Genomic DNA, 249,309 nt, shown 5'->3' on the forward strand with positions numbered 1-249,309 from the left:
ACGAAACCTGCGTATATTAGAACGCCTCAGCACTTCTTTTGCTTTATGTGAAAGGAGTTTGACTGCATTTAGACTATTACACTTTTCTAGTCTTGTGCGTTATGTTTCGGGATAACCTTCGTTTAGTACGTTTTCTCAAGCACGTCTAAAATTTGAAAGACGCAGTCGTGTCAGTATAGCACTCTCATTCGGCTCATCCGATATGAACGTACAATGCTTTTGGATGTGGCAGGCCACATTTGTTGCTTTGTTGTACAGGTTGCAAGCACGTTCTGATGCAACCTGGTTGTTGAAAACTATCGCCTACGCTGACAATATTCGCAGCCAAGTGTCTTGCAACAGGCATTACTTTGCCAGATTAGATCTTAACTCGGACGAAAAATGATTGGTGCTCGACAACGTTGACGACGTTGCACTAATAACTCAAGCAGCCATATAACCAACTAACTGAAGCATGCGTTGATGATCCACATTATTGTGTCATGAAGCCGTTATGTCACTGAAGCAGCAACACCGCTTGCCTTTTGAGAGATTAAGTTCTACAAAAAGTGCAACCGTCAAGCGTGGAAGATGCAGAAAGAAAACAAGATTAACGAGACAGTTATGCTACGCCTACATTTATACGCACAACACCGTTAAGCATATTCGTTCAATTATACGGGTTTTGAATTCGGATAATTCGTAATAGCTATCAATACGAACAACTGTCAGTGGTTCAGCCGGTGCGCTGTCTTTATCTGCTAAAGTTGCTAAATCTGCCCGAGGCTATCCGTAAATTCAAACCAGATGTTTCTCCAAAGAAACCACTACTAAAATACCAATACTTCTGCTGTCAAAGGCCGTCTTTGGTCGATTTACGTAGACATTCGTATAGAGCACTCAATTAATCAGTCTGCCAGGCTATAGCACCGCCTGTGACAAACACTGTGACCAACCAACCAAGTTATGCCTAACGTGAAGAATGTCATAAAATCTTGTCGTTCAGTGGTGAAATAATCAACTATATATAACTCCGCCAAATGACGAACCGCTTCCGCAAAGTTTTTGCTATTTTGCTACGTTCAGAAGGTAACGCAGAAAGGCTTTGTGAATGCACCTTTTCCGGGTGTAGAATCATAATTTTGTCCATCAAAATTAATTCACTTTCAGTTCACTGGAACTTTTGATAATTGTGTCGAAATTCTGCGGTTTTTCCACAGAAAGTACTGAGCCTCATAATAGAATTTTAATGTCTGTAAATGGTCCGCATGCCTCTAGTATAGGTCAGTTTTCCATCTTGTAGACGTTTGATCTTGTAGATGTCCTCACGCAGTCAAACAAAGCCGACAAAGCCGTCAACAATTCAATTTGCATAAGTTTGTTGTGGTCGATATAAGAGGTGGGTGGAAGGGGGGGGGGGAGGTGCTCTTAAACGGGTAGACAAGCAGTGCAAGGCTTCATATATATGCCCACAGGCTGGTGTCTTTACACCATCTAAAGATTCCACAATGAAAACGTCGGCAGGCTTTCTGCAGACTGTCCAAATAAATTTTTGCGAAGTGCCGCAGAACGCGCCATTAAAGGGAACACCTGGAATTGGTCACGCTGAAGCCAGTCGATTTCAAAAATTGCAGCTACGCCCGTGTTGCTTTGCGAGTCTGCAAACGCATGAATCCTGCAAGATTAATTCCTGCGGGATGCTGATGGAGAGATCCGAGCCTGCAAGAGCATCCTCTCTCTCCCTTCTTTCTTTCACTCCCCTCACACCACTTTCCCCTGTGTAGGGTAGCAAACACTACAGGATGCTTGTCTTGCTGACGTGCCTAACTTTTCTTTATCTTTTTCGAATCCGGAACTGCTGCAGAGGGGAGTCCATCCCCGCAGCATGGCCTATGAAAAAAAAAAAACAAGGCCATTTATGGTTTTCCCCCCGCCGGACAGGCGACCGAATTTTGAAGATTTGTTTCTTTTTTAACTCTCGGCTGCTTTCCTCGTCTCCGTGTCGCTATCGACGGCTGTCAGTTCGGGGAAAGAGTGTGTCATCACGCCTGTCGCTTGTTGGCGGTTACTTCCTCCTGCGTTTTCGATCAATAAAAGAGGGCGTCGGTCACGCCACCACGTCACTTTGTACGTGTTCGTACATGTTTCTCGCTTCTCCTGAACTTTCATTTGTTTTAGAATTATACCTCTTTTGGGACAGCTGGTTCGGCTTGGCGTTTCTTGTTATTCACGCCACATCTTCTTCTTTTATTTCCTTATTTTTTTTTTCGGTCGACAAGCTTGCGATGCAGGAAGTGGTCGAGCTGTTTCGCTCGCCCGCGCGAATAGGCCGGGTGACCGCGAAGAAGAAATAGCGCGTTAGTGCAGAGTTAATAGACGTTACACTTGCTCGACAAGTCTGGGCAGGAATAAGGCAATCATGTTATTCCCATTTTATATTTTGTTTAGTTTATCTTTGTTCTATTTTATTTATTTTATTATTTTTATGTTCCCGCTTCGTCAGTGGCCATTGCGGTGCTCCGTCTGTACGTTATCACCAGGACAGGCCGGCGGTCAGCGATGGATGATAAGAAGATAATATAATCAAGCTTATTGTATTCCTTACGTTCCACTGGGCCAGCCTTCATCTCACTGATGCTATTCGCCGGACCCTTATGGCAGCTACGAAAGGTGCTATCGATGTAATATTAAATTAAATTATGGGGTTTTACGTGCCAAAACCACTTTCTGATTATGAGGCACGCCGTAATGGGGGACTCCGGAAATTTCGACCACCTGGGGTTCTTTAACGTGCACCTAAATCTAAGTACACGGGTGTTTTCGCATTTCGCCCCCATCGAAATGCGGCCGCCGTGGCCGGGATTCGATCCCGCGACCTCGTGCTCAGCAGCCTAACACCATAGCCACTGAGCAACCACGGCGGGTCGATGTAATATTATTCAGGGCGCGCGGTACTGTAGAGATATGGCGAATTTTGCATGCGTGCAGTTGTCAGAAGTACATTATTATTTCCTCTATCTCCCCCCCCCCCCAGCACACACAATCACACACGCACTTTTTGTACCTGAGAAGGCACGTCCGTGCATTTATAATCACTTATCCGTCAAGTTGCCAATGGAAACCACATGATTAATAAACGTTGCGTTTGATGGTTTCGTACCGACCACGTAAGCAAATGTAAGTATTCTAGCAGAGTTTGCTTCGAGGCAAGTTGACGTATCGTGTCGACTAAACTTCCCTCCGATGCAAAAAGCAAGCGCAGATGTGTGGTAACACGAAGCACGAATTGTAGGCAAAGCTATTGTTAATATATAGTTGCGATAACTTCCCAAGGACAGATCGGTTATGTCTTACAGTGCCCAGTTAATATTTGCAGTGCTACACTCAACAATAACGTGCATATTCCCTCATATATGGGAGTTTTCGTGCAGTACTTCGTATTCCGTATGGTAATGTAAGGAAGAGGTACTAATATAAAAGTGAAATAATATTTCTTGTTGAACAAATTATATACGTTTCTCATTAAAAGAACTTCAAGTATACATGAGCGAAGGCTAACTATATATACATGTGTCAGCGAGTTCACATTGTGCCTTCATAAGTGCCCAATATTGTCATAGATAGACAGTTTAGAGGCAACGGTAATATTGTTCCGCCTTATCTTTATTCTTGGCCGCTGCATTCAGTGATTTCGATACTTTTAATACTACTGCTACAAAACGTAATTTTGACGGGTTGTGTGCTCGCACATGCCACCTTATGCTTCCTGTCAGTTTAATATCTGCGCTTCCAGCATTACTCGATACGGTCCGTGGGAAAGACCATGTAAGAAAATGTACTGAAGCTTCTCCTTACATTCTTCTTTTCCGTGAAATAGTCTGTGGAGCAACAGAATAGCTTCTCACAAGGGCGTTGCTCAGGGAGAGAATATAAACACGATCACGCAAGTGTATCGCGTCCTGCGCTCGAACTTTTCTTGTTCCGGCGCTTACACATGGCTTCGATATGTCAGCGCCCTGCGGCATCGCCTTCGTTTCGTGTCCCTTTCCCTAGCGCTAGTTCGCATATATATAGTTGGACAGGCGACGTTCCTTGTTCGACCACTGCAGTTAGTTCAAGCCTTCACTCTTCTGCGAATTTCTGTCTCTTTTGCATCTCATTCGCAGTTGGAGAAGGAACACCTCGGAATACGCCCTGCCTCGCTTAAACAACAGCCTTTCCCGTTCTCCGCATCGCCGCACGACAGGGTCCACGACCGGCGGCGGTCGCGACAAGCCTCCAATAAGGCGGAGACAGGCACCGCTCGCATATCGCTAGGAAACGTCTCCAGGCGGCGCCACCGTCCGGACTGCCCTCGCCCTCTCCGAAGTCGAGAATTCACTCTCTCCCGCGGCCCGTCCCCCACCGTCGCCGCTCGGAGCACGCCGGTGTGAGTGCGCGCACGATTCACTCGCGGGCCGCTTAGTCGAGTGCGGGACTCTCGCGCTGCGCCGAGTCCTCTCCGAGAAGCATGGCATCGACCGATGCCGCCTCGCTGCTTCCCGAGAACCTCTCGCTGGGCGGCGGGCACCCCGCGCCGGGGTCCTCGTACCTGGGGGGCGACAGCCGGGGTTCGTCGCCCTGCGGTCCGGACCTGCCGCCGCCCCTGCCGCCGGCGTTCAACGCGGCCGCGCTCTGCGACCAGTTCTGCTCGGTGATCAACGGCTTCCGCGGCGGACTCGACCCGCTGTCGTCGGCTGCGGCAGCGGCGGCGCGACTCAAGAGCCCGTCGCGGTCGGTCGCCGCGGACGCGACCGACTGTCGCCTCATCGAGTACCGCGGCGAGAAGGTGGCGGCGTTCGCGTACCGCGGCGAGTACCTGCTGTGCCTGCCGCAGGCGTTCGAGCTGTTCCTCAAGCACCTGGTTGGAGGCCTGCACACCGTTTACACCAAGCTCAAGCGGCTGGGCATCAGCCCCATCGTGTGCAACGTGGAGCAGGTGCGCGTGCTGCGCGGACTGGGCGCCATCCAGCCCGGCGTGAACCGGTGCAAGCTGCTGTCGTGCAAGGACTTCGACTCGCTCTACAAGGACTGCACCACTGCCAGGTCAGGACGCTGCGTTCTGCTCGGGTTGGTTGCCGTCGAGACCACCGCCTCTCTCTTGTGTTGCGCCCCCCCCCCCTCCCTTTTGTCCTGTCTCTGTTCCTCCCGCATTCACTCCATGTATCCCGTGTGAATGTGCGTGCGTGTCCTGCGTTTTCGGAGCTCGAAGTCTCGTTCTCACTTTCATTGATTTGCACCTCTTGTCTCTTACACGCCCGCCCATCGTCCACCTTTCTTTATCGGTTACTCTCAACCTTTCCAGCATGGTTGTGGTGAAGTAGAGCATTACCTCCTGATTTTTACGCACGTTTTCTTCTCCGTAATGCCTATTTGTGTGATCTTGCACCATTCTTCTATACCAGATTGAAAGCGTTCGGCGGAGTTGCCGCATCTTGTCCTTATATTTATGTGATCGTTTGTATTCGATAGAAAGCACTGGCAGAATACCGGGCCACCAACTCGAGGGAAGCCGAGCGTGCAATTTGCAACTTCTTGAAGTTAACGGAGCAGAAAAAGCGGTGTAATGGCCTTATATATCCAGTATACGCACCCGAAACAACAAGAAGCAAAACTAAATTCCTCGTTAACTTTCCTCTCCGCAACATTCCTCGAATAGTCTATAACACGTGCATATTATTCTTTCCGGGTCAATGTTTATACATGCAGGCGAAATGGCTAAGGTAACCAGGGAGAGGCGACCGCGATTATGTTTCGAAATTCGTCCTCATTAGCATTCGCAGATTATAATCTGCTCTTCAGCGCCGTTGCTTCTCTGAATCCATCAGTCGAGCTGCTACGTTCTTTTTTTTTTTTTTCATCAGGTATCTCGGTATGGCATACGACAGGATAACTTTCGTTACAAAGTACCGAAGAATGTAATTCCCAGTAACAGCGCAAACACTTCCGTGGAGGAGATATAGTTTCCCGCTCTTCAGTAAATTAGAAGTAGTAATGTTGAATGCTTCGTCAACCTCTTCCGTTACAGAGCAAAAAGAAAATGCGTCACCATGTTCTTATGACGTAGCCGTGCGCGTATTCGAATACTTAATCGACCTCTCTGTTGGATTGCACGTAACTACAAGATCGAATGCATATTCACTCACAAAACTCGCTTAGAGGCACAGCCATATTAAATGTACAGCGCGGTCCGCTCCTTATTGGAAACACCTAATTATTATTAAATGCAACATTTTTCTTCAGGATATCATCAACTTCATTGTAAAGAGTGCTCGTTTCAAAACAACCGCATCAGTTCCGAATAATAATTTGATGTTCTCGTTAAAGTGAACCTTACTGCATACTGGGTGACATTCCTTTTATTTGTGTTTTACTTTACAAACTATACACTGCCTTATTTATCTGCAGTTGCAATACCACATGCATGTGCAGTAGGGCTACCCACGGCTCGAAAGAAAGCTTTTCATCATTATATGTAAGCACTCACTCGGCTTGAGGTTGTCTCTTACATGTTATCCTATAGTGTGACGTATATCAAACGATTACTCGAACGGAAACTGTAGGAACTGATCAGGACATCTGTGCGGAGCTTCGTGATGCGGGAAAATCCTGGGACAGTCACTTTATGCGCAATAACGAACAAACCGGCCGCATCCCTTGGTCCCCCTCGGCCATGCGTAGCACCCTATAAATTTCGTATGTTCCATAAACTCAACGGTGCCCTCTATTTACCCCCAAATGTCATAAACAGCAAAATCGGGCCGCTGCCTGTTTCACCTTTATATTAGGCACCAGAATTCGCGTTCCTGCTCGTGACAAGAGAGAGAGAAACGAAGAGGGAAAGGTAGGAAGGTTTTTTTTTTAACCCAACGACTATATTTGCACCCTCTTTCTTATACCACCTTTCAAGACAGGAAAGCAATCAAGATCACGATATCCGTCCTTTTCTTTCTTTTTTCTATTGCACATCATCAACTTGGAGAAGTCGGCTTATATTGGCTAACGGACCTATCAAAGTTATTTTTGCTACTCAGCCCAACGGCAGCCATTAGCTTCAACGAACTGCGCCCACCCAATCTTATATACCAGCCATTACACTACCACGAGGTCGTTAATGCCCTGGAGGCTCCGCTGGAACTTCCTTCCTTAATCACTGTATATTTCATCCCTCTTCGTGAATTATCGGAGCGACAATGTAGAAAACTACAACGTTGAAGTCGTGAGACGCTATCGAGGGCTCTTGTAACACCAACAAAAAGCTGCAGAATACTACAAGCGACGCTTAACATTTGCGTACTTTCTGCTTATTCGCTCTAATGGAAGCTTGTGTTCATTTCACGCCCCGCAAGGTAAAAAGACGTCAAAATTATTGTTGATTGGTAGAGCGTTCCCAATATAACTCATGAATGACACGCGCATCATAGCGCTGTATAATGGGAAAAAGAAGTAAGGCATAACGATATCGTGTTCAAAAAGAACGCGTGCATTCAACTTCGGTCGTGCGAAGGCGGCCAGTGAAATTCGATGCGATCTCTCTTTTTTTTTTCTTTTACAGGTAAAAGAGTCCATTCAGCACGATGAAACACGCGACAAGCACGCGAAAAAATATGCTGTTTCAATTTCCCCCACTTGCTTCGGTAATCCGGCGTTATGTCATTGCGTCCTGTCGTCAATTAACTAATAGAGGATCAAGAATGTGCGGACAAACTAGCTATCAAGAACACATTACTGTACATTTATTAGTTTATGGACGATGCGGCAAAGCGGCCTCGGTGGAGCACCGAAAAAAATATGCGAATATACGTCGCCATAACTTGACCTTTTATTCCGGTAGCAACGTCGAAGTTTGAAAAACGTCTCGCACTGCCGCACAATCGCACACTTCGTGGGCGATCTAAAGTAACAATGAATGTAATATATAGTGATGGTTGATCGAGTCGCAAACTAACAACGACGCTTCTGAAAACCCGCGGTTTCCTTGGAGAAGACGCCGTTTTTGTATGCTTTATGAGAAACGTTGGCGTAATATGAGCGTATACGAGAGCATACGTCGTTCATTGAATTCCCTTTGGTTATAGAATTATAATTCAATCATCTGTTGATGGCAGAATTAGAAGCGATTGCAGCAGAAGCCACGTCTTTGCGTTCTTTGCCTTCGCGATAATTATTCGCTATTGAAGGCTATGGGACCGAATCCACCATACTTTTCGGTCGTAAATGCAGTTTTATATTGGCTGACCGACTTCACTAAGAAAATGTTTAACGTCGCAAATTGACTAGCAACGGCCAATAGCAAAGAACAGGTACGAACGATAATATTTGCGAATTTGTCCTCTTAGCGATCTCGGGCCTAACTTACAAAGCTTTTCTTTCGAGAATGATTTTTCCCATTGGCCGGCCGCCTTCGCTACATGTAGTATGTCCACAATCGTTGTTAGCTGAAGTTTGCTCTTGCGAACATTTCTCGTATAACTTTTTTTTGCATGTACGGGCCGTCATTCGTATAATGCTTGTTGCTCCTCGCGTCATGCTCATTATCTTTCAGTCTGCTCGGGAATTTCTGAGTCATCACGTGAACGAGTAAGCCGTGACGATTCCTAAAACACCGCAACTTAAAAGAAACTAAAGGGCAACACTGGTAAGTTACGGAGTTTGAGAAGGGTAGTGCGCTACATCGCACTCGCGTACAGCTTTTAGTTTTATCTCTCTCTCTCTCCTCGTGTCGTCTTCAATTATTTTAATTTTGTTTATGCCCCTAACCCGTCACAGCGCAGCCAGCTCGGTATATATGCACTGGCTATAACCGCCCTGTCTTTCCCTCTCTTCCTCCTCGTTTACATTCGTAAATTAGTGTTTCGAAATTGCATTTGACGGAAAGAAATTGATTACTAGCAGAGAAAACGAAGGCCTCTCTCTCTGTCGTGCGCAAATTTCGGCGTTGCTAATTCAATGTGACATCACGGGGTTCAACTCATTACTCGTATTCAGCGCGTTTTGGAACAAAAGAGTTTCTCGAAGCTTAACTATTCGATTGCTTTAGAATGCAATCGATCACAACTCGTACCGATAAACTATTAGCTATTACAGACCTGAGCACGATTAAGGTGCCAAAATTCATGATGTCACTGAGAGCTGGGGCGGGAAACTGCTTTTGCGGCTTTTCTTGAGGGGCTCCCCGAGCTTGTTCTCGCGGCAGTCTTGCTATGTTTCGAAAGCTCAGTTTGTTAACAGAGCGTTATCGAATATGTCTATTCGGTATCGCTGCAACGCTGAAGCGCTTTTTTTATTCCGTGGCTTTGTCACCGAATTCCCACACTAACTCACTGCTTACTCTCTCCCTTTTTTCATCTTTCTGTTCCCCTTTCCCCCACCGTTAGTGTAGGGTAGCAAACCGGGTGCTCGTCTGGTTCACCATTCCTCTCCTTGCTCTCTCTCTCTCTCTCTCTCTCCTATCTGAATCTGTGATGGAGCCAATATAACACATGTGACTCGGTGATTGATTCCAGAGGTTTGACGTAGTCGCAAGCAACATTCGAGCTAAGCAATGGAGTACTCCGGAATAATTTCTACTGCTTGGAGTTGTGTAAAGGGCACCCAAAGCACGCGACACAAGCGTCTCTCTCTTTCTCTCTCTTTCTCTCTTGTTCTTATCTCTTTTTCCTTTATTGAAATGCTTCGCGCTGCGGCCTGCAAGCGAACCCACAATTGAAACGCAGAGGAATATTTGAATTGCCTGATTGGCTATCATCGTTTCCTCTGATTACACGCAGAGCTGCAAAATGTTGGTTGGAACCACAGACCAAGGCTATATTGTAGCTTGCGTGCTGAAGTATAGAGGTAATTTGGACAACATGAAAGAAGGTTGCAGTATATGAACAGAATTCACATGTATGCCAAAACATCACGATGAGGCCCTGCGCATATATGCGGCAGACGCTCAAGTAATGAAGAAAGTGTGCGCTATCGCTAAGCAATGGAAACTATCTGGACGTAACTAAAATTTAAGCGAGGCATGCATCTCTGTTCTGTATATTCTTCTTCCTATTTTCTGTATTGCTTTCTTCTTCCGCATAACGTCGCATTTAAAATCAAACCCCAATGAATTGTGCCAAAACGTGTTTCTCCGCTGTGTACGAAAGACTAATGCACGTTTTTTTCCATAGTGAAAGATATTTTTCAAGTTTTAATTCAAGAAAACCCCGAGTAAACGTTCTGCTGTATGCATTAGTAAAACCAAGAACAAGAAAAAAATATAGGCATTTGCTAGTACTATACGAGGATGCATGTGAAACAACGGCGAATGAAGATGGCTGCAGTTTAAAGAAACGATTACGATACAAGGCTGCTCGCGTGTCAATTTCTTCGTATTTCCGGTGTCGTTAAAAAACAAACTTTGGTAACACGGTGTTCCGTGTCTGTTTTCCTTCTTGCATATTCTTCCTGGGTCCCCAATAACATGTGGTCATCGTTTCTCTATAAGAGCAGTGCTGGTCTACTTATAAGTACAGGTTGGGTTGAAATGCGCCCACTGTGGCTGTGCTTTTTATTACAGTGTTGGTGTTGCTTCTTTTTTCATTTTTATTTATCTCATTTTTCACCAATTTCATAATAGGATCTATGACGCAGCATAAGCCACCTCAGGCGAACGTTGGAATCGTCGCGGTTCTTTAGAGTGCCGCACAGATTAACTTCGAGCTGGTTTGACATTGTTCGCCAAGCGCACAGTTTCTGCTTGCAGGCTTTTCATCTCACATGAAATGGTTTTCCTGCGCTTTTCTTTCTTCAGTGACTTGGTCAGCGATTGCAATGCTACATTACTTTCTGTGCAACTGTTCTCGCTTCGATAATCAACGTGAGGCTCTCCTGTGTGCCTTGAATAGACTGGATGACAGGCCATTTACGGAAGCGAAGATCTTGGGAGCCTGGCCTCACAGTTCATTAGCCCAGAAAGCAGTTCGAGCGCTTTTTCACTACCTTAAGGCGACAGACTTGAGTGCCCGACTATACACATCCTACACCTAAGCTCTCTCTCTCTCTCTTGTAGCATGCATAGAGAACGAGATTCCGTCAAACTCTAGTATTAAGAGCGCGATCTCCTGTTAACCAATTTTGTTTCTTTTGTGTGTGTGTGTGTGTAATGCGACAATTACACGCATGCGCACGCCCATTTTAGCTGATTCTGATCATTCTTCGTCATTTGTTTAGGTGCCCTTTTGCATGGATTTTGTGGGGTGTGCTTTGTGTCCGGACAATTATCTGATTTCTTATTGGGTATGTGGTTTCTCCTTCTTTTCTTTTTGCATGACCACATCTATATATAGCTATATGCCAAGTGGCAAACGTTCTTTTTTAATCAACTTTGGCAGTCATTTAAAAAATCAGATGTTAAAAGATGGTGTCATGAACGAGTGTGATGGAAATGCGGACGTCCGCGATATATAGGACCAGTATGATCGATACGTGACTGGTTTACCACCAATATAAACGTTCAGGTGCTGCTCGATGAATTGAAATACCATCGCAAGAATGCTCGACTGCTTCAAGTTTATTATCATCGTTTAAAAGCGCGAGCAACTCGTGCAAGGTCATGTATATTAATGGGTGTACGACAAGCTCAAGACACTTTTGTACACCCGTTGTTATTCCCTTCAACTCAAGATGTTTCTACCACATGCTACTTTTGCGATTAGAATGATATGCCCTTGTATGTTTCAGACTTACATTTGTTGCTTTCAACATATTCCGGCCACAGTTTTGCAGCTAACGTGCGTATGCAATTCTAGCTACTTTAGTATTACTAAAGTATAACGCACGGTGAGAAAGCCGCAGGTTCCCATCTACGAGTAGCCTTCGCATATACACCAAAGCATAATCATCCCTGAGCCCCGGGAGTTCATGTTACGCAGTACGTAACACGGGAAGAAACGCTTCCCACCCGCACGAAGAACGCCTCCGAGCTAGCCGAAACGTCACTCATCTCAGCCCACAAACCGCCACCGTCTTCAAAGGGGAAAAAAAAAAGAAAGCCTTTGACAGGTGGTCGCCGCATCCCTTCTCTCACGTCACTCAAGCTTCGTGCCTCCGGTTCTTGCCTGCGTGGATGCTCTAATTTATGGACACCCCTTGTCTTGGAACACAACGGTGAAGATTAGCTGTATGGTGTTGGCAGAAAAGCAGAACTCTCTTTTGATTTTTTTTTCCCTCTTGTTGCCGGTTTCGAAGCGTTGAGTTGCATTGTTCCTTTACCCGGCTCTTTCTCTTGCTTCTGCAGGCGTGAATGAAACACTGATCGACGCGATATATCTCGTGCGAGCAACGTGCTGGACATCCGACAAACACCGACGAGGAAATCGTGCGCAGACGCAATCGAAACCACACAAAAAAACACGACTCGTTGCGAAACATTCCTTTACGCACGCTCGTACATATATGACGGTGGGAAAAAAACAATACGTTTTGTTTCTCGGGCACGGTAAAAAAGCCTTTGGTTTGGAAAGAACAATGATGCTTTGTTGTGCGCGAAGCTGCGCACACGAGCAGCAGATCAGGGCTCAATGATATAACCGTGAGCGGCCTGTACGAGACCACGTGCGGCGGGGATGCGTGACCCAATTTAATCTTGTTAGCGCGGGCGCCGTTGACGTAATGAATGATCCTCAAGCGCAACCGAATAGAGAGATAGGGAGCTAAGGCGCTGTTGTGTGTCATGCCTTTTCAACGCACTCCTAGCCGTATATACTCGTATATATATTCTTAAGCCTACCGCTCTTCGTAGCTATGCATTGGAAGGGCTAGCGGTCGCCGAAGTTTTCGATCGAGCATGGAGTAAGGAAACATTCACATCGGCTATAGTCGCGGAGATCGCGGGCGCTCAAGTCGGTTCGCAAATGGTCGCTTATAGGTCGCAAAGCGACCGATTTCGGGAACTCGCGCGCTGATCGATTTTCAGCGCCGCGACTACATAGAGTCGCAAAGCTGCTGAACCCGTCAGCGGCGGAGCAGGACGTCGGAATGCATTGACGTTTTGCATTGATGAATGCATTGATGACGTATTGATGATGCACGGAGTGAGCAGACGTGAACGGCGCCAGTCGTGAGAAATTTCGGTGCGGCGAAGGGCAAGTCGTGCTCGCCAGTGTGAACCCCGGCTCACCCTGAGTAGCTCCGTGGTCGCCAGTCGCGATCAGCAGAGCGACCTCTGTCAGTGGCCGGGGGAAATGTCGCATAGCATGCAGATGAAATTAGAGTAGAAAAGAAAAAAAAATGCCCGAATCTTCCGTTTTCTTATTCTTCTCCGTTGTTAAGGGAACTCAGCGTTCAGAGAGGCTCCTTAATGAAAACCGGAGACGTTCGCTTGGTGCGCTGCTCTAGACAGCTCTCACGCCTTTGCTCACAACTGTTCCGTTCCTGTCGATTTTTCTAACATATATCCTGCCTTTTCTTGGTAAATTTTACGACACGCAAAGCTACGGCGCATAAAAGGTTCTCCCACTTTTGAAAACTCCGCATTTCGAAACGCCGTTCTTTGAGCAACCAGCATATACGAGCCCACCTCTATAGTTAGTCTTAAAAAGGAAAGCCTGCCTCACCTCACCGGGAGTATATGTTACACACAAGCCGCTTTTCTCGGGGCATTTTTTTGAGCCGCCGAATTCAGCTGTCCCATGTTCAACGAAGCGCATTAATGCACTCGAGTTGTAAGTGCTCACGTATAAGACTCTGCCTGCCTGCCCTGTCTCAGTTTGAGTCTCCCTTTCTTTTCGAACATACGCGTCCTTCTTTTTCATGCCGTCTTTCTCAAACGAACGAGGGGGGTGGGGAGGGGAGGTTAGGATCTGAGGGTTATACCCCGGCATCATTACCTCGCGCGCCTTTCATTCTCACGCATGTTGCAGCCGCCGGCTTACAACAAGACGTGAATGAACCGACCGACCAACCCCGCGCGCGCACGCATGCTGGGCCGCGTCACGCATTGACACCGCGCTGTCGCCGAGTTGTCGGCGCCGTCCCAGCGAACCGAGTGGACGTCCAATAAACTCCCCCGGCGACGCGGCTCTTTTGTCGCAACGCGTACGCGGCGCGCATGCGTGTGAGCGTGCACGCGCGTATGCGAGCGTATACGCGTACGCGCGCGTCCGAACCGCTCGACCATGCGGCACGCCGCCCTGCAGGCGCGCATCGAACGATATCCAGCGACCGGCTCGGCGGTCGTCGCGTTGTTGTTGCCTTCTCCTCACCACACGGTGTCGAAGAAAGTACACAATGGTTGGTGGTACGTATGTACAACGCCAGCGCTGAGAGAGAAGAAAGAAAAGAAAGAAACAGAGAGTGTCGAGAGCGAAGACGTCTTTCCGGCCGGTCGGCGGTGGGGAACACAATGGGCGACTCGGGCCTTGCGCATTTCTTCTCCTCGCGCGCCGAGTGATCGCTCCAGCGAAGACGACGCCGTCGTGCGAGCCGAGCCCTTCGCGGTCGCACCGCAGCAGCAGCAGCAGCCGGCTACAGAGGAACCGACGGGCACTATCAACCTCTCCCATATATACCGGGCACGCCTGCTCGGTGGAGTGCATAACGCGCGCGCGCGTCGTCCCCCCCTCCTCACACGACTTGACGCGCGCTTTTGTTTCGCCGCAATCTGGCATCTAGCTGGCGCTATCACGCGCTTTCTCTCTCTCACCTCATTCACTCACGCTCTCTCTTCTTTTCATGCTTGCTTCTGTTCTCCTTCGGTTCCTGTCACCTTCGGTGGAGCCGCCGTCTTGGTTTTGAATGGAGCGCATTCTTGCTATCCGCTCCGTTAAAATGGTCCGGCAGACTCGGCGACGCGTTCGCCGGCGTTGTACGAAGAAAAAGGCTCTGCGCGACGCGTGGGCACCGCATAAAAAAAAACGGCACGATATGGAGTCCGTCATGCGGCGATAACGCAGTCCGTCGCTTTCTTTCGTCGGAGATTACGGCGAGCCTTTTTTTTTCTTTTTTTTTTTGTACGTGATCCGTTCGTCTTGCATATAGTGACGTGCGTCCGACAACTTATAGCGCCGTGCACAGCGCCAACCTTGGGAACGACATAGTTGATGAATTGTCCTTGTTTAGTGGTTTATTTATTTATTTATTTATTTTTGTATTTTACGAATACCACTGTTGGCTTTTCACGAAAACGCGTTTGTTGCACATGAGTAGGTTGCGCGCGTGCATACACATGTGAATGCGAAAATGGGCGCGTGAGAGTTTTATGCGAGTGAAGCACCGAAAGTTGATTCTGCTGTTCAGCCGCAAGCTTTAGATTGTACCAGGTTGATCGGAGCATAAAAAGGCGCAAGATAGTGACACGGACGCAAGAAGGAACGCGTATTCATGAAGAGCCGTGATGACTGATCCCGGATTGGGAACGTTAATCTCAAAACATCGTGCTCAGCACCGGATTTGTGCTAAACGGAAATGGCTTCATCACTGTCCATGACTCTTGTACTCTGCTATCGGCAGTGTCCTAACGAAGAAATTAAATAGTTATTCAATGAAACTTTGTCGTGCAAATAATGCCCTCCTTTTTTTCGAGCAATCCAACTGCTGTGACAGAATTGTGCCATTTCCGCGGACGAGCTTTAAGTAAGCCTGTTCCCGAGCGCATATGCAAAACAAAAAAGACAAAAATGGAATGAAAATATTTTTCAGACGAACAGATGAACAACACGAAAAATGTATATCTGACGCGTTAATGCGCGCAGGCGTTACCTTTGGCTCGAAACGCGATTAGTAATAAAACGAAACCTTCACTAGTGACATTTTCTATAGCGCGTTGTCAAACTTGGTAACATATGGGCGAATTAGGGCGATGCACGGCTTCACCAAAGCGCTGTGATATCGAGACCCGTGCTCGTTGTTTCTCTTAACTAGGTGCGATCCTTAACTGGCAAACGTCGAGGCGATCGTTTCATCACGCTGATTGCTGCCATGATTTTTGGGCACCCAGATGGTCGACCAATGAGGAATCGCTTTTGCGCAGGACAAATTTTGTTAACACAAGCCGACATCATTCCTTTTTCCAGAATTATAAGTCATGTTTTAATTTTATATACTTAGGGAGACCCGGCCAGATTGCGTTTAATAATATTTCTGTGAGTGTCAGGCACTTCGTCTCTATGCTGAACTTGTATATATGAGCAACAGCACTGAAGTGTATACGGGAGCTGCATGCATGGCGGTTCATGCATACAGCGTGGGTATGACGAGTATAGTTCATCGATTCGCCTAGACTTCGTCATTCTGCTTTCAAATGGCTTTGTGGCTTTGTAGATTGGCAATGTTCAACAAACATTGCGTTGTAAAATCAACGCGCGATCATCACGCATGCATGCACGATGAAACTTATTACCTTCATGCGTTTAGGTGGCAAAGAGCAATTCCTTGGAAATTTAGATAGATAAAGCATAAAAAAATAACGCCCCAATAACGTCCGGAACCACCAGCACGAAAATTAGACGAATCGCGGTAGCTGAGCAATTGAAGCGCCGTAGTTCCCTCTAGAAAATTTCGCACGTGACTCTATATATATGCCTACCTGGACCCAAGAACGCAGAGAGCACACGTCACGACTATTTCGTGCAGTGTTTCTTTCTCCACGTACGCCGCAAACAAGTAGAACGCACTGCCAGGGGTCAGCGCAGGAGCGACTAGATCACTTCTAATCAACGTGGCTGGCCGCTTCCGTTGCACGCCGGGTGTCGAGAGGGGCGAGGTCGGATTTCTTCGCCCGTGCAGGGGTGGCTGGCCGCCACTGAGAGAAGCGCGCCTCGCAAGCGTGGCAGCTCGCCCGCCCGCCGTCGTTCTTCGCCTCGAGGCGGTCACGATATACACGAAGCACCTCGGCCCTTTCAGCCGCTACACAGCGGGTAATCTCTCTCTCTCTCTCGCACGTGCGAACGCTCGCTCTATATGGCGCAACTCGAGACCACCTGAGCTGCTGCCTCTCGGACGCATGAATCACGCGGCACATTTCGACATGAAGAGAAGGTCGGTTTTTTATGTATGTGTTCTCGCGACTTCGGCCCAGTTGGCGCAATGGGAGCTTTGACGGCGGCTCTTCGCGTGTCTTGTCGACAGGAAAAGTGTGTGATGGTTGGATTTGAGCAAGGCCTCCCCCCCCCCACCCCCCCTCAACGGGGCAGCCCGACGCTACACTCATTAAGACGCAAACGCATGCACGGAACGAAGGAATAGGAACCTTACCACTCCTTTCCTCGTGCAAGCTATAGCGCTTTGAGACTCTTGGCGCGTGCGTCACGTGGCATAGCAACAATTTATACTTGCAGAAGTGAGAGCGCGCACGTTTTCTCCGTCCTTCTCTCGGGGCAGCAAGCGCTTTGAGCACGCTATGTAGGAGAGCACGGTGCCTTACGGATCGGTCCAGTTCACCCAATCCACTATACCTTCGTGATCGTCCCAGCTCGAAGGCAAAATGGACACGCTAGGCGTTACGTGTTGTGTAATACTACGCGATGAAAATGAGACACGCGTTTGCAACGCAGTTCGCTCACAGTCATGAGTCTCGCCGTGATGTTTATACGTTTAAATGCGTGGTTGCAGCCGTGCAGTTTGTCCTGCAGCGCTTCTGTACCGCGAGCCTTAGTTTAGAACACACCGGTACGCGGCGCATGGTCTCGACGCCGCATACGATATAGTTCTCCAGTGCGCAGGAATGCATCGGCGCCGTATACACTTGTCGAAAGTACACGAGCGAGTCAAAAGCTGTCTACGAATGATTTATGCAGTGCCTATGTGGTACCAGCACTACCGCCGCTTAACAGTAGGTGAGGTTTTTCAGAACCACGGAGCGTTAGGCGTTACACTATTTATATACCGCACAAATCGTGGTACAAGTGTCTGCAGTCAGGTCACGCGAATTATGCTCGTCCTGCGCATTTCTTTCTTTCTTTCTTTCTTTCTTTCTTTCTTTCTTTCTTTCTTTCTTTCTTTCTTTCTTTCTTTCTTTCTTTCTTTCTTTCTTTCTTTCTTTCTTTCCTTCTTTCTTTCTTCCTTTCTTTCTTTCTTTCTTTCTTTCTTTCTTTCTTTCTTTCTTTCTTTCTTTCTTTCTTTCTACAACACTCCGCCTATATACACGGCAGCGCCTGCTTTTCGTATCAGTCGAGGTCGTATTTGAAAAAAAGTTTTCGACGCCGTCATCATTTTCTCTCTCCCTTTTATTCCAATCTGCTAGCCGAGCAAGCGCTCCTTTCGTCCACGTCCCTCGCACGTTCGCCGAGAACATTACCGTCGAGAGCGCAGCCTTTGACCACGCGAAAGCGCATAACCCCGCCCTGCTCGGCGAACCATTGGTCGACAGTCGGTGAGCGGACTTTACGAATGCCGCCCATTACAAGGGCACGTACCACGAGTGTACAACACACGTATGTGTGCAACGCCTGCGGTAAGTGCGCTTGCCGCAGCCTTCGCGCCGGGCGTGGAACCACACCCTGAAGTGGCAATTCGGGCGGTCGCGTAAGGCGCACAATCGAAACAGAGCCAGCCTGCAATTCCGTCTGTCTTTCTCTCTCTCTCTCTCTCTTTCCCTCTGCCTCGTTCTCGCTCGCAAACTCGGCCGGCTGGAACGACGACTGCGACTCTCGCAAATTGGCAAATTGCTCGACGGTCCAGCTGCCCATCCCTTCGTTGCTCCCTTTCCACTCATTCCATGCACAAAGGCATTGCCTTCCGACGGTTTTGTTTCTTTATTTGTTTGGTTCTTCGTTGTAGCTTGTTTCTTGTTCTTCTCAACAGACAGTAAGACGATAGAGAGAACGAGGGAGGAAGCACGCGCACGGACGCGCGCAGTAGCAAACAGAAATGACCCTCCGCGCGGTATGTAATTCGCGCAGGCCAGTCATTACGCAGCGGCGGTGGCGCGTATACAGGCAGAGACGACTGCTGTTTCTGTTGCTGCTGCTGCTCCTTTCGAAATGACCGTGTTCATATATCTGCGCAACGCCGCGAACGCACAACGACTCTTACCAGTGCAGTTACACACACGCCAGAGAGAGAGAGAGAGAGGGAGAGAGGGGGGGTTCACTCTTAGTTCGAAATGCTGCGTGTCACGTATATGCAGCGTGTCCGGACGGCGCTGTGGTAATGCCTCGTTCGGTTGGACACGTCGGCAACATTCCGCTCACGGCGTGGTGGTCTCTCGTACCTTGCAAACCAGCGAACCCCCCCTCCCCCCCCTTCCTTTCTCCCCTTCGTTCTCTCGGCCCCCAGTGCCAGCATCGTTTTGCCCGATGTGCGTGTCGGTGTTGTTTGTGCCGGAACAGAACGGGCCAATCGGCGAGTGTGTGCGGTCATTTGGGCCTCGTTCGGCAGAAGGTGGGGTGGACTGCTGCAGGCCTCAACGAAGCGAGGAGCCGAAAATGTAACCGAGTCCAAATGCATCGTGTCATTGGCTGCTCGCAGCCCCCCCCTCTCAGAGAAGCGGTGCGCAATTCGAAATCTGTCATTATGCCTCGGAGCGGCAGCGCTTCCTTAACCTCCACTCCGCGGCGTGCCCACTTCGGTTGCCAGCGGGCAACAATAAGCGGCAATAGTTTTTCTTCGCCCAGCGCGAGCATATGCTAACTTAACCTGTAGGCGATGCTCGAGTGTGCGAACGCGCGACACGATACATATAGTTGAGAGGAGCATTAAAAAAATAAGAAGAAGCGCAGGAACACGCTTGACAATAACAGTGGTGCCAGTAATAACAATTTTGCGAGTCGCACTGCTGTTGCACGGACACGCAATGGGCGACGCCCGAGGCGGGCGTCGTTGGTAGCCGAAAATGCCGGATAATTGTGGGCCGAGATGAATGAAGACTCGAGCCGGCCGCGTGTTACAGACATGAACCCGCGTATATTTCTGTGTATCTACTGAGCCCCGTTAATGCTCTTGGACGTAGGCACACACATACATAAACATCGCCCACCAGAAACTACTGGCAGACGCTCGCACACACAAACGCGCATTTACTCTCTTATCCTGTAAGCGGCAGTTTTGTCTCTCGGATTGAAGGCCTTTCCGAGCATGCGTTTTCCACAGCGCGGTCGAAGCCATCGCTAAGCGAAACTGGTATATAAGCTGCGGAGAGGGCACTGGACAGAATGGGACTCGGCGCGCATTACTCATCTCAGGTTGACAGCGTTGTCTCTGCGGCTCGTAATTATTATAATGCGAACCGCGCGCGCTCCTTTCTTGCTCCAGCGGCCCGAGATATGAGGGGCTTGCGCGCGTATATACATGCATAACGTTACGTAAAACTCTGTCGTTCGCTGTGGGGGACCTCCCCTGAGCGATTTCGCAAAAGGTGCTCTTTTGCTCGCGTTTGTGAATTCGCTGCCATAAACGCTCCCATAGCTTCCTCGAAGGCAAGTACAGACGATACGTGTTTGTGTGGAGTACGAATTACAGAGATGCCCCCCCCCCCCCCCCGGGAACATGTTGGAGGAATTATGCGTTTATCGCTAAATGTATTTCATTCGCAGCATGCGTAACTTCCTGCGCAATGAGAATTCCTGAAGGTCACCGTTTCTGTGTTTCGAGCACTAGCTTTTGCGACAGTGTAGGCATAAAAAGAAAAGCCTTCGTGCGCTTCGGTGATGTGTCATATAGACGTGGCAGTCAGAGAGCGCGTGAAATTGTAGAAGCGTTCCACATCAGTAAATGCCTAAAATGCCATAATTGCATATCATGCAGTCCCCTGTATTTTCTTGTTCGATGGCGAAACAAATATGCCCGAAGGTGCTATAGTTATGCCCGCGCGCATCTTGACCTTTTTCTACTTATTCGCTGCTTTTGCCAATAAAATCGTGAGTTGTTAGTCAGCGCCTGTTCTATACTTCTTACCGTGTTTTTCGTCCCGTTTGCATTGTTTCAAAAACGTTCTATGAGGTCGCCATGGCGAGGGTTCGATGACAGGCCCGGTCACGCCCGCAATGGCCTCGACATTTTCGACAAATGTCAGTCGACAGCGAAGGAAGCGCAGTAATAGAAACACGCCACGTTTATTGATTCATGGGAAGCCCCGAACGTATACATCTACGAGGCGAGGGCTCCTCTGCTTCTTTGAGTACACGTGCACAAATTACAACGATAACACAAGAAACAGGACAACTTATACACGCAGCCATCGCATAATAATTTAACGATATACAGAGAAAAGCCAGTGGCATATATTCGGCAACATTTCTGGTGTGTGCGTGCTTTAGATTAGACCGTAAGCTACAAGAAAATTGCCGGCGTGCCACTTGAAGTCAATTGTGTGGATGACATCGTTTACCGTCAAACTTGCGGTAAAAAATGTACTGTCGCTCCACTCACTTTCTTAACAAACCGTCGTTTTATGTATTGACGCACGGAAGTAACAGGAACGCCACTGTATTTCTCTGCAATGTTCGGGAATTAATGTCTCGAAACTAGTATCATCTTGAGAGTTCGTTCCAAGAGGGTCCGCCTTGCGAACTCCCCAGCTGGAATTTGTAAATTGCAATATGTGCCATAAGGTATTTAGCTAAAAAACTTAAATAGTGAATTTTGTTAATTAGTAGATATATGCGTTTCAACATTTTTTGTGCATGTCCGCCTCTTGGAGCAGACCAATTACTCACGGCCTAGATTAGTGCTATCTGCCAAAAGCAATTAAAAAAAAAAAACATTTTTAAGTGTTCGCTGAAACACCCGGTATAGTATGTGTGGGGAAGGGAACGGATGGCGTTTTGAGGTAGCGCACTCGGCTGAGAGAGGGGCTGTTTGCTTATCCTCGGAACGCTTGCTGGCTTGAAAGCGCTACAGAGAATACTTGTTCCTGTCATATTGACTAGGTGACTGAACTTCAGTTTTACGCCACGTCAAATGCAAATGCCACACCCAACAACAACCCCCCCCCCCCCCTTTTTCTTATCGTCATTTCATTTTTTATAGATATGTTTCTCCTTCTAAATCTCTCCCTCGCACCTGCATCACTATATTCTATCTATACGCTACATGAGCTAACGCGCTAACATGTGCGTAACCAGCCTCCGGGCGCGCACCTGCCGCCACTGGCACCACGCACAGGTGGCAAGAGATACGCGAAGAAGCTGCTGGACGAAAATCGGAAGAACGAAAAGAAGAAGGACGGCGAATGGGCTGAACGTTTGTGTATAGCCCCCCTTCCCCCCGTTGCCTGCAGCACTCGTCGAGGATGTGTATAATCGTTCCTAGCTGCTCGGGATGATAATGGTCGGTTCGGGAGCCGCGCAATATTTCTGCTGCAGTCGGACGCACATTTCCCCCCCTCCCCTCTTCTTCTTCTTCGCTGAGTTCTCGTCTTTCGCACTTGTGCAACGCGCCCCTGCATGCGCGAGTTACAGCTAGCTGTATAGTGGCCGGGGGAAATAGCAGCAATGGGACTCGCGTTCACAGAACTGCGCGCGAGAGATGGCACGCAGCATGCATCCTGCCGTCGTCCAAATTGTCCTCTCTCTTGCTCGGCCGGCTTGTTTATTATACTGCGTATACGAGAACGCGAGATGATTGCCGCCTCTCGTGAGAAACGACGCGGCGTTGGCCATTCGCTCTGTCCGGAGCGGCGTGCCGCCTCCCGGCGAGCTCTCTCTCTCTCTCTCTCTTCCCTCGTGCAATGTGCTCGGCTTGGCGACACGTTCTTCCCAGAATCAGGCCGTCTCGTCGTCGTCTTCGATGAACATCTTGAAGGGGCAGCGCAAAAAGACGATGACAGAAGGCAGGAACACACAGGACAGCGCTGTCCTGTGTGTTCCTGCCTTCTGTCATCGTCTTTTTGCGCTGCCCCTTCAAGATGTTCAACCAGTACCAACTCGCCCATATGTCGATCCTTCTACAGTCATCTTCGATGCCGATAGCACGCCATTTACCTCACGCTCTATCTGTATACGCGGCTCACAGTCTGCGGACGGAGTTCCCTCGATCCTGTTCCGCCTCGCTACAGCGCATCCGGTCGTCATGGTTCTCCTGTCGCGCGCATGCGCGTCCGACTGATGACGCACCGAACGCCATACAGTTCTTGTAGACTCGACGTTTTACTACAAGCTCTCCTGGAAGACGGCGATCGGGTGGTGCGATTGCCGCCAAACATCGCAAGGCTGCATAGTATATGGGTGTGCGAATAGCAATTTTTGGGACCGAATAGAATACGAATCGAGTTGCTTTCCAATAAACAACGTTCTTTTTTCTCCATTAATATTGCTACATGCACATCGCGCGTTTCTCTTTGACGATGCGCGTGGGCGCCCCGACGAAGGAGACGAACTCCTCCTGGGTCTCGAGCCGTCGGCTGAACTGGCCAACGCTGCAGTTGTTTTTGTAAATATACTTTGTAAATATTCTTCGGCGTTTCATCCCTCGTTCGCGTGACATTGGAGTTGCGAGGTGCACTATAAAACAATGTTCGTATCCTAGTATTCGTAATGTCGGCAAGTATCCTTCATAACATTGGACGTTATATGAAGCGTAGTTTATCGAAAGTCGAAATGAAGCATTTGGAATAAATAGGCAGTTTGTTGGCATACTAACAACTTCGGATCATTCTTCAGAGAATGCGAATGATCGCAGTTGAGAAGGAAATGTCTGGCTCCCTATACACCTAACTTATCGTGTTTGATGTCTACTATGCTATGTCCCCCGGGATAATATTTATCGCACTTTTGCTCCAACTTCATGTTTGGTTGGGCACAGTGGAGGATTTAAACTATTCAAAAATGTTTTCGTATTTATGAATACCGATCGATATTAAGGTAGAAACTGCGTTTTCTCTATGTGTTCGAAGTCTCTCTGTTCCACTGAAAAAAAAATAACAAAAATGGCAATAACGATAGTGATAATGACATACGGAGGCCCCGGCGGAGAGTTCATTCAACGCCTAGCTGCTGTCCACGCCGCTATTCACAAATATAGGATATAGGTTTCAGTCTTTACCGCTACTGCAGAAGTTTTCCGAGTGTTATGTACTAGAATGAATGACAGGTTTATCGTGCCCGCAATTCGTCAGACCATAGTTTTTGTCCCTGACTGCTGTTCTTGGAGCTTCACGAATAAACAAGCGTGCTCTCTCTCGATTGCTACAAGTACCCATTTCGAATCGTTTTGTACATATTTTTTCAGCGCAAAATGGTCACTTATCCTATATACCTGAGAAGATAAAAGCTATAAGCATCATTTTTTGTTTAAATTTCACGTGCAAACTGCGGCGTCAGCAAAGTTTAATTGAAATTGGGTTTTACGTACCAAAACTACATCTTTTTATGAGACACCCGCCGTAGTGGCGGGCTCCGGAATAATTTGGACCACTTATGGTTCTTTATTTAAGTACACGGGTGTTTTCGCATTTTTCACCCATAGAAATGCTGCCGCCGTGGACGGGATTTGATCCCGCGACTTCATGCTTAGCAGCCCAACACAATAGCCACTAAGCAACCACGGCGGGCCGTCAGCAAAATCATTTTAATGTCATGGCTGTCGTTGTGTTCTTTGAGCATTTGAGTTTTTATTTGTCTCGCGGAAAAGTCCGCAATATTTGCCGTGCACAAGATGGTATTTATTTTGTAAGAACGTGATGTAGCCCCATTTTTATAGCTAAACAAATAGACACGTTTTAGACAAGTCCCCGCCGAAAGTTGTGACGTCACGTAGTTCTATAGCGCGGAAATTGCAAACTGGCGGGGCCACTGTTTCTCGTTTCTACACGACTCCGATGTACAGTCAAGCGCAAAAGTTTACGGAACGCAGGATCTGCCAAGAAGCTGAATTCTCGCGAAGCGTGGTCACACAGCCTCGAATTAAATGTTCCAGCATGTAGTAGCCTTCGCCACCTACACAGTGATTCATTAAATACGAAGTGTCATGCCTTAACAGTGCAGAAATTCACATTTGAAGGGGAAACTTGACTGTACGTATACCAAATCTCCACATCCGAAAGGCTGTGCGTATACATTGGCAGCTCCAGAACTGTAGCCTACAAACAAAGGAACTGAGCTCAAGAGACTATATTTCTCTTCAATTTAACTTTATTATATATCTCCTCGTAAAACTGATGCGATAAATTAAAATTCGTCTTAATGATGGAGCTTTTGGAGAGTAAATTTGGCTCAAGAAAGTACGTTTGCACGCACGGCTATCTTCGTTCATATATACAGTGCCTGCCAAGAGTTCTCAAATGACGGTCATTCTCGTGATGTACTTGATGAGAGAGAGAGAGAGAGAGAGAGGAAGGAAGGAAGGACAGGGAGGTTGAACCGAGATTATCTCCGGTTGGCTACCCTTTACTGGGGGAGGGGCAAGGGGATGCAATAGGTGAGAGAGAGAAGGATAAAAAAACAAAAGAAAAACCTAAACACACACACACACGCACGTACACACGAACTGTTTCTGTGGGCACTGTCACGCAGCCCGCAAAGGCGTTCCTAGTCTTACGCAGTGTCGACCGTATACAGTCCTATACGTCCCACATTGTATACAGTCACAATTTGTCAGAAAGTCCCGTGTTTTTCAAGACAAGCACAGAACTGTATGACATAAACTTTACGCAACGGCGAAGCGCGGCCTTGCACACCGAATCATATCACCGTGCATCGAGCTGCCCGCATGCGCGAATAATCTTACGCAACCAACGTATTGCGTAAGATTATTCGCGTGTGCGGCCATGGCGATCGTGTTTCAAATTAGTTCCGTGCGCGCAGTTAACGCTGGGAGCCTTTTCTTATTTACTTTCGTTTTTGTTTTTTTACTACACAACAAAGTAAATGGCTCGCGGTTCGAGTGATACTCATACGTGCCGCGATATTTTCAGACGCACTCCTGTTACCGACGCAATAAAACTCATTAGGATCGGCACGTTCCTCGCGTAATATGCGGTGCACGTTGAGGCCAAGCGCGCAAACGATTTCCCGCCGCGAATATAAACGCCGGGACGGTCGCCTCTGGCCAGCTCCCATTACCTGAACGAGTGTATGCATGGATGTCCCGGCCTGTTTACATGCCCACGCCGAGCCGTGCCTTTAACCAAACTTCCTGGCGATGCTTTGAACGGTCGATAGAGGTGTAATACACGTGTATTTGACGTTTCCGGGAGCCTCCAGAGGAAATCGCGTACGCTTCGAGTCGGTCGTGATACACAAAGTATCTTATTAATTCAGTGCACTCCATCAAAACACGCTTAAACTATGCGTGTCGACGGCACCCGTGTGAGTCACGTTTGCGAAATTAAGTGTGTTTACAGACTGCTTGGCTGTTTACAATCAGCGGCCCTTCGGGGTATATAGTCCACTTCCACTTTTGATCCTTCAAATAGCCCGCCAAATCTGACGGGCAAGAAAGAGAATGGCATGTAGGCCAGAGCTGTCCGTCAGTAGCCGCGTCTACGTGCATCTAACCGGATGCATATATTGCAGTTTCTAGCGCGTTGCCTTAACGCGACACGCCACCGTGAACATGTGTACCCCATCAGCCCTCGCGCAACGACGCCTGAATGGAAGAGAGAAAATGCCAGTCATATTGCTTGCACTTTTATCTACCTTGATGTGACGTGCTTGAATGATAATCCGATGCGTTATATATATACTGTCGCATTCAAGTAGACTCGGTTCGTGAATTCGATGTGCCGGTTAGCCCCGGACGAATCGACAAAGCCGTCCGTCTTTAGTATATTAGTAGGCACCTGCCCTTACGAACTGCTGTCATTCACAATTGTTTATAGTTCAGCTTTGGTGTGAAACACGTGAGAAGTTGTACACGTATACGTGTGCCCAAGCCACGAATAACATGCGCACTTTCGGACAACTGAACGCGTTCAGTTCAAAGAAAACGGGGCTTTCTACTTGAATTCATGGCATTGAAACTAGCTCGCTTTTTTGTCCCGAGACCCAGACAAAAGACACGCGATCGAAAGTTCACGTCGCCCACGGAGTCACACTAATTCTGCTATATACGCACGTGCGCAAATGTGCATTCTATACATGCGGGGGTCGAATTCCCGAGCCATAGTTAACTGTTCGACGTGTGTAGCGTTTGCATGCAATGCTTCAGAGAAGTACATCATCGTCAGCTATATATAGTTAGTGAAACCTATAGCCGAGAAAAGAGGGGCGCCAGTTCAGCACATATACATACGAAGTGGTGCTCGTCCTGTCAACTTCATCTGTGTGTGTGTATTCTGGTTGTGTTTGTACAACAAACAATTGTTACATAATTCAGCAGTTTTGACTTCTTTTCCTCCTCGCACATCGCTACGTGCGCGCGCAAGATATGAAACGTTCTTTCGCACGCACTCGTGATTCAGTGAGCGTAAGCATCTAATTATATAACGGATGGTGTCGCACGCGTCCATTCAAACGGGCGCGCTGCAGTGAACACTGGTGCTCGAGTGCTTGCAGGCAGTCGTCACTGCATGCTAGGTAGTATGTGTCGGCAACGTTTGTTCATCCTATATGCAGTGGTCTGACGATCTCCAGTATAAAAGCGATGAGTCGCTTCAAGTTACACTCGGTGTATACACAATGGCATTTCGCGTTTCAAGTCGCACAGCTTATATTTGCTATATACCGTTCGAACGAGAAGTAAACAGCGCTAAACGACAGGACGAACAGAGGGACACATACCACAGTGCTGTGGTTTATGTCCCTCTCTTCGTCCTGTTGTTTAGCGCTGTTATACTGCTCGTAATCATGAACCAACCAGCCTAAATGCGTACTCTTCTGCCGTTCGAACGAGTTATCTGCCGCGTATCTCGTCCAATAACAAATCTCGTTCTCTATAACTGGATGTTGTCTTCTTTGCTAGAAATTAAGATGACAAATTAGAGACGACAAGGGTTGTATACGCGTCTTCCTCGAGCTGTTCTCCACATGTTGCTTTCATTTCAGCCTCCCGCCGTATAGCAGCGTTTTCATGGGAGGCTAAAAGTATCTACCGTATTTTGTCTTTGCAGACAACAGACGGGAGAAGGACGAAGAGCATCACTGTAAGCAAACACGCTTTCCTATAGCTATCTGTGTTGGAAAGACGTGCTTTTTCTTTTAGCCTCTATTTCATGTCGTTGTGTGCAAGTTCGCTTTTCCATTGCATGCTATACACGTGCATGACTGTAGAGCCGGTGTGTAGGAGTGGTATTTAACGCTCATCGTTTTGTGCCTTTAGTTTCGTGCGCGCCTATGGCAAACCGAAATCGACGTTTTATTGTAGCCCAGATGACACCGAATTCACCTCTTTACGTTTGCATATACTGCTGTTTGCCATTGGCCTGCCGCCCTCTCCGACAATATATGTCAAACATCACGATTAGGTGGTATTTGCTCTTATATACGAACAGTTCTAGCGTAAGATCTTTCCCGTGTGCATAAGGGCCTGTGTATGTGTGTCTCAGAAAGCCGAATATGCAGTGACGTGGCGTTTTAACAAAAAAGCGCAGTATATATACGAGGTCTGTTAGAAGGGTCTGCCAAAACGAGACGACCTCGACACCTTCCCTCACCGCACCGCAACCAACTCAGCTCACGCGCGCGAACAAACAAACGTATATGCACTCGTAATACCAGGCACAAACGACGCCACATGCACGTGCACGAGCTTCTCTCCGTTTATATGCTCCGCAGTCGCAGCCATGCAGAGTGCAGCTAAAACGTATACACATTCAATACACGCGCACAAACCATATTGCGGCTCATACGTTTACGCTACATGTATACACCGCTTTCAGTGAAAGAAACGAGATCCGAGCTAACGGGACGCACCGTCGCTGGCGCCCCGAGTCCGGAGCGCTGTCTCTCTCACGACGCACGCTTCCCCCTTCGGAGGCCGAGAGAGAACCGACAAAGGGAAGGGGAAGCTGGAAATGAGATCCAATTTCACGAAGGCCCACTCAATCTAGTTTCTCCGTCCCGGTGCCGACTGCACGGGTGCTACGGCTTGCACGTGCGCGCACGTATTCGTGCACCACTCTCTTCTCCGCGCAGTTCCGCCCCCCGCCGTGCAGGCTGGCGCGCACGCGTATGTTTTTGTGAAACGTACAAGCATACACACGAACGTTCACAACGTGGAACATGGGGTTCGCGTATCGCCTATATAGTATATAGGAAGGCTCTCTTGGTTTCGGCGCGCAGACAATGGAGCCGGGGCGCATCACCGTGCTCGGGAGCCTAGTTAGCAGTGACACCGCAACGAGACACGGCGACAAATCGAATGCCATCGAGGCTAGCCCCTTTGGGATCAGCCTCCAGGAAGTTGTGCGCGATGGCGTAGAGAGAGGATGTGTTGGTCTGTGCGCGCGTGACTCAGGCGAGCATGTCCGTTCGTCCGTCCATCCGTCCGCCCCGCCTCATCTTTCGAGACTCTTGCGTCGGGGATCAGTGAAAATTGAGGGCTCGTTCCCTCCTCGGAATGGCTTTAATGGCTTTTAGCCCGGAGGGGAGGCCCTAGATGCGCCATCTGTTGGCAGGAGCGAGTAGCGGCCGCGCGCCTAGCCTGCGGGCTTTGAGCGGAACGTCGCGAAAAAGCATGGATGCGGAAAAGTGTACCGCTTCTCTACATTGGCTCTGATGTGCCGCATTCGGCGTCCCGTAAAATAAACAGTCGAGATTTCTACACAGCTGTACATCTATGTTTTGGTTGGCACTGGAGAATCACTCACAGAAATGTGCAAATGACAAAAGGCAGAGTTTGCGTGTAGGACGCGCGCGAAAAGCCACGGGTCGCAGGGCAGCTAGAACCGCGCGGGTTCTCTCCTTGACTAAGAAAGAGAAAAAAAAGAAAAGAGAAAGAGAAAAGAAAAAAGAAAATGACAGCGTACATGTGAACCCTATTGCTGTCAGAACTTGCTTTCGTCCGAATCTTCTTTCCAGTGCATAGTATCAGGCTATAAAAATCTGCCACAGGCCAAATTCCCCGTTTTCCCACGCACGTAAACGTTATTCCCTCGCTCATGTGAAGTTATATATATAATCTGACCTGCTACTTTTGTTGCTGAGGCGTGCGAGCGTTAAGCTAGTGATCGTTGGTAGTTACGCTTGGGTTCTAGGGAAAAAATAATCACCTGTGCGCTTACGATGAATCCCACTTACTGAGGAGCTTTTAACTTCCATGGATGGATGGATGGATGGATGGATGGATGGATGGATGGATGGATGGATGGATGGATGGATGGATGTTATGAGTGTCCCCTTTAGAACGGGATGGCGGGTTGCGCCACCAATCTCTTGTTATTTTATTACCAATGTCCTATTCATGTTAAAAAAGAAAAAGAAAGGAAAGGAAAAAAACTCGCGATGAATTCTTATCACCAAAGTTTCTGAACCCCTACTGCGAACTTTGTTTTTGTACGCCTCCTTTGCTTGTCGTTTCCCTACTTGCACCAATCTTCCGATCGCCTCTTATACTAATCTCCATTGCGGGCATATTTACTTTCCCCCTGCTCTCGCTGAAACCAAGGGTTTCAAGGGGGCTGCAGTGATTCCTAAATCGGACCGCGGACATTTGCTGCCATCTGGCGACCGATTCGGTTCGCTCGAGGACTCGCGAGTCGCCGACGCCGTCCACACGACACGGAGGGAAGGGGACGCGAAGGGAGAGCGAATGCGGGCATTCGCAACAGCAGCGACGGGGCCGGAGACGTCTCCGTTTCCGCACCCGACGGCGACGGCAGCGGCGGCGGAGGCGGGTTCGCCAAGGAAAGAAGGCCGTCCCACTGCGGGGAGTCCGAATCGAAATGCGGAGCCGTGCTCTGCGCCGGCGCGCCGCGGAACGCCGCAGACGCCGGTAGGCGTGCCGACCGAAGACGACGACGACGACAAGCGCCGCGCCGCGTCGCCGGTCCGCCTCCGCGCTCCCGAAACGCCACCTGCGCGTCAGTGACACACACACACACGAAACAGACGAAAGCGAGCAGGCGCCAGCGACGACTCTGCGGCGGCGACTAGAGAGGCGTGCTTTCTTCTTCGCCTCGAGAGGAAGCTTCAAAAGTAAAAGCGTAGAAAACGCGAGAAACCCGGGGCCTCCCACTCCTCTGCTGCGGCGCGGACTCCTTGCCGCCTCCTCGCTCGCTCCTCGCTCCTATCCTTTGACTTCTTTCTTTTTCCCGGACCACCGGGACAGAAAAACGGGCCCCGGGCCCGAGAAAAATTCGGCGTGATGTCGCGCGCGGGTAGGGTGGCCCGCTTCCTTCCTTCTCACGGGTCGCGCGCCCGCCGTGGCGGTTGTTAGTTCCTCCTACAATAAAGTGTTTCTCTCTCTCGCTCCCCAACCTGCTCTTCCCCGCATCTACGGCTTCCTCGGCGCACTCTGGTGCTTTATCGAGTTCTGTCTGGCTGCGGCTGATGCCTCTGCTTCCTGGAGGCCCACCGCATCGTTCGTTCGCACTACCGCACCCCCCCCCCTCCCCTTTCACTTATTTCGCTCGCTCTGCCGGTTGCGTCCTCATCGCATTCTGCAACGTAGGGAGGAGCGCCGCTGGAATGGCGTATGCGCCTCGCATGTGGAGCTACATGGCCTCCATGGACCTCGAGAGGGTCCCTCCTCTTTCTTGAGCGTCCCAGATGAATACCCAACGCGTTTACCCTGGTCCTTAAGTTTCTTTCATTTTTCTTTCTTTTCTTTTTTTCGCATCCGCTGATGGGCCTCACGTTCTCTGTTTTCTTTCGAGGCGGACAAAGAGAGAGTGTTGTGTTAGACGATGCCAGGCCTTCGGCCTTCATCACCACAGGCACGCTGGCGCGCACTTTTTGTCGTCGCAGGTCTTGAGACATGTAGTTATGTGAGCTATCTCGGACAAATATATATGTATGGACAACCTTATCCGCTATATCCCATGGATCTTACTGCCTTCTATATCGGAGAGTCAGCTTCCTAGTCGATTGCGTAGGTTGGAAGGAGTAATCGGTCTCACAACGAGTAAAAAAGAAAAAGAGAAAAAAAAAGAAAGCAAGAAAGAAATGATGAAGTAATCAGACCAATTATTCTGTCGGATCCCATGGTCTCATTCACTACAACACATAAAAGCAAAGTTAGTCCGGACCTATCAAGTGTTGCATGCTACTTCGTATTTTTCATATGTACGTCCAGTGTGCGGCCATTGTTATTGTTGTACATATATACGTTCACTATGCTGAATTCTTTATTGCATGAATTGTAAACTTATATGCCCACTTGCTATGACCTGGCAGTATTGAGGATGACTAAATGCTGCGGAAAAAAATAGTGGACAGAACTTGTTTACGATTTTGTCAATAAATGCACGTCGACCCGTCAATGTGACAATGACGGCGAAGTGACAGCGGTATAGGTAACCTCTTTTAAGGAGTTTCGTGTTTAAACGCAAGCACAATGACACGTACACATAGAATGCCCTCTAGGAGAACACACAGTACTATTTGTGGTCCCGTGTGCACCTCACACACACACACACACACACACACACACACACACACACACACACACACACACACACACGCACACGCACACGCACACGCACACGCACACACACACACACACGCACGCACACACACGCACGCACACACACACGCACACACACACACACACACGCACACACACACACACACACGCACACACACACGCACACACACACATACACACAGAAGACAACTGTCTTTACATCGGGCTCTGGCGTCAGCGCGATCTCTCCCCCATTTCTCAGATCCAAAAACGCGGGGAAACCGTGTAGCTCACGGGTGCGCGTCGAGGTCATATCGCGTGCGTACCATAAATATACCGCCCCTAACTACAAACAAACCTTTCCCGCCCTGTGTTTTTCCCTTTCTCCTCTCCGCTTCCATCCCTGCGGCCGCTTCCGTCACGATACCCGATCCCTTCAACCGAACGCGGCGAGCGCGCGTTGAAAAGCGAAAGCCGAGCTCCGCGCACAGCACACATATAACCAGAGCCCACCACCACTCCACCATATACCTCCCTTCTGACACATAGCTCACTTTTAGTTCTTTATTTGTAAAAAAAAGAAAAAACGATACAGATAAATAAAGAAATAAGGAAGTAAGTATCCCCGTCCGTCCCTAGAACAGACCTCCTCGTTCACATTGTTCACGAATCCCTGCTGAAAATTATAGTTTCCTTTCTTTTTCTTCGGGGTCCTCTCTTTTGCTCGTTTTATTCCGTGAATCTAGGCTTATGACGAAGATTCTGCCTTTTCTTTTCCTTCTTTTTCTGCCAAATTCGGTGTAGTATCAACGTATAGCGCTAAAAGGAAGTGGGCCATCTGCATGACTGCCGTTGCAGCGTCAACGCGCGCCTGGGCCGCGCGTACGTGGCTTGGGAAGCATGTTTGCTCGTCCCAGCACCAGATGGCGAAAGTAGGTCTTGAGCCCTAGGGTGCCTCGATGCCTGCCCGCCGCGGCGGGCAGGCATCGAGGCACCCTATTGAGCCCTAAATCGCGGCCTGGGGTACCTCAAGGAGGAGCGCATTGAGGCACCCTATTAAGGCCTCTCCGAGTGGCATCGATTGAACGAAACCGAAGCTTTCCAACGTTGCCATTGCATCAACGAACGTCGAAAAATAATAAAAGGATACTATGAACGTGGTAAAATGATTATGGAAGGAAAAGAAAAGGATTCGTGGCAACTTTAGTTTAACCGCTCATTGCCTGAAATTTCATTCTCCCTTGTGAAAATATTTGCACAAAAGTTAAAAGTACTTCGTCGTTATGTAAAGCACCCAAAGTTAGTTACACATCAATTGCTACACCCCGTGCCCTGCCATACAGTGGGGAATTTTATGCCCTGCCGAAGCGAGAACTGTGCGTCGAGCTTAGAACAATGGGGAAACACTGTGCTAGCTTTTGGGACTATTATCGGGCCGTGGCCTTCTCCAGGCATTACAAGGAGGGCGTAATGTGCGATGAGGTCATTTCTTATTTATTTATTTATTTTGCGACTCTGCGGATTTGAGTGCGTGATTGCATTGGAACCTCATATTATTTTTTTTTCAGCTTCGCGCTTATGTTACTCCATCGCCATCCACCAATTGTTTATTTCTTATTTTTCGATAATAAGCAGCATGTGTTTTTTTAGTAATTTTCATCAGATAGAGTCTTAGCCTATATTTACCAGAAGTAAAATGCAGCAGCTCCCAACCTCTCCGCCCGATCTATCTATCTATCTATCTATCTATCTATCTATCTATCTATCTATCTATCTATCTATCTATCTATCTATCTATCTATCTATCTATCTATCTATCTATCTATCTATCTATCTATCTATCTATCTATCTATCTATCTATCTATCTATCTATCTATCTATCTATCTATCTATCTATCTCTCTGTCTGTCTGTCTGTCTGTCTGTCTGTCTGTCTGTCTATCTATCTATCTATCTATCTATCTATCTATCTATCTATCTATCTATCTATCTATCTATCTATCTATCTATCTATCTATCTATCACGAAAGAGGGCCTCCAGCCCGAAATAATGCCGATCTTTCTGCGCCTCTTGCTATTCTCATTACTCAGTGGAAATTGCTGTATAAGCGAAGACCATTTCACGTGCGCTTTTGTAAAGCTCCCCGTGTCCCTTAAGTTCGCTAAGACTTTCACCTGTTTTCTGCCCCACGTTCTACAGCCGTGCTCTAGTACCTGCGCCCCTTTGTCCAATTTCTTTCTGATTGTTTCGTCGTTAAATTTTATCTCGAGGGCTATTTACGCTTCCAGTGAAGAGGAAAAGGCCTGTCGTTATACATGCGCAACCGATAATCGAGTTCTACACGCGTGATGCCTACAACACAAAGGCGCTAATTGGGTCGACGCTTCAGGAGCTCAAAGCCTCATGAAGCGTCGCGCTATATACGTGCGCGATTCAAGTAAAGAGTATACACCAAGAGAGAAATAAAAACGAAAGTTAGCGATAAACTGTAACTACGATGCTGTTGGTATTCACACTTCAAGTGACAGAGCGAAAGGAAGAGGGCGATGTAGAGAGAGGGGACGAGGAGGAGAAACCGACCTCCAGATGTCAATCATCTACATCCCGCATGCGGGACCCCATTCCATACGGAGTTTTCAGGTTCGGCTGTCGAATTAGGTTTGGCTCGTGACTCCGCGCGGACGTGTTCCAAACTACGCACTAAGAAAATGAACCGAACGTCCCTGCAGTATAGGCCCACCCTGCGTCCTTCTCTCACCGTCACGCACCACTTTCTCTCTTTACGTGCTGACACTGTGTCCACATGAATAGGCAAGCAAAAACGTAACGCCGGGGAAATTAGGGCCGGGAAGGGGGGGAGGGGGGGGGGGGTCTTGTTTTCTTATCTCCATCGCATGCGACTCTTTCTATTCGCGCATATTTGATCTCGCTAACGCTACGGTCGGGCGTTTGGTGGCGCGCGGGGTCTCGCACTGGCCACTTTCGACGACAGCTCCGCTGACGGACAGATGGCCCGCGCGAGCGTGTTTGCCCGAGCGGAAAAAGAAAAAAAAAAGTTATAACGGCGTTTCCGTTTGCTTTCACATGTATATGCGCATAGGTGCGAGCCTGGTTGCCTAGGCAATCAGATACGCCGTTCAGATCGCGGAAAACTTTACACAACAGTTCCTTTTTTTCCCCACTTCACGCCATTCTCTTCCTCCAGCCTTCTTTTCTTCCATTCCACTGCGGAGCGTGTTTTGCCACGGTCACGTGCTCGATTGTGCTCGCCCGTCGGTGCGTCTGTCACAGTCGCTCAACGATCGCGCTGTCCCCGTCACACGTGGCGGTGAGCTGTCACTGCGAATTCTAGCAACGCCGACAGGGACTCGCTATACGCGTCGGCAATTTCTTCCCGTGTAGTTTAATAGCGGGGCTTCTCCTGTCCGGTGGTTGACATGAGAGGAAGAAGAAGTTTGGTTCGACACAGTCGCACTGCTGTCTCGCTCCCTAGTGTTTTTAAATTTTTTCGACGTTTTGTCTAACAGATTTGTCGAAGACGTCGGACGACTCGCCAAGGTACCTTCCCTACCGGAGGCCGGGGGGACCTTCGCCTCCCGCCGCTTCGATAGGAGCCTGCAGAAGAGCCCGATCTGGTAGCGGCGAGAGCCCCGTCATGACTACGCCTGACCTGACACCGGGCCAGAGGCCACCGACTGACCCCGAGAGCAACCGTGACTGTAAGCGATACAAGGCTGCAGAAACAGACGACGAGTCTACGCTTATTGACGATTGTGACATAGCTGACATCACAGATCTGGACGATGAAGGCTTCAGGCTTGTGCGTCACCGCAAGAAGAGGACCGTCGGAATCCCAGTGATTGTTACGCCTGCCACAGAAGGAGCCGACCTGAAAAAAGTAAATCCGATTGTTCTGTCTACAGAAATTGAAAAAATTCTTGGCGCATCGCCAGTTAGGAGCCGATTTACTGCTCAAGGAGCCCTGCTTCTAGATGTACAGACAGAAGAGCATGTGAATTCCCTTCTCAGCTGCAAGTCAATTTCAGGGACTGCAATCTCAGCACGAGTGCCCAATTCGTACCTGCAAAACACGTGCATTATTAGAGGAGTACCGAAGTGGTACACTGACGAGGAACTGCTGCTATACCTAAAACCACAAGGAGTCTACCATGCAAGGAGAGTCACGCGACGCGTCCAAATTTCCGAAACCGATTGGGAGTCCAGGCGAACCAGCTCCGTGGTTCTTACGTTCGCTCCAAATACAGACCGCCCAGAGAAGATCAACTTGGGCTTCACAAGACACGAGACCATTGACTACGTTGAGACACCACCTCGGTGCTTCAAGTGTCAGCGCTATGGACATGTGGCCAAGTACTGCCGTGGTGAGCAGCGGTGTAAGAGATGTGGAGGACCCCACGATTTCAAAACATGCGCGTGCAGAGAGAACTTTCTATGTGCAAACTGTAGTGGTGGTCATCCAGCTAGCTATAGCAAGTGTCCTATGCGGGCAGCGGCAATAAAGCGTAAAAAAACGTTTATCTTGGGGCCAACAGGAAACGATGAGAAAAATACGACGAAGAAAAAGACAGAAAGTAAAAGAGAGTCAGACGAAATGAGATGGAGCTCAAAGAGTGAAACTGATTTTCCAAGCCTGAAGCCTTCTCCAGGAATCCAGGACACAGTGGTGCCATCGCGCAGCGGACCGGGTAAAACAGACAAATCAATGAACAGAGGCCCCGTAGACGAGAAGACTGCTGAACAACCGGAACAGCGAAGTTATGTGTCTGTACTGCAGCGACCCCAATCGCGTTGCGATGAAAACACACCACAGAAGGACTGTCAGCAGGTGCTACGTGCTCTCTTCAAGGCCTTGCGATCACACATAGAGAAGATGCCGGCGAGCTCGATGAAGGAAATGCTCGAAGTAGTACTGGCTCTCGAGTCAGTGATTCTCAGCTCTGCCTCTCTTTAAAGCACCTATCAATATGGATGCGGTCAGGACAGAATGTTCACTATCTCGTCCACAGGTGCCACTTATTATGCAATGGAACTGTGCGGGTCTTGCGTGCCATTTACCTGAACTGTCGCTTTTCTTGCGTAACATGCCTGTGCCGATATTGGCCCTGTCCGAGGCTGGTCTTCCAAGTTCCAGATCAATTGCTGGTTATGTCGCACATGGAAACCAAAGTATTCCGACATTTCCGAACGGAAGCGCCATGCTATATGTGAGACGCGAAATACCGCACTACGTTCTACCAGTGCAAGACCTTTGCAGCAGTGCTTTGGAGGTCACTGCTGTACAAGTGCGGCTGGGAAACCGAAGCCTCAGCGTGGCCTCCGTGTATGTGAGCTCTCGCCTGAAGGTCTCGATGCGAGAACTTATAAGAGACCTCTGCAGCCGCTGCCCAGCTCCTAGGATTATATGTGGCGACTTCAACGCGCACCATACTCTCTGGGGCGACAAGGCGATTGATGCACGTGGAAAGCAAATTGTTAGTGCTTTAAACACCGAGGGACTCTGCGTGGCAAATGACAAACAGCCAACGTTTTTTCGACCACCGGCCTCTTACAGTGTCATTGACTTGACGTTACACTCAACGGACATCCTCGCATCGTCAACGACTAGTAAAGATAGAATGGGCAGTGATCATTTTCCTGTCTTCGTTAACATTGCTGGATATAGAACCAACGGCCGCAGATCCTGTCCTGTGACGCATTGGGATACGTACAGGGACGGCCTAAACGAATCATCTGGAGACCTGTTCGCGGACATGTTACGTAGCAAAAGATTGGCTACCGCTGAGCTGAAGCTACCCGACCACTTCCCCGCTCCGGATCTAAAGCTCAAAAATCTATGCGCTGCCCGTAGAAGAGCGGAACGGAGGCTGATGAGGACGAAGGGCGACCCACCAATGAAGACTATATATAACAGGATTAACGCAGTAATTCGACGTTATACAAGGAAACTAAGAAGAGATCAATGGGCATCATTTTGTGCAAGCTTATCTGTCTTCACGCCAGTTCCACGAATATGGTGGGTCGTTAATAACCTTGCTGGCACCTTTCGACCAAACAAGCCATTTGAAGCCCTAGCATTGAAGTTAGGCAAGACACTCGCTTGTCTTGCGAATGCCTTCGCTGAAATATACTCTTCCGGAAGGTCAGCCGGCACAACCAACCCACCCCCGCTGCTATCGTCGTCTCTAATGGATGCTCCTTTCACACTCAGAGAGCTGGAACTAGCTATGAGCAGCCTACGACGTCGCTGTGCGGTGGGACCTGACCTTATCAGTAATCAGATGCTGACTAACCTACCGGTTGAGAGACGGCGTGATTTGCTGGCATTTTTTAACCAAGTCTGGGCCAGTGGGGCTATTCCACATTTATGGAAGGTAGCATGGGTGGTACCGGTTCTGAAGCCTGGAAAGAATCCTGCAGCTCTGGACTCATACAGACCGGTATCACTGACCTCGTGTGCAGCGAAGCTAATGGAGAAGATGGCGTGCACAAGACTCACTTGGTATGTCGAGCAGGGTCGAAAACTACCATCGTGCATGACTGGGTTTCGGCAGCGTCTAAGCGCTCAAGACAATGTGCTGGACCTGCTAAGCCACATAGAACATTACAGTGCGGATGGCCTGTCGACACTTGCTGTTTTCATGGATGTTTCTAAGGCTTACGACTACGTGTCCCAAGGAGCCATCATCAGCGAGTTGCAAGTTATAGGCGTCACGGGGCATCTCTTGCGCTTTATACATACGTTCCTCAATGATCGTCGCATCAGAGTTCGTCTTGGCGACACTTTGAGTGATGAAATACGTATATTTCGCGGTGTGCCACAGGGGAGTGTTTTATCTCCCTTATTATTTAACATTGCCATGAGTAGCCTCCCAAGAGTACTAAACCATCGAACACCAGTGAAGATATCCATATATGCCGATGATATCTGCATATGGGTCTCCGGCTACCAGCATCGCCGCCTTGCACGAATAGCCCAGGGAGCAGTAAAAGCCATTCAGGGCCACTTGGCAACGATTGGGTTATCACTATCAGCAGAGAAATCATCATTCGTACTGTTTCCTGGAGTGAAAAGAAAATCTACACGCTTGACGCTGAATTTGGACGGATACCAGATTCGACAAGTCACCAACGTCCGATTTCTGGGCGTTACCTTAGACCACAGGCTACTCTGGCGCCGCGGTGTTGACCACGTTGTGGCGTCATCGTCACCCAGGCTACACGTGCTCAAGCGAGTCGCTGGCATACGCTGGGGCAACCACCCGACGTCGATGCTACGACTACATACAGCGTTGGTTACCAGTCGAATCCTATATCAGCTACCTCTGATGTCACCCTCAGACAGCCAATACGAGCGCTTAGAAGCCATCCACAGAAAAGGTATCCGACTTTGCCTTGGAGTCCCTCAGCCAGCGTCAAACGAGAAAGTGCTCTACGAAGCTGAGACACGCCCTCTACGACTTCAGGCTTCCCAGGCTCTGATGATCCAGCTCCTACGATTGAGTGAGTCTACGCCCGGTAGAGCCCTCTTAAGACGTATAGGTAACAGGCCACGCTCACATTTTTATGCAGCATTGAACACGCTTCGCGTATTAGGATTGCGCTGCTCGAGACAGAGGGAAAGGATAGAACCACCCTGGACATTCGAGGACATCACATGCAACTTAGGTGTACCACGATTGCAATCAAAGAGCTGCATTCCATCTGCAGAAGCCAAGTCATTGGTCCTGGAGCACCTGAGCACGCTTTACCCGAATCACCTACAAGTATACACAGATGGCTCTGTCAAGGCAGACGAAGACCGCTGTGCAGCTGCATTCTATATTCCCTCTCTAGGATATACGTGGTCTGGCCGTCTGGACTGTATAGCCTCGTCGACAGTTGTGGAAGGCGTAGCAATCGCTTCTGCTCTGCGCAAACTAAAGACTTTGCCTCCACAGAATGTGGTGGTCCTTACGGACTCAAAGGCCGCATTAGAGCAAATATACCGTGGTTTGCCATCCCTCAAGTTCCCACGCAAATCACTAGCCATCGTGAGAGAACTCAACAACAAAGGCTTCACCGTAAAGTTTCAGTGGATTCCTTCCCACATTGGCATCTCAGGAAACGAAAAAGCTGATGCGCTTGCATACGCAGCACTCTACCATCCTCCCAAAATCAAGGCTCCAAAAAGTAATCAAGTGCAAAAATCTGACGTTCGAAATCACTTTGCGTCGCTTTGGATTCCACCGCATATGCCCTGCGTAACCAAGAGATTGCACCGAGAGGAAGCCACACTTCTATATAGAATAAGGACAGGATCTGCTTATACACCGGCCTGGTTATTTAAAACGGGGCGAATCAATTCTCCGAACTGTACGGCATGCAACGAGACAGGAGACATTGAGCACTTTTTGTGGTCCTGCCAGCAATTCCAAGATGAAAGAGACACTCTCCTGAAAAATCTGCAAAACAAGGACCTTCCGCATGCACGCCTGCAATACCTTATATATCCTGAGGGATCAGTTATAGCCCGCAAAGAAACTTCACGTCTCCTCATCGACTTTTTAAGGGAGACCGGTCTGATGGACATATGGTGAAACCCTTCAGCGGTATTGTGCGAGACGCTCGGGCGGAGCAATTGCCGGCCTTGTTCGCCAGGCTAAACCCGCCTGTTGCTATACAATTCACCACCACCACCACCACCACGGTGGTTGACATTGGCGGGCAGATGTTGGTTGCGTTCACTTATACCGGCATGGGGGTTACAAACAGAAGTGATGTTGTTTCGCGGCCCTCGCGGTGATTGTTTTGTGCGCGACCTACTTACGCGGCACATACTATTTTAGCCTCTTCAGCTAGGCGCATTTATAGCAGGCTGCCTAAAGCCTGTGTTATGTGCATGTGACGCGAAAGCGAAAAGTGAATTTCCCGAAGCGAACAACAAAGTGCACAAAAAAAGAAAGAAAGAAGTTAGGGAAGTTGGACAATTTGCTTTCTTAACTTACAAACTCTCAAGCGCTGTCGCATTGTCATTTGTGGCTGCCGGTGGTCCAGATAGCAAATTATGCCGCAACAAAATAATAACAATAATAATAAAGACGTTTGAGGTGTGCTTGAAACGCGTCCACCGTCACGCATTAAAATTAATGTCACCGCCCTACGACGCGACGTCGGGACTGAAAGCGCAGAGCCCTTCTGCTACGTACAGATGCTGCTTCCGTCACGGGACTGCTGTCACATCGTTATCGATCCTTATTCTTCTTCACTTCGAGGCATCCATTCTCTCACCTTCCACGTTCCTTCATTGGGTACCATAGACACGCTGGAATGGCTCAGTGGCTACATGTCCCTGTGGTGATGGAGGTAGCGAGTTCGATTCCCAGACGCGGTGTTCTTGCCCCGAGGGGTACTAGCTGCACTGCTAGATGTCTTTCTGTGCAGTTCAGCGGCTAGAAAAAAGAAGAAAAACGCTCAATCAACAGAATGAATCAGCTGTCCCATAAAACTGCTACCTACCTTACTGATATGTAGGTAATGTAAGAACTCTAGAAGAAGCGTCACCCATTTGTAGTACCGGCACTCACTCGTTCCTTTTGTGCGCCAACCCGATTTCCAATAACAGGCGGCACGCAGCAAAAGCAGCCATATTATCGCGGGGCAGAACATCAACATGCAAACGACCTTCCACGTCGCCCGCTCCAAAACTCTTTTCCGCAGAGGCACATCATCAGTGTTGATACAGCTTCCCTGAATCATTAGCCACACACGTTCGGTGGGGTGACGTGAAACAGGGAGCAGCGAAAGATGGGGGAACGACGTGTCGTCCACAGTACCCCCGCAAGCTGACGACAGGCGACATGGCCTCCCGACGAGGCGAGAGCTAGCCTTCGTGCACTCCGGACGAGCGCCGACAACTAGACGACACGAGCCGATAAAATACGACGGGTTTCGGCGTTCACTATGTCCTCGCGTGGTCTTAACCCTGCCATCAACCCACAGCTCCCATTTCTTCCTCCTCTGCTCACGCGCTTGTCGCGATGGCGTTTTCAGCTAGCAACGACAGCCGTCTGTCTGTCGTCTGCTGGGCCGGCCGGCATGCGCGTTTGGCACGGGAACGGAAGAGTGCGTGCGGGCTGCTGACAGAAAGCGGAAATATATTCGCGCTTTCTAAAACAGCCAGCCCTCTTTTCGCCGTACTCCCTAAAACCTTTTGTTCCTCGTGAATTCTGTTCTCTCTCCTCTCTTTGAGCAGTGCGCGCTTCCCATGGCTCCCCGTCGAATATATGTGCTTGCCCGTACATATAGTATGGACGTGACCTATACACCGCTTTCAGATCACTGAGAAGTGAAGAGCTACAAAAAAACAAGCAGCGCGCCGAGGGGAGCAACGACGGGAAAACGGGAGGAGTGGCGGCGAATAGAGGATGGCTCGCGGCCCGAGAATGGGGAGAAATCCCGGCGAAACAATCGCCTCGCGTCGACAGGGGAAGTCCTGGCAGCGGCTGAGCGTCCGTGTACACATACATGAGAGAGAGAGAGAAAGATGGCGAACTATTTGGTCAAGGGGATCTGAAACTGCTGCGTGCCAAACCCGCTTGCCATATTATATATACGGCCAGCAGAGGGAGAGTGTAAAGTCAGTCAGAGGACGCCTTTGCCTGGAGTTCAAAACTGCCCGAAAACGTGCGAAAGTAGAAAGAGTGCCATGTGTATGCACAATTAAACGAAACGTACACGCCCTCTTCGTACGTAACGGTTCGGGGGTAGAAAAGGGAGGCGAGAATTTATACGGCAACCGCCCACTGCTGCTGTGTGTATATACCGTGGGGAACGATTTTGAAGAAAGGAAATAAAAACGACTGGCTGACCGCGCGCCACATAGACTTTATGCTAATCTCTGCACCCGTATATATATATATCCGGGATTTGTACGTCCATCGCTGCTAGCGAGCAAACCTGTTTCAACTCCTCCTGTCCGTCTGCCCCGTTGAATGAGCGCTCTCTCGGGGCGGCATATATAGCCGGCTCTCATAAAACGCACAATGGAAAAGTCAAGAACGCAAAGCGGAGCACAATGCGCCATGTCACCGGCTGTATATCTCTTCCCATTGCAGGAATGTCAACGCCACACACAAGCACTGACAATGGCGTCCGGCGCCGCATTAAATCTTCCGCGAGTGCGAAGTGTACGCTATCAGAGAGTACTTTGGCCGGTTAAACGGCTCTTCGTCACTCAACCGAGAAAAAAGTCACTTCTAAAGCGGTTCTTGAAGCTCTTCTTTCTTGCGTGGCTCATTATTGGCGTTCTTGAGATTTCACACGCGACCGCTGCTGTGAGAGGGTAATACAAGCAGTGCTCCACTAAAACCATGATTGCGAAGCAAGAAGTAAAGTTGTAGCAGCGTGCCTAAGCTCGATGGAAACACTTTTCACTTAGACGTGTTTGTTCAGTTGGACATGTTTGCTTTGACATTCGTCGCACATGATCAAGGCCTCCGCATTTGTTTCTTAGATTTGATACTTTTGGTGTACCTTAGGCAAAGGATGAAAACTCAAATGTTTCCTAAATGTTAAACAGATGGCGCTCATGGCCACGCTTATATTAGAGAGATATTAGAGAGACGTTAAATTGGGCGCAAAGGATGGAAACAAGAAAGACCATGGGTATTTACAAATACGGAAAGAAAGAAATCAGGAGGGAAGATTTGTATGATAGCACAAAGAAGGGCATGGTGCAGTGCCTTGCTACAAAAAATATGCCGGAGCAAATATTCGCCACAGGATGCGACATGCGTGTGCTACAAAAAAAAAAAAAAACACTACTTGGTACATCGCAATGCATGGATGATGCCAAGATATTCTTCCATATGGACTAGTCGGAAACGTCCGCCTTCCCGAAGTGCTGGGATTCAAAACGGATGGAAACATTAACTGGTCAGCAATCTAGATAAGCAAAATACGTTTATAGTATTCCTAAAAAGAAAAAGAAAGCATCGACGAGATTGATAGATGCGAAATCACCACAGGCGTATTTACATAACTTTACAATATAGATGTTTCATTGAAGAGAGAAAAGATCAGGTGGATTCAGGCTCGACTATATGCTATTATGCATGTATATAATACCTGATTAGCTCAAGTAGGTTAGATGACTATTTGTCGCCACCCCGATGCCGTTAGAAAACATCAACTACAACATAACACTTCCACAGTCTTAACATGCCCGTTCAGCTGAACACGTTTGGTCTGGTAAGTGCTTCCCACCAGCGATACACAATTATTTCTTATGCTCGTACCTCAGTTGCACTATGAAGCCCGTCAGGTTGCTGCCAGGCGCCTAATTTCCCACAAGCCTTTCCCCATCTCCCCAAAACATTGAACCCCTTGCGAACAGTTCCGTTGGACCGACAGTGTACAAAGTTGCCCGGGAGAACTTCAAAATTAATGTTCGCAAGTTCAGGCTACATGCACAGAGACCGACGCGCCAATAGCCAAACCGAACACCGGAAAAAACCAGGGAAGAGCTCCCTGGCAAACCAGACGAATCTGCATATGAAACTCGTCGGGTAGAAAAGAGAACACTCTGAGGGAAACGGACGACCGCGGTGGCAGGTTTTCCCGTTGCTGCTGCAAAATGCGGCCAGCCTTTGCTTCCTTCTCCGAAGACGTTTTCATTAGAATATCTAGCATATCCCCCCCCCCCCCACACACACACACGAACACACTTCCTTTTGCCTTCTACTTTCCATTTTGAGGACGCCACGATGCACACCGCACACAATGCAAGCCACGCCGCCCCGCCTTACGCGGTTTACAAACAATGAGCGTTTAGTAAACTCCACTGGTTCCCAAAAAGGAGCATTCCGATAGGGAAGTAAGTATATAGAATAAGGGGACCTGTTTCGACAGAAAAAAAAAAAGAAGTAGGGACGATTTGCATACGTCACAATGGGGCAGCCGCGTGCTCTCTCGGTCCGTATTTGTGCGGACGCGATGCTCGCTTTCTCCCATAGCTTCCGCCGCGTGGTCTCCTTGTCCGTTTTCATAGAGTGCCCGGTGACTGTATACTGAATCTCGCTCTGTGGGAGTCCGCTTTCTCGCGAGAAGTTTGTCGTATACGCGTAGAAAAGAAAAAGAAAAAGGGAAAGGAGCGTCGCTTACAAGCATGTTTACGCCAGTGGAGTTCATTTTCTTGTGAAAAGAGGGGAGGCGGGGAGTCTGGACTTGATCTTTCGTCGGGTTGTGCAGCCTCCCTTGCGCTTCAGTGCGCTCTGTGAAAACCGCGTCAGTGCGCTTTATTTTATTTTTCTAACTTCTCGGTGCGTCGTGGCTTTGGGAGTGTGCCCCGGACGCGATTCGTTAGCCGTTGTAAAAACGGCCGGTCCCACTTTCGTCGCGCTGTTGAGACTGCGAGATGCTGCACCTGATAAACGATAAAGAGTGTTTCAGATAACTTTCTTTCTTTTCTTTCTGTCTCAAAGTTTTCCCACATGAAGGGAGACCGCCTAGTGCCTATAGTTTATTCTTGAATTTTAGATTCGTGCACGTACAACGCCAACAGAGCGATGTGCACTAGAAAAGAAATTCGTTTTTCAGGAACTCGCCTTCTTTCATTTCGGTTGCATCGCATATAACATCAGTGGATTGCCACATTGACATGTGTTCAGTTTTACAGAAAGTCGAACACAAGTACGGACGCACGCGCACACACGCATTTATATACAAACACACGCATGAATGATCACAGCAGTTATCGCTTCGCTATGAGACTGAGAGAGCGTTTTCTGTACGTACCTAAAGTATAATTTGTCTCACAGCAGCACTTTCGGCGACACCTTGTGAAGATTTGTTTCACCATACTCTGCTGTAAACTTGCTTGTATTTCGCGACACTTAGCGTGCGGTACGTACAGAGCCGAACGTATACCTTCCTTACTAATGTGCCTTTGAACTAGTATTCTTAGGGATTCATCACAGCAACAACACGATGTATCTGGGAGACCATAGGCCTCTTGTGTTATATTCGCCTGTCTTCTTTTCATCCCTCATTCCCTCTCCTCTGAGGAGGGTAGCAAATAAGACATCCATCTGATTAACATCCCTGCCTTTCCTTGTTTCTCTCTCTCTACATGTCTATCTAGGGCGGATATAACGTTGAAATTCCTTTCGCTCGACTCTGTTTCTTATCATATAGTGACGAGCCGATATCGGTGATAGCACATAGGCGGAGCGCCGCTCGGACCAAAGACGCAACACATAGAAGAAATGGAATCATTACGCTATTCGGCCCTGTGCCCATCGCTGAGAAAAAGATCCCGAAAATATGAAAAGCGAACATTTATTTACCTTTATCGCAGAAGAATGGAAATATGCACTGCACCCGCGCGCGCAGTTTCGTAAACAGCTCCCGAACAACAGCGCGCAAATGTCGTCGTCCTTACCAGCCACGGCTCGTCTCAAAACCCGTACTTTCCGAATGTACCGAGCCGACTGCGAACGTGACTGCGCATGAAAACCTTCCCGCAACGGAGCGTCGGAACGGAACACGTTGTCTGACTGAGGGTCACCCCCCCTTCCCATTCTTTGCGAGTCGTGCGAACAGTCGCCCGCCTGTGTTTGTGTGCTGCGGCGAAGACGAATGCAGGAACGGCTCGCGCGCTTAGTACACGTGCACGCACATTGCGAGGAACGGGATGAGTCTTGTCAGAGCGACAGGGCAGCGCATTTGCCGCGACCTTTATACGGTGGAGCGCAAATAATCAGCGCGACGTTTCAATCTTGTGTTGCGTTCAATGCGCGAAGGCGTTCTAGATTGAATGGAAACGCGACGGCTATGTACGAGGCCCCCCGCGTGCGCTCCCAGCCTTGAACACGCGGAGAAGAGGAAAGGTGGTGATGGATGCGCCAATTTCGCAGTGCCTCGTCACGTTCACAGAGCGCCCGGTTGTGCTTGGCGATTACGAAGCCCTAATATTCTGGCAAGAACAGTAACACCACCGCCAACAGGAAGCGGGCTTTTCTCTTGAAGTTAGCTTGTTTCGTATATAATTTTCCTATATAGTTGCCTTGCAGGCCACAGCGTCGGTCGCGGAGGAGATTGCTTCTTTAATTGGTCTATCGTTTACGAAATTTGCAAGTTAGCTCTTGAATAGCCTCTTGCACGTACAAGGTGTACTTGACAAAAAAAAAAAACTCGTTTTGGCCCTGAGGACGTTTCACGGCCACACAAGCACTGGCAAAAGCTGATTAACCTACTAAAATTGCCTTTGCGCTGCTTCTTCAGGGACAAAAGAGAGCATGATGTAATACCCGGCTGTAAAACTAACATTGTCATTGTCATCATTGTCCTTATATTGCATGCATCCCTCCCGCTTTGCATGCGTCGTTTTATGTCCTGAAGTGAGTGTTGATGATGTTCGCTTACAAGTGTTTCAAGCGCTCGTTCTTGTTTTGCTGTTTTCAGACCGGGTCGACCACCGAAGCGTGCCTCCCTGGTGGGCCTCGGCGGTCGCTCGGGCTACCCTCCGCTGCTCAAGCCCGGAGGCGAGATGGACTACGACGCGGCCATCAAGTCCGGTGCGTGCTCTATAGTGATAGGTGCGCTAACCCTCTCGCCGCCTGCAGTTGCTTAATTCCGCCGGTTTGTAATGACCGGTTCCAGGGCACATGTCTCTCAAGAGTACAGGGTCATTAAGCGGAAACACTGAGTGAACCACTGAATATATATAGTAATTTTTAACTGTAAGACCACTCTACAAGTTACGTGTAAGACCACTTTTTAAGCATGGTCTGTAAGATTACGCTTACAAGTAATCTGAAATACAACTTTTTCAAGTAATCTCAAAAAGAATTTTTTTAAGGTAATCTGAGAGTTTTTCAAATGTCTGTAAGACCGCGTTTGCAAGTGGTGTGTAAGACGACTTTTTCAATAGTGTGTAAGACCTCTTCTTCTAGAAGTCTGTAGGCCGACTTTATCGAATAATCGTAAGAGCTCTTTTAAGAGAAGCCATAATACCACCTTTGCAAGTAATCTCACTGAATTTTTTACGACAGAAATATATTGTAGATTAGCGGAGGGAGCGGGGGCTAAAGTTCAGCTTTAGAATGTCGCGTCAAGAGTGTGGCACTGATGGTGTCACTGCAACTTCATAGGTTTGTCTTTGTGTAGGCGACCGCGTTTCATGCAAAAAAATTAAAAAAAACGAAAAAAAGGAGGGAAGGGGAAGCTGCTGATGTTTCCAAGCTTATCTTTTTGCGTTTTCGAACTAAATATAATCTTTTTTTCATTCATGTTGTCGCTGTTGCTGCTGCCGCTGCTGCTGCTGTTAATAAATATTTAGCTATAGGCTGGCTAGGCGTTTCTGTATATATAAAGACAACGAAAACTGATGGGAATTTCAAGACGGTGTCGCTGCTCATAATTTGTTTTTTTATGCCGTCATTGGTTGCCACGCATCGACCTGCTAACGTTAAGATTGAACTATTTGCAATTCCAAAAATTTAATTTCCAGAATTTCAAATACATTGGAAACAACTACACTAACAAGGCCGATAATGATCACAACTCGTCAAACAGGGAACAGGTAAAGCATCTTTTTTTCTTCCTGTTTAGTTTGTCTTACCTGACGTTGTTCAAACGATGCTGCATGTTGCAGTAGTTTAACCTGCACTCTTTGTTGGGTTTCCTGAAACCATGGCTACAGAACGGAAGCCATGTTGGGCAAGCAATACTGAAGTTCGGCCAGCCCGCATAACAGGAAAACTGTAGCTAGTCACCCGAATATCGTAACATGCCTTTGTCCGTTGGCCCAACATTCAAAGCTCGTCCAAATATATTTACAGTGCAATATTTAATGGCCCTCACACTGCAGACAAAGGAAAGAGACGCGACTATAGACTGGGCAAGCTGTTTATATATGCGCAATGACGCCTAACCGACCCTTTCTGTACAGAGGGAGAAAGGAAGCGATATGTGATTCATCTGAAAGCTTTTTCTTCGAGCGAGCGCATCCTCAAACCACTAAAGGAACGAAAATGATAAAGAACAGAAGGGCACGAGCGTCATAAAATCAGCATCTGCTCGAAGCCTTAGTTGGCGCATTGATAGTGTATATGTGAACGCGTAACAAGCTGGATCACCTCACGCGGTGCCCAACGAATACGGTGGCTGACAGCGACGCATTGTTGAGGATGCGCCCGAATTCAATGGGCCGCGAGCCGCCTTGTCAAAGAACTGCGTTGACACTGGATTACATCTTGCCTGTCGGCGGTCCCCCCCCATTCTCTCGGCTATTTGAGGTGGCAGAGGCCCCATACCGTGCGAGAGCTCACCGGACTGCGTAACTGTAGCGCGCGCTGCTGCCGGTAGGGCGGCGCTCCAGGTGCTTGTTGGGAATTTTTTTTTTTTTCACTCTGTCTCCGCCTTATACCTCAACGCATTTCTTTTCTACTTCTTCCCCGCTGCTCTTTTCAGCGGGAAACGGCCGCAGCCTCGTACTAAGGTGTTAAGCTTGGTTGAGAAATGAGCAAATACGTACCTATAAGCGCCACGATGTGACGTCACGAAGATGCGGTGTCACTGCAGTTGCATTCAGTGCAGGCGACAAAGAAAAAAGAAAGCAATCGATAATCACTACTGCCACGCATTTTCATGGAAGGCATATTTTTCAGAAGTTGCTTGGCCAACATTACTGTTCAAAGCGGCGAACAGCAAAACAGTTTCAACTCAGTCTTCAGCTCATTTTGTCCGCACTGTGCGTCGTCGTGTCTCTTCGTTCACAAGCGTGAAGATTATGCGTATGACGTCATAAGGTTGATCACGTGTGTTGCGCGAGCCGTAACCAACGCATAATCCTCATGTAATGAGATTTAATTACAAAGGGGGTAATGACTCTAGCAGCAGTCTAGCAGCAGCGAACAGCACGAGCTTTCTCGCAATCACCGCACGGGTCGTGGTTGTCGTCGTCGTCTTCGAGCTGCCACCGAAAACACGAGGAGCATCTGCTTCATTATATAGGTGCACAATGAGGCACTGGAGAGCAATGACGAATTCGCCAAATCACACCGGGGTGCCCTGGGGCAACGATGATTGGACGAACGGCACGTTGGGGCGCCCCGGTGCCGACCGGCGCGATTTGCCGAATTCGCCATAAGATGCGGCCTGCATGTCATCAAATTTGGAGTGCACTCATGCGTCGTATATACGTCAGCTGTCCCTACGTGTCAGAACGTCGTCTGCTCAGTCTCGGGCGCCCGGTCTGACGGCCAGATAACGCCTCGCAGCTTCCACTGTAGCCCCAGATCATTGAGAGAGAAGTTAAATGGCGTGAGTCTTTTTTTTTTAGAATTGAGTAATGACGCCACACGAGTGGGCCGAAATCCGCGCAGTGAAATTGGGACGACGACAAGCGAGCATTATAGTTCACGGTGTAGCTGATCCACATGTGTGAATAGCTGATCCGTCTGGGTGACGTTGGAACTACAGGAGCACTTGCCTGAGCGAGTTGACAAGGACGCTAAGCGCCGCTATGCCAGAGAGCTTTTGCGCCGTTTAACCGGAGCCCGCCGGTCTGAGGTAGCTTGATCCATGCACTATCGCTCGGCCAAAACATTGCAACTCCCGCTCAATGCAATCGACGTACACTTATGCTCAAAAGTATACAAATTAGGTGTTCTGTAAAAAAAAAAATGAATTCTGTTGATGCCTAGGCATGCTCCCTGAGAAACTGAAAACTGCTGTTCGAACTAGGAATTGAAAATATAGCAATGCACTCGTCAACTACAGTTTGTCAGTCTGACTTGCCAAGAATATTTTTTAAATCATATGTGCGTATACCTCGTTTACGCCTTGTTTATCGATAACTTTTCCCCTGACCAGATAAGAGCTTCAGCAGTAACGTAGCCCGCAGTAAGGCAAAATTTCCTTTACTCCAAATGAGGAAGTGTGGCTCGGTTCACCGAGTAGAACTATCAACAGTTTAAATCCCACATGGATGCTATAAAAAATATTACTACAGTCGTCGAAGCGCTAGATTCGCTTTGCTTTTTTTTTCTTTTTTTTTTGTAGTGCCGGTCGTGTGCGACATCATTTGTTGTTTGTCAAGAATATGAGTCCCCTACCATAAGCATAAGTATCAAAGGGGAACACTGCGCTTCCGACCTGATAGTTTGCTGCGACGGGATACTATCTAGGAAATCGTAACTTCCAGGCTGGAACCCGGAGGACAAGTGCAAGTAGAGTAAAAGAGGAAGCAGAGCACAGCGCGTGTGAGAGTCGCAAACGAGGGGCCCGTTTCACTGCGGTCAGGGACGGTGCGGATGATTAGCATATAAAGAGTCCTCCGCACCCGTTTTCAGACAAAAGTAAAGCGGAGAGAAGTAAAGAAACGCGTGAGCGAGCGCGCGAGTTGAAAGCGCAAACGCCATTTTTTCGGGCCCTGTCCTTTTGCGCGTGATACATGGCCCGTATAGGTGATCGGGGCCCGCGGCTACATTTTTCACGCGCAAACAACGGACACCTCTTCCTCCCGTGGGCACGTATAGGGACCGCGCAGGGCCACATGCGGCGCCCTCTCGTGGCGGGCGCTTTCACTTCGTGGATCGGCGCGGGTCGGAAGGGAAACGGGGCATGCCGAAGTTGGGGAGAGAAGGGAGCAAAAGAGACAACTGTAGGGACCCAACAAAGGCAGGGAAATGGGAAAGAAGGAATGGAACAGCGGGGGGAATAGTAGTGCCGGCCACGGAGAGGATCCGGACGATCACAATGGAAGTCCCAAGTTTGGTTTTCGGTTTCACGTATCATCCCATTCAGGGACGACCCCGGAAACTTCTGCCGTTCTGCTCCTCCCCCCAATTCCCGTTTCTTTTTTCCCGTTTGCTTGAGCGCGTGAGAGGCTCCCCACGAGACACGTCATTGTGCCCGATAACCGACGCGTCACAATTTGTCTGACCTCGCTGCCGTGCGAGCGCCTGTCTCTTGGTGTGCCATTGCAATGCTTATAGTGCTCGTATGAGCATACGTATACAGGTACCTTCCTTGCGTCGCTCGCACTGGCACCGCGATATATTTCGCGACGAATATTTGAACGCTTTCAGGCGCAAGCACCGAATGTGCTATTGTCGTGTACCTGTAATGGCATGCGGGCGAAAAAAAGAAAGAAAAGAGACCATTTGGTGGGTGCAGCACGAGGTAGCATATGCTGGAAAGATCCCGAGAACGTGCAGGAGGATGTGCGGAAATGTTTAGCGATCGTGGGCAAAGTGGCAAAATTAGAATAGGGGAAAAGGCTCCTCGGCTAAAAAATCGTAACGGCTGGGAATTCGAGGCCCGATGCCTCGAAAATAAATATAACACTAGACCTCGTTCCTTTCTCGACGAGACCTTTCTTTCTTCCTTTCTTTTTCTTCTCCGGAACTCGTTGGGTGGCAGCACTCTCGCGTTGCGCTGCCCCAGTACAAAATGGCGATCGCTCATATGTAAAGCTAAGTCCTCTACAAGTCTCAAAAAGTTTCTCGATTACTACAATGCAAATGCGCGCCGAGGGCCTCGTGTTGTTTCCGCGGAAGCAAGCGCTTTCGGTCGCGAGCAGCTGACCGTAATATCCCGGAAAGTTGGCAGCGTAGTTACAAGTCTGCGGTTTCGTTCATCGGCATCACCCGCTGCGTGGGTGGAACAGTGATTTTCCATTGCTCCGGAAGAGATTTTTTTTTTCTTCTTTTGCGACGAAAAGGGAAATTTCCGAACGAGTTCTATGGCTCATGGAAAAAAAACAAGAAGAAAAAGACAAAAGCAGCGCAGGAAGCTCCGTAAGGGCAAACTTGCAGCGGTAGGAGTGTAGTTGTGGCTGTTCGAATCTGCAATGCAGAACGCAGCACGGCCCTCCGGAGGGAGCGAAAGCACGAGTGATCCGTTTGCATCTCCATAATGCCCGCAACGATATACATACGCCTACGCCTCCCGCGCGAACGAGAAAGTGCAAAGATTTTCGCGTAATTTCTTTGTCTGGTGTCCTTTTCTCGCAGTGTTTTTTTATTCGTAAGTAGCTTTAAATTTGTCCTTCGAATTTTCTGGCCAGCTGTATAGCTATCGTTACACTGCCGTTTAAGATCGCGTTCTCAAAACTTCTGCGCCGCTTCGATATATCCTCGGCTCCGCTTACCGCCTCCGAATCGCTCTTTCTTCCCCGGAAACCACGCAACCCCCGATGAAGCTTGATTTTTACGCCAAAAGGTCCCTCATTGTTCGCGTTGCAGCTTTCGGGCGGCAGGCACGCTCCTTTGAGGAGCCATGGACTGATGGATAGCTCGGTGCAACTCTTTCTTCGTTCCCTTTATTTTCAAAGTTTTTGGTTGTTTGTTTGTTTGTTTGTTTGTTTGTTTGTTTGTTTGTTTTTACTTACGATGGTAGGTTATACCTTTCGCTTGCACATGTTAGTGACGCCTCTTGCGTGGCATATGTGCCTCCGAAATTTCTAATCGCGAAAAGGTTCACCTTGGATAGCAAGTTAGGGTTCGTGTTTGTCGTCGTTCGCGTCGCCTTGTCTGAAGCCTTTTGTGTGTCATATGTCAGTACACCCACAACAACGCCTTACTAGAAGTAAAAAAAAAACGAAAAAAAATAGGCAGAGGTTGGCACCGAAATCTCAGAGGCAACAGCCGTCATTTGTCGAGTGCATACTAGATGGCGACAAAATATTAATGTTGTATTTTTTTTCTTTTTTTTTTCTACAAAGAGTGGAGCGTGGCTTAACTTCCACGCACTTTTTCAAGCTACGCCGCCGCTCTATCTTCAATTCGAAGACAATTTTTGCGTCACCTGCTCGGTTTCCGTGTTTCCGAAAGTATTCGATTGCCCACGCCCACGTGCTAATGCTGCGCGCGCGTGGTTTATTTAGTGTCCGTGTGCTGGAGCGGTTGCCCCGTGCCGAATTCTCCCCCAATATATGTATTCCCCCTCCCCCCCTCTGCTTCGTCCTCAGAGAACGTTCGTTGCGCGGAGGAAGCAGAACTGAACATCCCAGCCGTGTTATTCAAGATGTGGAGCCAAGGTAAATCTCAACGTTCACACACTTCCGCTCTCCTGCTAACTTTCTCTCTCCTGCTCCTCCACTTATTCTGTAACAATACGCTTACAGGAGAAGGAAGGACTTTTTCTCGCCTCTTGTCCACCATGTGGTCACCACGCCATATGAGACGGCAGACCATATAACGACTTGTTTGGGGCGCCGAAAACAGAAAACACTAATAAAGCAGTGTCAGGCGCTTGAAGGAGGTCTTTCCGGCGCGCTCAAGGGTTGGGTACACAAGAAGTCAGCCTCACGTTGCCGTTGAATCTGTGGTCCAGTCAGCAGATTCCGAATGAGGAAGACAGAAGTTCTGTTAGTTCTTTAGTAATAGAGACATTTAGCCTGTCCGCTATTCCGGCAAACGGGGGCGGTTTGGGCGGATTGCCGGATTTGCGGGGGCGTAAACGTGAGCGGCGAGAGCGGTGCAGCCGCCTGGTGGCGTAGAGTTCAACCAGACAAACTCAGAGCTAAAACTGCAGTAACCCACTATATCCTGCTTCGCTGCTGGTGCAAATTTTCGGAAACAGCGTAATTGTGAACACGATTACGCCGCTGTCGAAAATTTACACCAACAGCTAACCATAATATAGTAATTAGCTTTGTATTTGTGTGATTGAGCATTGCGCCACGAGCTGGCGCCAGCAATCTCGCCGTTCACGTTTACGCTTTCGCTAAACCGGCAAACCGCCCGCGCTTGCCGGAATACCGGACGCACTAAAATTCTCTAATATGTTGCGATGGGATATAAAGTTGGGCGAGTTGGTATTAACTGCGTTTTGTAACAACAACGCAAAATGAGGGGACGCAAAGGAGCGAAGCTCGTTCCCGCGACTGGAGTGCTTGATGATAATGATGATGCGTCTTCAATATATGTATGACACCACATACACACTGCGGCGGATGGGCCAAGAATCGCGGGGTTCGAATTCTTACTGACATTTGTAGGAACGAATAGATAATTTATAAATTTTCCCGTGGCCTTCTTCGTCCTTGCGTCATGTCGTTTTGCGCTTCAGTCATATACGCGTACTTGTCGGCCGACATGAGCAGTCCAACGATGGTATCGCCTTCGGTGCCATCGCAGCACTTCTCCTTATTTTCTTTTCTTTCTTTTTTCTTTTTTGTTGTTGCTGTTCCGTGTGTTCAGCAATCTCAAACACCGAATTCTGGCCTGCTTCAGATTTAGAGATGGTATACAATTTTATCTTTTTTCGCACGGAATACTGCCGAATTTTTTCTCATTTTAGCGTTCTTTCTGCATGGTTAACATGTGTGCATTTCTGTCGTTTTTCTCAAACTCGTAGCCATTTGATTTATTCTGCCCCAGCTTGCTGAATCAAAACCTACAGATTACGTTACAGTGCGCGTACGTCCAATTTTACTTATTTAATGTAGTCGGTTATGTCCGCCTATACTTATGAGAAGCTGAATCCATAATTCCTTTGGATGCAGCACACATGCGCGTTTGCTCGATAATTTCATGTATTCGCAAGCGGATAGCAGTTTTCTTCCTTCCATCAAGGGACCTGTGTACTTGGCCGCACTGGCAACCAATGATACGACGTTAATGGCTAATATGGCTCCCATCGCGAAAGGGTTCGTGCGGCCTGGCTTGATTAGGCGAGAGGGAATCGCCGCGGCCCACAAGCGTTGTCCGTCTCGCTTTACAACCTTCATTAAGCGACATTAGGAGAACGGAAAGAAAACAACAGAAAGAAAAAGGAAAGGAAAGCCGAACCGACCTCATTTCCAAAGGGGGCCATTAAATAGTGCGCCGGCGCGCGTTCCAAAAGAATTCCTTTCCGCCTTATAAAGTCGCATCATGCTCGTCGCAGCCCATTGTTCGAACGTTGAGCAGGAGCCGAGTACAAGATAAACGCGTTGCGCACGGGCTTTAAGAAAGCGAAAGGTCCGCGAAGGAAAGGGACATTGATTGTGAAACGGGGGGAAAAAAAGTGAAGGAACCGAAACGGGGGTGGTCGTGTACGTGGAGCGCTCGTGGGGTGGCACGAAAGGTGGGGGGGGGGGGGGGTAGTAGAGGAGGGCATCTTTATCGCAGCGCTCCACCCAGCCGAGAAACATTATTAGCGGAATTATTGGGCATCAGCAGCAGCAGCAGCAGCGGGTAAAGCCCCGAGCCAAACGACCGGTGACGGACAGCGCTCCGTCGGCGCATAATAGAATTTTTATTACGCAGTCGCATAAATATCCTCGCCTTATCTCGCAAAGCCCAAGCAAGCGCCGGCACTGCAGCTACAGGGGGGAGGGAGAGGAGGGAGCGGTGAGTCTTTGAATATCGAAGTGGGCCAAGATGAATTCCGGCGCGCGCCACCGTACACTCCGTGGCGCTGTATTCCTTTCCTCCTCGAACCACGGCTCGGCTCGCAGAGAGTTCTCTTCCTGCGACGGCCAAGCCGAAACCTCGTGCATGCGCTGTATGTATAAAGGTTGTAACGCTGTGATTCTACCCGCGCTTCGCCGTTCTCCTTCTCTCTCTCTCCTTTTTTCTCCTGTCCGAGTTCTTGCCAAATCGACCTTTTGATTTATACTTAGGCGGAGCGCTCCGGAAAGCTCGTTCGCGTGGTTTCCTCCCTTTGCGCACCGTGTAAAGCTCGGCGCCGGCGGTCGGGCTCTTCGGAGAGGCTAATTTGATTCACCCGACTCGCACCCGGCTGCCGAAGCCGGTGGTTCAGAAATTAAAATTGGCTGAAAAATCGCTGAGTCGTCACCGCTCGATTATTGGATGAGCGGAACGCGCCTCTCTTTCCTTATCAGCGCTGATTCCTGCGACCTTTCTTCATTTAGAAGCGATCTGCGTTTTTTCTTTCTTTTTCTACCTTCTTGGTTCGTTAAGAAACAAAACTTACGGGCTGTTTGGTATTACGAAAGAGACGATAATTGCTTTTATTGTGTTCGGAATCTGTATAGTATTTCGTTTTGCGCAATCAAGCAATAAGCGTGCGTGCGTTCCATGGTCTTCACGTACCGTGACCATAAGTTCCATGATCATACAATTCTAGCTAAAAATACTTACAGTTTTCGTTAGCTTCATTCGTACGCTAACGAAGCTGAAATGAATGTAAGACAAAAAAAAACACTATAATGATGGTCAGACTTCTGGGTTTGCATCATTAGCTCAGGGTGCGCGAAGGGGAGTGTGGTTACTGAGTGAGCTTCGTAACCGATTCGGGAAGGCGGTTCCCATCTTACGAGGTATGTGGAATCAAAGACAGCTGACAGGCTTTCGTATGCATAACATGTCCTAGAACGGCGTGGAATTTTAGCCAGATCAGGGAAAATCGGCAAGTTGGAGCTAAATTCACGAGACTCAAAACTGACACCAAACCCTAAGCAGCACGAAACCTCTAAGGAAGTCCGTACGGGTGGTTCAAAACTAAGCTCCACAGATAAAAAATGTGGAGAGCCAAGGCCTTTCTTTTTCTTCCGTTTGAAAAGCCGCGAAGCTTTCTTTTTGAGGAAACTGTATAAGTTTGCACTGTATGCGGATACCAATGTTCCATTGACCGGTAACATAATTATCAATTAACTTAATATAAGCACCAGCGAAACAATCTACCACACGAGTGATACTGCGAAGTGCAAGCAAAAAAAAGGCCTGTCAAGGCTTGACCGTTACTTGCACGTGGTTCGCAATGCAATACAGCAGCAGCAGCGATCTGCGAAAGTGAAGTCACACTAGTGAAGCATGTTGAGAAATTACCAGAGACAGAATATATCAAACACATTTAAAATCCAGGCATGTAAAACGAAAAGTAGAGTCTTGAAAATATATACTTAGTTCGTAACTTGTGTGTTATTAGGACCAGTGCATGGGATTAAGTTTCGCATCGCTACATGCGACCATACTATAGTATGCGTGTAAGAAGTTTCCCCAAGTCTGTTTACTGCACATGTTGTATGTACTATCGTGTGAAAGCTGTTGTGTCAAAAACTATGTAACAGGTCCTAATCTCCGGTTCCTATTTTTTCTAATCTCCGTTTTCTACCCTTTGCCATATATAGGAAAGCTGCCGTCGCGGTTTCTATTTGAGGACGTTACTTAGACACAGGACTACGTCATAACCGCTCTACAAATTTTTACACCTTGAAGAGTGCTCGTTTGTCACATGGCTAACACCTGGTGTTTACCAAATATCAGACACTAGAATTTGACAGCGATGATTATTAAAGTCTAGGCTATGCAGTTTTCGTATCCGTCGCAACTATCATCGTGTTTACTCGTCAGAAAATGTTGCCACAAAACAAAAAATTATTTGTCACCACACGTTCCGTAACCTTTAACTGTTAAGGTATCTTAGCCCTTATGCGTATCAGCCATAAGTCAAACCAAGCCATGTATATACACTCATCAGGGTGGCAAAATGTTCAGTGTGCGCTCACAGATATCGCTTTCTGACTACAATCTGCTTTTGTGCCAAGGGCAGACATTCATCACCTTTAGTGGCTGTACTCCAGGTATTAGGCTCAAGATTCTCAAGGAGGTCAGACTGAACTGTAACGTCCCAGAAGACCATAGCCGTCAGATAACGGGCAGCAAGCAAAGGCTCGAACTCATTGCTGCAGTGCTCCATCACAGAGGGCTGCATGCGTAATTACTTGATGGCTTTTTGTTTATTTTATTTTGCTACCTTTAAGAATGCCGCCCCCTACCGCTCTATAGTGTACGCGCTTTGCTCGTGCTCGTCTCTCTTTCTCTCTATCTCCCCCTTCCACTCTCTTTCTCTTTTTATCCCCCTTAACCCTTCCCCCCGTGCAGGGTAGCCAACCGGAACTACCTCTGGTTAACCTCCCTGCCTTTCTCTGTATTCTTCTCTCTCTCTCTCTCTCTATTACCTGCGCCTTGCAGCGAATTCCCCAGGATAATAATATTAACGTTAATGATAAAAGAACACCGTGGGCACCACTCGACGTCTCCCGCTTCCCCTGAACAGGTGCCCGCCCGGCGGTGCCCTCGGACAAGATGTCGGCGAGCAGCGCGGCGGCCGCGTACCAGGCGGCGCTGGGCGTGTCGTCCATGGAGCAGCAAGCCCTGGGCATGCTGGGCCTGAGTGCACACGGCGCTGCCCACCCGTCGGCCACTGCCGCTGCCGCAGCGGCCGCCGCCTACCAGAGGCACCTGCTCGCCGGGGGACTGGCGCTGCCGCTGGCCGCCGCAGGCATGGTGCAGCTGGGACGTCCCGTCAGCGGACACGAGAAGCTCAGGCAACAGCAGCACCAACAACAACAGCAGCAGCAGCAGCAGCAGCAACAGCAGCATCAGCAGCAGCAGCAGCAACAACAACAAGCCCTGGCACACGGGCTGGACCTGTGCAGCCCCAGGTCTGTATGCGGACTTCTTCCGATGACTATAACTCTGAGGGAGACCTACGGGCTCGCGGGTTTGCGGGAACCAGAGTTCATTCAAGCAAAGTTTCTGTGAACTCCGCTTAAGACTCCGGGTTATAGGGAGGAGGACATTTTGCTGGGCCAGTTGGTGCTCGGTAACTTACGTAATGTAGAGCAATGACGCAACTACACAGAAACAATAACGTAAGCACATATGTCACAGGCGCTTAAAAAGTTCTTTATTCGAAAGGCTGCGAGGTACACTGTATAGCTGTACCTCATTCCCTTTCGAATAACGATGGTGTACCTCGCTGATTCAGAAGATAAAGAAGTTGTTAGTAACGCCTGTGACGCGTGTTTATGTTTCTCTAGCCGTAGTTCTGTCTTTGCGCTATTCATTATGTCCCTCCTGGTTATCAGTCTTCGGTGGTTAATTCACTGATGTGCCACCAGTCTGCAACTAAATAAAGTTGCGCTCAGATGTGTCGTCGCGTATCGCCGGCTAAAATGTGCTCTAATTGACAAATCCGTTTGGAAAGAGGCGCTGATTGGAAAATTTTTCATACACCTATGTATTTCCATATTATTGCGGTGCTGGGAAAGTGGTGCTCTATAGTCGGGTTTGATGTCTATAGGTGGCGTGACAATCAGCAGAACCACACGTATCCTAAATCGGTGTGTCGGGCTTCTGAAGCATGGGGCCAGTGAGCGGGAAGTTTCGACGCTAGTTTGTGACTGACGATTTCTGGTGCACGAACTATACGCTCTGATTCGCAATGACACGTGGAAGCGTTGACTACTGCTGACAGCAGCGAGTCGGAAGCATGATCACGCGAACGCAGGCGCCCCCTGCCGGGCCGCGTGCATCTTCTGCTCAGTCTCGTGCACCAAGAGCACGCTTGGCAGCCCTGTACCGCTCTCTGTGCGACACCATTTTGAAACATAGCCACATCTTGCGCTCTTCGGCGGTCCTGGCGCTCCGGTACCAAGCGCGGGTTCGCAGGTTCGATCCCCGCGGTCCCACCAGCTGCAACGGCGCTGCAGCCGCCAGACTGCGCTCGTGCGGTTTCTTTTTCTGTTTTCTCCTTAGTCACCTATATAGCAGTTCCTTGATGAATTTATTACCGGACGCACGCGCGCTTCTCTTTCCCACCGTGCAAATCGAGCCTGCTCTCCCGAGCTGAAACAACAACCCATCTGTTGCGTATTTTAGACCGAGCCATCTGGTCCGCCGAATCGCGCTGACGAGGACGGGCGCAACTAATGAACGCGGCCGCTCTCTCGCTCTCGCGAACTGCTGCAGCCGACACCCGCTGACGGACGCGTTCGCGTTCAGCCACTCGCTGAACGGGCACCTCGACGACTTTCCTTTCTTTCATCCTTTCGCCGCTCTCGCGCAACGCGATCGTATTTCCGTAGGCGGACGCGCGCCATTGGCAGGCAAGGTAAAAGACAAATAGAAATTCATGCATAAAAGAAAACAAAAATCGTATCAACAGTTGCAAAACTAGCGTTTGATATTTTTGTCATACCTTGTTCGAGCGCATTAACAGCGGTTTCTCGCTATTCTCTCTCTCTACCCCCCCGATCCCCTACACACATGGCTCTTCCTAGAGAAGCTATTCAGAGTAAATTTATTAGATATAAAGGTCCGAGTGTATTCAATGTATATAGTAGATAAGCCGCCTGGTACCGAGGAGCTGAGGTTTCGGACGTGCAGGAAGTGATTATCGAGGTACCGTGAGCTGCGTTACTTCGCTAACCTAAAAAAAAAAAAATCTGTTTGGAGTTTACCGCTGCTTTGTTTGCGCTTAAATGTCGTTACAGAATTGCGTTTTCTTGTTCATCATTCACTATAAGGACTGGGACCGTTGCTTGCCTGGTTCTTCTGGAATAAAAAAAGAACGAACTTCCGCATGGACGTTAAGGTGCCTCGATGCGTGCGCCTTTATCCAGGCACCGTTACAATGGACGTGAACTGGTTGCGCCGCCTGTCGGTAACTAAAGAAAACGGCGTACATAGCCGGCAGAGCACGGAAATTTCGGGATGACCTCGAAGAAAATCTCAAAATCATTTCACATTATTGAAACGTGAAGCACCAACCTACCCACCCCCCAAGAGTCGTCCTGCTAGCCCTGTCATCCCCGATGGTTTCTTAATTTGGTTGCCGACAGTTGAGCACAACGTCCACGTCAATCACGTCCATGCAGTAGTTCGCTTAATCTTATGCGATGGTGCCATTTAATTGTCTAGAGAACCAGTCAGGCAACAATGCCAAATGGTACGTATAGGAACGACGCGGAACAGAAATGCTTGCATCTTAGCGCAACAAACAGCGGTGAGCGCTAAATTTTATTTTCTCATCGTTTTAATAGGTTACATAGATATTGACTGAAACACTTCCGTTTAGATATCAGTGTAACTCATAATGCTTTTTCTTTCAAACTTTTAAAAAATTTTTCGAGCCTTCTTTCCCGGTAAGAATGGAATTTTTTTAGAGTAGTAGCAACCTAATTTTCTAATACAGCTCAACATACATTTTTATTTAAGGCCTCATGAAGACAAAACACGCATGTAACTGTGGTTGTCAGAAACGATGTGGTCACACGAGAACGGCGATTCGCTATTGCCAAATGGTACGAGCGCATTCTAAACGAAAAATAGAATAAGCAAGTCAAAGAAGCCTCCACACTGCGAAACCTAACCTCACTAAAGACAAATGTTCTAAAGAATAAAGTGGCGCGTGACGGGGAGTTGAAGTTAGCTGGTTTTGTCCCAAGTGAAATGGCGCGTAAAAAGCCAGAAATCGGGTGGTAGGAGACCACAAGAATGTTTGAACAACGTTCTTGACTAAAAATTAATGTTTCATAAGAACAAGAAAGCGATGCGTTAAGCTATTGTAAGGTAAAATTTAAGAGACGTACAAAAGGAAGGCGGTGATTTTAATTCTAGTAATATCGACCTGAAGGGGAAAAAAAAAGAAATTAGAAGTTAGCATGGGAGCCACAAAAAAAATAATAAATAGAGTATCACATACGTTCCTACGGCTAAAAAAGCAATGTCCTGGCCACAATACTTAGTCCGCTTCCTCTGTAGTTAAAAAGCTGACGGCAGAGGTTAGAAAATTAAGTGTCCTATACGTTCACTCTCATTACATGAGCTCTTGCGCTGCTTATTATTTGCTTGGCTGCATTTGCTTCGTGCGACCCGTTTGTTCTATAGCCCCTGCATCTACATCGGAACTCGTTCTATCGCGGCACGCGGTAGCTGCCACTTACACAGGCTTGATAACAGAGAAGCAGAGCCCAATGGGCATCCTACGCCTTCCGGTATACGCGCGTAGTTTTCCTAACGGCAATATCCGTGTCGTCATCAACGGCCAATAGAGTGTCAACGGCGCGCGCAGTAGCGTACATACCCATAACCACTCCGGCGACGGCCCGACTTCCCGCCCACGTCCGTCCGATATGTGCTCCCACTCTTCCGTCGCCGATATCGCATTGCAGCCGCGAGCATCGCGATAGAAACAAAAGAGCTGCGGAGATTAAAGAGCGTTGCCGCCGCTCGATTGGCAGCAGGCTTGGCTCGGCTCGGCCTCGCTGCGCGAAACGGGTGACCGGAAACCGCGCGCGATTAATAAAGAACAACCCCGGCCGGTCAATATCCGACGCTTCGGCCGGCCCCGACGACCGAGCCATCACGACGGTAAAACGTAACAAGGATAAAAAAAAAAACAGAAAAGAAAGAAAAAAGCGGGGAATATGACGCGATCGCGCTTTTCTGGATGTGCGCGCATATACGCGGACAGCCTATTACACATCGCAGGCCACGAGACTGGAAGGAAGGAAGAGAGAGAGAGAAAGCATGCCGCTCGTACGAGGCCAGACAGCAAATGGTCACCGGTTCATAACGTGCTCTCCTTCTCGCCGCCGTTGTTTTCGTATCTTGCCTCTTACATTTTTTTTTAACGCGCTTATGCTTTGCGTTGGATCTTCCTACATAAATGCGCTTTCCTTGCGCTAATCTGGATCCTGGCCGCTCGTGAATGACGCCGACGTCGTCTGATGGAGTGATATTTGCCCTTCTTTTCATCTTATATTATTCTCTTTTTTTTTTTTGCAACGCTTGAACGGATGATGCCGACCACCTCCAGTTCCGCGTTTTATCTATTATTATTTTTTTACGTTGACTCAATACTGGTTAATTCCGCGTTGTGGCGTTAAAAAAGCGAGCTTCGGCCGCGCCCGTTCGAGCGAATCGCGCACCGGTTTGTTCATTTTACATTCTTATCACGTAGAGTATGTGTGGCACTGAAGGTATCAGGCCGTGTATGACTGGGACAACCTCTCTGTATTCTCATGCACGGCATCTCTTCTCCGGTTCCCTCTCTGTCACTTCGATATACCACCTTGTTTCCATGCGCGTATAGAGCATCCGCTTCGTATATCTCACATCCATTCCTCGCTGTCATTCCTAGTCCGTTTTGTCTATCAACAAACGCAGTACCTCCTTTAGCGCTACATGTAGTATAGCGGACGTGTGTTTGCGTAGGACTCCTGGCTGTCCTGTCGTAGCCTTCTTATTATTTATTTTAGTTCTTGTATTGCCGACCTCTTCTTGCCGCCATTTCACTGTGCGCCTCCTCTGAAACTCAGGAGATCACGTTACATACAACACTGGGAACGCAGAACAGCACGGCGGCGACGGCGTGAGCACGCCTCGAGTGTCCGTATAATTGATATTGTATTGAATTAATGAATTAGTGAATTAATTCATTCATTAGAAGGGCTAGCATTCGGACTTGTTTTGCAATAAAATCGACAGCACTACCCCCGAACATCGGTGCAGAGGCGTTTCTCTCCAGTTACGTCTAAACGCGCCATTGGGTTCTCCAAAGCAAGAACACTGAAACGAAAGGTACCGAAATAATTAAATCCACGTAGAAACTCATTACGTGTTCGCAGTTTTTACTTAATAATTCTGATACGTCATTAGAGAAGTGCTCGTTAATTGGATTTTAGCGCGCCTTAACTCGTGCGCACAGCAGTTACCTGCACTTTTAGTCACACGCTCTTTGTTCGTTGTGCAAATTACGTTCTTTTCCTACATTTTCTTTCTTTATTTTCGCAGAAACAGCGACGAATACGGCGAGAAGGAGAAGATGCGTGGGACGGACCCGAACCGAAGATCAATGAGTCCAGGATGTAAGTGCAAGCTCGTCTAACGCTTTTACTCTCCTAAGTCTTCGACCGTGCAGAAAACGATAATATATATCTCCACCCTGCCTTAACGCATCATGACCATGGTGGGTGCTGCGCCATTAATGCCGATGTTTCATTACTATTACATGGTTGCTCTTAATGTTTGCTTCTCACCGTGCTAAGGCAAAACTTTGTATTTAACGTTTTAGGCGAAAAGCACGGCTGCCACTACGCGTTAACTATATGAATACGAAAAACGCGACTGTCAGCGCTCGCTAGCATGTACGCGACGCACCTAGCACAGCGCGAAAGTATTCATACCGCAGATAAAAGTAACTAGTAACCGTTTTTGTGATGCAGTCCTGTGATTTTGTTGTTCCGTTCATCCTAGCAAACATGGACAGCGTAACCTTGCGTTCAAACGACTGTAATAGTTACATACCTGCAAAATAAACAACGATACGAGATGAAGAGCAGACGGCGTACGCACATACGACGTGTGACGTGTGCCGTCTGTTTCTACGCTATATTTGTGAACGTTCTTGTACCGACTCACACATACACGCAATGTGCGTGCGCTGCCCCATATTATGTCGTTGACTGCGTTGCGCAGAGTTCCTGCATGGAAACATTGTGCCTACGAGTTCGAAGTAGCCACTCTGCTGAACCGACCGATGTATGCGCTATAGTACGAATGTCCAATCAAGACAAACGTTCACAGGAAGATGGAGGCTGGAAGTGATGAACAGTGGTTTAACAAGAGATCTCAATGAAGCCTACGTTTCGACAAGGCGCCCCGACAAAAAAAGTCCACTTGTTGAAAAGCCGGCTCCAGCAATGTCTTTTGTTCGAATTGAGTCACAGCGTATTCCATAAGCGCCATGCTTGAAGTTTCGACGAAAAAAAAAAAAAATCGACAGGGACCACGAACCAGAAAGTGTAAGATCAGATTGTCATGGCCACCACACCCTTTCTTTTTTTCATTTTTTAAAACTTTCTCCATATATATTTGCAGGGCCTCCGGGAGAACACGACCTTGGTTCGGCGCTCAACTTGTCTCAAAGTGGTGGAATGCCGCCGCGTGACAGAGACTCCGCCGACGGCCACCAGAGGGCGAGGGATGACGACGAAATGCAGGCGGAGTCGGACTACGCCGACGACCGGGAGCAAGGTATAGACCGCCTTCGAGGCTCGCGGTGTTTTATCACCCTCTGGTTTGTCGCTGACGACTCCTCATGAAATCGCTGACAGCATCCAGTAACATCAATGCCGCTATAAAAATGGTTAACCAATACAAGGTGAAGGCACTCTCGATACTGAGCAAAAAGGTCGCCTGCGCCATAATGGATAGCTCAAGCAAACTTACGCTCTTTCAAGCCGTCCTTTGTGTGAAAAGAAATGCCTTATTTAATGTTATTAGACGGGGAACTAGTCTTATGTAATTGATATTGAAAGAATTTTCAAATGTGTTGTATTGGGATCGGGCCCCCCATCCCCCCCCCCCCTCTCCCCATATAAGGTTTAATTATAAATCCTAGCAATCCTATTTCTGCAGATTTCGCCATCTCGATCATCAATACGTTTAATACATTGCACCCGTTCAGCACATTTGACACACTTCCGTTCCTTGGCACCCGTTAAGCTGGTGCAGTGAGTTGCATGTCGCCTCTCCTACGCATTACATCACCTGCTCACACCTACGGCCTGCTCCCAATATCAGTCTATGTGACCTTACCCGCCAGCTTTTGCAAAGCGGCGAGGATGAAGCGGAGATAGAGAGAGAGAGACAGAGAGAGGCTTGATATTGATCGGGTATGCACAGTGCTACCACAACGTGGACACGGAGTAACGGAAACAGCCGGATCCGTATGTAGAAAATTCAGCACAGGAGACGGAATATACGTCAAAATATGACAACATCCCAACTGTACGATAGCTCTCAGCTTCTTTCTTGTTCTTTTCATTTCATTTTCTTTTTTTTTTCAAATATCAAAATGAAACGCGTATGAAGAATATAAACATGCAGAAAAAGTACGCCAACGTAGGAAAAAAGAAAAAGAAAAACATTATATTACAGACTTGTTGCGACGTAACTAACCGTTCACAAAAGAACAGCACGAAGTGTCAAAACCACCGAACGGGATATATCGTGTAGAAATTGAGCCCTGTCGTTTCTGTGCCGCATAGCATCGAAGTACCGCGCGAGTTTGACGAGCGCGTCCTCCCCTTGCACGCAGGCGACCTCAGCGGCGAGGACTCGGAAGCGAGCCTGTCGAGCTCCGGCGGCGGAGGCATGAAGCGCAGCTCGTCGCAGGACGGCGAGGCGCAGCTCTTCATGGAGCGAGCCGGTCTGCTGGCGGCACGGGGCATGGGCTCCGTCGAGACCCTCCTGCAGAACATCCTCGGCTTGCTCAAGGTGGCCGAGGAGAACGCCAGGCAACAGGAGCAGCAGGTCCACATGGAGAGAGGTGAGCGCCGTGCGGAGGGGATGTGCTTTTGCTCGTCATCGTCATCATCCGCTTGAGAACAAGACATGGGGAGCCAAGGTCACTGTTTATTTAAATTCTATTAAATTTTGGAATTAAACGTCGCGAAACTACGCAGCGGGTTAGGAGGGAAGTCTTGGCGAAGGGCTCCCGGTTAATTTCGACCAGATGTGTTTTTCTTTTTCTTTTTTTAAGCTACACTGAAAGCATGATAAACGAACATTTGTTTTACATTCCGCATCCATCAAAATGCAGCCGCCGCGGCCGGAAATCGAACCCGCGACCTCGTGCTCAGTAGCATAACTCCATAGCCACCAGGCCATCTCGGCGGGAGTCTGTTGTTATTTGACGTAAAATTAGACACCGTTGTGACACGCTGACCCGGTTGCGAGCATTGTAGTCGATGGTCGCATAAACCGTTCGTTCGTTCATTCATTCATTCATTCATTCATTCATTCATTCATTCATTCATTCATTCATTCATTCATTCATTCATTCATTCATTCATTCATTCGTTCGTTCGTTCGTTCGTTCATTCATTGCTTGGTCGACCGATCTCATGATTTCCCAAAGCAGCACCTGCTATATGCGAGGGACGTCGTAATGAGTCGAACTCGTGACCCTGTGCTTAAGTGCAGAACTTCATAGGCTTTGAGCCACCGCGAAATGCATAATGAGTGCTGCACAGTGAAATATGCCTGGCCCCAGTCCTGTCCTTATTTGTCTCTTTGTCTGTTGCTGGCTGTACCCTCGCGCCTTAAGATCCTCAAGAATGCAACACCAGCACGAGCCGCTACCTTCTGTCCAGCTGAGTTCACAAAATAACCGGCTTCCTAATTGCTCAAGACACCATTGCAGGACGAAAGCTGCCGCAACGTTATGGTCGTTTTCAGTGCGCTGTTGCTTACTTGCCACGAAACATTATTGTTGTTTTATGCGATCTGGTATGACGCAAGGAACTTTATGACACCTAGCAGTGACTAAAAGCGGAGTGCCTATGCAAAACACAACCGCGAATTTCGGCGTCCAGCTATTTTTAGTGCTCGTTAATCTGTGGGAAATTTCGTTCTTCTATTTTATCATTGCATTCGCGCTGGCTCCCTGAAACCGCGTGGAATGTGTCTTACCGTGCTAATAAGCGACCTCAATCTGCTGATGTCGCAGATGCTCAACTATTTCTCCATATTGTCCCCAAAATTCTAATAGATTGCCAGTTGGCGTTTATTGATTTTTTTCTTGCGATTCTTGTTTTACAGCGGAACTAAAAGTGGAAATCCTTCGTGAGCGAGAACTCAGAGAAGGCCTTGAGAAGAAACTTCAGGAGGAACAGACCAAACGAGGTCAGTTGTGGCTGTCATTTGTCATTGTCAAAACTTCTAACGCAAACAGACATTCAAGAGCTCATTTAAAGAATGCGTGTGACAAACGTGAGTTGACTGCCAAAGGGCAAAACTTCCCTTTCCAATAAGCCCTCGTTTAAATCAACTTCAATTTGATGGCATATTCTCGCGCCCCACAGATGGCAGAGAAAAGAACGAGAGATGTTCTCATTCGTGCATTTTTGTGTTAGCTGGTTGACGTAGGTTTGTCAGCATTGCGAGAACCGAGCCATCCACTTTCTACCGCCTTCGTGCTGACAGCTCCACCCTAGCTTTAAAAAGACGGCTTCACCTGCTGAAGACCCACTGTGCGGTGAAGCACGCTTTGGGTGTTGCGTTTGTATGATATCGGCGGCTCTGAAGTCTGAGAGAACGGTGTCCGTAATCGCTTTCTCGGTCGGTCACTTTCGGACATGGTTTAACTCTTCTGTTATGTAATGACCGAGCACAACGCGTCACGGTCAGGTATTCAATGCATTCGAGAACTATGCGACGCGAGAATGACGCTGACAGGTAGCCAGCGAATTCTTTCGGCACAACCACTTGGGCTAGCCTAGCCAATCACTGCGCGAGGAAAGCGACGTCGCCCAAAGTGATCAGCCGACGACATGGCCAGAGAAAGTGCTTTACCAGATCTTTACTTTCAAATGCTCTGATGCCGGCATAGTCGCTTAGAGAGAATAGCCAAACCGCACCTTCTCATTGTACAACGTACCTCGATCACGCACTTGCAGTGTTCTACCAGAAACGGCTTCGACGTGAGAAGCGCTGCCGGCGCCAGGTGCAAGACCAGCTGGAAGGCGAAGTCAAGAAGAGGGCCCGGTGTGAGGAAGCGCTCCGCTCCACGCTCGTGGAGTCGCAGCAGACGCCCAAAGGTAAGGGGGGAGTTCAACTTTTTCTCTGGGTGCATGTCCCGATCGTGCGGAACGATGGTGTGAGAGGCAGCTTGCGCTGTTACGACTGCATGCGCTAGCTGTTACGTGCGACATGTCGGGAAAGTGGGCGCAGAAGGTTGGCGAATTCCCTTCCTCGGGGTTCAGGCATACAGCGTCTTTCAAAGCCGCAAAATCTTAAAGCTTTGCTCGCTTTCGAAAAGCCACTTGTAGTGCGGCATTCTTAAACTGCAAACACGGAGGAAGGTGTGTGCTATGTACTGACGGCTTAGCGTCATTTTTTTATTCACCAAATCTGTAAATACATCACGCAAATTCAGGCCGGAATCGCAGCGCGAGCATTACAGAGCGCAAAACATAAGTAACACCGCCTTGCCGAAAATAAGTAAAAAAATGCACTTCATGTGGCTGCAGCTTACGCTTTACTGCGGTTGCTTTGCGTTTGCCTTAATAGCAACTGTTTGTTTGTGCGTTATTTTGGAATTGCAGCTCTTTAGCGGTCACTAGAACGGTGTTTATTATTGCGGAATAATAAGACACAATTGATTACCTATTTTTCTTGTTACATATAATCCCTGCTGCAAGTGGCAGCTATGCAGACTAATACTCTACACAGCTATATTATGCTGATGCAAGCATTGTAAAATTATAAAACGTTGACCATAGCATTGGCGCGTGTGTTGTGACCCTAAACTGCAGATTTTAGTTCGGGAATACAATTTGTCTTTGAATGTGCGGAGTATATATGACTTCAAAAAGGGTTAGTATTGTCAGCCTTACGATAGGAATGGATCGGCATGGAGTGATAAAAACTATATTTCGTTGGCCTAAGTTCAGTAAATGTAGACGTCTCGGGCTAACTGGACATTTCTATATGTACAAACCGAGCGACAATTATTTGCTTTATACTGCGCCATGTGAGTTTGATAATATGTGCTTTGGACAATATTGAAGCATTGTTTGTTACATAATTTCAGAAACATTGCAGGATGAAATCAAGAGCGAGGATACTATCGCCATGGAGTCAGACAACAGTGTTAAGAGTAAGTACACAGTTTTATGTTCGCATTAAACATTGCTAGTGCTCATAATAGTTCAGCCAAGCAATAATATAATAGCGAAGAGCTTAACAGGAATTTACTTGTGTTAACGGAACATTTATACAGCATTCGTGTTTTCCTATGGTAGTCTTATCACAACCTTTCGGTGATTATTTTAATATGATCAGGATTTATCAGTTCACGCGCAATGCATTGGGGAATTAAGCCACGCCCCACCCCTTCTAGGCAGCTCTGAATGATCCGTTCACACTTTCATGACCAAGTTTATAGACCCCAGAGCCATTCTTCTAGCAATATAATATAATAAATTGCTGATATAATTATTTATAATCAGTTCACTCATCATTAAATTCGCAATCTATGTTAGCTTCTCAGCCAACAGCTCTTCTACTTACGGCACAAGATTTTTCATAAATTACCAAGAACGTTAAGTGAAGATGTCCAGTGATAATTTGTTTTTCGCAACCTTTGTTTAGTCACGTTTGTTTATGTTTCTGCTGTTTACTCACATTCGTCTCGTACGTTTTTAATTTTCCTCCCAGGCCGATAGGTCTAGCGACACCGACGTGCGTCCGCAATTCAAGAGCACGCTATGGACACCGAACTAGCCGGAGGCAGTGGCTCATCGAGCGCGAAGGACAGCGTCGACAACGTACGAGTCTTCGAAGCGACGCCAAGTCTCCGATCTCGTCGACATATCGACTGGACAGTAGTGCGTGCAGCCATATCAAGACTGGTTCTTGTGCGAGGACGAGCCAGTGCGTTTTCTTCTTTTTTTTTTTTGTGCGATGGTGGTACGGACAGCGCGAGCAGTGTGTCTCTCGCCTTGCTGCTGTTGCCATCGGATCGGACACTCTGCAGATACCTTGCCCACTGAGAACATCCGGGTTCACACCGCATAACAACGAGTTCGCTGCGCCAAACGCTATCATCACCGCATGATGACTGACTGACTGACTGACTTGTGTCGATTCGCTGCTGGAACACCGGAGCGAATAGCTGACTCTGTACCCCGCAGTGAACTCTTGGTGTGCTCGTGTGTATGTGTGTGTGTCAACTTGGAGTAAGCGTCACGCTGCCTTGGTAAAAAGAGGCCGGAGAATGCGTGATCCGCTAGTTGAGAGCAGAGAGCATCGTTCACGGTTATGTGCGTTGGTCAATATAGCGAAGGTCTACTATAGCGCTTATAAAAAGACGTGAAAGACACACTATGAGCTAACGTAAGCATACGTTCTGTCACTCGCATTAAGGTTTAAGCAGCGAGAACAGTTCGCGGCGCTTGACGCAAGTGCGTGTTTACGGAGCCAACGTCACCTTGAGACGCACCACCGATTCCTGGACAATTTTCACTCGCGAAATACCTAACATACGAACGGTACGAGGCCCGCAAACGCGAGCGGTGCGGCGGCATGCAGTATTTGACCGCACATTCGGTTGCAGATCACGTGTTTGTGTGTGCTGTAACAACGCTCGATTGTGTCTGCACGGTGTTGCACTGGTCGTGAAACTTGACGAGGGCTTAACAAAGACAAAGAAGTAGAGTAGTTATATACTGCACTGTGTTTCGACGTGGAGGCGTTTCATTTTCGCCATGAGACACTTGCCGTAGAGGCATGTGCATTTTTTTGCCGGTGACCCAAGCGGAATATCTAGCTTGGACAATAATTTGTATATTTATTCTCTCCGTATTCCTCGCTGGATTCTAAGAGCGAGTACTTGAGTCACGTATAGAACTTCGAGATGTTCAACGTTGCGCTGGCATCGCTGAAGTGTGTAGTAAGGCCAACTGGTTTTCATGTGTGTGTCTGTTCTGTTTGTGTTCAGTGTTCGATAAACCTTGAGAATCTGAAACACGGACTCGAGTTAAGTGATGAATGCTTTGTACTCACAGAAAAAAAAAAAAACAATGCTTGCTGAACACACTTTTCATGCTTAGAAACACTGAGTACAGCGAATAAGCAGGCCACGTATAAAGTAGCAGTATTATCGCGGAAATGAGCAGTGTGTTTTCACAATTAAATGTGAATGTGTTTAAAAATAACTAACAAGACATCCACCGGTTTTTCATGCACCTATGTGTTAGTGGTCGTGGCTACAGCGCTACAGACCGAAGCACGGGATGCTGAGGACTCCACGTACTCACTCACTGCTTATGGAACCTTTATGCGATACGCAATAGGCCGATAACCTGTCAATAGACAGCACTGCAACTCAGTTGTATCTTGACCCAGTCTCAATGCTATTAAGTTGCAGCAAATACTCCAATTCGCGCTTGCCGTAGGTTGAGCAAAGGTCAACCATAGTTCTTATATTCGTTTGTGGACAGTTAAGCTGACTTGTGCTGCTGCCGTTAGCCCAAGAAGTACGCCTAGGAAGTGCTGGAAGAATGGAAGGGTATTATCAACATCACCATTGAAACATCAACCTCGTGCTGCTTATCTTTCTGCTGCAATCGCCCTCGGCCCGTTAAATCAGTGATTCGTGGTATCGAAGCATGGAATATTCGATAAATATTGTCATACGTAAAAATGATTGCGCCTGCAGCGCCACACTCCTTTTTTTTTTTGCGTGTGTCCCAAATTTTCCGGTGGACAGATAATGCTTTAACGCGAACAGTAGTCACCTTAAGTCGTTTCATGTCTCTATCTAACAGCAAACTATACAGCTTTCGGAGCCTTGTGAAAGTCACGCGCACTTAGATTTATGAACACGTTAAAGCATTTGAGGTTTATAAAACGAACCCGGAGCTCTCCGATGTAGCGCCCTCTCATACCGCGCCTGTTGCATACCTTTTAAACGTAAAAGACCCCACAAGTGAAATATTTGGAAACAGAAAAGACTTACCTGCTGAACTCTCTCCGTAATAACTTGCTACTTCAAACGTAACGGCGTAAGAAGGCTACGTGAGCTCCATCGCAACTTTGGCAATTTCAAGCGCACAGTGAAACTATCATCGTACGTAGGAACATCGTTTAGATGCTCTGTACCATCAAGCATCACTATACATTGAAACAATAACGATATAAATGACCAGAACACCTGTTAGAGCAGTAGTTTTGTAAATGGGCAAAATGTACTTCCGCTCTGCAGCTAGTTTCTAAACGTGGAGCAGTCCCGAGTGTACGTTTCTTTCTTTTTTTTTTTTAGTCTGAATTTGACCAGTGTTACAAAAACAGGCGAACCTGGGAGCGGAACAATACATTGGAGTAGTTCCGGAATTGTTCGCGTTTGGATTTGTGGCATTTTATGTACATGAAAATGGAGCGCTGCACCGGCAGACACTGAGAATGGAGCGTCATTCATCTTTACCTATAGTTCCTCTCCGCTCCCCTGCATGACGGATATTGACATTGTAGCGGCAACTGCTACAGGTGGTGACTGAGGAAGAGAAAGAAACGCGGTGGCGGCAGAATGCACGTACAAGCCACGCCGCAAAGGTTCGGTAAAAAAAAAAAGAAACGTTCAACTTTGATTCTCAGTTCTCATCTCTGCCTCGCCCCACCGTAGTTGCAGTTTCAACCACCGCCAGGTGGTAGCCACTACAACTTTTTTAACCAACCCATCACCATAATTCGTAAGTAAGTAACTCGATCTCGACACCCCCCCCCCCTTTTTTTTTCCCAGCCTAAGTGGCCAGAAATGAGCCACGGATAACTGGAGTTCGCGGCGAGGTTCGCGGCACCCGTCCCTTTGTATCACGCAAGAATATCTGGTATACATGACTTTCACAGCGAGCATGACTCAGTGCTTCAGTGGGAACAGGACAATAAAAGTGAAACAGACTTGAGCCTTCCTTGTGACCTCTTCTCTTCTCTCGCGGCTTTGTAGATTCAACAAAAACAGGCCTCGAAAGCCAAGTTATAGGCGCCTAGCGTCTCTCCAGGGACATTTCCAAACGCATCTCCAGGGATGTTTGGAACAAGGCTCGGGACATAATTACTTTTTCCCATGTCACAGAGTGTGAGAGACTGGCAGATCTGTGAAGCATTTTTCATAACTACTATGTACGTTGCGGTCCACTGTTAAAGAGAGCACGATAGTGCGCAGCACCTGCGAATTTTCCAGTCCTGCAGCTGTACAAACGCCCAGTTTTGTGGAAGATGATTTGTTGTCGGTGGTGCTGAGACCTACACTCTTACGCAGTGCATTGGTGTAGCAAAGTGAGAGCCACCCTTTGTAGTGTTCTCTTTAACACTGTGTCTACGTACAGTGGCAACGGGAACAGATCAGAACAAGTGACCGGGCATGGGAGCAGTAAAATCGCGGTATTTACAGGGTGTACCAACTACCATGCACAAACATTTAAATATATGCAAATGCCACGTAGCTGGACAGAACCAGGGTAATGTTGTTTGCCGTCGCTTGGAGATACTCAGATTATTTTTTCATTCCGCCTAATTACATAACTAGTCTTAATTAATTAATCTTCTCAAATATTATAACTATACGAAAAGTGTCAATGAGAAAATTGTAGAGCAACATGAAAAACTCCCGATACACCTTTCTGTTGCTCAACACGTGCAACATAATAGTGTTTCTCCGAGCGTAAAAGAAGTCCGCGTATACACGCAAAGTGCCTCGTGCGGCGATTCGCGCGGCAATTTTTATTTCTCTACGAGTCTTCAGGCTGCAGCATTGGCAGACCTCCTTGCGGCACAAGTATAGTTGCGCACTCCTAGAACTAGATATTGAAGAAGACAAGTCATTGGATTTACTACCCGCTAATGTCAAATGAACAGTCAGAATATCTTAAAACTGCGCAACCAAAATGGTCGGCCGAACGAAGCCTACTTGTTGCTGTTTCTCCGCCACTCATTCAATGCTTCTAAAAGCGTGGACCCAGCTTTTACTACAATGAATCAGTAACATGAAATTGGCCACGTATGCGAAATTCTGCCCCTTCACAAACTGCGCGAAAAAAAAAAAAAACTGCTGCACACGCGCAGGCAGACGCCCTGAGCACACACTGCTTACGATTTCATTGTAAGGAGCGGGCGCCAATGCCTTCTTAAATGATTAAAATCATGTTTCCAAATCTTCTGAACTAACTTGTTTGGAGGTTCTTCTTTTGTTTTTGTTTTTTAACGCCCTCGTGGTTTCTAGCAAATTTTCATCTCTATTGCTCTGTGCACATTGTAAAAATTGTCATTCAGTCAGTCTGTCACTGAGCTAACTGTCCATTTGCCGGACTTAAACCCAGATCCGAAACAGGAACTTATGCATTATTTCTTTTCTCTTTTGACAAATGACAACACAGTCAGTATGTTCGAGACCCAGCTACACTGTAAACGAAAATAAACCCACCTGGGAGTTTTTAACAGGTGATGTACCCTAAAACCTCCCCTCCTCAAGTATTTACTCCGATGTATGGGAGCAAAACAGCGCCATTCCCTCGTTTCACTCCGCTGGCTGGCTGCGGGAGCATTAGGGCGACATGACGCGATTTTACTCCGCTTAAAAATCTTGTTCTCCCGTGAAACTCCGACAGGGAGTTTTAAACACTCCCCTCCGCCGAAAGAGCTTGGTCACGTGGCGCTTCCCATGAGGCTGTGCGCCTCGCCAGCGACCGGGCGCATTCGGCGGAGTCGGCAGTGCTCATGGCTGACGGTTTGTTTACATTTGTGAAGTGTCGTTCCGTGACAGCGTTTCGTCAATTTGTTTCCCGTATTTCCTTCCAGAAAGTGTTATAGGCATGCCTGCAGCTCGCTCATTTTCAGCTTCAAGTACGTTAGCGTGGATCACTTTGCTGACAACGATGAATGCAAGAGCAACGTTTTCAAGTGCGGAAAAAGGCTTAGGTATACCTCGAAGCTGCTCACTGGCTCGTGATGTCGGCTCAGGTTCTGACTGTGTTTTCGTGCTGCGTGACCCTGGCTTGTGTTGTTCAGTACGTGAAATGCGACTTTTATGTCCTTTTCGGTACATGCTGACAACGTCTGGTGTAATGTTTGAAAGGACCGCGTAGCAATGGCAACAGCAGCCACTGTTCGAGCGACGACGTCCGTGCTAGTCGCACATGTATGGCGTACCCCAAGTTCGTTGCGGTGCTGTGTTGCCAGTGAGAAAGATCGGAGTGTAAGCAACTGTTTTTATGTATCTGCGAACGGATATTTTCACCCGAAGAAAAACGGTAGGACATAAGTATGCGTACTGTAAATAAAGCTTCTTATTGAGCGATGTGCATAGAATTGTTATCGCGCATATAGGTTTTGGTCACGTCATTGCTTCCGATATTGTATTAACATTACGCTCTATCCGAGACACTGATTTAGACGCATGCCTGCTCGCTCCGAGTTTAAGCATTCACTCGACAGATCAGCTATGTAGCTCCTTTTCACAACCGAGAGATATTGCTTGGACGCGGAGCAAGTAGTGCGGTGTATAATATGTATGACTGCGCATTTTTCGGTGTTGCGTCGGCTGCTGCGGGTCATGCTCACACGTAATAATTTGTCGCTACGCTACCACTATATCGCAAAAATTTAATTTTACTATGAAGCAGACGCACTTACATTTTTCTTGCTTACTGTAACTAACGTACTACTTTTTGGCCGCGAACGCCGGCAGTGTGCGAAGTCGCTCCAGCACTCAGAATGGCATGCTAATTGTGAAAATTTACGCCATTAACTTCTTTCTCTCACTATTCTGAATTAACAGTTTTGTGTTGATTAAGGTATTCTGTTAATATCAGAGAGGCACATCTCGTATGAACGAGCATGGGAGTCGTAATTCTGAAAGAAGCACAGCTGCTCCCTATGCGGTTTAGAGGCACACAGTATCGTGGCTATATATACTGGCACCGTTGCTTCTTGGGTATCGCGTGTACATGGGATGTCTTTCAAGTTTCTGCATTGGGCGTTTCTTAAATGTTTATGTATGTCATGATATATGTTCTTTCATTCACTTGTTTCGTCGAATTTGACGAGGTCTCGTGTGCATATTTCGAAATTTGACCAGCAGCCTCTGTATGTAAAGATGTTAGCGCAGACTGACGCGATGCCTCTTTTTATACTCCCGTTGCACCTCAAAAAAACTCCGTCCATTGCAAAGCAAAAAAGAAAGAAAAGATAGAAAAAATACCTCCCATAATTCCACGCGAAAATTCCGCTCGCACGGAGTAAAAATTCTACTCCGATCATACGGAGCATAATAAACTCCGAACCGGGGGGTCGCTAGAGGACAAGCGTTATACTCCCACGTCGGAGTTATTTCCGTTTACAGTGTACACTGTATATCTTACTCTATCACGGGGTGTCCCGTGTATTGGAGCACTGCGGATTGGAGCACACGCACGTGTTCTGAAATATGAAACGCTCGTGGAAGTGTCTTTCGTTAGCAGGGCTTGACACTACGAAAAAAATGCGCGTGCTTCCGCCGACCGCGGCCCTCGTTCCCCCGTCCCTTGTTTACTGACAGATCAAGACTTCAACTTCGCGACGAACGCTATTTTCCTAGCGGGCAACAACCTTTTTTATTGCTGTACCAAACCACAACATTTAATAGACAGCGATAAACAACTTTCTCTGTGAGAGCGCGAGCTATTGCACACGACCAAATTCAAGCGAGTGCTCGTCGGTTAACGCATTCACGAGCTTGCCTTCAGTGAGTTTCTGGCAGACTTCCATCCAGGCTAAACGAGTGGCTTCGGCTTTGTTGCAATCGTCCCTGGAGAGTCTTCCAAGTCTGAAACATATCAACAGGTCGCAAAAGTGGAAGTTTCACTTCAAAGACAGAGTGATGTGCCGTTTAAAGAGACCATATAAATACGCACTATTGAATTTAATGGATATACACACTGTTGAATATTAGCACACAACTGTGCATTGAAATGAATAGGCCAGCAGTCTGCAATTACGTCCGCGACAGACGCTAACTACATGAATTTACCTAAATGGGAGGTTGAAGTATTCGGTGGCGCCGGCTACTGCTAGACGCAGAGCAAATGGGGAAAAAATAAAGCACAAAGCTTCGTTTTCTTTTTTTTTCTACGTTCCTTAGTTGCTGGAGTGTATGTTTTATGATTGGGATAACCGGCCATTCGGTAGCCTATTTTCGCACGGTCTCATTATTTAGTGAACAACGAACAACAATCATAGATGGAAGAGAAAATACACTGAGTGAATGAGAACGCATGCATACGCACAAACACATGCTAAATGCACTATCGTGCAGCTCGGTATAACTTTTTTCAGGACATCATATCAAGACTTGCATGCCGCAGGGACAAAAGGAGCACCTCTGTATTGAGCAATGTAGTACATGACTGTGGTATACTCACCACATCTGTTGGGACGCCGTCGCTTCACAGCGTCACTGTTGGCGCCACGGCGAAGCCAGGCTTGGTGTTGTAAACCGCGGGCCACTCCGAGCCAGCGGCGCTGGGGAAGGCCCAGCCACCACCCTGTCCGCCAGCGTAGCCTGTGGACACCGTGTACTTGCTTGCCGAGCTTATGTGCGTCGCGGGCAGCGCAGCGGTCAGCGCCGGATTCGTCGCGCTCACCGAGGAGGCGAGTCCGTGAAGCGGCTTCCCGAACGAGTAAGAGCCGTAGTTAGCTGGAACGGCCTGCTTGACGGTGTCGAAGTAGCTCGAGTAGACGTCCGGAACGCTCTGCGAAAATGCAGCGCTGGAGAGGGGAGCAGCCGCCGCCTGGAGCTTCGGAGCCGCGGCCAGGGAAGCGTACGAGAAAGCCGGCGCCTGGGCTGATTCAAGTCCACCGTACGAGAGACCGCCGTAGGCGTTGCTTTTGAGACCCGCAGAAGAGCCGAAAGACGACGCAGATGGCCATTCCGAGGAGTAAGAAGGGGGCCAGGCGGCGGAAGGCCAGGCTGCCGAGGGCCAAGCGGAGGGCCACTGCTCCTTCGGCTCATTCTTGACCACGGTGGTCGAGTAGACGGTGGGCGCGCCGTAGACTACCGGAGCCGACGGTACGGGCCAGGGCACGTGCTTCTTGTGGAACTTACTGCCGAACTTGCTACCGAACTTGCTGCCGAACTTGCTGCCGAACTTGCTGCCGACCTTGCTAAGCTTGCTGGCCACGACGGCCTTGGCGGTCAGGCCGAAAAGGGGCTTGATGGCCTTTTTGGCGAGGATTGGTGTGAGCAGGGAGGCACCGACGAGCTTGGCGCCTTTGATGCCGATGATCTTCTTGGCGGCCAGCAGCTTGCCGCCGATCAGCACGGCGGCCACGCCGGGCGCTGGATAGGCGGCGAGGCCCGCGAGCAGAGCCGGCGGCGTGGCATCAGTGCCTCTCGATGCACACCACGCGACGAGCGTGATCGCTGCGAGCGTCGATATGCGGCCCATCCTGCGTCAGAGAAGTCAAAGGCCAACTGGGTGTCAGCCGATGGTGTGTACACGATCGTTGTGATCAGTCCTGTGGTTTATGCGAGAACGCGCTCGGAAGGAGAAAAGACTGCTGATACCTTACACGCGCGCGCGCGTGTGTGTGCGATACATATTCCTAAGTATAGCGGGTGTTTCATGAAATGGCATTCGAAATCTCTTCGACATAGGGAACATTGGACAATCAAATAATTTACACCAGACTGCTTTTGCGACAGTCATTCATTCGAAAATGACTCAGTGTAGTAACTTGACAAGTAATTACACAAATTAGACAAATCTACCTTTTAACCGCAATGACAATGCGATTTATCCCAATGGAAGACTTGAAGTGCGCCATCCGAAAAGCTCATAACCGTTTCCAACCTGACAAGAACTTGACAGCGCTAATTTTTACAACGTAAAGAATTCCGACTAATTTCAGACAGAAAGGCAAAACAGAGCGGTCGACGAGCGCACTCGTAACGCCCTAAGTAGATGCCGAGTAATGTCACTATTTGCGCCTCGCCGATCGGCGACCATTATCCTTATCAAGCCGCGATCTCGCCCACGTCATGCTTGTCCGAACGCCAGTCGAAGCAGTGACGTAACTTGTGAGCATCTACTGAGTGCGGGACAGTTGCACTCTTCGGCGTTTCGTTTCTCTGCGTAAGATTGGCCGGGATTCATTACGCTGTAAAAATTAGCAGCGGCAAGTTTTTGCAATTCTGGAAACGTTCATGAGCTCCCCAAGGTCTCTTTTCTTTCATTGGGATAAATCACATTGCTTTTGCAGAGAATCTGAGATCGAACGAAAAGTTGAGAATCGTGCCCGATAGCGAGCCAGCAGTGTGGGACAAAGAAAAAATGGCTGTGGCTTAGGTAAGGTTAAGCCCAGGATGCGAAGCATACTAGCCTTTATTTTAGTTGTTGAACCACTGTTTAGCCTGGTGAACTGCTGTTGCTTGGCTATATTTGGTTCGGCTAGACGAAGAAACAACTCATGCATTACTTCTTCGCCTTCAAGAGTGGAACGCGACAGCGTTCCCGTCGACCCGCCAAGGGGTGTAAGACAATGGGCTACAGGGCAGCGACTACGCGCCCCGCATTGGACGCGGTGAGCGTCGAGCAAAGCAGCGTTCGGCGCGGCAACGAAATGTGCGCCTGAGCAAGAGACGCACGCCTTAGAAACAGCTCGTTTCTAAGGCAACACCACATTCACTAGAGGCGCTTTTGTACCGCTTTGAAGCATCGTACTCGTGGCTCAGTGGTAGCGTCTCCGTCCCACACTCCGGAGACCCTGGTTCGATTCCCACCCAGCCCGTCTTGCAAGAGTTGAGCCAAAGCCACTTCTCCTCTGTCGTGACCTCACGGTGTCACGTGATTTCATGGCGACACCGCCGCGCCTGAGGAGCTGGGTTGAGCTCTCGTAATATGCTTCGCATAAAAAAAAAAAGCCAACGTGCGCTTAAGGAAGCTGTATAGAGATAATTGATTCAATTAAATCAACGCCAGGCCGCCGTCCAAACTCCGTGATTTGTGAACAGGCTCTTCAAGAGGTTGCTAGAAACGCCGAGCCCTTTCTAATGCTTTGCATTCTAGTGTTCTCAACTTCGAAAAAGGGGAGGGGGGGGGGGCGGATTGAGACGGAAATTAAGATTACAGACACACCATCCTAAAAGTAGCAGTAACCGTAACCAAATTCTAACCGACACTCCAGCGGTTGTGAAGACGCATTTAACGGCAGAAATTGTGATTTAAGCTGCTCGTATTTATTGCCTGGCGTTCCTATTATTGCGCGTAAACGTTATGTGGTATTATTTAAGAAGCTACACATACAGTGGCACCGCATCATTGTTCCGAGACAGGAATAGAACTGAAGACGTACCTGTTGCCGCCTGCAGTTCAGACGACGGTAAAAAGGAAATAAACCCGCGGGGAATGCGGTGGGTCGCTTTTGTAGGCCCCTCCCCCTCTTTGGGAAAGAGACGCGTTGACCGCCGTTTTCTATTGGTTGCTTGGTCGAGCAGCTCAGCTACACTGGTTACACGATGGCGGATTGGCGTGCACACGTGCATGGGTCGTGTGCTAACATGACTCCCCTGGCGAGTTTGCGTGCAATGCCAGCAAGCCTGAACTAAGGAAGCGTGGTTTTCTTTCTTTTCTTTTAAAATGCAGCGCGCTAAACAAATGTTTACTTCAAAAGGGTTCTGTTTTTTTTTCATTCGCAGCCTCTATGGCTGTGAGACCGCTCATTGAACTATCGAACAGTACTCACAATTACGAGCAGTTCTTGACTGAGAATGCTTAAGTTGTGAAGCTAAGCTATGAAACGCTGGAAGGAAAAATGCACTTACCAAGCGCATATATCATCCCTAAGCAACAAGTAAAGAACAAAAAAATACTTGACAAAGCCCTTTGATTGTATTTCCATTTCGGTCAACCCTTTCTTTCCTTGTATTGCAGCGGGCAAGCTATGTACCTGGAAACGCAACACATAATATTTACGAGCTAAAAACTGTTCTTTACAGTGCAGCTGGCAGGTTATCCAATAGTTGTTTTAAAATTTGACCGTATACGTGCAAGTAGAAAAAAATTAAATTATGGAGTTTTACATGCCAAAAACACTTTCTGATTATGAGGCACGCCGTAGTGGAGGACTCCGGAAATTTCGACCACCTGGGGTTCTTTAACGTGCACCTAAATCTAAGTACACGGGTGTTTTCGCATTTCGCCCCCATCAAAATGCGGCCGCAGTGGCCGGGATTCGATCCCGTGACCTCGTGCTCAGCAGCCCAACACCATAGCCACTGAGCAACCATGGCGGGTACGAGCAAGTAGGAACATCATTGTTGTCAAAAGTCAACCTAAAACCTTCATTTTTATTGTTAAATTTAAGCATAATTTCGTGCAATAATCTGTGTCTCGTTTCGGAGAACACCGTAATTAGGCTATTTATTCTTTAATTTCGATGTACGTCAAACAGACTTTATGGCCAGTACATGCCAGTCAGTGTCTCTAGGGAGCAGTACGCTTGATGCCCCTAAAGCGACGGTCACCACCGTCCTACAAAAAGAAAAAATAAACGGAGTCATTGACCTAGAGCTTCCAGCAGTGTTTTTTTTTTTTTTCGTTTCCAACGAGTTCTTTTTCGAACGCACGCTTGACTACACATCGAGTTAGTTTTATATATATCTGAACTAGCAAACGTGTCACCTTACAGAACACTTCCGGAACAAGGCGTATTGCATTCGATGCTTTCAGCGATACTGGACAAAGGGCCGAATTCACAAAGCTTTTCGTTCGTAAGTGTTCTTTTCCATTGGCCGGACGCGTTAACTAGCAATATGCCCAGCATCAGGCTGGACTGCAATTTTTCTTTCACAAACAATTCTGGCGCAAGAGCTTTTTGTGAATACGGGGCCAAGATTACGCAACGATATACGCAAGCGAATAGCAGTGCATACCGTACTTGTCGCACGACAACAGGCACTTGCACTACTTCTGGACCGAGCAAAGCGATGGTTCGGGCTAGTTGGTAATTGTGAACCGAGTACAGTCGTGGAGCAGTAGGAGAGGAAGCACATAATTCGTTTTAATGCTATTAGCATTCTTTGGGAACTCTTCCCCCACTGTGCGGTATGTCTACATATCGCTATGTATCCGTTTATGTAGCTGTGTCCTGTATAATCACTTTCCCGCCGACATCGGGCTGCTGAGCTGAGGGAACCGGATTCGAAACCAACCGCCAGGGCAAATTGAGTCACTGGGTATGTGCTGCATTTCATAATAATCGTTATATAAACATATCCTCAACAATTACCCGCCGACCATAAGCTAGATCGCTGATAGCATTAAAGTCGCCAATCATCTCAAATGGGTGGATGCACAGCCATTCCTTAAAAGCAACGATTACTCGCGATGTGTTTACCCGAATGTGGGATGTCAAAGTGTAACAAGTATCTCTCCCGTTCAACGTTTAGTCTTATAAGGCAGTTTTATGAGGTGCACGTTTGTTTAGCCGTCGAGGCTTCTGGGAGTGGATTCGGATGCTTCCTTTCGAATTACTCGAGGATGCGCACGCGCCGGGAGGTTGGTTGCGAGCGATAGAATAAAGGGCCCAAATCCACAAAACTCTCTTAACGCTACAATTTTTCGTAAGACCAAATTCTAGCCAATCTAGACGTTGGGAATATTATTAACGAAGTCATCCGGCCGTATCATGGCTCAGAGCACTTACGGAGGAAATACTCTCAGGTGCCGAATTCTCAAAGGTTTTCGTTAGTGCTTTCTTTTTTGCCTTTAGCTGGCCACTGTCGCAAATAATAAGTCCTATAACACTATTGATTGACCTCTCCTCCTAAGAACAGTTCTAGATTAAGAGCTATTTTGTGAATACACGCCCAAGTTATTTATTTTGATCAAGCGGATGTCTCCTAGCGAGTTGTTTTATAACGAAGAAAGTTAAGCACAAGTTCGCTCTCACTTACCTTCATCTGCGGTCAAGAGAGGACTCGGATCGGACTGTAGTCGAGATTGGAATTCTGCTCACCGTCTGCTACTCGGAGGAAATCTGTTTGGTTAGTAACTGGATCGAACCGACACCCGTGACTTTGTTATGACGATTCAAGTGTTCTCGATTCACTAACAAAGCAAATAAAACTATCAAACAAGCAAGCAAACAAACAAAAAAGGAAAATAAACATAATGTCAATATATGTCTGTGGTTGACGTGTACGGCAACATATTTTAGCAATGTATAAGAGAGGCGAATGTGGCGCCGCCGTAGACAACACCGCTCATCTACGTATAGGAACCCAGAAAGGAAGGTTGCTGCTCCCTAAGGCTTTGAACGCCTCCTTCTTCCTCGGCCCAGCAACAGCAGCAGTAGCAGTGGAGGCCAGGTTAGTCCCCCCTCCCCCATGTCTTTTTCGTCGTAGTTCTCCCACCTCGCTAGGGTCAGTGGCCGAGACCCCCTGTGCACGGCTCATCCCCGCGTCCCTACGACAACCGTGATGTGATGGCCGCGCTCGTCCCCACCGTTCGAGTCGTTCGGCAGCTACCGAGAAGCCCGAGAGAGAGTTGCCCCGCCACGACAACTCGGAGCCACGTGCGGCGTGTAAACGGATAAAGGAGCTTAAAGGGTTGTCGAAAGCGTGGATACAAAAATCGTTTACAACAGAGCTACTTGCTAGGCTGCAGCTGCCTCCTCACGGTAGAAAAAGAAGAAAAATACCACACGAGAGAAAAGGAACAGAGAAGCAATAGGAAAACAACAACTTTGTGGAAACCAACTCGGGTATTCTCGCGATTATGTGCCCGCATACTGACGTCCGTAGCGTCATGGCTATGCACAATACATTACAAATATCGTGCCTCTCGCCATGCCCATGTGCTCCCCCATATTCCAAAGACTGCAACAATTACTTCGGGCGTATAGAGTACTTCCACCTTTTGTTAGGCGGCGCTCTTCTCAGTTTGCTATATATAAGCGACGTGTGACTGGCAGTGCGGAAGACGAAGGCGCTGCCGATAAAGAGAAAGAGAGAGAGATTTGTACCTCTAAATCGCCCCCTCTCTCTCTCTCTCTCTCTATATATATATATATATATATATATATATATATATATATATATATATATATATATATATATATATATATATATATATATATATATACTGTGGAGGTTCTCAGACTCTGCTACGTTTATCCATTGGCGTTCTGATTTCTTAGCACACAAAGTAGTGCGTATTTAGCGATAAAAATTAACTAGGCCCGAGCACTGAGACGCCATTGATATCCTTGGCGTAACGGCGTTTTGGCGAGGGAACTTCGAGGCGGCGACACTACTCGCCTTTCGTCTTACCGCCTTTCGTCGCTTACAACACTTCCTCTGTAGGTAAGAATTGCTTTATTTTTTTTCTTTTGTTTTGGATAATTGTAATTTACTAATAATGCTCCACTTAATTTTCTCTTTAATGTCCCTTCAGGATTGCGTATCCTCGTAACTATTAGAAAGAGCACGCACGAGAATCCGCTTGAAGAATTAAAACAATCGCTTAATTGGGAAAGTTTTCGTCGCGTTGAACAAAGTGAGAAGCCACAAGACCAAATCTTCACTGGTGATCGAAGCAGGTTGGCTTGGTTTGTCTCACGGGGCGTGAATTCTGGACCGGCCGAAAGAAGAAGCCACCTGCAAGAAACGGACCGCGGCAAGGCTGAGCAGGTTCGACCGCGATGACATGTCATGACAATGTACGTGGGAATTCCCTTCCAATTGTCAACAAAACGCAAGTGAAGCGGTGGGTATAGCGTGTGCACTTGTAGACGCGAAAGACAACGTAGCATTGTTGCAACTTTACACTTTTTTTAATCCCTACTATCTTCAACGCGGTCTAATTTACTCAGCGGGACTTCACCCAATAGTCTCCTCTAGCTCAGTTATTGTTTCGAAGCGTTAAACACAACTAATAAATCAAAAAGTCAGTAATTAAATGAATTAGCACGCAATCGATCACTGAATTACAGCCGAATGCCTTTACAACGAAATAATCTGTGTAACGAAGGTTTTCGTGCGTTCCAGCCGAATTACTATCTGTCCAACGAAGACCACTAACACAAATCTGCCTGCACAACAAAAGATTATAGGCGTCCCCGAGGGCTGATTTGTTGCTTTACAGACAACGCACGTAGCGCCACCGCCGCTACCTTCCGCAGCCGGCACAGAGCGGCTGTGCGCATAGGAAGCGGGGTGCCTGAATGCCACGTCTAAAGCGCAACTATGCAGGCGGATTCGTACCAAACAGTAGCGTGCACCTCCCGTATCTCCCCTCCCCACTTCCTATATCCAACGTGATGATCTGCTCAGAGCTGACGACATGGTCGAGGCCGGGAGGACGGGATGGAAGCAAAGATCAACGAACGCAACAGTGATGAACGGCCCGCAGAGTAACCAAGGATTTTTGACGGGGCAGACAATAGCGGTGTCAGACGCTCTGCAACTGTACCTTGCGTCACTTCCGAATTTCGCCACCGCGCACGCCGTGAATTTGGCTGCCATAACTTAGCCTGTAGTCGCTGATTCCATCGAACTAATTGTTCAGAAAAAATAGCGACGTCATTCGTTAAGTACCTATTGAATTCATGCTAAATAAAGGAGGAGGAAGAGAGAAAGCAAGGGTAGGGAAGGCAGGGAGGTCAACCAGAACAGCATCCGGTTTGCTACCCTACACTGGGGGTGGGGGAAAGGGGAATAAATAAAGATTTTCTTTACTCAGACGAGCTTAGCCTGTTCTGTAGCAAGCGGTACGATGCGCGATACTCCTGCCGAAGATCCGAAGCACTTCGTTTTAAAGGCGTTTGAGAGCATTATTAAATCTCGCAGGAGAATTCATTCTATAAAAGAAGAGTTTTAGTGAGTGAGTGAGTGAGTGAGTGAGTGAGTGAGTGAGTGAGTGAGTGAGTGAGTGAGTGAGTGAGTGAGTGAGTGAGTGAGTGAGCGAGCGAGCGAGCGAGCGAGCGAGTGAGTGAGTGAGTGAGTGAGTGAGTGAGTGAGTGAGTGAGTGAGTGAGTGAGTCTTTCCACCGAAACACGGACCAGAGTCATCCAACACGGTGGTAGAAAAAGAAAGAAATATATATTGGAGGGACTCTGCACGGACCTTGATCGTCGGCCTCGAATACAGCGTCCAGATGCGTCGGTTCAGGCGGCGGACCGATGGGAGCTGCGGCGGCGGCAGGGGCTGAAGGCACTCGTACACATACCCCCATACCCGCCGCTCCATTCCTCCTCTCGAGCTGGTCGCGCAGGTCCTCGCTGTACTGGCGCAGCTTGGCGTTCTCGCGCTCAGCAACTAAACCACACCCAGCACACGGATGAGGGCAGGAGATGTAGTTTTGTCGCAGAGGAACGGAACAGCCTCGGTGCCGAGGTCCGTGCAAATCTACCGCCACATCACTTACCCTGCAAGTGTTCCTTCAGAGCTGAAGGAGGAAATATGTTGATGCATCGAAACGTAAGCTGATTGGAGAGCTTTAGTGTTGCGCACGTAAGCGAATGTAAAGCGATATGTTCGAACAGGCGCAACAAATAAGGTACGAATAAGATACTGCCGAAAAGCAGTGTATAACACGGATGGGCTCTTTTCTTTAGTATATATAGATAAACATTCATGTGAGGAGGCTGGACATGTTTGCCCGGCTATACGTCTAGCATACTACTCCGGATAATGGGGGTGACACCTGAAACGACGCATTTGTATACATAGCAGACACGCATGCACGCCAAATACGCAAGTGCACACATTATCAAGTACTGCCTAGAGGAAGGCTGAGAGCAGTTTAGTGGCAGAAGACGACGCTGTTCGCTCTGTTGTCACCTCAGCTCTGTAATTTTTGCATAGGTTTTGCTATTCATTAAGTGAGTTATTTATATCCTTGGAAGACGGCCGCATCTTTAAGGAGGTACTGTCCCTATGGGAAGGGTACGGCTGCTCCGGCGCCGGCATCTTTAAAGGGACAGCGCCATCCGAAGGAAGCCAGCGTGGCGGAGGCGGCCATGGCCTCGCAAGGTGTGGAGCTGCCAGACATCAGGGACGATAAGCAGTCCAGTGCGTCATCATCGGTCAGTGGGGACGACACAACTATCGTCGACCCTGTCGAGCAAGTGGCTGATATGGCGGAAGTGGACAGCGACGGCTTCAAGGTGGTGAGTCATCGGAAGCAAAGAACGGTCGGAATCCCATTGGTAGTTTTGCCAACAGAGAAAGGTGTTGATTTGAGAGAGCGGAACCCTATCAGGCTCTTTGAAGCCATTAAGGTACTGCTGGGATCTGCCCCGATTCGCAGCCGCTTCACATCGCAAGGCGCGCTTTATTTAGATATCGCAACGGAAGAGCAAGTTGACATTCTGCTCCGGTGCTCTCAGATTGGGGACATAAAAGTTAATGCCCGGCTGCCCCACTCCTACATGACTAACACATGTGTTATTAGGGGAGTACCAGTGTGGTATTCGGAAAGTGACCTTCTTGACTACTTGAAACCGCAAGGGATTCTGCACGTGAAACGTCTCATGCGCCGGGTGGAGACTCAAGAAAGAGAATGGGCAGCGAAACCTACTAACTCTGTTGTGATAACGTTTGCTCCTAACACCGAGCGCCCCGAAAAAATTGACCTCGGTTTTACCAAGCATGCAGTCAAAGAATTCGTTGAACCTCCTCCCCGATGCTTTAGGTGCCAACGCTTTGGGCATGTAGCTAAAGTTTGCATCAAAGATCAACGTTGCAAACGATGCGGTGGCGCCCACGATTACAAAGCCTGCAAGGCAGATTTTGCTTGCGCTAATTGTGGTGGTGACCATCCAGCGAGTTTTGGTGGCTGCCCCTTCCGTGTAAGCGCCTTACACCGCCGAGTGTCCTTCATTAGTGGTCCCAAACCACAACCTACTGAGAAGCGGATACCTGGAAGTGACGAGTTCTCGGCGTTAGATTCGGAAGTTGAGTTCCCTGCGTTAGAGTTGGACGTTCGTAGCGTGGTAACCAGCAACGTCAGAGAGCGACCTGAGCCTAGCAAGACGGCAAAGTCCTCTGTGGGTGAGTCGGTTGTTCGATCTGCTGCAGCAAAAAGTGTCCAAGTTTCTCAGCGACCAGACTTGACAGCCAGACAGCCGGACAAGTTTCACAGCCAGACTCGACAACATGGAGGACATTCCCTCGCCTCAAAAGAGATGAAGACACCAGCTGAAGTGGCCAAGAGTGGATCCAAGTCCGCAACCTTTGTTGAAGTTGTGAGGAAGTGCGTACAGCAAAATAAGGAGCTCAAAAATCAGGAACTGTCCGACCTTCTGCGAGTTTTGTTTGAAGTCCTGCGTTCATATGTTCAAGTGATACAGACTGGCACCCTGAAGAACTTTCTACAGCTCGTTCTTTCCTTTGAGCCCATGATTACCACCTTCGTAGCGACCTTCACCTTCTAATATGGCTAGTCTTCTTCAACCTCGTGCAACAAAAAATCACCGAAAAGGGCCATTTATTATGCAATGGAACTGCGCTGGGATTATAAGTCGACTAGCAGAACTTAAATTATTTCTGAAAGATACGTGCGTTCCAGTATTAGCACTCTCGGAGGCTGGCCTACCAAGCGGGAGATCTTTAACTGGATATGTCGCCCATAAGAATTGCAGCATAAAGTCATTTCCCGCGGGAAGCGCTGCCCTTTACATACGAAGAGAGATTCCTCATGTGGCTTTGAACGTCACCGATCTTTGCACCGATAGTATTGAGGTAGCGGCTGTGAGGATACGTCTTGGCTTCCGAACTCTTTCTATTGCATCCGTATACGTGTCTCCGCGGAAGAAGGTAGCAATGGACTTGTTTTTGCAGCAGCTTTGTGACCGTTGCCCGGCGCCCCGAATTATCTGCGGGGACTTCAACGCCCATCACTTTCTCTGGGGTGACAGGAACACAGATTCCCACGGACGCAAACTTGTAGAAGTTATCGATAGTTTGGACTTGTGCGTGGCCAATGACGGAAGTCCCACTTTCTTCCGGCCTCCAGCCTCAGCCACATCAATAGACCTAACCTTGCATTCATCTGACGTCCGCGTGAAGTGGTCAACTGCACCTGACCGCATGGGAAGTGATCACTATCCAATTTTTGTGTTTACTGCCGACTTCCATTTGCGCGACTCTAAAATTAGCCATGTTGTTAATTGGGACAAATACAGGGAGCAACTTGCATGTGTTTCTGGTGATGTGATTGACAAAATGATTTCTGGTAAGATGGCTGCTACCACAGCGGTCAAGTTGCCTACTCATTTTCCGACTCCGGATTTAAAACTCAGGAACCTTTGCGCAGCGCGCAGAAGGGCGGAGCGACAACTGATGCGGAAGAAGGACGACAGATCCTTGAAGACGACCTTCAATAGGCTTAACTCTGCCATTCGACGCCATACGAACAAGCTCTGTAGGTCGCAGTGGGCGTCCTTCTGCGCTAGCTTGACGGTTTTCTCACCGATGACGAGGATTTGGCGAGTCATTGGCAGTCTTGCTGGTGATTCTCGTCCTAGTAAACCTTTTGAAGCGCTTGCACTGCGCAAGCAGAAACCTCTCGTGTGCTTGGCAGAGGAATTTGCAGATGCATTTGTAAGTGCAAGTTCAGGAATTCCTCCCTGCACTCCACCTGCAACATCTACGTCTGTGATGGACGCCCCGTTTACACTTCGAGAGCTACAGACAGCACTCAGCGGCCTGCGGCGTCGATGTGCACCAGGTCCTGACGGCATCACCAACCAGATGATGCAGAACCTACCTTTGGAACACCGAAAGATGCTTCTAAGCTATCTCAATCGAGTGTGGGAGACTGGCGACGTTCCTCCTTCATGGAAAGTGGCTCGCGTTGTCCCAGTGCTGAAGCCCGGCAAAGAAATGACAGACTTGGCCTCGTATCGTCCTGTATCACTGACGTCGTGCGTGGCTAAGCTTATGGAGAAGCTGGCAAGTAAGCGTTTATCTTGGTGGCTCGAAGATAGAAGGGCTCTGCCAACATGCATGACTGGATTCCGAACAGGTTTAAGCGCGCAAGACAGCGTCTTGGACTTGATAAGCCATATTGAACATCATAGAGCTTTCGGCCTTTCAACACTAGTTATTTTCCTAGACGTATCAAAGGCTTATGATACCATCCTTCAGAGCTCAATACTAATAGTTTGCAGGCCATGGGCGTACAGGGTTATCTTCTGCGCTTCATTCACTCATTTATCAGTGATCGGAAAATTCAAGTGCGGTTAGGAAGTACCACAAGCACCGAAAGGGTGGTATCGCGAGGTGTACCTCAAGGAAGTGTTCTTTCCCCAACGCTCTTTAACGTTGCAATGGCTGGTCTTCCCGCTGAAGTGCAAAAACATTGCAGGCATGTCCATATGTCGATATACGCGGACGACATCTGTCTTTGGTTAACCGGATATCAACACAAGCGTTTAGCTCTGATAGCTCGACAGGCATTACTTTCAGTTCAAAATTACCTTCAAGGTGTGGGGTTGACTCTCTCGGTGGAAAAATCTGGCTTCATAATGTTTCCAGGTAGAGGAAGAAGGTATGCGCGGCTGAAGATAGACCTTAATCAATCTTGTCTTCGACAATTTAAACACAAGCGCTTTTTGGGCGTCATTATCGACTACCGCCTACAGTGGCGACGAGCTGTGGACTCGGTTGTGACATCGATATCTTCGCGTCTCAATGTAATCCGTAGAGTTGCAAGTGAGCAATGGGGAAATCACCCTTCTTCAATGATCAGGTTGCACGATGCACTAGTGACGAGTCGAATAATGTATCAGCTCCCTTTAATTTCCCCATCGATATCACAGCTGGAACGACTTGAGGTTCTGCACAGAAAGGGCCTAAGAAGGGCTCTTGGCGTTCCGCAGACTGCTCCTAACAATGCAGTACTTTATGAATCTCTATCGAGACCTCTTAGCTTAGTCGCTTCACAAAGGTTATTGATGCAAATTGGCCGCCTCAAACAGACGGCAGCTGGCCGAGCCCTTCTACAGCGCCTTCGAAAGAGATCCGAGTCCCGAGCGTACTTGGCCCTTAATACTCTTGGTTACCTGGGTCTTGACGCTAGAGGTCGAATTAAGAGGTCGAAACCACCTTGGTCTTTCGCGAGCCTCGATAGTTCGTTGGCAGTTCCTCACGTTCGTGCTAAGCGGAGTTCTCCTTTGGCAGCAACGCGTTCGCTCGTACTGGAACATCTTGAAACGGAATATGCACGTCATCTTCAAATTTTTACTGATGGCTCTGTGGACAAGGTAAGAGGATCTAGTGCAGCTGCTTTTCACATTCCCTCTTTGAACTTTGATTGGTCCGTTCGCTTCACTGCAGTCGTGTCCTCCACAACGGCCGAAAGCGTTGCCATTGAGGCAGCTCTCAAAAAGCTACGGTTTTGTACGCCTCAACCTGTGGTCATTCTTACAGATTCGAAATCCGCCCTTCAAAGGTTAGAGCACGGATTCCCTACTGATGCCTTATCTCTAAGCTCCCTACGTTCGGTGCAAAATCTCAGTGTCAAAGGCTTCTCCATACGATTCCAATGGGTGCCATCACACATAGGTATCATAGGCAACGAGATGGCGGACAGCCTCGCCCATAGAGCGCTGTCTGCGAATCCTTCGAGAAAAGTGCCTCAAGAAGACGGGAGACTCTTCAGAGAAGCGGTGTCATGCCACTTCAGTTCTTTGTGGAGCTCACCTCACAAGCCATGTGTGATCAAGGGTCTCCAAAGAAACCAAGCAACCTTACTGCTCCGCATTCGCACGGGCTCTGCTCGTACCCCTGCGTGGATGTTTAAGACTGGCCTGGCGTTATCACCATTATGTTCAACGTGTGGTGTGTGTGGTGACATAGAACATTACCTAATGTGCTGTACTGTGTATAACGCGGAAAGGAGGGTGTTATTCGGGTCTCTCAAGAACACAGGACTTCCTCACAGTTCGCTTCAGGACATAGTTTTCCCGCGCGGGAACCGGCTGTGTAGGAAGGAGGTCTCTCGCCTTCTGTTAAATTACCTACAGGACACGGATTTGGCTTCAACATGGTGAACTGAGGAGTGAACATTTGTAATTGGGAGGTCTGTGTCGGATTACGTGATTTAATTATTTTAAGTGTCGCTACGGTGGAGCAATTGCCGGCAGCAACTGCAAGGCTAATCCCACCAGTAGCCTACAACAACTCAACTCAACAACTCAACTCAGTTTAGTGGCACGCACATCACTACATGCAGTGATCCGAGGTACTTGATGCAGCTCAAAGGAGCTGTCACAAAAACTTAAACCAGATTTTAGAGTAGCCCTAAAGCTGCATAGCGCGTGCTGACACCTGGAAAATCAGTATAAAGAGTGTATAGAGTAATGCATATACTAACGCTACTGCATGAGCGTGCTGCACCGAGCTTGTTTGTGTGTATTGAAGGGAATCAAACAGCGCTAAAGACGGGACCGTACAGTTTATAAGCGGCAGAGACAGCACTACTAACTCTTTCTAATACTACTGCACTGTGAACTTCAGTGTGAACGCTGCCAAGTGTCTGAGACTCTACAACATTTGTTGTGCGACTGCCCTCTCTACGCATCACAGCAGAAGACGCTGGCTTCGACGCTAGCAGGCATTGTCAGGCGAACATTGTCTGACAGTATTATTTCGCTCGCAATGCGTGACAGTGCAGTACAACAATATATACAAGTGCTGCTCTGCCTACTTGAAGATCACAGGACAAGACGCAAGGCTTTAAGCAAACCACTACTGTGTTAGTGTATACATGTATATGCATCCCTTTTTCCTATCCGCATTGTCATCTATCAACACTCTTCCTTTTCCCCTTTCCTTTTCTCCCTGTGTAGAGTAGCAGGCCAGAGCATGCTAGCTCAGGCCGACCACTCTGTCTTTCTAATAAATTATCTCTCTGTCTACTGCACAAACGTAGCACTACTACTACTGTGAAATACTGTGTACTCTGTGCTGTGCTACTACACAGCGTTAATACTGTATATCACATACTGTACTGCTATAATAAGTAAGCATAACCTAATGAAAGGAAGATTAACTTTCATTCACTCAGGAATTCGATACTTGCGTGACGTGCTCAGAGTAAATGTGATCAAACGTCCCGCGTAGCACCACGTTCGCAGACGTACCAATTACAATTCAGAATATGATATTTTCTTCAGCATCGTTAAGCGTCGTTAATTCATAATTTTAAGACATGAAAGTTAAAGGCCCTCTTAAAGTACCTTTTAGTACTTGCATATAAAAATGAGCAGAAAAGAAAAGAAAACTACGCTGGTTGTACGGCTCATTTAAAGAAACACGATGTTCCCTGCAACACCAGGGGGGTATTCTGCAAGCGTCCTCCTAGTGGACGTGTCTATTTCGCCGGCTGCTGAAGTTCTGATTGGCTGGGCTGGGGTATGCGCCCCCAGCCAGTAGGCGCTGCAGCAGCAGGCGAAATGGACATGTCTACTAAGTGGATGCTTACAGAATGCCTTCTCCACCTACCTACCTCCCCCCTCCACCCCCACCCCGCCCAACCCAGAAAGCCAGAGCATTTGCACATATAACACACCCGCGCGCTTAACTGCCGAATGACAATGTTGCACTCTACGCAGGCTACCAAGGTTAATAAATGTCTTATTAAATTGTCAATTAAATTGATATTCTGGCTTGCTCTTCTGGTATTCTTGCTTTCTTCTCTGGTATGTGAGTTGCATGCTATTATTTAACGTTGAGCAGTGTATTGAGATGTATTTTTCTCTTTTCGAGCGAATAACTGTCTGTGGCTCTTTCTCCGGTATTTGTGGTTGGTGGCTGACGGTCGTAGGTCGCTGGCCAAAAGAAAAAAAAAGGGGGGGGGGGACTCAAAATGTACTTTATTCCCATTGATTGGCCCTCTGCTGCCTCCACGGACGCCGGCTTGACGCCTGGCAACGCTCAGGCGACCAAGGCAGGATTTGCCGTCGTTAAATCTTGCACTGACGCGGTCCCTATATGACGAACTGAACATGCGCGACAGTCATTTTTGAGCGCAGACGACGACTTGTTCATGTTCACCAAATTGAATATAGCTGCTCACACAAACATGCTCTTCGAAAAATGGCGTATATTGTCACTGCTTTCTTACGCGATGCAGGGTATGTGCGCTTTGACGTTAAGACTTCCGTCAACGCTCTTGCTGAAAACGGCGCACTAAGCGTTGTCGGTAATGTCGGCGCTCTCGTCCACAGCCATCTAAAGCGCGACAAACCTGCAGCACAAGTTGTTGCGACCTCTCTCAATGTCCGCGCTGATTTCATCAACAGGTTCAGCAACAGTGTTTGCGAAGGGCCGCTCTTCTCACAAGTTACTTTCATGCTAAGACAAACAGCGTCTTCTGGCGGGCACATCTTTATGAAGACACTGCCCGTAAACGGTTCGGAAGACTTAGCAGCTGCGAAATGTCAAAGCTTGCTCTATCTCACTGGCCTTCAATGGCTGACCTCAAGCCCTGCCGAGCCCTGTACTCAGCGGGACTACGCAGGCCACACCCGGGAGCTGCGCGAACCACGCGGGCCGCGTGCCTCGGGTGCATGGTCGCAAACGTGAGTGTTTCATGCCCCTGAGCTAGATGTCCTGGCACTGCTTCTACAGTCAAAAAATCTGAGCGGCTGTTTTCGAGCGAATTTTATTTATTTATTTATTTATTTATTTATTTATTTATTTATTTATTTATTTATTTATTTATTTATTTATTTATTTATTTATTTATTTATTTATTTATTTATTTATTTAAATTACCTGCAGCGTCTTATGAAAGGCATTATTGCAGGACCGTATAGAACGAATCATAAATCACAAGATACTAAGTCATTAGATACAAAGAGGATTACTTGTGCCACTTTTGTTGGCATCAAAAGGAAAAAGAAGGAGTTTCCTAGTCAGAGAGTGAGTGGCACGCATGCGGGGTAAAAGTGCTGTCTTGTATGGCTCTTGCATAGCGTAGAACTGCATTAAGTAAATTTTTGTTGTACTCAAGCGTACGTGCTGTCCCCGTCTAATTTTGTGCTGGCGACATTAGTCAAGAATCCAGCAACCATCTAGCTAGTCTTCCATCATTATTTGATATAGTAAATGCAAGTGTCTGGTAGTAAAAGCGACATTAATCAAGAATCCAGCAACCATCTAGCTAGTCTAACGTGATTATTTGCTACAGTAAAAGCAAGTGTCTGGTAGCAAAAGCGCTGTGAGTAAGATACTGCGGATGGCGACACGAATCATTGCTTGTGCACTGTTTAGGATCTTGCTTTGATACTGTGGGTGCATGTATAATACATTGTTTTGGATGACCAAATCTTATTTGTGAGTCGGCGCTTGTCCAGTAACCGTCTTCGTCTTTGTGACTTGTCGTTTTGCGTTTCCGTTACAAAATGCCATCACTTGCTGTACTTTCTGGTGATTTCCCTTTACGCGACCGGCTGTCAGGTGTTTGTTTCTTAAGGTGTTCTTCTCCCCGAGTAGCACGCCGAACGAAGGAATGTATAAGTGAGTTTTAAAGGGACGCGCTATAGTCGATGGTACGAGATGAAATTTGTCTGCCTGGGAATTATTCATGTGAACCAAATAGAAGTGCAGCAATTCTTATGCCCTGCACGCCAATGAAATGCGGCCCGCAATCGAGCTTGAGATGCTGTGCTGAGAGCATAAACTTTCAATAATTGAATTCTTGAGCTTTAACGAGCCAAAACTTCAATGTATTCATGAGGTGAGATGTAGTGGGGAACACCGGATTAATTTTGACCATCTGGGGTTCTTTAACGTGCGCATAAATCGAAGTATTCAAGCGTTTTTGCATTTTACCCCCATCGAAATGCAGTTGCCATGGCCGGCAATTGAACCCGCCGCCTCGTGCTTAGCACGGAAACGTCATAGCCACCAAGCCACTGCGGTGGGTTTGCAGCAGAAAGCGAGACATACCTTCAGCGGCCTGGTGGGCGGTTTGAGCGTAAATCGGAAGTTTCTCGAACGGCAAGACCATGGACTAGCACTCGCACATGCTCGAAAGTATCTATTCTTATCCCTAACAAATGACAGAGACCGGCAGGAAAGCGCCGTTCAAGCCACGTGACACATCCCTGACTTTCGCAGAAGCACCGTGTAAGTGCAGGCAACGTTGCAAAAACGAAACAAAAATAGGGCGCACGTTTCTGTACAATCGCCGACAAGCAACCGCCGAAGCCCTCAGTCCTGCCACAAGCCCTGTCACAAGACCGTATACAACAAAGCCCTTTATTTTCTAACCGGTTTACGGTGACCCTTTTGCACTACAACAGATTCGCACTGTCGGCTTGTAGTTCGCACTATTTTGAAATTCTTGCAGGGCTACACACGAGTCAGGCTTATGGCTTTTCACCGGCGCTTCAAATGCTGCTCAGAATTCGATGCAGAGTATAATGCAAGCACCAGAAGCTGAGGGGTTGAGCGAGGAAGGTGCGCGGAGGAGGATGGTAAGTTGACGATGTTTAACCTTGTCGGCGAAAACATGTATAGAGGGGCTTTAGTCCTTGTGGCCTTCCGTTTTCACTGCTCCTGTAGTTTGACGAGCTCACTTCATCGGCACCCTACAAAGGGTGTCTGTCCTCCGTGCGTGGACGTCACGAGAGTAAATGCTATAACGCTGAAAGGAGGTGCGCCATTTCATTCGTCACATTCGCTAGACTGGCATAGCGCAATCAGCGCGTTCAGACGGTGATACATCCGAAGGTGGTCTATATGACCCTGTTTCACCAGCAGTACGTGCCCAGCAGAACCGCATTACTTGTCAGTTCCCAGAACTCCATTTTGGTTTTCCATCAACAGCAAGCCCTCGTCGCACTGTCCGCTGGTCACTCGCGTCGGTAATAGTTCGTTTCACTAATGAGGGAATTTGGGCGGGTGGTAGAGTTGCATAGTGACGGATAAACAGCGCAAATAATGACTTTGACTTACAGATCAGCATGCAATAAAACAAAAAAAAATCATATTGTTCATCCCGAAGCAGGTAATAAACGTTGGCGAAGTCAGAGAAAATAAAAAAAGAAACCTTGTTACGTCCATTTATTTCCCAAGTCCACAACTTCCTGAGCGCTGTTCATCCGTCAGCACACAATAATTCATAACTACGCACCCCTGCACTCCCGGGTGGTCCTCTCGACGGCCTGCTCCAGTTGTGCTGCCCTCTGGCGGCTGCGCTCGAGAGAGGTCTCCAGGCAGGAGCCCTGCTGGGCCATCTGGTACGACCAGAAGGCCAGGGCACGCGAGCACGCGTCCATGATGATCTCCGGGCTGTAGCCAGCCAGCACCATCTTCAGACGCACGAGAAGCAGGTACACCACAATCCCCCAAGAGCAGGTTACTATGCATACAGACCTTGTCGAGAGAAACAAAGCCACTGGGCGCATGACAGCAGCTGCTTTCGAGACTCGTCTATAGTTGACCTTCCGTTTATTCACACCGTTCGAATTTTTGAACCAGAAATAACAGCGGTGCAAGCAAAGTGAACAATAACGATGAAGATCTTCGTTATCGTTGTCGACGTTGCTTGCGCCGCGATTTTCTGGTAGAAACATGCACAATCTAGACCACTTAAGGTCCGGAGAGGAAGGCTAACTATACCTTCCTTAACCTGGAGATGTTTATAACGCCACTTATAATTCCATAGGTCAGCAGTCATAGTAGAATTTCGGCAGCATTTGGGCTGTAAGAAGCACTCATGCAGTCCCAGTTGCATCGTTTCTATGGACAAAAGAGACAGAAAAAGAGAGAGAAGAAATGGGAAAGAAAGGGAGGTTAAACAGATGGGAAGAGCCGGTTTGCCACCCTACACTGGGGAGAGAGGGGAGGGGGAGGTAAAGTGACAGGAAAGTAAAAAGAGAGAAGAATAAAGGGAGTGCAGATACACAATCAAAATCGGTTATTGTCACCGCTTCTATTGGCAGAGGCTGTATTTGAATTACAGAATAAAAAACACAGAAATAAAGTATACGCACAGGATAAAGCAAAGGTGATTTAGCCACATCGTAGTGCAGTATTAGTACCTAATGCGGCCTCGAAGTGAAACAAATATTCCTTTCCACTTGTGCTGACAGGTAGAGGCACAAATATTAGGAAAGGGTGGTCGTTTAGCATAGACAGCTTCGCGGTTGCGTCGACTGATATGAACAGTCGTTGTCCTTACGGCGTATTTCAGCGCTTGGGTTCGGTGTTTCTTAAGAAGTTACACTCGTAGCAATTGACTTAACCAATCAATCACATAAAGCGAATCAACGCCCAGCCATTGCAGATACTGCAGTGATTAGCTTGCAAAACACTGAAAGGCGGAGTCTAGACACCATTGACAGACCATTTTTCTTTAACTCTTCTAAACACATGCGATGACCAGTGTTTATGCATTTCTGTGTCCTAAAGGTGAGTGTATGGGCAGCAGCCGAACTACGACGTTTCCTGAAGTAAAAATAATTCCTCAAGGAACGATTTCCTTTTGAAAGGATGATTGCATTAGCTCGCTACTTCTGATCTTCCTGTCGACGATGCACTGTTGTGCTCACCGTTCGGAAGTGCTCAGGAGGGTCGACATCCACGCGCACCAAGTCAAACTTTCCCGGCAGTTGAACGCCGCCTGGTGGAGTTGTAGAAATGGGCCGCATAGCGAGTATGTATATGAATGAATTAACACAGTAAAAGAGTTCATAAATGTCCTGACAGAATTGAAACCAATAGTATATCCCCGTTATTTCTCAGCCTTTCTTCATCGGAAGCGAGAAACCATGACAACGGATGGTATACCTCTTGGAAACTGCATTGCGCGCAAGGACGTGCTTATTTCGGGCTCGGAATATTCAAACTGATCGACTATGCCACAGCAACGATCGCAGCTGTTAAAACAAAGCCAGAAAATTAACTGGGAGGAAGCCCGCTAAAACACGATTATTTTGATTTCCATCAACGCTCGGTACGCACACATCACCTTCTGCCTTGGGTTCGTCTTACGAAGTACGCCAGCGTGCGCCTATAGTGCTGCATGCAGGCGACACAGCGTCGGCGTCGTCTGCTCCTCTCTAATCACGTCAAGTGTCCTCTGGACGTATTATGTAACGGTTCTTTTTCTTTTAGTTTTCCATCATTTCCAGTCGTTGCGACGGGTGGTAAGAAACAATAGAATTGAAAACAATGATAATAATCACCACATAATGCAGCCCTTGTCAGTTGCATTCTTTTGCTTCTAGTCACGTACAGCCGTACATTTCCGCGGCTTCTGCTCGCGCTCACCAAAAATTATAATTTTCTTGCATGTACCCGATCATCCACCGAATATCAGATCAATTAATTCAATGTTTACAAATAAGAAGCAAGAAAGCGCCAAAATTTAAAACCGACTTTCTACGTGATGACACGGAGAAACCTCCAGCGCGACGTAACATTATGTATACAAGTTTTTCACATCACATGCGCGAAAGAGAGACGAGAAGGAGCGCCTAGTGAGGGCGGATGCAAACGGATGGCGGATGGCCTCCGATATCTAAACGCAAACGGGCAATCTCGACGGCCATAGAGATGGCCACCAAACGTGAAAGACACAAAAAGAGAAACGTTATATCGTGTTCTTCTTCGATCTGGTTTTCCTATTGTGCCATGCTATAGTACGGCTTTCACGATGAACTTCCGCTAACTTGCTTACTTTCGCTGTCATCAAAAGAAGTACCATCATACTTCGGCCCGTGCTTCTGCGTTAAACACAAAATCTAGATGTTTCTTGCAGCACTGTGTTTCGCAAGTAGACGGCACCTCTTTTGCAGCAAGATTTCTGCTCAGCGAACGCTATCTAACACGGTCGCCATAAGTTAATAACGCGTACGAAAGGTTAACAGTTACCGCTTAAAAAAATCACAAAAATCACATATGCATTCCATATTATAAGCATTCACATATTAGCTTCCCCACATTGCAGTTACGTAATGGGGCAAAACGTACACAAAGTAGTGCGGTGAAGCATACACAATGTATTGCGGTGAAGGAAACAGAATTTGCACAAGGCGTAAGTGTGAACATCGTGTCATTATTACAGCGACGCTGTATGTGGCTAGCCTATTCGTCCTTCCTTCCGTTCATCCGTCCGTACGTCTATCGCCTGTACGCCGAAAACTTCCCTGGCGCAACCCCATGCGGATGCACGAAAAAAAAAAAGAAAGAAAGAGAGGCGTGCGATTGGCTGCGTCAGTACTGACGTCGTTGCTCTCTGTCGCAGCCGAGCGCACAGCAGTTTCTTTCCAGCCCTGAAATGGGTAGGCCCCGCGTCATACGTACTCCTGAGGAGCAGGCAGCTTTCAATCAGCAACGCCACGAGCATAACCGGGAACGAGCTCGTCTACGCCATGCCGATGCTGCAGCCCGGGCACAAGAGTACGCTCATGCCGCCGAGTGCAAGTAGGAACTGCGTACCGGGGATCCGGCAGCCAACCAAGCCGTCGTTTAAGGAACAGTCAGGATTAACCCAGTGATAAACACTGGGGCCGCACGTTTCAGCTTCGCTGGTTAGCCATCTGTAGGGAATGGTTGGGCGGTGATTTTTATTTCGTATACTTTGGCGGCACCTCCAGGACACCGAAGGGGCGACGGGTACGCGGAAGCTGGAACCCGGACTCGTCTGTGGGTTGAGGCATTGCCTAGGCCTCCGCCTGCCAAGGGTGTATAAAATCGACTGTCGATTTACGCGGACGGCCGATCTTGTTTGAAAACACGTACCCTCGGCACGATCTGGCCTCGGCGGCAACCACCCACTGACCATCCTGGTTAAAGCTTTGATCACCCCGCTGCCCCTTGGGTGCCCTGAAGATACCTCGCAGCCCGCTTTGATATAATCACCTGCTCTTCCCAGGCCTCCCTTCCAAGTATTATTTTTGTTTTCACCTGCTAAATTATTTCACCACAATACATCTCGGTATTGCGATGAAGCTTACTAAATACGTTGGTTTGGTAAGCTTCCTTCGTGCCTGCTTCTTGCCTTCGCGCTTGAAGTCTCACGCATTAAGTATAGTAGTTACCAAAGCACATCAACCATTATGTAATGCATATGAGACTCTTGCCGAAAGCACAAAGAAAAGCCGTGAAGTTGAAGAAGGGACCTCTTTAGGGCCATCCAAGCTAACGCAACAAGTCAGTAAAGATGCCATTGTCCAAGGCACAATTCTGCTACAGCGTTCTATACATTCACAGTTCGCCGGAAAAACTTACACGCCGGGCAGACGGGGCGAGCGGCCAGCTCCCGCGAAGCGTCTTCCTCGCAAAAGACATCTGCGTGCGTCGTCAGCTGCTAAGGAGGCAAAGGCAACATTTGTTCCGGCGAATGATGGACAGTATTTGCGATTTCGGCTAAACGTAGCTGTTGAGTAGGAAATTCATATCTGAGAAATGACAAAATGTGCAGACAAGATGGCAGTGTCTTTACTCAACCTTGTTCTTCTTGGCAACAAGCAAGCAACACAGCAAGCAACACACAACAAGCAAGTGAACTTGCCTAACCACTCAGCACTCGGCTGTGTTTACCGCTCCTGTGAGCATTCACACGGCCACTATGTGGAGCTTCTAATGAAATTTCACTTTCTAAAGGCAGCACAAGAAAGGATACGAGAGCAGGAAGTGACCTGAAAAGCAACAGGAGACCAGGTTATCATCTTGAGAAAAATAACACAAAGAAAAAGACATTTAAATTCTGCATCGCATAAAAAGCGTAGTTTCAGGATAATGCGAATATAGAGCAGCATTCGTGCAAAATATTAAGCTTGAAATACAAGCAGATAGGTCACAGAAGTCTCGCGAAAATAGGCATTTCGGGTACCAGGACTGAAAAGGGACGGGAAAAAAGGAGAAAAATTATGCGTGGCTCTGCTATCGCAAACACCAGAGACCAGTGGAGCTGGGGGAAGGCCAGTAAAGCATTGCCAAACCGTACACTTGTCTACTTTTTGCTGGACTTCTCCCAGCTTCACCGGTGTCTGGTGTTTGCGAAAGCAGAGCCACCCATAATTTTTTTTCCACTGCAAGAAAGAGGACCGCCGAAGCCAGCGCGCAGGTTTTTATCGGAGAGCAATGACGTCGCACCACCTGTGTCCCCGCCGCGCCGCTCGTTCTCCCTCGCTAGACTCCACCTACCCTCGCCACGTCGCTATACTGCGCAATGCTATTCTTATACTCTGCTTTTATTCTCTCTCAGCTCTCTTTCCCCCAGCTCGGCGAAGCTGCGAACGTCAGGAGAAACCCAGCAAGGTTCTAACAGCTTCACTGTAAAAGACGCAACCATTACCGCTCGCAGGCAAAGAGAGAGTATTCTACTTCGTTGCTGGTGTAAATTTTCGGCAGCGGTGAATCGTGACACAATTACGCCGCTGTGAAAAGTAGACCAGAAGCAAAAACGAGTACGCCTGGTTACTGCAATATTAGCTCCGTGTTTGTCCGATTGAGCTCTGTGCCTCCAGGTGACCGCACCGCTTCGGTCGCTCACGTTTACGCATCGCGCCCCACCCGGTAAAACGCCCACTCCGCCTGTGTTTACCGGAATACCGGACAAACTGAAGCTCTCTACCATAGTGGCGCCTCGGCATGAACAATAGCTCAAGCTCTTTCATCCACTTGCCACCGCTGGTCGGCGGAAACGTGTATGGAGGGGCTTTAAGACTAGTCAATGCATCATAATCGTCGAGATTTGGCGGCGCTGGTGACCCGATGAAAATCTCGAAAATCTCGAAAAGTCACCCTCTTCGACATGTTTCTCATCACGCCCAGAATAGAACACGCCTTCGAAGAGAAGCGCGGAGTTGCATTCTTAGTTCGTTGGCCATGTTTGTTGTTGCTGTTGTCGTCGTCATCGTCATCGTCGTCGTCATCGTTTTTGTTGTTGTTTAAAGGGGCAGCCACCCTTGCAAGAGAGAGAGAGAAAGCGATAGAAAGGAAGCAAAGGCATGGAGGTCAACCAAATGCTAGTCTGCGGTTTCCTACCCGCACGTATAGGTTACGTGAAAATAAACTTTAGAAAGAAGGGAGGAGAGGGAAAGAAAGAGAAAGAGAAGAAAAAGAACTTGACGATTGGATCACTGAGTGCGAAGGCAGTTCGGGGCAAAGGAGATGAGGTACCTATAGGCTTTCTCGCTCGTCTAAGCATACGCTCTCACGCCGGAGTGATTACGTAAGGAGCAGTCCCAAATTAAAATAAAAAGTAAGAAAGCAGCAAGAGGTGGTACAGTCGATGGTTATACTAGATCTACATTCTTATTTTTTTAAAATCAAATGCCAAATAAATAAAGGATAAATAAAGGTTCTACGAAGGGTGTCGAATGCTTGCAAGAAAGCATTATACAAACCCAAGCAACCGTGGTCAGTTTCTTTCGGCATTTGGCCAGGTTGCACGTGAGTGCATTCGCCATGCGATTATCAGCGTAGCTTTCCTGCGTAGGAAACAAAGAAAAAACAAAAATAAACTGCAATAAGGTATGCGACCAGGCTAGTTTGTGCTATCCATGATGTTTGATAACATAGACAAAGCACGGAGAAAGAGGCGACAATTAAAATGAAGGCAAGCGCTGTGGACAATTTGTTGAAAGAGGAAAAGACAACGGTGACACCAGAACGCTGGCCAAACTTCTTAATCGATGCGGAGCACGGTGAATGTGCGGGATTACCGCCACTTTCCGTCTTGGCGAGTCCCATACATTAGTGACGGTTTCGCGCACACCCTGCACGATCTTTAATTATTTTCTGAAGCAATGTTTTCACTATCGATATCACAGTTATATGGGGTACGTCGCGTCCTGAAGTCTGGACACTTGCGCATCAAAGCTCTTCTGAACTGTATGACTGCAGAAGTTGATTAAGGCGTTCCAAAAACACGTGTTCGCGATTACCTTTCTGATGAGTTTATTGTGGGATGACCTGAAAGGTAAAAGTGGCATTTTTGGCTCGTGGTGCATAGCACCAGCAGACATTAACGGTTGAGAGCGTTAGCTTCAGATCTAGAAACTGGATAGCATATTCTACCGGAAGCCCATGACTGGGTGCCAAAGGGTGAAGGCATTCATTGAATATAGTTAATGTCTGATGAACACAAGAGCAGAAAAGTAATTCGTCAGTGTCTAGTAAAATTAAAAAATCATCAACATATCTGAAAGCTTTCAAAATTCGCGAATCTGGGAGCTTAGGAACAATAATCTTATCGGGGTGTGTTAGGACAGCGCGCTTGTCTTCGTTTGTCGCCTCTTTCGCCGTCCTTTGTCTACCTTAGCGCTGTCAAACATATGAATCAGCAAAAAATGATAAGCCGCGTTTATTAACAAGAATGTCTCGCATGTAAATCTCGTTGTGCAAGCATTCGTGCAATCAGCACGCATGCTCCCAGCGTGACCAAATCCAGCGCTTTATACCAGGTGTTTCACGAAATCCGTTCGAAATTCCTTAAAAATAGAGAAGATGAGATGAATGATTATCTCTATATTGCATTTACGACGGAGTCATACATTTGAAAATGACTCAATGTAGTAATTAAGCAAGTAATTATGCAAAGTAGACTTATGAAACTTTTTGACCGAAAGAACCATGCGATTGATACCTATGGAAGACTTGAAGCGCACCATCCGAGATCGTAATCGTTTCTAAAAATGCGAGAAGTTGACACTATTAGTGTTTGCGGCGTCATGATTTCGACCAAATGGGTATACCGGTACGTGCCAGAGTAGCAGGAAATGAATGGGCAGACTGCGAGCTACGAGCAGCCCTTACACGACAATCCGTGCCGCACACAAATTATATACCACGCCCATCTTCACCCATCTATACTAAATCCATCGGCCAATCTGCGCTTCGCAGAGCAAGAGAGTAAACGGAATTGCAATGGCGATGTTTATTTCCCGGATGTGCTGAGGCAGCTACCACGAGGAACTCAGGTACTAGTGAGAAGGATGACCACATATATACAATGATGTCACCCTACAAGAGAGATATCTTTTTGATGACGAGCTAAACGAAGGAATGTGCGCGCAACATGCCAGCAAGAAGCCATTAGAAGACATGTGATGTGGGATTGTTCTAGATACACAAGGTACGCCTAATACACCAGCGCATCATGTACGGTATAGCTCGAGATATCAAGCTAGCCAGGCTGAATGATTGGATTCGACCTCGAAACATCAATCAGGACTATCTTTCGCATAAGTGGCTGACTTGACGAATCCGTCGACGGACCAGGCCGCCGTCTCCTGGGGAACCGGCCATCACCACACGAAAAACCAAGGTCCCCGTATATAGGGGGCTTCCACACACCGCTAATGCTTAAGAAAATCGGGCCTTTTCTTTCTTTCTTTTTTTAAAAATAGAGACGTTACAAATCGAAAATGCACAGAAAAGTGAAACTGAACAGCCAAAGAGCGCAACTGTGACGCCCATAGTAGACGCCCACGGGTGAACTGATTGTGTCTCACTGGTGGACGATCGTCAAGCGAGCACCCTTTCCAAGCGGCAATCTCGGGCGCTTCATGGTCGCCCGAAAGTGAGCCCCCCCCCCCACCCCCCCACCCCCAAGCAGTCATGGGCGTCACAGTGGCAATTTTCGACTGTTCACTTTCTCTTTTCTGCGTGTAATTGTCAGGAAATCAACACGCTGCAAAAAATTACCAGCTTCAACTATTTGCATTTCTGGAAACGGTTACGAGCTCCTCGGATGGCAAGCTTCTAGTCTTCTGTTGGCATCAGTCGCATGGCTCTTTTGGCTAACAGTTAGTTAGTCTAACTTACATAATTACTTGTTCATTTACCACACAGAGCGAATTTCAAATGTATGACTCCATGATAAAAGTGTCACAAAAGTGCGCATAATCAAAGCGCAAGCCGCGTATCACCCAAGCCAGCTGAAGAGTACGTCGGCCACGCGACAGCTTCGACAGAGGGAGAGCGCGCATACGCCGCCGACAAGCGACGCGATCAATGGAGACTAGAAGCTTCGACAAGATACGCGAAATATACGGTCTCGAGAGAGAGAGAGAGGGCGTGCGCCGACACGCCGTATCAGACCTCGACACGCGGTGAGCAGAGCGAGAGGAGGAAGGCGACCGCCCGAGCGTGCGCCAACGGATGACTCGCCACGAAAACGTTTCAGTGGCCACGGCCGAAAACGCGGGAAATGTTTAAAAGATTCCCAGGCTTTGTTCATGTTATGGGAGCAAGACTCCATCAGAAAGTTCGAGAAACGCCGGCAAATGAGATAAAAGCGCCGTGTTGGAATCAGGGGGAATCAGACCGCGCCGGTGAAGAGCTGTGACCTGTAGACCGACCGTCTTCAGAAGAACGGGATTCCCTGACAAGCTAACCAACGAATCCCTCGGGCGTCTGCATTTCCGGAAGTCCCTTCTTCGAGATTTGCCTCAAGTTACATCGAGGACGTCTGGCTCAAGACCAGCACGGGTGAATACGAGTGGACACTTGGTATTCCTATTCATTCTGTACTGCACGTGTCGAACTCTTAGTGCTTAATTGTCGTTAACTATTTTCCAGAATTTTGTTAACACCCATCTGAATTGCATTGGGATATATCTAGCCGAAGTGTGCATGTGCGTCACGAAATGAAATCGTGTCACGAAATGAAATGAAATCTTACATTGCTGTCCTTCCACTGCGATGACACGCATAACAGTACATAACAAAAGTATTTCAACATCCGTCTATTTTCATTTTGTAGCTAGTGCGCGGCGGCATCACGACTATTTGAGAACTACGAGGCGTTCAAGGCCAACTGCAACGAAATTTCACTTGGGCCAAATTGGCTATAAACGCCTAGGGTACGCTCTCAATGCAATATTGGCAGAGCCGCAGGACCGGTAATTGCCTAATTTTGTTATTAGCAGCTATTAAATAGCGCCTATGCAGACGACGCGTACACCTCGCGGCAAAGCAGTAGTGATGCAGATATGGCGAATATGGCGAATTGAAGAACCGTACGCAACTGTTGATCTCCCAGTTGCGCCATGTTGCGCCTAGGCAGTCATTGCTCGCTCATCATTTGCGAGTGGACGGGCATCTCTCTAGGCGTGTGTTCTCCCTCTTGCGCTCGTGATTTGAGCTGCTACAAGAATGCCGATCAGTTGCGCAGCCGCCGGGGGCTCGAATATGTACTCAAGCACGAGCAATGGCTGTGCAGTACACAAAAACCGCCGAGTAGAGGAAGGTCGAACACATCTTTCTTGTACCAACTTTCAGAGCGAAAGCGTGCACCACGGCGCAGCAGGCAAGTGCGACGCGGACCAGGCAACGCGCACAAAGCGTGTAAACTGCAGTTAATGAAGCTGCACAAGCTACATTTCAACAGCACAGTCCATTACCCACGAATGTTTGCTTGGTAAACGCTTTCTAGGAGTGACTATTGTGCTGCGATGGTGCATGAAAACCGAAGGTAACGTTCAACAGTAAATTGTATTCAAGGGCGATATTCTCGAGCGATCATTTCCGGTAGTGTATCATCTTCAAGATATTTCGTGCATCTCTGCATCGGGCGTGTCGAAGTATTGACGAACGAAATCCTTTTTAGACACACGTCAGAAACGAGCAGAAACCGAATGCTGCATTTTTCACGAAGAACGCAACGCGGAGTCCATGGTGTAGATGCGGCGGCAAGCCATGCAGGAATGCAATGCCGCCAGAGTGAAATGGGCGAAGCTTTATCATGGCTGCAGCCCAGCCTGTCTGGCCGTGAGTTTACGCTCTATATAGTTCACGCACACTTAGCACCCAGCCCCTCTATCCCGGTCGTGCCAAGCCTCAGCTACTTATCATCCTTTACTACAGATGGCGGTAATTGTCTGATCGGTCGACGAGTCCGGCGCTTCCAGCGTGCCAGGCAGCGGCAGGTGAAGTCGGATACGTCATGCCGGAGGCGCTAAGATGATCGCCGCGCAACTGCGGGTCACGTTTAAAGCGCAAGACAAAATTGTAGTGCACTGTAAAATAATTTACACCCTTAAAAGTGAAAAATGGTGTAAATGTGTCTATGACTCACACCCTGCGGGTGTCAGTTATACAAAAAACATCCTAAGGGTGTGAGCTATAGACACATTTACACCCTTTTTCGCTTTTAACGGTGTAAGTTATTTTACAGTGCAGTTGTTGCCGCAGCGCTAGCGGACAAGTGCGAGGCGAGCGTGCGCCTCTTTGTCGAAGGCGCAAACGCAACACACTTCGGTGAACCCGAAGAGCATGCTGCTGGTCAGCCAAGCTAGCGCGTGAGACACGCTGTTCCGGCGGGTGCGGCGAGCGATAGGACATGTTCTATACTCCCACGCAAGCCACACTAGTATGTAAAGCGTCCAAATTTCGCCGATGTAGCGTAACTGCGCCACGCCTGGGTCGCGTCCGCGTTAAGCCGGTCTATATACCGCAGCTTTAGCTTGATCACCCCAATGCGCTCTTCGAGCGGAGGCAGAACGCATCGAGGCCCTGCCACAGACCTGCTGTTGAACGAAAAGAACCAGATAGAGAAAATAGGCTGGGCTCGCATTAAAAGAACATTGCGGGTGCGCAACAGCGTTGTCAGAGCGCACGAAGCAGCTAGCAAACTATATACTAATTCTGAGGTTCAGACATGTGAGACTGTTCGCTGATAAACCGGAACGGAAAGCAAGCAAGGAAAGCAGGCGGCATGGGCGGTGGTTCTCCACATGCTTCACTGTACTTCACTTCCGCCGAGTAATAATGGCGGCGTCTTTCTTTTTTCAATTTCGGGATGAAGAACGACGATTTTTACGAGCTCTTTGTGACGGATTTACTTGTATTTCAAGCGTAAGATTTTGCACAGAACATAGGCGGAAAGTTTTCATTTTTCCGGGGATGGGGGGCTACCAGCTTTCCGAACCCCCTATATATAGGTCACCTGTCGGAGAATATGAGAATCTACAAGTCCTCATAGTAGGAGACACTTCAGTTTCACAGCTTGAGTCCTCTCCTACAACCAAGAATCTGGCATCTCGCGGTGGTGTAATCTTCCTTCGTGTAATTGCCATATACTACTACTGCGTCGCTTTTCCGGCGAAACTGCAGCCTCTCTGATTGAAAGCAACTGAACTGCATGCCTGTCGCAAACTCGAAGAGACAGCGCATCACCTTGATAATGGTACGGGAGGAGCACCAACAGCAGATTTCGCGTTTCGCAGCTATACATTCCTCTCATTTCTAGGACACACATATTATCCGTCTCTCAAGGCCAACTGATCGCATTGATAACAAAAGCTCCTTGATAACGCGCCCGAAGGGCCGTACTGACTATGCACGAAACGCGAAAAGCAATGGAATAGGCATGGAATGTTTCAAAATCCCGGCTATGCTATAGCACCGCAGAGTGCGCGCGCAGCTGAATTTCGCGCCAAAAACTTGCTTTCGCGCCAGAAACCAAATTAAAGTGACGGTTTTATTTTTCATGAAAGTGCATGCGTGCTGCAAAAACAGGTTCTTGTCAAAAAATAAAAGCGAAACAACAAATCTAGAGGCGACCCACAGCTAGAGAAAAGGCCAAACCGATGCGTTCAAGAAAGTAAATATAACACTTATAAATGAGCCGAATTGGCAATCGGGATTCCTGCACAAACAGTTAAAATAAAACATCAGATTTCAGTTTGCCCTTATTATCTATGAATTGAAAACTAGCTGCTGCGTAGAGGACGTGTTCGAATAATAATAATAATATAATATTTGGGGTTTTACGTGCCAAAACCACTTTCTGATTATGAGGCACGCCGTAGTGGAGGACTCCGGAAATTTTTGACCACCTGGGGTTCTTTAACGTGCACCTAAATCTAAGTACACGGGTGTTTTCGCATTTCGCCCCCATCGAAATGCGGCCGCCGTGGCCGGGATTCGATCCCGCGACCTCGTGCTCAGCAGCCCAACACCATAGCCACTGAGCAACCACGGCGGGTATGTGTTCGAATAGGTCTTCTGCAGCCACGCAGTACTAAGTTCGCTTTATCACATCTTCAGTGGCTTTCTTGGTGACCGACGCTCGAAGTCTAGGGCAGGCATCCGCTATCCTTGCCTTGAGCTAATCTGACGTCTGTCTTGATCATGTAAGCAAGATATTTCACATGACGCCAAAGAAAGAAATCGAGAGGAGAGATGTCAGCTGACTTAGCCGGCCAATTTACAGGCCCGTGCCTTCCAATCTATTGCGCATAAAAATTCGGATCGAGCCAGTTGCGTGCTCGGCTACTGCTGTGTGCGGATGCCCCATCTTGCTGATGCCACAGAAGTGGAAGACGCGACAGCGGGACTTCGATGAGAAACTCATCAACAACTCCTTCAAGGAGTCAGTCCACGTAACGCTGTCCAGTCAGTGTGTGATCGAAGAAGATGGGTCTAATTATAGCACCGGCATAAATTCCGCACCACACATTGAACGACCACTGATACTTGTGCCGATTGCGCTTTACCCAGTGTGGATTGGAGACACTTGAATATTATCAGAAAGTGGTTTTGGCACGTAAAACCCCATAATTGAAAAAAAAAACACTTGAATATTGTGCATTATGCAAATTTACCTGGGCGTTTCTGCGAAAATTGGCTTCATTTGTGCACATGATGTTGCTCAAAAAGTCCGGTGACGCACCCGCACAAATCTAGGCGATTCTACAGGTCCCTATCTTCCAAGCATTGGTGCTGGTTAAGGTGATACGAGTGAAAGGCCGTCATTTAGAATCCTCCAAACTGATAACTTGGAAATTAGTACCTGGGCGGCTACGTTCCGCACGCTAGGGAAAGGGTTTGAGGCCATAAATGGTAGAAAATTCGTACGTAGGCTATAGGTCTCAAAGATGGCATCTTTCGCCGCTCTTTCTTAATGGTGCCAGTTCGTCTCAGGTTTTCGTAATTTCTGATGATAGCCGATGCGTTTGGTATATATATATATATATATATATATATATATATATATATATATATATATATATATATATATATATATATATATATATATATATATATATATATATATATATATATATATATATATATATATATATATATATATATATATATATATATTTGCGTCCTTCATCTTGTTGCCATTTGCACATCCCAAGGCAAGGGCCATGTTTTCCTTCTGCTCATTAGAGAAAGACATGGCGACTGGGATGAACCAAAACGCACCTTTAAACATCTGCACTGACGTTGTCAATTCGCTTTTGTGATGACAGGTTTTGTGGCGAAAAACAAAAGAAGAAACAACATCCATGCACTTTATCCACGCTAAGACAACAGCTTTCACAGCTTGTTTCCAAATAACATCAAACGGGACGGGTTAATTCGGCCGGAGCGCGGCAGATAAGGCCCTAGCGCGATCACGACGTTTCTTCGTTATTTCCTTTATTTTGTTCTAACTCAGAGGGAGCCTGTTCGAGGGCGCTGCTTTATGATGCGGGTGGGAGCGCAGACACGTGGCATTCTCCATATTTCGCAGGGTTTATTTATCAATCGTAAAAAGTTAGTACACAATTAGAATGTCGCTGAAACTGCCACAGTTAGATGTCCCTTGGCTGCCCTACTAATGCCTCACTGACACTTCGATAATTAGGATAGTACGTCTCGAAACAGATAATTAATTACAATGGCCTAATTAAATCTCAGTAACAAAAAAAATTACTGGCAGCTACTCCACTGCACTGGAAACAATATGCACTAGATTTTCGCCGAGTAAAGCATTGCTCTTTCCTCTCTAAAACTTGGTGAATGATATTTAATTGGGACGCCCTATATATATTTATGACATTTGCACACAAGTGACGATGTTTTTATCCCTAAAGAATGTTGTAAATTATTAGATTTCTTTTTTAATGAGTCGTTAGCATTGCTTACTGGAAAGAGAAGCAATACTGAGACACACAACATTCACGCGCATTTCACACGCCGTTGATAAACAATTCTGCCGAAGGGGTTAGTGAAGTCTATAGGTTTTTTCCAGGGTCAAAAAAGCACGCAAAGCAATTTAAAGTGAGGTGAACATACAGCAACAAATTCATTCTCTAGGCACAGGCTATCCATACCATTAGAAATAATTGTTAATTGGCTACCTCCTCCTCTTTCAAAGGTATAAAAGTTGTCCTGTGTATATATTTAAACATATATAGGTGTATGTGTATAGTGTTTACAGTGTAAATGTAAAAGAGTGTTGAAGTGAGGAAATACGGATGAGGCAGCCGCCGCTGGTGCTTCTAATGCGCTTGTCCTCCTAGCCAGGATTTGCAGAAATAAAACGAAAGTGTGAATTAAAAGCCATGCACGTCTGCGCCAACAATAATGCAGTAAGCTACTAGCCACAATATAATTTTAACTGAAAAGGTCGAGGCAAGTCAAAAGAAACCTCAAATGATGAGAGTGAAAAAGCTCTAGTAATGACACTTGAGGTGTGTGTGTGTGGGGGGGGGTGAGGGGGCGTAGGCTTCAGCATCATCGGGGCAGGGGCTCCCCCCCCCCCCCTATAGTCGACGCCTATGGCACAGAGGCTACTGCATGTCTGAATAAATTATCTGAAACTAGGCTTTCTACGTGGTTGAAAATTTCCTTACAGTCGGCCTTTCAGTGGCATTCAGCGCATGCAGTGATCGGACACCATCTTTCGCTTCAATCCTTAACCTGGATTGGCTGTTTCTCGGTCTGGCCGCTAGGTAGCGAGCATTTACTTGGAGTCGCGAATTAGGTCTATGGGTGACGCGGCCGCAAAAAGGAACTATTTAACATTGGGGGCGCTCTCAAGAGGCGCAGTAGCTCCGTCTGGCCGAAGTTGTGAAGTGTATCCCACACAATCGACCTTTTCGATTATTCGTGTCTGACAGTACCGGGCTGTTCGAGAGAATGCACATGCAACGCTCACTGGCTGAAAGCGCCGCCTCGGGCAGTCTGGGACTGTCAGGGACGAATAATTGAAGAGGCACAATGACGACCGATATGCAGGAATGAATGGTAGCCGAAAACGCGTAGCACAGTGTTGTCGGTATCACGGTCAGCATTATGCAAATCGTGATTCAAGTTCCCATTTCTAACCCTAACTCTGTCTCATATGCGCTATCGATATATTGCGGAACATGTCTTTACCACGTTCGCAGTATTTGCTTTGCGACTTATTCTATTTTGGATTTCTAACAAATACGCCCATTTTCGTAAGCAGCTTAGTTGCATTGGCGCATTTCCCTGCCAGAGCAATTCTTTGTGGAAACTTTCAACGTGTGCTTTCGGTGAAGGTACACATAGCAACCTCCCACAATGCCGAAGAGCAAGCTGGGCAGAATGGCTTACCAAACATCACCAATTAACAGTATGACAAGGGCTCTGGAGTGACTGAACGAACAAAAAAAGAAAGAGACAGAGGGGACAAGGAAAAAAAAAAAACTATTTACCGAATGGTCTGCCGGTTTCCGACTCGCTTTGGACAGTGCAGCGTTCCTGCAGAAACTACAAAATGAAAACTGGAAAAGCTGATGTCACATGACATTATTATATTATATTCTAATAGTTGCGTCCTTTACCTTAGTTTATCATTTGAATAAAAATAACTTATACGAAATATAGGATTAAAAATTAAAATTTAGACCAGATAGTAGCGCCGCGCAAAGTCTGAGAAAAGACATGCAATGGTGAGGCTAGAGTGGGTTACTGGGCTAGTGGTAAACAAACATGCCGGTGTTTTGAACCGAAAGCGGTACTACAGCGGTATGCTGCGACACTCTTTTGTGTGTTTGTAACTTGACGGTTACGGCAGTGGCTGTTGATCATGTTGTCTACAGCAAAACCTTCAGCCGGCATAGAGTCATTGGGGTTCGAACTGCCGCTTTGCACAAAGGAACATGAAGACTACAAGACACGCATCCGAAGTTTCATTGACGAGTACGGATCTGTATCCTTTACGTGTGTAGGAACAAGAACGTGATAACATGTTCAATTAGAGTCCTATCCTTTTTTTTTACCTTGCGTGAGGGTCATGAAAGAGACGAAAAGTGTCCCGAGAGCAATGTCTAGATAGGAAAATAAGATTACCAAAATTACGGCTTGTGTTTCTATGAAAATAGGTGACTTCTTGTCTGCTGGGTTTCGTGACGGAGTTTTTGAAATAGTGTCTCCAAGTGGCCTTGCATACTCAAAAAGCCAAGCTCCTTTGAACGTGCTTTTGCGTTATTTCGCATGCCTGGCCGATAGCGTCCTCCAACATTGGATCCCCTGTTTCTAAAGCTCCATGAGCTACTTTTGTGTCTTGATACACTTGCAGGTTAGTTTAGGATCGTTTCTCTTTCTCTGTGAAACTAAGCGTACTCCGCTAGACAGGTGTATAACAGCTCTAACCAGTCTTGAAACGTTTGAAAAGCGTTCAGTAAAAGAATGCCTGTGTGTGCCCTTTCTATGCCGCCCACTTTGAAAAAAAGAAAGTTAATAAGATTGAGAACGTAAGGTTAATCTCTAATACTGCTGCTTACCTTTTTACCTTGACTGAAATTAGCAATCCCAATGGTCCTGCAAGCCGCCAGAACTTTCACCATCGGTCTGTGCTCGGTTTGGTTGGAAGTGCGTCGGAGAGGACATGCTTTGTTGCATCTTGTGCAAATCCCATCTCGATTGTCAACTTAGTAACAGTTTGGGCCACAAGCTGTGTAAGGAATTCATAGTTTGTTTTTGTCGTGCTTTGGATTTCCTCTAGGGGGCACATGGACTCTCCCCCTGCCTTGAATTGCAAAAATGTCTTTGGCATGTACCAGAACATTGTTTAGATAAGCGTTGCAAAGCTGCCTCTCAGTACAGGGGCTGTATTCTCCATCAGTCACTTTTGGGGATGTGATATTCATGCATGTTGCTTGATCAAGATAGGCAGAAGTGAATTCGGTGAAACTATTAGGATTATTTTTATGCTGCATGGTTTTTGTGCAGGTTGAAATAATGCTTGTAACCGCAGTATGGCGCCACTGTGGACGTCACATGACGAAAGGGAAAAATATATTTCCAGAAATGATTGCTCAAGTGTACAGCTCCATGACTTAGCAACAGTCATGTTCTTAGTGGCTTCATTTCTTTTGACCAAGCCTGTACAGCATTAATGATCGGCCACTCATCTGCAACTGTACAATGTCCCAAAGTGAAATGAGTGGTTGAGCAAGTTGGTACATGTCCATAATAATGTGAAATCAGCCTGAGAGTAAACAGGATCAAGGGAGCAGACCAGACAAATGCGTGTCATTCTTCATTCACAATCTAATTTTGTGCTATTGTAGAGAGTGTAAGATGAGTTGCCTTTTTACCAATCCTACTGGGAACATGCTCTTCTGTCTCGTTAGCGCACACCTGCCAATGGTGATTTTGCTATTCAGTGACGCACTTGCATGTATCCTGACATTGGTGAAATTAGAAAGAATTGCAAACTACTGAGGGTGCGTTAAAGATGAACAGAGGTGTTGCAGGTGTCCTTTTTGCCATTTCGTGCCTTCCTCGCATGAAAATCGACAATGTGTTAAGCCTTTCTTCTTCTTGTTATCTGTGCCACTGCTAACTTCCCCACATTATGCCTGACAGGACCCTTGTGGCATCCGCTAAAAAATTGAACTTTGTATTTCAGATAAACAATGTACAGAGAAGCTGGTTTCATCCCTGAAAGATGCCCATAAGAGCTGCTGCCCTTGGAAGACTGCACCTTGCCCAGGTGAGCACCAAGTTTTAATCTCTTGTTTGTTCCATCATGATTCTCACAAATGCACTAATGTCTGCTGCAGAGTCCTATGCTGTCATGGAGCCAGTGATGCGTCTTGAAGCACTTGAGCAATTGCGCGAGAGGCTCAGAACGCTTATCCCCATCCTCTCGTCTCTCCCTTTGCTGAGCTCTGAACAGATCCAAAAGCAGGTACGTGTACTAGTATATGCTTGTGGGTGCAGTCTGCAGCTGAAAAACAGCCCATTACCTATCATGCTTTTTAGGAAAAAATAATGCAGATATCATACACTGTGGGAATTGATGTTATCTGAAGCATTTGGCAGATAGCTGGCAAACCAGCTTCATTTGTGTTTTTTCAAAAAGTTACTAGATGGACCACTGTGTTTGTGTAAGGCAAGCAATACGTGTGTGAAGAGAGCCTTTTACTCTGGCTAAGAGATGTTATAACCTGTTCCATTACGACCTGAGCCGATTCCAAAGATGGTGCAACATTGCACAGCATTTAATAGCATTATCTGCCGAGAGGAAAGGACTATGGAAAGTGTGCCAATTCTGAAGGCAGTCTCATCTAACACTGTATCTAAAATTGTTAGCAGCTTGGCTGCCACTAGGCAAAAATGGGAGGAACTAGCATGCTCCCACTCATGGCGAACTCCATGTAAGGGCACTTGTAGGTCTGTCGCGGAATGGAAGCTAATGTGCATGCACTTTCTCTTGCGGCGACGGCGCACACACGCGTACCAGTCGTCTCAGTTCCAGTTTAGTTTATTCACTTTATTCTCCATTCAGTAACAATGAATAAGTAACAGATAGCATGCAGACGAGTGTCGCAAAGTCAGTGACTGCAATGGGACCCTCTGTTCTGAAAAGAAAAAAAAATATGTATACAGCACGTGGGTTAAAGCAGCAAAATTAAAAAGTACATGAAAAACAAATGAACGCTCGTAATGCTACACATTGGTAAGAGAAAACAAACAAGAAAGTACACATATCAAAAAGCATAAATATACAGAAGAACATGTTATAGGGCATGAAACTATTTACACAAAATAAAACATTTTAATTCATGTTTAATACATTCAAAAATGACTTTAGTTTAAGTGAATGTGGTAGGTCATTCCATATTTTTAATGTTGAAAACGACGTAATTTTTTCATAGTTGGGGTTACATTTAGGTAGTAAAAGGTTTAAATTATGCGCAATCCTAGTGTTGTTGACATTAGTGAGTAATCTGTAGTCCACAAATTAGTAAGCAAGCTGTTTGTTAATTTAAAAAAAATACTGAAATGATACTAAAACAAACCAGATACAGGTAGTATAAAGTTAGCCTGGAGTAGTGGAAGAGCATTTAAGTAAAAGGAACTGTTGTTGATTATGCAAATAACCTGGTTCTGTATGTGTTAAGTAGACGAGAGGTGGCAGTTATATGTGTTTCTGAATCAATACCATAGGTGATATGACTATGAATGAACGCAAAGAATAAAGATAATAATGTGTGTTCTGAAAAGAATGCATGTAACTTAATGAGTGCTCTTATGCCGAAAGCTGTTTTTTGTTTAACAAACGCAATATTATTAGTAAAGTTCAAGTTAAGACCTAATTTTATGCCAAGGAAAGACAGCGTGCTGCAAGACTAAGGTAACTGTTGAGGGTTACTAGGAGGATACACGGTACCATCCTCTGCTTTGTTTTAAATATCATAAACTGAGTTTTTAGAGGGTTTAAAATTAAATGATTTAACTGACACCATTCTACAACTTTTGTGAGTTCATTTTCAGTTTAAAGAGTAAGGTTGATAAACATTTATCTGAAATAGAAATAGTGGTATCGTCAGCATATAGAATAGCATTAGAAAGATTAAGAGCATCAGATAAGTTGTTAATGTCAATGCAAAACAACAGGGGTCCCAGTATTCAGCCCTGTGGTACCCCTTGATCAATAACTTTCGACTCGGAATAAGCACCCCTTACACAGACTGCTTGCTCACGGTCATGTAAGTAATTTTTTAGAAAAGTTAAAGCTGGACCTGTTATACCTAAGGATTCTAGTTTGGGAAATAATATGGTATGATTAATAGTGTTAAAAGCTTTAGTAAAATCTAAAGAGCTAGTTGGCTTGGGCATGACAGAAACGTGCATGCAATTGTGGCTTAATGTTTAGAGCATTGGGCTGCTGTACTGGGAATTAGAGGTTTGATCCCACCATCGGGGGGCATTTGAATTTTACTTTTATTGAGAAGGCCCAAAGTGAAAAGCCAAGACAGAAACCTACTTATTGCAAGGTGCCGAGGTTGAGCCAAAGAATTCTTTGAATAAAAAATGTTGGAAGGTTGAGGTCACAAACAAACCTAGTTTTCAGCAGTTTATATATAGGGTTCCATCTTTTCAGCATAGTCATGCAATTATGAGGGCAAAGGGAGCAGTGGCACTTACCAAGATTGCTACAAGGTGGTGCCCAGGAGCACATGACCTCCTTTAGAGCTTACGAGTGACTATTAAAGATAGGTAGTTAGGAACATTGTCGTGTGGATTAACAAAGTTAATAACAAATAATGAGCACAGGTTTCTTATCCCTTCATATGGCATAATATGCATAAATGATGTTATTTGAGATGCATGGCAACTTTGCAGCGAGCTAGTATAGAGCTAACTTGAGCTGGTGAAGGGGGCTGAAATGTGAAGCAGGGTTAGAAGGGGCATGCATTTAGGCATCCACTATGGGTGCATCTATGCACATCTGTGCCTTTTTTTTGGTTAACTTATCGACTCTGGAAAAATTAAGGAATTAGGGACAGTAATGTGCCACCTGCTATTCCCCTTTAACTTTTCCTTTCTTCTTTTTTGAAGTATCCAGTAACTCTGGCATTTAATTGCCTTTTATTTTTTCTGAGTTTCAAGTCTATGAGAACTTACTGAACACTAAGAATAATCTTCCTGCACTTTTGACATTACCCTATATGTAGATGCAGGTGGTCGAAAGGTTTTGTTTTAACTCGCATTTGCACTGCCAATGCTTTTGCATTTCATTAATTTCATTATTGCGTAGTGCTGTGCTGGTTTTACTGGCTCGCGAAACTCACACAAAGATCAAGTAGGTCAGAATGCCACATCTATGTGATGTCACGGTATGCTTAAGCGGGCCAAGCCACTTGACCAATAGCAGCTGCAGGGATGAGACAAACGCTCTGTCTTGGCTCGGTTTATCCATGGCTGCATATTTTCGTTTTGTGCAAAGAAACATAGCTCCATCTGCCGGGCACCGTTTTATTCTCCGAAGACAGTAAAGGGTAGTGATGGCGTATGGAGCGTCGCTACTCCCCACTCGTACGCGGGTGATTTGAATTACGCCAAAGGTACACGAACCTTTCAGACATGGTTTTCTCTTTAGCTAAATCTTTTCTTGACACGAAACAGGCGCCGCGAGTTCTGCGAAATGGTATTTCAACAGTCCACATTGGTTTAATATTTCCCTTTAGTGTCCCTTTAATACCACTCATGCAGCTTGCACACTGCAAGAGCTGCTGCTGAAAACCGTCGCTTCACTATTCAAGCTTTGTTCCACGTGTCTCTTTCATGCTGTGACACTGTGAACATGTGTCAGTGCTAACTTTGTTGCTCGAGGGTCATTTGTACCAGCACAGTGATCGCAACTGGCTATATTTTTGTGCAGAATGCCGTATTTTCCAATGCAGTAAGCAATACACTGACAAGCTTAGTTGAATGAAAGTGCTCCAAACAGTGCAGAGAAGCATCGTAGGCTTTTGCATGCTTTCTTGTGTACTTGCTCCACCTTCATTTATGTATTTAGCAGTACTGTCTGCCTTCTCCAGGTTCTTGCTGGAAGGAGGTAATGAGGGATACACTTAATATAGCTGACTACAACAAGTAATACAGCTATGATACAGTGATATATCAAACAAAAGTGCAGCGATGCTGAAACACTTTGATACTTTAAAACATAACTTCGTTTATATTTGCTTTCTCTTTTTACCTACCCTGGTCGGACCTGTACAAGGTTTGCAGTATTGAATAAATAAAATAAGTAAACTGTAAACTCTAATGTTAATCAATGCATCATTGTCAATGAAAAAATGTATGTGCTATAGCATGATAGCTGCCCATTATTACATTCAACACTGACTATTTTACTATTTTACTAGGCAGACTGCCCTGCGTCTCCAGACACTGAAAAGAAAGAAGGCTGATATGTTTTACAATGGGAAATTAAGGGCCTAGTGTGCTTATTGTCTGTCTGTTCACTTTCAGCTCGGTAGTGAAGCAATAGCCAAGATATGCAAGTTGGCTGGTGAGGAACAAACCAAGGAGAGCGAACGGGCCGTCTTGCTTGCACTGACTGGCTGGAAGACTGCGTAAGAAACAGTTTATGATATTGGGGTGATTTGCTGCTGGCTGAAGCTAATGGCAAGCTTTTGTGACAAGATGCTCACTTATGTTTACCGAGTATTTCCTTTTAGGGCCAAACAGACATTTAAAAAATCATCTGTCACAGATAGCACTGTTCCATCTGGATAGGTGAATTTCTGGAAGAAGACAGAAATTTCTGCATGAGAAACGGCAATGTTTAGATGGCTAATTGAATAGTTCAACTAATGGTCTTTTTAATGATTCACTTCCGAACACATGGTGAAAGTACAAAATTGAAGCTAAGCAGCTCGAAATGTATGTCTGCTTATCAGAAACCTGAAGACTTGCACCACTTTCGAGATATCCATCCCCGACATCTATCCAAAGATGTATTGGCATCATCATTAATGTTGTCTTGTTCATTAATGTTGTCTTTGTTCATTAATATTGTCTTGTCATTTATGTTGTCTTGTTCAATGTTCATTAAATTGCACATTTTAAGTAATACTTTGAAATTGTTGCTCTCCGATGGCATCCCCTACCATTTTTTTAGGATGAAAGCTGTGATACACTGCTTTAGAAAGTATATTGCAGGTGGCTGGCTATGACATCGACCCTGCGGCAGCGTGTCTCAACTGGCTCTTTCACTCTCTTGATGACTTTGAGCAGGCACTCATTGTTGATTTCAGAAATGCTGAGGGTTTCAAAGCACAAGGGCTTGCCTAGCTGTGTGATCATTGCAAACACGTTCACCTTCCTCTGCACCGAGTAGTACCCCATTAGTAAGCCGTCCTCGAGCTGCTCAAGGGCGGCATAGGAACGCAATGTCCTAGTAACTCAACGAAGCTGATTTCTTCCAAGAGCTTCTTTGTGAGCGTAAGTGGCCACTTGTCATGCTCGAGGTGGGATGTTTTCTTTTGAAGCGCTGTTTGTGCAGAGGTAACTCTCATCTGGTGTTCCACTGCCAAAATACCCAGATGATTTTCATATTCACGCCATCTTGCTCGGCGCACGTAGTGTGTGAGAATCAGAGGCGAGAGTCGGATGACGAAACTCAAATGACAATGATGCCATTACCACACCAGCAACGCAAACGTATACCCAGCAGCTCAAGTTGGTAGGCACCACCAGCCCCGCTGGTGTAGGAGACTAGATTGAGCAACAGTCATCTGGTGACCTATTGTTTGCAAGTGTGCAACAATAATTTCCGGTACAATATTACATTTGAGAAATGGCACAAGGTTCACATGTATTATTGATTGAAGTTCGACTATATTCCTGTCATAGGTAAAAGCAATGTGTCCTGCCTGCATGCCTTACCTTTTTGCATAGTGAATCCTTACCAACTAGCTCAGCTTTCTGTCGTTCTAAGAGCAATGAGGCCATGTATAGTAATGAAACCTCTGTGTGCTTGCTACAAGAGTCTTTGGACCTTGATTATAGACCCCTTTCATTACTGTAAAGCTAGCTTTCCTGCGAAGCAATTCGCCCAACTTATGGCGGCCTAGTCTTTTCTTTAAACAGTGTGTACCAGCACAGTTTTCTTGTATTACAACTTGGAAAATGTAAACATGGCTCTCATGAGAAAACCATGCGGACGAAACAAGTCACAGCATGTGCTGCTAACACTCAACGATGACCAGTGCTGCCATTAGTTGGGCATGTAATGCAGAGAAGTGCACTTGGGTGAATTATGAAAAGGGTTTACTGCAGATTAACTTGACCTTTACAAGTCCGGTTCCTTAGGTTCCTTCTGATGTTGATCATGAAGCTCTATTCCATGCTGGAGGTACGCAAAACAAATGACACGGCTCGTGTGCGCATCGGCTGCTATAGGAACGTCAAAGTGAATGACTTGTTGTACATCCTGATGAAATGGTGAACACAGGGCTGTACCCAGGAATGATTTTTAGGGGAGGTTCTGCAGGGACGGCGGTAGCCATTTTGAAAGATTTATGCTCACTTATTTTCACGTGCAAATCAACGACATTGTTGACATATAGGAGTATAAACCAGTGTCACACAGGCTCAAAGGCCTTCTAACTGATAGACTTTCGACTCAATGGTGAATTGAGTGCTGCTATGCGGGCCAATTTGACGGCCATCGGGCGACATTCAGTCGAGTCGACAGAGTTTCATGGAACTTCCTTGAAGGTCTTCTAGTGGTGGTTGCATACCTTCTCGTAGCAATACTTTAATACCAACACAAAAAAGAAATGCCTGCTGCCAAAACATCCTCTAAACACTATCAACAAAAATTATCAGCATTGTATAAATGCGCCAATAGCGACTACAAATTATCCCTTTCTTTTTTCTTACTTTTTGTGCGACGTTGGTATGGCGGCCATTGCACCACTCGTTTGTAATGTAAAACAACTGAAACTCTCAATGGACATTAAAAACTGCTGTACAGCAGCAACACAACCCTTTCATGTTCAACAGAGTTTAGAAGTTTCAAAGGCCCTCGACTCAAGAACCTAAGTGCTGCTACACTGTGAAACGTGCCTTTCACATAGTGACCTATACATATAATATAATGACATAAATACACAGGGTTCGTACACCTTGATACCCTTGAATACACTTGAATTTTGAATACGGCAATAGAAGACGCCGCACTTCCTCCCTTGCATGTGCATGATCAAGACACCATCCTTCTCGGGTCACCTTCGCAGGCTTTCTTGCACCCACAACGTATGGTGTGTGGCTGTGATGTTATTGCACTTAGACTTTATATGAAACATCATGGAGATGCGCGTGGAGTCTCTATATAATTGCTGTCGCAATAAAGCACCAAGAATAAGTTACCAATAAAGCACCAAAAATAAGCTAGAAACAGCTGTTTAACAATCACACACATGCAGGAGCCTCCTGCTTAAAAGGAAATACACATTAGTATGGAATTTAGACCTATATATAGATTGGTAGTACATGGAATAGAAAAAAAATATTTGCCCTTTGTGTCCCTTCAATGAAGGCTTGCCATATCTGCCATGTAAACACCTCTACAGGCTTCATGCTTTGAATTCATTTTGTGTGTCGGTGCTTTGTGTGTGTTTCAAAGCTTTATAATGACACATGTGCATCCTTCTCTTTTCTTTTGGGTTCAGCAATCCAGCTGGAAAACTGAAGCAACTAAGTTGCGAATTTTGCTGTAGGAAGGTTGGAACCTGGCTTTATGCATCTCCCGAAGAGCTAATCTCACAAGACACTAGTTGCAAGAATGAAAACGGCGAAGGGCATGGTGTCAAGAGGAAGCACGAGGAGGTATTTATCTGTGAATGTGGATTTATTGGCTCCCTACCTGCTCCTCTGCCCCTATTGTCACTTAATACCATACTCTGCCATGTCCCGCTTTACATTTCACACACACAAGCACACAAAATAAGACCAACGAAAGAAAGTCTACAAGTAAATTCGTTGCATGCGTCGGTGTTTATTTTACTCTCCTGCTGCGGTGGCTTAGTGGCTATGGCGTTGCGTTGCTAAGCATGAAGTCGTGGATTCAATTCTCAGCTGCAGTGGCTTCATTTTGATGGGGGCAGAATTCAAAAATTCTCGTGTCTTGGATTGAGGTGCACATCATAGAGCCACAGGTGGTCAAAATGAATCCAAATTTCTCCACTACAGCATGCATAATAATCAGATCATGGTTTTGCCATGTAAAATCGACTGAATTCAACCAACGAATTAACTTTTTTTTACTGTGAAAGCTGTTAAGAGCTCGAAACAGGGCTTGCCCTGTCCATCCACCCATTCCGTTTTGTTATGTTGCAGCACTCATTGTTGCGCTGTGACCTATGCATTAAAAAAAAAAAAATATGGAATACAGTCACCTTGCTGTGATAGTGCTTAGGTTGTCATGCCACCACTGTCATCATTACCATGCCAGTGACGTCATTGTGTCATCAAACTGCCATTGAAATCCTTGCCACATTTTTGTGTACAATTGGGGGAGTTTGCACAGGGCTGTAGGAGCTATATGCAAAGTTGGGGGCATTGGAAAGAGTGAATGAGTAGCTGCTGTCGCAGTAAACAAGTTTAGAGCCAGATGAGTTGTTCAACTCTGCCGATTTTGAAAAATTCTGTTTGCCATTTGCAAATGTATATCATCTGTACATAGGCAACGATAACCAGTTTGTGAACCATGAAGGAATGTATAAAGAAGCTTCAACTTGTCTGTTTTGCAATGCATCTAATGCAGCAACTAAACATCTTGCTCCCTTTTTCATCTAGCCTCCTCGTTTCCGTGTACATTTGTAAACACTCTCCCTTCTTTCTCTCTTTGCTAATTTTCAACACTGGCTTTGTGCATTATGGCAGATATAAGGAAGCAAGTAAAAAGAATGAGTATACAGGAAGTGGTGGTGCCCGTTGTCCTGTACCAACACATTGAAAAGCAAAAGTGGTCTGGGCTAGGCTAGGCTATGGACTCCCAAAGCTGGGTTTACTATGCATACAAAAATATACGAGAAAGTGGACGGGGTGGACATCTGCTGTTGTAGCTTAGTTGGTAGAACATTGCATGTGTTATGTTAATGTTGTGGGTTTGGCTCCCATTGACAGTTATGCTTGCCATCTGGCCAGTTTCCCACCAGCACAACTGACTTTGCTCTCACGGTGTTGGCTTCTGGTTCTTCCACCGCACCGGCCTGTCGTTTGCCGGTTTTCTGCTACTTTTTGAATTGGCACATTGTAAGCTGCATCGCAAACAATCTCTCGGGCAGTCATACATACGAGACAACTGTATTGTAGCGACCACATTCATTTGTAATTCCTTAAACTTTTCACCATTACGTTGCAAGACTGATCCATGCATCCTTGTGCTTTCTTTTTTTATGAGCTTTCTCCTAAAAGTCTAAGCACATCCTGTGCTTCTCTCTGAAAGTATGTCTTCTTGGCAATCGCCCATTTTTGGCGCTTGTTGCATCAGCTGCCATGACCAGTTTGGGCCACATGAGCAAAACAGGCGCACACTCTTTATTCTGCCTCCACACAACCCGGGACTATGTGATCAACAGGTCTATCAAATTTGATACACCCTCCGTGGTTGGTTAGTGGGCTTCTAAGCACGAAGTCGCAGGATCGAATCTCAGCCACGGTGGCCACATTTCAATGCGGGCGAAATGCAAATACGCCTGTGTACTCAAATTTAGTTGCATGTTAAAGAACCCCAGGTGGTCCAAATTTCCGGAGTCTCCCACTACGGCATGTCTCATAATCAGATCGTAGTTTTGGCACATAAAACTCCATAATATTTGTTTTATTTGTTGCAAAGCCTTCTAATGAATTTCAATCATACAAAGTTTGTACTTGTTGTATCACCACATTACTTTGTTTTATTTTTGTCTACAATCCTCATCATAAAAACGAGCCCACTACCCTTTTCTTGGTGCTGGATTTTTATTTGGCAAAGGTGGTAGTACTATTAGAAGCAAGTTACCTTTCCTTACACTATGATTTTCCTTTTCATTGTCATTTCTACATTTCACTTTAATACCACTACATTTCTTCTGTGCTTTTCTTAGCTTCATCTGGTTGGTGCCGGAGTTTTGGTTCACAATTTTTGTTTATTGCACGCTACTGGTTCACTCTAGTGGCACTTGCAAGACTTTACTGAGTTTCCATTATAGCAGGAGCAGGTGAACCAACCGTCTGTATTACAGTTATGTAACAAGACTCTCATCAAAAGTTTGCGTACATGGTTTTAATGGAGAGCTGTAGTAGCTATACCAAACAGCTTGTGCAGAAGATAGGTTTTGTTACGCAGACTTTTTGTTACATGTGCTGTGCTAGCTTCGAGGTTCCGGTTCTCACCGTGGTGTTCTTGCTATCTGAGGAGTTGTGTGCTCCTGGTGAAACTTATCTGCTATTTCTCTCGTGTCTTTAGGAACAGATGGACCCAGTGAAGGAGCATCGTCCCTGGTGCATATGGGTAGTGACTGGAACATCGGGAAAGAAAGGCTGGGTTGTTTACAGCGAGTGCCTCCTAAGAAATCTCGAATCAAGCAGCGATCAAACCGGCACTCCTCCTTCAGTAAGCCTTATTAGCAACAAATTGACCTCACCATTTGTTTTACCATGATGTACTTCAGCCACTGTTGCAGTGTGGCTGCACCTTGTTTGGCCAGCTGCATTGAAATATCACTTTGTCTAAATTGGTTATGTATGAGTAGCGTACACTTTTGAAGCAATCTCAGCAAAGCTGTAGGGCTGGTAATTGTCCAATTTCTTTATTACTGACCTTTCGATAGCCAAATCAGTTGGCATATGCACATGGTTAACGGATATTATGCAAATTCCAACTCACGACCTCCGAGAATTTGAATGTGCTGTGGGTGCTGACAGATCTTGTAGGTGATGCCAAGGAGCCACGCTGGCCCACGACATTCTGCCTCATTTCTGGCTAGTAGTACTGGTGGCAATCTTTTAAAGTCATCATTTCAAAAACAATGATAATTTCTAAATTTTGATGATGCATGCACTCGTATTTCAGTTGTAAATGTTTGCACGGAGGCTTCTCTATATCTGGACTATATGAAGATAGGCTTTTATGCAATGCAAAATTCTGTTACAGTTGGCCTTTATGCATATGTGTATGTAGACCGATGGAACAAAACACAATTAGAATGAAAGTTGCAAAGAGTTTCTTATATTCTAAAGCCTGAAGTGAATGCTATGTGAGCATATTTGTATTTTGTATATAATACAAGTATACAAAAGGGTGCAGCTTTGGTTTGACCTCTTGCTGGTGTTGGTAATTGCCATGTGCCATTGTGGCTTGATGTGTTCTGTGGCTGTATCTTTATAGCCGCAGAAAAAGAAGGAAAGAAAGAATTCAGAGGTTGTGATCGTGCCTTGGAGGACAGAACTCACAGGAAAAATGCAAGCTCTTCATAAGTTCAAGTGCGAAAGCTGCTTATGATGTTTATACAGCTTCTATTTGGAACATTTAAAACCCTTTTTCAGCAACCAGACTTGTTACTCAGTACAGATCCAAGCATGTAATACACGACCCATACTAAAGCTATAGAAATGCAGGCTTTGCAGTCTAATCTTTTAACACCCAAGTTCTTTTGTAAAAAAGTGTACAAAACTGACTCTTCTTTATTTATTCCAGCAAATTGTTGAGCTATGTATCCAGGTTCAGTAAATAAATTACTAGTGCAGATTATCTTCGATATTCACCCGAAGTAGTATAAGACTTCTGCTATTAAAATGAGACATTCCCCCAGTACGTGTGTAAGGTTCGAGCGTAATTGTCTGAGTGCATGATAATGAAAGTAATTGAAAGCATTGAAACGTGTTCAAGTACCAAAGCTCAAATGCATGACGCAAACTGACTCTACAAGTGCAGCTTGCAAAGTGCGGCTTGTAAGGTGCTGCAAGCATAGCAGAAGTAGCTGTGACCTAGATGAGTACAGCTAGTCTCTGGCGATATTGCTATTGCTCTTGCTATTGGTATGAACCAGAGTGGCTAAACAAAAACAGCACCCAAACTGCAATTTTGGTTGGAACTGAATCCGGAGACGTACTGATATCTTTAGAACGTGGCTGAACCCTAACCGAACCTGAACAGAAAGAAATAACGGTTACAGGTGCGGCATGAAACGGTTCAAGCATGTAAGGTGACAACGGATGCTCAGTAGTTTGCGTAATTCTTTTAATAACACTTCTACAACTGGTGCACTCTACAAGCAGATTGTTAAGACTCCCGAGTTTCGTTGTGTGTAAGAATGGAGGTAAATGAAGGGTATGTGTTGGTAACTACGGCCGCCTCAGCAGAGATGCTTGCACTTCTGAAGTCGGCCATGCCAGTTGCGTTCCGTGGCCGAAAAGTTGTTTCAGGGGCTCCGCTGAAGCCACGTTTCTGGTGATGCTCCCCATTTGGTAATTAAATCAACTTGTTACTAAAACTGAATAAACACGGAGAGCACAAAAGACGATGTCATCTTGGAGAGATATCAACGAGTTCAACAGCATGACTTATTGTAACCTCCATAGCACAGCGTTTGTTGATGAGTGCTGCCGCCTTCTCAGTGAGCAGTAAGCGTGGCTGTAAACAGCATGCAAAATCTGCTTTCATTACATGGCATGGTTCAACACACGTTTAGAGCCAAAGTAAACAACACTCGCCACTTCAGAAGAACTGCATAGTTGGCCAGAGGTGCCACGACCACCTCTGCCTGTGTCTGCATCGAGGACATTAGTGGTACCTACAGTGAGTTCAAGGTCGGTAAGAGCGCATAGCAAATATTCTTCCCCACTGGCTGATACAGTCACAGAATGGCCTTTGCTGCTCTCTTGAACCACGCCCATGACACAATGCTGTAGTTGTCTTTAGGGCTAAATAATTAAGCCGCAAGAGCGAAGCGAGGAGATAGATATAGTGAGAATGAAAGCATTCAGAAAATGCTGAAGCATCTGCTTCAGTATTTCTGAAGTCAGTATGCTCAATTCTCTGCAGTCTCCGAATCTGGTCGCTAAAAGTGCCCTTCAGGTGCTCGCCATACTTATCGGTGCTCTTTACATTTTGGAAAGCTTTTTCTTGGCACCTGTGCCCCTTACACAGGAGAAGCCCACACACCAGCTTCGTCTTCGGGCCTTTATCTGAAAGTTCATTTGAACTAGTAACTGCAGCCAAGATCTGGAACCCGTTGGTGGCGTCATGGATGACATTTCTAAATGTTTATCAGCAGAATGTTCAGTTTCACTTTGCCATTATGCATCCCTCTTTTTATGTCATCATGATCCTTCTCCACTCCTTTATGTCCCCATTCCCTCTCACACTTGTGCAGAGAAACAGGCTAGGGTGCGATAGCTCAGGCCAAGCTCTCTGCCTTCTTTCAAATAGATCCTTTCTGGTCCTTAGCCAAGCAGAATACAATGCTCTTTTGAGTTTTAGAAATTATTCGTGGGTGCACTATGTGTGCTCTTGACTTTTTTGTCCACCTTTAGCCAGCACAAGACTACACGCCGCTTGGAGATGTGCAAGAAAGATCGATGTATGGTTCAGCACAGACTGTGCGTGTTCTTCGTTTGGTGTCCTCACCTGCTTCTTAAAAAGCAGGAAACCGAGTGAAATGTCAAATGCTGGCTTCTTTTTGTTGCCACAGACTAAAAGTTGTATTTTGTATAATCCAATGTGAATTCGTACCGTCTTTAACACCATCGATCACATGCCATAGTTACTCACCACCAGTCTTGTAGTTTTTTAAAAAAGCATGAAGCAAAACAAAAATTGACCGACTCTGCTGCTGTCAAACTAAGAGTGTGAAAGCTGTGGAGACTTTATGCCGACATAGAGATTCTCGCTCATTAACTCTGTCTTTAGCATGTACAGTGCGCGTCACCTTTGTGTAGAGCATGAGAACGACAGCCGTTGGGTTGCACCAGAGACAGACAGTGATGTCTAACAGTAGGTGTTGGGCTTGAAATAAGAAGTGTCTGGGCACGCACGGCCGACGCACCTAATCTCGGGCTCAGCGTCTATCATTAGACGCCGCTGCCCCAGTGGCCGCCATTTGTGCGCTCTACACAAGGGTTATGCACACTGTACATGATAATTCCCCTGCCTTTGCGTTATTCGTAAATTTCTGCCCTCTCTTGACGAAAACTGCGCATTCGGACAAGCCAATAATAGTAGTATGCAGCATGTTGCCATAGGGCATGATAATGTATACTGTGTTCAACCGGTTCAGTGGTGCAAACTGTTATAAATCTTTAATTCTGCAAATTGAAACGAAATTGGAGCATGTTGAACATGAACTGAACCGTTTCTTTTTTTTCGGTTTGCCACCCTGGTAGGAATGAGTAGCACAAGTGCAGCTCGGGCTTGGTAGTTAATAGCGTTTTCATTCTTCTCTAAATGCTGCTGCCCCGTCGGTTTCGAAGGCGCAACTAATATAGATACGCGAAGTAAACGTTTATAGAGCAGTGGAAAGCTTGATGTAATTTTGGAACATCAAACGTCAATATAAACAATAAGGGCTAAAGTGCTGCTGTACTACTCTCTTGAAGCCTCAACAGCTTATTGCATTGAATTTGTTTTTCTTTCTTGCGCAGGTTGCTGCATTCCAAGAGAAGGTGGAACGGATCCTCAACTCATGGAAGAAAATTAAGGTGCCTCCTACTTGAACTTCTGCTACGCCCGATTTCGAAACCAGAACCTCATAGTTCGCATTGTGTTCAAATTTATGAAAGACGGTCAAAAGGCACAAGCGACACGCCGCTCATTCTCTCAATAAACGTTATTTATTTACTTCCCGAGTTATCACTCCCCCCATCCCCAATGCAGACCTTCTGTTTATTCCTTTTCTCCAAGACATCGCAAAGATTCATTAAGCGTGTTCGAGGCTTTTCATCACTTTGTAAGCTTCCTTTAGTTCGTGCAGCAGCACACCACACTTTTCCGCAGACATAGTGAAATGCACAGGCTTGACTTCGTCGCCTTGCCTTAGGGCGAGTTTCATCTGAACCGACGGTTGGCACACTTCGCCCGCAACGCTCGACTCGAGCACGTAGTCCAGGCGCCACTGAGGTGTTCCTTCGAGCGACGACAGCCTTAGACTTTGCTCTTTCAGCACGGCTAGTATCTCGGTACAGCGATCAGCGTAGACCTTGCTCAATGAGACCGCGTGCTCCCTAGGGAGACCTAGCTGCGTGAGTTCGTTGACAAGCGTCTCCTCGTCGACAGAAAACTTTGTGGAGTTCTTCAGTATAAATTCCAAAGCCATGAGCACGCCTTTGACATCGTCCTCCGTGAACTTTGAGTCTGCCGTCAGTTTAGCCACCTTGTCGAAGTCTATCTGTGAATGCAGGAGGCCGTTAACTACTTGGGCGCAAAGCAACTTCACTTTCACGGAGCTGATCTTCGAGAGAGAGCCAATTTCGGCAAGAAGCCAATCGGGGCAATCCCGGTCACCGCAAAACTTGAACAACATAGCGTCACGGTAACGGCCTGGTCAACGTTGTGGACCTCTTGTTTTCCTGGTGTAATCGGCAGTAAACACACATACAGCACGCGACACTTCGACTGCACTTGCGTTTGCTTGCGTTCCTCCCACTTGTGCCGGTTTGGTTTGCGCAGTGGATAAAGTTGACTATACAAAAACTTCTACTTGAGTTGACTTCACGCCTCAAATATGTGGCAAACCTTCGCTGAGCATACTTTTTATGTTTTATACTCTAGTTATAATAAACACCTTAAAATTGAGGCATGATACACGTTATTTTGTTTTAAGCTTCTATAATAGAACCAATAGCACGATCGCCATCGCTACCACATCAGCCGTCGGCTGCCATCGTAACCACGCTGTTTTCTGTGTTTTTCAACTTTTCAAGGTAACTTACTGAATTCTGGCTGCCCAAGCTTTTTTTACACACTTTAGCTTCATCCCCCGGCGTAAAGCGGACTGTGGAATACATAGAGCATGCTCTGTTTCCAGGTGACACTATGCTGCGCACAGCTGTCGAGACGAAGCTACTGCCGGCTAGACAGGACGGCGTACCCATTACCAAGTCTGTTGATATAATAGAAGATGAAGGAAGCAGTGACGAAGCTGAAAAGGACTCCGAGGAAGAGAACTTAGAGAAGCTAGTGTTTGGGTCATGTCGCGATCCGGTCGAGTCGTCTCACGTGAGTCGTTTCTACTGCTCATTTGTTTCTTGTTTTGTAACATCGCATTTGCGATCGCACCATCAAGTCTACGAATTCCCTTATCTAATGTAAAGCATCCTTCATTTACTGCCGTGTTCCATGCAGATGTTCACCGAAGCGAGCGTTCACCGACCTACCAACGCGTACATATACAAATACTGTGTGGCGCTATTTCGCAGGTTAAAAGACGGAGGAAGAAGACATCTAAGCGGAAAACGTCTGAGTGTGAGGATGAAAGTGATGCAGAGAGCATTGAATTGCTACCGCAACATGCCGTCAAGAAGCCTGCTTGGCAGGACGAAGACGACAATGACATCCAGTGAGCACATCCCCGTTACTAGTCGTCAGTGGCCAATGCCGAATATTCTATACTACGCCTTGCCTTTGCAGAGGGGAAGACAAAGAGGAGCACACTGACGGGCGGCCACTTCACAAGATGGCTAGAAAGACAGACGAGTATTCTGATCACTTGAGAAAAAAGTAAGTGCAACGTAAAGCATCTATACACTTCTATACACTTGTCGACGTCACTTGTCCCTCATTTTTTTCAAGGCCCAGTAAGCTTTTGCGACAGAGTTATCACAAAGCACACTGTCAACTGGTGTTGGCAAATGTTTGACATAGCCTCCTTATTGAACAGATTACACTTGTCCTTTTAATTTCACTTAGCACTTAAGTAGTGTTTAACATGTTAATAGTGTCATAGTTTAATGATCTGCCATGGATGATTTGTCTCATGTGCATCCAGTATATATCTTCTGTGTGGAAGTTATCAGCGGCAAAAATTGGTGCAGCTGAAGGATTCTTGTTCCACCTGGTTGCAGTTCCTGTGTCAGACAGATATATGTTGTGAAGTTTAATGATGTATGAGTAACAAAGAATTATGAGAGAAAAACACATTATGTGCTGCATTGCTTGTGGTTGACCTGCGCGTCACAGTGCTAAGAAAATTATTCATATTGCTTATTGTTCTCACCACTTTGATTGACTTCTTTTTTCGTCGTTCCCATTTTCTTTAGGCTGAGTAGCAGGCCAGGGACTGGTCGTGAGGCCAATGTCTCTGCCTTCTTTTTTTCATTTCTCTTCCTAAATGCTGCAGCCCTCTCAGTTTTGAAGACGCAATTAAGAATACATCTATGTAAAGTAAAAAGCTTATAGATCCATAAAAAAAGCTTGTTGATGCGACTTTAGGGCATCAGATGTCAATAGAAACAAGATAAATTGCCACAGGTAGTGTTTGAGCTTATTGTATATGCTGAATTTTCTATCAGCATTATGTCTTCGATTAAAGTATGTGAAGTGCCATGAGAAGTGCTTCGTGAGCCTGCTGTTTGTGCAGGCCACTATGTTCTAGATGTCAAGCACAATTATGTACAGCCTCTGTAGAAGTGAAAACATTCACCAGGAGCGTAGGTGTTCTCAAGCCCTGGCCACATCAATCTGCACCTGTGGGAATTCCTGGCACTACACTTCATGACATCAATTCTGTGCAGTGTAGTGAAAGCTGTGGGTGTCGTTAGCTGACCCGAGAGGCAGCTGCACATTTTACAGAAACAAGGACTTGTCTTTTGTGTGCTGCTGATACTTCTGTCATCGTTACAGTCAGCTGGTGTCACGTGGAGGTGGATTAGTGGCAGTAATGCCACTTTACAGTAAAGCTGTGAAGGGAACTTCCACAACTCCACAACTTTGTGTTACTCAATAAAGACTTCTTGATATTTGATATTAACTGTTTTCATGTGACAGTGGTAGAGGTTGGTGGCTTGCGGCAGCATGCTCGGTATCAGATGTCAATCATAGAAGCGATAGCAATGCAGCCTGCACCAGAGTCCTAAATTTACTTTGAAACATAATTCTCAAGAGTTGTATAAAAGTGACCTTGCGTATACCTCACCTGTATAGATAACAGCTTCTTTTTATATTAGCCAGTAATTAGTAATTTTTATTTCTCCCGCCTCGTTTAACTGACCTCACTTTGGAGTTCAGCTAGGAGGCACCCAAAGTCTACAAACATTCTTCGTGTATTGCACCTAGGCCTTTGGCTAAAAAAAATTTTAGTTGGGGTGGCAAACCAAGCACCTCTGCGTTCTTATTCCCACACGACCAGCATCCTATCGGCATCTCATCGGCGTTGGCTTTGGCATTCACACACATGCTGAGGATCTCGCCCACTGCTAATCTTGGGGCCTCATCCCATCATTGTTGGGCCTCCGAGGGGACCTGCGAGAATAGCGGAGCGACCTCTGCTCCAACACGCCCCAAAGAGCACTGTTTTACATTTGAAGGGCAAAACTCCCTCATACAGCTTTGCTCTCCTTGATGTATGAGTTGTTCAGATTTCCATACATCTGCAAAGCGTGTTTTTTTGTGTGTGTGTACTGTCTTTCTCATTGGCTGCTGTGATCCATAGCTTTCAATGCTATTCATAGAGTTGGCGATACACAGTATAAGAGTCTCTGGAGGATGAAGGCAAGAGTTTGCCTCTCTCTTCACTGGCTTTAGAGCCATGAGTGGGACTTGTGAGCCATGGGATTTGAAGCACTTTTGGGTACTTCAGGCTAAATTGGCTGCTCCCAGCAAGTTTGAGTGAATAGCACTTGAGTGCAGGTGTTTGTCTTCACAAGTAGCTTGCTTGAAATTTCTTTTTCTTTTCAGGTACACAAAAATTATGGGCGTACCAAGGTGGGCAGAGCAAAGTGACGCCGACAAACCATCAGGTTCGCCACGTTTTAGGTATCCTTAGTAGAAGAGCACTAAACACATACTGGATTTTTAAGCATATAACCACCATTTAACGTAAATTGAAGTTTAACTACAAATCATTGGCAGAGGTTATACACAAACCTTTTTCTTTGAATGCTGGCATCATAGCAATGTGTGATGCATCTCATAAATCGCAAATAAAAATCAATCTTGAGCTGTCTTAGCACTGTACTGCACTTAATTACAGAGCAGCACTAATGATAGAACTAATTGTTTCTGGAACATTGCATGGTGCCATGTTACTTTGGTAAAGATTTTAACGATCTTGTATGCAGTTATTTGCACAGGTTATACTCCTCGCAGCTTATATCATTTTATTTCCAAGGCTTGCCGTGGCTCAATTGCTGTGCTGTAGTGCTGCTGAGCATAAAGTCATGGGTTCAATTATGGCGGCGGCAGCCATATTTCCATGGGTGTGGAATGTAAAGGCGCTTGTGTACTTCTGTTTAAATGTCCATTAAAGTGCTCCAGATGTTCTAAGTTAATCCAGCATCTCTCATTGTCCATCTGTTTCCTGGGTTGTTAATCGCCATAATTTAATTTCATTTTATCTATATTTGGGGAGGCTGTAATTGGCGGTGATGCCAATATACATGGGTGATACATGGGTGAGTTATATGTGCGAAAGGGTAGTATCTATATAGATATTCACAAAATTTGTTTTACTTACTTGGTGTAATTCGTGCTACATACTTATACATACATAAGTTTTAGTAATGCAATCACTCTTTTGTTGCTTTTTTTGCTTTTTGCACCAGCAGATGACGAGGAAGATGATGAAATATTGCGAAAAGCAACTAGATTTGTTGGAGACTCTAAGAACCTGCCAACAAGCACGTTGCAAATTCACAAATGTACACCACTGGCCTTTGAGTCCAGGGAAAATGTAAGAAGACTTTCAGCAACCTCTCGTTTGATGTTTACTTTAACATGTCAAGCAAATCCCCCTTGCTGCTACTACTCCTATACTTCTTTGAAGCCTCAGTTGACTCTGCCTGTTAAGAATTTACCTCAATCTTATTTCTTGCATACCCAGTATCATTGAAAGTATACAGCAGAAACACAAATGAAGATTGTTGAATTTTCCAGTGAATTTCGTTGCACCCACATGTCCTTATCATGCCTGAATTCTTACTGTATAATTGAGGTGTGGGAACGGAGTTGACTATTTCACATACAATTCTACTTGGAAGATAGCAAGCTGCTTCAGAAATTTGTATAGTAGAAGTTATTGCTTTTCACCCTTTGAAGGTCAATTTTTTGCCCCAAGTGCAACCCCCCCCCTGAGGGTCAAGTTTTTTTATTTCAGATTTATAATGTTCAGACTGACGTATTTCGAAAAATATTCACCGCAATTTTTTTTAGAGTTACCGTAAAGCAACAAAAAGTATTTTCTGTAGATAAACAAGCATTCATTATTCGTGAATACAGATGGGCTTCCATAAACACTTATAATAAGAATATAAAAAGTAGATACACTGAAATACTATTCAGATTTGGCACTTGGGTAGTGGTCCGCATTGGAGGAATTGCCGCTCAACTCACTTGGAACTTAACAACCATTGTGCTCGCCCATAGCATAATCAAACCGTGTATGTGAGCGCACGCAAGAAAACTCTATGGTTGTGCGCTCGTCAGAAGAACTAAACGAGTTAGAAATTTGCTGTAATGCTTCATTCCGTCCTGAACAAGGAACAATGAAGTTTTCGCCAGCTGAGTCTCGAGAAAAGAAAACGTAGGCCTAGCAGCATCATTCATATAGGGCAGCCCGCCTTTGAACAGTTGTAAGACGAAACCAGAACTAACCTCTTTGCGCCCTCCCATGCACTGATGCACGAGTGGTCGCTGAAACGCCACCATAGAGATGTCGTTGAATGAAAAACCAAGGAACTACACAGCAAAGAAAAAAAAAAGTAAAACATATTCTTGCATCCACACAGGATGGCAGCACTGGCTGGGCAACAAAGAGTTGAAAATTGCCATTCTTTTCAAACATACAGACGGTGCCATAAATACATGGCATCTACCATTTGGGACTTGTTCACGGTGCCGTACATTTATGGCATTGACCCTCAAAGGGATAAAATTTAAGATAAACTACCACATAATGACACAGTGGTGTTGTAGCAAACATGTGGACATGCACATCTTGCAGTTGTTTTTCATAACGTATTTGGCAAGGGCTGGAATATTTTGGGCCTTATGTCCTATCGTAAGTACCGTATTTGCACGATTCTAGGCGCACTTTTTTTTTGTAAAAGGTGCGTTCATATTTGCATGCGCATTGCAGTCGTAACTCATTCTATCAAGATCAAAACTGAAACCGTTTCTTACCAGAAGAAGCTCTATGTAAGGTAGCTAGCCACACTGTCATCAAACATGTTGTCTGAAGAAAGCAACACTCGGAGACATTGCAAGGTCCCGCAGACAGTGGTTGCGCTAGCCTTCAAAAACTGTGGCATGTCTAATGCATTAAATGGAACTGAAGATTACTTTCTGTAGTCAGTAGACAGCAAAAAGGAGGTGTCGTCGGACTGCGATAGCAACTAGCCACTAAGATTAAGCTGTGCACATGTCTGTGTGCCTTTGTGTGTTCTATAATATTGTTTGTGCATGCTACGCGTCGACCCAGGTGTTGTTACTTTATGTTTGCGGTGGAATCGGCACCAAGTTAGTTTTTTAAAATATTTGGGCAGTAATATAACTGCATGTTATAATCGGTGGCACGGTAGAATCGTGCAAATTTGGTATACATATATGCAAAGAATCTTAAACAATATTTTCATGAGATGGCCTCTGACATTGAGACATCATCTTGGCATGTACAACTGAACGTGCCATACTTAAAAGGGGCCATACATACAAAACCAGAGATGGAAGTTTCAAACTTTGCCATGTATAGCCGTGCTACCCCCAGTGGCCAGTTGCATTTGCAGTTTTGTTTCGCTTGTATGGATTACTGCTGGAAATTGAAAGGCTTGCAAAGGAGTAAAGTGCAACCTTCCATGCAGCGGACTAAGCCATCATTAACTGAGAGATGCAGTCGACAGGTCCTGCATCTGTCACGCTTTGTCAAAAGAACCAAACTAGGATAAAATAGTGCTGCAACGATAACCCCGTCACGACACTTGCTCATTGGCTTTCTGAAATCTAAATCATGCTTTGAGTGAGAAGTTAGTGAGAAGACTCAAGGGAACCAAGGGCTTCAATATAGTATTTGTAGCTAACAAATGAAGCCACGGAAAGCATAGAGCTTTCTGTGACCTTAATTTAAATGCAAAAAATAACGAAAATGGAAGAAAAAAATACAATCCGCCACCAGTGGGAGCCAGAGCCACAACTTCTGCATCACTGGTGCGATGCTCTGCCAACTGAACTAAAGTGGCAGCTCGTCCACTTTCTTGGGTATTTGTGTACGTGTACTTATTTATAATTCTGGCCCTGGGAGTGTCAGCCAATGCTGCTTGCAGTCATTGTGGCAGATGTAGAACATCCTCTCAGCCACAAGTGTGACATAGCGTGTGAAGCTGGTAGCAGAAAACTTGACAAGAGAGTGGCCACTGCTTGCAAAAAGGAAAAAGGGCACTAGCATTATCTGAGTGGGAGGGTCCTCGATCAGGATTTTATAGGGTTCTGCGGCTCATCCAGTCAACAGCTCTTGTTTCACTCTGTCTTGTTTTTTCTTTCAGAGTGTGCTGAAAAGTGTCGAGTTTCATCCAAACTCTCAAGTGGCTCTTGTAGCAGCTCTTTCGGGCACAGCAACTATTTGCCAGGTGAATTTTTCATGCTTTTTTTTTGTGTTTTTTGGCTACCGCGTCCCCACTCAGCTGCAAAGGGTTGAAATGCTATTCTCTTTCTCTAGTTAGCTTATTTGTTCACAACATAACGGAACAACTTGTTAAAAATGGCAGATGCCGTAAGATTGATGTACTACCATATTTTTATCTGTATAACCTGACTTTGCATGTAATGTGCATTCCCAGTTGTGGCCATTGAACAAAGAAGAAAAGAAAAAAAAAAGTTCATGCATAGCCTGCATAGTTAACCACGTAAAACGATGTCACTATCTTCATAGACGCATCCTACACAAATCGTCAGCAGAAAACAAAGGTCCAGGAAAAATGCTGTTTTATCAGTTACACTTATATCCAAGGTTCTACATTTTTAGTTTAAACAAAAGAATTTACTCCAATTTTCTTTTCTGTTATTCGACTTTAACCAAAAAGTGACAGTAAAAGTTATTTTATCAATAAGCCAAAATGGTGACTAGCATTCGGCTGTAAGCCTACATGTTCTGCAATGCAAGGAGCCTGGCGAGCTAAATATCATGTGTCAGCATGCCACCCAAGTAATGAGGTGTTCATAAGGCACAAATGACATAACACAAAACAAACATCGAGGTTTGGCTATCATTACTCCTTTAATGTACAAAGACTTTTCTTCACAATGGCTTGTAAGACCTAGTGTTATCTATTTAGTTACTTTTTTTATGCTTTAGGTATTCGTTGGGGCTCAGTAGCTGCATAATGATAAAAATAAACTTTTATTCTATTTGGGGTCCTATCTCACAGCACTCACTCAAACCAGTCACTAATTTCCTGAATAATATAGGACATCACACCCTTGCTAGACTCTGTTAAAATATTGTTATTCTGTATCGGAGCTAATACAGTGTTGAAGAGCAGGACCTATAGTTAACATGGGCACATGTATACACATGCACGTTTCCTTTGTGTGGAAATAAAAACAGAAAAAGGCACAAATTTCATAGCAGAAACTGAAAACACTGAATGGTAGTTCTATAGTCTCTGCAGCTCTGTGTTGAAGTGATGAGCAGTGTGCCTTCATGGCAATATGCTGGACAGGTCCGTGGGGCCGCGCATTAAGAAATTTGCATGTGATCGCATAATACAAATCATGGTTCACAAATAATTTTTTCTTTTAATTTTCTTTATAAGTGCACACATTCTGTCTAGCTTGATCATTACATTGGCTGTTTCTATATCTTCAAAACCATGCAAATTGCAATGATGCACAAAAATGAGAACTGTTCGTTTCAAATTTGCCTGTTGACAGTTCCCATGTGAGTTCTGATTCAGAAACTACTGTATTTGCACGATTCTAACACACACCCAAATATAACATGCAACTTATATTCCTTGGCTTAAGAAAGAAAGGTTTACCTGAATGCAATTATGCGCTCTATTTATTTTTAAAAAAAATATAATGTCCCCACGTTTGTGATCAGGAAAATAAATGAAGAGGTAAGGAAACTTTTTTAAATGACCTTTCACGATGAAAATGGCTTTGGCATCGTCACTTTTGCTTCATTAGCCACAGATAGCAAGCACACAACATGACATTTTCAAGCAATCATTTCCACAAGATTTTATGTGACCCTGCATCACTCTTGTCTAAATATGTAGCTAAGAGTGTTTCTGGCACTCTGCGCATATAGCAGGCTTAGCACTGCACCGAAAATGCTGGTGGCTGTATGGGCTGATGCATCCGGTGCCTAGTCACACAAGATCTCGCAAAAGTCATATTATCTTGTAAAGTGATCGTAGTCTAGCACAAAATGAACCCACAGCAACCTTCTAGTATATGTGCTCTGCCCATCTCATGATGGCCATCGCGCTGCATTTGATGGCTCTTACGGTAGATTGTCGCCAACACCGCGAATTCGGCTTGGTTTCTTATCCAATTGTGCGCTAGCAACTTTTGGACCTTTTTTTGTAAAAAACGATGGGCTAGATTTGTGTAAGTATGATACAAAGGGGAAAATGACCTACGTTACAAATCACAGCATCAGTGTTCACGGACTGATTCATATGGCAGGAAATTCCATTCACCTTTTGAAATTTTTATCTTATCGCAGCCTTTTTCCTTCGCAGGCAGTTTTGAACTGTTAATTTTACAGTGAACAATAATGTTTTGATCAAGGTGCTTTCAGCAGTGTGCATGTTCAAAAAACTTACGAACTTGTTTAGAGGCCCTTCCAAGCGACCCTTATTGACGTGCATTTTTTTTTTCTTTAGGTTGATGGAAAGACCAATGCCAAAATTCAGGCTGTTCACTTTGACCGCTTTCCCATATATTGTGCTCATTTTTCTCTGGATGGCCACGAAATATGGGCCGGCTCTTCACAGAAAGACCACATGTTCTGCTATGACATGATGGCCGGCAAAACGACGGAGATCCGTTTTCCTAAAGGTACTAACTCTGGCTGAGGTAGCCTCCCCACCCCTCATGCATTAATTTTTGCCCAGAAGTTTTATGCTTGTGCGACTTTTATCTGTGATACAGCATTTATCTTTGCCTTTTCCTTCTGCATTTTTTTTTCTTTTTCCTTCCTACACCTTGCATCCTTTCTGTACTCTGCTCTTAGTGAGAAAGCACTGCATTTTCTGGACTGTAGTCCACAAGCTATATTTGTTTGAAAGCTGGAAATTCATGTGTGCCGACTATGCATGATGAAAGTTTTTGAAATTGTAGGCATACTTCATACCTGCCAACCCTCCCAATTCGTCCGGGAGACTCCTGATTTTTTTACTGAACTTTCCAATTGCAAGATCACTGTCTTATATCTCCCGAAAAGTGGTCTCCGTTCGCGCAATAATGGTTTTTGCAAAACCGGCATTGCAGAATCTACAGCAACATTGTAATCTTCAGCATCACCAACAATGACTGCACTAGCACCATCGGTATCATCGACTGAGCGACTACGGTGCCTAGTAAACGGACCAAAGCCAGAGCCAATGTAGCTCTTGCATTTCATGCATGCCTTCCTCCATGGTGCATCTTGTTGCTGCTGCTTGAGCGTATGATTAGTGTTGGATATGTCGTCTGTGTGCAGTGCACTGTGTAAAGTTAGAATCCTCGTGTGCTTGATGCCATGGCACTATCACAGCCCAAGAAAAGGTATTTGCAGAAGTTTTTACGATCTTATACTTCTGAATTTCCGTGCTTTTTGACATCAAGAAAAGGAGAACATTTTGCATATTGTACAGCATGTGGATGCGATGTCAGTGTGTCGCGTGGTGTCAAAGGTGACTTGAAGCATCAAAGCTATGAAGCCTCAAAGCGGTGAAGCATCAAAGCTATGTTCGCACCGCTGAGTAGCAAGGCAACATAGTGAACTTTCTCCGGAACAAGTGCGACGACAGTGTTATACATGTGGAGTGCCTGTTTACGGGATTCCTCGTCGAACGCAACCTACCCTTTCGTGTCAGTGACTACGTTGGGCCTCTTCTATGGAAGATATTTCCAAAATGCGATGAGGTGAAGCGCTATGGATGTGGACGCCACTCTGAAATGCCACTCTGATGAAATGCAACTCTGAAGAATGTGGAGGTGGCCAACCTGAAATTTATTTCGCAAGCATCGCTCTCAAGTCTTCATTTCCTTATTCAGAGTTTTTCTCAGCTGCTGCCTTGATATTTCACTGTATCTGCTGAAGACGCTTTAGATGCTCTCGAAGCTGAGTTTGCCACACTACAGGCGCACAGTCTTCCAGAGGACATTCTGAATGAAGAAAGGTGGGATGTGCAGTGGTCTATGGTTTGAAAAATGAAAAACACTGATGGAAAACGTTTCACAGAGTTGCTAAGGTGATGCTGGATTTACTCGTTATATCGCATAGCAACGCAGAGTGTGAGAGGATCTTTAGCACGGTGCGAAAAACTAGGACGGCGTTCCGCTCATCAATGTGCGACACCTGCTGCTAGTGAAGGGCCGTCAGTCTGGACCATGTTTTGAGCAAAGCTACTCCGACAGTTTTTTAAAGGGAGCAAAGTCCTGCAAAAGGACTCGTCGAACACTGCCTGAAAGTTTGAACGAAACCCCCCCCCCCCCCCCCCCCTGGCGTGAATCAAAAGTCTCGCGATTTTTTATCTCGCCAGGCTGGCAGGTATGATACTTTGAAATTAGAAGAAAAAAGAAAAGAAAAGGGTCCTACGGTGCCAGCAAGATTTTACTGTACTAAAATGTTCACTGACAATTACAATACTCCCTAGTGCAGAATTTGACCGCAGCTGTATACATGTTTTCATTTCGTGATATGTTGGCTGGTGCCGACAATCTCTCTTGTGCGGCACATTGCAAAATGGACCGAAGTGCGGCGCGACTGCCTTGCTAATCTGGAGATCACGAGAGGCAGGTAGGTGACACGTGGACGCGATTTACAGCAGCCGCTGCAGACAGACCTCCCAGCCGACGCGTGCTACTCTGGTGTCATATCATAGCCATCATCACTGCACTACTTCTCATGCTTTTGCTGTACCCTGCTCCTCCGCTTTCCTCCTTGTGTTTTTCATCCCCCACTGTGCTCCGCATTCGCTTGGTTATGCTGTCGCTCACCATAAAAATAAATATCACATACTGAAGTTAATACGCCTTTCACATGGGCAAATTTAGTGTCATTTTGAGCGAGTGCACTTTGCTGCTAGTGTCATTTGCAGGCTGTCATACAGAAACGTTTAGTGACACTCACCGCAGAATGCACTCGTCAGCAAGTGTGTTCGGCAAATTCGCTCTGCTGCATTGAAGTGTTTAGTCTTGGTAGCAAGGTTTAAAAATTAAATAGTCTAATACTGAAAGTAGAATCAGTAGTAACATTAAACCACCTTTTTCGGGATTGAAAATGTTATAAGCTAATAATATGTGCTATAGTGTAAAAAATAAGCTAGTTTACTATTTTCGCTCTCAGGATGTTTACGCGTGTAATGGCCACACATATATTTATGCCTGTGCTAGCCACCTTACCTGTGTAGCCGCCATCGTTTGTTCAGAGTTGAATGGATGGAAGTAGGGCATCAATGGGATGGTTGGGTGAGGAGGCCAAGGTGTTATTATGTAGGGTGCTTCCATCGCGCCTCTTCTCGCTGTTTAGGATGGTGGCAAGTTCGTTGTGGTAGAAGCACCGTATAGCTGCACCCTTGTGGGCAATTGAAGCGGCTGGAATTCACATACATGGTGCACTCAAACAGCGCAACATCAATGCTGACTGCACATATCTCATATCTTTGGTAGACGCGCTCTTGAAGATGCAAAATTGACACAATTTTTAGTATTTTCTGAGAACGTGAAATGTGAGGGCACCTTGTAGTAGTCTGTGAGTGACAAGTAAGTGCTGTTATGGCATGCTGCAAATCCTCGTGAACCGTTCTTGTGCCATTTGCCATGGAATCCGCCATTTGTCCTCCTACCTAAGAAATTATTTCATTTTAAGCTGTTCAGTCTATACACTGAGCACTGATTATATAGTTCTACACGTAAATACCGCAGGCATTGCACCCGTCTCGGGTACCGCTATCAGCCTGGTCTGTTTCCTCAGCAGTTTATTTACTTGTGTTTATTTTTCTGCACGCTTAACAATAATAATAATTTATCAGCTGTTCTCTGAGCCTTATTTTTTTATGAAGAAAGGCATTGAACACTACATTTTTTCTGTGAATGAAACTTTTGTTAAATTTTCTGCTTTATGAAGCTCACTAAGGTTAACAAATACGTACAATATAGTCTTTCCTTAAAGGGAATGACTAAATTTATTTATTTATTTATTTTCAATACTGCTGTTCATAAGCGAGAGCATAGAAAGAGGGCAATAAAAGAAGTCAGTACAGAAATATAGGAAAGTGCTACAAATAGGCAAATATGCAATTAGCACAAGTACCTGTATTGAATGAAGAAAAAAAGGGGTTACAGTAACAAAAAAGCAAAGTAGTGGTTACATAAGTATATGCAATGCGTAACAATAGATAACAAGGCATAAATAATAACAAGGCAGACACAACAGCAACAATTCAACTTCATCAGAAAAAAGGTTCCGATATGAAGCATCGCACAGACATATTCTACAGGCCTTCACTTCACATCTTGGCTGTAATCGAAAGCTAAAAGCTAATCTGGTGTTCTCTTTTAGAATGGAGTTTACAGTACAGTGTCATCTTACTGATGTGAATTATAGTTTGCACCTTATGGCAAATGTGAAGCTTTCTTGCATGAAACTGTAATATTGAAATGATTGAAGAATGCGTAAAGAAAGCACATGTGTAATTCTCTCTCTTTCAATCGTTGTTTAGGTCTCAACATCACAAACACGAAGCAGTTTTATGTGTCACCTGATGGACTGTACTTTGTGCTGACTGGACGCTTTGGTGAAATATTCATTGTCTCTGCAAAAGTAAGTGGTGTTTCGCGAGTACAATATCACTATCATCAGTTTTTTTTTAGGATCCAAAAAACAACAAAGGAAACAAAGATGAGTATATTTCGCTATGTACAGACGACTTCCATTAATTCGAATTATGCAGTGAGTCAAATTGAACAAATGCCAAAACACATCGTTTATTCACTAAACAGTATTGATCTTAAAGTTAGCTTCGCCACAATACATCCGTATTATGCCGTGAAGCATACCAAGGGGGAAGGTGCCACTGTTATGGTGCCACGTATTCCTTGATTTACACATGCACTGTCTCTTGTCACAGTACGAGCACCGAGGCACCTAATAAGTTTACTAAAGACAATACTGCGCAGCTTGCAGAACCACACCATCAGTGTGGCTTGACTTTTGCTGGAGCCATTGCTTTGTCTTGACATTTAAAGAACTACGTCAAGTAACCATTGTGTTTACTCTTGCATAAGTATAAGGAAGAAAAGTAGCAGGAGTTTTGCAGTTGTGTAAAGAAAGAGCAGGATTCTGTTTAGATAATGTGTAGGCTCCCAGCTGCACCTACGGAAACAATATTTGTCTCAGTTGTTCACAACGATATAGTTTACCAGCTGCACAAATTTACTTATGTCCAAAGCCGTTGCAGTGCCACATCGGAAACGGTGCAGCTGAGATTGAGAGATTGTATTTTCTGTAACACATTATATATTCACTGATGAAACTGTGAATAAGAATGCCATGAAACGCTGCTTCGAAAAGGCCTCAGACATAATACATTCATTGTAGTTGGCCATTTTACGGTTGCCTCGATAGGGCAGCAATAAGGAAGAGGCCACTTGGCTCACATTACTGGACCCTCATTTTATTTTTCACCTGTAGCTAAGTAGACATGTGCATTGTCAAGTGTCCTTGCTTTGGAGCAACTTGATGAGATGATTTGTGTCTTTTAGCCGCGTGGGAAAAATTTTTGCCGAAGGACTCTTTTACTCCATGTCGAGAGTTATTATTATGCGCACCTGTGGAATAGTGCTCGTTATGTTTCATGCAACTTGTGACTTCAATTACCTGTAAGCTAGCTGTAAGCTCTAGGGCTTTTCAAAAGAGGAAGAAAGAAATCTCGATGGCCACTTTCAGATTGAGACAGGAATGTCGCACGCAGGTGCTGCTAGAAGTAAGCTGAAAGGAGCATGCACATTGGTCCCCTGCGAGCGGTGCTTAAAAGTCTGAAACAGCTGTGCCAATAACAATACAAGGCCTATAATATAGGCCTATATAGTATAATATAGTAAAGTTGCTTTTAGATTAGTCTTGACAAGCCCCCTGTTGAACTTCCTGCATTAAAGAAAATTCGCCTGGAGAGAATCATTATAGTTTTGCCAAACAAGTACTGGTAATTTTGTAAAATTATGTGATCTCTGTGAGAATTGATAGACTTGTTATTAGGGCTATTCTCTGTAAGTGGAGGTGATGTTCGCATGTTTTCTTTGATGATATTGTTCCACATACTTATTCACTCAAAGGAGAATCTTTTTTTTTCCAGTCAAAGGAGTGTTTGGACACACTAAAGATGAATAAGCAGGTGAAGTGCGTTGCATTTTCACCTGATGGCTCTTTGATGTACACTATTGGTAAGCGGCTTTTGACTGTTCCAGGGAATTTTTATTTGACTTGGTTTTAGCTTGTGCTATGGTCATTAAGTATTGTTGTTTTAACCTAATTCTTGAGTAAGTTACACATTGCCTACTGTTTCTGAGCTTAAGTAATATCTATTGTATTTGATGAAATTGTATGATGGGTGCGGATATGTTGTTCTGTGAAATACAAACTTCAAAGTTTTCTGTGGAAATTGGAGGCAGGGAACAAACTTCGTTGTGCAGACTGATGATATAACAAAAAGAACTGAGACAGGGGACATGCAAGGGCCTTTTGTTTTAATAAGCAGAAAAAAATTATGAATAAAACATACAGAAAGAGGAGAACATATTTTAGGAAGAGCTGCATATCCTGGTATAGGTGGGATAATACATAATAATAATAGCTGGGACTGCAATATTGTATATAAGATGTAGCATAAAAGGCCAGCCGTAAATGTAATTTTTTTCTTATTATTTAGGTCATTATACCTTAAAGGCCCTCTTCGTGCAAGATGCAAAGCATGCAAGGTACAAAAATTGTTTTAAATAATGTTGTAATTATTCGCTGTTAAAACACATGTAAGCAGACGGCGTGCTAGAAATAAAATAAAAAGAACTCTACACTTATACCTTGCAAAAGCAGGATATACTTCTTAATGAAATGTGAACAGAGGACATGTGGTAAAAATAACTGAACGAAACATTGCACTCAGACCAATAGCAGTCGGGACATGAGATATGTGCAAACAAGTTTTAGAAATTTATTAGTGGTGTGCTCGGCTGCAATGTGATAAGGCAGGTTATGCCATTTGGCTGGAGGACTGAACGTATCGAGATGTGTGGGATGTGACACATCTTTTTTTTTTTGCGAAGGATGATCTTGACAAGGAAGTATAGCAGACGTGGAATGAAAGAAAAATGCACTATGAAAGAAACCAACTGAACTGCTGAGCTGAATTGTTCACACTAGTTTTGCTAGAGATGGAATTTCGCAGCACATTTTGTTCAGTACCACATTCGGATGCAGTACTTTACTGTTCATCCAAAATAAACCACATTTCGATGGGTACAAAATACAGAATCACCTGTGTACCATGCATTGGGTGCCCGTTAAAAAAACTCCAGGTGGTTCAAATTAAACCGTAATTCCCACTACGGCAAGCCCCTAATCATATTTCTTTCAGGCGTTGTGTACACAATTGTGTGCTCCAAGATACTGTATTTACTCGCATGACGAACGCACTTGCGTAATGAACGTATCCCCCACTTTTCCAATCAAAAGAGTGTGCTTTTTTTTTTCTTGCATAATGATCGCACCCTGAACTTGCTGCTGTGAAGTAGGAAACGTACGGTACGATTCGACGTCTGATATGGCATCTGGTGAGTGCAATTGTGTCCGATGTTGTGTCAGACGCCGAATAGTGCCGTGTCTCCTACTTCCATTGTGCCAGCAAATATATGGACATTCCAGGCGCATTTTTGCTGTCGTCGTCGCTGCGTGCCGCATGGTGTAGGTGTGAGTGAAAGCATCTGAGGGAAGCCGACCAATCTCGCGCTCCATCTTTTGTCGCCCAAAAGGCCCTGGGGTGAAGGGGCAGCGGCGTTGTTCTCTGGCAACTGCGTATTGCACAACCGCAATCGAGGAGCGCCGGCGATCGCGGCTCAATCTCCCGCGTGCACGGGAGTAAATCGGCAAGGAAACACGTTGTCTTCTTTCGTGCACTTGGCGCCCTGGGGGGGGGGGTTACTCTGCCAGCAACTTCGCATTGTGTGGCCCCGGCACACCCTATCTTCAAGGCGATCTGCGTTGATGCTGAATTGATGGCAGCTCATACCTTTGTGCGTGCTGCATTCTCGCCGCTCAGTTTGCGTTGAAGAGATTGTTTGAAAGTTTATACGGCCGATAAAACTACTACCTTGACTTCGTGTAGCTGTCTACACATTTGCTATTGCAATCGATTGTTTGCATTTCGAGCGAAACTGAGTTTTTTAGAGGTGACCGCCGGGAAGAAAAATCACCCAAAATTTTACCGCGCATAATAAACGCACCCCCCAACTTCACGCATATTTTTCAAGAAAAGAAGTGCGTTCATTATGCGAGTAAATACGGTATTGTATCAACAGCAAAAGCATTGATGAAAGTTAAAATATCTAAATTGTGTTGCATACATCTTGAAACACTGCTGATTGGAAATAGTGCTGCAAGTTTGAATAGCAAGCACAGAATAACATGAGTGAGAAACACGAGTGGGAACGTAGGTGGTTGGGTGTTCTTTCTTGGCATCAGTGTGTTGTTGCATGTAGCAGGTTGACTTCTTTCATTGTTTTTCACTATGTTTTGCACCATGCATTATTTTCAAGTGTGTAAATAGGCGCCTTTCAAGCCTGCTAGGCAGGAAATAGTTGATGTTCTCATATTTGATGTTTCTGCAATGAGTTTTTGCATGGGTCCACATTCTGTCGACCCAGCAATATTCACTAAAAATTCAAAATTCTTAATCTTTTCTGCAGCTTTATGCTTTTTATCATTCTGAAGAAGTAACAAATGCAATGAAAGTAAGTTTTCAATCAACAGAATCGACGTCTAAAAAATATATTGTGGTTTTGGCACGTGAAACCCCACATTATAAATTCTATAGCCCCCTCCCCCTTTAAAAAGTTGCCTCCATTCGAATGCATTGGTGGGCAGCCACTCATTAGGGCTCTCCAACAAAAAATACTGTACATACATATCATCCACTGCCATGGCTGCGAGTCTCAGTGCAGCTGCGCTCACAGGGCTAAATTTACTACACACACACATACAAACACTGAAGAAAATGGACAGGGAGGACAGATGCTGCGGTAGCTCAGTTGGTGCAGTATTTCACACATAATGTGAAGATTGTGAGCTTGGCACCAACCTTGTAGCGAGTTGTCTTTTCGTTCACTTTCATTTCCTTTTTTTTTCACTGTCATTTCTACATTTCAATTACAATACACTGTCAATTTTTCCCGTTCATTCCTTGTCTTCAGTGCCTGTAGGCTGTAAAAATAAATGTGGCCTCTTAGTTCCCCTGATTTGTCTCCCTCACCGTAATAGCATGTGTTATATTTGTAGCTGCAAACTCTGTCCGGCACTTCCTGTTTTCCTGGCACAGGTGGCAGTGATGTCTGCATTTGGGACATGAAGAGTCGTCGCTGCCGGCATCGTTTCACGGATCATGGATGCCTAGATGGGCTCTCTCTGGCTGCTTCGCCAAACGGACAGTTTCTTGCTTCAGGGTATGCGTCTTGTAATGAACTTTTTTTTTATTTCTTACTTAATTTTTTGTTCATTATGTTTTAAAGGAGTACTGGCATGACATTCTTGGCTTGTCATTTCTTTGTGTTAAATGACAGTCAAAGGCCTCTTAACCATAGCAAAGGAACACTGATAAGTATCATAGCGCCATAAATTTGCTAGCACAATACTTGTTTCTCTGAACCGGTTTGGTTTCAATGCTCAAGATTTAGATCTACTATTGTGATGTCATTTATTTATTTAGTATAGTGTACATACCTATGTTGCCCACAAGGCATTACTGTAGAGGGATTTATCTACAACAGAAAATTGGCATATTGTGAAAATACTAGTTAAGCAAACAACAGGAATAAACATCAAATAAGCATTCAGCAGTCATTAATTACTACAAACACAAGCACTCAAAAAAGAAAATACATTACCTGCATACAGCCTTGGGTACTAGTACAGACGATAAATTGCATACAATTGGTACGTGGCAAATAGTTATTTAGAAGGCATCTTAAACAACATTTAGAAAATCATGTGAGTGAACAAGATCATCACAACTGTCAAGATATAGTAGTTCGTTCTGTCCCTGCTATTGCTGTGGCTGCCACACACAAGCGCAACCAGTAGAAATGCCTACAGTACTCTTGTTTATTTTCTTTTATACGCAATATCATCATACTTATCTTTATTGCTACAGGACATCACGAAGGTTTGCTCTGTGCCTTGGACCATTGCATGAAAAAGTACATACATATATCAATAGCAACTCTCGCCAAGCTGATGAGTACAGCATGCTACTTGGAAACAGCTGAGCACTTGCATGAATAACTAGTCTGAGCACTGTGTTTTCACTTATTACAGAGCATGGGACAGTTCAGAGAATTGAAATCTTGCATTTGATCTGTGATCAAGGCTCTACATGGTGGCATGCTGGTGAAAAAACAAGAAAGAGATCATAGTAATAAGACATGTAATAATAATAATAGTAATAGAAAGGGAATGCAGTTGGAGGATGGCAAGTAACTGTGCTGCCATGCTCTGAAATCTTGCAGAGCTCTTGCACTTGACAAACTTCTTCAACAAATCAACTTTTTGGTTCTTTGGTAAACATTGTCATAAGCTTCAACCATTGTAACATATCTGCTGATCTGTGCAGGCTGTATAATAATGAGCTATGCCTTATGTGCTGTTTCTGTTTCCTTTCTTTTTGCCCCTTAGGTCTGATTCAGGTGTGGTGAATGTCTACGAGACATCTAAGCTGTTTGAAACGAGGTATCCTGCTCCTCTAAAAGAAATTATGAACCTTACGACAGAGGTGACACAGTTGAAGTTCAATTGCACGTCAGAACTGCTAGCCATGAGCTCATCTTTCAAACCTAATGCTGTCAAGATGGTAAGTACACGGTACACTTGCTGTTATGTTTTCTTTCTTAGTTTTAGTACTTCTATTTTTGTTTACATATGCAGTTGAACAATATATAGTATGTGCGGCCGATGTCACATATTCAATCTATTTTAGATAATTTGTGTCTCGCTCTGTTTCTTCTTTATTTTTTTGATGAAAAAAAGCCCCCAAATTTGTTTAGTTATATGTGCTTTCTTTTCATATTTCAAATGCATTGTGATTTTTGAGCTATTCAAAAACCTATTAAAAGCCCTTTTCCTTCATCACAAGCTCAAGTCCTTGAGTTGCAAATGGTTTCGTCATGAAGGCCATGCTTACGTCTTGCATCTCATAAAATGCACAAACTGTGCACATAACTCGTCAAATAAAAGCACACACTGCATCACTGTTAACTTTGCATACTCGTGTGGAAAAGCAAGCTTTACAAGTGGAAAACAAGTTGAGTCGACTTGACTGTACTGCTACTAGGTTGTTCACTGTTAATACCTTGACCAACAGTACTTTGACTCGTACTTACAGGTCCACTTTCCCAGTCTGACTGCCTTCTCCAACTTCCCAGGAAAGCACGACTTCAGATATTCAAATTGTATCGACATATCGCCAAACAGTGGATACTTTCTCTGTGGGAACAATTTGGGAACTGCACATCTGTTCAGGTAAAGACTGCTTTCCTCTTCGTACATTTGGAAAGCTACTGAGAGTTATGGTTGGATTCACTAAGGAACGTTGAAAGTGAAGTTGTAGGAACTTTTGAAGTTTGCTAATGAGAGTATCAGCAGTATTTTGCTAGGATTCTTTTTTTATTATTATTATTCTATTATTCTTTTCTTTCATTGTGCTAAGTAGCATGTGGCGGCATGCCTATGACAATGATGATCATTCCGTGCAGTTGATCTTGATGAAGATGGCACACAGTGACATGCAAAAGCCAGTGATGAATGGCAAAAAGAACGAACCAGAAAAATAATCATTACAGAATCCAGCCCTCTATGTAATTTTCATAAATGGAGTTACTCATTTTAGAAGTACTATGTTTAAAAGTATATAACTTTTGTTCATGTGTGTTTTTTTTTTAAATTTCAGGCTCAAGCACTATTCAAATTTTTGATCCATGTCAAGACATGCTTTCACAAGTCACAATTGGAGAAAAATGGCTCTGTAAAATACTCTGTAATAAATCTCACCATTGTGTCCCCATTGTTGTATTGCTGGTGAAGGCAGGTATAAATACTACTTGTGAAATTCATGTACACAATCGTTTTGTTAAGGTGCAAGTTACCTGGCTACACCTGCCACAAAATGTTGGCGTACATTTACTTTTTGCCTACTGCATGGCACGTCATTCACAATAGAGGTGAAAACAAAAAAGCCTCAATGATCAATATGGGAAATTTAATGGTCTGGGGTGTATGAGTGTCAGCTTTCTGTTCCCTGACATATGACGCGACCCATATGTACACCGGTGAGCAAAAGTATGTGGACCAGGGATTACACAATAAAACTAATTTTCTCCTCTGTCTGTGAATGCAACTTGAAATTAAAGACTGCAGTCCAAACTTGGCATTGGGAATTTTCTAGTGCACTTGTCAGTTTCCGTTTATGCGTGTTAGTTTCGAAAAATTGTCTTTTTGATCTTTTCTTCTGTGATCTTGTCGAGGTGCAGCCTTTACACTGGGGCAGGTCATTTTCTTCCTGTTTTTCTAGCCATGCCCGATTTCTGTGATCCGTTTATAGTGAGAGTAAACACTTCTTTTTTTAATACATTTATTCGTTCACATGCATCTCGTGTAACCTGGTGCTCATCTAGTCCTCGCCACTGTTGCCGTCACCGTTGCTAAGGCTTGGTTCAGCTGCGCACTTGTGGATACAGTCGTCTTCTAAGCTATCTATGGCTTAGTGCTAGTGTGAGCTACGCCTGTGACTCTGCAGCTTTTCAAAACAACCTCCGAAGACACTGCATGCCATGCGCAATGTCATTTTTTTCTTTTTCCAATTTTGTGCTGCAAAGTTGAAGGTGCAGCTCCTACGCGAGTGTGACCCTTAAGTGTAAGCGGTACATAGCATAGATATGACCAGGCAATGGCATGCAGTATCTAGCTTGCCAATACTTTTCCCGCACTCGACAAATATATTCCCCTCGGATCCATGGACAGCTCAGAGACGTAATTGCTTTAGAGGTTGGTTCGTATTGGTTGGTATGTCAGCAACATGAAAAATCAATTTTTTTAATTACCTCGGTTAGGTGGTGAAGGTAGCATCTCCATTATACGGTATGTGGAGAACGTGATCATCTCTTAATACTCGAACCTTGTTATAAAAAGTTATTTTCTTGTCCTAAACATGGAAATGGTATGAAATTGTGTATAGTACGTAAGTTCGCACGATGTTTCATCCTAGATTTTTATGTCAACTTGCAGTATTTGAAACGCACTTCAGGGGTGCTTTTCATCATCTGTGACGACAAGATGGCATAGATCAAATTGGTGTCAATTTTGACAAAAGCTGATGGCAAGAATATGCATAAATTACTTCCATACACTTCTGCATGCACCTGACTTGCAAGTTGCTTGCAAGTTAATTTTGAAGAGGATTGAATGCAGTCTGCGTTATAGTGTGAAGGGGGTCGCACGAGGGTATAACTCCTCGCATGTACCTAGGCACTTGTGCTCCTATCATGGCACATGCATGACTTAACAAATCTGTCATGTTTTGCATGTATTTTTGGAAGAGCCATTTCTCGGACTTCTGGTAAAGAGTTCATTAGGTATGAGAACCGAGGACAAACACAAGCACAATAATGGTGACGATGTGACGAGCACTCTTATTTTTTAGAAGAGGTATATTTTTTTGGTTTCACAATCTGGCAACCGTTGACTATTGACAAGTGCTTGTGTGTGTAGTCTTTCTTGCACGTGTCATTTTTGCGCCCAGTTACCATACGCATGGACGCTTAGGCACCTTGCATTAAAGACCTTGGGTATCTCCTTGCTTGCCCAAGAACCAATTTTTTCAAGGCACGTGAAAGCTAGCTCATTCATGTGCAGCAATTCATACTTGTGTGGGGGCAGAGATCTTGCTTTCTTACTATGATGCCTGCATGTTCTAACGTATCATGCATGGTTTAACCGACTCCTGCAAATACTTGGATTGCCCAATGGGGATTTGGAACTCGTTCATCTGTTTGTGACAGTATATGGTGCAAAAATTGTTGCGTGTGCCTAAGAACACATCTGCGTTATTTTCCATTCTGTGAGATCTGTGAGGTCGCTCATCTCGCGGACTCCAGGGAAGATTCCGGTTGCTCATTTATGATACTAGTAACAGCAAGCGGCTTGGTCAAAAACGAAACTGCATTACCCAGGCGCAAACTGCACAAAGCCATCATAAATGTTAACGCAAGCCAAGTTGATCCAAAGCAATCCACTGTGCCCATTGGAGAACTGAGCCAGCGTTTAAGCATCGTCTGCGATTGTCGTTTCTGCAATATAAACCTCTCGTACCACAATGTAAGTTTCTGCATTATTTTTAGCGCTACGTTTTCGTATGGCAACGTTGCTTGCTACGCGATCAGGACATCAACAGTGCTGATTACTGCCACAGACAAACCGGGCATACTCGTAGAGTGCTCGGATTTGATGCCGTCAGACCGTTTTCGGGTAGCGGCTGTGTACACGCAAATAATTTGCAAAGTGGATTAGTCCTCTGATACAAAAGTCACGCATGTAAAATATAATTGCCCTTGTGTTAATCGGTATCGTATTGATTGTCATTGTTGATCCTTGTTAAACTGAGTTCTCTGGCACTTCTGAATCGAACTTACCCACACATCGCCGTGATGCTGTGTCGTTGAAACCCTTAAAAGCAGTTTGGCTTCAAAGTGCCTACGAACTGCCGTTCTGTCGGTGTCGGACCCTTCCTTTGCTGTCAGCAGCAGCGCTTATGCAGCCTACGCCAGCGCTCATATAACATTATTAATCGACAAGTACCAACACCAACACTAGCTACTAGAGTAATGAAGAAATAATATATATATATATATATATATATATATATATATATATATATATATAAGGCTCAAGCCATTTCACAATTAATGTTGACGATAATGCCAGTAGCATTAAAACAATGTAGTGACACACCGTATTACCTCTGCAGACGAAGTGGCGATCTCAAATGATGCCGCGACACAATATGTACTGTATGTCTTGTAATCCCTGCATCCCGATTGAAACTTTATAGTATCCCTAGTATCTTGGCTGAAACTTCGTTGCAATCACTCTCCGTCAAACCCCTGCGCTCGACGCGTAGCGGTGTATTGCAGACGAGGCGCTGTCGCTTTAATATGGATGTGGCAAGGCTACGTGATGTGTCATCTTGGCACATCCATTCTGGGGGACTGGACAAGAATGGGCACATACCAATATTACATATGTAGTGCTGAAGTTGTCTACCTACCCAGTGGCACATAATTAATCCAGTTACTCAGGTTGTCTGCAAGGCCAGACAGCAGTGATTTGTCTATTTGGCCACACACCCAGTGGCCATGTTGTTTGCTGAAAAAGACAGCTGCCAGCCTAGTGGCCCAAGCTAGTAGACAGCTTCGGTCACTGGGTGAAAAAGGTGAGATGCAAACAAACATACGACAAGGTGGGTAAAGTTCCCACTAGCATTAAAAATGCATTAAATCACATTTTTGAGCAAACTGCGCAGCATAAGAAGCAGTGAAGTGGGCAGGTCACAAACATTTGTCCCGTCCCTTTCTCTGCATCTGTCATGATGCAGTTTCTTGCCCTTGTTTATTGAACCAATTTGCCCCGCAAGCAACTGTACTGCTAGCTGCTAACAGGTAAAATTTATAATCATACCATGTTGCTTTGTCACTGTCTATATAAAAATGAATTTATACACCCTATAGATTGTATGTAGACTTCATATAGCCTGGTTTGCCTAATTTTAGACTTGTTCTTTTAAGTACATAAAGTCGAATAATACCTATACACTGAGGTTGTAACATGTTCAGCCACTTGGTCTAGTTATGATCTGTAGACTTACATGTTGGTCATTTGCAGAAAGTCTGTAGACATTAGTCCACAAAGAGTGTGAGGCCAGAAGTTCACTGGATTTTTTTGGAGAATATTATACACATATAGTAAAAACATCCATAGACTCTCTAGGCTGTCAGTATCGAAATACAATTTAGGCATAATGTTTTTTTAATACAAGTCGTGTAATTGCCACGTGTTTTGTTATTGAAAAATGCTTTGTTTTTGAATCACTACTAAGTATCAGCTGTGAGGAAAACTTCTGTGTTGATATGCCTCTTTTGCAAATTTTAGAATATTCCCATTTCACTGGACTTGCTCTAACCAACTTAGTCTACCTTAGATAATGTAGTAAGCATCCATTTCTTTTAATAGTGTTTTCTTTCCTGCTCCAAGTTTACCTTTAGCCATTACTTTTGCTTGTTTTGTGAAACATTTGGAAGCTAGTTTATTTTTCGCAAGAAACAGGTATGTTTGGGAAAGTAGTGACCATGAGTGCCCTTTCTATGGACCCACTGTAGTGGCATTGTGGCTTTGGCGTTGCGCTGTTAAGCGCGAGGTCATCGGATGAAATCCCAGCCACGGCGGCCACATTTCAATGGGGGCAAAATTTAAAAAGGATTTAAAAAGGCCACGTACCAAGCATTGGGTGCATCACAAAGAAATCGAGGTGGTCAAAATTATACCGCAGTCATCTACTATGGTGCGCCTAATAATCGTATTGCAGTTTTGCTGTATAAAATGCCGGAATTCAATTAATTTTGCTCTTGTTATTGTGTGCTATGTGTGAAGGGCACCTCAGTGCATGTGCCTCCTAAGTGATATACAATCACAAGTATAAAAGCAATCTTTGTTAGGTGAATCATTCACCTAACAAAAAATCTTTGTTAGGTGAATGCATCTTCTTAAGTTGTGTGCTAAAAAAAAAAAATAATAGATGTCATAATGAAATATCTGGTAGGTTCAAAGTTTTGGAACTTCTTTTATTGTGCTGCTACTGCCTAGTAGCACTAGGTCTGTCGATCAGTTTCCTTTTTACTAGCTTGGAATTTTATATACTACCATCACCGTTACATGCCAGTAACTCCTTGCCAACCAAAGAATGTGAAGTTAGAGTCTCAGGCAAACAGAATGTCAGTTACTTGAGACATTATTGCACATCATCTTTCTCCTCAAGCACACTGATAATTAATGCATGTCATGTCAGGGGATTGAGTGTGCATATGTGTCCTGTTGCAAAATCGTGTGGTGAGGAGGTCGTTTACTTTCTCTGTGTAATTTTAGGGCTGACTACTGGAAGTCACAGCCGAAAAAGTTTTGTGATGCCTGCAAGTGCTGGTTTGCAGACAATAAAGCGGTGAGTACTGCAAGATTTGGCACGTGAGCCTTGTCATTTTGGCTGTCTCCTGTAGATATGATAAATATATATGATGGATTTTTGGCTTTTTTAATATATAGTAATTAATTAATAGTAATAAGTCTTTGGTGCAGGCACGGACCCAGGATATTTTTCGGGTAGAAGAAAAAAATGGCCGTGATGGTTACTCATTCTTGTGTGCCTTTTTCAGAGCATAGATTTTCACGAGAGGGGCAAAAATCATCAGGCCAATGTGCAGAAACGGATCACAGAGGTAAGAAGCATGGTTTTTCGTGCCACAACAGTTAAATCAGTCTACTAAGAAAAGTTTCATTTATTTGTTGATTCTTGCTTTTTAAAAACTTCTTGGGTGGTTACAGATCATGAAGAAAGGAAAGAAGATGCAGAAAGCTCAGCAGAATTATGAAAACATTATGGATGGAATTAACCAGGTAAGCACAGAGTGATGCACATTGCAGCTGCAGGTCAGTGATCCTGTTGATGCGTGTTGCAGGCTGCATTGCAGGCATTTCAAAAAGACGTCAAGACTGGAGGCTCGAACATTGACGCGATTCGGTATGCTGCTGAGGAAGCCAAGCTCAAGGAGAAGGCTGCAGAAAAAGAGCAAGCAAATTTACTTGCTCCAGCAGCGCCAATAGTGCCGTGGTTTGAAGGTGTCACTGAGGGAGGAGAGACTTACTACTGGAACATGGAGACCGGAGGTTTGTGTCTCTCTCGCTTTGTTTTCCTTTTTGAACAGATGCGCCAGAACATAACTGGTTTAAAAGTTTTAAAGAGACACTAAAAGAGCAACACTAAATTAGTTTAGATTTATTTTAAAGCATCTCTTTTACTAAACTTGGTGGAAAGGGTTTGTAGTTACTTGGGCCAGCAATCAATTCAGAATTCTAGCTTGGTTCATCAAAACCTCTTAATCAATTATTTAATCAATTTATCGGATTTGTAAATTTACATACATTAGGTAAAAAATCATACTTGGTGATTTTTCCATGTAGGCTTCGAAGAAAAAACTAATTGTGATATTTGAATGGACAGTTGCCTTTGACACCAAGAAGCAGGCGTAATCATCATGATTGAGTCGTATTCATTTTATACATTTGCCTGTAAAATCATGCAGGCAAGCTGAGCTGAGCTCATGCAAAACATGGATTGTGTTAAATGTATTTATTCTTTTATGGAAAGTAGCTTCTGAATAGACCTATTGCTTTTTTTCAGAATCTTCGTGGGAGAAGCCAGATTCGGATTATGTGTCACTTTCTGACCAACAAGGGTCATGCAACGAGAGTGCACCGCCAGAGGTAGGAGTACTTGATATCTTATTTCCCTATCATCTAGCACTGTTCTCTAAACTATGTTTGCTTAAATATATGCTAGCAGAAACAAGCAAGAAAGTTAGTGTATTGGTTGAGAATGCAATACAGTGGTCATAGGACTCCTCACTAAGTTTATGAGCAGAATGAGAACTAGGTGAAAGCAGGAGCCGATGTTTCGACAAGTGGACTTGTGTTCCTCAAGGTGACATATGCTTTCCTCGCCACTGTATATATAGGTGGGGTTCTTCTAAGGAGAGGGTGTAAGGCGGGTGGATGTGGCAATAAGTGAAGGTGTGTCAGCATGTCGAATTGAGAATTCAGTGCTGTGCAAACTGAAGCGACCAAAAAAAAAAAAAAAAACAGGAGATTATGGAAATAACCTTGATTCAAAAAAAATTTAATGTATGCAGGGCATTAGCTTTTCGTTCGGTCCTTAACCATGATGGGGCTTGTGACGTTATTGTGACATGGTCCCTCAGCTCCAGTATGGGAGGGGAGGAACGTTGCTTGCGGGCGCTGGTTGAGGCAAAGCCAGGGTGTTCCTATGTTGCAGTGAAGCTCGCCTCCTGGCAGCATGGGGATGCGGCATTTCAATTTATCCCATTTTCTCCAATAATGAACCAATTTGAAAAATTTTGCAGTAAAATGCTCCCTAGACAGCACATTACAAGTTCCATCATATGAACGAAATTTGAGGTGAGGCCTGTTCTGTGGTCCTTGACACTGCAATGTCTTTTAACACAACAGCGTTGAGGGCCCAGTGTTGCAGAAAATCCAGCGTCGGCGTCCAACGTTGGCATCGCTTCAGCAAAAAGAAATTTCGATCAAGATTCCGAACCATACATACCCAACCACTCTTCTACCACCAAAGTTGCTCATACCATGTCTCATTCTTTACAAAGTTATTCCTCGGAATTTTGAGAACAGCAGCTCACAAACAAAGGAAAAAAAAAACAAACACCAACAACGCATATATTTTATGTTATCTCTTCTCAGATGAAATATTAAAAGTGCGAAACAATAACAGGAGATCGACCCACCCAAGAGGCTGTGTTTCTACCAGAAAGCTTGCCTTCGTGCATAGCGTTTGCTGCCAGCGTTTCCCGGTAAACATTACGGTTACATAAGCTGCTGTTGCCAGGAAGCGTGAAAAGCAGTCAGGGGTCTTTGAGTGCTATCGTGTTCCACTCTTAAAGGCGAAGCTTAAGCATCCTCCAAATTTTTTCCACAACTGTGAATGCATCGGAGTAATGGCAATGCCTTCCAATGAACATATTATTGCAGAAAATTTTGAGAAGGACCTACTGATAATGGAGATATAAAAAGCACAAAGTTTGTTTCACATCCTTTCTGAACATGTTTCCATCAACTAGGGCGGCACCCATAGGAGTTCCCTGCCTATTGCTCCATTCTTTTTCTTCTTTCTGTGGTGCACTTATGGTAGTCCTTCAAGGAGGACAAATAGACGGAAATACAGGGAGGTTAGCCAGTTTTCAGACCGGTAGTCCTTCAAGGTTGGCATCTGACAAAGGTGCTAGGAAACAACAAGAGAGTGGTGACCGGATGGGTGGGATGCTTTTAACTGCCACTTCCCCATTTGCTAGGAGGTTGGAGGGGTGTGCATGCTTTCGCTCTGGAATAGCTTGCAAAAGGAATTGCTATATATTATACCAGTCTAGCTGTCCTTGAGTCAAAGCACACATGCAACAGATTCTTGTAGCACAGGCCACACCTCTCTGTGCAGCCTGAAGAAAGTTGGAGTAAAAAATTCAAGGATTACAGCGTAGGTGACTTATTTTCAGGGATTCTTATTACCATTTATGGCTACTGCCAGCAGCTATCATGCGTCCTGGTTTCCTTGTAGGTTCCCACTTATGTAGTAGGACTGAAAGCTGGGCATTGTTAGTAACAGTTCATTATTATGACTGATGCATCACGCTGGAAGACAAGGAAGGATAAAGACTGTTTTTCTGTTTGCATCTTTCATAGTTGTAATTTACTACATTCATCATAATTCTCTCGCTGTCCTGCTAATGTATGACAGCAGGTCATGGCCATGAACGCAAAGAAATGGAACTGAATAGGCAAAGCACAAACATCTCGCTTTCAGCCAGTCCCAATTCTTTACGCTAATGCGTGTTTGAACAACAATGATGGAATGTTTTATTTCACTTAGAGCTCAAGCCTTGACAAATTATCATTGGTTGCTAGAAGTGCGAGTGTTGCCAAATCTACTGCCTTTATTTGCAGGACGATTCATCGCAGGAACCCGACTCGAGTATAGGACCAGCGCCCAAGAAAAGTCCATATGGAGAGTGGCAAGTGGTCAAATCTACGTAAGTTGCATCATGGTATATCCACGGACTCGCTGTAGGTCTTCCGTACTGATCTCAGTAACCGGAATGGTTGAAGTTGACTGGGTGGGCAGGCCATGTAGTCATTTACAAAATGCATAATTCAGAGCAGTGTCCGAACGACACAGCTAGGACAAGAAGGAAGGGATATTTAGAGATAGGGACCTACTTCAACGGATGCTGTACTTAAAGGAAAAAAGTACAACCTTGTGGCTGCTGTGCAAGACGGTGCACATGTGATAAAGACAAGTTATAACTTGCATTATTTTGCATAATTACACCTCCACTTTCTGCTCCTTACAAGTCTCATCGCTTTGCCAATGCAGTTTTACCTAATGTGTCACAGAAAGCGTCACCGATAGTGTACTGACACATTTATCACCTTTCACTCCTTCGCAGAACGTTTTATGAAGTTTCCTGCTTTTATGGGATGTGAACATTTTCAGCAGCGCGCTTTTGATGAACGTTCAGTGACAGCTATATTGAAGTATAGGGTCATCCACTCTTAGGGTGAACACGACTCAGTGTGGCATCGCTCCGTGGAGCGTCAGTGCGTCCAGCGTGGCCGCGCATCGAAGCGGCACAAGCGCACACGAACCTAGGGGAAGTGCTTCGCGTCATCTGCTACAATGCTGGAGTGAGCCAATCCAGCTTTGCTGCAAGTACACTTCACCAAATGCAGGCGACAGAGGTGGCTTCGCGGGAAAGCACGCTTCACTGCCTGCTTAGGCAATACGCATGAACAGAAACAAGCTTCTCGTCGCACAAACGACTTTGCATTTTTTTTTCTTCTATGTGATGAGGATAAAAGAATAGTTATTTTTTTGCATGCTCTTTATTAGGCTAGGGACATTTTATTTTACTGTCACAGCTGTTGGTGCAGTGCATCCAAAGAAACCCCTAAGGCTCATGATTGGGGTCATGACGTAATGAGCCTAGCGTGCCGTTTCGTGCATCTCTTGATGTTATAACGAATTTTGGTTAATTGAATTAAGAAAATGGCTGACGCCCATGATAAATTTTACAGAAAATTAGAGAGGGATTGTTCAATTGTGCATATATACTTGATCGTGTTTGTCATCGATTCTACCGTTAAGGAAGGGAAAAAAGTACTTTGACAGTAACTAAGAAGTGACATCTGCTGCTGCGCGGCTCTCTTATTGTCGTTCGTAACTGTGCGTGGATCGCTTTAAGTGATGTTCGAAACTGCTCTATCTGGCACAGCAACTGATTTGGCAGTAATTTTACGTGCCATTTTCATCGCTCAAGATCCAATGAAAAGATGCAACTCATTGTTTTTGTCATATTTTATGTGAAATCGCCGAATTGGTGACTGCACCTGCTGTGAAATTTATGCCGAACGTCGGCCATTTCCTTATATTATTTAACCAATTTCGTTGTAGCATCAAGAGCTGTGCGAAAAGGTGCATAGGCTCATCATGTCATGGTCCCAATCATGAAAAGTGCGCCTGATGGCTTTCTCCGGATGCACTGCACCAACAGCTGTGGCAGTGCAATAAGATGGCCCCAGCCTAATAAAGAGAGTGCAAAAAATAACTGTTCTTTTACATTCATCACTTAGAAGAAAAAGAAATAGAAAGTCATTTATGTGCTGAGAAGCTTGTTTCTGTTCATGCATATTGCCTAAGCCAGCTGTTCGCACACTGTAGGCAAAACCAGCCAGAATATGCTATACTGAGTGAAGCACGCTTTCCCGTGAAGCCACCTAGGTTGCCTGCGTTTGGTGAAGTGTCTCGGCTCGCTCCAGCGCTGTAGCAGACGACGTGAAGCACCTCCCTTAGGTCCCTATGCATCTGCGCTGCTTCGCTCTAATGCGCGGCACCGGATGCGCTGGCGCTCCGCGGAGCGATGCCACACTGAGCCATGTTCACCTTAAGAATGGACGACCCTGTACGCTGACCAGACCGTCAGTTACCAAGTCAGCTTGCTGCAACATTTGCACTCTAATCTTTTTTTTTTTTGTGCTTGTCCCCTTCCCTTTAGTCATTGCTCCTCAAAATGGTGTGTTTCCATGTTGCATATTCAATGTTAGTCCTTTCCCAACAACTGCGCATGGGGCAGGGCAGAACTTTGGTCCACTGATGCTCAGTGTATGTACACTTAACGTCTGTGACGTAGATGCACAACATTTAGGTTTTATTTTTACCACTGTTGAATGACAATTAACACTTGCATGGGAAGGAGTGGGTGCCCTTCTGTGTTTGATGCCTTTTTAAAAAGCTTCCTAAACATTGGCTGCTCTTATTGCTGAAAAACTGAAATGGTGTTCTGTACCTAATGAGTTGTGTTATTCACAGCATACAGAACACATTTTGGAAGTCTCACAAGGGCTACAGCTTTACATGAACTTTTATGTTGCCCAGAAATTCTACATTTAAAGGGACACTAAAGGCAAATATTAAGTCAAGCTAAAGTGATAGATTAGTGCTTGAGACTCTCTAAGGTGACAATATTATCGTGAACAGTGCCTCATTAATCGAGAAACTGGGGTAAATGCAGGACATGTTTAGAGGCTCCTCCGGGACATTCAAGCGCTTGCCCGATGACGAAAGCACACCTCAGTTAAATTCTGTCACTAGTACGCAACGGCTCTTTGCAAAAAACATCATTGTATTGTGTTAGATGAAATAAAATGCTACTTATCCAGTTCAAATTCATCTTTAGAAAAAAAAAAGAACTAATTGTAATTGCCCTTCACAAAGACGTGGGTGGTCGAAGGGTTTTGTTTTCGCTCGACTGTGCGCCGCCCACACTTTCGCGTTTCAGCAGTTTCGTTATCGCATAGTGCCGCGCTGGTTTTGCTGGCTCGCTAAACTAAAGCTACTGTAGCGGCGAATCCACCGCTCTGTCTTGGCTCGGTGCCGCCGTCTGTCGGGCGCGGTTGTACTCATCGACAGCAGCAAAGGGCGGTGATGGCGTATGCAACGTCACCACTCCCCCGGTTGGGTGGCAGGAGATCTGAATATCGAAAAAGGTATTCGGACCCTTCAGACGCAATTTTCTCGTAAACTAAGTCCTTCCTTGGCACGAAACAAGCATTACAAGGTTTCTGGAATGGTATTTAGACAGTCCACATCGATTTATTATTTGCTTTACTGTCCCTTTAAAATGGCCAAGTGCCTTTTTCTTTAGTGCATGCTTGCTGACGACATGATACTTGTAACTTCCAGGGAAGCACCGAAGATAGATTTGCAGCTTCCCGAAAAGCCAGAAGGTGTTGAAGAAGTTGTCATTAGTGTTCCAAAGGACGTCCCCACAAAGATGAAGTTTGTGGAAAAGACTGTGGGTAGCCTTGAATCCGGGGAAGGTGAAGACACAAGTTCTGTATTCAAAAAGCGGAAGCTTGGCTGTCAAGGCAAAAGAAATGTTAGGCAACGAACTGATGACGACTAGACCAGGCTGCATGTGCCAATGCAGTGCCTTGTATGTAAATAAATGTAAATACATTATGCATCTTATACTGCATTCATTTTTCAAATTTCCTTTATAAAGAGAATATGCAGCATTTCTGTAGAATTACAAAGTGATCGTGTTCCGCTGAGAAAACCTGTCATAACCAAAAGAGTCTTACGTTGCAACTTTGTACTCCAATGCACAAACTTTTCTTTTTTCAGCTATGCACACCGTAGAAGTTGTGTAATTTACGTTTTTACGTGTAACATATTCTAAGAAAATTTTGCCTGTGTCAGCACAATTCCATATCTCCACATGGATTGCTTGAAAATGAAACATTACTTGAATATCAAATCACAATGCTCAATTATCTCGTGTATAAAGTTTCACCAGTTAACTTTTTGATTAATTCTATTTTAGGTGCATGTTGCAAGTGCAGAACTGAAAAGGGTCAGTAGTGAGGCCGTGTCCATTTAGTCCAAAATGTCTGTCGAAAAAAAAAAAGAAAAGAAGTGTGGATTGAAATACAGTGGCCTTCCAGTTAATAGTTTCCCAAAGGACACTCTCATGCTCTACATGACAAAACTGGCTGGAGTACTAGTGGATTTCACAGCACTTATCTGGGAAAGAAATCCCAAACGAAATTTTCCTGCTTCCGTCCTTTGTGCATGCAAGAAGACGCCATGCATCAGTCCAGCATTGTTCTCAGCTCATCCTTACACCTACGCGTATGGTGTGCGACTGCAATCTCATTGCACTTGGACTTTTCACAGAACCTCATGGAAATGGCAGAAATTTGTGCAGAGTGTCCATGTAATTGCTATAGCAACAACAACATATACAACAGGATTATGAGCAGGTTATATTTCTTATGACACAGCTCTCAAGTATCTCAGGAAATGCAGTGTTTGTATTTAAGTGCTCGTAGAAGTGTTGCTTTCGCATCGTCTGCAGAAATCTGTTTTATACATGGCCAACCATGTTTTACTGCAGGGACAATAACTTCAGCAAATCTGTGTAAAATTTCCCTTAGCATACAATAAAAGTAACATTAGTTAATAAGAGTGAGCACCCAAGAGCCTGCAAGAATTGTGCAATCTTTAGCTGGTGTGGCAGTTTTCAGAGATATTTGAAGTCTGCAGATGATCACATGACGACCACTATAAAGCTTGAAGAAGCTTCTCTGCCAGCTCTACCAATGTTCATTAATAAATGTTTGTTTACCACTGTATTGCCTGCAACAATTCTCTGTAGATGCATTTACAAACAATAACCACCAACCAGCGATGCCCACAGTGGGACGTCACCGAATGTTACATGTGCACCCGAGATCCTGTGGCCATGCTTCCTTGCAAGTTAATCACGGCACATGCAAAATGTGTGCCAAGTGAACAGAGAATTTGGATGTGAAAAAGGGAACAACCGTTTGCTTAACCGAAACCTGATGCGGTGGTAACGTGCTGCCGAAAGCAGACTCTGTTCATCACTTGACGGGACAAGACAGCACGTGCCCCTGCATTTTCAAGAAAAGTGAACAACTGAAAGGGCCACTTTGGCAGCTCTCAGCGACATCGTCATTGTATGGCCTTTTAACTATTGCACGGGGCTGAATGGCACACTCGAGTTCTTTCTGTTACCATGAGACTGCTGGCTTCCAGTTTCATTGACATGAATATTTGCAGTTTTCACATTCAATGATGTGGTGTACCTTTCTATTCTTTTTATTACCCAATACCTGAAAGGCCCATGCTTACAGGTTTTACATGATGGTTGGGCAACAGTTTAACAGAGAAAATGTACGATACCTTTTTGGAGTGGTGCACGGCTTTGACAGGAAGACCATTCCAGTTCTTCGAGGTACGAGCGAAAAAAGAAGTGAGCTGTGGTCTAGGCTTTGGGGCGGATGTAAGGCCTAATCGTGGTTGAGTCGGCTAGAATGGCGATGAGATTCACCGAGCGACTTTGCAATAAAGTACAATGTTGGGAATAATAATGCGGGACTTTAGTTCTGTGATGCTGCTATTGCGCGAGCAATCAGAGGGGATAAACCAGTAGCACAGTTTTGAACAGATTCTAGTGTTTTTATCCGGTTAATTTCATTAAGGTTCCATGTGGAGCATGCACTTGGTGCTTCGCGCGCACTTTGAACGGGTTGCATAGAAGGTGCTCTAATTATTTATTTGTGGCACTCACCAGTAATTGAGGCTTCATACCATAATTATGGAGTCCACAGCGACCAAGAAAAAGCAGGATACAAGTTTTTGTCTTGGTACACTTTTAACAGCCGACAGTGTAAAATGCCAAAGTTATAGAGATAACTTGCATGCGACATCATGGACATAGCTTTTCAACATGCTGGTCCCCCAACATGGCGGCTAGGATGACATCAGCGTGTCACATTCATTGCCATGGTAAAGTGCTTTAATGTCATAGAAACATAATCAGAAGGCTGCTGGCATTTGCGCTGGAACCATGGCAGAACCACCACACGAGACATCAACAGATGCAGCCTTCTCATAGTGCTGGTTCTCCAACATAGTGGCTAGGACGGCATCAGCAAAAGCCATCTATAGGACGGAGTATAACTGCCAAGGAGTTCGTACTATGAGTGAGGAACACTGCATGCTCAGCAACTTTTTGCTGATGCGACGTTCTGCATCACAATGTAGGTTACTTCCTTGCTATGTTAAGCTGCCGACAAGCAGAGAAGATACCAGTTGTGTTGCTCAACAACATATGCGAAGTGCACGGCACTTCAAGGAAAGGCTAGAAATCGGTGCGATGACTCATCTCCATTGCTCTCCTCCTGCATTTGTTTCACACTTGCATGCTCATGTGTACTCAAGGCAAACAAAATGTGTGTGCCTGAATGGAATGTCATGTGGATGGAATCTCATGTAACTGCGCACAAGGTGATAACTTTTGTAATGCGGTTAACAGCAAACTAATGAACCTGTTGAAGAGGCAAATTAAGTGTAATTTGGATGCTGTCACACGTTTCAGAGTGCACTGGAAAGTAGGTGTGCTTGGCAAACTCTTTTCACTCCACTCTCTCAGAATGCACAGCTTCCACAACAGCAAAAAGCTTTAGCCATGGAGGAAGTAAAAATCTAGGAGGGAGCATCTCGCATGACAATTTTGTTTAGTCATAAAATGTGTGAAGGAAAGGCTAGTTGGGTAATGGGTCCTTACCATGCATGTGGTAATTTGTAACCACTGAGTACACAGGTATGTGGAAAGGCAATGTGGAGAGCAGGGGATGAGAGCTAATCATAACAAGAGCGTCTGTAAATGCTACCACCCTTGAAAGCTCCAGCAACCATGGAGGGCCTATTTCCCAAGTTAACGTGTAGATGGATTACAAATAAGGGGCGCTAAGGGAGGTTGGCTTACCGAGGCAAGATTGTCTTCTACCTTCCTCCATGGAAGCTTTCGTGGCTACTCAGCAGTGACAGTGGGGCCAACACCAGTGTGTGTGGTCAATCTCAATTCCGCCACCTGACAGCATTGCTTGCACCAACCAACTGGCAGATCACTACCTTCTTGCCATGCCTCTTCCCTCACCCTTTTTTCCATATTCCCGCCACCAGCACAGAAAGCCGTTAGACACTACAAAGGCTACACTGAAAAAAAAAATTTTAATGCCCAACATGCGACTGCTGTCAAGACTTTGGTTGTTTCAAGCACTTTCAGTTTTCTCCAATTCTTTAGTTTTCTTGTAGAACAACCAGCTTAAACTTGCCAAAAAGCATTGCATTCTTCAAATTCTTGTATTTACATGCTTGTTTCATGGGGATCTTAAATTTTTAAATTACTCATATGTGCATTGGCACTTTCAATAACTGCAATTTTTTCAATCGATTCTTACTGCAAGTATCCCAACAGTTTGGTAAATAGTGCCTTGTTATGTGTTTGAAACAGCTTTGTACTGGTGGTTCTCGCCAAATCCTGAAATGAAATTTAATTTCAGCAGCCACTGCTATCATGTTTTGCCCATGCAAGTGGTGATGTTGCTGCTCAAGCCATTTAAGATGAATTTTTCATAATGGCAACATAAATGATTATTTCCAAATACTAAATTACTTCACATGCTTGTTGTGGCACCTAATTGTCATTGCCAAAAATTCGAGAACGGTTGAGCCTACTCAACAAATGCTGTTTTTACGAGCGAAGATAGCCAGACGGTCACAATTTTGAAGTGGTCTAGGGCAGCACGTCTCGGAACAAACTTGTGGCTATGAACTTTTTTAGAGCAAACACAATAGTACAGCTGTGGAAATGATAAAGGCGGCTTAGACAGATATTGCCGCACATTGCATCAAAAATTGTTTCTGCAAGCCTGGATTTTTTGGGGACATGCAAGTCTAACTCTGTAGCTCGGAAGGAATGTTGACTCGCCTGCAGGTTCATAGCAGCACATTTGGTGAAACGCAGTCTAGTGTTGCCGATGTCAGTTGCAACTCAGGTTATGTAAACAAAGCAGTCTCAAAGTCGTGCATATGAGGGCATTGTTCACGATGTGCAATGCTTTGTCAGCAATGAATTGGATGAAGTGAGCAGATCGCAGAACTAATACCACCACCTGTAAAATGTGTCAACCCCAGTCGAGTTACTCAAACAGCTCTTCTGCAGCACAGCTCTCAGTGACGAGTGCTTTTCTGCTTTGAGCAGTCTGGAAGCAGAGATTACTGTCTGCATTCAAGAAGCTTACCAATCACATTGGAAAACAAATGTTTTTGCAATGGCTTATTCTTGCTTGTCCACTTTTACGAATGCTTGGCTATAACAAACACATCCTCCTGTGTGATTGTTATCATTGCAAGTGGACTTTTATTTTATCAGCAAGAAATCTTCAAAATGGTGCTCAGTGGAGGGAAGTGCATTCAAACTGACATGTCTGTCTGACAGGAGTTAGCATGCCTATAAACACATGGAAGTGTTTCACTTTGGCTCCATTCACATTTTGCCAATCAAGACTGATGCAAGCATGTACCACTTAAGACACGTTCCAGTATGCCGAGAACACTTTTATTGATGACACGGACGCAAGCACAATGAAAAGTTTACGTGTTTACTGTAAAACAATGCAGAGACGAGTGAGAGAATTTGTCTTCAGGAAGCATTTGAAGAGAAAACAGGCAGGCAGCAAAGATGTGGTGGGGAACAAGCAGGCAGGGCATACTGAAGAGGAAACAGAAATGATGACACGCACAAAAAAAGGGGGTTGACGAACTGGCAACACTGTACATAAAGAGGATAAAAATAAGACCTATGTCAGCCTTCTCAATATATTATAGAGACAGGCTGCATGAAGTGCTTTAGTTTCGTTTCTGCTTTGTTTTGTAACTCGTGTGTTTACTCGATCAATATGTACAAAAAAATCTGTCAATGGGGCGCCGCATTTCGCCCGCCCAACACAGTCGCTCAAGCTGGCAACTGTCACAGTGCATGCCCTCTTTGTGTGGTGCTGCGGTGGCCGCCCGTTTGCTGCTGGAACACATCGATGGTGTCATCATCCTCCATGTCGAGGCCCGCTGGTGTGTCCGTCTCATTGATCGGCTGGCCGTCGAACCGGAACCTGACATTCTGGATGCTCAGGCCCTGTACATAGTGCCACAGTACCGCAAAGAGATTCATCAGCAAAGGGCATGATCACAGACAACAAAACTTGTTGCAAGGTAGGCAAAAAAGTGTTCTCGACTTGCTCGTTTCTAATTTGACAAAGATTCATTGCACAGCTTGAAAGCACGAAGCCGCTTGCCTCCTCAACCCTATTGTCAAACCCTCAACCCTACTGTCAAAATCACTTGCATAAAAAGTACAAGGGAACTACAGCACAAAAGCACACCTCAATGTTCTGTTACTACTGTCCCGTGTCAATCTCCAACCTAACCTCATAACTACCTCTCAGTGGTCTCACCATACATTCCGTCTGGTATGTTTTTTCCCCAATGGTATATTTGACAGCCACCCACATGTTCTATGCATCAGGAGTCGCTATGCCCTACTGCTCATCACAGCTTAAACGAACTAATTGATTGTTGCTGCTATTCTTCATATGAACACTAAGCCTGTTACATTTGTTCATCTTTCATCATTCTCCAGCTATTTCTTAAAATGCCAGCCCCAGAGACAGTCCACAGGCTAACTGCTCTTCATCACTTTGCAGTGCCTCAAAAGTTCATTCTAATGAATTTATCGGTGCATATAAGCACAGTGTTAAGGTGTGAGGCCATACCTACAAATTAGGATTATGACAGCCACAGTAATTAAGCATGTTGTTGGTATGTGTTTAACCTATTTAAGACTTCCCTGCATATCAGAAGCAGCAGGAACTGTGCCTTGCAAAGCTCCAAATTAAACCAAGGAATCGCCTAGAGCTTCACGCTGCTACTAGATATGGAATTATTAGAAGCTAACAACAATAGATAGTAAGCCCAGCAAATTTCAGGGTTTCAGCAAATTAAAACAGAGAAGTGGTTCTTGTGGGGAAGGAGAAAAGGCTGGCGATATTTTCTGCAACCCATGCGGGAGCACGGCTTAAAAAAAAAAAAAAAATTATACACATTACACCTGAATGCTCAATGGTAATGGACCATTAGAAGGTAATGGACAGGGGTTTTAGAAGTATGTTACTGATGTTCTTATATTTGACGTTACTGTAGGAAGTTCTTGCATGGAGTCTACCTTTTGTGAGCTTGAGAAAGCTTAATGAAAAACTGCAAATTCTCAATTTCTTCTGCAGCTGTACACTTTTGATGATTCTGAACATGCAAGGAATGTGGTCAAACTAAATTTGCATTGGACAGAAATAATTGGTGCCTGATAACAATTCTATTTCAACCAAGTCCACCTCATTGAGGAAGTTGATAGAAAGGCGACAGTGTGGCCTAACTAAATGAAAATGTATTGCTTTCTTATGCACCCCGGCGAAACATCTGTGACAGACTCCCTCCATTGCAGCATTTTTTTTCCATAGCTGCCATAGTGGAGGAATTGACCTTTGAGCAACACTGGCAGTGTAAAGAAGGCAGACATACATTGTAACTGCTTGTACCTCCCACCAGTGCACTCATCTTTTAAGCTGTGTCTGAAAGGTGCTGGTGAAAACACCTCTTCTGAATTGGAACAGGAGTCTGGGACTACACTTTAGAAGGTGCCATGTTGGACATAAGTTGTGTTTCGAGGTTGCTTTATGCTGCCATGGCAAAGAGTTTTCGTCAAGCAGGGAAGCTATCCTGATGGTTTCACAATGTGCCAATATATATATATATATATATATATATATATATATATATATATATATATATATATATATATATATATATATATACACACACATGTATCTTTTTTTTTCGTAGAGTTGTTTGAAAAATTATGTCCGTGCAACTGTTTCCTGCAGTTTACTTCAGTGCAACCAGCGGACACTACCGGGCTTCTGCCACATTAATCGGGAACACGGCAACGCCCATCAAGCTTTGTGTGATTGATTCCCATTCAAGGGACCCTGTTCTGCACCACTGCTTTATGGGAGAGTCAGCTTCCTGAGCTCCGGGCGAAAAAAATGGTGAATAGGCGTTTGGCAGCTAGGTGGTCATGGGTGTGGTTGAACTATTCCCCGGGCAGCCGAGTTGCGCGAAAATTTGGCGAACGGATCGGTGAAAGCTAGCTAGTGCAGTTGAATCTGTTGTGATGTCTCGTGAAGCTAGCTGGCTACTTACGCTATGAGCAACTCAAACCATTTATTTAACCTTGCCTACTACGACTACTATTCCGCACAATAGGCATCGACAAGTTCAACTACGACATCCGCAACGACAATCGAGAGTGCACGTGTGATACGAGTATCGGAGGTAACCCAAGAGACATCGCAAGATGTCGGTACTTGCACGCATGACGATAATAAACATAGCAGCAGCACAAGCGATAAGGGTCCTATCCTAGTCATACTTAACGCATTGTGACAAACATGAAAAAGTAGCACATCTATGTCGCGATCATTTCGACGACGTATGCGCTAAAGATAAAACTTATAACGTGCAGCGTGATGACAATGAAGCTAGTCGCATTGCTCTACAGACTAAAAACGTCACAAAAAAAAAAGGACGCGAAGTGAACCAACAGAGAAGGTTCGTTATCACAGCAGCATACCGAAAACGTTCGCGCTAAACCGCGTATTTCAGATCTCCACCGACTACGTGCAAGGGGTTAACCGGCAAAACAATTTTAATTCTCACACACATACATCCTGCTCAAGCGTTTGCCGTGGACCGCTTAGGCAGTGCAATAAGGGCTAATGTATTCATCTGTTGCCTGAGTTCTTAGAAGATATGAAAGACAGGATTCAAAGCACCAAAAGAACTCCGGCGCGCAGGACCCTCCGCACACGTCCTCGCTGTTGTAGGAAAAAAACGTGTTAGCTTACCGCACGATCGCAGTAGGTCGTCATGAGCTTTCGCAGTGGCGTGTGCTTCTTGATTTTGAAGTGCACAACGCTTCCATCTTGACCGACAACCTTCAGGTTGATGTGTTCATTGTCCGGTTTCACATCCTAAACGTCGGAGAGAGAAGAAAAAGGAATCAAGCGCGAAACGATTAGATGCAAGTTGCTAAGCTCGTACAACTTGTTATGCAGAACTTACTCAAAGCCGAATATCGGAAACAGTACAAGCCGCTCAACAGCCACCAACACAATAAAACGTTGGTGAATAGCGCTGTGAAAAGAGCCACGGGCTTCCGATTGCATCAACACGGCGAATTTCACTCTAAGCCTAATTCAAACACTGTTGCCGCAACATTAACTGTACGCAGTAATACCTTTCTTCGACTCGCTTGTAAAGTGCTACCACACCAAAAGCCATGTAAAAGCTATAATACGTACCTTCTTGTCGTCCGACATTTCTAGATAAACTGTAAGTTACGCTAATATGCGTCTGACTGGCCTTCGGTGACAAGAAAGCCGGAGCAACGGCAACAGCGGGGCCGGAGTAGTAAAGCAAGCGGCAAAATGAAGCCAGCTCAGGGTGGCTGATTGACAAAAAACTTTCAGCGACGAAATAATTCAAAACCAAAAAAGGGCAACCACCTGTGTTTCGTTTCAAACGCTGCGCAATGACATTTTCACAATTGTTATAAAGACAAAGGCTTGCTAAATTTATGGTTCCTTAGTTAGGAAGAAACTGACAGTGGAATCAATCGGCTTGAGGGTGCGAAACTTTCGGTGATTGTACCCTCGACAGTGTCGGCCGTGTCTGCTGTCTGCGCTATGCATGGCAGCGAAAAGTTGGATTCTGTATGTGCTGAAGTTTGCCAGTGCTAAAGTTTGCCTTGGTCGTTATCTTTGTCGCTGTCTTTTGTTATTCAGTAATTATTCTTACCCCGTTAAGTAAAAGGAGCGACAATGTCTGAGAGAAAAGTTCTCAATGTAAGTAATCGCCTGTCGTGTTCGATCTACCTTCCTTACCTGTACTTGTAAACAACGTGTTTACGCACATTACTCCAAATATGTTATGCACTCTCCCACTTCCACATTAGAAATACTACCCTCCGGACTTCGATCCGTTGAAAATACCAAGGCTTCGGCTTCCTAAGGAGAGACAGTACACAGTTCGTCTCATGGCTCCTTGCAATATGAGGTAACGTTATAGTGCCCGAGTTCTGTCAGAGTTCTGTGCCAGAGTTAACGTTGAAGCGGCAGAGTTCTGACTGGTGTTGAAGCTACACGTGGATTGACGGAAACAACTGTTATACGGAAAATATTTTGAGTTTTACAGGTGCAAGACATGCGGCGAATATATCTACAAGGGGAAAAAGTTCAACGCACGGAAAGAAACTGTACAGAACGAAGATTACCTTGGCATCAAAGTATTTCGTTTCTACATCAAGTGTCCTCGCTGCCTTGCTGAAATTACGTTCAAGGTATGTTGCCATTCGTACAGTCATGCTCCTAAGCTTAATTTTTCAATCAGTAATAAGTTGTTCCCTAGTATTGGCGCGAAATTCGGAATAAGGGGAAGTTTGCTCGTTTTTCTATTTTCTGCTAAATCAATCTTTTCTGCAGAACACATGCAAATGTACATTTGAAAGATTAATGTACTACTCCAAGCTGATTTATCATCGCTACGTTGTAGTCCTTTAAGCAGATGTCGATGTGAACAATTTTGCAAAAATTGTTACAGACAACATTCATTTGAGTGGCCTAGGCTGTACGTGCCTGTAGCAAAATCACACGCCACAGATTATTTTGGAAAACTTCCATCTACACCAGAATAAAAAGGTGGCATTTCAACTGTAGGTTGCAGCATATTACAGAAGCAGTTACAGGAAGCATTGCTGCAAGTCTTTGGGGACGTTGGCCCCCTAATCAAGTCTGTATAAAGGTTTTTTGTCTACGCCCACAAGCACCCTGGTGACGTTAAAAAGATTTCATTTTATTTGAAAATTGGTATGCATGGTAGTGAACTGCAAAACTGCCTATGTGCTTAGATTTTCTAAGTGCACGTGAAAGAACCCTAGGTGGTCAGAATTAATCCGGAGCCCTCCCGCCACTGTGGGTGTGCCTCTTAAATGTTTGCAATTTTGGTACTAAAACTCCATATTTCTTTTTTTTTGGTTACTATGCTGCAATTATTTACATACATAACAATTCGTTATATGCTGCGGCTGCATTTTGATGGGGTCGAAATGCAGAAACGCCTGTGTACCATGCATTGGATGCATGTTAGAACCATACTACAGTGTTCCTCATAATTGCATTGTGGTTTTGGCACGTAAAGTTGCAGAATTTAATATTTAACAAATGCATATTTAATCTCATGCATACATGCAAGGGCTGCAATGTGTGCAAGAAGCTAATGCTTCTTTTTACCTTGTACAGCTAGTACTTGCAGTGTTTTCTCGACCTATGTGGCCAGCACATGCCATGTCTTGAGTCTAAAAAAATGACAATGAATGCTTCATTTAAAAGCCATCTTTAATTACTGTTATAAATCAGAATGCCCAGTTCTGGTGCAGCTTCCACTGGTTTGGTGGACACAAGATTCATAAGCAATTATCTTCAGTTTTTCTGAATGAGGCAGGAACTAGCAGCTCTGCATGAAAATTTTGTTTCGACTGAAATATGTGGTTCGCTTTCAGAAATGTGCCATGCTGTTTGAAGTTGCAGTTGTGTCATGGTTACTTTTATTATTACATTTTCATCATGCTTTAATCAATCTAGCGCATCTGAGATCAGCCTGCTGTATTTCTTATTTTGCTAGACAGATCCAGCTAATTCTGACTACATCGTGGAGCATGGTGCCAGCAGGAACTTCCAAGCTCTTAAGCTGGCTGAAGAGGCAGCCGAGCGTGAAGCCAGAGAGGAGGAAGAAGAGGAAAAGAACAACCCAATGAAGGTATGTTGTCTTCATGTTCTATTGTGCTTCTGTATGGTTTTATGTGGTTCAGTTCTCGAAGTGCAGAACTGGCTTTTTGCTGACCAAGGGCTGCAGTATTGATTGTGCACTTGACAAAATTAAGGGGGTCCGTGACGCCTAAGAAAGGTGTGGAATATGTCTGGAATAAGAGAGTAATGTATAATACACAACACAATAAGAATTTGATTGCTTGTTTCCAAGAAAAAGTGTTGAAGTGCACCTTGTACGAACAAAGTTTTTGGCAAACTAATGTTGCCTCTGGCCACATCGTTGTGGCTTTGACCTCTCCTCCGCTTTTCATTCTGCACTGGAAGCATAGTTGGCATTGGGCTGGCATTCCGCTCAACTTCATGCAACACTAGTATTGAACAATAATAACTTTGCTGAAAATGATGTTGCTCTTGCCAGGGATGCTGATTATAATCGTGATAGTTAAATAAATATAGCAAGTAGCCATCTTGTTTCTCGCATTAACGCTATAAACATGTGAAGTGGCTGACATTTCAAGAGCTTGAAGTAGCTGGCGCAAGTAGCTGGCTAAGGTGGTTTTGAGCAAATTCAGTGATGGAAGTGTCGTACCAAATTTTGTTTTCAAGGAAATGCTGCTGAATGCTGTGCCAAATTATCATTTATCACAAGTACTCTGCCACGCCTGCACTGACACACACCTGCGCCGACACACATCTGATCCGAATATTCGAGCAGATAAAAAAATAGAGAGAGAGCGAGAGACAAACACGTTCAACTTTGTCAGCGCTGAAATATATGAGCACATCTCAGGCAGGGCCTGGGACTCTGCTCTCTTTCTCGATCCGCCAGTGTCTATGGAGAATGTGACAGTGCTGTGGGGAAGTCCAAAAAATCCAAGCAGGTGCAAAAAATTGGTCAGCGACGGACATATATAGCACCAGTACCTCGGCTAGTTGACTGAAATTTGCTTTCTTTTGGCATTTATTGATGCCCTGTTCTCACTGCGTGCGCTTCTGTGGCCCATAATTTTTCACGGCTACAAGTGCTAGATATTTGTGTCGTTTTGTGACCCATTAGTGGTATTATCTACACGCCTTTGATTTGTGTTTTATATCTACTGTGTGTATTTTGGAAAAAATTATTTTATGCAATTATGGTGATGCACAACTGTGAGGGCACACCTTCTCAAAGTGCCTTTGTCTGTGGTGCATTTTATTACGACTATGCAGCCCGTACATGGAAAAAGAAATGTGAACACGGTACAAGGAAGTAGACACAAATGCACAAACTGTGTACAGAACACAAACGCTACCCACCTATGATCTATGCTTGCGAGGACAACAACAAGAATGATGCCCTTGAATTGGGTGGCTGTACGTATCCACTTGTGGACATGAGTTTAGCAGATGAAATGCTTTAACAGATTAAATGTACAGCAGATGAAAAGGGTAACGAAGCCAATTACAGCTTGGGAGGAACAAACACTTTATTGAAATGCAGAAATAACTGCTAATGTGGTTAATTCTGCATTTATCTTTTTTTTTTTCTATGTAATAAAAAAATGGAACAGCAAGTTGAAGAAAAAAATTTGCATCTTAGTGTAATACTACATAAGGAATGCACTTTTTCAGAAAGTGCTAACTTATGCAGCATCTTTTTCCATTAACTGCATGCCGAGTTTCCTCTTTGCACCAGAGCAGTAAGTTACTCCTGCAAAGCATTGTTTCCTCGCATCGAAACAGCAAAATTTTCTGCTCCAACAACTGCCTATTCCATGCTGCAAATTTGTTGACTCTGTGCTGTATGTACAGGAATAGCACTGGGCTAAGGCTTGAGTGGCATGTTGCAGCTACGGTGGCGTTCAGGGCATGGAATCCACCAAGCTCTTCGACTATTGTCAAGTTGTAGAAAATGAAGGAAAAAGGGTTTATTTAGCTAAGTTAAATGACTCCAGTACGGAAGTCCACTCCATGCAGGAGCAAGTTACATGCCTCCGTTCACATCAGAACCCTCTGTGTCCACTCTCGCAAAGTCTCCACCTTTAATATCGTCATTCTGAAGACTGTCCAGTAGCAAATAACGCTAATATTGTGAGCATGGGCGTTGCGATACCACGCCCGTGCTCGCAATAATCTGCAGTAACTCTGCATCCGAAGAGGCTGGTTTGGAATCTGTGGCAAGAAAGCAACTGGCGACACCCCGTTCATCGTCCTTGTCCCCCCTTCTTTCCTTCGCTCAGGCTGCCAAGTAAAGGGCGGGGTGAGGGCCTTTTGTGGGACCCGTCAAGAGTTGGTGTCCACGCAGCATTGACCTCTGAATAGGCACTGATGGATGTATGGGGATTTGACTTGTGTTAAATGCCTAATTAACTACACCTCTCAATTCATTGTCATGGTTCCCTCCTTTTTCATCCTTTGCTCAGGTTTCCAGGTAATGGTGGGGTGAGTGCCCGTCATAGGACACTTCAGTGGTCGGTGACCACGCTGCATTGACGTCGTGATAGAAGGGGTGGTGGTTTTGACACGTGGCAATCGTCCAATTAATGCCTTTGCGGTGTTGAGATGTAACAGGCACCATTATCTAGCAAATGGACATGTTTATCAGTTCCTGGCCACAGCGGCTGCGCTTTAATGGTGGTGGTATGCGAAAATGCTGATGTACTGCGCTTTGGGTACACAGTAAAGAATGGCAGGTGGTCAAAATTGGTAGCCTTCTACTATGGTGCCTCTCAAGGTGCATACACACTAGCGGAAAAACGTGTGCCACATAAGCTGCCTCGTGGCAGCTTTTTTCGTGTCACGGTCGGGATCAGTCCTGGACCGATTTTTTGTGGCTTTCTGCAGCGGCTAGCGAGCAGCGAACACCGGAGACCAATGAAAGTGGCTCCTTCAGTGATGTGCGCAATTGAAACTGGTTTCATGCGGACCCGCTCGACCGCTCGATTCGTACTCGTATATGGTATCAGCAGGGCTGCTTGTTTCATACTGTTGTCTGCTTGCATCAGCCCTTGCTCACACTCGTTTTGGTTTGCTTGGTTTGATCTCGTTCGTGCTTGTTTTGTTTGTCAAGGTTCGTGATTGTTTTTGACAACGATGAGTCTAAACCGAGGCATTTTTGGAGACAGTGCACCATATCCGATTCTGTACGGCAAGACAGACTCTGAAGACAAGGATGTCGAGGCGATGCCCAAATACCTCATTCTCCTTGTGTTTTGAATGTGGCAGTGCTGCAACAGAAAGGAGCACACCAGCATGATTAAGATCAGTGGCAGCGACATAACTCATAACTCGCGTTAAGAATGAAAGACAAAGAACGTAAACAGAGTGCTGATCTGTCAGCAGATGAAGGAAAAAGCATAAAACATCTCATACTTATATATAGAGTGAAATCGAGGAGGTGAGATGGTCATGTTGTCACGTGACTGCAACAGGGGCTCGCCACCAGTTGGCGTGACTGCTCTGCTGCAGCTGTGTTTTGCCAGCGACGATGCGCTGCGCACATCTTACTGCTAGTGTGTATGCGCCTTCATAGCTCCCCTGTTTTGATTTGGGACGCAAAAAGCCCCTCATCACTTTTGGTTACTGCAAACTGACGAAAGTGTCAATTTCGTGGCGTATGCTAATGCATGCCACAACAGCAGCTGGGAATTCAAACACAAGCCTGTGTGTTCTTCAAGGAGCCACTCTAACAACGCGCAAAAAGATGTCATATGGAATGGTGCTTCCACGTCTCACACATTCTGTCTGCAGTGCGCACATAGCTATCGACAGTGGGAACATCATCATCATCAGCCTGGTTACGCCCACTGCAGGGCAAAGGCCTCTCCCATATTTCCAACAACCCCCGTCATGTACTAATTGTGGCCATGCCATCCCTGCAAACTTCTTAATCTCATCCGCCCACCTAACTTTCTGCCGCCCCCTGCTACGCTTCCCTTCCCCTGGAATCCAGTCCGCAACCCTTAATGACCATCGGTTATCTTCCCTCCTCATTACATGTCCTGCCCATGCCTATTTCTTTTTCTTGATTTCAACTAAGATGTCATTAACTCGCGTTTGTTCCCTCACCCAATCTGCTCTTTTCTTATCCCTTAATGTTACACCTATCATTCTTCTTTCCATAGCTCGTTGCGTCGTCCTCAATTTGAGTAGAACCCTTTTCGTAAGCCTCCAGGTTTCTGCCCCGTAGGTGAGTACTGGTAAGACACAGCTATTATAGACTTTTCTCTTGAGGGATGATGGCAACCTGCTGTTCATGATCTGAGAATGCCTGCCAAACGCACCCCAGCCCATTCTTATTCTTCTGATTATTTCCGTCTCATGATCCGGATCCGCCGTCACTACCTGCCCTAAGTAGATGTATTCCCTTACCACTTCCAGTGCCTCGCTACCTATTGTAAATTGCTGCTCTCTTCCGATACTGTTAAACATTACTTTAGTCAGTGGGAACAACAAGGGGATTAATGTGAGTTGTAGAGTGTGCCAGATTGCCCTGAATATGGGCCGCGTATCAAGAAAAGAAGGGAGGCAGGTGTCATGGGAGGCAGGGACTACCCTGAATATGGGCTGTGTATCAAGAAAAGAAGGGAGGCAGGGTCCATGACAAATAAGGAGCTGGGCCCTTGGCTTTGACATTGCAGTAGTCATGAGGGAAATGTTGCTTCCGGGCACTAGTCAGGGCAAGTGAAGATAGTCTTTCCGGGACAAGGGTAGCTTGTTTCTTCACACCACTGCTTTACGACATTTCTTTACTTCTATTTTGGCTACTATCAAACACTTTTTTAGAAATTTTTGTGCTAGAATGCTTCCTGGACAGCTGCTTACAAATGGTAGCGCGGAACAAAAATTTTTCATGGGCTCTAGTGAAGCGCTCTGCCCCTTGAATTGATCAGTTTTATGCATAGAAACAAGACGATTTGTGGCACTGATGGTGGCGACAGTCTGTGCCTGCAATGTTAGTGTTACTAATCTGAACTCATGCAGTTGCTAACAGCCCGTCGTGTTTGCAGCTATTGGAGAAGCGGACCAAGGCCTCCAAGCAAGAGATGGACCTGATTGAGGCCCTTGAAGACCTGAAGGATCTGAATAAGCGGCAGGCCAATGTAAATTTTGACGACATGCTGGGACGCTATGCTACTGAAAGGGAAGTTATGCTCAAGAAACAAGAGGAAGAGGATGAGAAGTTTATTGTGTAAGCCGATTAATTTTACGTATTGATGTTTCTGTCGCTGCGTTGTGCTGGAGACCTCAATGCAGGAGTTTACAGAAGCACACATTGGAGATCTTGGCAGGAGTGGATTAAAAAAATATATATACCTGGACAGTTTACCCTCGTTATAATGCAGTTGAATCTGGCATGAAAAAAACCTTTGTTATACCTTATATTCGTCACAAACGTACATGCTGATATTTGCAAAAAAGAATTCACGGCCGTGTCTGTGCCAAGCAAACGTAAGCGTGATGCCTCCGGCAGGCCAGCCTAGTATCCCTTGTTGATTTTGATGACCAATACAGCTTGAAGTGCTGGTATGTGGCAAATGAAAAACGCTAATTTACAAATGAGGTTTGCACCACCATTAATATGCAACCATGCAATTGTTATGAGCTTCTGGGATCAGCACATTGGCTTCCTGACTGTGGGTCAACCAAGTCGTGCCAAAACGCACATATGCTTCAAGGATGTGCAGTTTCAAGTTGATGTTACTTATTATTTCATATTTTTGCAACCAGACTAGTATGTATTTTGAGCTTTGAAGAACAAATATTTATTTTGGGGTAACCGAAATTGTCTTGGATTTTGCATTTTTGGTTTTGTCATAGCAGTAGAACACTAATTCAAGTGATGTATGGCCAACCAAATTTCAGATGTTCTTTGTTACATCTGATAATTTATTACATGAACACTTGTTATAAAGAGCTTAAACTGTAATTTGCTTGAGTAGCAGCAACTAGGTACACCTGGTGACAAGAGTTTTTGTTCTGCTGACTTGCCATCCAAAAAAATGTGAGAGACTGATATTTAACTTAGGGCTTCTCTCGAAACTTGTTCCAAAAAATGGCACTTGCTGAGCTTTAATGAGCCCCGAGTATAGCGTAATCTTGGTTGATGACACAGTTGTACTTTGAGATATAATCAAAACATTGAAATGCATGGGTGTAGTTGCAGTGGCACGACGGTGCTGCTCGGCTGTGCTTTGATTGTCTATTGCGTAGAGCATTGGGCTGCTATGCAGGTGAACCTTGGTTCGAAATCCTCATTCGAACATGCCATTTTTTTTTATTGATGAGGTCCTATACAAGGCCAGGGGCCTATCTATTGCAAAGTGTCTGGTACATGGTAAAGAATACTTTGCATGAAAAACTGGACTCTGCTTTTGTAAAATGATGCAACTAATGAAACTGATGCCTCTTCAGTGTACGAAGTGCTTCCAATAGCTTTGTGTATAAGCTGTAGTACAGCAAAACCTCGTTAATACATACCCGCTTAATAAGTAGGTAATTCTGGTTTAAATATAGTTGTCATGAATCCCCCGTCCTATCGGCATTCAACCTATTGCATTGGCTGACCACTTAAGCCGTAGTCGCTTAACACATGTAACACGGTTAGTGTGTTGTACTTACTTCCTTTTTCGGCCTGTACGAGCGTGGCAGCGGCAAAGTGTTGTGCGTGCAGGCCCTTGATAGCAAAATTGTGGTGCACAGACCTTTCCTGAACTGCAGTCGCCACTGATAGCGTTGTCAAAACATAGTAGTGATTACGTGTTTCCTGCTCCCATAGCTTCTAGCACTTCCAAGTATAGCGCCTTTTCATATTCGACGTCGCTAGTACCTTGGCCATTGGCCATCATGAGGGTGTTCGCAAAGAAGTGGGGCCTGATGGAAGAACTGACTTGCACCCCTGCTGAGTTTCAGGATGCCATTCTCACTGCAAGGCTGCCATGGCGGCATGTCAGAATCCCAGCTCTTTTGCTGCCTGTTCGCAAATAAACTTGTCTGCGTGTATGTTTGAGTGAGAATGAACAAGCTTTTTTGGGGGGTCCAGTGACTCTATAGCCACTGATCTGCCATTGTCGGTTATTTAGTATATTGTTTAGTGCATACCTGATCCGCGATCCCCGTCAACATATTAGCGAGGTTTTGCTGTATTTAGATAACATGACTTCGGCTAAAATACGTAAATGAGACTGCAAGAAAAAATACAAAAAAAAACAAAACATGGAAGATAGGAAGCTACTGGGCTGTATGCTGTTCCTTTGGTAACCATATATTGATGCTTTCTTGTTTCGCTTTTCAGATCTGTATTTGGAAAAAATGAAGGTGCCACGGTGAAAAGAATTATTGAAGACAGTGATGAAGACAGTGGGGAAGAAGTGCCAAAGAAGCCAAAAACAGCGTATGAAAAGCCTACAGATATCCTAGCCGAGGTAAGCTGTTAACGCATTCCCAGTTGGTGGGCATGACTCGATCTGTCTTCAGCTTATTAGATACCTCCACCAAAACTGTTCTGGGCCACAGCAGCCATATGAAAAAAACATAGGGGAAATTATTTGTTGCTTTTAATTGGAGTGTCGAAATAATAACGTAAAGGGAAATGAAAGTGGATGAAAAAACAACTTGCTGCCAATGGGAGCCAAACACACACCCTCCACATTATGCGTGCGCACTCTAGTGACGGCAGCAACCAGTGGGTTTTGCTGCTCCTGTTGCATGGAGGCCAACACCATTTGGTATTGTTCCAGGGAACGGATCTTTGTGTCACGTCACATGCCCCCTCTGGCAAGTCTCACTCACCTCTTGCTGCAGGCGGGGTCATGGTGTTGTGAAACTGAGCTGAGGAACGAGCCAAGAAAAGCTATCAGTTTAAAAGACGTCGGATTTGTACGACCTTGTAGAATTGCAACCCAATGTACAGCAAAGCTGTTTGTTTTGAGCAGTGGCATTAAAGGGGCCCTGAAACACTTTTTGAGCATAGTAAGAAAACATTGCCGATTTGTAAGGAGGCTCCTGTGAGCATGTGAGCTAAATATTTCATTGCATGCAGTAGGGACTTACAATGTCATGCCAAAAACGGTGAAAAATCGCCCGCTTGCCTCTGCACTGTTGTCATGCGGCGTCATCACAAGCAGTTCGACCCACCAACAGCTCTTGGCTGCTTTTGTGATTGTAAGAACGTTCTCAGTACCATAAAACCTCATTAATTTGACTGTCATTAATTTGGAAGATTGGATAATTCAAATTCACCCTCTGGTCCCGGCAGGCTTATGCATTATTTAAACCAACCAAACTGTCGTTACTTTGGACATTGTATCAGGCTACACATTGGTTCAGTCAACTCTCGGAGCTCGGTGAGTGAGGAGTGCTGCATATGTGTGACGCAAAAGAGCAAAAATGGCTTTAGCATCCAACCGAATGAAGCAGCGGAGTCCTTATCGCCATAGTTATCAGCAGAAATTGTACGTGAATGACAGCAATGCTGGAATGCTTCATGCCTGATTGTGCCTGTTTAAAGCCTTTATTCTTGTGCTTACTGCCGTGCATGACACCGTGTTGGCCACATGCCTTCATAACTGCATAGTCACCATCCATGATGGGGTCGATAGCCACCATAGCTTTGTTTACAGCAGTTGCAGCAAACAGTAGTTTAGTTTTGACTCGACGCGCATGTCGGCCTTCTATACTGCATAGTTGCCATTCATGATTGCGTCGATAGTGACCATGCTTTTGTCCACAGTTGTTGCAGCAAGCGGCAGTTTCATTTTGACTCGGTGCGTGCATTACCATATGCCTTAAGAACCGCAATGTCGCTGTCCATGATCGCATTGATAGATACTGCAGTTTCATGCGCACTGGTTGTGGCAACCAGTAGTCTTGTTTTGACTTGGTGCAAAACTGTTGAGGATAAAAAACGCTGGATATATCGTGATGGACGGACAATCCATTGATGACGAGTTCACTGGTGAAATAATAATTGAGATGTGCGCGCAGTAGTGAAAAGTGTGTCTCAGATGAAGACTTGCATCGCAGGCACGGTGCGAAGCAAGTACTGCCTATTCCATTTTACAGTCCCTATCTGCAGAACTACCCCGCCAGGTGGAGCTGATATGGGTGCCTGCGCACTCGAGAAACCCTGGTAACAAGGCTGCCAATGCCCATACTGGGCGGCGGCGGAATTGAACCTGGACGACTCGAGAGAGCGCACGCATACTTTCAGCGAACTGATGCAGGCCTATAGGGCCGATCGCCAGCTCTACCCCCCACCCCACCCATGCCTTACCCACCATCACCACATACTGTGGCGCTGCCAATGCCTGGCCCTGGCTTGTAGCCCACACAAGTGGACATTAAAGTTTCGTCTCTCTCTCACATGTGGCCTTTGCCACTGAGAGCACTGATCAGTCATCAGATGATGAGAATTACAGTTTCTGCACTGCTTTTGTGCAAAATAAAAGGAGGATTTCCTGATTCATTCAGTAAATAAAGGCCTCTTGATGTAGTAATCATTTTTTTTATTGTTTTCATGATACCCTCAATAATTCCAACATTCGGTTAATTCAGGCTTTTTATTTTTTTGGTCCCGTGAAATTCTAATTAACGAAGACTTACTGTAATATACTAAAATTGCTAATTTGGAGTTAAATAAATGAAAAATACAGTAGAACCTTGTTGATACGCTCCTATTGCGTACGTTTTCCCGGAGCCAACGTTCGCAATCGAGAACACAAAAAATGGCCCAATAGAGTTGCACTCCCTTTTTATCGGTTCATGCGCTCCCTGAAAACGAGTTTTTTTCGCCACCGACATTCAGTATATCTCCAAACTGCGATCGTACGATATGTTTTCCGGTCGCTAGATCCCATGTAAACAAGAAAATATGCGAGGCACACGTGCGGTCGAGAACAGTATATGGCTGCCCACCGCAGCAGCTTCACCGCAATACTTGCCTGCCTGTCTCACGTGATAATGCTGGTGCGCACTCAGTTTCTCATTTTGGTACCAGAAAATCTTCTATGGGGTGGTCGCATGTAGCGTTCACAGCTATCACCGGCAATACTATTGGCATGGCATGGCATGGCAAGAACTTTATTTTAGTCCAGAGAAACTAGGGTCCGAGGGCACAAGCCCCCGGGCTATGTTGGTGGCTCCGCCCACATAGGCACCGGTAGGCCAAAGGCTTTCCCTATGTTGTGAGCTTTCCGGATTATTGTGATAAAGATCTTTGCCTATCTGTTTTGCGGCGCGTGGTGCTGTCGGAAGCGTAGCGCACGCTTTTAATAGGTGATAACCAAAATGCGCCGCTGTTTCCTGCTGCAGGCTGTGATCGTACAGTGAAACCTCATTAAACCGTAGTTGGCCGGAGCTTGGAAAATGTACATACTAAATAAACAGTAGTACTGCTTAACCGAGATAGTGTGATATCGGCCACTTACATGTCAAAAATGGAGCTATGAGAGAGTGCGATGAAAGGGCAGAAAACATGCAGTATTTATGCACTTCGCACGACAAAAGCATGTTATTTTTGTTGGATGCAGTGGCGAGCTAGCAGCGACGATGGCGGCCTCAAACTCGCTCAAGCTGTGAGCCAGCTTTTCTGCCAGCCCCCTCTTCTCGGAAAACACCCGCATGAGGCTGACGTAACGCGTAGCATCTGCCACTCTCGGGTCTGAATCGCTCGTACTGTCACTTTCCGTGTTGTCCTCATCATTGTCGTTAGGCGACAGTTCGGTAATAAAAGAGGCAATGACGACAAAAAGTCGAACCTTGAAAAGTCGAACCTGGGAGCCGACGTATTTTCACAGTTGCAGCAGCGTTGCCGACCAACTTCTCTTTCGCATTCCAAAAGCCACACACTGTACTCAATGGTCAATCCCTCTCGTGTGCCAGCACCGACTTCTTCGTGCCACATTTGACAGCACGAACAATCTCTAATTTTTCTTCTATTTTGAGCACTGGGTTTTTGTCCTAATTTGTGTGACACCACAACACAGGCCACACCCCTCTGACTCTGGCACGATGCCAAAATTATGCTAATGTTGATGTGGCATCACCCTTCCAAGCACCCTCCGTGTTTGCTCTTGGAGGCTGTTTCGATCTCTGAGGCTCTCTGCTAGGCCGCTGTACAGCCGTGATTTCGCGACAAAAAGTGTAAGCACTACATGTCAACCGATATGTACGCAATAAGCTGGTACGCTTTATATGGATACAAAATGCATCATGTTCAATGGCCGCTGAGTCAGGGATTTGCCTTTACTGCTTTGAAAACGAAACTACTGTTTAAGCGGGTACAGTTTAACAAGGTTTTACTGTACACGTTTTCCGGCTGCTAGATACCATGTGAGTAAGAAAAGCGCGAGGCGTGCGCCATCGAGAACAGCATATAGCTGCCCCTTTTCACATGAAAATGCCAGCACGTATAGTTTCTTAATCCGGTACCAGCAAATCTCTGCCCGGGTCTTCGCAAGCCGCATTCACAGCTACCGTCGCCAAACCTATTGCGATAAGCATCACCTATCCGTTTTACAGCGCGTGGTGCGTAGTGTCATTGGTAGCTTACTGCACACTCTTAGTAGGCCATATTCCAAATGCACTGCTGTTGCCTGCTGCAGGTGGTGCGATGTGGGCATCACGCTTCGCTTCGGTGGCGTATCAGGCGGCATATCTGGCATTGCCCGCTGGTTCGATTTAATTTCGGTTTCCCGTTGCCCTCTTAAAAGACCACGTAATCGGAGAACACCAAAGCGCACTTTGCGTTGTAACGATCCGTGCGAGGCTTCACATTACGTGGTTGTCAACAATAGTTGAGTCTGTCAAAATTTTTTGTTACTTTGGATTGTACATGTTCCCCGTTAGTATGTTTTTTCTCGTGTTTTTTTCCCCCAAACGTATGGACGAGGTTCTACTCTGTATGTTATATCTGCAATCCTAAAAAGAAAGAAAAATTATTTCGTCTTTGCACCGCCAGTCTACACACTACAGTTGCTTGTTCCTGCATCTGGTGCATGTGGCCTTCGAGATAGCAGCAGCGTATTGCGTAGCGTAGGCCACTGTGGCCGCCACAGGGTGGTGTGATGAGCGCTCTCACCACCAGGAGACCCAACTTTTCGGTGGCGGGGCTTTACCTTCCCTGTGTAACTTCCTATGCACTAGTGCTGGTGAAAGGAGGGAGAAAGCCGCTCATCGGTGCAATAACTACGTCTAATTCTGTTTATAATTGAGGATTTGAAAGAAGGAAAAAAAAAAAAGAATTGCAACAGGAGATTCGTGAAGGGTGCAATTTACTAGTGAGGCCATATTATGGTTAGTTAGAAAGTGTTTCAGGGCCGCCTTTAAGACTCTCAATTGCCTGAAATAGACAAGATACATTAAAATGCTGCCCACATATGACTTGCCCATTTGATGAAACCTTGCCTGCATACTATAACACTTTTGAGCACATTTTAAGAGGATATTTTACAAAGAATGTATTTGATCTACATGCATCTGACTTTGCATACAAATGTGCTTGAGTGGTCCCTCCACTTTTGCTAAGTTTAATCTCTGTGGCATTTGCACGCATGCCAGGGCAGCAAGCTAAATGTTTCACCACTTGTACAACACACTCGTAATGCTCCAGAACGCTTCAATACATAATTTATTATAGAGGCCGCAATTATCCCACTCACTTCCAACTTCTCCTTCATATCACCCATAGTGTGCCCCTAATTTTCACTAAATATTAGCAAGGTGCCTTCTTTATTTCACTGAGGACACCGAGGAAGCCAATTAGAAACCTCACATAATACATGAAAATATGGAAGAAGTGACGGTTCATTGAATATTTTCAAAGCTTCCTCAGACACTGCACTTAACAGTCCCCCTGTTTCAACCAAATGGGAACTCGGTGTCTTGTGGGCTTTTTTAAGACTCTGGGAAACATTGTGGATAATGGCTGTTGGACACTGTAATGCTTGAATAAATAATTTTCTACAAAGGCTGTAAGTAATCGACACAGATTAAACATTTATTGTACATCACCTGCAACATGCTTCCTAGTTCAATCAAACAACATGCCGTGCATAGTTCACCGAGGAGACCCTGAAAACTAACGACATGGTTTATATAATGCATGAAAATCGAATAAAACAAGTATTCGGTACGTTTTTTAAAAGGACATAATTACGCACCCCCCTCCCCCCCCCCCCCACTTCACGCTTTCGGTACACGTCACTTGTAGCATGGCCCCATTTTCTCCAAATATGAAATCACTGCCATCTTTGATCCTCTCAGCGAACTGGCGAAACATTGTAAGCTTTTCATTTAATGTTGGATGCAAGGATTTGGCATGTTTCACTTATCCAAACTTCAAAATTTGCCTGCATATTGCCTTCAGCATTCTCAACATTTCGTGAAGTTATAAACTTCGTGAGTGATCTAGTTTCTCTTTCTTTTCAGAAAACTGTTATAACAGGAACATAATGTTTTTGAGCATTTTTTAACAGCTTTGCTGTAATAGCATGTGTTCTGATGCCTGGATGTGTACAGTGGAAACAGGTATAGCATCACTCATGTGAAAAAAGCTGTTGCTCTTATTTCAGGACTACACCCCACAGCCAGCGAAAATGGCAAGCCAGTTGGCAGCACCTGGTTTGTCTGGGAAGGCCAGCTGTTTAAAGGCGGCACTTGCCGGTTTAGTGCGGCCAAAGGGATCAGGTGCTTCAGGAGGCAGTGGGACTACACAGCAAGCCCCTAGTTCTTCAAACATGGCACAGTCAGGGCCATCTTCTTCAACGGGACTGAGCCTGTTGGGCACGTACTCGGCAAGCGACGAGAGCAGCTCAGACTGATTGCAGTGCATAGCTGTGCTTGCACCACATGTTTTCAATGCCCAGTGTCCCACCAGTGCACAGATTTTTTTCAATGCTTTTATGTGCTTGTTCAGAACTGTCACCAACATGCTACTGAGTTAAGATGTCTGCAGCTTGTCCCAATACAATATTTTACTCTGGTTATTCTTAAATGATACAGAATATTGTGCTGGGTAAAACTTAAAGTGACACGGAGCCGATTTTACTTTTGTGAATTGCTGTGCAACCTTTGGAAGAATGTAGTAATAGTATGTAGCTGTACAGACTATGCAATAATCAGCTACCTTAGTCTCATAAGATAAGCACTCATAGCTTGTTGACAGAGGAGAGGTCTGTTAAAGTGGCACTGTGATGATCCATCCCATGGGCTGCCTGCAGTTCTTAGTGTAAATATCTAAGTGTGATTATGTTTTCATACCTCATACACATCATAATGGCTAGAAGCAAACAAAAACAATAAATAAGTAAGGAACATGAAACTATAAAAAATAATAAAAAGAAACAAAGGCGAAAGGAAAAGTGAAGAAAGGAATTATGTTCCTCAGTGTGAGCATAATTGTCGTCTGTCCTGTTGATAACCGGTGAAATTATTGCAGAGCTTGCTATTACAATCGCCTCTCTCTGCATGATGGTACAAGAGCCTCACAGATTCATTTCTCTCAGAGGCAGACACAAGAGAAACTGCCAGGAAAAAGAAAAAAGAGTGTAGCTGAGGCCAAAAACCATGCAGAGATTGAAAACCTACTGTACATACTTAGGTTGCACAAAAGTGGTCACCGCTGTTTTCTGGCTTGAGAGCAGCATGAGGTGTGTATCATTGTGCAGAAGAAAAAAAAAAAATATGGGTACCAAGAAGGCAGCTGCGCTGTCCTGCGTCTTTCCATCTGCTCAATTTCATTTTACATCCCATCTTGCCATTTTGAAACCCTGTGTGTTTTCAAGTTTGTACTGCTTTGATAACACAGGCTGGTTACTTGTTCCAAGTGTCCCCATGACTTGACTATGTAATGACATGTATATACTGTTATTGTAACATAAAAGACTGCATAACTACATTACTTGCGTGCATTTTGTTCTTTACTGTTTCCCTTACTGGTTTTTGATATGTCACATACTTCAGACTGCTGCCCAATGATGCCATACAAGTTACGTGACCACCACGCAGACGTTTCTAGTCATCGTGGGTTGTAATAACGATTTACTTTTGTCTTTGCAGCTTTTCAATCACATGTTGTTACACCTGTCTTGAGATCTCTATTTTAATTTGGCATAAAACTCGGAAATGCCAGAATTTTAATGCAAACTTTAGTTAGTTTTTACATTAGAAACCTGAAATACATGCAATCTTGAAGATTTGTGACACCTCTACAGACACGGCTAGGTAGGGGGGTTAAAGGAGACTAGCATGCATATTTTGGAACTTTGCCCTGAATGCACACGAATACATACGCCCGTTATGAACAATTATGTACATTTAGCAGCAAGCTTGAAACTGCTGAGACTCGTAAGCTACAGATGTTTTACATCAGGGTGATTTTTCCAGTGACATTGGTGTTGTTAATCTCGCCTGCTTTAGGAGCTAAATATAGAATAAACTTGCTTGAAGGAAGTCCCCTTCTTGTATATGGCATATTGTGCTGCCACAAGAGTGTGGTGCAAGTACTATCATAATTTCCTTTCTTTTGTGCGTTATTTAGCAACGTTGTGTTGCCCCATCTTTCAACATCTTCAATACTTTCTTGCAAATGAAACTTATCTTTTGTAAAACATTACCCAACATTCATAATATAGAACAAGTCCAAATTTGTAAACGTTACAAAAATCCTTGAAGAGCTGGAAGGTATGCAATTGCAAAGTCGATTCAATGAACCGCGACTTGTTTTAACACATTCACTGGAATGTGGGTTGTGGTGGTCATTCTCCAGTGCAGCTGTGCAGGGCTGTCCAGCCACCTTGAATTTGTTGTAGAGTTTACGAATTCGGGATTATTTATAAGATTTTACAAATGTTTGGTCAATTTTTACAAAAACTTGCCTGTGTTTGCAAAATTATTTCAATGCTCGGTCTTTGACCGTACCCTTGAGTCTTGTTTGCGATTGGACACAAGAGATGTACCTGCTTGGAGCTAATTCATTCAGATCAATTTCTGACGCAGGCGAAATTGGCAACTGCAACAGCACTGAAAAGTCACTATGACCTAAAAATAGTGCGTTGCTTGCCAGATTGTGCTTTTCCAAGTTTGCTGTTGCTTATGTGATGTTTCTAAGGGTAAATCATCCTTAATAAATTTGTTTATGTATCCCAGAAAAAGTGCGTTCTGCAGGTAAACTGCAAAAGAAGCATGCTATTTCCTCCCCTTCCCACTCTATAGCCTTCCATTGCCGTAAGCAGGGGTTTTATAGGGATGTTAAAGTTCATAGGTTGGCAGGTTTGAATTTAGAAGTGCTATCTTCGCTATAAATCAATGGAGAGGAAAGCTGGTTGCTTCTGATTGGATGTGTCTAGGTGTCATCTCAAAACTTTGAGCAAGATTCAAAGGAGCATGACACACAAGTGGGAAATGGCGTGTGATGCACTCGTGAGCTATGACAAACAGGAATCTGGATTTCAACAGCGCTGATGCAGTACTCATGTCATTTTCCTTACAATTCAAACGATGATGCTGAAGATGGTTAACAGTCGTCAAGCCATGCTTCAGAAAAGAGTTAATTTAATTATGGGGTTTTACGTGTTAAAACCGCAATTTGATTGAGGCACACCGTAGTGGGGGGCTCTGGAAATTTGGACCACCTGGGGTTCTTTAACGTGCACCTAAATCTAAGTACATGGGTGTTTTCACATTTTTCCCCCATCGAAATGCGGCCGCCGTGGCCGGGATTCGATCTCGCGACCTCGTGCTTAGCAGCCCAACACCATAGCCACTAAGCAACCACGGCGGGTCAGAAAAAAGTTAAACACTACCAACATTAACAAGCGTGTTTGTGTGATGTACACAGGCACGTATGATGCATTTTAGAGAGTTAAGATGGATTTCCAAAGAGTCGACTTACTGGGCCCCTTCCTATATTTCCTCAAGGGAGTCTATTGCACTTCCAGACGCAAATGTCTGGAATGTCTACACCATGGGAGAGAAGTCTAACTTGTGGTTTATCTGAATAATTTTCGTATACTTTTTTCAGCATTCTGGTATTTCGGCTGCCCTACAGCAGCAAAAGTTTGCCTCATTAAGGATGATTTATGGACTTGCCCCGTTCATTACCAACTGTCATCTCAGCATAAAATAACAAGGTGGTTTCTATTGCTGTTCACATTTGTAGATTACCAACCATCATCTTGGGATAAAATAACAAGGTGGTTTCCATCGATGTTCTACATTGTAGATTGATCACACTGGTGGCACATGTGAAACACAATCAGCTTTATTGGTAGAAAAAGTTTGGTGCTGATAACAAAGTTGCGCTTGAGAATGCATTATGCAAATACTGCCTGCGGTGCAGTTGCTTTTGCTCATAATGCAGAAAAGGGTAAGGCAGGCAGACACGGACACAAGAGAAGTGTACAATGTGTCCGTGTCTGCACGCCTTACCCTTTTTTGCATTATGAATCCTTACCAACTAGCTCAGCTTTCTGTTGTTCTATGCTTTTGCTCCATAACTCTTGCAAAGCACACAATGTGCAGCTTAAAAACCTTGGTACATGTATGTATACTTGTAAAAATTGGCAATTTTCTTGACTGAACTGTGGGTAAATGGAATGGAAGTGCATCAGACTAGCATATTGTTTACTTGCCACAACAGAAGTAGTAAGAAAAAACAATAACATTGCTATGCAACAGAGCTTGCAGGCTAGAATAAAAGTATGAATATGACTTGTGTGGGCTTGGAAGAGCATCACCATTTTTCTGTCTTCATGAGCCGCTGTATTACGGTGGGAAAGGAAAACGACAGGTGTTTATTCATTTTGGCTTTTTCTTTTGCTGGTCCCACAGCCTTTAGACAAATCTTCCAACTGGGGAGAGGTCTTTCCCTTGAGCCAGAAAATCAAGCTGTCGATTTGCCAGAGTCTTCAGCACAGACGTGTTCACAACCATTGGTATTACGGCATGTGTGACTAGGGTACAAAAATGGCAGCACCGCTGCCAGGCTTGGTGACGAACATGGCCGTATCTTTTGCCGCGCTGTCACCGAACTTCCCGTAAAACTTGGTGCCAACTTCCTTCAAGAAGGCCTCCAGCTTGTCCGTAGGCACCAGGGAAATGCTACAGCCTCCCCACCTACAACATAGAATGAGAGATGTGGAACTCGAAAATGAAGTCGTGAAGCATTTACTGAATCTGCCAAAGAGCTTTGCCTTCCAAAGAATCTGACCATCTGTCAAACAGGAACAGAGAAGCAAGTTTGAACAGAATACAACTAATATTTGGATGTAGACCAAAGCTATGAAAGAGTATGATTACAGGAGAAAATGTAAATAGAGTGTGATTGAAACACGACGTGAAGACGTGTTTTCCTATAACTTCCTTCGTTTTGGCTAAGCTGTGGCACCAATATTTCCAGCTTTCTGTCCAGTAATGATTTTTGGTAAACAATCGGGCATGTTGGTATATCCGGCTCTGACATAGCTTACCTTCCCAAGCTTCTATGTCTAGGAAAAAAAAAATACATACAAGGAAAAAAATCATGGGGATCCCACTCACTGTGGGAATCGATGTAGGCGATGCTTTCTGTGCAGTTTGCTTTGATTGACAATAATTAGCAGTGATGTTGACAGCGAATATGAGAGTGGTGAGCTGATGTTAGATGTTACCTTATGTGCTGGTTCATAACCTCTGAGAAGGTTAGCATTGTCATTGCCTCACATAGCACATTGCATCGTCACAGAAGTGTTAAACTTTACTTGAATTATTGGGCTGTATGTGCCAAAACCACAAGCTGATTTTGAAGCACGCCATAGTGGCAGACCCCAGATTACAGTAAAAACTCCCTAATTTGGATTTCACGGGGCGGAAGAAAGTGTCTGTATTAACCGAATGTCGAATTATCGAGCGTATCAAGAAAACAATAAGCAAATGCATACTATGCCAACACGCTTTTATTTACTGAATGAATCAGCAAATCCTGTTTTCGTGGTCGACCATCAAATCAACACTTCTGCACCCACCGCATAGCTTTGCGGCTATGGCATTGCTAGAGGTAATGGATTTGATCCCAATCACAGCAGCTGCACTTCGACGGGAATGAAATAAAAAATGCATGTGCACTTAGATTTTGAGACACGTTAAAGAACATCACGGTGTCGAAATTAATCCGGAGTCCACCACTACGGCTTGCCTCATAATTCGAGCGTGGTTTTGGCATGTACAGCCCCATAATCCAATCAAGTTTAATACTTCTGTCACAATGCGGTGGGTCATGTGAGGCAATGACAACGCTCAATCCTCTCAGAGGTTATAAGATATGGCGCACAACAACGCCTCAAGGAAATGCCTCTCTCTGTGTGTTCTGTGTACTATGAAGACAAACAGCAGTGGTGTACCCAAGGTAACATTTAACATCAATTCACCACTCTCGTGATAGCCTAAACGGTGAAGAAATTAAGCTTTAGCCGTCAACATTACCGCTAATTATCGTCAATCAAAGCATCCAGCAAGGAAAGCTTCGCTTACATCGATTCCCACAGTGTGTGGGATCTGCATAATTTTGTTTTTCACATAATTTTCCTTACAATGGAATAATGAACATTAACTTTACACTGCTTTATAGTGTACAAGTTGGAGCACTCCACAGAATGCTTTCGTGACAATGTAACATCTTACAGCAGAGAAAGGATGTATAGAAAGGCAGGGACCTTATGCGTGGAGTACCTTTGGGAGCACTGGCTCAGAACATTGCATACTGATAGCAGACAATTGTTCAGCCTATCCAACACTGTGTACACAAGTTGCTTCTTGGCACTATAGCTTACAGGGACTAGCACTACCTCCGCTGGTACAACCGCAACTAGCATGAGCACTCACAAGAGCACTTTTCAAGCAGCTCAGAGTGCATCTGTTCAGCCACTTGGATGAACATTCAGGGTGTTGGTGGTCTCAATGTATTATCGTTGACTTTGTTATCGTTGACTTTATGTTATCGTTGACTTTGAAGGCATTTACAGTAGCGCTTATGGTTATAATGCTAGTGATAATTTAATACAGTCCAGCATTTCTACAATGAAACAGCCTGTATAAGGAAGGAATAACTGTGTCGTGGTTCTATTGTGAGAAATGTGGTGTGCATCCTTTAAAACGAAGTGACCTGTATACTGAATAATTTTGGAGGTGCCAAGTACTTCGCTATAAAGGCATTCGACTGTAGTGCTTTAGCAAAAAGTGTTTCTAAAGGAAACTATGCAGTTGAATGTTACAAAGCAATACACAGGTTTTGAGAGGTGCTGTGGTGGAGGCCTCCAGATTCATTTCAACCACATGGGGTTCTTTAATGTGCACCTAATTGAAATATACACAAGTGTTTTTGCAAGTCATCCCCTTTGAAATGTGGCCACCAAAGTTGGCAGTCAAAATTGCAACTCTGTGCCCAGCAGTGAAATGCCACAGCCATTGTGGTGGGCAGAAAGTGCTTCTAGCTGCTGAAAAGCACCGTTAGGATTTTTTGACATTGGCAACTTGCAGAGGTTGTGCAACCAAGTTGGTTGCATAGCAACTGGTCGCAAATGGTCACTTTGGTTGAAAAGCAACTGTTTTGGGTCAGTCGCTCTCTGCTCAATATTTCAGTCACATGACTGTAGTCGCCAAGCTGCTGAACCAACCAGTAGTGCAGGAGCAGGACATCTGTATATGGTGTCGCTTATTTCATTTAGTGATGGCGGTGTGAGCAGGCATGAATGGTACCAATAGCGAGATATTTTAGTGTGGTGTCTGGGAAGTCATGCTAGCCAGTGTGAATATTGGTTGCCATGAGTCATACCTTGGTCACCAGTTGTGATCAGTCATGTGACCTCTGTCAATTGCCGGTGTGAATGCACCCTTGGAGTGAAGAACAGCTACATCAAGAGAGCCAATATTTGTTGCTAGCTGTAGGAGGGGCATGGCAGCATTACACATGCTAATATGAAGGCAAGAAGATACAGGAGATGCGCTGGTATACAGAAATACATAGAAAAAATTGAAAGCAAGAAGGAACCAGGATTGTGACAGCAAATCACAAAGCTTAGACTTTTGGTAAGCTGCATGTTGTGCCACAATGTTGAAACTCCTTTGTCAGCAAGAGCGATGGTCACTTAACTGATGCAATTATCCCCTTTCCTTCAAACATGGAAAGCTTCAACGAACTCGCAGGCCAGCTGCTGGACATGACTGGCCAAAACGACCGCATCAGAAAAGACAAGAGCTACATCCTCATAGTATATGCCAATGTGTGGCAAAATAGGAAGGGTTGTACACTTGTGTACTTGAGTGATGCTGAGTGCCAACAAAGCATTAAAAGCTGTAAAAGATCTAGCAAGAAACATGCATACCCTGCGCCAGTGAGGCGGGAGCCCAGTGCGCCTGCCTGTAGCGAAATCTCTACCAGAAGATCAAGGTCCGGGTGGCTGCATTCATAGAGATCGCGGCAGCTTGTGTGACTATCATTCATCAGTTGTCCGAGCTTGGAGAGCTGCTCTGACTGCGACAAGGACTGATGACTTCCTTCGCATACATCCTTGAACTGCCATACTCGGCTTGCTTCTTCGTACACATGAACAGCTCGTTGGTACAGCTGCAGAAATGCAAAAATCATTGCGCATTTGGCTTTTTCAGGCAGGATATCAATACACAAGGCCAACGTCGCAACAGTGCAAAGAGGTACAGCAGACTCGCAACTGAAACTCGAACTAGTTGAAGCTGTGGTTGGCCCAAATGACACAATTCTGGTTGGCCCAGTATGTTGTTGGTGCTTTTTGAAGTTAATTGAGTTTACTAAATATTGCAGCTTCGATATAGCACATCATGCATGAAAGCAGCTGAAAAAATACTTTAATTTGGAAATTTCGTGTTATCACAATGTAACGAACATTGCCTCTTAGGTTTCACCACTTCTTTATCAGTTTTGGAAACTTTGCTTGAATAGCTAGGAAGGGGAGACTTGGGAAACTCAAGATAAGTTGAAATGTAGAAGGAAGACGAGGATCACCAGTACAGATAGGGTTAAGTGCATGTGCCTGTCCTGGTTGCCTCTGTCTTCCTTTTACACTTCAACTCAGTCGTTATAGAATGCCAATTTAGGAACTTGGGAAGTGTGGTTTGCTAGACACCCATTAGAAGTTCCTCTGCAGAAGAGAATTATCCCAGTCCATAAGTTAATTTTATTGTGATAAACCCATGTCAAAAAAGCAAGAGCTTTGGTGTGTTCCTATTCTGAATGCCCGTTCTTCCTCACTACATACCAGTGCTATCAGCAATGCTCGTGTCAAATTTTTTATTGCCCCACATGTCACACAACCTTACGAGTATGGCAATCCAACTTCAGCAGAGAAAATTTTCTCTTGCGCCATTGTCCACAACTTTCGAGTCTTTTGCTGTTATTCAAGAATAGAAGAATGGTAGAGTTAACGCATGAACTTTCATTGTCGCTTTGGAATAAAACTAAATGTTTTGGAGTCGCAGTTTGCTGTGGCACCTTTCAAGGAGATGAGTAAAACGAGAACAAGGTGTTCACATTGTTCTCATTTTACTCATTGTCTTGCATTTACATCTCATGTCTTCCCCCCCGTTTTCCCTACCTTTCAAGGAGGTAGCACATATTTTATAAATAGGAATTAGCATGAAAATTCAAACAATATCTTCAGTTAACTTATGAGCAACCTTCAAGCAATCACCCTCAAACACATGGAGAGAATTTAGTTGGTCTACTTTTTAAAAATGGATAAATTCATTGAAAGATTGCATCTTATTTAATTTTTATATTCTCACTTTTCTTTTCGTTTTGTGCAGCTGTAGAATTACAATCTTCCTACCTTTCCTGATTATTGACCTTTGTTTTATACGTTAGTGTATTGTGTTTTCATGTCATTGTATATTGCTGTAGAACCTGTAACAGTCAGCTGTACATGCTTGTCAGGCATAAAGGTTGCTCATTCCTGCGGGGCCAGAAATTTCAAATGACCTCTGAAACGTCTTTACTGTGTATCACCCTACTTTTGTTTTGCTAACTGTATGCTGCCTCCATATTTTGGGGGCAGCCATCTTAACAAGCTACTCGGTGCAGCGGCATTCTGTGGCTGCGTCTGAAAGAAAAATAAGAATTAAATGCGCTTGCCTTAAACTCTTGCAGGTGCTTTGTGTTCTTTCCAAGGAAGCACTTCTCAAACTGAGCGTCATCCATGCCAAAGAGTGTACAAAGTTCATCCCTTGTGTAGACAGCTGGATGCAAAATGTTCTTGACCAAGGTTCCCATTTCGTGCAAGGGAACCTGTAACAGCGACTGGAGTTCTCCGAGCTTGAGTTGCTTCCTCAGCTCTAGACCCCGAGCTTTAGCAATCACCTGAACACAATAAAAGCAAGAAAATAAACATAAATCAACATAGGATCATGAATTTGCATGGATAATTTATAAAAGCATGTAGAGGCATGACACAATTGGCAATGAGTTCTGCTGCTAGCTCTGAAGCGGCGTTTTTGCTCCGCTGGAGAGAAGTCATGCTTGTATGGCTGATGCAACATCTGGCATTTTACTGTTCTATTCTTTGCCTAATGTATTGGCAAAACATCAGATACTGAACCTTATCGATCAGACAACCATGCATTCTGAGCAGTAAAGCGGAAAAGAGTGGCTCGTGGTTAACCAATAGAATTTGGTGCTAATGAAAGGGAAAAATTGACATCTACTTTGAATTGTAGCACGAAGATACAAAGGAAGCTTATATGGGTTTCCCAAAAGGAAACCCTCGCAGTTGAACAATTTTTTTTTAACTGCGAGGCTTTCTTTCTGAAGCAACCTGTATAGTTTTCCTTCGTAGAAAAAGCTTCGTGCTGCTATACAGGTGGATGACAATTTTTTCCTTTCATGTACTTCACCATTGGCTTCTGCAGAACTGATTTGCCATATTTGCTGCTAATGTGTACACTAAATTTGCATTGAAACAACAGTTTTTTAAAACAATGCCACGCAAGAAAATTATAAAGCTGAAATGCATTTCACTGCATAAAAACATTAAGTCACACTACTTTCGCATGCGCAGTAACATAGAACCAGTACAACATATTTTTCGCGACGAAGTGTGCTTCATTTGTTCTACAACATGCTTCAGAATTTTTTGTTCTTTGCAAGCCTCCTTTTTAAAGCCTACAAGAACTGAAATTTGGGCAAGTTTGTAAGAATTCATATTTGACTTAGAGCACAACAAACACAAGGACACAAGAAAGGAAGACCAGACAAGACGAGCGCTACTGTTAATAGTAGCGCATGTCATGTCTGGTTTCCTTTCTTATGTCCTTGTGTTTTTATGCTCCAAGTCAAATATGACTACTTTAAAACCAGATTTATTTCATGTTAACGGCAGAAAGACTTAAAAATGCCTAAATTACTACATGGTGCACACACTAATGTATGTGCGTTTCCATTACCATTTCTTTTCTTTGTGTGTTTTATTTTTTTCAGCTCTCAGTGGGTTAATCTTAATAAACAGGTACGCCTAAAATAGCATTCAGCTTATCATTTCACTGAACTTGCACATTGAGAGGAATGTACACTGCATCAGATAAATCCAGATAATGTGCACAGTCCTACTTTAGTCACAAGAATGGCAGTACGAAACCTGTGCAGCGATGAGGCATTCCACAACACGGATGTTGAAATCCGATGTTGCTGCTTTGTTCATTTCCACAAGGCTGTTGGCAACTACAAATGTTGCTCCCTCGGGTAAAGTTATGCTTGTGGTTCTCAGCGGGTTAAACTCAATGAGCTTGGCAGTTCCTGGGAGAGAGAGGAGGAAAAAAGTGTTACAGGGATCATTTACAGCCTCATACTGAGCACTGTCGGTGGAGGATTTAGATGCACTTGAGGAAACTGACCTGGTTCAGCAAGGAATGCAATGGCCTGGTCCATTCCTCCTCCCTGGGTGCCAATATACCTTTCTGATGCAGCACACAATGATGCCAGCTTCATCTTTGGTACAGCAGCAGCCCTGAATTTTATCATCACATCGTTGAATCAGTTTGAGGAAGCTGTGGTATGTCAACGACAGATTGTCAAGTGAAAATCACAGAAGTGACAAAGTTTAATGCATCAGAATTACATCACCTGCCTGCTTCACTGCATATGTAGCTTGGTCTCTCATCAACCTTGATCTTGTGTACCAACTACACCCACCTTGTGTCTGCAGATTTTCTCATCTCACCACTTTACCCAAGTATTTATGGTGCCAACTTTGTTTTGATTTCCTAGGTGTCAAGCTCATTGTACTGGCAACAGATTTCACGTATGGGGCTTCCAGCTCAAGTCCTTTCACGAGTAATTTTTGGCTACAATATTGTCACATTTACCCTATAATCCATCCTCTTCTATTTCTCTCTTAACACTGTACTTTCCATCTTCCATTACATTGCTTGTTGTGCTATCCCGTTTCCTTTCAAGCTCTTTCATTTATTTCCAAGTTTTGGCTTGATAGCTATGACGAACAAACAAATGCCATACTTTCTTTTTCAGACATACTGCAAGCTTGGAAGTACTCACACAAATGGCAAGATCATTTCTTATTCTCCAGGAAGGTATTCTGCAAGTGCATGCTAAGTGGACTGTCCATTTCAGCTTGCACTGATTAGATAGAGCTCGAAGTCGGTATCGCAGGAGCTAATCACCACCACCAATTCTCAAGCTCTATCCATTCAGCGCATATTGAAAGTTGATTTTGTCTGGCACAACTTAGACCTATCATGACCTAAACTGGTCAAATTATTTGCATCTGCTCTTATTCATTACTTACAGTTGCTAACTTCGTGTTGTGAGCAGGAAGTTAGCGACCATTAAAATGTTCAATTTTTTCATGCTAAATTTCAAGTATAATACTATATAATTCCTTTCCTACTTCAGATCAAAGCTTCAACAATGTATGGCAAATTATGTACAAAATCACAGTACATTAGGCATGCTTATCGGTAGTAAAGGTCCTTCATGTTTCGCTCATCATCATCTTTCTATCTTTTTATGTCCACTGCAGGACGAAGGTCTCGCCATGCGATCTCCAATTACTTCTGTCTTGTGCTAGCTGATTCCAACTTGCGCCTGCAAATTTTTGGATTTCCACCACGTTTTCTGCTGTCCTCAAATGCACTTCCTTTCCCTTGGCACCCATCCTGTAACTCTAATGGCCACTGGTTATGTATCCTACGCATTACATGGCCTGCCCAGCTCAATTTTTTTTTCTTTTACTGCCAACTAGAATGTCGGCTATCCCCATTTGCTCTCCGATCCACACCGCCCTCTTCTTGCCTCCTAATGTTTTTGGGTAAAACCCAATAATTGTTTGTTTTTGCACCCCGAATAAGTTGTCTGAAGATTAGGTTAAACCCAATTTCTCACCAAAGTGCATTCCCTAAAGGATGAGTTTAAAGAACATCTGCTAGAAGGAAGCCCTCAAAAGAGCAATCATGTGCTTATCTACTGGCAGGACGCCACTGCTCACTATCCAAACCTAGCAAATGCAGAACTGACGTTGCTCTGCATTGCGAGCGATAGCTATGATCTTGAGAGGACATTTTACCTACTAAAGTACGTTCACGCCCCTGACTTGTCTAGGATGGATGCAAAAATGGTCAAAATGTAAATGTTAATGTACATCAACAAGGACATGAAATTAGAATTTTATCATACCTTTTGCAGAGCATGCCCATGTGCACTATTGGTTGTTCTCCCTACCTTTCATTTACCATTTGCTCTCTCTCTCTCTCTTTTTTTTTCCTTTGTTAAAAGAACTGTGGAGAACAAATCAAGGAAAGAAACGCCAAGCATGCCTCTATTTATTTTTAATGCAATTAGCATGCTTTGGGAATTTCACCCCCTTTTCGGTATGATGTTCGTGTCACCTCTTTCAAGCCAGTTTGGGTCACTGGATATGCTCCACTGTGTACACGCCCAAAGAGACGACCTGGGCCATTGAGTGTGTGTAACTGAGCATGTGACACTAAATAGGTACGTGAGAACAATCTTGGCCAATCCTCCAGAATGGTTATGTGCCACTGGGTAGGTACCCGAATAGACAAGCAAAACAAAAGGCAAGAAGTGAGAAAGTTGGCAATAGTTACCTGAAGAAGTTAGCTGCAGAGAATTGAAATAGTCGGCATCAAAAGCAGCCGAGTGTGGAGAAAGAAGTGAAGAGAATGGGACCAATGCACGCATCCAGCAACGAGCGTTAAGCTACATAAAGTGAAGTTACTTACACAGAAGTGAAGAATTTGGCAATGTGGTGCGTCGCTGCATTGTTTTAATGCTAATTTTCCTAACGTCAGCATTCAGTGTGAAATAGGCTCAGGCACAATTTTTGTTAATGTGTTTTGTTCAGAAAGTACTAATAATGCCTGCCAGCGAAGTTTTGCATTAATAAGCCCGTCAGATGACTTGCAAGCAGTGCTCTTTGCTATTACATGTTCCTGTGAGCGATTTCAATTGTTTAAATAAAGTGCTTGTGTCTGCAAAAAAAATGTATTTGCGAAAGTTAACAGGAGAATCTCAAGCCAACGAAAATCCAGGTTACTCCCCAGTTTTCCTCTATATATACGACACTTGATTTCAACCCCTAAAATTAAAAAAAATATGTGCATAAAGCCAGGAAACGAAGAACCGTATCTATAATAGATCACTTTATGCAAAAGAAAATTTTGCATTTATATGACAGGTACATTCTTACTGCTTCCATGCAACAACAATGCAGCAATGAGATAAACATTGATGATTTACTTGTTCGCCTGTAGTGTAGCAAGTGCAGCAGCGCAGACCAATGCACTTGAGCTTGACAAACCCGCAGACGGTGGAACAGTGCCATGAACCATGACGTCCAAGCCAGGCAGAGGGACACCTAGTTCACAAGCTCCTGCGTCTTCTACAGCTCCTTTGACTCCACACATAAAATAGTGATGCCAGCAGGGTTGAACATCATCAATCTTTAGACCATCCATGGGTGCTGAGTAGCTTGGGTAACGGCTGTCAATATTGGTCAACTGCAACAATGTCGTGTTGTTGCGTCCGCAGGCCAGTAAAATGTCCTGTTGGACTGCCATTGGTAGAACAGCATATCCACAGTAGTCAATGTGTTCGCCAATCAGGTTAACCCGTCCAGGCGCCCTGACGTAAAACTCAGGGTCACTGCCAAATGTTGCGCGGTATTTCGAGCCGATCAGCTCGAGACGCTCACGATAGTCTTGGTCACAAACGTCAGCTAATTTCACCCGTGGCGGGCATTGGGCTGCGTGCCTGCATAAAGTTTGTCAGGTTTCAGAATTTCTTTTTTTCTCACGCGAGAATCACAGCTTATCTGTCTGCACAATGAATACAATCGTACTTACGCAGCCAGCAAAGCATATATATGTATATATATAAAAAATACCCAGGATAACCACATTTAGCAACCAATGTCACACGGGTATTTTTGAAAGCCGAGCCCGATCGGGATAAAATTTTGCGATGGCGATTGGCTCCCTTGCGCAAGCTGTTGCTAGGAAGCCAACTGGGAAATTCGATTGCGATAGGGCTCGATCGCAAAGTGTCTGAGTGAAACCGCGATCACATCAGCTTTGGCAAGATACACATATAACGATAAGCACAGGTGTACTCTACGAACTTCAGTCATAACGCATCGCCCTTTAATGATTTTACAAATCTTCTAATGCGCTGGGCAGTTATTTCTGCGTAATGCATTCATCGCTATTCTTGGTAAATAATATACAAGCGTATATAACGGACAACGCCTTTGCTATGGCGTCAGGGGGAACTCGCGGCGATCCCTTAAAGAAAAACCTGGGCTAATACGACAGGAAGATGCGTTACGGTTTCGTTTGCAGGTATATTAACGCCGTTCCTTGAACTGCACAGAAATAGTCGGCAAAGTACTTACACCGGCTCTCCCATGATATAACGTTGATACGTGGCCAATATATCGAATGCGCGTTAGACTTTCCCCGTGTTTTGACTGGCACAGAAGCGTTGTCACCACGCCCCCGACTACTTCAACCTTTGTCTCTGAACACTTCAGTGAAATCTAATCATGCCAGCTGCTTCCGGCGACGCGCGGATAACGTAACGATCTGCTAGACTTGGTAGTCAGGTGAAATGATTTTATACATTTGCTACATTCGGCTGTGTGACTCTTATGGAAGGGCAGTTACGTATAAAACACTTCTCTTTAAGCACACGGGGAATAATAAACGAGTATCGCCACCGGATGGAAGCGCACTCAAGTTCGTACCAAGCCGTAGCTATGCCGGAGCGTTATTTGGGTTGTTACCAGTAGCAACCGGCACACCGGCATTTGTCATCATGGTTGGTGGACTTGCCGTAGATTGCGCTGTGTTTAGCGTGTGAAATTTAGCATTTGATGAGTACGGCGAAACGAACCGCGCGAACGGAGCTACTGAGGCTTTATCGCTTTATCTTGTAGCAGAGGCGGCGGCGGGGAGTGTTTCTGCCTGCCTCTGTTCCTATGTGGCCTAGGTACTTGCTTTTGCAGCTTGTAAATAAGACGTATGTCTTTAACGGAGCACGCTAAAAGTGAATGTGAGAATTCATCCGCTCTCCAACTACTCAGCTGGACGCCAGTACAGCCCGCTACTACGGCGACTACACCACCGCTTTGCTTGAACTTTAGTTTCAGCTCTTAATCAGCCATGCGGGGGGACCTGTCGTAAAGAGCCGATGTGCCCTTTGGAAAGCAGCCGCATCAGGAACGAGCTGGGACATGAGCATTTGATCCGTAAGTTTTGAATGTGGTTTCGGCATGCGTGTAGCTTGTTAAATTTACAAGTGTATTGTTGGCAGCGCTGCTTTTAGTCAAAATGACGTTAGTTCGACTTGTCCAATTTCGAAACTGCAGGTTGTTTTTTGACTTCGGATGAATCGGATCTATGTCTTTTTCTTTTGTACACCCGCTAGCCTCTATAGTTTATTCATTTCACAATATGCACGTTGCTAAATATGCGGTTAAACGAATGGACGGTACCAACTTCAGATTGACAACTCGGCGAGTTGGCACACTTGCACCATGAAGAAAGCAGTGTGAAAGGTGGTACAAAAAGCGGAGACAACGCCTGTACTGTTCTTGTTTCCTGGATTTTGTACCACCTTTTTGCTCTGCTTTCTTCATAGTCCGAGATATTAACTGTGCTTGGACGTTTCATATCCCGACGTACGTCAACCTGCTGCATACAGATGCTTCGCTAAAACTGGGTGGCCGCTACTGTTGGCCAGCGTTATAAAGAGATACGTCATATGCGGGCAAGGTTTTCATTAAGTTGTGTAGTTTAATTACTAGGCAACTCAAAATCATAATGTAACTGCTCGAAAGAAGCAGCATAGTTGGGAACTGGGCTGTGGTTCTGCAAGGTCGCACAAGTATGCCGTTCTTCTTTTTTTGTTTTGTCTAGATTTTAAGGTTACGCGATTTTGCCAAGATATTGTTCGTTGCCGCTTTGTGCCTTTGTCTATAATAAAATAAATACTTTTAAGAGCGGGGTTAGCATAAAGGGCTTCGTATTCGAACCCACAAAATCACTATCGGCGCGGTGAGCAGTTCTGACTTCGGTTTCGAGCTTTTGACTTACTTAACATAGTTATCTTGAAATGTTTACGTTGTAGGTGATGTTTCCAAATCGTGGGAAATTTTCCACCAGAAGTGGCAACAGTGGTTGTTCTTGAGTAGCGAAGTAGATCCAATTAAATCCGGTATGCCTAAACATTCATGGAGCCGCTGTTCCGTATAGTTTCGAAATCCAGAGCACCTTCCAGCTCTATTCGTGCTTGCAGCCGCTGACTCGAAAGACTATTGCAAATGCGGGCGTTCCCTCAGAATCAAATTGGCGACCTTGCAAAGAGCCTTCTGATTATCGCATTACAGGCAAAACTAAAAGAAACTTAAGCAGCACTGGTTGAAAGATCCTTCGTTCAAGAGCAGGCTTACACCAGTAAAAGGCGGCGACTGCCGGAGCTTCACACGTTTTTGTGTCATCGGTGTGTATTTAGCGAGTAAGAACATGCCCGTGTATCGCAAACTAAATATTGAGTATTTGTCGTACTTTCATAGCTAAGTATGATCCCTGCATTTATATGTGCAACGGAAAGTTATCACTGTTCATTTATGGATTGCGTTACTGGAGTAAGGTAACAAAATGTTTGAAATCGTGAAAGGCTGAAAACGAGAGCTCTACGTCTGATGTTTAGAATAGAAACGTTTCGTCAAGGTATTTTACACGATATTTGAATGTCTCTCTATAACCCGACGTGGTTGCTTAGTGGGTGTTGGGCTGCTAAGCACGAGGTCGCGGGATCGAATCCCGGCCACGGCGGCCGCATTTCGATGGGGGCGAAATGCAAAAACACCCGTGTACTTAGATTTAGGTGCACGTTAAAGAATCACGGGTGGTCGAAATTTCCGAAGTCCCCCACTACGGCGTGCCTCGTAATCAGAAAGTGGTTTTGGCACGTAAGACCCCATAATTTAATTTTAATGTTTCTCCATACCGCCGGCCCACACAGCGGTACATGTGGAATTCAGTGCGGACTGCTAGAGGTCTGCTAGTCGGGTGCACCTTACTTTTATTTTAGCTCAGCTTTGCACGAATTTATAATTGTAGGTACTCAGAAAATGACCTTTAGATGTATAAACATGTATAAAATTGATCAACTTCGCTGCTTAAAAAAAAAAAAAAGCTATTGTAGATAACTTTGTTGATGTGAAAAATTACAAAAAAATGTTTGGCCTCAATACGCAAAAAATGTAGTTGTAGCAATCTGGCCACGCTGTAGACAATTGAACCACGCCATGACAAAGGGTGCGCATGAGTGGCTGTTCTGCACGCCTGCTTGTATATTAGATACGGTGCTTTGGGAGTGCAACTTGCTGCCGTTTCGCATTTTTCGCGGGTCGCTTTTATCAGATCACATTCGCGGTATTAATCGGACGCATTCACTGATATTCGATAAGCCTTACTTCGGCCTGGTGCATGCAGCGTGTCGGAACCTGCGCATTGTTCGCCGTCTTTGTGAACTTACGGCAATATCTGCCGCACGCGCGTCGCATCTCCAGCACGGCTCTGCGCAGGCGAACGCGAAGCTGTTGAGCCGACGGAGCGAGCGCACTCTGTTTCGCATACATGTTTCACATATTCTTTGCCGACGGTCCGTTCCGAGTGCCATTTTATCAGTAAATATTGAATGTGGCAGATTGCAGGCTTCGAAGCCGACTGCAATGTTGCCATGTCCCCCCTTTGCCTTTTGTTGGCCACGGCAGAACTGCGCGAAGCCCGGAAACACGTGATAAATATTTGCGCCTGGCTGCTGATAGGATATGTAGTGCGGTCAGTGTATTGGGGGCTGTGCTTTGAACGTGTAATTGGCGAGAAAAAGAAAAAAAAGAGCAATGGCAGTTCAGACTGAAGGGAGAAGCACTGACAGATATATAGCAAGGTTTAACGTTGTGTTTGAACTCCCTGTTCCAACAAAACGTGCGTGTGACTATATACGCGTATGGGAGAACATCTTGAAGGGTCAGCGCAATAAGACGATGACAGAAGGCAGGAAACACACAGGACAGCGTTTCCTGCCTTCTGTCATCGTCTTATTGCGCTGCCCCTTCAAGATGTTCAACCATTACCAACTCGCCCAAATGTCGATCCTTCTACGCGTATGGGACATACGCGGGTGCGCCAATATTTCTGGCACCGTTAGAAATTTTAACACCCTGTGCAAGGACTGCGATGGCATCGCACAGGCGCCACCACGCTGCCTGTAAAGAGCGATGCCAGTGAAGTTATACAAGACTTCCAGAGTGTGAACACTAATATTATTTTGCACGTTGTCGTAATCTGAGAAGATTTAAGATAAAATGCATGCGCTATGAAAGAGTTGTTTCAAGACCTTTGCTTGTGCGCTGCACTTCTAAAAAAATCTGAGAAATAAATCAGTCAAGTATATCAGACTTCGTTTGAGCAAATTTCGCGGTTGAATACTAAGCACCTACCTTGCATACACGACATACATAAACATATATCGCAGACATATACATAAATATATAGGGGTGCATTGAGCAAATGTGCAGGCTATCGTAGCGGGGGTCACTTGGCTGACCATTGCAAAAGGTGCCCGTGTACTCCACTGTACAGTGATGCTTGTATCCTCGAAAATTTCAAGGCTAAAAAAGGGGGGGGCGGGATTGTTTGAGGCATTTTGTATAAAAAAGGAAGAAGGTTGCATTAGCACCGCGTCACTTAATTAAAAAAAAAAGAGATATGTTTCCACATTAAGTTTCGAAGTCCGCGGATATGAAGAGCGTAGAGTGTGTTTAACGCGGTTAGAAATATGTATTTAATCTTGCGCAGATCAGAACATTCAGTAGTGAAGTGAGACATGATGACCTGCTATTGTGCTGACAAGTGCCCTGTGGCAATGTTGTTTCTAATGTTTCTGCGCACCAACTGCCGCTCGTGTAATTTTTCCGCAGTAAACCTCAGTTGAGGTTCGGCGATTGTCCTCTGTGCATTCTTTAAAACGCGCCGTTATAACCATGTTCCATCAAACGCGACACCACGGCGACGCTGCCGGCGAAAATACGCGTGGTGTCTCCATATAATTGCTATCGGAATAAAACAACTGGAAACAGCACACGTGGTGCTTTTCCATTGTTCGAGAGCGCTCTCCGATTATGATAAGGCCATGTTCGTATTTTCGGATTTTGTCAAGGCGGCGGTAGCAGTTCACCGGATTTTGCGAATGACCGTGGATTGTTTCGAGTTTAATATCGGGGTGTTATTTCGTTCGTGTGCCTAGTGGCAATGGCTTTTAAGCCGGCGCGATCGCCCTTGTGGGCACGCTAGACTCACACGCATCTCCTGATGTTCCACCGCATTGCTCTTACATCTGTTGTAATCCGGCTTGCAAGCGTAGCTGCGCGCCGCCGGCGGTCGGTGCAGTTGCAGATTAGTACGAGAGAGGGCGGGAGTGTTGTGCTGCTAACGCCACCTAACGGCGGGGTTACTCGGGCGCAAAAGGGAGTAGCCTGTTCCTATTTGGCTTGAGGTCGGTTAGCTCCGCGGACGTTTCGCATGCTCGCTGGCCGCTCGCGGGACCGTCCTGCGAAAGGCTAGGCGCACGACACCGGAATGGATGAACACGATCGTTCGAACGAGCCATCGTTCGCGTGACCGTACGCGCGAACCATTATAAGCTTTGGTGTCCGGCATAGGAGCCGAACATATTCGCTCGTTATCCGGTCGCGGTGAGTCGGACTTCCTCGATTTGTCGCACGCCCATCGACATGTTCTATCGGTAAAAATTCGGCTGTTTAAATTGGTGTGTAAAAGGCAGAATAAATGCCCTTGTAGTTGTCCGCACTACTGTGTTGTCGTTCCTCTGTCCAAGGGCATGTACGTTTGAGACCCCACACCGTATACAGCGCGATCGCCTATAGCGCAAGTAGACGATCACAGCTAAATGTAGACTTGACTGGATCTACAGTGGCCGAACAAAGGAAGCTGAAGTTAACGTTTCGACGAGTCCTCTAGTCGAAACGTTCGCACCTGGCTGTCTGTATAGTTATACTCCTGGATTCGCTTGCTCGGCCACATGACTAACTTCATGAGGCCGATGGGAGCGGCGTAATCAAAGCTCTGCGGAAAATGCGTTCGAGAGTTCTCTCAAATATCTACTCCGTGCAGTGCCTTATAAAGTTATACTTCATTTTGCACGCCACGTGTTCCCTCCTGCTAAGACTTGGCAGATCACAAGTCCAGGATCCTTAATTCACAGCCACGCAGACAACGAAAATTGCTGGGGGCATTGATGCCTCGTGCTGCCACCTGATAACCTCCCTGTTAACTCAGATGGTAGAGTGGGTGTCCCGGAAAGGCAAAGGTCTCGGGTTCCATCTCTGAATCATATAGCGAAGATTTTTTTTTTTTCATATACGAAGTTAGATTTTCGAAGGCATGCACGGGAATGAGTGCGCGTGCACATATGTAGCGCACCAGTATACGGTAAAGTGGACGGCAAACTTTTCCTTGCGCGAAGCTGCCTCCACCTTGCGGATTTCCACAGAACTTATACCGTGCGTCGCTGTTCCCGAGAGCAGCTAGGCGCTTGCAGCACCAGAAAATTGCGCAAACGGGAAGTGATAGTATTTATTTATTTATTTATTTATTTATTTATTTATTTATTTATTTATTTATTTATTTATTTCAGTACTCTCAGGGCCAGAGGCATTACAGAGAGGAGGGGCATACAAAATCGGCGGCAGATTTCTTAAATTTGTTGACGTCGGTGATGGCAGCCATGAAGGCAGGGAGGTGGTTCCAGTCATTTCCAGTTCGAGGAATAAATGAATTTATACAAAGGCTAGTTCGGCATTGCGGTATTCCTACCTTGCAGTTGTGGTCAGTGCGGGAAGATATATAAGATGGAGAGAGGAGTAACTTATGTTTGAGAATAGGGTTGGTATAATAAATTCTGTGAAAAAGACACAAGCGAAAATATTTACGACGCAGAGAAAGAACGGGAAGACCAAGTGCAGATTTCATTGCAGATACGCTTGCTGTTCGGGAATAATTTGAAACAATAAAACGGGCGGCGCGGTTTTGAACAGACTCTAAAGCGGTAATTAAGGTTATCTGATTAGGATCCCAAATGGAGCAAGCATATTCTAGTTTAGGCCTGATTAACGTCCTATATAGATGAAGCTTAATGGTGCTGTTAGAAGCTATGAAATGGCGCCGTAGGAATCCGAGCGTGCGGTTAGCCTGGTTAGATATGTAGTTGATGTGCATTTTCCAGGACAGATTGTGTGTTAAGTGAATACCCAGGTATTTGTAAGATGAGACAGATGATAACGGAGTGTTATTAAGAAGATAGCGAGGGGTGTATTCAGGAGGACGGCTGGAGATACGCAGGTGTTTGCACTTGGTGGTGTTAAGTGTCATGAGCCATTCGCTGCACCATGAAGAAATTGCGTTCAAGTCCGATTGCAAACATGCTTCATCAGAGGGATTAGTAATTGAACGATAAAGCACACAGTCGTCTGCGAAAAGGTTAATATGGGAGATAACGTTATCAGGAAGGTCATTAATGTAAATTAAAAATAGTAGAGGACCTAACACAGAACCTTGAGGCACCCCAGAAGTTACGGAAACAAGAGGCGAGTCATAATCATTAACTGAGACATATTGACGACGGTTGGAAAGAAAACATTTAATCCAGCCTAATACCTGATCGTTAATATTAAGAGCACCGAGTTTAATTAATAATAGATCATGAGAAACAGTGTCAAACGCCTTAGCAAAGTATAGACTTTTCCAGGCCCGACTAGGTTTAATTCAATTGTATCTCAAACTTCTGAATCATTTTCACCCTTTGGGCCTTATATTTTCGCCCAGCAATAATCTTCAAATCCCCCCTTCCCTGCCTTTGCGTGTGCGCGTGTGTGTGCAGCGCAAGCAACTACTGACTCGTTCAACTTGCTACTGTTCATTTGCTTCCTTAGTATAAATGACATGAGGCTATGTTTGCTGGTTATGGAATCACAATATTTTATTGGCCTTATTTCGGGCGCACAGAGCTGATACGAAACTTTCGTAAGTGCCTCCGGCATCTGTGCCGACTTGCTAGTATAAATATCGCAACAATATTGGCTATGAAATACTACTCGCTTGTTTGGAAATCTCGTGATGAGTGATATCGAAGATTCGCTGCTAGCCTAGGTTTTTTAAAGGCGGCCAGCTCCTTGTCCATGATCGTCTGTTGACCGTGCTTTCCGGCGCACTGTGCGCGATCGAACATTGTTCGACGAAAATACGCTGTGAATGGGCATGACCCCCTTTGAGGGTGTTTTGCGTGTATATTTATTAACTTACGCCATACGAACGAAGCGTATTGTACGTTGGGGCACGCATGCGAAAGGTGTGATTTGCAGCGTTAACACGTTTCGCAACGCCAGTCTCTCGGGTGCGCTATGAAACATTTACACCTTTTTTTTTTATAGTGCACTCTTACAGCAATCGCTAGACTATATAAGCATGGAAAGTTGTCACTTCAAGAATTCACGATGAAGTGAAGACAAATATGAGTACAAATAAAAGTATGGCTGGAACACTTTCGCGCTTGCGCACGATATTTGTGTAGAAGCCTCTATGAAAACTTGTGATTGCATAATCACAGGCATGTACCCAGGAGGGGGGGGGGATTTTGCGGGTTTACGCGTTTTTAAGGCGAATGGCGGGCGTTATTCACATTTGTACTAGTAATGGTAACCCCCCCCCCTCCTCATTTGCATAGAAAAGTTACCTTGGGTTGCCCCCTCCCCCACCCCGATTAAGATCCTGGGTACGTGTTTGCCCCTCTGCGCAACCATTCCACTATGATTAGTTATATGAGCACTGCCGCGCGCACGTATACACCACGTGACAAGAAGCAACGAGAAAGCTACACAGGAGGTACGGCGCACAAACCATGTATATTGCCGTACCTTGTGGAGAACTTGTAGTCACGGTGGGCAGCTGTGTATTTCGAATAAATACAGGTCATCTACTTACGTATGTGAAAACTGGTACGTTCGCTTACATGTGCAGGTAATATTCGTACGCCCGTCGTGGTTGATCAGTGGCCAAGGTGTTGGGCTGCTATGCACGAGGTCGCAGGATCGAATCACGGCCACGGCGGCCGCATTTCGATGGGGGCGAAATGCAAAAACACCCGTGTACTAGATTTAGATGCACGTTAAGGAACCCCAGATGGTCCAAATTTACAACGGCGTGTCTCGTAATGAGATCGTGGTTTTGGCACGTGAAATCCGATAATTTGTAATATTTACTGATATTAGTCTCACTTCAGGGAAACAGAAACGCCCTTACACTTTAAAACCGCTCTATGTTACCGACAAACACTGTCAGTGATTGGTGCAAGGTGTGCAGTTTGCTTGAAAAGGTAAAATGTCACAACGGAAGCGACTCGCGCATCGGTGTGCATGCGTCTAGACTTCCCAGCGTCGAGATCGCAATTAGAGCGCTACTGCTTCCTAGACAACATTTGCTGTAGCGTTTGAAAGAGAATCAATTTTAGACATGAAATGCCTTTAGCTGCTCTTGTCGGCGACCTTCAAGTGACCTTGAGCCAAAAGCCTGGTCCGTTATCCAGACACTCAAACGAGAACATCCGGGCAAGTTGCGAGAAGAAAACGAGATAATCCGTGCAACCAGTCATAGCTTAAGAAAATGCGGTCTCAGCCTCCAGCCCTTCGTACAGGGGTGCATTACATACGCTACTTACTGCCCAAACAAGATACCAGAAATATTACTTCCGAGTTCTTTCTAATGTTTGTTCACAATATCACTCAAGCTGTAACTTCAAGCACGCTGAAGTTTTGTCATTTCCAGTAGCGACGTTCAAAAGGCAGATACGGGGCACCATGCACTTCATTGTAACCTTTTGGCGCGGAGACAGGGTTGCCTGTGCTGTGTTGAACGCCAGTGGTCTGTGAGTTCCGCGGCACTGGTTTTGCGTCGCCCCGACAGAAGAAAATTGGCTGAAGGCGGCACGACAGGCAGCGAAAGACGCCAGGGAGACAGAGCGTACTGCCCAGCTAGAACAAAATCGCCTGAAGGAGGTGCCATGCAGCGTGGTGCCCTTTTGGAAGGGGGCGCAACCCACCGCCCCGTTCCAAAGGGGACGCTCATAATATGCATCTATCCATCCATTCATCCTACTTCAGGCGATTTTCTTTTTCTAGCTGGGCAGTGCGCTTTGTCTCCCTGGAGGGGTATTCTGTAAGAGACCACCTACTGGACTATCCATTTCGGCCACTGCTGATTGGATGGAGTTGTGCGAGCGAGGAGGAGACGAGCGGCTCCAATCAATCGGCCAGCGGTGGTTGAAATGGACAGTTCACTAGGTGGACTCTTACAGAATAACCCCCGTGGTGTCTTTCGGTGCCTGTCGTGCCGCCTTCAGCCGGTTTTCTTCTCGCTGGGCGGCAGCGCCCATATGCAGTGGCGTGGGGCTGTGTGGTGCGGTGTGGTGTGCCGTTGCGAACATGCACTACATCCATTTTGATGTTGTGGCTAGTACCATCTCCAAGCAATCTGCTTTGCCGGTTGCCATTTCATGCTTATATCTACTCTCGATTACGGGAAAGCTAGCAATTTTTTTTTCGTGTAAGCCCCGAAACTTCGTGGGAGCTATAAAATGGGCCTCCGCGCCCATCGATCATGTACTCTAGGCGTGGTCGGCAAGGAGTTCGGTGGCTTTTTGAGAATACACTAGTCGCTTGTGTGTTTTAAGGACGCAAAATATAAAGATCAAATAATTTTTTTTTTTGCATTTCGCCTTGTGCAGGTATTCAAGTCGTGGTCTCCCCGCCTGCGGAAAGGCGATGGAGCGGCCACCTTCGAAGCACAGGGGTCGCCCAGGGCCTCGGAATCGTCGACACAGAGGGAACCAAGCCTTCAGACCTGAAGAAGGACCGCACTTCAGCTTTACTCGGCACTCTGCAGAGAGTGAAGCGTTCGGAGAACCTCCGCCGTTGGATCCGCCTGGATTTTCTGATGACGGGGGTGCCTCGGCGTCGTCTCAAGCCGTCCGCGCAAGATCTGGAACCAGGGGCAAGAGGGGTGCAACGCTGGGAATAGCAAGACCCTCCTCTTCAGGAGGTCCTGGCAGAGGATGGCGCCGGGGAGGGCGCACCACACAATATGTGACCTCGTGCAGCAGCACTCGAAGTACAGGCCATGACACATTCGACGACGTTCCTTCCGAACCATGTCCACCGGAAAGCGATAGGGCAGAAGGTGGTGGCCACCAAGACGAGGACGGTCCAGACGATGGCTCTCCGAAGTACGACTTCGATGACCGGTCGATGTTCCCGGTTGGAGCAGATCGTCCCTCGTCGAGCAAGGCGGTGCCGTTCCCGACGTTCGCTGATATAACGGCCGCCATCTTGTGCCGGCGAGAAGAAGTTGGACCTGCAAGTGAAAAGTCAGTCTCGTTGTACATCCACGACTGCTACCTGCACGCGGTGTCCTCGGATGTGCGGGCTACGCTCGGCAGCTTCCGGCTTGTTCCCAACAGGGGTCTAGGCCGCGTCGTAACGACCGTCAACTGTGACCTGTCCTCGCTTCGTGGCACTGCGGTCGCTTTCTGCGATCCGGAAAAGCAGTACATATGCTACGGAGAGATCCTGAAACTCGACGGGAGACGAGTCGCCTTGCTGTACGATGGTCTGGGTGTCACCGACGACAGTGAAAGTCACGACTTTGTTCTGGTAAACCTGAACTTGGACCCGTTCTGCTTCATCAACCATCTCACCTCGCTGCGCTCAAAATCGCTTGCCGACTTGGAGCGAGTGAAATCCATGCTTCTAGGTGAGGGCTGTCAGCCTCTTGAGTCTGGACATGAGGCCGCCTACGATCAGACTGCTTTGCAAACTGTGCTTGACTCGTCATTGGACGGCAAGCTGGTAGGGACACTTAATTCTCTCGACGAAAATCAAGCGATCGCAGTAATAGCTGCAGTTGCTTCTGATCGAGGGGTGCTAATTCACGCGCCGTCTGGCACCGGAGACAAAGAGCTGCTGAGCGCCGCTGTGCAATTGACCCTTACTGTGGATGGCTTAAAGAGGCGAGGGCCTGTGCTCGTCGTAGGTAACGGGCTAACCCCTATGTTCAAAAATGAACCAGATGGCTTATTTTGTTTGGACGTTGAAGTTCACAAAGCAGTAGGTGCTGTTGAAGAATCTGCCTCAGCTATCTTGTCGAAAGGAAAAATGAACGAGTGCCTCCTAAGAATCAGCAAGGTGTTGAAAGACTTGAACAGTTTGAAAAGTGCTATCCTCCACCAGTCTCAATTTCGAGGGATCACCCGCGAGTTCTCAACTAAAAGGAATGACGAAAGAAACTGCGTAGAAAGGTGGCTGATGCAAGGAGTTAGTCGTAACGAGATGTTGACGGCTGTGTCGGAAGCCGATATGGATGCTTACCGCGAAGACTGTGAGTACGCGCTAAAAGGAAGCGGAGTCTCCACTAATTCAAATCGTTCAGTTGGCTTTCGTTATGAAAGGAATCCGCAAACTTCCCAAGGCGCCGAAGGTGTCTCTGACGACGTGAAAACAGCTTACGTCTGGAAAACTCTCAAGGCTACTCGAGCGGAGCAATTTCAGGCGGAACAGACCAATATTATGCAGCTGGAGCGGTGCCACCGATGGCAGCTATACAAGCAGTGGATTCTGTGCCTTAGGCGAAATATCCTCAGTAAACTTGAAGGTGCCCAATGTGAAGCATTGCACTGCTACCTCCACTGCAATAAAATGCTATCCGAAAATGTCTCGCGTCCAGCTTCTGGGGCGTCTGTGATTGTTGCCTCTGTGACTACAGCGATCGCGCACAGCGGTGTCATCGATGCTCTGCAACCTAAGGCCTTAGTTGTGTTCCGAGCGCATCAAGTCCCATCCTTGCTTGCTAGTAGTCTCTTCTGTAACGGCATTTCAAAGCTCGTCTTTATAGGTGACAGCATATGTTCAAAAGGAACAGCATCTTCGTCACTTTGGTCGTTCGCATTCAGCCGCAAAGGCTTCGAGCTACACGAACTAAGCGTCCAGTATTTCCTCTCGCAGCCGGTCTGCAACCTTCTAGCACCCTTCACAAAAAATGTGCTGCAGTCGGGCTGCAGTGTTGAGGCTGTCAGGGGCGTTGCAGAATCTGTGCAGTTTTTCGACATTCCCGACAAAGAAGAAGCAGTCTTGATGATATCCCGGTTGTGTCTTCATTTTCAGACACACGGCTACCATGCGAGAGACGTGGCTATCGTTACCCTATCGCCTTCTGCTGCTGCGGCTGCGCAGACGCTGGTCGAAAAGCTGCGGCAGTTAGGGTGTGCGCACACAGTGTGGTCTGTCAAAACCTTAGGCTCAACTTTTTGCAAGATCCTGATCCTGCTTGTAGGCTCGGGCGCACGTGGCTCAGATCTTGCGGCTGCTCTGAGCAGGGCACGTTGCGCAGTGTACGGTTTTGGAAGGCTTGCAAGCGCTGACGAGAGCTGCCAGAATGTCTTCAACGCGGCCCATGAAAGCAACGGGTCTGCCAGTCCAGTTCTTTCTTTGTCGTGCGTGCGCCACCCTCGAACCGTCGTCCGTATCGAATCGGGAGATGATTTTGGTACAAAAATGCAGCAAAATGGGGGGTGCATGCAGTTATGCGGTGCTAAGAGGCGCTGCAGCCACGTGTGCTTACAGATTTGCCACAGTGGAGATCACCCCGACGATTGTGACCAGCCCTGCTTGAAATATATTTGCAGTCGTAAACACCCCTGTCTTAACAGGTGCTCCGAGCACTGCACTCAGCGGTGCATGGTCGACGTCACTGAGAAATTGCCTCACTGTACCCATACTGCTACACTTCCTTGTTACAAGTGGGAATCGAGTCATGTACCATTGCCTGGTACCGCGACAGCTAGTCGACACGGTGCGCACCAGTACAAGTGCAGAGTGCCAGTTACCGTGAACCTGAAGTGCGGACATACGACACAGATTACGTGCTTTAAAAGCCAGTCTACAGCAGCCACAAGTGCTTCAGCACTTGGACCTCTAGAACACTTGCCCCTGAGCGAGTACAAGTGTATGACTCTAGTAACTGTAAACCTGCAATGCGGACACACGGCACAGGTTCCGTGCTCTGAGAATCCATCTACGGCGGCCACAGGTGCTTCAGCACTTGGACATCTAAGCTACTTATCCCTGCGCCACTACAAGTGCACGGTGCCAGTTACCGTGAACCGCGAGTGCGGACATAAGTTGCAGATTACCTGCTTTGAGAATCAGGGTCAGTCCACAGCGGTCACAAATGCATCTGCAACTGAACGTCGGGAACAGCAAGTCAACTTGCCTCCGTGCCGAAGGTCTGTGCTAGTGACCCCTTCCTGCGGCCACACAAAGACCATCCAGTGTTGCGACAAAGCTGGATATCGGTGCGACGTCTCGGTAACGGCCGTGCGTCCTTGCGGCCACTCTTGTTACGTCTCTTGCGGAGCGGACCGCAGGGTTTTTCCGCCATGCACTGTACAAGTCAAAGTTGTGTTAGACTGTGGTCATCCAGCTCACGGCTCTTGCAACAGAACCTCCTCGCTGAAGTGCAGAATGTTCGTCAAGAGAACATTGGTTTGTGGCCACACACTCGACATGGTTTGCAGCGAACCTAGTCCCCAGTGCCGAGTTATTGTTTCTAGGACACTTTCATGCGGCCACATTGACGTCAGGCCCTGCTGCGACAAGGCATCTCCGTGCACCTGGCGGTGTGGTTACGTATTGCGCTGTAAGCACCCGTGCAGATTAACGTGCGGCAACCACCCTCACGAGGACAAGTGCCAGGATTGCAAGGACAAGTGCTCCATTTCATAAGGACTGAATTTTGGGAGATCTGCAAAATGTCAAGTTTATGCTTATTTTACCAAAGGAAAAGAATGTTCTCACTTGTGATGTACCACTGTAGGTTGTGATGACATTCAGTTGTCATCTGCGCGATAGCGCGAGTCCGAAGTGGTTTGAGCAACAAAGAATGTGACGAGGCCCAGAAGCAGCAGGTGCAACCCTATGGATCACGGCAATTTGTCTACTGTGTTATGCGCGGAAACTTCGCGCTGTTTGTCGTCGAACATAATGCGAACGCTGAACGGGCAGACTCAACGTGACACGAATAAAGTATTTAAGGAACAGTTTAATGAAAGTGTCCTCCGTTGCACGAGCACTTTCACCCTCCTTTTCCTTGCACCGCACTTTACAGACACTGATATTAGACAAAGTATTCAAAAACGCCGTGGTGGCTCTGCGTGCGTACGGCGCTTTGCGGCAGAGCCCGAGGTAGCTCGTTCGATTCCTGGCCATGACGACTGCATTCCTACGAGGACGAAAAAAAAACAAAAAAAAAACACGCTGTGCATTGAGCATTTGCTGCACGTTGAAGAATTTCGATCTGGTCGTAATTAATCTCGAGCCCTTACACTACCGCGTCTGTCGTGGCCAATGTGTTGCTATAAGACGTTATAAACACAAAAATATAGTACGTTTATTGCGTGAAAATGCAAGCACCGCGCAAGAGTATAAACATCGTTTGGGTGCTGAAGTCCCGATAGTATCTGGTGCCTCATTTCCTGATATACTGATGCGTAATGGTAGCCACTGAAACGTTGTTCTTTCCTGCAGCTCGATTTTATAGGCCGCCTTGTATACCGCACGTAATAAACGTTACTGAAAGCGATGTTAAATACATAATAAAATAATCATACGTATAGAACAAACAAGTGTATATACCGAACGCTAGGCTATTAACCGTCCGTCAATACTAGGCAAGAATGTTTCCTAACCGCGCAAGAAAGAAAAAAAAAAGGGGAGGGCACTTGACTTCGGAACATGAAATTCGTGTTTCAAGTTGTTTTCGTGTTGAGTATGCAGACTTGCATGCTCAAAGTACACGGCGGTGATGCTTATCATCGAGATGGAAAAAGGCAGCAAGGTTAACCAGGTTGCACCTGGTTTGCTCTCCGGAAGTAGGTTGCTATCTTACTTGAGGAGAGGGAAGTGCGCAGAAAGGGAGAAATGAAAGGGATAAGAATAGGCATAGGTGCATCTAAAAACCTGTGAACACGTGAAAGTTCAAAGAACCATCTTCGTTGCGTGTGACTCCGCTCCGTCTTGGTGGAATCCGCACATCATCATCATTATTATTGTCATCATGACAACATTATATTGGTTGTGCACCAATGCACGCGTAAGTGGCTAAAGGTTAATGTTCGCGGTGGAGCAGTACATGCCGCGCTGATGGTGGTCTCGCGAAAGCTACATCCGCTTTGCATCCTTTGCAGCCATTGTCGAAAGGGGGAGGCAATGAATGCCATTTGCGCTCCCCCCCCCTCTTTCTTCCACTTATTAAAGAGGGCACTTTCGGCTGCACGCTGGAAAATCCAACAAAACTACAGCTGGGGATGTTCTTTCCGAGTAGAGTGGCCACGTAAGTAATGCTTTTCACAATGCGCCATAGACGATCGCATTGTGGAGAAGGCTAGCGCCGGGCAGTTGCCACCACAACGAATTTCAGTTTGCGCTGCTTGCATCATGCCCAGTTTTTTTAGAACCACCCTAACCATACCTGGAAACAAAATCGGCTCGTTATTCTTAAAACTAAAGGTGAGGGGAAGCGTCCGGATAAAATATAACCAGCCGCACCCAATCATTGCTTTCCTTAAGGCATGAAATCGTTGGATGATCAAATACCGGAACTATTGAATCTCTGTCCAGAGATAGTTTGGATAGTGTTGCAGTCTCTCTTTTATCACCACCCACACACGTACATTACCAATATAACATTGACTTGAATTTTTTCTAAGTGCATGTGTAACTTTTGTCGTTGTCCATTTCATGTTTAGGCTGCTTCTAGAAAAGAATTACGCTATTGCACTTGTTTCCTCGCAGGAGCAAGAAAAGGGAAATTGTCCATTTCATGTTTAGGCTGCTTCTAGAAAAGAATTACGCTATTGCACTTGTTTCCTCGCAGGAGCAAGAAAAGGGAAATTTCACATTTTGAGGAAATATGGGCGGCGTTTTGGTAATGTGTGCCGAAAGTTTAATAATAATAACAATAATAATAATAATAATAATAATAATAATAATAATAATAATAACAATAATAATAACTTTTAATCTGAGTAGGCTAATCACAGCGTTTGTAGAAAGCTACTCGTTCAAGCGTTCTAGGGTGTCATACTGCCGTTAATAAAAATATTTCCCAGACTCCTGAAACAACTCCACGATGTACGAACTCTAAATTACTTGAATATAGGTAGAATTTTTAACGTAATGCGTTGTGCAACTTTCACGTTCCTGCTGTAAATGAAAGTGTTGCAAATGATTACTAAGCCTTCGTGAAATCTCTATATCTTCGTTCGTCATACCAGGTTCGTAGTTTGTTTCTCCGGTGTCCTCGCTGAACTAAACAATGCATCTTCTTTAAGTTTGGGGAAGCTTAGGGGCGATGTGTAGGCAACATTCCAAATGGGCGAGGTAATTAAATACGCCTTTTACAATAGAATACGTATGCGATTGGTCCAGAGCGTTATTAGGGTATTTTACGCATGGTGTAGAACTTCCACTGCTGCCGTGGCATATTTACAACTACTACTGAGGTCAACTTTGTGAACGTAAGGGGAACGCTACGCCAAGTTTGTGTGCGATGTCAAATGCGTGTTGATCAAATACGGCGTGAAAATAAAAAGAAATGCTAAAGGCCCCTCACCAGACCACACAGAAAATTTCGGCGATACGCTTGAAGTTGTTACGTGTCCTCTAGGGAGCGTTCTGCCGCAAAAATTTTTCAGATAGGTTCCTTAATAACCCGAGATAGAAATATTTCAGTGCCGCGAACCCATGGCTTCAGGCGGCGAGCGCCACTGCCAAGAGAGACACTCTCTCCACTTGCCCCGTCTAGCCTCCGCAAGCGAAATTCCTTTCCTGCGTTCTCCCATACCGGAGCCCGAGAAACGCGTGTCACATACGTCACGAACCCCGCCTTCATTTTTTTTTTCACCTCGCTTTTTTGCGGCGCGGCGCACTTCCGCTGACGGCGTCGCGCGCGAACAGTTGCGATTGTCCCGTTTCGCGCAGCGCACGATTTTGCGCGCTGTGCACGAGGACACCTGACTAGCGGGATAAGTCAGTGCTACACGAATACTGAGGCAGACGCAAGTGGATCACAGAGCATGATCGCGCGCTGGAACATGGTGTTGAAAATGGCATAGTTTCGGTGTCTGCGCGCTCGACTGCACAACGTCGGAACAAGCAGACGAAACGGAAGTGCATCTCTATACCCGTCCTGGTTGCTCAGTGGCTATGGTGTTGGACGAGGTCGCGGGATTGAATCCCGGTCATGACAGCCGCATTTCGATGGGGGCGAAATGCGAAAACAGCCGTGTGCTTAGATTTAGGTGCACGTTAAAGAAACGCAGGTGGTCGAAATTTCCGGAGTCCTCCACTACGGCGTGCCTCATAATCAGAAAGTGGTTTTGGCACGTAAAACCCCATAATTTTTTTAAAGTGCATCTCTCTACTGCGGTGCGAAGTAAAACGAAAACACACAGACATTCCGTTGGTGTGTTTCATTATTTGTCTAACTTTATTTCGTCTATTCAAGCAACAAAATACACAAAGAACAGATGTTGACTCGAATAATTCTCGAAGTCACGTGTCACCACGAGCTACGTCACAGTGCAAACACGTCACTAGTACGTGTACGTCACCGGCCGGCTTGGAGCGAGGCGGCCGCGAGGGGAAGGAAAAATGGCGTTCGGTTTGAAATTTCAGGTCTCTCTGCGGCGCGTAGCCAAGTAATATTTAGCAGACACGATCGTTAGCGCGCATTGTATGCTCTTCGCCTGTCCGCTAAAAATGGCCAGACCTGGTGAAGGGCCCTTCAAGCAAGTGTTCGCTGTTGTTATTAGCTACGTTTCTCGATGTCCCAATCGAACTCTGCGTTTCAGGAATTTTATGCCTACGTAGAAGGAATAGGTGGTATTCTAAGTGCAATGTGCCGCAATCTTGCTTGTTTAAGAGCATTACGAATATTTATTGAATCATTGTCCATAATTTAATTTTTTTCGTGTATGTTATATTAGGTTCACATGGTGTCCTCATTGAACTAAACGTGGCAGGTTCTTTATGCTTGGTGACAGTAAGAAGCAGACAATGGCTGATATGTAGGTAGGATTCAAGATGTATGGCTAATTGGGGCTTTCGCAACAAATAACGCATGGAAGTGCTCTAGAGCGTTATGAGCGGGTCTAACGAGCGGAGCTGAATTTAGCCCGCTGCTCTGGCGGTATTACATATGCCACAAAACCCAAATTTAGCGAAAATGGCTGCAACGCCACGGAAAATCTCCGTGCGAAATCAAATGTGATTTGATTAAAAACGGCCTTTGTAAGAAATTTCTTAATCAAGTGCTAGAGCATCTGATAAGGTCGTTACTAGCTGTACATTCAAGTGTCCCGACATAGCTTTACATCAGGCCTATATTTCATGGAAAAGAGTGAAGGGGTCATGGTAAGTGCAGTGTGTGACAAAATTTTTACGGTTTGTCGTGTTAGAAGCGTTGCAAACAATTACTGAGCCCTCGCTTTGTTTTTTCCTATTTTCACGCGTCATAAAACATTCCTAGTTATTTTCTACGATGTCTTCGGTGAACTAAACAAGTTACTTTGTTCATATTTGGAGAAAATAAAGGGTGTGGTATGGACAATTTGTAGGTAAAGTTCAAAGTGAGAAGACTATAACTATGACAGTTGCAGTAAAATACGTGCAAGTGACAAGGAGCTTTACGAACGTGTTTTAAGAGCAAAGCAAAATATATCCCGCAGCCTTGGGAGAACTGTGAACGCAACTGAGATCAAATCTAACAAAAATGCAGGAGGGTAGAGGCACCATGGTTATTGTTCTATCGAAGTAACATGTGTGTTGATGAATAAGTGCATTTTCAAAAATTCCCAACAAGAGTACTCGAAAGCGTTGCACGTGGGCAATGTTGCAGCCGGGCATTAATGTACGTGTAACATTATAAAGTGTGATATTATAATATCGCATACTTTGAAAAATCAGAAGACTGAAACTATTATTGCAATATCTTGAAAGAAACATTCTTGTTGGAAATTAGGTTGTAATTCTGCAAGGTCACACGTATCTGCAGTAGTTCTTGTGAACATTGCAAGTACGTTATATTGATTGTCTTTGTTGTGTATAACCTCGGCAATACAATTGCTTTAACTAGCCATAAATTTGTGATGTAGACTTCTACCCGAAGTACTATTCTTTCCTTATTAAAATTGTTTGTAGCAAATGTGCATTTTTTATTTGCGCTGCACTGCTGCTACTGTGCGGGGTCAGGGACCTCTGCAAGGCAATGATTGCCTGTTGTCCTTACGTCATCTTTAGTTTTTATATAACTGCAAGAAATAAATTCGAATAATTTTTCGGTCCTTCTTGGTTATATGTGTGACTGATAACGGAGCCTATGTATGTTAATTTAAAAAAGAACTATTTATTTGTAGGCTTTCTCTCTTAATGTAACAGTAATTTTCTATATATATATATATATATATATATATATATATATATATATATATATATATATATATATATATATATATATATATATATATATATAGAAAATTACTGTTACATTAAGAGAGAAAGCCTACAAATAAATAGTTCTTTTATATATATATATATATATATATATATATATATATATATATATATATATATATATATAATGAGAGAGAGAGAGAGAGAGAGAGAGAGAGAGAGAGAGAGAGAGAGAGAGAGAGAGAGAGAGAGAGAGAGAGAGAGAGGTCAGATGGCCTGCGGTTTGCCCCCTCCCCACCCGGGGAGAACTTGATCCCCCCACAGACCATGGAACAGCCGACAATGTTCTATATCTAATATAGCGTGCTATCATTAGCCGCGTTCACTTATTTGGTAGAAACTTCCTGAAAATGTGCTCGCAAACAGTGCGGGAGATCTCGGCAATCACCTGCACTTGGCAACTAACCCATTCTCCTGAGTAGGTGTTAGAAAAACATGAAGATATGTCGACAACTACACATAATACTCATTAACATGGCGCAAAAACAGTCTGAACCATCGACGCAGGGGAAGAAATACGTGTGTGGTTCGAGGAAATAACCGCAGTTATTTTTTATTGCCACAGACTCCCGCATTTCGGGGCTCTGACCGGCTTTTACGTCGTGAACTTTGACCAAATTGCCCCAATCGTTGTCTTGGCTGACGAACATTGGAAAGAATTTATAAATATGCCAGGAAACAAACCAGTAACTGTTACGTTCACAGATGTGTGGGCAACGGAAAATGAAAGTATACGCGTTAAACGTAAGTCAGAGATGGAGAAACAGCATATACTGGATTGGGGCCCAGGATTAAACAACAACGAACACCAAATGCGCCAAAAGATAGAAGGTTATGAAGATTCAAAGCACTGAGCAGTACACTATAGAGCGAACGGTATACTATTCAAAGCAATGTAAGGGTGTCTGGCTATCTGAACGCAATGTTAAGCGATAAAATTTGCCGATGACGACTAACTGTCTGTAGCCCCTGTATTTAGCAGAGAAACTATTCAAGTTTTATTATGTCCAAGAATCTTTATAAAAGTGAACAAAGACGTTACCATGTAGAAGGCTTCCGATCTTTAGAACCTTGCGATTTTTAGCCAGCGCCACCACTCACAAACCTTGGCGGTGGATATGGAACATCCTTTCTGCCGCAGGCGTCACTAGTACGTGATCTTTCCGACTGAAGGCAATGGGTCACGAATCCGGCAACATTGATACCTTCAGGTAGCAAGTGTGAGTTTATTGACCAGTTGCCTTCACCCAGAAAGATCGCGTACTCGTTACGCCTGCAGCAGGAAGGATGTTCCACATCCCCCGCCAAGGTTTATGACTGGTGGCGCTGACTAGCAACCCCAAGGTTAGTTCTAGTAGTAACACATAATTACCTAAGAAAGTGGATGGGGAAAACGCGCCGCGGTAGCTCAAGCGGTTAGAGCATTGCACGCATAATGCAAAGACGTGGGATCGTTCACCACCTGCGGCAAGTTGTTTTTTCATCGACTTTCATTGCCATTGATTTATAATTTTTAAAATTCAGTTAGTAAGTACAAGAAATTTCCTCTATCCTTGGTGTCTGTTTCTTCGCCTCTCGTAATACGATTATCGAGAATACAGACACTGATACACCTCTTGCCGGATGTACCATGATACAAATACTAGATATCTAAGGAGTGTCTTATGGTTGTATCTAAGATAAATGTATCTTCGATACTACCTATCTCTAGCAAACAAACACCGGATAAAGTGCGAGTTAAGTTGACCCGATTGGCCAATATTCGACGCAGTGGTAACAAACACCAGATGTAGTGCGAATTAAGGTGACTCGAGGCGTCAGGTGATTGACACCTCGGGTTGAGCACCAACATGCCGTCGTTATCATGCTGTCGTCGTCATTTCATTGTCTTCACGACAATGCGTGTGATCCTATTCTTGTCATGTCATCGTCATCTTTCCACCAGTTTGACTCTGTTGCTGTCACTGCGTTGTCATGTCTTCATAGCGCCGCCTTCGGGTCATCATCGCTCCGAAAGACGTCAAAGAATCCTAGCTGGTCAAAATTATTCGAGTCCTTTGTTACGGCATCCCTATACCAGTCCCGAGACGGTAAACTCCACATTTTTTTTTAGATTTGGCTACCTGAGCCGCCGCTATAAATGAGCTGAACCCAATACGTTATTGCCTCTGTGTAACTCCGGAGCCTGTCTGTGTAGGAAGGTATCGCTGGCAAACGAAGGTCGTACAGTTATGGATCTCTGCAGTTCCGGCCCGACACGGCCGGAGACCTTCGCCTCCTGACGAGACGAAGACGTCGTTAACCGTTTTGCCTTCTTTTATTTCGAGGAAGCGCAGATCTTGCGCCTGGCAAATGACATCGAAGGATGCATTCTTGCCTTTATGCTGCCGATGCGGCTGCTGCTGTCACCCGTACGTCATAAACACGGCCTCTCGTGCGTCACCAGTTCGAAAATGAAAGCAAGAAAGTGTGTAGCCCACGGTCGTGCTTGAGCCGCCCGTATACCTCAGTGGCCTTTGCCATCGTATACGTTGCGTTCATTTGCACGCGTTATATAATTTGCCTTTTTCGGCCGTCGCCGAGAGTGATGTCACGTGCAACCTCGATTACAACTTCGGAGAATTCGCATCTCAGAAAGGCTCCGCGCGTTTTCTTCCAAACAGCAGCGGCCCGCGTCGTCAACCATGCGGCTTCGCAGTAAAGAAAGCGGAAGATGGCCCGAAGGAAGTGATGGGCGAAGTAGGCGTCGAGTGAAAAGCCGTCACCGCGAAGCACGCGTGCTCGTCCGACGCGGTCATCTGTCGGTCGCCACGTTTTCTGGCGCTACGAGGCCGTTTCAGAGAGGACCACTTCCGGGGCGAAGCCAACGAGGGGGGCGGACTTCTCGTGTACCTGTCACAACTGGGAAATTGCGACGGAAATAAGCGCGGGGTTTTCGCATCGATCTTACGATGACGACAGATAACAGAGAAGAGCCTGCTTGGCAGAAAGGAAAGATCACGCGGCTGCGAGCTAAGCGAAGACGGGAGCCCTTCGGTTTGTTTGGAGGTAGAGCCTTCGGCAAGAAGTCTGGAGGCCAGTGACCGCTAGAAGCGCTCCTGCCTGCAAGTGAATCCCGGCTGGCATTTTGCAAATGTGTCGGTAAAAAATTACTCGCCTAAATTGTATGACGTTTTCAATCGTGGGGTTCACACGTTTCTTCCTCGCTCTGCGTGTCCTCAGAAAACCGGAAATATATTAGGATTGAAATGCTCCCTGGGCACATTCCTAGCTTCATATAGAACGTTTATGCATTCAGCCATTCATATGAAAATAAGCGAAAGTTTTCGCCATGGAGCGGGAGGGCAACCAGAAGAACACCCGGTTTGCTACTCTACACTGGGAGTGGAGGAAAGGGAAATAGAAAGAGGAAAAAAAAGGGAGAGAATAAGCACATACACATGCTTGCCCTCAAAGCTCATATAAGAGTTTTGTTACTGCGTGTCACAGTAGTGCAGCGAGATGCACTGTCCGAGCTGGGCGCTGCAGGCGCGTGCACGACAGCTTTTTCCAGAGGCCACGGAGAGGCGCCCCAGTAAGCAACTACAATAGCACACAGACTGCAATCACGTTGACAGGTAAAATGCGGCTAACACGACTACACACAGCGTAGAATTACGTGGTGCCCGATAAACTGTGAATTAAGGCACAGAAGTGAAAACGAACCTGCAACCCTCAGACCCTGGCCTCAAGTACGCCACCTCAAATATGAGCTTCACAAGGGGTTCGGTGACAGTTAGTGTGGCAGAAGTGCATGTCAGTTAAGAGAGGTATGGTGGCGAAATCGAGAACGATGCCACTGAATATTCACATGCCGTAAAACTTTAACACAAGTGCGCATGATGAAAAGCGAAGAACCCGAGCAGCAAATGGGACCGATACATTGTCAAGGCGAGGAGAGTGACATGGGTAAAAAAAATCATGAGTCATTCCACTCTCTGAAAGTGGATGCCCAGCGAAACCATGTAGCATACGACAGAGAGGTGACAGAATTTAGAACAAAGGTACGAACACATTTATAGTCTTGATCGGTGGTCATCGTGACGAAAGGTACGCACACACATTTGTTTTTATACATTCGCTATACACATTCGTATGTGCATTCGTATTTTCATTTCGCGATATAGTGAGGCAAAAAATTTGAGACCGAAATCACCGCACCGACTGGCAGTGCTCCAGCCAATGCCATCAGCGCCCTCGCAGAGGTACGGAAACGCTAGCAGTACGGAAACGCTGGCGTGATGAGCGGCAACAGAGCCAGGTGTGGAAGAAGACGACTACGACGATTGCGTGAGCAGTGGCACAAGCTCGTTCGCGCGAGTATACGCCGACGGGCGCCGACATGGCAGCTGTGGAAGACGACGACGACGAGCGCGAGCAGTGGCACGGGCCATTACCGATGATGATAGTTCTTGCTCGCTGACATGAAAATTTCACGGAACCCTAGCCATAATCAGCTTCGCTGTAGAGAGCCCTATTATTGGAATTGTCCATCGGCAGTATTCGATCACAGGACCTCTAGCACAGAAGCCCGACATTGAAACCATTGCGCTACAGATGCTCCCCCCCCCCCCCCCTCTATTTACAGCTTGGCTACAAGCCTAAACACGTGTTTGTGATCACAGATAACACTCGTTTTATATGTGGTAAAGCATTGAACATTGACATCACATCTTCATCGCAGTCAATCGTATTATACGCATCACGTACTTTCAAAACCGTTTCCACAAGGTACTTAGCTGCGTAGGGAAGCTATTCGAAAAAATGATCTACAAACGACTAAATTGGTTTCTGGAAACTGCAAAAGTTTACCCGGAGGAAATGAATGGCTTCCGGCAAAATAGGTCCGCAATTGATAATGTCATTGCCTTGGTCTCATCAATTGAAGAGGAATTGGTCTCTGGAAACATACCTACTGCATTATTTTTAGACATTAACCCTTTCAGACGCTATGTATATGATATGACGCAGCATATGATTCGGTCTATCATAAAGCAATACTTGACGCTTTGGAAACCCTTGGTCTTGGAGGACGGCTCTACGCATGGATTGCAGACTATCTTCAAGGATGCCAACTTTTCATGTGTACCCCGGACGGCCCCACGGCTCTTTATGCCGTCGAGAAGTGAGTGCCACAAGGAGCTGTGTTAAGCCCGGTATTATTTAATTTAGACCTCATCCATCTGAGAATAAACCTGCCCCCTGGCGTCAAAATCACACTGTATGCGGACGACATCTGCATTTGGAGTGCAGCGCGTTCCCGCAGTACCACCCAACAACGACTCCAGAGAGCGCTAGCAAATATATCGGCCTACCTAAATCCAAGGGGTATGAAATTGTCCCCCGACAAAAGCATTGCCATGGCTTTCACGCGGAGGTGTATGGAAAAATACCCACTAGTGTTGGGTGGTCGTGCCCTTCCATACGTCAAGACGCAAAGGTTTCTTGGAGTGACGATCGATAGGAACCTCACACGGTCGCCCCAAGTGAAAAAACTGAGTGAGAAGATTTCCTCGGCGTCGCACGTTTCCGATTTTTAGCCGGATCACAGTGGGGCAGCAACTGTCGATGAGTGGTGCTCCTCCATAAGGCCTGCAGCGGCGGAACACTACGATATTACCTCCCGATCCTGCACAAAATGTCTCCCACAAGCAAGAGAAAACTCGGGGCAGCACGAAACAACTGCCTTCGCGTATGTCTTGGCCTTCCGAAGGGGTCGTCCCGCTCAGGAACTGTAGCAGAAGCTGGATGCCTGCCTCTGGAAGTGCTATTTTCGCAGAAGACACTTCGGATACACCTGCGCCACGTCATTCATACGAAGACTCACTTTTTAAAGGATATCTCCAGAACCCGTGCTACATCTAGCTTTGGGCAGGCCGTCGGAAGCATATCTATTTCGATTCCTGCTCAGGAGTCACAAATTATGCCGCGAAACATTTCACCATGGACACTGTCCCCAGTGGAAATTATGCCATATATACCTTATACGTTACAGCTAGTGGGAGTCTTACGGTCTGATTTTTGCAATCATGCTCGATCCCTATTCATTGTCCCTATTCGTTGGTTTTCCAGAGGGCGTTTGGGCACCACGGGTAAATAAATGACTTCCCTGCTGGTGACGGGCGACACTGCCCTTCATCTCTCGAGCCCGCCGCGCTCGCATGAGATGGTTGGGGCTCCTGCGCTTGCCTTAATGCTACGCGCTTGCATTCGCCGTGGTCAAAGGGGTCTTGCTGATCTTGTATGGGTCCGGCGTGCTTTGCGCAATCATGCTTGATTCCGCGTGGTCCAACCAACGGTGCGTAGCCGCCCCAGCGTTGACGATCATCGATGGAAAGGCGCTGTGAAGCGACGGACGCAGTCCCGTAATCGCGTGACAGCCGCGTCTCCGACGATGTCCACCAAGCGACGTAAGCGTACGTGGCACGTCCCGGTTAGAGTTTGAGAGTTGACGTCTCCGTGGGCGCACCGCGTGTATTCGGGCGTATGCAAAATAGGGGAAGGGCGGAACTGGCTGGGGGCCACCCACTGTCAAAGTTTCACATTCCAAACGCCGATGCCTTCAGGTCGCTGCCTTGATGTTTACGGTTCAGCAGTGCCGTGCTTTCGCTCGGACGTCACCTTATGCGTGTTGTATACGCAGGTTCCCGGTCTGATAACCGCCGCCAATCAACATTGTGCTTGATAGGGAAAACACGTGGAAACGCCGAGTGCTCCTCTTAGAATAGTTGAGGTGTCCTCCACTTGTCCGAACGCGCTATTAGATGGCAGTGGTGGCGTTGCAAGAGGCGGGATTTGCCTGGCATGCTTGCCCGGCATTTTGTGCGCCTGACCGTATCTCTTTCTTATGTGGTTAACACGGGTATTTTACGAAACGTTCGTTAATTCAGTGTCACGGAAGAAAAAAAGGCAATCAACAGGCGCAGAACAAGTTTTCTGATCACTCTCAGCCCTCCAAGGAGCATTACGATGTAGCGGTAATTGGAGATCGTTGGGAGAGGCCTTCGTCTGGCGGTGAACGTAAACATAGGCTGATGACGATAACCTGAAAGCTCGCGGGGGATGACCTTTCCTTTGTAGGATCTGAAGCAGCTCTAGGTCGAATTGAAGGTTAACAAAAATGGAAATGCTTGGCTGCAGTGCGTGCAATAATAAGAAACGCGCATATCACTCTGGAACCCGAATGGGAAATATGTGCAGACATCATGCAATTGCTGTACAAAATGACACCTTTTCCTTTTACTGTATGTGACAGCGTGCGGATAATAACTTCAAGCTGTGTTTGCGAGACCGTCCTTTCCGATACGCCGACTACACCATCCGTGGTCACCATCGTTATCGTGGTGTCATGCCATATCGTAACGCTCGTCGTACGACGACGAGCGTCAGGATTCACGTTCTTAAGTCGCTGTAGCTTATTTTTGATGATTTGTATAACTGGCCCTTTGGTGGCCTATTTTCCCGCGGTGTCATCACTTAAACAACAACAACAACAACAACAACAACAACAACAACAACAACAACAACAACAACAACAACAACAACAACAACAACAACAACAACAACAACAACAACAACAACAACAACAACAACAACAACAACAACGACGACGACGACGACGACGACGACGACATGCCCCAGTGGCAATTAGCACTTGTGAGCAGAACGCACTAATCATAGCTCTGTCGCGAAAACACGGCTCTTGACAATTTGTGCCGTTTTTTTTCCCGCTCGAACCCTTTGCGCGCACTAGGGTGTGTCAGTGCATGTATTTCGGAAGCCACATCAGGCGATATCTAGTGGACGAGCACAACGTTGTGTGCACAGCAAAGAAGTTTTTTAGTCATAGGCACACTGCAAGTGGTGGCTTGTGTACATATACCTCGGAGGCGACAAGAAACGCATCATGGAGCGCGCGTTGAAAATTTTCATTGCGTCAACGACTCCATTCAGTGATTGCAACCTCCTGCGCCGATTAAGCCCTATCATGACCTATCAAACGTCTCTACAGTATGGTGCTGAAATCGCTAGCCTTGAATTTTTTGTGGTTAGTTTTACATGAGACGACAGTCTGCAGTTACATGTCGTGCATCAAATTGTGGTACTAGCGTGAACGACGGGGACAACGGCTCCAAAGCACAGGTTACGTGCTAATCCTTTCTAGCTGTATACTCGTCTTGTCATGCGGTGAACGAACTGCAACCTGTCCAAATTTCCGTCCATGCGTCGCTGATCGCGCACGCTTCGAATGGTGGCCGCTAAACCTCCAAGTTCGTTCCAAAAACAATAGATAAATGCATAAATACGTAGGGTTGGCATCATCACTCCAGTGCAGATGACTTGCTTTCCTTCTCTTAATCTTTTCCTCCGTTCCCACTGCAGGGTAGACAACTGGTTTCAGCCCTAGGTGGTTAACCTCTCTGCCTTTAATTTATGATTTTCTCTCTATCCCTTTTTCGTCCTTGTCGTACACGCCTCTTCTGTATGCCGCACGGGCATTTTGAGATTCCTCGTTAAGATGCGCACCTATTTCTGAAAAGCCTTACGCAAATTACCCAGATCGTTTATGTGAAGGAAAAAAAAATGAAACGAAAGGTACTGACTTCTCGCTGCCATACCTATTTTAGTGGGCGTATCGGGTCAGCACAAACTTGTATAGCACACAGAACCTTCCTTTCACGTTGTGTTACGCTCATGCAAGGACGAATCCCGAGTGATAATGACAAAAGTAACAATCTTCGTCCTTATGGTGCGAAGGAAGATGTTGCACTGTTCTCGAAACTCTTCGCAACCTTGGTAGCGCTTACCCTAAACGCTTTCCCACGCAGAATGCGAAACCATTAGCGGGCATTCGTCGGTAGGTCTCCCGCCGGGCCGAGCAATTACCGATGACACGCGTAGATAATACGCGAGATATTGCGCGCGCGCGGACCGGATGGTTATTGACTTCTCCCGTTCTGCCTTGCTGATAGGCGTTTATAACATGCGCGGTGGCTCGTCCTACACCAAGTGCAATCAGAAAACGTTGCCTCTTCTCGGCGAAGGGGGCACAGTTGTTTGAGGAATGCTGATTAACGCAGCGAAACAAAGAGGATTGCCTTGCGGCTAATCGTCGCCGCCACGAAACGACGAAGGGCGGCGCACAACGTCGGCGGCGCCGATCGGTCCTTCCCGACAGGTTATTCCGGCACGCGCCCAGCGTTGTATACCTGCTACGCTCTCCTCGTGGTCTCCAGCTCAATGACATCGTTGTGCGCACGGTCGTGTGAAAGTGCTCGAAACGTCACGATGGCAAGGCACTCGGGTTTCTCGAAACCTGCAAGGCGCGCCTTGACAGGTTGCGGAGGTTTCGTTCTCCAGCGAGATTCGCTTCCCGTCCTTCCGTGTCCTTTCCGTCCGATTCTCTCATCTTCTCGCACTTATGTCTGTACTCATCCATGTGCATTAGGTGTTCGTTCAATAAGAATGATGGCATCATGACATGTTATTAGGACCCTGGTTTATCCAGACAGCACGTAAAATTTGTGATGACATTGAAATCTGCGACACTTATTAAACTTCTTAGTCTGCTATCGAATCAAATCAACGAACACCCATACTGGAGAAACAACTTTACGCTCGAGCGAAGCGTCATTTGCGATCTACGTCTTTACGTCTTCGTCGATAACGTATGACTTGTGTCGTCACGCGTGGGCCGGCGTCTCATTCAGCAGCCCGCGTTGCATTCTGGATAAGACGGCCAAAAGCCTTGCCAACGATCTGTGAATGCGACAAGACTGTACCTCGCACATTACTTGGGTCCTCTTGCAACCAATATAGCTTAGATATTAAGCAAGACCTGTGTACTGCGCACGTCTGAGTTGGCTTATGGTCGATACCAAAACAGGAAATGCAAAGGTGGCGGTCCCGACGGGCGCTTGTGCTGAAAGTTTGGGAGGCGCTGCTTTACTCCCCACAGATTTTAAGTATGAAACGTTAAGCAGTCAACAACATCAACAACAACAACAACAAGAACAACAACAACAACAACAACAACAACAACAACAACAACAACAACGACGACGACGACGACGACGACGACGACGACGACGACGACGACGACGACGACGACGACGACGACGACAACAACAACAACAACAACAACAACAACAAAAGTGGCAGCTACTTCAGCGATTATTTTGGTTCTGAACTCATTCACTGCGACAGCAGCGTTCCCCCACAAAGAAGACGACCACCTTGTTTTCGGTTGCCTGCTTCTTCCTCGAATAATTGGGTTCACCCATTACGCAGAAATTGAGGAGGAAACAGAAAAGAAGAAGGCAGAAATTGACGAGAAAACAGCGGTTATAGGGTGGTTTGTAGGGGGCATGAATACGGTCGTATGGAAAACTTATTAATTTAGAGCAATAATTTGAAACGAATAGGTATCTATTTTGATAATTAAAATTAAATGTAATTGTCTGATAGTAAATAAAAAATAGTGTGAATTAGATAAAAAGTACTGAGATTTTGTTGCTTGGGGTGTACGAAACTGCCCTTTGGTATGACACAGTCATGCATGTTGTGGAATTCGAACCACGCACGCGGACACACTTAACTGTCTCAGACTCCATCTCTCGCAGTGAGCTGCATTTATTAGTTAAAATGGGTAGCTTTATGGCACTTTTTTTTTTGTCGAAGCTGTCTGGCCAAAGGCACCATTTTCCTACTTCAGTGTTCTTGTAAATCAGTATTTTGGCTGCAGCTAGGGAGAAGGGGACTGTTTTAAAAGAAGTCATTTTTTGTTGTTGGTTGAGGCTGTCCGACGTTTTACTGTTTAAATATACTTGATTCAAATAATCGTGGCGCATCACGTCTGTTTCCGTTTGCTTTGCGTAAAACAGTCACATTTATTTGTTTACATCGTCCAGTAGCACAATGTCCAAGCACCTACCTGCCCAATGCGACTGCAGCGTGGCGAGTGACATGACCTGGAAATTTGAAATCTCTTTGCACCATTTTCTTACTTCACTTTTTTTTTTGTAAATCATTATTTTGGACGCAGGTAAGAAGAAAGGCGCTGTGTTGAAAGGATTCATGGATTTCAGGCTCGATGAATCGTTTTTGAAGGTCCCGCACAGGGATTGATCAACTCTGAGGCCAGCACATTTACTACAACTGATGTCACGAGCGAAATTATCCAGGGCCAATAACAAAATTTCGGCGATTTCATTTTCTCTTCACCATATCCAGTTCTGCTACGTAGGGCACTTTACAGCTGTGAATTCTGTGAGCTACTATGTAAACAACGTGACGGTGTCGCTACGTCGACGTTGTCGGCATTAACGTTGTCGGTGCTTTCGACGTTGTTTTCCACCAAACAAGTTATTCTCGGTGCATACTCTATCGGTGGGTATGTGTCGTGTTTGAGTTTCATCATCATCGTTGTCACGTACTACGCCTTTCCCGTGCCGCCGACGCTGTTTTCACGGGCATGAAAACGAAGAAATTCGCGCGAACGCACAACCATCGCTACGAAAATAATTTCCATGCGATGCACATAATGTAATCCTCGCTTACTACAGTATTTCTTGTTCTGGCCACCGAAATGTACGCAGAGACGCCAGTGCGCTCCGAGTCTGTGTGGAGCGCAAGGCCTTACACTAAGTGACCAGCATTCTTGTTGCGCGATATCTCAGTGGTTTGCGCGCCCGACTCTTAATAATACACGTTGCTTCATTGGCGTTGGTTGGAGGTGGTTGTGGAGAAGTTTTCGTTTTTCTTCACGCTGTGGCAATGGCGAAGCCGGAGGATGACGACGTGACCTGACGACGACGAAAATCATCGCTGTGGGTGGTCGATGACGACAGCGGACGCCGTCAGCGTATAACATAATGTACGGGTGGTTGGGGATGGATGGGACAGGACGGACGCGCAAGGGGCAAACCTAATTTCGATCACTGAACTGCTGTCGCAGTAAAACAACAGCTAAATTCTGGGGTCTTATGTGCCAAAACCGCGATTTGATTACCGGGCATGCCGTAGGAAGAGGACTACGTATTAATTTTGGCCATTTGGGGTTCTCTATAACGGGCACCTATAGATCAAAGTGCACAAGCACTTTTGCATTTCGCCGCCACAGAAATGCTGCCGCCGCGGCCCGGATCGAAGCCGCGGTGGGTCACCCGTCACACCGTGACGCTGCTGCTCGTTCCGCTCCACGAAGTCGCGCGACTTGCGTTTTTAAAGGTGTGAGGCCACTGACATACCGGGTAAACAGTTTATCAACACTCTCCGGATACGCGTGAGAAACATGCTGTCGGCGCCACTGTCACCCCGCGCCAATAACAGCAGTTGGGAAATGTCGTTGGCACCCGTCAACATGTGTGGACGGCTATTTTGTAAAGGGTGTAGCGCAAGCACTCAATGCTTAAAGCAAAAAAAAAAAGACCAGAGAAAGACAATACTGCGAAGATGTTCCACTATTTGAGCCCCCCTTTAGCTACGTAATCTAGTAGAGTTGACTGTTGGGCTAGTTGGTCGTCCATATTTGAAGTAGTAGCTTAGCGCAAATAAAACCACGGACACAAGGAAGACAGACAAGGACAAGCGCTGGACAATCTGTCACGCAAAACAAACAAACAAACAAACAAACAAACAAACAAACAAACAAACAAACAAACAAACAAACAAACAAACAAACAAACAAACAAGTTCTGTTTGACGCCAGGTGTAAGAATTATTTTTCTGCGAATTCCAAAAACGTGAAATCTCGCTACTTACGTCACCGAAAACTATGTTGTGCCTCGTGTGTACACAGACTATGGCATGAGGACTCTTGCTTTATACGTACCGGCTAATTTTAATAATTTGAATGACTATGAGATCACATGATCATTTAAAGAAATGAAATTATTCGTAAGGTCATGAGTGACATCTAATGCCTAGATTTGTTAAACGCTTCCTTCAGGATTTTGTAAGCACGTATACAATGACAGATCGCCTTCAGAACATGGTTATGTAGTACGTATCTTTTTTTGCATATTGCTACTCATCGGAACCTATTTGTGCTAAGCTGAATGCGAAGTTATATTTGCTGTCAATGACGTTCTTTTTAATCTACCTGATAGATTTAAATATATATTTTTAACCAAAATTTTCTGATGTCTCAATATTATTTTATCTTTTTGTGTTTTATTAATCCGTTTTGGGCACGTATTAGTACTGCCTACCGACTGCCCAGTCACGCAGACAAGCAATGTTGCTTATGCGGGCTGGATATGTAACTTTGACGTGGATAGATATAATAGAGATTATTATTATTATTATTATTATTATTATTATTGAAGCGGTATGAGCCTTCGAATAGAAGATGAAGAAGCGCGAGAACCGGGAGACAGGAGAAGAGAAGAATGAAGTGGGAATAAAAATGTAGACAAGATGGACGCCAGTTCCACAGCAATGCTTTACGTCTACTGTGTCCTTTAAATAGGAACGCTACATTATTTTGGCGCAGCCGACAGCGAACTCCAACATGTGGGTGAGATTTTTCCTTGAGGAGACCTCCGCGGACAAGATCATCTTTTCGAGATACCAAGCTGAAGATGAACCAGCGGTGGAACTACCTCGCGAACTCAACTCGGCAGAACTCATGAACCTGGTTTTAGAGAAGGCTTCCATGGACCCTGATGAACTACGTCGGAAAGGTGCTGTGAACGTGAACTTGCCTCTGGTGATCTTCGACGAATTAGTTCTTCAACCGATGCGTCGACAGGACTCTGGATCACAGTCGTCGACGGAAGAGGTGAGCCTCGTTTTGAAAGCACTTCGGCTACAACAAGAACAGATTTCGCAACAAAACCAGCTGGTGACATCGCTTATAAGCTCTTTAAACGCTGAGAAGTCAGTGACTAAATTTGTAGAACCCGATGCATTCGACGGCATGTCATCAAGTCCAGAAGGTTGGCTTGAATTCTATGACTATGCTGCTGGGAAGAACAACTGGCACTCTAATGAGGACAAGATTACTAACATGCGTAGTTACTTAAGCGGTGTTGCACGGAAGTGGTATGATTTGCACATTATTGAAGAGGCTGGCAACTCTTGGAATCAGTGGAAAGAAAAATTCTTGACGACATTCCGAAGCAACCCAGTGCAAAGGTGGGACGCCGCGCTTAATTTCAAATTCAAGCAAGGCTCCCTCGTCGAGTATTTCTTTGACAAATGCAGCCTTTTAAAGCTGGCCGAGCCTCTGCTTCCTCCGTCTGCCGTAGTAGCACTAATAATGCACGGACTGCACGCGCAAGTCCTGAAGCAAGTGCAAATACGGTCACCTAAAACTATGGACGGGCTCCTGGAGTGCCTTCACGACATATCATTTACTTCAGAAGAAAATATAAACGCTAGCTCAAGCGGTCGCTTCACACGGTCCGGCGCGGATTGGTCAAGCCGTAATCAGCGAGAACCGCGCCGCCTTGCAGGCGGCACAGAGAACTTGGGTTGGCGCGCTCCCAGAGGTCGGGTGCATAACGTCGACAGCGACCCCGTTCCCCTCCTTTCGGACGCTGAAGAGGCTCCGACGACAACAAAACTGATAAACAAGGGTGATCAGTCCGACCCGATGACCACAACTGAGACTGTTTATCTAACTTGCTCTAGCCTACTTCACATCCCTGTCAAAGTGGGAAACAGACATATGATGGCTTTGGTTGACAGCGGTGCCTCTGTGTCTATAATTAATGCCAAGCTGGTAGATGCAAGTCACCTGCATAGTGGAAGAGTACTACGGGTGCAAGGCTACGACGGAAAAGTGACAATGCATAATCAATGGGCCTCAGTAAACATCGAGTTCCAAGGTCATCAAATAGAGAGTGAAGTACTGGTGATTGAGGGGGTGACGTATGACTTTCTGCTATCCAGACCAGATATAAAGAAACTAAAAATCAACGTTTACTGGGACGATGCTGTTTTAGTGGAAGGACTATCAAGGCAAGAGACACAGCCTGATAGAAAAGATAACCTGCGAGTTGTCAAGTGCGCGAGGGATATTGCAACGACCTATCCTGAACTGGTATGCATAGGAAGCTACTCACCAGCGATGACGTCACACAAGGTGCCTTTCGGACTAACCGACAAGACTGTCATCCGAAAATCGCCTTATAACATGTCAAGAGAGCGCAAGATATGGTTGAAGAAGGAATTGCAGGAGATGCTAGACGCGAATATAATCCGGCCTTCGGTGTCACCCTTCGCCTCTCCCATAACTATTGCGCCGAAAGAAGATGGAACTTTCAGACTGTGCACAGATTACAGGGTTCTCAACCGCCAGACAGAGCTTATACCATTTCCCATGCCGAAGATAGACACGATTATAGATGAGACAGGTGGTTGCCGATGTTTTTCACGTATTGACTTGTGCAAAGGTTTCTGGCAGATCCCGCTAACCGAAGAAACAAAAATGTACACTGCTTTTATCACGCCATTCGACCTATACGAGTATAACCGGCTTCCTTTCGGCTGGAAAAACTCACCAGCATGGTTCCAGAAGATAATGAACGAAGTCCTGAAGCCTTTCTTAGGTGTCTTTTGTAACGTGTACATCGACGATATTATCGTCTTCTCCAAAACAGAGGCAGAGCATCAGGAACACCTGTCCCAGGTATTAAATGCCTTGAGCTTGGCACACCTCAAGGTTAATTTTAAGAAAAGTGCGTTCTTTCAAAGAAAAGTTGTGTTTCTTGGAAGAGTCTTTGATGGGACTACCAAAAGCACGAAACAAGAGTCCGTTGAGAGGATATCCCAACTGGTAAAACCATATGACGTCCACTCATTGCGTGTGTTTTTGGGATTAGCAGGACATTTCAGACCTTTCATAAAAGACTTTGCCATAAAAACAAGATGCCTCACGCGCCTAACGCAGAAAGCAGTTCCATTTGTGTGGGATAAGGAATGTGAGAGAGTCTACCGTGATCTGGTGCACAGAATCTCTGCTGACCCTGTTCTACGCATACCAGATTTCACTTTACCCTTTGAACTGAATACCGACGCCTCACATTATGGAAGAGGTGCAGTCTTGTACCAGAAATGTCCAGAAGCATCCGGCCGAGAAAAGCGACACGTAGTAGGCTACTACAGCTACACCCTCAAGCCACCTGAAGTCAACTACACCACCACTGAAAAGGAAGCGCTTGCAGTCCTTAAAGCAATTCAGTACTTCCGTACGTACCTAGAAGGTGCGAAGTTTACTTTGTTCACCGATCACCAGACCCTCGCTCATCTCTTGAATATGACCCAACCTAAGGGACGTATCGCCAGATGGGTGAACTATTTGCAGCAATTTGATTTCACCATCTCCCACAGACCTGGACCCCTTTTGACTGATGCAGATGCATTGTCTAGACTGATGATACAGGCCGAACAATCTGAAGAAATCAATGAAGTAAAATTGTGGGAAGGCACTGAACAATTGATGTTTATGGAAGGTCGCTATCAAGTCCCGCCAACGCTGATTTCAAAGGTTCTTTATTTGTACCACGATAGCCCAGAATCTGGAGGACACGACGGATTTTGGCGCACCTACAACAAGCTAGTCAAGAGATTTACGTGGCCTCACATGAAAGAAGACGTCAAGCAATACGTTCGTTCATGCCACCTTTGTCAAGTCAACAAAGTGAAATATAAGCAGCCTACGGACGCCATGATAATACCTTGCCACTCGAACGTGCCTTTTGAAGTTATACACCTTGATTTTGCCGAGCTGAATAAGAAACGAGAAGGAGTCCGAAAAACGCAAGCTTTTCTTCTGGCCATAGATGAATGCACCAGGATGGTCGCGGCACGGGCAGGAAAAGAAGATGCGAATAGTGTCATCGCCCTTCTCGAACGGGAAATGTTTAGGACAACCAGGACGATTGTATGTGACAACGGTCCAGCGTTCAAGAGTGAAAAGCTAGCAAGATGGGCTCGAGACCATAATATATCGATCAAATTCTGTGCGCCATACCATCCCGCAGCGAATGGGCTTGCAGAGCGTGCTATACGAGATGTAAAACAATACATCAGGATGTACGATAGTTTCCCTGGTGGTTGGAAATGCTCTTTAGAAGCAGCTGTACGACATCACAATCGCTCCTACACCAGTGGCTTGGGATGTAGCCCGCAGTTCGCTTCATCAGGAGAGACCCCTATTCTTCAGGCGGACCGTGAATTGGGGCTGTTAGAAAATCTCAAGATCGTCGAGGAGAGGAAACAAAAATCGCAGGAGGAGAGGTACCGTAAACGAATGAAACAAAATTTTGACAAGAGACATTGCTTAGATATCCCAGACATTCAAGTCACCGACCTCATTCTAGTTAGGAAAAGAGTAAGAGAATCCAGTGCCAAATTTTATGGTCCTTACTCTGTGACAAAGACAGCCACTCAGAAAGGAATATTGAAGACTGTGTGGTACATTGGTGAACGGGGCGCAGTTGAATGTGCTTCGATTGGAAACGTTTTCAAGTATTACCCCAGGAGGGGTTAGCAAAAGAAACCTGGAAGGGTGAAGCGGTATGAGCCTTCGAATAGAAGATGAAGAAGCGCGAGAACCGGGAGACAGGAGAAGAGAAGAATGAAGTGGGAATAAAAATGTAGACAAGATGGACGCCAGTTCCACAGCAATGCTTTACGTCTACTGTGTCCTTTAAATAGGAACGCTACAATTATTATTATTATTATTATTATTATTATTATTATTATTATTATTATTATTATTATTATTATTATTGATTATAATTATTGATTATAAATTGATTTTTTTAGAGACACATCTCATATTTCTCCACTGTGCACACCAGCCTAACCTTGCTTTGCTGACATAACACCTCATAAATCATCAGTGCCGGTATGCTATCCATGTTCCTCTTCATCAGTGGTTCGCGAGGCCCTCCGCCTACGTTACGACCAAATTCGGCCATTTGTGAGCCATGCCTTGTAAGAAGGAAACAGAATCAAGCGAAATGAATCCTTGCATCATACCGGCTCAATATTGGAACCGGACCTGCATACGGCCCGGCGGGGCTGTTCAAAACGTAATGTGCACGTTCACGTTAAGCCCTGACGAGATCGCCCTGACGTTACTGACGAGAAGCCCTGACGTTACCTGACGAGATCGGACGTGTCCAACAGTTCATTCGTTTGTGCCTGTATGCAATGATCCTGAAAGGCAATAAAAGTGCGCGACAGCCTCGGAAAGAAAGTTTTCTTTTTTTTCTTCCACTGCGAGCGTTCAACACTTGGCGCTTTCCGAAAGTGCTCACCATAGCTCGGTAAAAAGTTTGGAGGCTATTCGTCACGTTACTACGTCCGATCTATTTGCTGGACTCTGGGCGACATGGATCGGAAGAGGGAAAAATTTAATCATACGTATGCAGACGGTTCCTCTAGGTAGCTGCTCGGCGCCGGAGGAAGGGGAAGAGGGAAAGAAAGGGCAAAGAAAGAAGAACTGACAAGCATCGGTGTTTAAGAGGCGCTCAGTGGAATCGAGAACTCGTACAGGCGGCACAACTACCAGACAGGGACAAGAGGTTTGAGAGAGGTTTGAGAGGTTTGCCTGGCGGCACACCTAGAATTTTATTCCAGATGGAAACGGTGAGAAGTGAAATCACAAGCACGGTGCATGTCCCAAACACAAAACATTCCCAAACGCGCAACATGCAAAATTGAAGAATCTCCTTGAGACCAAAGTCTCGTATAGAAAAGTTAAAATGCGCCTTCATATAGCGCGGAACGTGGTTGCTCAGTGGCTGTGGTGTTGGGCTGCTGAGGTCGCGGGATCGAATCCCGGCCATGGCGGCCGCATTTCGATGGAGGAGAAATGCGAAAACACCCGTGTATTTATAAAGATTTAGGTGCACGTTAAAGATCCCCAGGTGGTCGAAATTTCCAGAGTCCTCCACTACGGCGTGCCTCATAATCAGAAAGTGGTTTTGGCACGTAAAACCGCATAATTTTTTTATAGCGCGTAACACACAGCGGGCACTAGGCAGATTAAACATTTTTGCACCTTTAAGAGAGCTGCTTGGCCCCATGGATAACATCCTTGCCTTTAAGGGTCTAAAACTTTTTTTCTGAAATGTATTTAAGGAGAGGGTGGTGCCTGTGTGCGGCGCCGGCTACTCCTCTTCACTTAAGTGATAGTTATCGTCGGAAAGTTGTAAACAGTCACCAAACTGGACCAATAAACACATGGACGAACATTCACGTACTAAGTCTCAGTACTGCAATATAGATAAATGTTCGCGCCAACACCAAGAGTTCAAATAGCATAGATACTCACAAAACCGAAGTGCTCACACGCAACACATGAGTTTACACCTCATAAATTATTATTATTATTTGTTTTGAACACATATACACAGTTAACAGGAAAGGGAAGCGAGAAGCAGGCTGGCAACTGCCACCGGAAGGGGCACAACGCCTACCTACTCTTCTGAAGGGAGGTGACAGCAACATAAATGTTCACAAAACCAAGATATTCAAGCAGAAGATGTTAGGCACTTACTTATTTTTACTATTCACGACAGCGAGCTTAAACTACACCTGCGATAAATAAATTCGTAGTTGAACAGTGTGTACTAATGTGTGCTGTTCACACTTCAATCGTTGAGCCTAGTGCATAAATATGAAGACAAAATAAAGTGATAGACAATGCTCCAAAGGTGTTCACGGCATCGGTTTTGCCACTAACCGTGATTTCGTTAGGAAAAAAATGAAGTACATTTTTGGTAGGATCGGCACCGCCACTGTAAATATACAGAATCAGCGCCTACGAGTAACGTGTCGCCGTGTAACCAGTGAATTGTTGGCATACTTTGCCAATAAAAAATGAGTTAGCCATACGCTGTATTTCAAAAGGGATGATAACCAATTTTCGACAGTTTTATTGGATGTTCTCACAAAAGAACGAATTTATGCCACTTTTCACACCACTGGGTCGGCGCTGTGTGATGATGACCATGACATGAGCATCCGCCAAAAGTCAGTGCAGCGGCACATCCCACCAAGCCCGTTCTCTAAACTTTTTGAACGCAGCTCCTAGGCGCCCGTTGTTCCTGCGGCGAGCGTCGGCGTCGGCGTAACCGAGCGAACGAGCACAGCGAGAGAGATGAAAGATTGAACGCAGCGCGCAGCGGGGGATGAAAGACGCGAGGAGGAAAGCGGAAGAGGAGGGTATGGCGAAAAGGCGAGAATAAAAGCGTAGGCTGACGACGATGACTACGAGATGGCGCCAGAGTAGCTCGCGTCATCCGGGAGGTCTGTCAACGGCGGCTGCTGTGAATCGCGCCCACGCGTCACCCACGCGCTGGCTCTCGCGATGTCCGGATTAGCGAGGCAGTCTTCGCTCCACACTTCGCTCCATTTACAACGTGCCGCACGAGACACATTGTCCGCGCCAACCAATATATCGCGATATGAAAACAGGTATAGAGCTGCGCTCAAATTTCGCTTTAGGGGTTATCGTAATCGTCGGTGCATTCTTTCGTGTGTCTAAGAATTCAACCTCGTATACTAAGCTGCGCACTTTAGTCAATGTAGAAAGTTCAGTTGTCTTTTCCTTTACGCCAAAAATTTTCCACTCTTCTCTTACTAAATTCTCTGCTGTAGTTGCCGAATTCACAAAGCTTTCTGTTCGTAAGGAATGTTTGTCATTGATCGGCCGCCTTCGCTAATATGTCCGACATGACGATTGGCTCACTTTTTCCTTTCTTACGAACACGCCTGGCGTAAGAGCGTTTTAAGAATAAGGGCCCAGATTCGTTTAAAACCAAAGATCTTCGGGAACGCTTACTTCCACATCTATTGCTAGACGTACACGTATACTGTGGCGCTTTTAGCGGAACACGTTGAATGGTTTCTGTAGAATTTCCTGAACATTTTGCACGAGTCCTCTTTATACTGCCGACGCTCCAAGTTTTCAGACATACTGATGTGGCTTCGAAGAATTAGGTGATGTCGTTTGAATTATCACAGAGGGTTTTCTTTGTAATTTCATTCTTTGCTGTTCGATATAGTACTAGTTTTATGGCTGGCTCTCCCTCCATTGCGCTTATCCGGTATGATGTTTCTGCACCTGTGATTTCACACTGAACACTCTTTTCTCTTTCGGCGTCCACGACACCGACAGACAATAGCATAGGACCATGGTAAGGGTTACTGGCTAGTTTCCTAGGGCTGTACTGACAAAAATATTCTTCGCTAGGATAGTTCGTTAGCGCTAGTGGAAGCCATTTGCCATGTTGGACGCATTATAAGCGGCCAATGGCAAACTGCACTTAGGAACTAAAAACACCACGAATTCGACTGACCGAATTAACAAAGCTCTCTGTTCGTAAGTGCCATTTGCTATTAGATGGTCGCCTTCGATAATATTGTGTCCAGCACCAGGACTGCCTGAAATGTGCTCTCACGAAGGGTCGTAGCATTAGAACTATCGGTGAATACGGGTCCTGGTTCGTTTTCGCCATTGTCAATCAACGCATTTTTCTATACAGGTGCCTAAATAGCTCACTCGTCCACCTATTTTCCTTTACATGCATCAGTCGTCTTTCGAAGAAGATTTTGTTATTTGCTTCACAAGTATTGAACGATGCCGAGCTCATGTTTCCCTATGCTCCCTTATATGTGGTTCTTCCATGTGCTCCCAGCGCATGTGCTCCCAGCGCTGGTATTTCAATAGCCTTCTCATTAGTGAACAGTACAGATTGTACTTCAGATTTTAATCGCAGCATCGACGCAGCAGACGTAAGTCCTGGAACCATTACCCCACCGCGTTTCTCCTGCCTTTCACTTTGATTACCTCCATGTCTTTCCATGTACCTGTTTCCTTCTTTCGTACGTACTCCTAGGTATTTGTACTCAGCTGCCCTTGATACGTGATTTCCATACATTGTGCCCGGATTATGGGTCATTCATGGCTGCATCAGCACGACTTAAAACAATCACCAATAAACGGAGGGGACACCACACGGCGCTGACTCGTATCATTCATCAGTCGTATCATAAAGTGACGCGAAGCCTGATTTCTGTGCACTTGTGGGAGAGTGACATCGACGCTGTGCCGGTCCGTGACTCAAAGCAGACAGCAATGTCGGCAGCAGTGACCTCCTGGCACAGACCAACAGAGGGATAGAGAGACAGAGATGATAAATGAAAGCAGTGGCGTAGCTAGGTCGTCTGGCACCCGGGGCCCTTAGCCCTTCTGTCACCCCCCACCCCTGGGTGTAGTCGACGAAGGCGAGGATATCGACAATTTTCGGGTGTCTTCAGACGTATATGACACCCCCCCCCCCCCCCTCCCTACTGGCCCCATGCACCCGGGGCCCACGGCCCCCCGCCCCCCCCTGTTGCTACGCCACTGAATGAAAGGCAGGGAGGTTAACCAGGACACAGCCCGGCTGGCTACCCTGTACTGTGG

At 45.7% G+C, this 249,309-nt stretch overlaps 11 protein-coding genes across 16 annotated transcripts; 6 read left to right on the forward strand and 5 right to left on the reverse strand.

Moving 5' to 3' along the window:
• The first annotated feature begins 4,421 nt into the window (after positions 1–4,421).
• On the forward strand, positions 4,422–72,913 carry LOC135902593 (dachshund homolog 1-like). 3 transcript variants are annotated; one of them, XM_065432782.2, is made up of 12 exons: positions 4,422–5,064; positions 27,977–28,009; positions 47,894–48,006; positions 54,408–54,476; positions 59,447–59,834; positions 64,972–65,045; positions 66,058–66,213; positions 67,280–67,510; positions 68,785–68,868; positions 69,642–69,782; positions 70,778–70,843; positions 71,404–72,913. In XM_065432782.2, exons 1-12 carry the CDS (start codon positions 4,490–4,492, stop codon positions 71,409–71,411), a joined length of 1,938 nt encoding a protein of 645 aa, XP_065288854.2. In that variant the 5' UTR covers positions 4,422–4,489; the 3' UTR covers positions 71,412–72,913. The 3 variants fall into 3 exon arrangements, with proteins under 3 accessions (XP_065288854.2, XP_065288857.2, XP_065288855.2); XM_065432785.2 differs by lacking the exon at positions 54,408–54,476; XM_065432783.2 differs by lacking the exon at positions 27,977–28,009.
• A 5,409-nt stretch (positions 72,914–78,322) lies between these two features.
• On the reverse strand, positions 78,323–82,587 carry LOC135902623 (uncharacterized). Of its 2 annotated transcripts, XM_065432818.2 has the most exons (3): positions 82,072–82,587; positions 79,140–80,166; positions 78,323–78,544 (listed from the first exon to the last, which is right to left on the reverse strand). In XM_065432818.2, exon 2 carries the CDS (start codon positions 80,163–80,165, stop codon positions 79,164–79,166), a length of 1,002 nt encoding a protein of 333 aa, XP_065288890.2. In that variant the 5' UTR covers position 80,166; positions 82,072–82,587; the 3' UTR covers positions 78,323–78,544; positions 79,140–79,163. The 2 variants fall into 2 exon arrangements, with proteins under 2 accessions (XP_065288890.2, XP_065288889.2); XM_065432817.2 differs by lacking the exon at positions 82,072–82,587 and having other exon boundaries at positions 79,140–80,887.
• Positions 82,588–86,142: 3,555 nt separating this feature from the next.
• LOC135902591 (E3 ubiquitin-protein ligase CCNB1IP1-like) lies at positions 86,143–116,238 on the reverse strand. The gene is made up of 10 exons (XM_065432779.2): positions 116,224–116,238; positions 115,153–115,207; positions 105,097–105,180; positions 103,368–103,383; positions 102,974–103,033; positions 100,291–100,361; positions 98,871–99,048; positions 88,146–88,166; positions 87,845–88,036; positions 86,143–86,377 (listed from the first exon to the last, which is right to left on the reverse strand). The coding sequence occupies exons 3-10, from the start codon at positions 105,157–105,159 to the stop codon at positions 86,301–86,303; spliced, it is 678 nt and encodes a 225-aa protein (XP_065288851.2). The 5' UTR covers positions 105,160–105,180; positions 115,153–115,207; positions 116,224–116,238; the 3' UTR covers positions 86,143–86,300.
• On the forward strand, positions 115,397–132,071 carry LOC135902590 (zinc finger C3HC-type protein 1-like). The gene is made up of 8 exons (XM_065432778.2): positions 115,397–115,649; positions 116,247–116,397; positions 117,354–117,437; positions 117,508–117,635; positions 121,712–121,815; positions 124,921–125,077; positions 127,701–127,847; positions 131,876–132,071. Exons 1-8 carry the CDS (start codon positions 115,527–115,529, stop codon positions 131,945–131,947), a joined length of 966 nt encoding a protein of 321 aa, XP_065288850.2. The 5' UTR covers positions 115,397–115,526; the 3' UTR covers positions 131,948–132,071.
• On the reverse strand, positions 132,046–132,890 carry LOC135902592 (COMM domain-containing protein 4). The gene has a single exon (XM_065432781.2). It carries the CDS (start codon positions 132,751–132,753, stop codon positions 132,151–132,153), a length of 603 nt encoding a protein of 200 aa, XP_065288853.2. The 5' UTR covers positions 132,754–132,890; the 3' UTR covers positions 132,046–132,150.
• Positions 132,891–133,037: 147 nt separating this feature from the next.
• wcd (U3 small nucleolar RNA-associated protein 18 homolog wicked) lies at positions 133,038–153,914 on the forward strand. Its single transcript, XM_065432777.2, has 14 exons — positions 133,038–133,153; positions 133,258–133,448; positions 133,649–133,788; positions 133,860–133,949; positions 136,125–136,186; positions 136,994–137,118; positions 139,922–140,005; positions 142,271–142,445; positions 146,315–146,415; positions 147,947–148,034; positions 151,181–151,304; positions 152,533–152,707; positions 153,239–153,375; positions 153,803–153,914. Exons 2-14 carry the CDS (start codon positions 133,266–133,268, stop codon positions 153,825–153,827), a joined length of 1,509 nt encoding a protein of 502 aa, XP_065288849.2. The 5' UTR covers positions 133,038–133,153; positions 133,258–133,265; the 3' UTR covers positions 153,828–153,914.
• Positions 153,915–156,085: 2,171 nt separating this feature from the next.
• Positions 156,086–166,285, forward strand: LOC135902588 (WW domain-binding protein 4). The gene is made up of 8 exons (XM_065432775.1): positions 156,086–156,225; positions 159,046–159,118; positions 159,330–159,392; positions 159,499–159,570; positions 159,633–159,840; positions 160,355–160,437; positions 162,703–162,788; positions 165,998–166,285. Coding segments are annotated over exons 1-8 (810 nt in total). The 5' UTR covers positions 156,086–156,223; the 3' UTR covers positions 166,221–166,285.
• Positions 166,286–171,232: 4,947 nt separating this feature from the next.
• Sumo (Small ubiquitin like modifier) lies at positions 171,233–175,260 on the reverse strand. The gene is made up of 3 exons (XM_065432774.2): positions 175,102–175,260; positions 174,646–174,771; positions 171,233–171,821 (listed from the first exon to the last, which is right to left on the reverse strand). Exons 1-3 carry the CDS (start codon positions 175,117–175,119, stop codon positions 171,660–171,662), a joined length of 306 nt encoding a protein of 101 aa, XP_065288846.1. The 5' UTR covers positions 175,120–175,260; the 3' UTR covers positions 171,233–171,659.
• Positions 175,261–175,435: 175 nt separating this feature from the next.
• On the forward strand, positions 175,436–192,499 carry LOC135902586 (splicing factor YJU2-like). Of its 2 annotated transcripts, none has more exons than XM_065432773.2 (7): positions 175,436–175,644; positions 175,755–175,855; positions 175,994–176,138; positions 177,479–177,613; positions 182,613–182,794; positions 184,898–185,027; positions 186,667–187,017. In XM_065432773.2, the coding sequence occupies exons 1-7, from the start codon at positions 175,621–175,623 to the stop codon at positions 186,775–186,777; spliced, it is 828 nt and encodes a 275-aa protein (XP_065288845.2). In that variant the 5' UTR covers positions 175,436–175,620; the 3' UTR covers positions 186,778–187,017. The 2 variants fall into 2 exon arrangements, with proteins under 2 accessions (XP_065288845.2, XP_065288844.2); XM_065432772.2 differs by lacking the exon at positions 186,667–187,017 and adding an exon at positions 191,175–192,499 and having other exon boundaries at positions 175,440–175,644.
• A 2,867-nt stretch (positions 192,500–195,366) lies between these two features.
• Positions 195,367–206,833, reverse strand: Galk (N-acetylgalactosamine kinase). 2 transcript variants are annotated; one of them, XM_065432771.2, is made up of 7 exons: positions 206,529–206,833; positions 205,376–205,888; positions 202,495–202,607; positions 202,239–202,396; positions 200,741–200,965; positions 198,960–199,201; positions 195,367–195,717 (listed from the first exon to the last, which is right to left on the reverse strand). In XM_065432771.2, exons 1-7 carry the CDS (start codon positions 206,540–206,542, stop codon positions 195,555–195,557), a joined length of 1,428 nt encoding a protein of 475 aa, XP_065288843.2. In that variant the 5' UTR covers positions 206,543–206,833; the 3' UTR covers positions 195,367–195,554. The 2 variants fall into 2 exon arrangements, with proteins under 2 accessions (XP_065288843.2, XP_065288842.2); XM_065432770.2 differs by lacking the exon at positions 206,529–206,833 and adding an exon at positions 205,981–206,428.
• A 212-nt stretch (positions 206,834–207,045) lies between these two features.
• On the forward strand, positions 207,046–221,376 carry LOC135902584 (uncharacterized). Its single transcript, XM_065432769.2, has 2 exons — positions 207,046–207,383; positions 217,001–221,376. Exon 2 carries the CDS (start codon positions 217,038–217,040, stop codon positions 221,049–221,051), a length of 4,014 nt encoding a protein of 1,337 aa, XP_065288841.2. The 5' UTR covers positions 207,046–207,383; positions 217,001–217,037; the 3' UTR covers positions 221,052–221,376.
• The last annotated feature ends 27,933 nt before the right edge of the window (positions 221,377–249,309 follow it).

Source organism: Dermacentor albipictus, chromosome 3 (genome assembly GCF_038994185.2).
Source record: "Dermacentor albipictus isolate Rhodes 1998 colony chromosome 3, USDA_Dalb.pri_finalv2, whole genome shotgun sequence".
Taxonomy (NCBI): Eukaryota; Metazoa; Arthropoda; class Arachnida; order Ixodida; family Ixodidae; genus Dermacentor; species Dermacentor albipictus.

Coding starts and splice junctions, on each gene's coding strand:
- LOC135902591 (XM_065432779.2), bottom strand. CDS start 105,159: ATGGCGAATGCACTCACGTGCAACCTGGCCAAATGCCGAAAGAAACTG. Junction 100,362..102,973: donor TCGCCCCGTCTGCCCGGCGT/GTAAGTTTTTCC, acceptor CAACTCCACCAG/GCGGCGTTCAACTGCCGGGA. Junction 86,378..87,844: donor ATTCGAGGCCGACGATCAAG/GTCCGTGCAGAG, acceptor CGTTTCTTGCAG/GTGGCTTCTTCTTTCGGCCG.
- Galk (XM_065432770.2), bottom strand. CDS start 206,036: ATGTGGTTATCCTGGGTATTTTTTATATATATACATATATATGCTTTG. Junction 202,397..202,494: donor TGCATTCCTTGCTGAACCAG/GTCAGTTTCCTC, acceptor TCTCTCTCCCAG/GAACTGCCAAGCTCATTGAG. Junction 199,202..200,740: donor AGCACCTGCAAGAGTTTAAG/GCAAGCGCATTT, acceptor GCATTTCTGCAG/CTGTACCAACGAGCTGTTCA.
- wcd (XM_065432777.2), top strand. CDS start 133,266: ATGCTGCGCACAGCTGTCGAGACGAAGCTACTGCCGGCTAGACAGGAC. Junction 136,187..136,993: donor TGACGCCGACAAACCATCAG/GTTCGCCACGTT, acceptor TTGCACCAGCAG/ATGACGAGGAAGATGATGAA. Junction 152,708..153,238: donor AACCTAATGCTGTCAAGATG/GTAAGTACACGG, acceptor TCGTACTTACAG/GTCCACTTTCCCAGTCTGAC.
- LOC135902590 (XM_065432778.2), top strand. CDS start 115,527: ATGTTGTCTACAGCAAAACCTTCAGCCGGCATAGAGTCATTGGGGTTC. Junction 115,650..116,246: donor TCATTGACGAGTACGGATCT/GTATCCTTTACG, acceptor GACTGAAATTAG/CAATCCCAATGGTCCTGCAA. Junction 127,848..131,875: donor AAACCGGCACTCCTCCTTCA/GTAAGCCTTATT, acceptor TTTCTTGCGCAG/GTTGCTGCATTCCAAGAGAA.
- LOC135902584 (XM_065432769.2), top strand. CDS start 217,038: ATGGAGCGGCCACCTTCGAAGCACAGGGGTCGCCCAGGGCCTCGGAAT.
- LOC135902588 (XM_065432775.1), top strand. Junction 159,393..159,498: donor TGCAGAAACGGATCACAGAG/GTAAGAAGCATG, acceptor GGGTGGTTACAG/ATCATGAAGAAAGGAAAGAA. Junction 159,571..159,632: donor TTATGGATGGAATTAACCAG/GTAAGCACAGAG, acceptor TGCGTGTTGCAG/GCTGCATTGCAGGCATTTCA.
- LOC135902623 (XM_065432818.2), bottom strand. CDS start 80,165: ATGGGCCGCATATCGACGCTCGCAGCGATCACGCTCGTCGCGTGGTGT.
- LOC135902586 (XM_065432772.2), top strand. CDS start 175,621: ATGTCTGAGAGAAAAGTTCTCAAT. Junction 176,139..177,478: donor TTGCTGAAATTACGTTCAAG/GTATGTTGCCAT, acceptor TTATTTTGCTAG/ACAGATCCAGCTAATTCTGA. Junction 185,028..191,174: donor CTACAGATATCCTAGCCGAG/GTAAGCTGTTAA, acceptor CTCTTATTTCAG/GACTACACCCCACAGCCAGC.
- LOC135902592 (XM_065432781.2), bottom strand. CDS start 132,753: ATGTTGTTCAAGTTTTGCGGTGACCGGGATTGCCCCGATTGGCTTCTT.
- Sumo (XM_065432774.2), bottom strand. Junction 171,822..174,645: donor CGACCTACTGCGATCGTGCG/GTAAGCTAACAC, acceptor CACTATGTACAG/GGCCTGAGCATCCAGAATGT.
- LOC135902593 (XM_065432782.2), top strand. CDS start 4,490: ATGGCATCGACCGATGCCGCCTCGCTGCTTCCCGAGAACCTCTCGCTG. Junction 5,065..27,976: donor AAGGACTGCACCACTGCCAG/GTCAGGACGCTG, acceptor TTGTCTTTGCAG/ACAACAGACGGGAGAAGGAC. Junction 69,783..70,777: donor GTCGCAGCAGACGCCCAAAG/GTAAGGGGGGAG, acceptor ACATAATTTCAG/AAACATTGCAGGATGAAATC.